Source organism: Somniosus microcephalus, chromosome 28 (assembly GCF_052327205.1).
Source record: "Somniosus microcephalus isolate GS21.2 chromosome 28, FLI_Smic_1.0, whole genome shotgun sequence".
Taxonomy (NCBI): domain Eukaryota; kingdom Metazoa; phylum Chordata; class Chondrichthyes; order Squaliformes; family Somniosidae; genus Somniosus; species Somniosus microcephalus.
In genome coordinates, this window is record NC_141014.1 from 5,416,236 (window position 1) to 5,704,593 (window position 288,358).

Below are 288,358 nucleotides of genomic sequence, written 5' to 3' on the forward strand. Positions count from 1 at the left end.
CTGACTCCTGAAACTGTCCAGGAGTCTCAGTGATCACAGAATCAGGTCATTTCAAGCCTGCTCCCCTTTATAAAACCGACACGGATTCAGTTCTTGCGAATTATTCTCAACGGCTGAGCCCGCCTCCTCTCAGAGGCCCTCGAAGCTCTTACTGACACTGCAACGAGCGTTTCCTGGCCGTCTGTTGTTGCAGAGTGAGTGCCCAGAACTGGTGTGAGAAGCGGGCACGCCCATCTCACCGAAATTTGGGAAATTCGGCTCCCTTGCGCCTGTCATTACCACCTCCAGGAGGCGCTAATGGGGCGCAAAACGGTTATCGCCCGGGGGCGGGGGGGGGTGGAAAAAAGCACCTCCTGCGAAATGTGGCAGGGCGTTGCTGAGGCGCTACCCGATACTGCTCTGCCCCCGCCGGTAGCGCCTCAGGCCACTGCACCTCCGGCGATGATGTCATCGCCATGCGCCGCGACCCCTTACAAATTCGGCTGCGCCCTGTGAGGCCGCCACGGGCGGTGTCAATGCCAACCTCGCGGGGCATGAACCGGGCCGACCTCCATTCGTGGGGCGCTTTTTAAAGGGGAGGTGCGGACCCGACCCGTGCCGCCATTTTCTTTTTTTTGGCTGTCCTCCAGGTTGGCCCTCCGTGGTGGGCCATGGCGTAGACCTGGCCACCATCGTGCAGCCCAGCACCGCGTCTCGGTTACCGCCCCACCAACAAGTGGAGCGCCTGACATTGCGCTTCACTTCCTGGGCGGGGCGGTAAGGCGAATTTTGCGGCCGGGGCACGACTTCCTCACCGGACGCAGGATGTCCCCCCTCGCCAGTGTTACCTCCCGAAAATGGGGCGCTACCAAATCTTGCGCCCCTGGTTTCTTAAAAGCGTTATTAAAACAACCTTTACATGAAGCGCTTTCATATTCTGAGTATGATATTGTATAATTCAGATGGGGGGTCCGTGATTACTAATCGATTTGTAAAGGGCTCCTTCAACCAAAAACGTTTGAGACCCACTGCTGTAAAAGATGCAAAAATATTACTTTTGTCAGTTGGTTTCTCTCCCCCAAGGTGTTCAGAAGGTGTAAGAATAAAGTACGGAGCAATTACAAGCTCAGCACAGGGTGACCCTGATTGAAAACCATTTAACCGTTTAAAGGCGGGGGTAAACCTCAGTCATTTAGTGAGAAGCGATGGTGGATCTTTCCTTGGTCTGTATGGGGTTCACATGTGAGTTGTGGGTCCCCATTGCTTGGACCTACTCTGGGGAGCTGAGCTGTTGGTTCAGCTTGTGTTCAACTTTTATTTTATTTTCTCTCCATTCCTCGACTTTGGGCAGGTTTACAATGTCCAAGTGAAAAGCAGCTAATTGTCGATGCTGGAAATTTGAAACCTAGAACCCTGCAGCACAGAAGAGGCCATGCGGCCTGTCACGCCTGTGAATGAGCTGTCCAATTAATCCCACTCCCCAGCGTTTTCCCTATAACTCTGCAGATTTTTCCTCTTCAAGTACATGTCCAATTGCCCTTTGAAAGTTACAATGGAATCTGATTCCACCACACTTTCAGCAAGTGCGTTCCAGATCATAACAACCCTCTGTGTGAAGAATTGTCTCCCCATTTCCCCTCTAGTTCTTATCTCTGACCTCTGGTTATTGACCCACTTGCCAGAGGAAACAGTTTCTCCCTACTTGCTCTATCAAAACCCCCGATAATTTTGAAAACCTCTATTAGGTCTCCCTGAACCTTCTCTGCTCTAAGGAGAACAAGCCCAGCTTCTCCAATCTCTCCACATAACTGAAGTCCCTCATCCCTGGTATCATCCTGGTAAATCTCTCTGCACCCTCTCCAGGGCCTTGACATCCTTCCTAAAGTGTGGTGCCCAGAACTGGACACAATACTCCAGCTGAGGCCTAACCAGTAAAGGTTTAGCATAACTATCTTGTTTTTGTATTCAATGGGCTAGAAATTCAGTATAGCCACTTTTGGGGCGGTAAAGTCGGGCGGCCGCTAAAGTTTGCGCCCGGCGCAAAGTCGAGGCCACTTCGCCGATATTCAGTAGCATCGCCCTAAGAGGTTGCTGCAGCGCTAAAACTGGCGATGTACGACTATCTTTAGGCGCTAAGCCGGCGGTGCTGAGCGATACCGCCGAGGCCGGGCGCAGCGCAGGTGTGGTGATTTCTTGATTGACGGCAGACACGCTGGCGCCGGCCATCTCTTAAAGGGGGAAGGGTCGATTTGTTTGGCTGCCACGCCCTGGACACTGCAGCCCTCCACCTAGGCCTGAGCACTGCTGCTGCAACTATTTACCGACCAGGACGATGCAGAAGGCCCGGGAGAGAGCGCAGCGCTTTACTGAAGGTGACCTGAGGCTGCTGGTTCGCGCTGTGGAGCGAAGACGCCATGTTTTGTTTCCAGACAGTGGCAAGAAGCCGGTGTCCAGCGTCTACCGCAAAGCCTGGAGGGAGGTCTCCAACAGGGTGACATCCAACAGTGTGGTTGCCAGGAATCCTGTACAATGCAGGAAGAAGTTCAACGACCTCACTAGGATTGTCAGGGTGAGTACCCTTTCCAGTGTCCTCCTCATCCTTGCATGTGCACCTCACATTATGGACAAAGGGACCTGAAAGCCCTAATGGCCAGCCCTCACCCAGCAGCTATGGGACTGGCATGAACATCAATTGCACATTCTGCACTTTACACACTGTCCAAGCTATTCGACCATGGGAGGCAGTGCAGACAAGATCAGGGCTACACACCGTACTTAGAGGCCGTCCTTTCTCTTGCAGGCCAAGCTGGCTAACAACAAGCGTAGCCAGCTTGCGACCGGGGGAGGCGGACCTCAGCTCCAGGAGCTCACCGACCTAGACCAGCGCGTGGAGCGCATCATGGGAGTCCGTGTGATTGGCCCCGTTGCCACTGGAGATGCCGACCCTGTTCTAGGCACCAATGGTAAGGACATCACCTTTTGGGCCTCTCTCGTTCCACTTGCGCATCAGATCAACATCCTTTGCCACTGTCCGACCAATGCGGTGAATGGCACCACTCATGCCTCCCTCGCTGACGCCCTGTCCTCACTCTAAAGCTACTCTTGTGCCTTCCTGCTTTCAGATGGTGATTCACCAGGTGAGGAGGCGGTCCCTGAAGCTGCCAGTGTCAGCCCATCGGAAGAGGAGGAGGAGGAGGAGGAAGAGGAAGGCGGCCCATCAGTGGCACCCTCAGCCGCGCCAACCCATGGCGATGTAGGGGACATGTCTTCCCTGGAGGGGAGCCTGGGGGAAGGGTCGGAGGGGAGTCCAGTTCCTGGGCCCAGCGGCCTGCAGCAACGCGGGAGGGGTGGGGAAGCTCGGCGGCCTTCTCCCCAGAGGGTGAGTGCGGCCTCCAGTCCGGCGACGGTCAGCGCAGAGGAGGTGCGCCTCCTAGAGGAAATGGCCGTCGACTCGGAGCGCAGGCACACGGAGCTCATGGGGGTAGTGGCACGGATGCCTGACTCCATAGAGTCACTGGCTAAGAGTGTCCAGGAATTCGGGGCATCACAGGCCAGAAGTCTGGAGGAATTCGGTGCAGCTCAGGCCAGGAGTCTGGAGGAATTCGGTGCAGCTCAGGCAGCTAGTACCCAAATGCTCAGTCGTGCCGTCCAGTCACTGGCTGGTCTCATGCGGTCACAGACCAGGGCAACACGGGCACTAACTGCTGCCACACTCCCTACGTCAGCCAGGCATCGCCAGGGCACCCGCCGCGCTGCAGCAGCACAGCGGTCTGTCCTTCAGCAGATTGCTGCGCATGCTGCAGTGCTGGCCCGGGCGAGTGCCACTGTCTCAGGCGACCAGCGAGCGCCTGCCATCAGCCAGCTTGCCCCCATTCCTGCAGCCGCCACTGCCACTCCCCCAGTGGAGCTGCCACGAGCTGCTGGACAGACTGATGCCGCCCAGCCACAGCTGCAGCAGTCACCAGCCGGCCCCTCGAGGGCCAGAGCTCGTGTAGGCCGACCCCCAAGGGCATCTGCCGTCACGCCATGTGCCCCTCAGGAGCCTTCCCCCAGCCTTGCTGCAGCCACTGGACTCACTTTGAGGAGGAGCAGCAGGGCGGGCAGGGGCCACACAAAGATGCCCAAGGCATCGCCCTCGCGGGGCAAAAAGTAGAATGTGTGGGCAGTTGTGTTTGTTTTTTGAAGGCCGAGGATGAGATGTTTGTTTTTTACGAAGTCCGAGGATGACGGCCATTTTTGTTTCACTGTTTTGTTAATCCTCTCCAGGTTGTGGGAGCGAGTAATGTGTCTGACTGTTTTTTGGGGTTTTTTTCTGTTTTTGTTTTTCATGTGGGAAGGGCACAGAGTTTGTGGAATAAACAATTTTCTTTATTCAGATTGTCCATGTTTGAACTTTGAAGTTTTTGTTGCCTTAACCGGCTGAGGGCTTGCGGAGCGGCTGCATTCATGTTCTTTCATTGGCACAAGCCATTCCCTGAGAGGGGGCCTAGAACCTACGTTCAATAAGCCGCCGACGGGCGGCCCTTGCACCTTGGGCCTCCCTCCTGTGCTGGTCCTCCTCCTCCTCCTCCTCATGCTCCTCCTGCTCCTCCTCCTGAGGTGGTGCTCCAATCTGAGGTGGCAGTGCCTGAGTCCTGCGGATAGCCAGGTTGTGCAGCATGCAGCAAACGACCACGAAATGGGAGACTCGCTCCGGCGAATACTGCAGGGCTCCGCCGGAACGATCCAGGCAGCGGAACCATTGCTTCAGGATGCCAATTGTTTGTTCGATGATGTTCCTGGTCGCTTGATGGCTCTCGTTGTATGCCTCTTCAGCAGGGGTCCTGGGCGCGCGGAGCGGGGTCATGAGCCAGGTACACAAAGGATAGCCTTTGTCCCCGATAAGCCATCCCCTTGGGTGAGGCTGTGCCTGGAACATGTCAGCCACAGTAGTCTGTCGCAGGATAAAGGCATCGTGGCTGCTGCCTGGAAAGCAGGCATTGACAGCTAGGATGAGCTGCCTGTGGTCACACACCAGCTGTACGTTGAGGGAATGGTAGCCCTTCCGGTTGCGGTAATCCTCGGCATTCTCCAGAGGTGCCCGCAAAGCCACATGCGTGCAGTCAATGGCGCCCTGCACCATGGGGAAGGCCGCTATTCTTCCAAATCCCATTGCACGCTGTTGCTGCTTCTCCAGGGTCATGGGGAAGGAGATGAACTGACATCTCCTTCTGAAAAGGGCATTGGTCACCTGGTGGATGCAGCAATGCACAGCGAACTGGGAGATGTTAGCAATGCCCCCAGCAGTGGATTGGAAGGAGCCGGTGGCATAGAAGTTCAGAGCCACCGTCACCTTCACTACCACCGACAGAGACGTCCTGCACCTCAGCTGTGGCTGCAGATCTCTCTGAAGCAGCTGGCAGATCTCTGTGACCACCTCACTTCTGAATCGCAGCCTCCTAACACACTGCTCATCAGGCATGTTGACATAGGAGAACTGCTGGCGGTATACCCTGGGTGGGTAAGGCCTCCCTTGCCGACGCCTGTTGCCCCCTCTCCGTCTAGCCAGGGCTGCCACTCTCTCACGGCGTCTGTGAGCCCTTTGGACGTAATGCAGAAAGCCAGCGTTGACACCCATTGCAGCCCCCATAATATGCTGGCAAACAATGAGATATCAATGAAGGCAAAGAGAATTGCAAAGCTGTGGCCTGAAGCCAGAAGTACCTGTCCTAGTGTTGGGCCAAAGCAGTAAGCTCTCTACCTTGGTCTCTCTCCAAAGATCCGTTTCACAAGAGTGAGTGCTGCAAAATGGCTGCCTTTTATAGTGCAGGGGAAGTGCCCTTTAATTTGCGCTCCCCGCGGCCCGCATCGGCTGTACACCGTTCCACTCAACAGTCGCTAGGGCCGCCAGGTGCACAATGGGGCGGCGCGACTCAAGTTCCGGTTTGGGGCACACAAAGGGCGTTGCACGAGGAAATGACGTCATGATCTGCGCGCGCAGCTGAGCGCGCGCAAAGACTTTGCGCCGGCGCTAAATGTCTACTGAAGTTGGGGCGAGGCGCAGATTACGCTGCGCCCGGGCGCTAAGTGCCTAGCGCTCGAGATCTACTCCTCCTAAGGCGCTAACGGCTGGCGCAGCCAACTGAATTTCTAGGCCAATGCCTCTATTTACAAAGCAAAGTATCCCATACGCTTTCTTAACTGCCTTATCAACTTGCCCTGCCACCTTCAAGGATTTGGGAATATGCACCCCCAGGTCCCTCTGCTCTTGCACCCCCTCAAAGTAGTCCCATTTAGATTATACTGCTTCTCCATGCTGTTTCTCCCAAAGTGCATCGCTTCACACTTATCCGCATTTCATCTGCCATGTGTCTGCGATTTCACCAGTCTGTCTGTGTCCTCCTGAAATCTGCTGCTATCTTGTTCACTATTTACTACGTTGCCTAGTTTTGGATCACCCGCAAACTTCAAAATTGCACTCCCTACACCCAAGTCCAGGTCATTTATATATAACAAGAACTGCTGCAAGCCTCACACCCACATCTCACAGCTTGCACACACTGCCAGCTGTTCAACCATGACAGGATCATCAGCCAAACCCATTGCACAACACTCAGCTGTGGCTCAGTGGGCGGCACTCTCTAGGTGGGAGGGGCTAGGAGTGAGCCAGGTGTTACTGGTTGTCTGATTGCAGCTGGGAGTTGGAGGGAGTTTTGTAAAAAGTTGGTGGTGGGTTTTGGGGTTTGGTTTTCAGGTTTTAGGGCCTTTTGGGCCCACAAAAAACAGCCAGATGGCTGCTGAGGGGTCCGGAGTGCCGGGCCCCTCGGAGGACAATGTTCCCGAGAGGAATTTAATTAGGGAAGAAACTGTGGTGGGAAAGGAAAAAAAAAGGCCCAAAGATTTGGGCCGGGACCTCAGGAGGTTTGGTAAAGAAAACACGGTGGTGGTGCAGTGTGAAGATAAGAAGATTCGAGCTTGGGATATTATCCAGGCGGTTCATGAGGATTGTGGCGAGGGAAGCTGCTTTGCCTGCCGACCAAAGCCAAATGTGGGATTCGAGGTAACGGTCAGTGGTCGTGAGGAGGTGGAAAGACTGTTACTCAGTCTGAAAGTTGGTGAGAAATTCTTGGAGGTGACTCTGCTATATTCAGAGGAGGTGGTGGTTTCATTTTTGAACTTGCCAGTTTACATCGAGGATGAAGTGCTGAGCAAGAAGTTGGAGTCGTGGGACATTAAAATCTGTTCTGCAATAAAGAGGAGGTACTATCCGGGAACACGGGAGCAGACGGAACCCGGTATGTAAAGGTGCGGTTCCCAGAGGGGGTGAGGTCATTGCCGTACAGTATGAAGTTCGAGACAGTGGAAGGAGTGCAGTACTTTCGTGTGCTGCATGATAACCAAGTAAAGGTGTGCTATTATTGTCTTGGACATTACCATCTCGTAAGAAACTGTCCAGACCTGTATTGTTACAATTGCGGTGAGTCGGAACACATTGCTCGGAGCTGCAAAGTAGAGCGCTGTGGGGTGTGTCGCAAAGGCCCCACCCGCTGTGAGTGTGTGGCAGAAGGGAGCGATATGAGTGATGAGGAGATGGGAGAAAGAGCAGGAGATGAGTGTGGAACGGCCGGAGGAGCGGTGCAGTCAGAGGACACAGCCGGTAAAATGAAGGAGAAAGGAGCACAGGGAGAGGCAGAGGATGGCGGTGCGGAGAACGGGATGGAGATGGAGGAAAACACGCCGAGTGCTGTGGAGGGGAACAAAGACAGCAGTGGGCAGCGAGGGTCGAGTGCAGACTCGAGCCTTAGTGCGGTTCGGCTCCCCCCGGGGAGTCTGGTGTCTGCAGGGGGAGAGGAGGCGGGAGCTGGGTGTGTGGTGGAAGTGGGTGCTCCGGGGAGAGGCGGGGAGTCGGATATCTTGGTGAGCGGGAGGGGGCAGGACGGGGAGAGGGTGCAAGAGGCAGGAGCCTTAAAGGGACAGCAGGATGGGATCGGCGCGATAGAGACGTCAGAAGGGAACAATTTAGGTGCGCCATTGTCCCATGGAGAGAGGGAACAGGGTGCAAGGGTCAGAGGTGGAGATGTGGTCGAAGGGAGCGGCACAGTGGGAGAAACTGCGATAGCAGGAAGACTCTCTGTGGGAGATGAAGTATCTGACGGGGAGCAGGATTATGTATCGGACGGGGAGCAGGCACAGGGGGTTGCAGAAGAGCTTGAGTGTGAGGAATTAGAGGGGGACAGAAACATGGAAGTCGGGGGTGGGGTGGCATCATGTGGAAAGGGAAAGGTTAGTGAGGGGCAGAAGGAGGGAGAAAGGGCAGCTCCTGGGCCCAAACTTAAGGCAAGGAAGAGGCTGAAACAGCAGGGAGGGGTCAAACAGGAGGTGAAAAAGAGTCGGAGGCTGCAGGAAAAAGCAACAGCTGCCTGAAAAGTTGAGAAGGAGCATGAGAGGAGGGAAGAGCCAGAGATTAAATGATGGGGAGATTATTGGGCATACTTCCCTTCTTTGGAGCCATGATTACATTGGTCTCGATTAATGTGAACGGACTGAGGGGTGAGAAGAAATTGCAGCAGTTGTTGCAGGGTTTTAAAGGCAAGGACTTGTTGTGTCTGCAAGAAACCTTTTGGGATGAGGATATTCTAGAAGGAGTTCAGAAGGTTTGGAAGGGAGAGGTGTTTGCGAGTTGTGCAAACAATAACCGTAGAGGGGTGGCTGTTTTGGTGAGTCCGTCCATAGAAGAGAACGTTGCCTTGGTGGACAAGGACACTGAGGGGAAATTTTTACGGCTAAGGGTAAAAATGGAGGGATTTAATTGCGATCTCTTTAATATCTATGCACCGAACGACCATTGCAAGCGTCGCGAGTTTTTTCGGTGGTTATTCGCTGAAGCGGCAGAGATGGAAAATCCTTGTATAGTGGGGGATTTTAATGTATTTTTATCTTGGTTGGACATTCCAGCCCAGATGACCTTTAAGGAGGATAACTCCAGAGGGATGATTGTGCTGCAGCCTCCACACATAGGAGAAAGGATCTCGCTCGAAACAAGAACTCAGCACGTGCACAAAGTATAGACCCCGCACCCACAGCCGTACGCGTGCACCGTGTGCAGGCGAAATGTTTCGGGTCACAAAGCCCCGGCGCACGCCCCCCTCCCCCCCAGTAAAACAGGAAACACTTTTTTATCAGGCACCGAAGGGACCGGCTTGGTGCCGGTTGATCAAAAAGTCCGGAATACAGAGAGGTATACTTACCAAGGTACGAGAGCCCTGTACACCGCGACAGATCCAGGAACCCCGGTTACACGGCCACAGATCCAGGAACCCCGGTTACACGGCCACAGATCCAGGAACCCCGGTTACACGGCCACAGATTCAGGAGCCCCAGTTACATGGAAATAGATCCAGGAACCCCGGTTACACAGCCACAGATCCAGGAACCCCAGTTACACGGCCACAGATCCAGGAACCCCGGTTACACGGCCACAGATCCAGGAACCCCGGTTACACGGCCACAGATCCAGGAACCCCGGTTACACGACCACAGATCCAGGAACCCCGGTTACACGGCCACAGATCCAGGAACCCCGGTTACACGGCCACAGATCCAGGAACCCCGGTTACACGGCCACAGATCCAGGAACCCCGGTTACAGAGCCGCTAATATATAGTAAAACTTACCTGAACCTACTCCTGAATTTTGCCGGTTAAGAGAGATTTCCGGATATTTTTAGGTGCCGGTTAAAAGAGAGTTTCCTGTAATACCCCCGGCCCACGCCACCCCTCCCCCCACTCTGAGCCATCACAACTCAGCGGTCCCCGGCCTCAAACTGAATCAATTGAGCCGGAGGCGAAATGAGCCCAGGGCCCAGCCGCTGGCAGGAGGTGACCCGGCACGGTGTGAGTAACTCAGGGGGGTCCGCTTTCCTTGCCCATGTTTGACCTGATACCATGAGACTTCATGGGGTCCGGAGTCAATGTTGAGGACTCCCAGGGCCACTCCTTCCCGACTGTATACCACCGTGCTGCCAAAACTCGTGGGTCTGTCCTGCCGGTGGGACAGGACACACCCAGGGATGGTAATAAAGGAATCTGGGACGTTGGCTGAAAGGAATGATTCTGTGAGTATGACTATTGCTCGAGTAGCCTGTGGGACAGCTCTCCCAATTTTAGCACAAGTTCTCAGTTGTCAGTGAGGAGGACTTTGCAGGGTCGACTGGGCTGGGTGTGCCTTTGTCATGTCTGAATTCGATGCCTAGGTTGATGCTGTGTGGTCTGCCAGTTTTATTCTTATTATGCTTTTTTTGTAGTGGTTTAATAGGCCATTTAAGAGTCAACCACATTGCTGTGGAGTTACATAAAGGCCAGACCAGGTAAGGACGGCAAGTTTGCTTCCCTAAAGGACATTAGTGAACCAGTTGGGTTTTTACAACAATCCGATATCTTCATGGTCACCATTACTGATACCGGCTTTTTATTCCATCTTAATCGTTAAGATTTGCATTTTAATCAGTCAGTGGTTTAAATCAATCTGAACTTTTCCAATTCAGCAAGAGGTGAAAACCTGCTCCAAATGCTGAACAATCAGACATTTCCTGATTAAAAGCCTCTCATCTTTACTCCGCAATAGTTTATTGTACATTGACTGTTTCCTGTTTATACCCTGAAGATATGGAATATCTTTTTAATAACAATTTTGTCAATAAGGAAAATGTGTTTTGCAAAGAAATTGCAGCGAGCTTTGCAGTAGTGCGGATGTGTTGCAGTTCCAGGCTCTTCCAACAGATGTCCTCGCCCTCCTTTGCCAACAAACTCCCAGTTCCACATTAAACAGAGTTACAGTGTACGAGTAATTTGCGACGTGACGTGTGGTGACTGTAAAATGCTCAGGAGGAACAGGTAACTTTGGACCTATGGTTCCCAAAGCTCTCCACCACTGAATGGCGGTGCAGGCTCGAGGGGCCGTATGGCCTACTCCTGCTCCTAATTATTATGTTCGTTTGTTTCCCAGAGTTTTGAGCCTAAACAAACAAAGAGTTGCTTCATGTTGCATATTTACTTAATACAATCAACCCAACAGGTCAGAGTTCAATGGGCCTTCGAGCACTATCTCCTGACAAGTTGGACAGTGTGTCAAAGGTCAGAACAACAACCTCTCGATCCATGTTTAGGAAGGACGATTTGGAGATAATTTTTGAAAGCCCTGTTGCTGTTCCCCAACAGCCCAAAGCTCATGGATCGTGGAAAAGCATTCTGAAACCTGTGAGATGAAAAGGAAAGGAAGAGAGACTTGCATTTCTATAGCGCCTTTCACAACCAGCGGACACCTCAAAGCACTTTACAGCCAATGAAGTACTTTTTGGAGTGTAGTCACTGTTGTACCGTGGCAGCCAATTGCACACAGCAAACTCCCAGAAACACCAATGTGATAATGACCAGATAATCTGTTTTAGTGATGTAGATTGAAGGATAAATATTGGCCAGGACACTGGGGAGAACGCCCCTGCTCTTCTTTGGAATAGTGCCATGGGATCTTTTACATCTACCTAAGAGAGTAGACGGGGCTTCGGTTTAATGTCTCATCTGAAAGACGGCACCTCCGACAGTGCAGCACTCCCTCAGTACTGCACTGGAGTGTCAGCCTAGCTTTTGGTGCTCAAGTCTCTGGAGTGGGATTTAAACCCACAACCTTCGGACTCAGAGGCAAGGGTGCTACCCACAGAGCCATTGACAGACACACATTTTGTGCTCAGTTGGAATGAAAAACAGAAAACCTTTCACGTCCACCGGACGTCCCAAAGTGCTTTACAGCCAATGAAGTACTTTTTGAAGTGCGGTCACTGTTGTAATGTAGGAAAGCAGACTGGTGATTGTCCAGTGAGGGAAACCCATCGATTCTCAGATAAACTCATGTTGTGATGATGTCGGAGTGGATCTCCCACTCTTGCAGCGGCTGAGAGACCAGTCTGGGCATTGTTCACCAGGACTACAGGTTGCATAGATTGTGGATTAAGTGGCAGTGTGTGCTATGACTAAAGGACCATGATTGGATCGCACACTGTTTACATTGTATCATAGAATAGAATCAAAGAAAAATTACGACACAGCAGGAGGCCATTCGGCCCATCGTGTCCGTGCCGGTCGGAAAAGAGCTATCCAGCCTAAACCCACCTTCCAGCACTCGGTCCGTAGCCCTGTAGGTTATAACTCTTCAATTGCACATCCAAGTACTTTTTAAATGTGATGAGGGTCTCTGCCTCTACCACCCTTTCGGGCAGTGAGTTCCAGACCCCCACCACCCTCTGGGTGACATTTTTTTCCCTCATCTCCCCTCTAATCCTTCTACCAATTACTTTAAATCTATGCCCCCTGGTTCTTGACCCCTCTGCTAAGGGAACTAGGTCCTTCCTATCCACTCTATCTCGGCATCTCATAATTTTATACACCTCAATCAAGTCTCCCCTCAGACACCTCTGTTCCAAGGAAAACAACCCCAGCCTATCCAATCATAGCTAAAGTTTTCCAGTCCTGGCAACATCCTCCTAAATCTCCTTTGCACCCTCTCTAGTGCAAGCACATCCTTCCTGTAATGTGGTGACCAGAACTGCACGCAGTACTCTAGCTGTGGCCTAACTAGTGCTGTATACAGTTCAAGCATAACTTCCCAGCTCTTAAATCCTATGCCTCGGCTATTAAAAGAAAGCATTCTGTATGCCTTTTTAACTACTTTATCGACTTGTCCTGCTACCTTCAAGGACCCGTGGACGTACACTCCAAGGTCTCTCTGTTCCTCCACACCTCTCAAGGGAATTGTGTATTCCCTTGCCTTGTTGCCCCTCCCCAAATGCATTACCTCACACTTTTCCAGATTGAATTCCATTTGCCACTTTTCTGCCCAACTGACCAGTTCATCGATATCTTCCTGCAGTCTGAAGCTTTCCTCCTCACTGTCAACCACACAGCCAATTTATGTATCATCTGCAAATTTCCTCATCATGCCCCCTACATTGAAGTCTAAATCATTAATATATACCACATAAAGTAAGGGACCGAGTACTGAGCCCTGTGGAACCCCACTGGAAACAGCCTTCCAGTCGCAAAAACTCCCCTCAACCGTCACCCTCTGCTTCCTGCCACTGAGCCAATTTTGGATCCACTTTGCCACTTTCCCTTGGATCCCATGGGCTTTTACTTTTTTGATCAGCCTGCCATGTGGGACCTTGTCAAAAGCCTTGCTAAAATCCATGTAGACTACATCAAACGCACTGCCCTCATCGACCCTCCTTGTTACCTCCTCAAAGAATTCAATCATGTTAGTCAGACACAACCTTCCCTTAACAAAACCATGCTGACTGTCCCTGATTAATCTGTGTCTTTCTAAATGAAGGTTTATACTGTCCCTCAGAATTGATTCCAGTAATTTGTCCACCACCGAGGTGCCTCCCATTTTAAACAATCTTCTTCTTAGGCAGTCCCTCGGAACCGAGGATGACTTGCTTCCACATTAAAAATGAGTTCTCAGGTGACTGATGAGTCCAATGCAGGACATACAGTCTCTGTCACAGGTGGGGCAGACGGTGGTTGAAGGGGCAGGTGGGTGGGGTGCTTGGGTTGACGTGCTCTCCTTGCGCTGCCTGCGCTTGGCTTCTGCTTGCTCCCGGCGAAGAGACTCGAGGTGTTCGGCGCCTTCCTGGATGCTTCTCCTCCACTTTGTGCGGTCTTGGGCCAGGGATTCCCAGGTGTCAGTGGGGATGTTACACTTTTTCAAGGAGGCTTTGAGGGTGTCCTTGAAGCGTTTCCTCTGCCCACCTGGGGCTCTCTTGCCGTGCCGGAGCTCCGAGTAGACCTTGTTTTGGGAGTCTCGTATCGGGCATGCGGACAATGTGACCCATCCATCGGAGCTGATCGAGTGTGGTCAAAGCTTCGATGCTGGGGATGTTGGCCTGAGCAAGAACACTGATATTGGTGCACCTATCCTGCCAATGGAATTGCAGGATCTTGCAGAGGCAGTGTTGGTGTTACCTCTCCCGTGCTTTGAGGTGCCTGCTGTACATGGTCCATGTCTCTGAGGCATACAGCAGGGCGGGGTATCACTCTGCTCTGTAGACCATGAGCTTCGTGCCGGGTTTGAGGTCCTGGTCTTCAAACACTCTCTTCCTCAGGCGACCGAAGGCTGCACTGGCACACTGAAGGCAGTGTTGGACTTCGTCGTCGACGTCTGCCCTTGTTGACAGTAGGCACCCGAGGTGGTCCACGTTGTCCAAGGCCTTGTCGTGCATTTTGATAATCGGAAGGCAGTACTGTGTGGCGGGGGCAGGTTGGTAGAGGGCCTTTCTCTTATGGATGTTTAGTATAAGGCCCATGCTCTCGTACACTTTGGTGAAGGTGTTGACGATGGTTTGGTGTTCGACCTCCATCGTCTGCATACTGTAATTCGATGACAGAGGATGGAACAACCTTGGATCTGGACTGGAGGCGATGGAGGTTGAACAGTTTCCCATTTGTTCTGTAAATTAGCTCCACTCCAGTGGGGAGCTTACTGAGAGTGAAATGGAGCATTGCAGCAAGGAAGATAAAGAGCGTTGGTGCGGTGACACAGCCTTGCTTGACCCCGGTTCGTACGTGAATTGGGTCTGTGGTGGAACCATTGGTCTGGATCACGGCTTGCAGGTTGTCGTGAAGCAGGCGGAGGTTGGTGACAAACCTTTGAGGGCAGCCGAATTTGAGGACACTCCATAATCCTCAACGGTTGACAGTGTCGAAGGCCTTTGTGAGATCAAAGAAGGCCATGTACAGCGGTTGGTGCTGTTCCCTGCATTTCTCTTGTAACTGACGCGCGGTGAAGATCATGTCCATTGTGCCCTAGAGGTCGTAATCCGCATTGCGACTCTGGGAGGAGCTCTTCAGCCACTGGGAGAAGGCAATTGAGGAGGATTCTTGCGATGACTTTCCCTGTGGCAGACAGCAGGGAAACTCCTCTGTAATTACTGCAATCGGACTTGTCACCTTTGTTGAAGATGTTCACAATTACGGCGTCTCTGACCTCCTCCTTCCAGATAAGAGAAAGGAGTTCATGAATTGACACCAGTAGTGCTTCTCCGCCATGCTTTAGTGCCTCGGCAGGGATTCCATCTGCTCCTGAGGCCTTGTTGTTCTTCAGTTGTCCGATGGCCTTTTCAGCCTCATGGGGTTGTGATGGTACAAAGTTAGCAGTTCTCCAATCCTCCTGGCACCACAGGTGAGGATTGGAACTAATTGATTGGCACCCCATCTACCACCTAAAAGATTAACGATTTTGTCCTTTTGATGACCTCGAAGAGTGGTGTTGTCCAGTCTACTAACCTCTAACCAAAACCTGACATTGGCAATAACCATTATGACATCAGCGATGCCATATAGCAACGGTGAGCAAGTAGAAAATTCCCACACTGATGGGCAGTGGCACTTGTCCCACAAGTAATTCTGACTTTTTGTTTATGTTCCCCCAGAGGGGTAGGGAGACGGAGCAGAGGAAACCAACAATTGGTCTCCCTCTATCTCAGAGAGCAGAGGGAGCCTCCACCATCTCCCCAGGCCAAAAATTAGTTCAAGATGTGACTCGGCACACCTCGGTTCAGAATTTAAAACAAATAGCTGGCTCTCGCTCATGTCTCTCAGGCCTTGCCTCTTTTACATCACAATGGCTGCTCATGAGCCTTCACCTATTCATATGGAATTTTATTTGTTACTAAGGCTTTCCCTGTATTTTTATAGGCGCCCAAAATAAATAAAGAAGTATCTCTCCTTTCTATTTTTGGCAATGCATTTAAATTGTTTCCTTATTTGCATATCTACAGACATTCGCCAATCGGGCAGCGGATTCTTCATCGTCCCCACGTGGCAGAACCAGGACTGCTTTATAGTCGCTGATGATTGGCTCAGCACAATGCCAATCAGATTAGTACCCCACCTTTTCCGTTTTGTTTATTGGTTGTTCACAATGCCATTCAACCCAATCCGAGCCATGTGATTGGTGATGCGGTGTGTGGGGGCGGGCCTGTTGGTTATGTGCCGCCTCCCACAGTTGCCAAGCCCTGTGGGGAAGTGTTGACAGCAGCAACTCCCAGAGTGGGACTGACTGAACTTTTACTTCCTCCTTCCCCCTGCTCGGTTCCCCCTCGCTCAGACTTGTCAACTTTCCCTCCTCTGGAGCCAGACTCACTCGTTTAGCTTCAAAATGTGATCTGCTCTTTATTCATTCTCGGGATGTTGGCGTCACAGGCAATGTCACTTCTAAATTTTTTGGGTGCACGGCCCCCTTTAACGGGCTGTGCGACCCTTTCAAATTTCTGCGCAAGCTCGGTTTGTCCATTCAAAAGCTGGTGAGCGGCCTGCGCGGGACCTGTAGACCGCAGCATGACTGCGCAACTTCACAGGAACATTGGTCGCTGGCGAGCCCACCGTCTATTGCCCTCCCTTTCTTGCCCTTGAGAAGGTGGTGATGGGTCTTCTTGAACCGCTGCAGCCCGAGTGGTGAAGATGTTTCCACGGTGCTATTGGGTAGGGAGTTCCAGGTTTTTGACTCAGTGACGATAAACGAACAGCGTTATATGTCCAAGTGCTGAAGACCAGGGGAGTGCGGTCTGGAGAAAATCCACGGCACCGTGGAGCAAATGAATGCACAGGAGTCACTGCAAAGTGTAGAAATGCAGTGGTCTCCTCCACCCTCACCTCCAACAACAAGTGCGAGGAGATCATGGACTCTCTAAGATTGAGACCATCCGATCAGCTGCCTCTGCAACTTCCCTCTCTTCCCCGAACTTACCGGATCAAACTTCCTCTAAGGTTCCCCCCATGCCCCAGCCCTGAACTCGCATCTTTCTCTAGTTTCTCTCCTATTTCCCCACACGCCCTCTCCAAGCTCATCTTGTCCATGGACCCACTTCCTGCCCCCTCGACCCAATTCCCACTAAACTGCTGACCACCCAACTTCCCTTCCTGGCCCCCATGTTAGCTGACATTGTTAACGGTTCTCTCTCCTCAGGTACTGTCCCCCTCTCCCTCAAATCTGCCGTCATCACCCCTTTCCTCAAAAAACAACCCTTGACCCCTCCATCCTTCCAAACTACCGCCCCATTTCCAACCTCCCTTTCCTCTCCAAAATCCTTGTACATGTTGTCGCCTCTCAAATCCGTGCCCATTTTTCCCGGAACTCCATGTTTGAATCCCTCCAATCAGGTTTCCGCCCTTGCCACAGTACCAAAACGGCTCTCATCAAAGTCACAAATGACATCCTATGTGACTGTGACAAAGGTAAACTATCCCTCTTCGTCCTTCTTGACTTGTCTGCAGCCTTTGACACGGTTGACCACTCCATCCTTCTCCAACGCCTCTCCACCATCGTCCAGCTGGGTGTGACTGCTCTCGCCTGGTTCCATTCTTATCTATCTAATCGTAGCCAGAGAATCACCTGCAATGGCTTCTCTTCCCGCTCCCGCACCGTTACCTCTGCTGTCCCCCAAGGATCTATACTTGGCCCCCTCATCTCATTTCTCATCTACATGCTGCCCCTTGGCGATATCAACAACAACAGCAACAACTTGTATTTATATAGCTCCTTTAATGTAGTAAAACGTCTCAAGGTGCTTCACAGGAGTATTATAAGACAAAACATTTGACACCGAGCCACATAAGGAGAAATTAGGGCAGGTGACCAAAAGCTTGGACAAAGAGGTAGGTTTTAAGGAGCTTCTTAAAGGAGGAAAGAGAGGTAGCGAGGTGGAGAGGTGTAGGGAGGGAATTCCAGAGCTTAGGACCCAGGCAACAGAAGGCACGGCCACCAATGGTTGAGTGATTATAAACAGGGATGCTCAGGAGGGCAGAATTAGAGGAGCGCAGATATCTCGGGGGCGGGGTGTTGTAGGGATGAAGGGGATTACAGAGATAGGGAGGGGCGAGGCCATGGAGGGACTGAAAACAAGGATGAGAATTTTGAAATTGAGGTGCTGCTTAACCAGGAGCCAATGTAGGTCAGCGAGCACAGGGGTGATGGGTGAACGGGACTTGGTGCGAGTTAGGACACGGGCAGCCGAGTTTTGGAAGACTTCAAGTTTACGTAGGGTGGAATGTGGGAGGCCGGCCAGGAGTGTGTTGGAATAGTCAAGTCTGAAGGTAACAAAGGCATGGATGAGGGTTTCAGCAGCGGATGAGCTGATGCAAAGGGCGGAGAAAGTAGGCGGTCTTTGTTATGCTGCGGATATGTGGTCGGAAGCTCATTTCAGGGTCAAATATGACACCAAGGGGGGGAAATTCGGTATCGCCCCGTTTGGGGCGCTAGTACTGGCGTTGCGCAAACTTTAGCACCAGGCGCAATTTATCGCCACCTCGCGTGATATTGGGCTGCAGCGCCCCTGAAGGTGATTGCGGCACTAAATCAGGCGCTACACGCTACTCTTAAGGCGCTAACCCCAGCGGCGCAACTCAATTTCTCGCCGGCCAGGCACAGCGCAGGCGCTGTCAATAATCGATTTCCACGAGACACACTGGCGCTGGCCCGCTCTTAAAGGGGCAGGTCAAGTCGCATCAGCAGCCACACTCTGCGCCTTGTCAGCCTCAAAATCGGTGCTGAGCAAGCTGTGGCGTCCCAGACTTCGCAGACATGGAGAGGGCCAGGCAGAGAGTGGAGCGATTCAGCGATGAGGCCTTGGATGCTCTGGTTGGTGCAGTGGAGCGCCAGCAGGCTGTGCTGTACCCCGAAAATGGCAGGCGGCCTCATCAGAGAGATTACCAGCGAGCTTGGAGGGAAGTTTCCCAGAGAGTGACCTCCACCAGCGTGGTGCCCAGGACTCCGGTTCAATGCAGGAAGAAGTTCAACGACCTCACTCGGGTCGTTAGGGTAAGTGCCTTTTTCACAATCATCTCCATCCCTCCATCTGCAACTCACTTTATGGCCAGAGGGTCTGCGAAACCCCAATGGCCAGCTGTCACCCATAACCCATGGCCCTTTCTGGAAACACACACGCACATTCAGCTCAGTGCATAATGTAAGGGCTATTCGACCATGGGGGGCACGTGATGTCAGCTCAGGGCAGCGTAATGTAAGGGCTATTCGACCATGGGGACATGTGATGTCAGCTCAGGGCAGCATAATGTAAGGGCTATTCGACCATGGGGGGCATGTGATGTCAGCTCAGGGCAGCATAATGTAAGGGCTATTCAACCATGGGGGGCATGTGATGTCAGCTCAGGGCAGCATAATGTAAGGGCTATTCGACCATGGGGGGCACGTGATGTCAGCTCAGGGCAGCGTAATGTAAGGGCTAGTCGACCATGGGGGGCATGTGATGTCAGCTCAGTGCATAATGTAAGGGCTATTCGACCATGGGGGGCATGTGATGTCAGCTCAGGGCAGCATAATGTAAGGGCTATTCGACCATGGGGGGCATGTGATGTCAGCTCAGTGCATAATGTAAGGGCTATTCGACCATGGGGGGGCATGTGATGTCAGCTCAGGGCAGCGTAATGTAAGGGCTATTCGACCATGGGGGCATGTGATGTCAGCTCAGGGCAGCGTAATGTAAGAGCTATTCGACCATGGGGGGCACGTGATGTCAGCTCAGGGCAGCATAATGTAAGGGCTATTCGACCATGGGGGGCATGTGATGTCAGCTCAGTGCATAATGTAAGGGCTATTCGACCATGGGGGGCATGTGATGTCAGCTCAGGGCAGCGTAATGTAAGGGCTATTCAACTATGGGGGGCATGTGATGTCAGCTCAGGGCAGCGTAATGTAAGGGCTATTCGACCATGGGGGGCATGTGATGTCAGCTCAGGGCAGGTTAATGTAAGGGCTATTCGACCATGGGGGGCATGTGATGTCAGCTCAGGGCAGGTTAATGTAAGGGCTATTCGACCATGGGGGGCATGTGATGTCAGCTCAGGGCAGCGTAATGTAAGGGCTATTCGACCATGGGGGGCATGTGATGTCAGCTCAGGGCAGCATAATGTAACGGCTATTCGACTATGGGGGGCACGTGATGTCAGCTTAGTGCATAATGTAAGGGCTATTCGACCATGGGGGGCATGTGATGTCAGATCAGGGCAGCATAATGTAAGGGCTATTCGACCATGGGGGGCACGTGATGTCAGCTCAGGGCAGCATAATGTAAGGGCTGTTCGACCATGGGGGGCATGTGATGTCAGATCAGGGCAGCATAATGTAAGGGCTATTCGACCATGGGGGGGCATGTGATGTCAGATCAGGGCAGCATGTTTCATCACTTCCCGTTCTTTCTCTTGCAGGCCAAGCTGGCCAGTAACCGTCGGGAGCAGATTCGCACCGGAGGAGGTCGGCCTCATCTGCAGACCCAGACAGACCTCGAAGAGCGTGTACACCGGATTGCTGGAGGCTGGATGAGTGGTCCTGTCACCTCTGGAGCCGCCGACCCCATTGTGCAGAGCGATGGTAAGGTCATCACCTTTCTGAACTCTCTCCTTCCACTTGTTCCCCTCACCAGCATGCTTTTTCAATTTGGGCACAAGTCAGCGCATTGCAGCACTCATGCATCCCTTGCTGCCACCCTGTCCTTTCGCTAAAGCCACTCTTCAACCTCCCTGCTTTCAGATGCTGCATCACCAGCTCTGGAGCCAGGCCCTCAAGCTGCCAGTGCCACTGACTCTGGAGGCGACGACCAGGAGGAAGCCGGACCATCCGAACCACCCTCAGGCGAGCCAGCCCATCTGCCGACTGGGGAGACTACTTCCCTGGAGGGGAGCGGGGGGGAATGCTCTGGGGAGGAGCCAGCTCCAGGAACCAGCGGCCTGCAGCAACGCAAGGGGGGTAGGGAAGCTCGGGGGCCGTCTCCCTGGAGGGCGAGTCATGCCGCGAGTGCTGCTGCACAGAGCGCAGAGGAGGTGCGTGCCCTCTCTGAAATGAGCGCCCAGGCTGGGCTGAGGCACACTGAGCTCATGGCTGCAGTGGCAAGGATGCCTGAATCCATCGAGACACTGGCAAGGAGTGTCCAAGACTTTGGCGCAGCACAGGCCCGGAGTGCGCAGGACTTCGGGACAGCACTGGAAAGGACTGTCCAAGGCTTCGGGGCAGCAATGGAAAGGACTGTCCAGGGCTTTGCGACAGCAATGGAAAGGACTGTCCAGGGCTTCACCGAAGCACTGGCACCTGCCACGCAAGTGCTAAGTGCTGCCACGCAGTCACTCACTGGCCTCATGCAGGCGCAGATTGAGGCCACGCGACAACTGACTGCTGCCACCCTCGCTGGATCAGCCAGGATTCCCCGGGGCCCTTGCAGCACCACAGCAGGCCAGCAATCTGTGGACCAGCCGATTGCTGCGCATGCTGCGTTGCTGGCCCGTCAGAGTGCCAGTGTGTTCGCCGAGCAGGGAGCTGCTGTCCGCTCTCAGGATGACAGCATTCCTGCTCCAACCGCTGGCACTTCTCCACTGCAGCTGCCACCACCTGCAGGACAGACTGCTTCCACCCATGCCATGTTGGAGCAGTCAGCAGCCGGGCCCTCCAGGGCCAGAGCTGGTCCAGGCCGTTCCTCACGGGCAGCTGCGATTTCGGACAGTCAGCAGGCCTCCCCCAGCCTTGCTGCAGCCACTGGGGTCCCACTACGAAGGAGCTGCGGGGAGGGACGGGGCAGAACTCGCAGGAGAAGCAGATCACCATTAAGGGGGAAAGATTAGAGGGTGCTGTTGAAACCCCGTTTTTGTTGAAATCAAGGCCGAGGATGCAGGTCTGGATGGTCGTACTGTTTTGGACAGTCTCCCGGGTGTGCGAGTCACTTATGTGTCAGTGTGATATTTTTGCTTTTTGTTGCCATTGTTTTTTTCTGCTGGAAGGAAGCACATTTTGTACAATAAACAACTTCCTTTATTTACAATGGCCATGTCTGCTGTTTACATGAATTTTGCCCTTCACATTCTGTTAGAGGGGCCGAGAAGCGGCTTCTGATCAGCCTCTGACGGACGGACCTTTCAGTTTGTGCCTCCCTCCCATCTTGGACCTCATCCTCCTCCTCGTCCTCGTCCTCCTCCTCCTCCTCCTCCTCCTCTGCTGGTGCTTCAATGTCTGGTGGCATTGGCTGGGTACGTAGGATTGCCAGGTTATGCAGCATGCAGCACAGTACCACAAAGTGTGAGACTCGCTCAGGCGGGTACTGCAGGGCTCCTCCGGAATGGTCCAGACAGCGGAACCGCTGTTTTAGCATGCCGATTGTGTGCTCCACAATGTTCCGCGTGGCCTGATGGCTTGCATTGTAGCGTTCTTCAGCAGGGGTGCTGGGCGAACGGAGTGGGGTCATCAGCCAGGTGCACAGAGGATAGCCCTTGTCCCCGAGAAGCCAGCATCCTGGGTGAGCTGGGGCCTCGAAAAGGTCTGCAACAGAAGTCTGGCGCAGGATGAAGGTGTCGTGGCTGCTTCCTGGGAACTGAGCATTCACTGCGAGGATCAGCTGTCGGTGGTCACAGAGCAGCTGGACATTCAAGGGATGGAACCCCTTGCGGTTGCGGAACTCCTCCGCATTCTCTACAGGTGCCCGCAAAGCCACGTGCATGCAGTCAATGGCACCCTGCACCATGGGGAAGTCCGCTATTGCTGTGAAGCCCTCTGCGCGCTCCCACTGCTTGTCCGGGGTCATTGGGAAGGAGATGTACTGCCGCCTCCTTTTATACAGGGCATCAGTCACTTGACGGATGCAGCAATGCACGGCAAACTGCGAGATGTTGGCTATGTCCCCAGTTGCGCCCTGAAAGGAGCCGCTTGCGTAGAAGTTAAGGGCAAAAGTGATCTTCGCAGCCACCGACAGAGATGTCCTGCACCTTAGCTGAGGCTGCAGATCTGGCTGAAGCAGGTGGCACAGCTCAGTCACCACCTCCTTTCTAAAGCGCAGCCTTCTGATACACTGCTCCTCTGACATGTTCATGTGTGAGAACTGCTGTCGGAAAACCCTGGCAGTGTACCGTCTCCTGTGGCGACGTCTGTTGTCCCTCCTCTGTCTGGCCATGCCTGCCCCTCTCTCCCTGCGTCTCTGTGCCCTTTCCAGATGATTCAGCAGCAGGACGTTCGCCTCCAATGCAGCCCCCATAATAAGTGCACACAGAAAGTTTCCCCATTTGAAAAGCTCACCAACAGCAAGGAGATGGTCAGAAGGCTGAAGTTCTGCTGCCAGCGCTGGCTCAGTGGTGAAAGGGCTCTCAGTGTGCAGCTGAGCAACTCTCTGTAACTCTGGAAGAAGTTGTGCTCCAGAAATGGCTGCCGCTTTTAAACCACAGCAGTCCCCTTTAAAGAGTGCCCCCCCAGCCCGAGAGCGGCTGGGGAGCACTCCAGGTAAGCTGTCTTTATTAGCGCCAGGCGGAACGGAGGGGGGCGCCACTGAATTTCCAGTCTGGGGCGCCCAAAAGGCGTTGCACACTGAAATGACATCAGGATCTGCCTGCGCCCGTTTTGCGCCGGCGATAAATGTACGCTCAATATGGGAGGAGGCGCAAGGATCGCTGCGCCCGGGCGCTAGTTGGTTAGCGCCCCACTTCTCGGCATCTTTAGGCGCTAATAGATGGCGCAACCAACTGAATTTCTCCCCCCAAGGTTGCAAACAGTGTGGTTCAGCCTCAGACAGATGTTAGAGAGAGGGATGGAGTCGGTGGCTAGGGAACGGAGTTTGTGGCGGGGACCAAAAACAATGGCTTCGGTCTTCCCAATATTTAATTGGAAAACATTTCTGAACATCATCTGAAAACACAGCGTCAGTTTCCACGTGTACGCTGACCACACCCAGCTCTACCTCACTACCACCTCTCTCGACCCCTGCACTGTCTCTAAATTGTCAGATTGCTTGTCCAACATACAGTACTGGATGTGCAAAAATTTCCTCCAACTAAATATTGGGAAGACCAAAGCCATTGTCTTCAGCCCCTGCCACAAACTCCGTTCCCTAGCCCTCTGCCTGGTAACTGTCTGAGGCTGATCCAGACTGTTTGCGACATTAGTGTCATATTTGACCCCGAGATGAGCTTCCGACCACATATCCGCGCCATCATTAAGACCGCCTACTTCCACCTCCGTAACACCGCCCATCTCCGCCCCTGCCTCAGCTCATCCGCTGCTGAAACCCTCATCCATGCCTTTGTTACCTCTAGACTTGACTATTCCAACTATTCCTGGCTGGCCTCCCACATTCTATCCTACGAGGTGATCCAAAACTCGACTGTCCGTGTCCTAACTCACACCAAGTCCCGTTCACCCATCACCCCTGTGTTCGCTGACCTACATTGGCTCCTGGTTAAACAACACCTTGATTTTAAAATTCTCATCCTTGTTTTCAAATCCCTCCATGGCCTCGCCCCTCCCTATCTCTGTAATCTCCTCCAGCCCCACAATCCCCCGGGATATCTGCGCTCCTCTAATTCTGGCCTCTTAAGCATCCCTGATTTTAATCGCTCCACCATTGGTGGCCGTGCCTTCAGCTACCTCGGCCCTAAGCTCTGGAATTCCCTCCCTAAACCTCTCCGCCTCACTACCTCTCTTTCCTCCATTAAGATGCTCCTTACAACCAACCTCTTTGACTATGCTTTTGGTCACCTGTCCGAATGTCTCCTTATGTGACTCGGTGTAAAATCTTGTTTTATAGCCTTCCTGTAAAGCACCTTGGGATGTTTTACTACTTTAAAGGTGCTAGACATGTTGTTGTTGTCAGGGTGATAGACAGGCGTTTCTGCAACTGATGACGTGAGTTACACATGGTGTGTTGCCTCCCTGGTGTCAGGGTGAAGGACATCACTGAACGGGTGCAGAACATTCTGCGGGGGAAGGGGAACAGCCAGAAGTCGTGGTCCATGTGGGAACCAATGACATAGGAAGGAAAAGGGTGGAGGTTCTGCAGTCAGATTTTCAGGAGCTTGGGAGGAAGTTATACAGCAGGATCTCAAAGATAGCAAATTCGGGATTACTTCCAGTGCCACGCGCCAGTGAGTATAGGAATAGTCGGATAAGACAGGTTAATGCATGGCTGGAGAAATGGTGCAGGAGGGAGGGCTTCAGATTCCTGGGGCATTGGGACCAGTTCTGGGGCAGGAGGGACCTGTTCAAGGTGGACGGGTTGCACCTCAACAGAGCTGGGACCAATGTCCTCGCGGGGAGGTTAACTAGTGCTGTGGGGGAGGGTTTAAACTAATTTGGTGGGTAGAGGGGAACCTGGATGAAGCATTAGAGAGGAGAAACCAGGCGTACAGAGAACTGGGAGAGGCAAATAGCCCGAGAGTAAAGAATAGTTCAGAAGTAGGAGGGATCAGACAGGGGGCAAATGCAGGCGGACTAAGATGGGTTTGGAATGCATGTGCGTAAATGCTGCTTTTATTTCAGATTTCCAGCATCCGCAGTACTTTGCTGCTGTACGAGAGGACTCTGGGTAGCGGACACCTTTACTCATTTAAGAAGCAATCAGATGCAGTAATGGGGAGTATAGGGATGTTGTGGAGGGATGAATTAATAAGGGCAAATGGCCTTTCCCATCACCACGTGTCTGGTGATCTGAAGTCCAGGCAGACTCCACACCGCTGTTGGATTCATGTGGAACTGGGAGTTTGTTGGCAATGGAGGGCGAGGACATCTGTTGGAAGAGCACGGAACTGCAACACATCCGCACTACTGCAAAGCTCGCTGCAATTTCTTGGCAAAAAAAATCAATGGGCCAGTAATTCCGGTCCCAACGCATGAGTACGGACGGGGTACTCACGCGTGGGCCCGTTGGAAGTGCCGGACTTCAGCATGCACAGCGCATGCGCGGGAAACCGGCATTTCCTGTCCTCTGAACCAAGGGGTTGAGAGGAAGAACCCGTGCGCGCAGGAGTCTGCGTGTGCGCGCTGAAATTCCTTGTTTTCCACAGGTTTGCACGTGTGTAAGGGCCTCTCCTTTTTACGAAAATAAAAAGGAGACGTAAAGACTTCATTCTTTAAGGTAAGTGGTCTATTGCTTAAAATGATAACATTTTTTCCTCAGCTTTATTGTTTTTAAGGACTTTACAGTAAGGGAAGTGTAGTTTTAGACCTGATTTTTTTTAAATTATTTTTTTCAAAAATTTGATTAATTGTTTAAAATAGTTTTTTAAAGTTATTTATAGTTTATTTAATTATTGGGTTGTTTTTTAAAACTTTATTTAAAGTTAAACTAGTCTTTTGGGCGCTCGTACTTTTCATGAGTTTGACAGTTCTTACTATCAAACTCATGAATGAAGTTTCCCCTCCCCTGATTGGCTGCACAGTGCTCACCTGATCCCAGCCGGCACATCGCACTAACTACGCTGCTGTATCAGGCAAGCACATCGCGCTGACATCTGAACCGGGCCAGTGACAGGAATTCCAAGCAGGCCCAGGCTTCAGATGTCGGCGCGCCGGGTGAGTGCACATCGGAGGCTTGCACGCGCGGCAAGCCCCCGAACATAATTTCTGGGCCATTACTTTCCTTACTTTATTTACAAAATTGTTATTAAAAATATAATCCATATCTTCAGGGTATAAACAGGAAACAGTCAATGTACAATAAACTATTGTGGAGTAAAGATGAGGGGCTTTTAATCAGGAAATATCCGATTGTTCAGCATTTGGAGCAGTTTTCACCTCTTGCTGAACTGAAATTGATTTAAACCACTGATTAATCTTAACAATTAAGATGGAATAAAAAGCTAGTATCAGTAATGGTGACCATGAAGCTATCGGACTGTTGTAAAAACCCCAAAATAAAATGCAAATACACAACTCGTGCGTCACTAGAATCATTAGTCCAGGTCTCCAGATTACCAGTAACATCAACCACTACACTACCAGACCTACTGTCCGCTAAGGAAAACAACCCCAGTTTCTCTAGTCGCTCCACTAAAGTCCCTCATCCCTGGTACCATTCCAGTAAATCTCTCTGCACCTTCTCCGAGGCCTTGACATCCTTCCTGGATTCCTTTATATTCGCTGGAGTTTTTCTAATGAGAGGGGACCTCATTGAAACTTATAAAATTCTAACAGGACTAGACAGACTAGATGCAGGAAGGATGTTCCCGATGGCGGGGGAGTCCAGAACCAGGGGTCACAGTCTAAGGATAAGGGGTAAGCCATTTAGGACTGAGATGAGGAGGAATTTCTTCACCCAGAGAGTGGTGAACCTGTGGAATTCTCTACCACACAAGGCAGTTGAGGTCAATTCATTAAATATATTCAAGAAGGAGTTAGATATATTTCTTAAGGCTAAAGGGATCAAGGGATATGGGGAGAAAGCAGGGACAGGGTACTGAATTTGGATGATCAGCCATGATCCAGGGAGTAGCCCTGGGAGTCCTCAGCATTGACTCCGGACCCCATGAGGTCTCATGGCATCAAGTCAAACATGGGCAAGGAAACCTCCTGCTAATTACCACCTACCGCCGTCCTTACCTGGTCTGGCCTACATGTGACTCCAGACCCACAGCAATGTGGTTGACTCTTAATGCCCTCTGAAATGGCCGAGCAAGCCACTCAGTTGTAAACAACCGCTACGAAAAACAATAAGAATAGAACCGGACGGACCACCCGGCATCGACCTCGGCACCGGAAACGACAACGACAGCGGCAAACCCAGCCCTGTCGACCCTGCAAAGTCCTCCTTACCAACATCTGGGGGCTTGTGCCAAAATTGGGAGAGCTGTCCCACAGACTAGTCAAGCAACAGCCTGACATAGTCATAATTACCGAATCATACTGTAGTGTATGTAACCGTTCCACCTTTAAGAGAACTATTTTAAGGGTTGCACTACTTTATCTTGGCTGCTGTATACTGTAATACCGGTGGTGACCACACCGGTATATAAGTGCGGTGTAATGATTTATTGGGCAGTTCAGCCCGGACCTTCGACTAGTAAAGACCTGTTAAATTTTACTCTTGTGGTCTGTGTAGTAATTCTCACTATAACACACAGACTTAACAGTGGCAACGAGTATGATCTTACCCTGCGGCAGAGATACATCCAAGGCAGTTTAACGGGCGTCGAGAAGAGGCATCAGCCCTCATCATTCTGCTGAGGAAAGACTCGGGTCTGCAGAGCAAAGGAAGAATTCTGACACGAAGCCTTCCATCAGCAACAGGCAGTGATCATCCCTTCTATCACGGTGGTGGGTAAGCCGATCAGCGACGAGCAGCAAGTCGGCCACGTTAGCTGTGAAGTAGGGGAGGGAAAAACGGAGGATATAAGGGCGGAGAACTCGACCACGGCCGGGGAAAAGAGCCGGACAGAAGTCGGGGCCAGAGGCGCTGAGACTGGGGCAGCGTAAGGCACGGAAGCCGCGGTGAATGCAAACGCAGCCGGTGTGAGAGACCGGGCTGCAAGCGGGCTGGGAGACGCAACAGCGTCGAGAGAGAGCTCGACCGCGACCGGTGAAAAAGGCCGGGCAGCTACCGAGGCCGCGAGGCGCAGCGACAAGGACAGCGTAAGGCGCGGGAGAAAATAAAAAAACCGCGGAGAACTCAGCCGCAGCCGGGGGGGAAAGGACCGGACTGCAAGAGGGGCTGGGAGGCACGATTCGAGAACCGCTGGGGAGGGCGAACGCAGCAATACGGCAATCGCCATTACAGCCAGCGGGGGAAGAAGGCAAACGCGGGAAGCCGCCATTTTCGTAGGCAGGGAAGAAGACAAGTGCGGGAAACCACCATTTTGAAAAAAAAAGTTAAAGAAAAATTTCTTTTTGTTTCTCAAGAAGATTGCGAGGATGCCTAAGCGTGGTAACATCAACGATTTCGATTCCGATGTTGAAGATTGGGCCACGTATGTAGAACGCATAGAGATTTATCGTAAGGCAAATAAAATATCAAATAATGATAAAGCACTAACCTTACTAAACTCAATGGGTGCGAAGACATACGGGCAATTGAAGCATCTTCTATCACCAGCTAAACCGCCGGATCAGACCTTCGCTAATATTGTTGCTGTCCTGAGAAATCATTTGAACCCCACACCGCTGATGTTAGCGGAACGATTTAAATTTTATGCGAGAACGCAACGGAAAGAGGAAAGCAACGCGGAGTATTTAATTGAACTGCGTAAGCTGGCGAAATACTGTCAGTTTGGGGAAAGACTGACAGAGACACTGAGAGACAAATTCGTGTGTGGATTGTCGAAAGAAGGAACACAAAAGCGGCTACTGGAAGAGAATGATCTTACACTTGAGAAGGCTGTCACTATTGCAGCATTGCACGAAACCGCAGCGAGAGGCACGGCGGAAATGCAGCTGAAGGCAGCGGTACTCAGCGTAGATCAAATGGCTTTGGGTACAACGAAATGTTATCGTTGTGGAAAGACAGCACACGATCAGAACCAATGCTGGTTTAAAAACCAGGAATGTAGAAAATGTGGCAAGCTTGGTCACATAGCTAAAGCATGCCGGTCAGGAAAGAAGACCAGCAACAAAAAGTCATCGCAGGAAAAGTGCAGAAAGGTACATAAGGTGGCTGAGAAGAGTTCGGATGAACAGAATTCAGATTCAGACTCCAACAGCAAGGAACTGGGTAGTCTGAGAATTCACAATGTGAGTAAGGAAGCTGACCGACAAACTATCTGGGTCACACTGCAGATAGCAGGAGTCCACGTGAAGATGGAATTGGACACCGGATCGGCGTTGACGGTCATGAATAAGCAAGATTACAAAAAGTTATTCACACATATTCCCCTACGGGATACAGAGATAGTATTGCAGACATACACGGGGCAAAGAGTATACCCCATCGGAAAGATAAAAGTCAAGGTGGTACACAAGGGCAAAGCACACCAAGGAATGGACATATATGTACTACCTGAGGGAGGTCCACCACTTCTGGGACGGGAGTGGATCAGGAAAATAAATATGGACTGGCACTCCCTAAAAGCAATAACGGTAGATTCCGGGATAAAGAAAGATGTCAAACCTGAACGATTGTCCAGAATATTGGATGAGGGCATATGCAGCAGTGACAGTGACAAAGCAGAGAGTGAGAACTCGGTGAAGACAATCAGCTCAGACTCTGGAACTGATGATGGTAAGACCAGCCCATGTGCAAAAGACAAGTCTAAAATGGACTTGCAGACTAATGATGGAAAAACGAAGGAGTGCATAAATGCTTCAGAAGAGAACAAAGTATCAGAACAGAATTCCACTGAACAACAACAACATAGTTTGACAGAGAATTCTGAGTCTGTCCAGTCTACAGACATGCACATTTCTGAGGAACACCGGGCTCGAACTCAACTCAATTTCAAACTACAACAGCAATTAGAACAAATGATTTGCCGTTTTGAGCAAGAGATGAATGCAAAGAAAAAGTTCTTTGACACAGAGTGGGAGAATCTGGAAAGACAGCAGAAGCAGCTGATTGAGAAAATGGAGCAGGAACACACAAACCGTCTGCGCGATGAGGCCAAACGAATCAAAGCTGAGCAAGAAAGGGAATATGTCAAATTCATCGATCAGTTGAAAGCTAAGAAGAAAGAGCACCCTCTTGTGAGCAGTGTCAGCAGTAATAAGCCACTCAGGGAATTGGTGGCGGAGGCAAAAGCTGAAGTGATGGAGGAAATAGAAGACAATAGAGAGGAAGCAGAAGATGATGACTCATCTGAACCATTATCACCCCTACCAGGTCACGCACGTGGTCCCTCCGAACTGAGCCAAATCAGTCTGGAAGTCGAAAAACTTCCCAAGGTACTCGAGCCTTTAGAAGTCAGCAATGCTGGTTCTGAAGTTACGAAAGTTCAAGCTGTTAAGTCCAGTGAAGGACTATTAGATGAGTCACCCCAGCAACGAGAACCTACTACACCACCGAAAACTACTACACCACCGAGGCGTTATCCGGACCGAGTCAGGAGGCCTCCTTGGAGACGGAATCTGTGAACTGTTTTAACATGAAGTCGTGTATATATATTATGATGTTATGTTTAATGGGGAATATATACTGTTAAGCTAAAAAGGGAGGATTGTAGTGTATGTAACCGTTCCACCTTTAAGAGAACTATTTTAAGGGTTGCACTACTTCATCTTGGCTGCTGTATACTGTAATACCGGTGGTGACCATACCGGTATATAAGTGCTGTGTAATGATTTATTGGGCAGTTCAGCCCGGACCTTCGACTAGTAAAGACCTGTTAAAATTTACTCTTGTGGTCTGTGTAGTAATTCTCACTATAACACACAGACTTAACACATACCTTACAACCAATGTCCCAGACACCATCATCACCATCCCTGGGTATGTCCTGTCCCACCGACAGGACAGACCCACCAGAGGTGGTGGCACCGTGGTATACAGTTGGGAGGGAGTAGCCCTGGGAGTCCTCAGCATTGACTCAGGACCCCATGAGGTCTCATGGCATCAAGTCAAACATGGGCAAGGAAACCTCCTGCTAATTACCACCTACCGCCCTCCCTCAGCTGATGAATCAGTACTCCTTCATGTTGAACACCAATTGGAAGAAGCACTGAGAGTAGCAAGGGCACAAAATGTCCTCTGGGTGGGAGACTTCAATGTCCATCACCAAGAGTGGCTCGGTAGCACCACAACTGACTGAGCTGGCCGAGTCCTAAAGGACATAGCTGCCAGACTGGGTCTGCGACAGGTGGTGAGGGAACCAACAAGAGGGAAAAACCTACTTGATCTCGTCCTCACCAATCTACCTGTTGCAGATGCATCTGTCCATGACAGCATTGGTGGAAGAGACCACCGCACAGTCCTTGTGGAGACGAAGTCCCGTCTTCATGTTGAGGATACCCTCCACCGTGTTGTGTGGCACTACCACCGTGCTGAATGGGACAGATTTCGAACAGATCTGGCAACTCAAAACTCGGCATCCATGAGGCGTTGTGGGCCATCAGCAGCAGCAGAATTGTATTCAACCACAATCTGAAACCTCATGGCCCGGCATATCCCTCACTCTACCATTACCATCAAGCCGGGAGATCAACCCTGGTTTAACGAAGAGTGCAGGAGAGCATGCCGGGAACAGCACCAGGCATACCGAAAAATGAGGTGTCAACCTGGTGAGGCTACAACACAGGACTACTTGCATGTCAAACAACGGAAGCAACATAGACAGACAGAGCTAAGCGATCTCACAACCATCAGATCAAATCAAAGCTCTGCAGTCCTGCTACATCCAGTCGTGAGTGGTGGTGGACAATTAAACAGTTAACAGGAGGAGGATGCTTCAAAAATATCCCCATCCTCAATGATGGTGGAGCCCAGCACATGAGTGCAAAAGACAAGGCTGAAGCATTTGCAACTATCTTCAGCCAGAAGTGCCGAGTGGATGATCCATCTCGGCCTCCTCCTGCGGTCCCCAGCATCACAGATGCCAGTCTTCAGCCCATTCAATTCACTCCACGTGATGTCAAGAAACGGCTGAAGACACTGGATGCTGCAAAGGCTATGGGCCCTGACAACATTCTGGCAATAGTACTGAAGACTTGTGCTCCAGAACTAGCTGCGCCCCTAGCCAAGCTGTTCCAGTACAGCTACAACACTGGCATCTACCCGGCAATGTGGAAAATTGCCCAAGTATGTCCGGTCTACAAAAAGCAGGACAAATCCGACCCGGCCAATTACCACCCCATCAGTCTATTCTCAATCATCAGCAAAGTGATGGAAGGTGTCGTCGACAGTGCCATCAAGCGGCACTTACTCAGCAATAACCTGCTAACTGACGCACAGTTTGAGTTCTGCCAGGGCCACTCAGCTCCTGACCTCATTACAGCCTTGGTCCAAACATGGACAAAAGAGCTGAACTCAAGAGATGAGGTAAAAGTGACTGCCCTTGACATCAAGGCAGCATTTGATCGAGTGTGGCATCAAGGAGCCCTAGCAAAACTGAAGTCAATGGGAATCAAGGGGAAAACTCTCCATTGGTTGGAATCATACCTAGCACAAAGGAAGTTGGCTGTGGTTGTTGGAGGTCATTCATCTCAATCACATGGCATCACTGCAGGAGTTCCTCAGGGCAGTGTCCTAGGCCCAACCATCTTCAGTTGTTTCATTAATGACCTTCCCTCCATCATAAGGTCAGAAGTGGGGATGTTCGCTGATGATTGCACACTGTTCAGCACCATTTGAGACTCGTCAGATACTGACGCAGTCCGTGTCCATATGCAGCAAGACCTGGACAACATTCAGACTTGGGCTGACAAGTGGCAAGTAACATTCGCACCACACAAGTGCCAGGCAATGACCATCTCCAACAAGCGAGACTCTAACCATCTCCCCATGACATTCAATGGCATTACCATCGCTGAATCCCCCACTATCAACATCCTGGGGGTTATCATTGATCAGAAACTGAACTGGACCAGCCATATGTACTTACACCATATGGACTGCAGCGGTTCAAGAAGGTGGCTCACCACCACCTTCTCAAGGGCAATTAGGGATGGGCACTAAATGCAGGCCTAGCCAGCCAGCGACGCCCACATCCCATCAATGAATTTTTAAAAAATGGCGGAGCAGACTCAAGGGGCCGAATGGCCTACTCCTGCTCCTATCTTCTATATTTCTATGTTTCCTAAAGTGTGGTGCCCAGAACTGAACACAATATTCCAGCTGAGGCCTAACCACTGTTTTATAAAGGTTTAGCAGAATTTCCTTGCTTTTGTACTCTATTCCTCTATTAATAAAGCCAAGGATCACATATGCTTTTTAACAGCCTTCTCAACTTGTCCTGCCACCTTCAAATTGTTGTGTTCATACACCCCCAGGTTTCCCTGTTCCTGCACCCCTCTTTCAAATTGTGCCATTTGGTTCATTTTGCATCTCCTCATTCTTCCTACCAAAATACATCACTTCACACTTCCCTGCGTTAAATTTCATCTGCCATGTGTCTGCCCATTTCACCAGTCTGCCTATGTCCTCCTGAAGTCTGTTACTATCATCCTCATTGTTTACTACATTTCCGAGTTTTGTGTCACCTGCACACTTTGAAATTATGCCCTGTGTACCCAAGCCCAGGTCATTAATATATATCAAAAAGAGCAGTGGTCCTAAAACCGATCCCTGGAGGACACCACTGTACACTTCCCTCCAGTCTGAAAAACAACCATTCACCACGACTCTCTGCTTTCTGTCCCTTAGCCAATTTCGTACCCACGCTGCCACTGTCCCTTTAATCCCATGGGCTTTAATTTTGCCAACAAGTCTATTATGTGGCACTTTGTCAAACACCCTTTGAAAGTCCATATACACAACATCAACTGCACTACCCTCATCAATCCTCTCTGTTACTTCATCAAAGAACTCAATTAAGTTAGTCAAACATGATTTGCCTTTAACTAATCCATGCTGGCTTCCATTTATTAGCCCATATACTTTTCTAAATGCCAATTAATTTTGTCCCGGATTATTGTCTCTAAAAGATTCCCCACCACTGATGTTAGGCTGACTGGCCTGTAGTTGCTGGGTTTATGCCTCCCCACTTTTTTAAACAGGGGTGTAACATTTGCAATCCTCCAGTCCTCTGGCACCACCCCCATATCTAAGGAAGATTGGAAGATTGTGGCCAGAGCCTCTGCAATTTCCACCCTTACTTCCCTTGGTAACCTACAGACATCCCATCCGGACCGGGTGATTTTTCTACTTTGAGGTTTCATGTAAACCTCAACCTTTTATGTACATCCTCTTTATCTATTTTTATCCTATCCAAGATCGCTACTGTCTCTGCCCTTACTGCTACATTGGCAGCATCCTCTTCTTTAGTGAAGACAGATGCAAAGTATTCACTTAGTACCTCAGCCAAGCCCCCTGCCTCTATTAGAAGATTTCCTTTTCCCTAATTTCCTTTGACTAGCCTTGTACTATTTATGTCTTTATAAAAATACTTTTGGGTTCCCTTTTATGTTAGCTGCTAATCTATTCTCATACTCTCGCTTTGCCCCACTTATTCCCCTTTATAGATCTCCTCTGTACTTGCTATATTCAGTTTGGTTCGCTATTGTATTATGAACCTTACATTTGTCATAAGCCTCCTTTTTCTGTCCCATTTTAACCTCTATATCTTTAGTCATCCAGGGAGCTCGAGCTTTGGATGTCTTTCCTTTCCCCCTCATGGGAATGTGTCTACTCTGTACCCAAACCATCTCCTCTCTGAAGACCTCCCATTGTTCAATGACTGTTTTGTCTACCAGTTGTTGATTCCAATCCACCAGGACCAGATTCCGTTTCAACTCCCTGAAATTAGCCCTCCTCCAGTTGAATATTTTCACGTTTAATTATTCATTGTCCTTTTCCATTACTATTCTAAACTTAATGATATTGTGATCACTGTTTCCCAAATGCTCCCACACTGAGTCATGCTCCACTTGCCCCACTTCATTCCCCAGAACCAGATCCAGCGCTGATACCTTCTTCGTTGGGCTGGAAACACACTGATCAAGAAAGTTCTCTTGTACATATTTCAGGAATTCCTCCCCCTCTTTTCTCTTTACACTGTTACTATCCCAGTCTATATTAGGAGAAGTCAAGCCCCCGTTATCACTACTCTATAGAGCTTGCATCTTTCTGTAATTTGCCTGCAAATGTGCTCCTCTATCTCTTTCCCACTATTCGGTGGCCTATAGTATACACCCAATAGTGTAATAACTCCTCTATTGTTCCTTAATTCTAAACAAATAGATTTTGTCTTTGACCCTTCAACTACATCATCCCACTCTAGTGCTATAAAAGTTTCTTTGATCAATACTGCCAGCCTTCTCCTTTTTTCCCTCCCCTATCTTTCCTGAATACCTGTAGCCAGGAATATTAAGTTCCCAATCCTTCCCTTCTTCGAGCCAGGTCTCTGTTATTGTCACTATATCATAGTCCCATGTGGTGCCTTGTGCCTGCAGCTCGCCAGCCTTATTGACCACGCTCCAGGCATTTACACTCATGCACTCCAAACCCATCTTAGTCTGCCTCGCATTTGCCCCCTGTCTGATCCCTCCTACTTCTGAACTATTCTTTACTCTAGGGCTATTTTCTTTCCATGTTTTCTGTGCACCTGGTTTCTCCTCTCTAATGTTTCATCCTGGTGACCACCCCACTGCCAAATTAGTTTAAACCCTCCCCCACAGAACTTCGTGATTTATCTACTTTAAGTACAGCCAGCCTTTCTAATAGCTCTTCTTTATCAATTTTTATCCTATCAAGTGTCTCCACTACCTCCTCCTTCACTATGTCTATGGCAGCATCCTCTTCCTTGGTGAAGACAGATGCAAAGTACTCATTTAGTACCTCAGCCATACCCTCTGCCTCCATGTGTAGGTCTCCTTTTTGGTCCCTAATCGGCCCACCCCTCCTCTTTCCACCCTTTTGCTATTTATATGCCTGTAGAAGACTTTTAAATTACCTTTTATGTTGTCTGCCATTCTATTCTCATACCCTCTCTTTGCCCCTCTTACTTTCTTTTTCACTTCTCCTCTATATATAGCCTGATTCTCAGATGTATTTGCAACCTGACATCTGTCATTCGTGCTCTTTTTCTGAGTTAGGAGTTGGGATAATATTAGAGGCTAGGAGTTGGGGTTAGAGGTTAAGATTAGAGGCTAGGAGTTGGGGTTAGAGGTTAAGATTAGAGGCTAGGAGTTGGGGTTAGAGGTTAACATTAGAGGCTAGGAGTTGGGGTTAGAGGTTAAGATTAAAAGTTAGCTGACTGGACAACACTGCTCAACTACAATTTAAAAAGTGTGAAGATCTGATCATGGTCCTTTCGTCAATACACACATTGCCGCTTAATCCACAGTCCATTTAACCTCGAGGCCCGGTGAACAATGCCAGGACTGGTCTCAGCCGCTCCATGAGTGGGAGATCCACTCTGACACCATCACAACATGAGTTTATCTGAAAATAGATGGTTTCTTCTCACTGGACAATCACCAGCTCCTTCCCGTCTGCTTTCTAACTGGGCAAATAATGTCCTTTTCATCTCACAGGTTTCAGAATGCTTATCCACGATCCATGAGCTTTGGGCTTTTTGGGGAACATCAACAGGGCTTTCAAAAATAATCTCCAAATGGTCCTTCCTAAACATGGATCAAGGGGTTGTTGTTCTGACCTTTGTCCAACCAGTCAGGAGTCAGGGCTCGAAGGCCCATTGATCTCTGACCTGTTGGGTTGATTGTATTAAGTAAACATGAAACATGAACCAACTCTTTGTTTGTTTGGGCTCAAAACGCTGGGAAAGTTGGTCTCTAAGTTATACCTTGCTCAGATTGTTAAGAACAAAAGAACATAATAATTAGGAGCAGGAGTCGGCCATTCGGCCCCTCGAGCCTGCTCCGCCATTCAATAAGATCATGGCTGATCTTCGACCTCAACTCCACTTTCCCGCCCGATCTCCATATCCCTTGATTCCCTTAGAATCCAAAAATCTATCAATCTCAGCCTTGAATATACTCAACGACTGAGCATCCACAGCCCTTTGAGGCAGAGAATTCCAAAATTTCACAACTCTCTGAGTGAAGAAATTCTTCCTCATCTCAGTCTAAAATGGCTGACCCCTTATCCTGAGACTATGCCCCTAGTTCTAGACTCTCCAGCCAGGGGAAACACCCTCTCAGCATCTACCCTGTCAATCCCCCTCAGAATCATATATGTTTCAACGAGATCACGTCTTATTCTTCTAAACTCCAGAGAGTATAGGCCCGATCGACTCATCCCAGGGATCAATCTAGTGAACCTTTGTTGCACCACCTCTAAAGCAAATATGTCCTTCCTCAGATAAGGAGACCAAAACTGTGCACAGTACTCCAGGTGTGGTCTCACCAAAGCCCTGTACAATTGTAGTAAGACTTCCTTACTCCTGTACTCCTAACCCCTTGTAATAAAGGTCAACATGCCATTTGCCTTCCTAATTCCTTGCTGTCCCTGCATGCTAACTCTCTGTTTCCTGTACGAGGACACCTAAATCTCTCTATATCGTCGGCAAACTTCGATTCATTACACTTGTTGACTCCATCAATCACTGTTCTTACATTCTGGGGTTTTTGTACAAGATTTTGGGGTTTTTGAGGGTTTTTGCACTTTCTATGAGTTTCGCAGCACCGACCACCCCTGTAAGCAAACACTCGCGCCCTACAACCTGGAGTGGGCACTTACCTGCCCAATGTTCAATGTTCAGGTAAATGTAGCTGCCACGTGGATTCCTCAACTTTGAAGGCAGTTTATTAGACTGTGGCTCAGGCCATAAACAACTAGCCCGATTTATTCAACAGTAAGCAGATAAATTAATAGCATTTAAACAAACAGTAGATTTACAGTATTTAAAGACTTTACGATTCATAAAATCATAGAATGATACAGCACAGAAGGAGGCCATTCGTCCATCGTGCCTGTGCCAGCTCTTTGGTGGAGCTCTCCAATTAGTCCCACTCACTGCTCTTTCCCCATAGCCCTGCAAATTTCTCTCCTTCAAGTATTTCTCCAATTCTCTTTTGAAAGTTACTATTGAATCTTCTTCCACCGCCCTTTCAGGCAGCGCATTCCAGATCACAACAACTCGCTGCGTAAAACAATTCTCCATAACTCACCTCTGGTTCTTTACCAATGATCATAAATCGGTGTCCTCTGGTTACCGATTCTCCTTATTCATTCTATCAAAACTCTTCATGATTTTCAACATCTCTAATAATCTCTGCTCTTAAAACCTTCTCTGCTCTAAGGAGAACCATCCCAGTTTCTCCAGCCTCTCCGCATAACTGAAGTCCCTCAGCCCTGGTACCATTCTTGTCAGAACACCAGAAACAACAAAAGTGTTTCACTTACACAAACATGTGATATAAAACAGTGGGTTGAAACATAGTCCCTAACAAGGCTGTTTTCCAGGGAGTCTCGGACTTGGCCTGAGCTCCAATGGCTTCAGACTGATTACTGACTGGGAGAAGGCCAGTTCACAATCCTTTGAAGCTATAACAGAAGAAAAGGCATCAAAAACATATCTCTCACAACGACATTACGTGATCAGCCATTCACAGGATTCAAAATGCTGTTTTACCACACAAACATAATCAACCATGTCCGTCAAAGCGTCCCCAGGATCTTTGAACCGCTGCTGTTCTGTCGCGACCTTTCTTCACTTTCTCTATTTTATTGAAACGACTTGGGCAGTGGTCCTCTGAATGTTCCTCTCTTCTTCTGTACAGGAACAAGAAAGACTGAGGTCCATCCAGTTCACCTTCTACCATCCCGGTAGATAATGGAGTTGTTGACTAATCACAGCCATCAATCTCTGGTCTACAACAGACCCAGACACGAGGTGAGGAAAACCCCCAGTGGTGGAGAGCTTTGGGAACCACAGGTTCAAAGTCACCTGTTCCTCCCGAGCACTCACCACACGTCACGTCGCAAATTACTCATACGCTGTAACTCTGTTTAATGTGGAACTGGGAGTTTGTTGGCAAAAGAGGGCGAGGACATCTGTTGGCAGAGCACGGAACTGCAACACATCCACACTTGTGCAAAGCTCGCTGCAATTTCTTTTTCTTTATTTTCTTTATTTTTATTTACAAAATTGTTACTAAAAATATAATCCATATCTTCAGGGTATAAACAGGAAACAGTCAATGTACAATAAACTATTGTGGAGTAAAGATCTTTTAATCAGGAAATGTCTGATTGTTCAGCATTTGGAGCAGGTTTTCACCTCTTGCTGAATTGGAAAAGTTCAGATTGATTTAAACCACTGACTGATTAAAATGCAAATCTTAACGATTAAGAATGAATAAAAATCCAGTATCAGTAACGGTGACCATGAAGCTATTGGATTGTTGTAAAAACCCAACTGGTTCACTAATGTCCTTCAGGGAAGGAAATCTGCCGTCCTTACCCGGTCTGGCCTATATGTGACTCCAGACCCACAGCAATGTGGTTGAATCATAGAATGGTTACAGTATGTCATAGCGTCATAGAGTTATACAGCACAGAAAGAGGCCCTTCGGCCCATCGTGTCTGCGCCGTCCATCAAGCCCTGTCCAATCTAATCCCATTTTCCAGCATTTGGTCCATAGCCTTGTATGCAATGGCATTTCAATTGCTCATCCAAATGCTTCTTGAATGTTGTGAGGGTTCCTGCCTCTACCACCCTTTCAGGCAGTGAGTTCCAGACTCCAACCACCCTCTGGGTGAAAAAGTTCCTCCTCAAATCCCCTCTAAACCTCCTGCCCCTTACCTTGAATCTATGCCCCCTTGTTATTGACCCCCCTACTAAGGGGAAAAGTTCCTCTTTATCTACCCTATCTATGCCGCTCATCATTTTGTACACCTCAATCAGGTCCCCCCTCAGCCTTCTTTGCTCCAAGGAAAACAACCCCAGCCTGTTTAGTCTTTCTTCATAGCTGAGGCGCTCCATCCCAGGTAACATCCTGGTGAATCTTCTCTGCACCCTCTCCAAAGCAATCACATCCTTCCTATAGTGAGGCGACCAGAACTGCGCACAGTACTCCAGCTGTGGCCTTACCAGCATTTTGTACAGCTCCATCATAACCTCCTTGCTCTTATATTCTATGCCTCAGCTAATGAAGGCAAGTATCCCATATGCCTTTTTAACCACCTTATCTACCTGTTCCGCTGCCTTCAGAGATCTATGTACATGTACACCAAGGTCCCTCTGACCCTCTGTACTTCCTAGGGTCCTACCACTCATTGTGTATTCCCTTGCCTTATTTGTCCGTCCAAAATGCATCACCTCACACTTTTCAGGGTTAAATTCCATTTGCCACTTTTCCGCCCATCTGACCAACCCGTTTATATCGTCCTGTAGCCTGAGGCTTTCCTCCTCGCAATTTACCACCCCACCAATTTTTGTGTCATCTGCAAACTTACTGATCATACCTTTTACATTCTCATCCAAATCATTTATGTAGATCACAAACAGCAAGGGACCCAGCACCGATCCCTGAGGTACCCCACTGGACACAGGCTTCCAGTCACAAAAGCAACCTTCGACCATCACCCTCTGCCTCCTGCCACTCAGCCAGTTTAGGATCCAACGTGCCAAGGCACCCTGGATCCCATGGGCTCTTACCTTCTTGACCAATCTCCTGTGCGGGACTTTGTCAAAAGCCTTACTGAAGTCCATGTATACCACATCCACAGCATTTCCCTCATCCACACACCTAGTCACCCCCTCGAAAAATTCAATCAGATTGGTCAGACATGATTTACCCTTGACAAAGCCATGCTGACTATCCCCAGTTAATCCTTGCCTCTCCAAGTGGAGACTAATTTTGTCCCTCAGAATTTTTTCCAATAATTTCCCTACCACAGATGTTAGGCTCACTGGCCTGTAATGCCCTGGTTTATCCCTGCTACCCTTCTTGAATAATGGTACTACGTTAGCTGTTCTCCAGTCCTCTGGTACATCCCCTGTGGCCAGAGAGGTTCTGAAAATTTGTGTCAGAGCCCCTGCAATCTCCTCCTTTGCCTCACACAGCAGCCTGGGATACATCTCGTCCGGGCCTGGGGATTTATCCACTTTTTGGCCTGCTAAAACCGCGAGTACCTCCTCCCTCTCGATGCTAATATGTTCAAGTATATCACAGTCCCCTTGCCCGATTTCTATGTCTACATCGTCCTTCTCCATAGTGAACACAGATGCAAAAAATTCATTTAAAACCCCGCCTACATCATCTGGCTCTACACACAGATTGCCACTTTGGTCCCTAATGGGCCCTACCCTTTCCCTGGTTATCCTCGTGCCCTTAATATACTTATAAAACATCTTAGGATTTTCCTTTATTTTGCTCGCCAGTGTTATTTCATGGCCCCTCCTCGCTCTCCTAATTTCTTTTTTAATTATGCCCCTGCACTTTTTATACTCCTCTAGGGCTTCCTCCGTCTTTAGTCTTTTGTAACTGCCAAAAGCCCCCCTTCTTTTCCTAATGCATTTTTGTATATCCCTTGTCATCCAAGGTTCCCTTTGCTTATTGGTCCCACCCTTGACCTTTACGGGAACATGTTGGCGTTGTACTCTCTCTATTTCCCTTCTGAAAGTCTCCCACTGCTTTGATGTGGATTTTCCTATAAGTAGCTGCTCCCAGTCCACTTTGGCCAGATCCTGCCTTATCATATTAAAATCGGCCTTCCCCCAATTTAGAACCCTTATTTCCGGGCCGTCTTTGTCTTTTTCCATGACCACCTTAAATCTCACCGAATTATGGTCACTGTCGCCAAAATGCTCTCCTACTGACACTTCCACCACTTGCCCGGCTACATTCCCTAGAATTAGGTCCAGTACCGCCCCCTCTCTTGTAGGGCTTTCTACATGTTGGCTCAAAAAGCTCTCCTGGATGCACTTTAAGAATTCTGCACCCTCTAAGCCTTTCACACTCTGACTATCCCAATTAATATTGGGGAAGTTGAAATCCCTCACTATTATTACCCTATTATTTTCGCACTTCTCTGAGATTTGCCGACATATCTGTTCCTCTATCTCCCCCTGACTGTTTGGGGGCCTATAGTACACTCCCAGCAAAGTGCTTGCCCCCTTTTTGTTTTTAAGTTCTACCCATATGGCCTCATTAGAGGAACCTGCTAATATATCATCCCTCCTTACAGCAGTAATTGACTCCTTAATTAATATTGCAACACCCCCTCCCCTTTTACACCCCCCTCTGTCTCGCCTGAAGATTCTATGCCCCGGAATATTGAGCTGCCAGTCCTGACCCTCCCTCAACCATGTCTCCGTGATAGCAACAATATTGTACTCCCATGTGTTCAACAACAACTTCAGTTCATCCACCTTATTTGCAAGACTCCTTGCATTAAAATAAATGCCTTCCAGCCTTGCCATATTCCCTTTTGCTTTCAGATATTTGCTCTGCCTTCCCAGCTGACTTGTTTTTTCCTCCGTATTTGGCTGTAAATCACCCCCTACTATAGCTCCACTCTGTATCCCATCCCCCTGCCAAGTTAGTTTAAACCCCCCCCAACAGTGCTAGCAAACCTCCCCGCAAGGATATTGGTTCCCCCCTGGTTCAGGTGTAAACCGTCCGACTTGTACAAGTCCCACCTTTCCCAGAAGCAGACCCAGTGATCCAGGAAACTAAAGCCCTCCCTCCTGCACCATCCCTTTAGCCATGCATTCATCTGCTCTATCTTCCTATTCCTATACTCACTAGCATGTGGCACCGGGAGTAATCCAGAGATTACAACCTTTGAGGTCCTGCTCTTTAATCTTCTACCTAGCTCCCTAAATTCTTGCTGCAGGGCCTCATCCCTCTTTTTACCTATGTCGTTGGTACCAATGTGGACCACGGCCTCTGGCTGTTCGCCCTCCCCCTCCAGAATGCCCTGCAGCCGCTCAGTGACATCCTTGACCCTGGCACCAGGGAGGCAACAAACCATCCTGGATTCACGTCTACGGCCACAGAAACGCCTATCTGTTCCCCTTACTATAGAATCCCCTACCACTATTGCTCTCCCACTCTTTTTCCTCCCTTCCTGGGCAGCAGGAGCACCCCCAGTGCCAGGAAGTTGGCTGCTGCTGCCTTCCCCTGGTACGTCATCCCCCCCAACAGTATCCAAAGCGGTATACCTGGTTGAAAGGGGGATGGCCACAGGGGTCCCCTGCACTACCTGCCTGCTTCTATTGTTCCGCCTGATGGTCACCCATTTCCCTTCTGCCTGTGCAGCCCTACCCTGCGGTGTGACCAACTCACTGTACGAGTAATTCGCGACCCTCTCAGCATCGTGAATGCTCCACAACCCATCCACCCGCAGCTCCAGCGCCCCAAGACGGCCCGTTAGTAGCTGCAGCTGGATGCATTTCTGGCACACGTGTTGGTCAGGGACACTGGCAGCATCCCTGAATTCCCACATAGAGCAAGAGGAGCATATCACGGGGCTGGGCTCTCCTGGCATGACCTACCCCTTTAATCAATTTAAATTAAATTAATTCAATACCACCAGTAAAGTAAGCCTTACCTGGTCTCTGGAGCCCTTTGTAGGCCCGCTCTACCGCTGAAGCACCCGCCGAAGCTCTGAGGCCTTGCCTCACCTGACTCCCTGACTCACCCAACTCTCAGCACTCTGTTGAAAACCGCACTCAGTGCAAAATCGCACTTCAAAGCCTGTTTTGATAGGTCATTCGGCCCCCTGTAAGGAGGGCCCCCTGTAAGGAGGTCATTCGGCCCATCGAGCCCATTCCGTCTCCCTGCAAGAGCACTTCAGCTACCCCACTGCCCCGCCCTTTCCCCGTAGCCCTGCAAATGTTTCTCCTTCAGGTACTTATCCAACTCCCTTTTGAAAGCCATGATTGAATCTGCCTCCACCACCCTATCAGGCAGTGTATTCCAGATCATAACCACTCGCTGCGTAAAATAGTTTTTCTCATGTTGCCTTTGGTTCTTCTGCCAATCACCTTAAATCTGTGTCCTCTGGTTCTCGACCCTTCTGCCAATGGGAACAGTTTCTCTCTATCTACTCTGTCTAGACCCCTCATGATTTTGAACACCTCTATCAAATCTCCTCTCAACCTTCTCTGCTCTAAGGAGAACAACCCCAGCTTCTCCAGTCTATGCACGTAACTCAAGTCTCTCGTCCCTGGAACCATTCTCCTAAATCTTTCCTGCACCCTCTCTAAGGCCTTCACATCCTTCTTAAAGTGCGGTGCCCAGAACTGGACACAATACTCCAGTTGAGGCTGAAGCAATGTTTTATATAAAGGTTCATCATCATTTCCACACTTTTGTACCACCACACAGTCCTTGTGGAGATGTTGTCCTGACACCCTCCATTGTGTTGTGTGGCACTACCACTGTGCTAATTGGGATAGATTCAGAACTGATTTAGTAGCTCAAAGCTGGGCATCCATGAGGTGCTGTAGGCCATCAGCAGCAGCAGAATTATATTCCACCACAATCTGTAACCTCATGGCCCGGCATATCCCTCACTCTACCATTACCATCAAGCCAGGGACCAACCCTAGTTCAATGAGGAGGGTAGAAGAGCATGCCAGGAGCAGCACCAGGCGTACCTAAAAGTGAGGTGCCAACCTGGGGAAGCTGCAACACAGGACTACAAGCATGCTAAACAGTGGAAGCAGCATGCTATAGACAGGGCTAAGTGATCCCACAATCAACGGATCAGATCAAAGCTCTGCAGTCCTGCCACATCCAGTCACGAATGGTGGTGGACAATTAAACAACTAACGGGAGGAGGAGGCTCCATGAATATCCCCATCCTCAAAGATGGCGGAGCCCAGCACATGAGTGCAAAAGACAGGGCTGAAGCGTTTGCAACCATGATTCACCTCGGCCTCCTCCTGAGGTCCCCACCATCACAGAAGCCAGTCTTCAGCCAATTCGATTCACTCCACGTGATATCAAGAAACCGCTCAGCGCACTGGATACAGCAAAGGCTATGGGCCCAGACAACATCCCGACTATCGTGCTGAAGACTTGTGCTCCAGAACTAGCAGTGCCTCTGGCCAAGCTGTTCCAGTACAGCTGCAAAACTGGCTTCTACCTGACAATGTGGAAAACTGCCCAGGTATGTCCTGTCCACAAAAAAAGCAGGACAAATCCAATCCGGCCAATCCAGCACTAAGTGGCTAATAGTGACCATCTGTTGGTGTGGAGTACCCAGAATTGATGTGAGAAGCAGGCACACCCATCTCACTGATATCTGTAAGTAAATACCTGGGGGGAGAAATTCAGTATCGCCCCATTTGGGGCGCAATTATCGGCCAGGCGCAAAGATTAACGCCTGGCGCTAGTTATCACCTCCGACTGCAAACTTGGCTTTTATTGCCCCTGGATGTGATTGGAGCGCTAAATCAGGCGCTACACACCTCTCTTAAGACGCAAAGTCCGAGGAGCGAGGCGCTACCTCAGAGCTAGATCGGCAGGGAAGTTCGCGGGCGTCGCTGAATTCGTCGCGCCCGGTCGCCAACCCCTCAGCGCCCCCGTTACCGCCTTCCCCAGGCGCTAAGAGGAGGCGCAAAGCAGCCGAATTTCTCCCCCAAGGTGTTCAGAAGGTGTAAGAATAAAGTACGGAGCAATTACAAGCTCAGCACAGGGTGACCCTGATTGAAAACCATTTAACCGTTTAAAGGCGGGGGTAAACCTCAGTCATTTAGTGAGAAGCGATGGTGGATCTTTCCTTGGTCTGTATGGGGTTCACATATGAGTTGTGGGTCCCCATTGCTTGGACCTACTCTGGGGAGCTGAGCTGTTGGTTCAGCTTGTGTTCAACTTTTATTTTATTTTCTCTCCATTCCTTGACTTTGGGCAGGTTTACAATGTCCAAGTGAAAAGCAGCTAATTGTCGATGCTGGAAATTTGAAACCTAGAACCCTGCAGCACAGAAGAGGCCATGCGGCCTGTCACGCCTGTGAATGAGCTGTCCAATTAATCCCACTCCCCAGCGTTTTCCCTATAACCCTGCAGATTTTTCCTCTTCAAGTACATGTCCAATTGCCCTTTGAAAGTTACAATGGAATCTGATTCCACCACACTTTCAGCAAGTGCGTTCCAGATCATAACAACCCTCTGTGTGAAGAATTGTCTCCCCATTTCCCCTCTAGTTCTTATCTCTGACCTCTGGTTATTGACCCACTTGCCAGAGGAAACAGTTTCTCCCTACTTGCTCTATCAAAACCCCCGATAATTTTGAATACCTCTATTAGGTCTCCCTGAACCTTCTCTGCTCTAAGGAGAACAAGCCCAGCTTCTCCAATCTCTCCACATAACTGAAGTCCCTCATCCCTGGTATCATCCTGGTAAATCTCTCTGCACCCTCTCCAGGGCCTTGACACCTTTCCTAAAGTGTGGTGCCCAGAACTGGACACAATATTCCAGCTGAGGCCTAACCAGTAAAGGTTTAGCATAACTATCTTGTTTTTGTATTCAATGCCTCTATTTACAAAGCAAAGTATCCCATACGCTTTCTTAACTGCTTTATCAACTTGCCCTGCCACCTTCAAGGATTTGGGAATATGCACCCCCAGGTCCCTCTGCTCTTGCACCCCCTCAAAATAGTCCCATTTAGATTATACTGCCTCTCCATGCTGTTTCTCCCAAAGTGCATCACTTCACACTTATCCACATTTCATCTGCCATGTGTCTGCGATTTCACCAGTCTGTCTGTGTCCTCCTGAAATCTGCTGCTATCTTGTTCACTATTTACTACGTTGCCAAGTTTTGGATCACCCGCAAACTTCAAAATTGCACTTCCTACACCCAAGTCCAGGTCATTTATATATAACAAGAACTGCTGCAAGCCTCACACCCACATCTCACAGCTTGCACACACTGGTATGATCAGTAAGTTCGCAGATGACACGAAAATTGGTGGGGTGGTAAATAGCGAGGAGGGTAGCCTCAGTCTGCAGGACGATATAGATGGGTTGGTCAGATGGGCGGAACAGTGGCAAATGGAATTTAACCCTGAAAAGTGTGAGGTGATGCATTTTGGAGGGACTAACAAGGCAAGGGAATACACAATGAATGGTAAGACCCTAGGAAAGACAGAGGATCAGAGGGACCTTGGTGTGCATGTACATAGATCCCTGAAGGCAGCAGAACAGGTGGATAAGGTGGTTAAAAAGGCACATGGGATACTTGCCTTCATTAGCCGAGGCATAGAATATAAGAGCAGGGAGGTTATGATGGAGCTGTACAAAATGCTGGTTAGGCCGCAGCTGGAATGCTGTGTGCAGTTCTGGTCGCCGCACTATAGGAAGGATGTGATTGCTTTGGAGAGGGTGCGGAGGAGATTCACCAGGATGTTACCTGGGCTGGAGCGCTTCAGCTATGAGGAGAGACTGGACAGGCTGGGGTTGTTTTCCTTGGAGCAGAGAAGGCTGAAGGGGGACCTGATTGAGGTGTACAAAATTATGAGGGGCATAGATAGGGTGGATAGAAAGGAACTTTTCCCCTTAGTAGAGGGGTCAATAACAAGGGGGCATAGATTCAAGGTAAGGGGCAGGAGGTTTAGAGGGGATTTGAGGAAGAACTTTTTCACCCAGAGGGTGGTTGGAATCTGGAACTCACTGCCTGAAAGGGTGGTAGAGACAGGAACCCTCACAACATTCAAGAAGCATTTGGATGAGCACTTGAAATGCCATAGCATACAAGGCTACGGATGAAATTCTGGAAAATGGGATTAGATTAGACAGGGCCTGATGGCTGGCATGGACACGATGGGCCGAAAGGCCTCTTTCTGTGCTGGATAACTCTATGACTCTATGACTATCTATGACAGGATCATCAGCCAAACCCATTGCACAACACTCAGCTGTGGCTCAGTGGGCGGCACTCTCTAGGTGGGAGGGGCTAGGAGTGAGCCAGGTGTTACTGGTTGCCTGATTGCAGCTGGGAGTTGGAAGGAGTTTTGTAAAAAGTTGGTGGTGGGTTTTGGGGTTTTGTTTTCAGGTTTTAGGGCCTTTTTGGCCCACAAAAAACAGCCAGATGGCTGCTGAGGGGCCTGGAGTGCCAGGCCGCTCAGGGGACAATATTCCCGAGAGGAATTTAATTAGGGAAGGAACTGTGGTGGGAAGGGGAAAAAAAAGGCCCAAAGATTTGGGCCGGGACCTCAGGAGGTTTGGTAAAGAAAATACAGTGGTGGTGCAGTGTGAAGATAAGAAGATTCGAGCCTGGGATATAATCCAGGCGGTTCATGAGGACTGTGGCGAGGGAAGCTGCTTTGCCTGCCGACCAAAGCCGAATGTGGGATTTGAGGTGACGGTCAGTGGCCGTGAGGAGGTGGAAAAACTGCTACTCTGTCTGGAAGTTGCTGAGAAATTCTTGGAGGTGACTGCTATATTCAGAGGAGGTGCTGGTTTCATTTTTGAACTTGCCAGTGTACATTGAGGACGAAATGCTGAGCAAAAAGTTGGAGTCGTGGGACATTAAAATCTATTCTGAAATAAAGAGGAGGTACTATCCGGGAACATTGGTAGCAGTCGGAACCCGGTATGTAAAGGTGCGATTCCCAGAGGGGGTGAGGTCATTGCCGTACATTATGAAGTTCGAGACACTGGAAGGAGTGCAGTACTTTCGTGTGCTGCACGATAACCAAATAAAGGTGTGCTACTATTGTCTGGGACATGACCATCTCGTAAGAAACTGTCCAGACCTGTATTGTTACAATTGCGGTGAGTTGGGAGATATCGATCGGAGCTGCAAGGTGGAGAGCTGTGGGGTGTGTCACAAAGGCCCCACCCGCTGTGAGTGTGTGGCAGAAGGGAGCGATATGAGTGATGAGGAGATGGGAGCAGGAGAAGGAGATGAGAGTGGAATGGCCGGAGGAGCGGTGCAGTCGGAGGACACAGCCGGTAAAATTAAGGAGAAAGGAGCACAGGAAGAGGCAGAGGATGGCGGAGCGGAGGACGGGATGGAGATGGAGGAAAACACGCCGAGTGCTGTGGAGGAGAACAATGACAGCAGCGGGCAGCGAGGGTCGAGTGCAGACTCGAGCCTTTGTGCGGTTCGGCTGCCCCTGGGGAGTCTGGTGTCTGCGGGGGGAGAGGAGGTGGGAGTGGGGTGTGTGGTGGATGTGGATGCTCCGGGGAGAGGCGGGGAGTCGGATATCTTGGTGAGCGGGAGGGGGCAGGACGGGGAGAGGGAGCAAGTGGCGGGAGCCTTAAAGGGACAGCAGGATGGGATCGGCGAGATAGAGACGTCAGAAGGGAACAATTTAGGTGCGCCATTGTCCCATGGAGAGAGGGAACAGGGTGCAAGGGTCAGAGGTGGAGATGTGGTCGAAGGGAGCGGCACAGTGGGAGAAACTGCGATAGCAGGAAGACTCTCTATGGGAGATGAAGTATCTGGCAGGGAGCAGGATTATGTATCGGACGGGGAGCAGGCACAGGGGGTTGCAGAAGAGCTTGAGTGTGAGGAATTAGAGGGGGACAGAGACATGGAAGTGATCACTCGGCTTTGGTTCTTAGAATTAGGAACAGCAGAGTTAAGATCGGTTCAGGGGTGTGGATTTTAAACAATCAATACCTGAAAGAAATTGCTTATAAAGAAGGGATTATAAATATAATAAAGAATGCTCGGAAGGAACCTTTGTTCTTGAAAGAAAGAAGAGTTTGGTGGGATAACTTCAAATATGAGGGAAAAGTTTTTTCGGTACGTTATGGGAAAAAGAGGGCGGCAGCTAACCAGCGTCGAGAAGGGAATATAAAGAAAAGGTTTACGGATGTCTGTAAAGCAGTTGACGGAGGGGATAAGGGAGCTGAGACTAAGTTCCGGGTGCTAAAGGAAGAGTGGGAATTATTGCAGGCTGTAAAATGCAAGGGGGCCATTCTCCGTGCAAAGGCTAGAGATGCATTGGAGGGCGAAAGATGCACTAGATATTTTCTAGAGCAAGAAAAGCTGCGACAGAGATTATCGTTAATTGAAGAGTTGAAGTTAGGGGAGAAGATCATTCATGAAAGTGGGGAGATTTTAGAGGCGGCTAGCAGCTTTTATCAAGAGTTATATACTAAAGAAACATTTCCAATTTGGCGATGGGGAAGGTTACTGTTTTTATTGAAGAGGGCTTAAAGGAGGATGAGAGAAGCATGTGTGACAAAGAAGTAGGATTAGCGGAAATAAAAGTAGCAATAAGTGGAATGAAGGGGGGGAAAAGCCCAGGGTCCGATGGACTAAGTGCAGAATTTTATAAAGAATTTTGCGAGACTTTAAGTCCATTGCTCTTAGAAGTTTTTAAGGAAATTAAAATTGAGGGAAGCCTGCCCCATCTATGAGGAGAGGGATCATAAGCTTAGCTTATAAACATAAAGGGAATAGACGGGATCTGAAGAATTGGAGGCCCATCACATTATTAAATGTGGATTATAAGATCTTGGCGAGGGTTATGGCAAATCGTTTGAAGGAGGTGTTACCGCAGATAGTTTGGCCCTCTCAGTCCTATGGAGTCATAGGCCGGGACATTGCAGACTCTGTGGTCTCAATCCGAGATGTGATAGAGCTCATGGAAGAGAGTGGGAGGGAGGCTTATTTATTAAAGAGAGATCAAGAGAAAGCCTTTGATAGGGTCTCTCATGAGTTTTTATTGAAGGTTTTGGAAGCATTTGGTTTCAAGGAAAATTTCATTCAGTGGATAAGGATTTTTTATTCAAACATATTTAGCTGTGTTAAATGTAATGGTTTATTATCCAAGTATTTTCCAATACAGAGATCAGTGAGACAGGGTTGTCCCCTGTCCCCATTGTTAGCAGAACCATTAGGTTGAATACAATTCAGCTGCTGCTGATGGCCCACAGTGCCTCATGGATGCCGAGTTTTGAGTTGCCAGATCTGTTCGAAATCTGTCCCATTTAGCACGGTGGTAGTGCCACACAACACGGTGCAGGGTATCCTCAACATGAAGACGGGACTTCGTCTCCACAAGGACTGTGCGGTGGTTACTTCCACCAATGCTGTCATGGACAGATGCATCTGCAACAGGTAGATTGGTGAGGACGAGATCAAGTAGGTTTTTCCCTCTTGTTGGTTCCCTCACCACCTGTCGCAGACCCAGTCTGGCAGCTATGTCCTTTAGGACTCGGCCAGCTCGGTCAGTTGTGGTGCTACCGAGCCACTCTTGGTGATGGACATTGAAGTCCCCCACCCAGAGGACATTTTGTGCCCTTGCTACTCTCAGTGCTTCTTCCAATTGGTGTTCAACATGAAGGAGTACTGATTCATCAGCTGAGGGAGGGCGGTAGGTGGTAATTAGCAGGAGGTTTCCTTGCCCATGTTTGACTTGATGCCATGAGACCTCATGGGGTCCTGAGTCAATGTTGAGGACTCCCAGGGCTACTCCCTCCCGACTGTATACCACGGTGCCACCACCTCTGGTGGGCCTGTCCTGCTGGTGGGACAGGACATACCCAGGGATGGTGATGATGGTGTCTGGGACATTGGTTGTAAGGTATGATTCGGTAATTATGACTATTTCAGGCTGTTGCTTGACTAGTCTGTGGGACAGCTCTCCCAATTTTGGCACAAGCCCCCAGATGTTGGTAAGGAGGACTTTGCAGGGTCGACAGGGCTGGGTTTGCCGTTGTCATTGTCGCGTGGTCCGTCCGGTTTTATTCTTCTTGTTTTTCGTAGCGGTTGTTTACAACTGAGTGGCTTGCTAGGCCATTTCAGAGGGCATTAAGAGTCAACCACATTGCTGTGTGTCTGAAGTCACATGTAGGCCAGACCAGGTAAGGACGGCAGATTTCCTTCCCTAAAGGACATGAGTGAGCCAGATGGGTTTTTGCAACAATCAACAATGGTATCATGGTCACCATTACTAAGACTAACATTTAATTCCAGAATTAACTTGAATTGAATTTAAATTCCACCAGCTGCCGTGGTGGGATTATGAACCCATATTCTCAGAGCATTTGACTAAGCCTCTGGCTTATTAGTCTAGTGACATAACCACTACGCCACGGCCTCCCCCAACATTCCGGCAATAGTACTGAAGACTTGTGCTCCAGAACTAGCTGCGCCCCTAGCCAAGCTGTTCCAGTACAGCTACAACACTGGCATCTACCCGGCAATGTAAAAAATTGCCCTAATATGTCCTGCCTACAAAAAGCAGGACAAATCCGACCCGGCCAATTACCGTCCCATCAGTCTACTCTCAATCATCAGCAAAGTGATGGAAGGTGTCGTCGACAGTGCTATCAAGCGGCACTTACTCAGCAATAACCTGCTAACTGATGCCCAGTTTGGGTTCTGCCAGGGCCACTCAGCTCCTGACCTCATTACAGCCTTGGTCCAAACATGGACAAAAGAGCTGAACTCAAGAGGTGAGGTGAGAGTGACTGCCCTTGACATCAAGGCAGCATTTGATCGAGTGTGGCATCAAGGAGCCCTAGCAAAACTGAAGTCAATGGGATTCAAGGGGAAAACTCTCCATTGGTTGGAATCATACCTAGCACAAAGGAAGTTGGCTGTGGTTGTTGGAGGTCATTCATCTCAATCACATGGCATCACTGCAGGAGTTCCTCAGGGCAGTGTCCTAGGCCCAACCATCTTCAGCTGTTTCATCAATGACCTTCCCTCCATCATAAGGTGAGAAGTGGGGATGTTCGCTGATGATTGCACACTGTTCAGCACCATTCGAGACTCGTCAGATACTGACGCAGTCCGTGTCCATATGCAGCAAGACCTGGACAACATTCAGACTTGGGCTGACAAGTGGCAAGTAACATTCGCACCACACAAGTGACAGGCAATGACCATCTCCAACAAGCGAGACTCTAACCATCTCCCCTTGACATTCAATGGCATTACCATCGCTGAATCCCCCACTATCAACATCCTGGGGGTTACCGTTGATCAGAAACTGAACTGGACCAGCCATATAAATACTGTGGCTACAAGAGCAGGCCAGAGGCTGGGAATTCTGCGGCGAGTGTCTCACCTCCTGACTCCCCAAAGCCTTTCCACCATCTACAAGGCACAAGTCAGGAGTGTGATGGAAGACTCTCCACTTGCCTGGATGAGTGCAGCTCCAACAACATTCAAGAAGCTTGACACCATTCAGGATAAAGCAGCCCGCTTGATTGGCACTCCATCCACCACCTTCAATATTCACTCCCTCCACCACCGGCGCACTGTGGCTGCAGTGTGTACCATCTACAAGATGCACTGCAGCAACTCGCCAAAGCTCCTTCAACAGCACCTTCCAAACCCGCGACCTCTACCACTTAGAAGGACAAGGGCAGCAGACGCATGGGAACATCACCACCTACAAGTACCCCTCCAAGCCACACACCATCCTGACTTGGACCTGTATCGCCGTTCCTTCACTGTCGCTGGGCCAAAATCCTGGAATTCCCTTCCTAACAGCATTGTGGGTGTACCTGCACCATATGGACTGCAGCGGTTCAAGAAAGTGGCTCACCACCATCTTCTCAAGGGCAATTAGGGATGGGCACTAAATGCAGGCCTAGCCAGCGCCGCCCATCAATGAATAAAAATTTAAAAATTAAAATTAGGTTACATGATGCGAAAGAAACAAGGGGTAGTTGGGATTGTGGTCCCCAGTTCTGGGCTGGTGTCGGTGATACACCAATATGCAGATGACACAACCTTAACATTGAGAAATGGGGAGTCAGTGAGGAAAGCTATGGATGTAGTGGAGGAATATTGTAGAGCTTCAGGAGGCAGAGTGAATTATAGTAAGTCCCAATGCCTGGTTGCAGGGAGGGGTAGGGGGGAATGGTTGGGGGAATGTCCCTTTAAGGTGGTGGAGGTTTTGGAAGTTCTGGGGGTGCATATGGGGTGCAAGAAAGACAGGGATGAAGTGGATCGATTAAATTGGGAACCGAATGTTATGAAAATTAAAAAGAGTTTGGGAAGATGGGAAAGAAGGTGGTTGAAAGTGCAAGGAAGAGCGACAGTGGTGTCTGCCCTCCTGCTATCTAAGCTATGGTACTTATTGACGGTGGAGGATATTCCTGAGTGGGCGGAACAGTCCATCCGAGAGGCTTGTGTGAGGTTTTTATGGGAAGGGAAACCAGCCTTGGTGGCCTACAATACCATCATTGGACGGAGAAATCAGGGAGGACTCATTTTCCCAGATATTGATTTGAAGAAAAAATCCTTTAGAATCAAATGGGTGAAGAGATTTCTTCAGAAGTCAAATACAAGTTTTTGGAAGAGTTGTTTTGAACATTTTTTAAAACAAAGTGGGATAGGAGGGCAGAGGATATTATTTTATCTATATATATAAATGAGTCTGTCTGTGTGTATGCGTGCGGTAAACTCAAAAGTTATAGAGCGTACCTAGACATATGTTATATCAAAAGAAAGCTTATGACTAGGGGAGTGTCATAGGCATGGTTATTTTTTGGTCAGACAAAAATTGTTCGGACAGTTTACAAAAAATGGACAAAATCGTGGATGGACCGATCGACGGGCCGCATTAGCGTTGAGTGACGTGATGATTGACCAATCCTACGGGGGAACCGTGGTATGATGCGTCACGGGGGGGGGTTCATGGCGTGTGTGGGCGGGGCCTAAGCCTGCGGCCTGCCGTGAGTGCGGGACCGGGAAAAGAGATACAGAGACAGACAGAGAGAACCGCGCAGCCCGAGAGCCCGAGAGACAGCGAGCGGGGGAGCGGCGGCGGTGGGCCGGAGCGGGAGCTGAGCTGCGGTGAGTCCGGCCGGGCCTGAGGCGCTAGGCCGCACACGGGGGCTCCGGGTCACCGCAGCCGGGCTCTGAATCCAACCCCTTCCTCGGGGTGTCTTCCTCTCTTCTCTATCTCCTTAATGAGAGAATTAATGAGAGAGAGGGGGAAGGAGAGAGAGAGAGAGGGGGAAGGAGAGAGAGAGGGAAGGAGAGAGAGAGAGAGAAGGAGAGAGAGAGGGAAGGAGAGAGAGAGCGAGAAGGAGAGAGGGAAGGAGAGAGAGAGAGAGAAGGAGAGAGGGAAAGAGAGAGAGGGAGGGGGAAGGAGAGAGAGAGAGAGGGGGAGCGGTGGCGGCGGGCCGGAGCGGGAGCTGAGCTGAGGTGAGTCGGGCCGGGCCTGAGGCGCTAGGCCGCGCACAGGGGCTCCGGGTCACCGCGGCCGGGCTAAGAGTCCAACCCCTTCCCCGGGGTGTCTTCCTCTCTTCTCTATCTCCTTCCCTCACTCTCTCCTTCCCTCTCTCTCTCTCTCCTTCCCCCTCTCTCCTTCCCTCTCTCTCTCTCCTTCCCCCTCTCTCTCTCTCCTTCCCCTCTCTCTCTCCTTCCCCCTCTCTCTCTCCTTCTCCCTCTCTCTCTCTCCTTCCCCCTCCCTCTCTCTCTCTCCTTCCCCCTCTCTCTCTCTCCTTCCCTCTCTCTCTCCTTCCCTCTCTCTCTCTCTCCTTCCCCCTCTCCCTCTCTCCCTCCTTCCCTCTCTCTCTCCTTCCCTCTCTCTCCCCTTCGCTCTCTCTCTCTCCCTCCCTCTCTCTCTCTCTCCTTCCCCCCTCTCTCTCCTTCCCTCTCTCTCTCTCCCTCCCTCACTCTCTCTCTCCTTCCCCCTCTCTCTCTCTTTCCCTCTCTCTCCCCTTCCCTCTCTCTCCTTCCCCCTCTCTCTCTCGTTCCCTCTCTCTCCCCTTCCCTCTCTCTCTCTCGCTCTCCTTCCCTCTCTCTCTCCTTCCCCCTCTCCCTCTCTCTCTCTCCTTCCCTCTCTCTCTCCTTCCCCCTCGCCCTCTCTCTCTCTCCTTCCCTCTCTCTCTCCTTCCCTCTCTCTTTCTCTCCTTCCCCCTCTCCCTCTCTCTCTCTCTCTCTCCTTCTCTCTCTCTCTCCTTCCCCCCTCTCTCTCTCCTTCCCCCCTCTCTCTCTCTCCTTCCCTCTCTCTCCCCTTCCCTCTCTCTCACTCTCTCCTTCCCTCTCTCTCTCCTTCCCACTCTCTCTCTCTCTCCTTCCCTCTCTCTCTCCTTCCCTCTCTCTCTCTCTCCTTCCCCCTCTCCCTCTCTCTCTCTCTCCTTCCCCCTCTCTCTCTCTCCTTCCCTCTCTCGCTCCTTCCCTCTCTCTCTCCTTCCCTCTCTGTCTCTCTCTCCTCCCTCTCTCTCCCCTTCCCCCTCTCTCTCTCTCTCCTTTCCTCTCTCTCTTCTTCCCTCTCTCTCCTTCTCTCTCTCCTTCCCTCTCTCTCTCCTTCTCTCTCTCCTTCCCTCTCTCTCTCCTTCCCCCTCTCTCCTTCCCTCTCTCCTTCCCCCTCTCTCTCTCTCATTAATGTCAATGATAACATTGCAAAATTATAATTCTGCTTGCTACCTCCAAATTCACATAGAAGGAAAACTGTAAAACCTGGAGTATATGGCTACTGGCGATCCTCATTAACAAAAAACAAAGTTAAAGAACCACCTCCTGGGTGCTTAGGAAGAGTTCTTCAATCGCAACAGTTTTATAAACAGTTTTATAAACATGGCAGAGGGTTCTTCAGTTCCCTCAGCAACGCCGGGTACTCCAGTTAGTATGGAATACAATAATATGTTTCTGAAATCGATTAAACTTCTCCCTAGGTTTTATAAGGGGGTTGTAGAGACTTGGGCCCAATTTTTAAAAAGTGTGCAGTTTATGCCCAAGGGGGCTGATGAATTTTTAGAACAGCCTTTATTTTTGAACAGGTGGGTCAACATCGAAGGAGAGGTTTTATTTAATCAAGCTTTTATAAAAGCTGGGATTATATCTGTGAAAGATGTATTATACGAGGTGATTCCAGGTTGGTTGCCGGAAGCGATTGTGAGGGACATGGTGTGGGAGGAGGATCAGGAGGTGGAGGAAAAAGCAATAGGAATTATGTATGAGAAGATTGTGAGGGCAATGCCACAGGATTGGATGGAAGAAATAAATGCGGAAATCTCCAAAGGAAGTAAAATGCGTCCTGCTTTTCCAAGCTTTGTACTGGAGAAAGGGGGAGAGTTGGTCCAATTTGACAACTGTAATACTCGAGATTTCTATGAGGTATTTAGAGAATGGAGATTCAAGACACCTGCTGGTCAGGAGTTTTGGTAGAGTATATACCCACAGCTGGAATTCAACAGGATTTGGAAGGGAGTGTGGGCGAATTTTAAATGTCCAGAGTGGATTGAACTGGATTTCAAATTGGCTCATAACCGGATTTTTACCATGACAGTCTTGTGCAAGATTGGGCGAGTGGAGGCAGCAACTTGCCCAGTGTGTGGGACACGGGATGAGACTCTGTCCCATTTACTGGTGTTATGTCCGCAGTTAAATGACTTTAAGGACTATGTTCGACAGTTTTGTGAAGCTTTTTGCTGGGTGGGGACCGAAGAGCGAGAATGGGAATCCCGTGGGACTCAATTTTGAGATGGGGATTGCAGGAGAGTCTGCCCGAGTCTAGCGGAGCGGCAATTAATTTAATGTTCAGTTTGGCTCGATTCGTGATTGTGCAAAGAAGGAATGCTCTGTTTTTTAAGGGGAGGAGAATCAATCTAAAAGAGTATTTTAAATATAAGCTAACAGATCATTATAAGGCTCTGTGGATGTTTTATTCAGAAAGGAATTTAAGGACAGTATTTTACAACCAATTTTTAAAGTACAATCGATTAATATATGTTACCGGAGACAAATTAAACTTCAGGTTTTGAAGTTAAAGTGTGGTGGCGGAATGGCTTTGCAGAGCGGCGGAATTGATTTGTATCATACAGTGAAATGATCAAGATGTTGTAAATGTTCTTAATGTTCAATAAAGTATATTTATAAAAAAAAAGTGGGTGGCACTCTCGCCTCTGAGTCAGAAAGTTGTGGGTTCAAGTCCCACTCCAGAGACTAGAGCACAAAAATCTAGGCTGACGCTCCGAGATGCTAACTTTTGGAGGAGATGTTCAATCGAGGCCCCATCTGCCCTCTCAGGTGGCCATAGTCCTATGGCACTATTTTGAAAAAGTGTAGGTGAGTTATCCCCAGTGTCCTCGTCAATATTTATCCTTCAATCAACATCAATAAAACAGATTACCTGGTTATTATCACATTGCTGTTTGTGTGAGCTTGCTGTGCACAATTTGGCTGCTGTGTTTCCTACATTAAACAGTGAGTACAGTTCAAAAGTGCTTAATTGGCTGTAAAGTGCTTTGGGACGTATATAAATGCAAGTCTTTCCTTCTTTCACTCACTGACACACTTCCTTCTCTCTCGCGGGATAAGGTGATGGACAACCAGAGGCAGCAGGAGTTAACCGGAGGGAGACAGGCGCGCCTCCATATTCTAACCCCCGTGGAGTAGACGCTACTGTAATATATGTGGGTAAAACAAATGAAGGATAGCACAGGTACCAGCTCGCTGGAGGGAGAGGTCACACACGGCAATGCTCCCTTTAAGCTGTGCGGCATTTGAATGGGCCGCTCAGCCCATTAAAGGGACTGTGCAGTCCAAAAAAATGATGGGGAACATTGGCACACGGGTTCCACTGCAGAGGACGCAGATGAGCACTTCGATGGGTCAGCCTACGGAAAGTCGGTGAAGGGTATACACAACAAAACGTTTGGTGCATTGGCAGGCTGGCCAGAAAGACTGCCATCAATGTCAAGGAGTATGGAGGAGCCCGGCACCAACTTTTCACATGGCTTTGCACAGAGCTTGGAGCCCATCCTCTCCAGCATGGACGTGGTGGCTAACTCCATTCGCACACTTGTGGACCCAACATGATGCAACGTTTGACTGCGGACATAACAGCAGTAAATGGGACAGAGTCTCATCCCGTGTCCCACACACTGGGCAAGTTGCCGACTCCACTCGTCCAATCTTGCACAAGACCATCATGGTAAAAATCCGATTATGAGCCAATTTGAAATCCAGTTCAATCCATTCTAGGCATTTAAAATTCGCCCACACTCCCTTCCAAATCCTGTTGAAGTCCAGCTGTGGGTATATACTCTGCCAAAACTCCTGACCAGCAGGTGTCTTGAATCTCCATTCTCTGAATACCTCATAGAAATCTCGAGTATTACAGTTGTCAAATTGGACCAACTCTCCCCCTTTCTCCAGTACAAAGCTTGGAAAAGCAGAACGCATTTTACTTCCTTTGGAGATTTCCGCATTTATTTCTTCCATCCAATCCTGTGGCATTGCCCTCACAATCTTCTCATACATAATTCCTATTGCTTTTGCTTTTACCTCCTGATCCTCCTCCCACACCATGTCCCTCACTATCGCTTCCAGCAACCAACCTGGAATTACCTCGTATAATACATCTTTCACAGATATAATCCCAGCTTTTATAAAAGCTTGATTAAATAAAACCTCTCCTTCGATGTTGACCCACCTGTTCAAAAATAAGGGCTGTTCTAAAAATTCCTCAGCCCCCTTGGGCATAAACTGCACACTCTTTAAAAATTGGGCCCAAGTCTCTACAACCCCCTTATAAAACCTAGGGAGAAGTTTAATCGATTTCAAAAACATATTATTGTATTCCATATACAATATCTCCTGCCCTCCTATCCCACTTCGTTTTAAAAAATGCTCAAAACAACTCTTCCAAAAACTTGTATTTGACTTCTGAAGAAATCTCTTCACCCATTTGATTCTAAAGGATTTCTTCTTCAATTCAATATCTGGAAAATTGAGTCCTCTCTGATTTCTCCGTCCAATGATGGTATTGTATGCCACCAAGGCTGGATTCCCTTCCCATAAAAACCTCACACAAGCCTCTCGGATGGACTGTTCTACCCACTCAGGAATGTCCTCCACCGTCAATAAGTACCATAGCTTAGATAGCAGGAGGGCAGACACCACTGTCACTCTTCCTTGCACTTTCAACCACCTTCTTTCCCATCTTCCCAAAATCATTTTAATTTTCATAACCTTCGGTTCCCAATTTAATCGATCCACTTCATCCCTGTCTTTCTTGCACCCCATATGCACCCCCAGAACTTCCAAAACCTCCACCACCTTAAAGGGACATTCCCCCAACCATTCCCCCCTTACCCCTCCCTGCAACCAGGCATTGGGACTTACTATAATTCACTCTGGCTCCTGAAGCTCTACAATATTCCTCCACTACCTCCATAGCTTTCCTCACTGACTCCCCATTTCTCAATGTTAAGGTTGTGTCATCTGCATATTGGTGTATCACCGACACCAGCCCAGAACTGAGGACCACAATCCCAACTACACCTTGTTTCTTTCGCATCATGTAACCTAATGGTTCTGCTACCAATGTGTACAACAATGGTGACAGGGGACAACCCTGTCTCACTGATCTCTGTATCAGAAAATACTTGGATAAAAAACCATTACATTTAACGCAGCTAAATATGTTTGAATAAAAAATCCTTATCCACTGAATGAAATTTTTCTTGAAACCAAATGCTTCCAAAACCTTCAATAAAAACTCATGAGAGACCCTTTCAAAGGCTTTCTCTTGATCTATCTTTAATACATAAGCCTCCCTCCAACTCTCTTCCATGAGCTCTATCGCATCTCGGATTGAGACCACAGAGTCTGCGATGTCCCGGCCTATGACTCCATAGGACTGAGAGGGCCAAACTATCTGCGGTAACACCTCCTTCAAACGATTTGCCATAACCCTCGCCAAGATCTTATAATCCACATTTAATAATGTGATGGGCCTCCAATTCTTCAGATCCCGTCTATCCCCTTTATTTTTATAAGCTAAGCTTATGATACCTCTCCTCATAGATGGGGCCAGGCTTCCCTCAATTTTAGTTTCCTTAAAAACTTCTAAGAGCAATGGACTTAAAATCTCAAAAAATTATTTATAAAATTCTGCACTTAGTCCATCGGACCCTGGGCTTTCCCCCCCCTTCATTCCACTTATTGCTACTTTTATTTCCGCTAATCCTACTTCTTTGTCACACATGCTTCTCTCATCCTCCTTTAAATCCTCTTCAATAAAAACAGTAACTTCTCCATCGCCAAATTGGAAATGTCTTCTTTAGTATATAACTCTTGATAAAAGCTGCTAGCCACCTCTAAAATCTCCCCACTTTCATGAATGATCTTCTCCCCAACCTTCAACTCTTCAATTAACGATAATCTCTGTCGCAGCTTCTCTTGCTCTAGAAAATATCTAGTGCATCTTTCGCCCTCCAATGCATCTCTAGCCTTTGCACGGAGAATGGCCCCCTTCCATTTTTCAGCTTGCAATAATTCCCACTCTTTCTTTAGCACCCGGAACTTAGTCTCCGCTCCCTTATCCCCTCCGTCAACTGCTTTACAGACATCCATAAACCTTTTGTTTATATTCTCTTCTCGATGCCGGTTAGCTGCCGCCCTCTTTTTCCCATAACGTACCAAAAAAACTTTTACCACCTATTTGAAATTGTCCCACCAAACTCTTCTTTCTTTCAAGAACAAAGGTTCCTTCCGGGCATTCTTTATTATATTTATAATCCCTTCTTTATAAGCAATTTCTTTCAGGTATTGATTGTTTAAAATCCACACCCCTGAACCGATCTTAACTCTGCTGTTCCTAATTTTAAGAACCAAAGCCGAGTGATCACTAAAAAATACTTTTTTAGAATAAATCTCCATCACCTCTGAACTTAACCCTTCCCGCATTAACACAAAATCTATTCGGCTCTGTTTTAAAACATCACCCACCCAACCTGCTCTGGAGAACTCCCTTTTTATGGGGTTCCGGTCCCTCCATAAGTCTCTCAAATTTAAATTTGCCATCATTTTTATAATCATCCCTCTGGAGTTATCATCCTTAAAGGTCATCTGGGCTGGAATGTCCAACCAAGATAAAAATACATTAAAATCCCCCACTATACAAGGATTTTCCATCTCTGCCGCTTCAGCAAATAACCCCCGAAAAAACTCGCGACGCTTGCAATGGTCGTTCGGTGCATAGATATTAAAGAGATCGCAATTAAATCCCTCCATTTTTACCCTTAGCCGTAAAAATCTCCCCTCAAGCGTCCTTGTCCACCAAGGCAACGTTCTCTTCTATGGACGGACTCACCAAAACAGCCACCCCTCTACGGTTATTGTTTGCACAACTTGCAAACACCTCTCCCTTCCAAACCTTCTGAACTCTTTCTAGAATATCCTCATCCCAAAAGGTTTCTTGCAGACACAAGCCGAACCTTTAAAACCCTGCAACAACTGCTGCAATTTCTTCTCACCCCTCAGTCCGTTCACATTAATCGAGACCAATGTAATCATGGCTCCAAAGAAGGGAAGTATGCCCAATAATCTCCCCATCATTTAATCTCTGGCTCTTCCCTCCTCTCATGCTCCTTCTCAACTTTTCAGGCAGCTGTTGCTTTTTCCTGCAGCCTCCGACTCTTTTTCACCTCCTGTTTGACCCCTCCCTGCTGTTTCAGCCTCTTCCTTGCATTAAGTTTGGGCCCAGGAGCTGCCCCTTCCTCCCTCCTTCTGCCCCTCACTAACCTTTCCCTTTCCACATGATGCCACCCCACCCCCGACTTCCATGTCTCTGTCCCCCTCTAATTCCTCACACTCAAGCTCTTCTGCAACCCCCTGTGCCTGCTCCCCGTCCGATACATAATCCTGCTCCCCGTCAGATACTTCATCTCCCACAGAGAGTCTTCCTGCTATCGCAGTTTCTCCCACTGTGCCGCTCCCTTCGACCACATCTCCACCTCTGACCCTTGCACCCTGTTCCCTCTCTCCATGGGACAATGGCGCACCTAAATTGTTCCCTTCTGAAGTCTCTATCTCGCCGATCCCATCCTGCTGTCCCTTTAAGGCTACTGTCTCTTGCACCCTCTCCCCGTCATGCCCCCTCCTGCTCACCAAGATGTCTGACTCCCCACCTCTCCCCAGAGCACCCACATCCACCACACACCCCGCTCCTGCCACCTCTCCCCCCGTAGACACCACTCTCCCCAGGGGGAACCGAACCACACTAAGGCTCGAGTCTGCACTCGACCCTCGCTGCCCGCTGCTGTCTTTGTTCCCCTCCACAGCACTCGGCGTGTTTTCCACCATCTCCATCCCGTTCTCTGCTCCGCCATCCTCTGCCTCTTCCTGTGCTCCTTTCTCCTTAATTTTACCGGCTGTGTCCTCCGACTGCACCGCTCCTCCAGCCATTCCACTCTCATCTCCTGCTCCTTCTCCCATCTCCTCATCACTCATATCGCTCCCTTCTGCCACACACTCAGAGCGGGTGGGGCCTTTGCGACACACTCCACAGCTCTCCGCCTTGCAGCTCTGAGCAATGTGTCCCGACTCACCGCAATTGTAACAATACAGGTCTGGACAGTTTCTTACGAGATGGTCATGTCCAAGACAATAATAGCACCCCTTTGCTTGGTTATCATGCAGCACACGAAAGTACTGCACTCCTTCCAGTGTCTCGAACTTCATACTGTACGGCAATGACCTCACCCCCTCTGGGAACCGCACCTTTACATACCAGGTTCCGTCTGCTACTCGTGTTCCCGGATAGTACCCCCGTTTTATTGCAGAACAGATTTTCATGTCCCACGACTCCAACTTCTTGCTTAGCACTTCGTCCTCAATGTAAACTGGCAAGTTTAAAAATGAAACCACCACCTCCTCTGAATATAGCAGAGTCACCTCCAAGAATTTCTCACCAACTTTCAGACTGAGTAACAGTTTTTCCACCTCCTCACGACCACTGACCGTCACCTCGAATCCCACATTTGGTTGGCAAGCAACGCAGCTTCCCTCGCCACAGTCCTCATGAACCGCCTGGATAATATCCCAAGCTCGAATCTTCTTATCCTCACACTGCACCACCACCGTGTTTTCTTCACCAAACCTCCTGGAGTCCTGGCCCAAATCTTTGGGCCTTTTTTTTGCCTTTCCCACCACAGTTTCTTCCCTAATTAAATTCCTCTCGGGAACATTGTCCTCTGAGGGGCCCGGCTCTCCGGACCCCTCAGCAGCCATCTGGCTGTTTCTGTGGGCCAAAAAGGCCCTAAAACCTGAAAACAAAACCCCAAAACCCGCCACCAACTTTTTACAAAACTCCCTCCAACTCCCAGCTGCAATCAGGCAACCAGTAACACCTGGCTCACTCCTAGCCCCTCCCACCTAGAGAGTGCCGCCCACTGAGCCACAGCTGAGTGTTGTGCAATGTGTTTGGCTGATGATCCTGTCATGGTTGAACAGCTGGCAGTGTGTGCAAGCTGTGAGATGTGGGTGTGAGGCTTGCAGCAGTTCTTGTTATATATAAATGACCTGGACTTGGGCGTAGGGAGTGCAATTTTGAAGTTTGCGGGTGATCCAAAACTTGGCAACGTAGTAAATAGTGAACAAGATAGCAGCAGATTTCAGGAGGACACAGACAGACTGGTGAAATCGCAGACACATGGCAGATGAAATGTGGATAAGTGTGAAGTGATGCACTTTGGGAGAAACAGCATGGAGAGGCAGTATAATCTAAATGGGACTATTTTGAGGGGGTGCAAGAGCAGAGGGACCTGGGGGTGCATATTCCCAAATCCTTGAAGGTGGCAGGGCAAGTTGATAAGGCAGTTAAGAAAGCGTATGGGATACTTTGCTTTGTAAATAGAGGCATTGAATACAAAAACAAGATAGTTATGCTAAACCTTTACTGGTTAGGCCTCAGCTGGAGTATTGTGTCCAGTTCTGGGCACCACACTTTAGGAAAGGTGTCAAGGCCCTGGAGAGGGTGCAGAGGAGATTTACCAGGATGATACCAGGGATGAGGGACTTCAGTTATGTGGAGAGATTGGAGAAGCTGGGCTTGTTCTCCTTAGAGCAGAGAAGGTTCAGGGAGACCTAATAGAGGTATTCAAAATTATCGGGGGTTTTGATAGAGCAAGTAGGAAGAAACTGTTTCCTCTGGCAAGTGGGTCAATAACCAGAGGTCAGAGATAAGCACTAGAGGGGAAATGGGGAGACAATTCTTCACACAGAGGGTTGTTATGATCTGGAACGCACTTGCTGAAAGTGTGGTGGAATCAGATTCCATTGTAACTTTCAAAGGGCAATTGGACATGTACTTGAAGAGGAAAAATCTGCAGGGTTATAGGGAAAACGCTGGGGAGTGGGATTAATTGGACAGCTCATTCACAGGCGTGACAGGCCGCATGGCCTCTTCTGTGCTGCAGGGTTCTAGGTTTCAAATTTCCAGCATCGACAATTAGCTGCTTTTCACTTGGACATTTTAAACCTGCCCAAAGTCGAGGAATGGAGAGAAAATAAAATTAAACTTGAACACAAGCTGAACCAACAGCTCAGCTCCCCAGAGTAGGTCCAAGCAATGGGGACCCACAACTCACATGTGAACCCCATACAGACCAAGGAAAGATCCACCATCGCTTCTCACTAAATGACTGAGGTTTACCCCCGCCTTTAAACGGTTAAATGGTTTTCAATCAGGGTCACCCTGTGCTGAGCTTGTAATTGCTCCGTACTTTATTCTTACACCTTCTGAACACCTTGGGGAAGAGAAACCAACTGACAAAAGTAATATTTTTGCATCTTTTACAGCAGTGGGTCTCAAACGTTTTTGGTTGAAGGAGCCCTTTACAAATCGATTAATAATCACAGACCCCCCATCTGAATTATACAATATCATACTCAGAATATGAAAGTGCTTCATGTAAAGAGTGTTTTAATAACGCTTTTAAGAAACCAGGGGCGCGAGATTTGGTAGCGCCCCATTTTGGGGAGGTAACACTGGCGAGGGGGGACATCCTGCGTCCGGCGAGGAAGTCGTGCCCCGGCCGCAAAATTCACCTTACCGCCCCGCCCAGGAAGTGAAGCGCAATGTCAGGCGCTCCACTTCCTGGTGGGGCGGTAACCGAGACGCGGTGCCGGGCTGCACGATGGCGGCCAGGTCTACGCCACGGCCCACCACGGAGAGCCGACCTGGAGGGCGGCCAATGAAAAGAAAATGGCAGCACGAGTTGGGTCCGCACCTCCCCTTTAAATAGCGCCCCGCGAATGGAGGTCGGCCCGGTTCACGCCCCGCGAGGCTGGCGCTGACACCCCCGTGGCGGCCTCGCGGGGCCGCAGCCAAATTTGCAAGGGGTCGCGGCGCATGCCAATGACATCATCGCCGGAGGTGCGGTGGCCTGGGGCGCTACCGGCGGGGGCGGAGCGCTATCGGGTAGCGCCTCAGCAACATCCCGCCAAATTTCACGGGAGGCGCTTTTTCCGTCCCCCCCCGGGTGATAACTGTTTTGCGCCCCATTAGCGCCCCCTGGAGGCGGTAATGACAGGGGTAAGGGAACCGAATTTCACAAATTTCGGTCAGATGGGCGTGCCCGCTTCTCACACCAGTTCTGGGCACTCACTCCGCAGCAACAGATGGCAACTATTAGCCAGTGAGCGCTGGACAATTTTTAAAGCCGTCAGCAGGCTGGCCAAGGTGAGCGAGGGTACGGGCACGTACGTACATGCTGGGATGCTGCTGGAAGCACGACTCGCCGCCACCCTGTCCCACCCGGCGCGTTGTGTAACAGCTGCACTGCGGGATTGTACGCGTTTGCGTGAACACGTTTCAGGCACGTGTTCGAAGGGCCTCGCAGGCGCTCCGACCACCAGGGAGAGGAATCGTCTCGACCGGCAGGGAACGCTCGTTGTCGTGTCAGTAAGAGCTTCGAGGGCCTCTGAGAGGAGGCGGGCTCAGCCGTTGAGAATAATTCGCAAGAACTGAATCCATGTGGGTTTTATAAAGGGGAGCAGGCTTGAAATAACCTGATTCTGTGATCACTGAGACTCCTGGACAGTTTCAGGAGTCAGGCTGACTTTTGGTGCCATTGACATAGTGGATAAGACATACCGACCGTCACCGCCACAGGTTTACTTCTTCCCCCAGCACTAGTCCTGGTTGAGAAGGCAGGCACGCGACCTGCTCACAAACCACTGCCACTGGAGCCGGGCGGAAACAGATTATGTGGTTCATTCGCCAGCTGCTGCAGCCTCCACACACAGGAGAAAGGATCTCGCTCGAAACAAGAACTCAGCACGTGCACAAAGTACAGACCCCGGACCCACAGCCGTAAGCATGCACCGTGTGCGGGCGAAACGTTTCAGGTCACAAAGCCCTGGCGCGCGCCCCCCTCCCCCCCAGTAATACAGGAAACTCTTTTTTATCCGGCACCGACGGGACCGGCGTGGTGCCGGTTGATCAAAAAGTCCGGAATACAGAGAGGAATACTTACCAAGGCACGAGAGCCCCGTACATGGCCACGGGTGCAGGAACCCCGGTTACACGGCCACAGATCCAGGAACCCCGGTTACACGGCCACAGATCCAGGAACCCCGGTTACACGGCCACAGATCCAGGAACCCCGGTTACACGGCCACAGATCCAGGAACCCCGGTTACACGCCACAGATCCAGGAACCCCGGTTACACGGCCACAGATCCAGGAACCCCGGTTACACGGCCACAGGTCCAGGAACCCCGGTTACACGGCCACAGGCGCAGGAACCCTGGTTACACGGCCACAGATCCAGGAACCCCGGTTACACGGCCACAGGCGCAGGAACCCCGGTTACACGGCCACAGATCCAGGAACCCCGGTTACACGGCCACAGATCCAGGAACCCCGGTTACACGGCCACAGATCCAGGAACCCCGGTTACACGGCCACTGATCCAGGAACCCCGGTTACACGGCCACAGATCCAGGAACCCCGGTTACACGGCCACAGATCCAGGAACCCCGGTTACACGGCCACAGATCCAGGAACCCCGGTTACACGGCCACTAATATATAGTAAAACTTACCTGAACCTACTCCTGAATTTTGCCGGTTAAGAGAGATTTCTGGATATTTTTTAGGTGTCGGTTAAAAGAGAGTTTCCTGTAATACCCTCGGCCCGCGCCACCCCTCCCCCCACTCTGAGCCGTCACAACTCAGCGGTCCCCGGCCTCAAACCGAATAAATTCAGCCGGAGGCGAAACGAGCCTGGGGCCCAGCCGCTGGCAGGAGGCGACCCGGCACGGTATGAGTAACTCAGGGGGGTCCGCTTTCCTTGCCCATGTTTGACCTGATACCATGAGACTTCATGGGGTCCGGAGTCAATGTTGACGACTCCCAGGGCCACTCCTTCCCAACTGTATATCACCGTGCTGCCAAAACTAGTGGGTCTGTCCTGCCGGTGGGACAGGACACACCCAGGGATGGTAATAAAGGAATCAGGGACGTTGGCTGAAAGGAATGATTCTGTGAGTATGACTATTGCTCGAGTAGCCTGTGGGACAGCTCTCCCAATATTAGCACAAGTTCTCAGTTGTCAGTGAAGAGGACTTTGCAGGGTTGACTGGGCTGGGTGTGCCTTTGTTGTGTCTGAATTCGATTCCAAGGTTGATGCTGTGTGGTCTGCCAGTTTTATTCTTATTATGCTTTTTTTGTAGTGGTTTCAAAGGCCATTTAAGAGTCAACCACATTGCTGTGGAGTTACATAAAGGCCAGACCAGGTAAGGACGGCAAGTTTGCTTCCCTAAAGGACATCACAGAATCACAGAATCACAGAAACCCCACAGTGCAGATAGAGGCCATTTCGGCCCATCGAGCCTGCACCGACACATATCCCACCCGATCCCCGTAACCCCACGAATTTAATCCCCCTAACACTAAGGGTCAATTTATCATGGCCAATCAACCTAACCCGCACATCTTTGGACTGTGGGAGGAAACCGGAGCACCCGGAGGAAACCCACGCAAACACGTAGTGAACCAGTTGGGTTTTTACAACAATCCGATATCTTCATGGTCACCGTTACTGATACCGGCTTTTTATTCCATCTTAATCGTTAAGATTTGCATTTTAATCAGTCTGTGGTTTAAATCAATCTGAACTTTTCCAATTCAGCAAGAGGTGAAAACCTGCTCCAAATGCTGAACAATCAGACATTTCCTGATTAAAAGCCTCTCATCTTTACTCCGCAATAGTTTATTTGTACATTGACTGTTTCCTGTTTATACCCTGAAGATATGGAATATCTTTTTAAAAACAATTTTGTCAATAAGGAAAATATGTTTTCCAAAGAAATTGCAGCGAGCTTTGCAGTAGTGCGGATGTGTTGCAGTTCCAGGCTCTTCCAACAGATGTCCTCGCCCTCCTTTGCCAACAAACTCCCAGTTCCACATTAAACAAAGTTACAGTGTACGAGTAATTTGCGAAGTGACGTGTGGTGAGTGTAAAATGCTCAGGAGGAACAGGTAACTTTGGACCTATGGTTCCCAAAGCTCTCCACCACTGAATGGCGGAGCAGGCTCGAGGGGCCGTATGGCCTACTCCTGCTCTTAATTATTATATTATTTTGTTCTTAACAAGCTGAGCAAGGCATAACTTCGAGACCAAATTTCCCAGAGTTTTGAGCCCAAACAAACAAAGAGTTGCTTCATGTTGCATATTTACTTAATACAATCAACCCAACAGGTCAGAGTTCAATGGGCCTTCGAGCACTAACTCCTGACAAGTTGGACAGTGTGTCAAAGGTCAGAACAACAACCTCTTGATCCATGTTTAGGAAGGACGATTTGGAGGTAATTTTTGAAAGCCCTGTTGCTGTTCCCCAACAGCCCAAAGCTCATGGATCGTGGAAAAGCATTCTGAAACCTGTGAGATGAAAAGGAAAGAAAGAGAGACTTGCATTTCTATAGCGCCTTTCACAACCAGCGGACACCTCAAAGCGCTTTACAGCCAATGAAGTACTTTTTGGAGTGTAGTCACTGTTGTACCGTGGCAGCCAATTACACACAGCAAACTCCCACAAACACCAATGTGATAATGACCAGATAATCTGTTTTAGTGATGTAGATTGAAGGATAAATATTGGCCAGGACACTGGGGAGAACGCCCCTGCTCTTCTTTAGAATAGTGCCATGGGATCTTTTACATCTACCTAAGAGAGTAGACGGGGCTTCGGATTAATGTCTCATCTGAAAGACGGCACCTCCGACAGTGCAGCACTCCCTCAGTCCAATGAAGTACTGCCAATGAAGTACTTTTTGAAGTGCAGTCACTGTTGTAATGTAGGAAAGCAGACTGGTGATTGTCCAGTGAGGGAAAACCATCGATTCTCAGATAAACTCATGTTGTGATGATGTCGGAGTGGATCTCCCACTCTTGCAGCGGCTGAGAGACCAGTCTGGGCATTGTTCACCAGGACGACAGGTTGCATAGATTGTGGATTAAGCGGCAGTGTGTGTTATGACTAAAGGACCATGATTGGATCGCACACTGTTTACATTGTATCATAGAATAGAATCAAAGAAAAATTACGACACAGCAGGAGGCCATTCGGCCCATCGTGTCCGTGCCGGTCGGAAAAGAGCTATCCAGCCTAAACCCACCTTCCAGCACTCGGTCCGTAGCCCTGTAGGTTATAACTCTTCAATTGCACATCCAAGTACTTTTTAAATGTGATGAGGGTCTCTGCCTCTACCACCCTTTCGGGCAGTGAGTTCCAGACCCCCACCACCCTCTGGGTGAAATATTTTTTCCTCATCTCCCCTCTAATCCTTCTACCAATTACTTTAAATCTATGCCCCCTGGTTCTTGACCCCTCTGCTAAGGGAACTAGGTCCTTCCTATCCACTCTATCTCGGCATCTAATAATTTTATACACCTCAATCAAGTCTCCCCTCAGCCACCTCTGTTCCAAGGAAAACAACCCCAGCCTATCCAATCACAGCTAAAGTTTTCCAGTCCTGGCAACATCCTCCTAAATCTCCTTTGCACCCTCTCCAGTGCAAGCACATCCTTCCTGTAATGTGGTGACCAGAACTGCATGCAGTACTCTAGCTGTGGCCTAACTAGTGCTGTATACAGTTCAAGCATAACTTCCCAGCTCTTAAATCCTATGCCTCGGCTATTAAAAGAAAGCATTCTGTATGCCTTTTTAACTACTTTATCGACTTGTCCTGCTACCTTTAAGGACCTGTGGACGTACACTCCAAGGTCTCTCTGTTCCTCCACACCTCTCAATGTCCTCCCATGAATTGTGTATTCCCTTGCCTTGTTGCCCCTCCCCAAATGCATTACCTCACACTTTTCCAGACTGAATTCCATTTGCCACTTTTCTGCCCAACTGACCAGTTCATCGATATCTTCCTGCAGCCTGAAGCTTTCCTCCTCACTGTCAACCACACAGCCAATTTTTGAATCATCTGCAAATTTCCTTATCATGCCCCCTACATTGAAGTCTAAACCATTAATATATACCACATAAAGTAAGGGACCGAGTACTGAGCCCTGTGGAACCCCACTGGAAACAGCCTTCCAGTCGCAAAAACTCCCCTCAACCGTCACCCTCTGCTTCCTGCCACTGAGCCAATTTTGGATCCACTTTGCCACTTTCCCTTGGATCCCATGGGCTTTTACTTTTTTGATCAGCCTGCCATGTGGCACCTTGTCAAAAGCCTTGCTAAAATCCACGCAGACTACATCAAACGCACTGCCCTCATCGACCCTCCTTGTTACCTCCTCAAAGAATTCAATCAAGTTAGTCAGACACAACCTTCCCTTAACAAAACCATGCTGACTGTCCCTGATTAATCTGTGTCTTTCTAAATGAAGGTTTATACTGTCCCTCAGAATTGATTCCAGTAATTTGTCCACCACCGAGGTTAAACTAACAGGCCTGCCATTGCTCGGTTTATCCTTCCTCCCTTTTTAAACAATCTTCTTCTTAGGCAGTCCCTCGGAACCGAGGATGACTTGCTTCCACATTAAAAATGAGTTCTCAGGTGACTGATGAGTCCAATGCGGGACATACAGTCTCTGTCACAGGTGGGGCAGACGGTGGTTGAAGGGGCGGGTGGGTGGGGTGCTTGGGTTGACGTGCACTCCTTGCGCTGCCTGCGCTTGGCTTCTGCTTGCGCCCGGCGAAGAGACTCGAGGTGTTCGGCACCTTCCCGGATGCATCTCATCCACTTTGTGCAGTCTTGGGCCAGGGATTCCCAGGTGTCGGTGGGGATGTTACACTTTTTCAAGGAGGCTTTGAGGGTGTCCTTGAAGCGTTTCCTCTGCCCACCTGGGAATCTCTTGCCGTGCCGGAGCTCCGAGTTGAGCTTGCTTTGGGAGTCTCATATCGGGCATGCGGACAATGTGACCCATCCATCGGAGCTGACTGAGTGTGGTCAAAGCTTCGATGCTGGGGATGTTGGCCTGAGCAAGAACACTGATATTGGTGCACCTATCCTGCCAATGGATTTGCAGGATCTTGCAGAGGCAGTGTTGGTGTTACCTCTCCCGTGCTTTGAGGTGCCTGCTGTACATGGTCCATGTCTCTGAGGCATACAGCAGGGCGGGGTATCACTGCTGCTCTGTAGACCATGAGCTTAGTGCCGGGTTTGAGGTCCTGGTCTTCAAACACTCTCTTCCTCAGGCGACCGAAGGCTGCACTGGCACACTGAAGGCAGTGTTGGACTTCGTCGTCGACGTCTGCCCTTGTTGACAGTAGGCACCCGAGGTGGTCCACGTTGTCCAAGGCCTTGTCGTGGATTTTGATAATCGGGGGGCAGTACTGTGTGGCGGGGGCAGGTTGGTAGAGGGCCTTTGTCTTATGGATGTTTAGTATAAGGCCCATGCTCTCGTACGCTTCGGTGAAGGTGTTGACGATGGTTTGGAGTTTGACCTCCATCGTCTGCATACTGTAATTCGATGACAGAGCATGGAACAACCTTGGATCTGGACTGGAGGCGACGGAGGTTGAACAGTTTCCCATTTGTTCTGTAAATTAGCTCCACTCCAGTGGGGAGCTTACTGAGAGTGAAATGGAGCATTGCAGCAAGGAAGATAAAGAGCGTTGGTGCGGTGACACAGCCTTGCTTGACCCCGGTTCGTACGTGAATTGGGTCTGTGGTGGAACCATTGGCCTGGATCACGGCTTGCAGGTTGTCGTGAAGCAGGCGGAGGTTGGTGACAAACCTTTGAGGGCAGCCGAATTTGAGGAGGACACTCCATAATCCTCAACGGTTGACAGTGTCGAAGGCCTTTGTGAGATCAAAGAAGGCCATGTACAGCGGTTGGTGCTGTTCCCTGCATTTCTCTTGTAATTGATGCGCGGTGAAGATCATGTCCATTGTGCCCTAGTGGACGTAATCCGCATTGCGACTCTGGGAGGAGCTCTTCGGCCACTGGGAGAAGGCAATTGAGGAGGATTCTTGCGATGACTTTCCCTGTGGCAGACAGCAGGGAAACTCCTCTGTAATTACCGCAATCGGACTTGTCACCTTTGTTGAAGATGGTCACAGTTACGGCGTCTCTGACCTCCTCCTTCCGGATAAGAGAAATGAGTTCATGAATTGACACCAGTAGTGCTTCTCCGCCATGCTTTAGTGCCTCGGCAGGGATTCCATCTGCTCCTGAGGCCTTGTTGTTCTTCAGTTGTCCGATGGCCTTTTCAGCCTCATGGGGTTGTGATGGTACAAAGTTAGCAGTTCTCCAATCCTCCTGGCACCACAGGTGAGGATTGGAATTGGAACTAATTGATTGGCACCCCATCTTCCACCTAAAAGATTAACGATTTTGTTCTTTTGATGACCTCGAAGAGTGGTATTGTCCAGTCTACTAACCTCTAACCTAAACCTGATGTTGGCAATACCCATTATGACATCAGCAATGCCATATAGCAATGGTGAGTCACGCTGATGCGCGGTGGCACTTGTCACATATACAATTCTGATTTTTGTTCATGTTCCCCCAGAGGGGAAGGGAGACGGAGCAGAGGAAACCCTCTATCTCATAGAGCAGAGGAAGCCCCCACCATCTCCCCAGGCCAAAAATTATTTGAATTGTGAATTGAATTGACGCACAATAAAGCGATTCAAAATATAAAACAAAATCCTGCTTCCCGCTCGTGTCTCTCAGGCCTCACCTCTTTTACATCACAATGACTGCTCATGAGCCATCACCTATTCATATGGAACTTTGTTTACTCCTAAGGCTTTCCCTGTATTTTTAATCGGAGCCCAAAATAAATAAAGAAGTATCTCTCCTTTCTCTTTTTGGCAACACATTTAAATTGTTTCCTTATTTGCATATCTACAGACATTCGCCAATCGGGCAGCGGATTATTCATCGTCCCCACGTGGCAGACCCAGGACTGCTTTATAGTCGCTGATGTTTGGCTCAGCACAATGCCAATCAGGTTAGTACCCCACCTTTTCCATTTTGTTTATTGGTTGCTCGCAATGCCATTCAACCCTATCCGAGCCATGTGATTGGTGATGCTGTGTGTGGGGGCGGGCCTGTTGGTTATGTGCCACCTCCCACAGTTGGCAAGCCCTGTGGGGAAGTGTTGACAGCAGCAACTCCCAGAGTGGGACTGACTGAACTTTTCTTTCCTCCTTCCCCCCTGCTCGGTTTCCCCTCGCTCAGACCTGTCAACTTTCCCTCCTCTGGAGCCAGACTCACTCGTTTAGCTTCAAAATGTGATCTGTTCTTTATTCATTCTCGGGATGTTGGCATCACAGGCAATGTTCCCTCTAAATTTTTTGGGTGCACGGCCCCTTTAACGGGCTGCGCAACCCTTTCAAATTTCTGCGCAAGCTCGGTTATTCCATTCAAAAGCTGGTGAGCAGCCTGCGCGATACCTGTAGACCGCAGCATGACTGCTCAACTTCACGGGAACATTGGTTGCTGGCGAGCCCACCGTCTGTTGCCCTCCCTTTCTTGCCCTTGAGAAGGTGGTGATGGGTCTTCTTGAACCGCTGCAGCCCGAGTTGTGAAGATGTTTCCACGGTGCTATTGGGTAGGGAGTTCCAGGTTTTTGACTCAGTGACGACAAACGAACAGCGTTATATGTCCAAGTGCTGAAGACCAGGGGAGTGCGGTCTGGAGAAAATCCACGGCACCGTGGAGCAAATGAATGCACAGGAGTCACTGCAAAGTGTAGAAATGCAGTGGTCTCCTTCACCCTCACCTCCAACAACAAGTGCGAGGAGCTCATGGACTCTCTAAGATTGAGACCATCCGATCAGCTGCCTCTGCCACTTCCCTCTCTTCCCCGAGCTTCCCGGGTCAAACTTCCTCTAAGGTTCCCCCCATGCACCAGCCCTGAACTCGCATCTTTCTCTAGTTTCTCTCCTATTTCCCCTCACGCCCTCTCCAAGCTCATCTTGTCCATGGACCCACTTCCTGCCCCCTCGACCCAATTCCCACTAAACTCCTGACCACCCAACTTCCCTTCCTGGCCCCCATGTTAGCTGACATTGTTAACGGTTCTCTCTCCTCAGGTACTGTCCCCCTCTCCCTCAAATCTGCCATCATCACCCCTTTCCTCAAATAACAACCCTTGGCCCCTCCATCCTTCCAAACTACCGCCCCATTTCCAACCTCCCTTTCCTCTCCAAAACCCTTGAACATGTTGTCGCCTCTCAAATCCGTGCCCATCTTTCCCGGAACTCCATGTTTGAATCCCTCCAATCAGGTTTCCGCCCTTGCCACAGTACCAAAACAGCTCTCATCAAAGTCACAAATGACATCCTATGTGACTGTGACAAAGGTAAACTATCCCTCTTCGTCCTTCTTGACTTGTCTGCAGCCTTTGACACGGTTGACCACTCCATCCTTCTCCAACGCCTCTCCACCATCGTCCAGCTGGGTGTGACTGCTCTCGCCTGGTTCCATTCTTATCTATCTAATCGTAGCCAGAGAATCACCTGCAATGGCTTCTCTTCCCGCTCCCGCACCGCTACCTCTGCTGTCCCCCAAGGATCTATACTTGGCCCCCTCATCTCATTTCTCATCTACATGCTGCCCCTTGGCGATATCAACAACAACAGCAACAACTTGTATTTATATAGCTCCTTTAATGTAGTAAAACATCTCAAGGCGCTTCACAGGAGTATTATAAGACAAAACATTTGACACCGAGCCACATAAGGAGAAATTAGGGCAGGTGACCAAAAGCTTGGACAAAGAGGTAGGTTTTAAGGAGCTTCTTAAAGGAGGAAAGAGAGGTAGCGAGGCGGAGAGGTGTAGGGAGGGAATTCCAGAGCTTAGGGCCCAGGCAACAGAAGGCACGGCCACCAATGGTTGAGTGATTATAAACAGGGATGCTCAGGAGGGCAGAATTAGAGGAGCGCAGATATCTCGGGGGGGGGGGTGGTTGTAGGGATGAAGGAGATTACAGAGATAGGGAGAGGCGAGGCCATGGAGGGATTTGAAAACAAGGATGAGAATTTTGAAATTGAGGTGCTGTTTAACCAGGAGCCAATGTAGGTCAGCGAGCACAGGGGTGATGGGTGAACGGGACTTTGTGCGAGTTAGGACACGGGCAGCCGAGTTTTGGAAGACTTCAAGTTTACGTAGGGTGGAATGTGGGAGGCCGGCCAGGAGTGTGTTGGAATAGTCAAGTCTGGAGGTAACAAAGGCATGGATGAGGGTTTCAGCAGCGGATGAGCTGACGCAAGGGGCGGAGACGGGCGGTGGAAGTAGGTGGTCTTTGTTATGCTGCGGATATGTGGTCGGAAGCTCATTTTAGGGTCAAATATGACACCAAGGGGGAGAAATTCGGTATCGCCCCGTTTGGGGCGCCAGTACTGGCGTTGCGCAAACTTTAGCACCAGGCGCAATTTATCGCCACCTCGCGTGATATTGGGCTGCAGCGCCCCTGAAGGTGATTGCGGCACTAAATCAGGCGCTGCACGCTACTCTTAAGGCGCTAACCCCGGCGGCGCAACTCAATTTCTCGGCGGCCAGGCACAGCACAGGTGCTGTCAATAATCGATTTCCACGAGACACACTGGCGCCGGCCCGCTTTTAAAGGGGCAGGTCAAGTCGCATCAGCAGCCACACTCTGCGCCTTGTCGGCCTCAAAATCGGTGCTGAGCAAGCTGTGGCGTCCCAGACTTCGCAGACATGGAGAGGGCCAGGCAGAGAGTGGAGCGATTCAGCGATGAGGCCTTGGATGCTCTGGTTGGTGCAGTGGAGCGCCGGCAGGCTGTGCTGTACCCCGAAAATGGCAGGCGGCCTCATCAGAGAGATTACCGGCGAGCTTGGAGGGAAGTTTCCCAGAGAGTGACCTCCACCAGCATGGTGCCCAGGACTCCTGTTCAATGCAGGAAGAAGTTCAACGACCTCACTCGGGTCGTTAGGGTAAGTGCCTTTTTCACAATCATCTCCATCCCTCCATCTGCAACTCACTTTATGGCCAGAGGGTCTGCGAAACCCCAATGGCCAGCTGTCACCCATAACCCATGGCCCTTTCTGGAAACACACACGCACATTCAGCTCAGTGCATAATGTAAGGGCTATTCGACCATGGGGGGCATGTGATGTCAGCTCAGGGCAGCGTAATGTAAGGGCTATTCGACCATGGGGGGCATGTGATGTCAGCTCAGGGCAGCATAATGTAAGGGCTATTCGACCATGGGGGGCACGTGATGTCAGCTCAGGGCAGCGTGATGTAAGGGCTATTCGACCATGGGGGGCACGTGATGTCAGCTCAGGGCAGCATAATGTAAGGGCTATTCGACCATGGGGGGCACGTGATGTCAGCTCAGGGCAGCGTAATGTAAGGGCTATTCGACCATGGGGGGCACGTGATGTCAGCTCAGGGCAGCGTAATGTAAGGGCTATTCGACCATGTGGGGGATGTGATGTCAGCTCAGTGCATAATGTAAGGGCTATTCGACCATGGGGGGCATGTGATGTCAGCTCAGGGCAGCATAATGTAAGGGCTATTCGACCATGGGGGGCATGTGATGTCAGCTCAGGGCAGCGTAATGTAAGGGCTATTCGACCATGGGGGGCATGTGATGTCAGCTCAGTGCATAATGTAAGGGCTATTCGACATTGGGGGGCATGTGATGTCAGCTCAGTGCAGCATAATGTAAGGGCTATTCGACCATGGGGGGCATGTGATGTCAGATCAGGGCAGCATGTTTCATCACTTCCCGTTCTTTCTCTTGCAGGCCAAGCTGGCCAGGAACCGTCGGGAGCAGATTCGCACCGGAGGAGGTCGGCCTCATCTGCAGACCCAGACAGACCTCGAAGAGCGTGTACACCAGATTGCTGGAGGCTGGATGAGTGGTCCTGTCACCTCTGGAGCCACCGACCCCATTGTGCAGAGCGATGGTAAGGTCATCACCTTTCTGAACTCTCTCCTTCCACTTGTTCCCCCCACCAGCATGCTTTTTCACTTTGGGCCCAAGTCAACGCATTGCAGCACTCATGCATCCCTTGCTGCCACCCTGTCCTTTCGCTAAAGACACTCTTCAACCTCCCTGCTTTCAGATGCTGCCTCACCAGCTCGGGAGCTGAGCCCTCAAGCTGCCAGTGCCACTGACTCTGGAGGCGATAACCAGGAGGAAGCCGGACCATCCGAACCACCCTCAGGCGAGCCAGCCCATCTGCCGACTGGGGAGACTACTTCCCTGGAGGGGAGCTGGGGGGAATGCTCTGGGGAGGAGCCAGCTCCAGGAACCAGCGGCCTGCAGCAACGCAAGGGGGGTAGGGAAGCTCGGGGGCCGTCTCCCCAGAGGGTGAGTCAGGCCGCGAGTGCTGCTGCACAGAGCGCAGAGGAGGTGCGTGCCCTCTCTGAAATGAGCGCCCAGGCTGGGCTGAGGCATACTGAGCTCATGGCTGCAGTGGCAAGGATGCCTGAATCCATCGAGACACTGGCAAGGAGTGTCCAAGACTTTGGCACAGCACAGGCCCGGAGTGCGCAGGACTTCGGGACAGCACTGGAAAGGACGGTCCAGGGCTTTGGGGCAGCACTGGAAAGGATGGTCCAGGGCTTCGGGGTAGCAATGGAAAGGACTGTCCAGGGCTTCGCGACAGCAATGGAAAGGACTGTCCAGGGCTTCACTGAAGCTCTGGCACCTGCCACGCAAGTGCTGAGTGCTGCCACGCAGTCACTCACTGGCCTCATGCAGGCGCAGATTGAGGCCATGCGACAACTGACTGCTGCCACCCTCGCTGGATCAGGCAGGATTCCCCGGGGCCCTTGCAGCACCACAGCAGGCCAGCAATCTGTGGACCAGCCGATTGCTGCGCCTGCTGCGTTGCTGGCCCGTCAGAGTGCCAGTGTGTTGGCCGACCAGGGAGCTGCTGTCCGCTCTCAGGATGACAGCATTCCTGCTCCAACCGCTGGCACTTCTCCACTGCAGCTGCCACCACCTGCAGGACAGACTGCTTCCACCCATGCCATGTTGGAGCAGTCAGCAGCCGGGCCCTCCAGGGCCAGAGCTGGTCCAGGCCGTTCCTCACGGGCAGCTGCGATTTCGAACAGTCAGCAGGCCTCCCCCAGCCTTGCTGCAGCCACTGGGGTCCCACTACGAAGGAGCTGCAGGGGGGGACGGGGCAGAACTCGCAGGAGAAGCAGATCACCATTAAGGGGGAAAGATTAGAGGGTGCTGTTGAAACCCCGTTTTTGTTGAAATCAAGGCCGAGGATGCAGGTCTGGATGGTCGTACTGTTTTGGACAGTCTCCCGGGTGTGCGAGTCACTTATGTGTCAGTGTGATATTTTTGCTTTTTGTTGCCATTGTTTTTTTTTTGCTGGAAGGAAGCACATTTTGTCCAATAAACAACTTCCTTTATTTACAATGGCCATGTCTGCTGTTTACATGAAGGAGCGGTTAAGGAGGGAGTTCTAGGATTTTGACCTAGTGACGATGAAGGAACGGTGATATATTTCCAAGTGCTGAGGGTGACAACACCTCGGGGGAGTGCAGTCTAGAGCACATCCACTGCACTGTAGGGCAAATGACTGCACAGGGGGACACAGCAAAGTGTAGAAATGCAGTGGTCATAGCCGTAGGGGATTTGACAGTCGAGGGGCAATGTTTCCTCTAATTTTTTTGGCACATGCGCGGTTTTTGTATTGAAAGGCCAGCAAGCCGGCTGTGCGGGATCCCTGGAGCTTACTGGGAACATTGGTCGGGGATAGACAGGCATTTATGCAACTGCTGATATGAGTCCCACATGGAGTGCTGCCTCCCTGAAAGGGTGAAGAATATTTTGAAGGGGGAAGGGGAACAGCCAGTTCTTGTGATCGTAGTAAATATAGAAATAGTAAGATAAGACAGGTTAATGCATGGCTGGAGAAATGGTGCAAAGCTTCAGATTCCTGGGGCATTGGGACCAGTACTGGGGCAGGAGGGACCTGTTCAAGGTGGACGGGTTGCACCTCAACAGAGCTGGGACCAATGTCCTCGCGGGGAGGTTAACTAGTGCTGTGGGGGAGGGTTTAAACTAATTTGGCAGGGGGGTGGGCACCAGGATGAATCATTAGAGAGGAGAAACCAGGTGCACAGAGAACATGGAGAGCAAATAGCCCGAGAGTAAAGAATAGTTCAGAAGTAGGAGGGATCAGACAGGGGGCAAATGCGAGGCAGACTAAGATGGGTTTGGAGTGCATGAGTGTAAATGCCTGGAGCGTGGTCAATAAGGCTGGTGAGCTGCAGGCACAAGGCACCACATGGGACTATGATATAGTGACAATAACAGAGACCTGGCTCGAAGAAGGGAAGGATTGGGAACTTAATATTCCTGGCTACAGGTATTCAGGAAAGATAGGGGAGGGAAAAAAGGAGAAGGCTGGCAGTATTGATCAAAGAAACTTTTATACCACTGGAGTGGGATGATGTAGTTGAAGGGTCAAAGACAAACTCTATTTGTTTAGAATTAAGGAACAATAGAGGAGTTATTACACTACTGGGGGTATACTATAGGCCACCGAATAGTGGGAAAGAGATAGAGGAGCACATTTGCAGGCAAATTACAGAAAGATGCAAGCTCTATAGAGTAGTGATAACGGGGGCTTGAATTCTCCTAATATAGACTGGGATAGTAACAGTGTAAAGAGAAAAGAGGGGGAGGAATTCCTGAAATATGTACAAGAGAACTTTCTTGATCAGTGTGTTTCCAGCCCAACGAAGAAGGTATCAGCGCTGGATCTAGTTCTGGGGAATGAAGTGGGGCAAGTGGAGCATGACTCAGTGTGGGAGCATTTGGGAAACAGTGATCACAATATCATTAGGTTTAGAATAGTAATGGAAAAGGACAATGAATAATTAAACGTGAAAATATTCAACTGGAGGAGGGCTAATTTCAGGGAGTTGAAACGGAATCTGGTCCTGGTGGATTGGAATCAACAACTGGTAGACAAAACAGTCATTGAACAATGGGAGGTCTTCAGAGAGGAGATGGTTTGGGTACAGAGTAGACACATTCCCATGAGGGGGAAAGTAAAGACATCCAAAGCTCGAGCTCCCTGGATGACTAAAGATATAGAGGTTAAAATGGGACAGAAAAAGGAGGCTTCTGACAAATGTAAGGTTCATAATACAATAGCGAACCAAACTGAATATAGCAAGTACAGAGGAGATCTATAAAGGGGAATAAGTGGGGCAAAGCGAGAGTACGAGAATAGATTAGCGACTAACATAAAAGGGAACCCAAAAGTATTTTTATAAAGACATAAATAGTACAAGGCTAGTCAAAGGAAATTAGGGAAAAGGAAATCTTCTAATAGAGGCAGGGGGCTTGGCTGAGGTACTAAGTGAATACTTTGCATCTGTCTTCACTAAAGAAGAGGATGCTGCCAATGTAGCAGTGAGGGAAGAGACAGTAGCGATCTTGGATAGGATAAAAATAGATAAAGAGGATGTACATAAAATGTTGAGGTTTACATGAAACCTCAAAGTAGAAAAATCACCCGGTCCGGATGGGATGTCTGTAGGTTACCAAGGGAAGTAAGGGTGGAAATTGCAGAGGCTCTGGCCACAATCTTCCAATCCTCCTTAGATATGGGGGTGGTGCCAGAGGTGTTGCGTCCGTCTATAATAAGACACAGACTGCGGAGAACGGTACAACAGGTGTTTACTCAACGTGGCTCACACTGCAACTGAACTGTACAGATTACTACTCAGTGCTATATACAGGTGTGGTCACTGCCGGTACTGCAGTATACATGAGCTGTAAAACATAGTTCCCCCCTTAAAGGTATATACATTACAATTCCTCCCCTTTTAGATTAACAGTACCATAACACTCATTTAACAATTAAATATCAAACTAATTACAATTAATACTTTTAACATGCAACATTAGCTGAAAATAGTCTATTTATATATTCAGTCTTTGGAGAGGCTTCCTGATCCTTTCTGGATAGTGCCTTTCCCAAGTGTCTTGCTCTTGGTGCGGAGGCGATTCTGGCCCCCTGTCGTCGGTTGGTTCATCACTAGGTACGTATGGGCAAGGCATGGGGTTGACTTGTTCCTGTGACTCTAGGAACTGGTCAGCATCTCACGATGCTCTCCCCAACGTCCACTGTGTACATTAGTGCGCCCTGCCGTGTGCATATCGTTCCTGGCTGCCATTTTTCTGTTCAGTAGTCGCGGGCCAAGACTGGTTGCCCTACATTGAAGCTCCTTGTTGGCTTCTCATTGATGTGCTGGAATTGCTTACTCTCAACATCTCTTCGTACGTTTGGTCTGAGCAAATCCAGGCAAGATCTTAACCTTCGGTTAAAGAACATCATGGCTGGGGCCTGGTTGGTGACTGCATGTGTCGCATTCCGGTAGGCGAACAGGAACTTGTCCACCTTGTGCTGCAGCGGAATGTTGTCATTGTACATAGCCTTTATTGCCTTCTTAAAGGTTTGTACGAACCTCTCAGCCAATCCATTTGTGGCTGGATGATACGGGGCGGATGTGTAATGCCTTACCCCATTCTTTATCAAGAACCTCCGGAACTCTTCGGACACAAACTGTGGTCCGTTGCCGAAGCAAATCTGTTCTGGCAAGCCATTCCTGGCAAAAATGGTCCGTAGGACTGCAATAGTTTTCTCCGTGGTGGTGGAGGACATTTTGATGACCTCAGGCCATTTCGAGTGCACATCCACGGCTATTAAAAACATCGAGTCCATGAATGGACCAGCAAAATCAATATGCACCCGTTGCCATGGAGATGAGGGCCACTCCCTTGGGTGTAGAGGGGCCTGTGGTGGTGCATTTTGGACTTTCTGGCATCCTGAGCAGCTCTTGGTCAGGTCCTCGATTTGTTTATCGATTCCCGGCCACCACACATAAGCCCTGGCTAGGCTTTTCATTTTTACCCCTCCCAGATGACCCTCATGAAGCTCATTGAGCACTCTATCCCTTAACTTGGGTGGAATTACCACTCGGGATCCACACATCAAGGTCCCCCGGCACACTGACAGCTGTTCTCTCCTTGTCGAGAATGCTGGCAACAGTGAGTCGCCATGTGCTGGCCATCCCTTCACCGTCAAATCATATACCCGAGACAGTGTCAGGTCATTTCGGGTTTCCTTTTCGATACAAGCATTAGTTACCGGTAGGTATTCAACTATAGTCGAATGGAATATTTCGACAGGATCCACTGCTGGTGCTTCCTCCGCAGTAGGCAGTGGCAGGCGTGATAGCCCATCAGCATTTGCATGCTGTTTTGTGCCCTTATATTCAATCTCATAGTGGTGCGCCCCTAGAAAAAGTGACCATCTTTGTAGTCGTTGCGCAGTCATCACCGGAACGCCCTTCTTCGGATTAAAAATGGAGACAAGAGGCTGGTGATCAGTCAGCAAGGTGAATTTCTGCCCGTGCAGATAGTGATTGAACTTTTTCACTCCCCACACTAGGCTGAGGGCCTCCCTGTCAATCTGGGCGTAGTTACACTCGGCTGAGGTTAGTGATTGTGACGCAAAGGCTATTGGCCTCTCTGAGCCGTCCGAGAATTTGTGCGACAGCACCGTTCCAATGCCGTAGGGTGACGCATCACATGCCAACCGAATTGGTAATGCTGGGTTGTAATGGGCCAATACCTCTTTCGATGTGATTAGTGTTTTGCTCTTCTGGAAAGCTCATCTACATTCGTCACTCCACTTCCATGGCACCCCAGTTTGCAGTAGGGTGTTCAGTGGGTGTAGTATTGTAGACAAATTTGGCAAGAACTTATGGTAGTAGTTTACCAGCCCGAGGAATGACCTCAGTTGTGACACATTTTCCGGTGCTGGAGCCTTGACTACTGCCTCAATCTTCTCTGGGGACTTATGTAACCCCTCTTTATCGATAACGTGGCCACAATACGAGATCTGTTTTCTAAAAAACTCGCATTTGGGGCGGTTAGCTCGGAGCCCATATTCCTGCAATCTAGTGAGCACCTGCTCCAGGTTGGCAAGGTGATCACTGTCATTTTCGCCTGTGACCAGGATGTCGTCCAAATAACACTGGGTCCCTGGGATCCCTTGCAGGACTTGTTCCATTGCCCTCTGCCAAATAGCCGGAGCTGATGTTACCCCGAATACCAGCCGGTTGTATTGGTAGAGACCTTTATGGGTGTTGATTGTGAGGTGTTTTTTTTAATGCTTCTTCTACCTCCATTTGCAGATACGCCTGGGCCAGATCAATCTTAGTGAAGCGCTTCCCTCCAGATAGCGAGGCGAAAATATCTTCAATCCGCGGAAGTGGATATTGTACGGTGTGAAGGACCGGGTTCAGTGTTACCTTAAAGTCCCCACAGATGCGAACCTTGCTTGGTTCCCCAGGCGTGCTGCTCAACGACTTTTTCATCACAGGGACGATGGGTGTGGCCCACTCGCTCCAGTCTACCTTGGACAGTACACCTGAACGTTCCAGACTCTCCAGCTCTGCTTTGACGGCTGGGCGGATCGCATAAGGTACCGGTCTGGCCTTAAAAAATTTTGGGCTTGCGTTTTCTTCAATTTTAATCGTCGCTGTCATGCCTTTTAGTGTTCCGAGTCCTTGCTGGAACACTTCTTTCGCGTCAGTTAGGATCTTTGACAGTCGCCCAGGTGTGACGTCGTCATCCTTTTTGTCAGCCACAGTCAGTGCCTGTATGGAATGCCAATCCAGTTGTATTTTCCGGATCCATTCACGTCCCAGTAATGGTGGTCCTCCATCTTGCAATGCATACAGCTCTAGTTTTGGTGTTTCCTTACCGTTATATATAACGGTCACCCTTATTTTTCCTTTGGGGTAGACTTTTTGCCCCGTGTATGTCTTTAGAATAATTTTTGTGTCTCTCAAGGGTATGTGTGAGAATAGCTGCTCGTAGTCCCGTCGGTTTATGACTGTTAGGGCTGATCCTGTGTCCAATTCCATCTTTACCTGGACTCCTGCTATCTTGAGAGTGACCCAAATGGTTCGGTGATCCTCCGTTGTGATCACATTATGTAGTTTCAGACAACTCAGTTCCCTGCTTTCGGAGTCATTATCACTCTTTTGTTCGTCTGAGCTATTCTCCGTCATCTTGGTAGGTTTCTTATTGCTGGTTTTCTTTCCCGACCTGTAGACTCGTGCTATGTGTCCTACTTTTCCACACTGTCTGCACACTTTGTCTTTGAACCAGCAATCATTCTGGTCGTGTGTTGTTCTGCCGCAGCGATAGCACTTCTCTGTTCCATATGACATTTCGTTTGTGCCATATTCTTGCGGTCTCTGTTGTATCTCTGCAGCGCCCCGTGCTGCTGCTTCATATGATACCGCAATGCTGAAAGCCTTTTCCAGCGTAAGGTCCTTTTCAGATGAAAGCCGTTTCTGGGTTCCTTCACTTTGAAGCCCACACACAAACTTGTCCCTTAAGGTATCTGCCAGTCCCGCTCCAAACTGGCAGTGTTTCGATAGTTTGCGCAGTTCTGTTAAATAATCAGCATTGCTTTCATCCTTATGCTGGTTCCGTTTGTGAAACTTGAATCTTTCTGCTATCAGCAGCGGTGTGGGGTTTAAATGTTCCTTTAGTATCGTTACTGTGTCTTCAAAACTCTTTTCCATTGGCTTCATTGGGGTTACTAGATTTCGTAATAAACCATACGTCTTTGCACCCATTAAATTTAACAATACCGACGCTTTCTTGTCATCTGACACCCCATTTGCCTTGCAGTACACCTCTATTCGTTCGACATATGTAGTCCAATCTTCGACTTCATTGTCAAATGCGGTGATACTGCCACTCTTCGGCATTTTGGGTCTGGTTTAAAATGGCGTCTCCCAATGGCTTAAAATGGCGTCTCCCGCGCTTTCCTTCCTCCCCCGCTGCTGCCAACGCCGCTCCCGGCGGTTCTCGTGGCAATGGCGGCGCCCTGTAGGTTTTGCGCGCTTCTCCTGCGCTGCTGCCAACGCCACTCTCGGCGGTCCTCATGGCAATGGCGGTGCCTCGCGGGTTTCTGCGTGTCTCTCTCTCCCTCTCTCCAACGTTTCTCGGCCCCTGAACACCGGCTGCGCCCTGTGCGCTCTGCCCTCTCTCACTCTCCCCCGTTGACGCTGCTCGGCCCTCTGCTGTGCCGCTCGGTCGGGCTCTAGCCTGCCGCTGTCCGGGAAGGGTCTGCGCACTACCTGTTGCCAGCCCGTTTCGCTGGACCACCTCGACTGGAAAGCCAAGCCTGGCTCTCGACAGCCTCCCCCGCAATTCTCGAGTCTCTGCTGGATGACTGGGCGGTTGCCCGTGGTCAACGCCCGAGTCTCTGGCCTTGACCTCCAATCCACTGATCTCCAGGAACGAATCCCCGGGAGGTGATGCAGAGTTACAGGTAGGTTCGAACCTGCCTCGTCGCCAATGTTGCGTCCGTGTATAATAAGACACAGACTGCGCAGAACGGTACAACAGGTGTTTACTCAATGTGGCTCACACTGCAACTGAACTGTACAGATTACTACTCAGTGCTATATACAGGTGTGGTCACTGCCGGTACTGCAGTATACATGAGCTGTAAAACATAGTTCCCCCCTTAAAGATATATACATTACAAGAGGACTGGAGGATTGCAAATGTTACACCCCTGTTTAAAATAGTGGAGAGGCATAAACCCAGCAACTACAGGCCAGTCAGCCGAACATCAGTGGTGGGGAATCTTTTAGAGACAATAATCCGGGACAAAATTAATTGGCATTTAGAAAAGTATGGGCTAATAAATGAAAGCCAGCACGGATTAGTTAAAGGCAAATCATGTTTGACTAACTTAATTGAGTTCTTTGATGAAGTAACAGAGAGGATTGATGAGGGTAGTGCAGCTGATGTTGTGTATATGGACTTTCAAAGGGTGTTTGACAAAGTGCCACATAATAGACTTGTTGGCAAAATTAAAGCCCATGGGATTAAAGGGACAGTGGCAGCGTGGGTACGAAATTGGCTAAGGGACAGAAAGCAGAGAGTCGTGGTGAATGGTTGTTTTTCAGACTGGAGGGAAGTGTACAGTGGTGTCCTCCAGGGATCGGTTTTAGGACCACTGCTCTTTTTGATATATATTAATGACCTGGGCTTGGGTATACAGGGCATAATTTCAAAGTGTGCAGGTGACACAAAACTCGGAAATGTAGTAAACAATGAGGATGATAGTAACAGACTTCAGGAGGACAGAGGCAGACTGGTGAAATGGGCAGACACATGGCAGATGAAATTTAACGCAGAGAAGTGTGAAGTGATGCATTTTGGTAGGAAGAATGAGGAGATGCAAAATGAACCAAATGGCACAATTTGAAAGAGGGGTGCAGGAACAGGGAAACCTGGGGGTGTATGAACACAACAATTTGAAGGTGGCAGGACAAGTTGAGAAGGCTGTTAAAAAGCATATGTGATCCTTGGCTTTATTAATAGAGGAATAGAGTACAAAAGCAAGGAAATTCTGCTAAACCTTTATAAAACTGTGGTTAGGCCTCAGCTGGAATATTGTGTTCAGTTCTGGGCACCACACTTTAGGAAACATAGAAACATAGAAATATAGAAGATAGGAGCAGGAGTAGGCCATTCGGCCCCTCGAGTCTGCTCCGCCATTTTTTTTAAAATTCATTGATGGGATGTGGGCGTCGCTGGCTAGGCCTGCATTTAGTGCCCATCCCTAATTGCCCTTGAGAAGATGGTGGTGAGCCGCCTTCTTGAACCGCTGCAGTCCATATGGTGCAGGTACACCCACAATGCTGTTAGGAAGGGAGTTCCAGGATTTTGGCCCAGCGACAGTGAAGGAACGGCGATACAGGTCCAAGTCAGGATGGTGTGTGGCTTGGAGGGGTACTTGTAGATGGTGATGTTCCCATGCGTCTGCTGCCCACTTCTAAGTGGTAGGGGTCGCAGGTTTGGAAGGTGCTGTTGAAGGAGCTTTGGCGAGTTGCTGCAGTGCATCTTGTAGATGGTACACACTGCAGCCACAGTGCGCCGGTGGTGGAGGGAGTGAATGTTGAAGGTGGTGGATGGGGTGCCAATCAAGCGGGCTGCTTTATCCTGAATGGTGTCGAGCTTCTTGAGTGTTGTTGGAGCTGCACTCATCCAGGCAAGTGGAGAGTATTCCATCACACTCCTGACTTGTGCCTTGTAGATGGTGGAAAGGCTTTGGGGAGTCAGGAGGTGAGACACTCGCCGCAGAATTCCCAGCCTCTGGCCTGCTCTTGTAGCCACAGTATTTATATGGCTGGTCCAGTTCAGTTTCTGATCAATGGTAACCCCCAGGATGTTGATAGTGGGGGATTCAGCGATGGTAATGCCATTGAATGTCAAAGGGAGATGGTTAGATTATCGCTTGTTGGAGATGGTCATTGCCTGGCACTTGTGTGGTGCGAATGTTACTTGCCACTTGTCAGCCCAAGTCTGAATGTTGTCCAGGTCTTGCTGCATATGGACACGGACTGCGTCAGTATCTGATGAGTCTCGAATGGTGCTGAACAGTGTGCAATCATCAGCGAACATCCCCACTTCTGACCTTATGATTAAGGGAAGGTCATTGATGAAACAGCTGAAGAAGGTTGGGCCTAGGACACTGCCCTGAGGAACTCCTGCAGTGATGTCATGTGATTGAGATGAATGACCTCCAACAACCACAGCCAACTTCCTTTGTGCTAGGTATGATTCCAACCAATGGAGAGTTTTCCCCTTGATTCCCATTGACTTCAGTTTTGCTAGGGCTCCTTGATGCCACACTCGATCAAATGCTGCCTTGATGTCAAGGGCAGTCACTCTCACCTCACCTCTTGAGTTCAGCTCTTTTGTCCATGTTTGGACCAAGGCTGTAATGAGGTCAGGAGCTGAGTGGCCCTGGCGGAACCCAAACTGGGCGTCAGTTAGTAGGTTATTGCTGAGTAAGTGCCGCTTGAGAGCACTGTCGACGGCACCTTCCATCACTTTGCTGATGATTGAGAGTAGACTGATGGGACGGTAATTGGCCGGGTCGGATTTGTCCTGCTTTTTGTAGACAGGACATACTTGGGCAATTTTCCACATTGCCGGGTAGATGCCAGTGTTGTAGCTGTACTGGAACAGCTTGGCTAGGGGCGCAGCTAGTTCTGGAGCACAAGTCTTCAGTACTATTGCCGGAATGTTGTCAGGGCCCATAGCCTTTGCAGTATCCAGTGTCTTCAGCCGTTTCTTGACATCACGTGGAGTGAATTGAATGGGCTGAAGACTGGCATCTGTGATGCTGGGGACCTCAGGAGGAGGCCGAGATGGATCATCCACTCGGCACTTCTGGCTGAAGATAGTTGCAAATGCTTCAGCCTTGTCTTTTGCACTCATGTGCTGGGCTCCACCATCATTGAGGATGGGGATATTTTTGGAGCCTCCTCCTCCTGTTAACTGTTTAATTGTCCACCACCACTCACGACTGGATGTGGCAGGACTGCAGAGCTTTGATTTGATCTGATGGTTGTGTAGGTGTGTCCCTCTTGTTGGCTCCCTCACCACCTGTCGCAGACCCAGTCTGGCAGCTATGTCCTTAAGGACTCGGCCAGCTCGGTCAGTTGTGGTGCTACCGAGTCACTCTTGGTGAAGGACATTGAAGTCCCCCACCCAGAGGACATTTTGTGCCCTTGCTACTCTCAGTGCTTCTTCCAATTGGTGTTCAACATGAAGGAGTAATGATTCATCAGCTGAGGGGGGGCGGTAGGTGGTAATTAGCAGGAGGTTTCCTTGCCCATGTTTGACTTGATGCCATGAGACCTCATGGGGTCCTGAGTCAATGCTGAGGACTCCCAGGGCTACTCCCTGACTGTACACCACGGTGCCACCACCTCTGGTGGGTCTGTCCTGTCGGTGGGACAGGACATACCCAGGGATGGTGATGGTGGTGTCTGGGACATTGGTTGTAAGGTATGATTCGGTAATTATGACTATGTCAGGCTGTTGCTTGACTAGTCTGTGGGACAGCTCTCCCAATTTTGGCACAAGCCCCCAGATGTTGGTAAGGAGGACTTTGCAGGGTCGACAGGGCTGGGTTTGCCGCTGTCGTTGTCGTTTCCGGTGCCGAGGTCGATGCCGGGTGGTCCGTCCGGTTTTATTCTTCTTGTTTTTCGTAGCGGTTGTTTACAACTGAGTGGCTTGCTAGGCCATTTCAGAGGGCATTAAGAGTCAACCACATTGCTGTGGGTCTGGAGTCACATGTAGGCCAGACCAGGTAAGGACGGCGGTAGGTGGTAATTAGCAGGAGGTTTCCTTGCCCATGTTTGACTTGATGCCATGAGACCTCATGGGGTCCGGAGTCAATGCTGAGGACTCCCAGGGCTACTCCCTGGATCACGGCCGATCATTCAAATTCAGTACCCTGTCCCTGCTTTCTCCCCATATCCCTTGATCCCTTTAGCCTTAAGAAATATATCTAACTCCTTCTTGAATATATTTAATGAATTGGCCTCAACTTCCTTGTGTGGTAGAGAATTCCACAGGTTCACCACTCTCTGGGTGAAGAAATTCCTCCTCATCTCAGTCCTAAATGGCTTACCCCTTATCCTTAGACTGTGACCCCTGGTTCTGGACTCCCCCGCCATCGGGAACATCCTTCCTGCATCTAGTCTGTCTAGTCCTGTTAGAATTTTATAAGTTTCAATGAGGTCCCCTCTCATTCTTCTAAACTCCAGCGAATATAAAGGAATCCAGGAAGGATGTCAAGGCCTCGGAGAAGGTGCAGAGAGATTTACTGGAATGGTACCAGGGATGAGGGGCTTTAGTGGAGCGACTAGAGAAACTGGGGTTGTTTTCCTTAGCGGAGAGTAGGTCTGGTAGTGTAGTGGTTGATGTTACTGGTAATCTGGAGACCTGGACTAATGATTCTAGTGACGCACGAGTTGTGTATTTGCATTTTATTTTGGGGTTTTTACAACAGTCCGATAGCTTCATGGTCACCATTACTGATACTAGCTTTTTATTCCATCTTAATTGTTAAGATTAATCAGTGGTTTAAATCAATTTCAGTTCAGCAAGAGGTGAAAACTGCTCCAAATGCTGAACAATCGGATATTTCCTGATTAAAAGCCTCTCATCTTTACTCCACAATAGTTTATTGTACATTGACTGTTTCCTGTTTATACCCTGAAGATATGTATTATATTTTTAATAACAATTTTGTAAATAAAGTAAGGAAAGTAATGGCCCAGAAATTAGGTTCGGGGGCTTGCCGCGCGTGCAAGCCTCCGATGTGCACTCACCCGGCGCGCCGACATCTGAAGCCTGGGCCTGCTTGGAATTCCTGTCACTGGCCCGGTTCAGATGTCAGCGCGATGTGCTTGCCTGATACAGCAGCGTAGTTAGTGCGATGTGCCGGCTGGGATCAGGTGAGCACTGTGCAGCCAATCAGGGGAGGGGAAACTTCATTCATGAGTTTGATAGTAAGAACTGTCAAACTCATGAAAAGTACGAGCGCCCAAAAGACTAGTTTAACTTTAAATAAAGTTTTAAAAAACATCCCAAGAATTAAATAAACTATAAATAACTTTAAAAAACTATTTTAAACAATTAATCAAATTTTTGAAAAAAATAATTTAAAAAAAAATCAGGTCTAAAACTACACTTACCTTACTGTAAAGTCCTTAAAAACAATAAAGCTGTGGAAAAAATGTTATCATTTTAAGCAATAGACCACTTACCTTAAAGAATGAAGTCTTTACGTCTCCTTTTTATTTTCGTAAAAAGGAGAGGCCCTTACACACGTGCAAACCTGTGGAAAACAAGGAATTTCAGCGCGCACACGCAGACTCCTGCGCGCACGGGTTCTTCCTCTCAACCCCTTGGTTCAGAGGACAGGAAATGCCGGTTTCCCGCGCATGCGCTGTGCATGCTGAAGTCCGGCACTTCCAACGGGCCCACGCGTGAGTACCCCGTCCGTACTCACGCGTTGGGACCGGAATTACTGGTCCATTGATTTTTTTTGCCAAGAAATTGCAGCGAGCTTTGCAGTAGTGCGGATGTGTTGCAGTTCCGTGCTCTTCCAACAGATGTCCTCGCACTCCATTGCCAACAAACTCCCAGTTCCACATGAATCCAACAGCGGTGTGGAGTCTGCCTGGACTTCAGATCACCAGACACGTGGTGATGGGAAAGGCCATTTGCCCTTATTAATTCATCCCTCCACAACATCCCTATACTCCCCATTACTGCATCTGAATGATTCTTAAATGAGTGAAGGTGTCCGCTACCCAGAGTCCTCTCATACAGCAGCAAAGTACTGCGGATGCTGGAAATCTGAAATAAAAGCAGCATTTACACACATGTATTCCAAACCCATCTTAGTCCGCCTGCATTTGCCCCCTGTCTGATCCCTCCTACTTCTGAACTATTCTTTACTCTCGGGCTATTTGCCTCTCCCAGTTCTCTGTACACCTGGTTTCTCCTCTCTAATGCTTCATCCAGGTGCCCATCCCCCTGCCAACTTAGTTTAAACCCTCCCCCACAGCACTAGTTAACCTCCCCGCGAGGACATTGGTCCCAGCTCTGTTGAGGTGCAACCCGTCCACCTTGAACAGGTCCCTCCTGCCCCAGAACTGGTCCCAATGCCCCAGGAATCTGAAGCCCTCCCTCCTGCACCATTTCTCCAGCCATGCATTAACCTGTCTTATCCGACTATTCCTATACTCACTGGCGCGTGGCACTGGAAGTAATCCCGAATTTGCTATCTTTGAGATCCTGCTCTATAACCTCCTCCCAAGCTCCTGAAAATCTGACTGCAGAACCTCAACCCTTTTCCTTCCTATGTCATTGGTTCCCACATGGACCACGACTTCTGGCTGTTCCCCTTCCCCCGCAGAATGTTCTGCACCCGTTCAGTGATGTCCTTCACCCTGACACCAGGGAGGCAACACACCATGTGTAACTCACGTCATCAGTTGCAGAAACGCCTGTCTATCACCCTGACAACAACAACATGTCTAGCACCTTTAAAGTAATAAAACATCCCAAGGTGCTTCACAGGATGGCTATAAAACAAGATTTGACACCGAGTCACATAAGGAGACATTAGGACAGGTGACCAAAAGCATAGTCAAAGAGGTTGGTTGTAAGGAGCATCTTAATGGAGGAAAGAGAGGTAGTGAGGCGGAGAGGTTTAGGGAGGGAATTCCAGAGCTTAGGGCCGAGGTAGCTGAAGGCACGGCCACCAATGGTGGAGCGATTAAAATCAGGGATGCTTAAGAGGCCAGAATTAGAGGAGCGCAGATATCCCGGGGGGTTGTGGGGCTGGAGGAGATTACAGAGATAGGGAGGGGCGAGGCCATGGAGGGATTTGAAAACAAGGATGAGAATTTTAAAATCAAGGTGTTGTTTAACCAGGAGCCAATGTAGGTCAGCGAACACAGGGATGATGGGTGAACGGGACTTGGTGTGAGTTAGGACACGGGCAGTCGAGTTTTGGATCACCTCGTAGGATAGAATGTGGGAGGCCAGCCAGGAATAGTTGGAATAGTCAAGTCTAGAGGTAACAAAGGCATGGATGAGGGTTTCAGCAGCGGATGAGCTGAGGCAGGGGCGGAGATGGGCGATGTTACGGAGGTGGAAGGAGGCGGTCTTAATGATGGCGCGGATAGGTGGTCAGAAGCTCATCTCGGGGTCAAATATGACACTAATGTCGCAAACAGTCTGGATCAGCCTCAGACAGTTACCAGGCAGAGGGCTAGGGAACGGAGTTTGTGGCAGGGACTGAAGACAATGGCTTTGGTCTTCCCAATATTTAGTTGGAGGAAATTTTTGCACATCCAGTACTGTATGTTGGACAAGCAATCTGACAATTTAGAGACAGTGCAGGGGTCGAGAGAGGTGGTCGTGAGGTAGAGCTGGGTGTGGTCAGCGTACACGTGGAAACTGACGCTGTGTTTTCAGATGATGTTCAGAAATGTTTTCCAATTAAATATTGGGAAGACCGAAGCCATTGTTTTTGGTCCCCGCCACAAACTCCGTTCCCTAGCCACCGACTCCATCCCTCTCTCTAACATCTGTCTGAGGCTGAACCACACTGTTTGCAACCTTGGGGGGAGAAATTCGGTTGGTTGCGCCATCTATTAGTGCGTAAAGATGCCGAGAAGTGGGGCGCTAACCAACTAGCGCCCGGGCGCAGCGATCCTTGCGCCTCCTCCCATATCGAGCGTACATTTATCGCCGGCGCAAAACGGGCGCAGGCAGATCATGACGTCATTTCAGTGTGCAACGCCTTTTGGGCACCCCGGACCAGAAATTCAGTGGCGCCCCCCCTCCGTTCCGCCTGGCGCTAATAAGGACAGCTTACCTGGAGTGCTCCCCAGCCGCTCTCGGGCTGGGGGGGCGCTCTTCAAAGGGGACTGCTGTGGTTTAAAAGCGGCAGCCATTTCTGGAGCACAACTTCTTCCAGAGTTACAGAGAGTTGCTCAGCTGCACACTGAGAGCCCTTTCACCACTGAGCCAGCGCTGGCAGCAGAACTTCAGCCTTCTGACCATCTCCTTGCTGTTGGTGAGCTTTTCAAACGGGGAAACTTTCTGTGTGCACTTATTATGGGGGCTGCATTGGAGGCGAATGTCCTGCTGCTGAATCATCTGGAAAGGGCACAGAGACGCAGGGAGAGAGGGGCAGGCATGGCCAGATGGAGGAGGGACAACAGACGTCGCCACAGGAGACGGTACACTGCCAGGGTTTTCCGACAGCAGTTCTCATACATGAACATGTCGGAGGAGCAGTGTATCAGAAGGCTGCGCTTTAGAAAGGAGGTGGTGACTGAGCTGTGCCACCTGCTTCAGCCAGATCTGCAGCCGCAGATAAGGTGCAGGACCTCTCTGTCAGTGGCTGCGAAGATCACTGTTGCCCTTAACTTCTTCGCAAGCGGCTCCTTTCAGGGCGCAACTGGAGACATAGCCAACATCTCGCAGTTTGCCGTGCATTGCTGAGGTTGAAGAGTGGCTTTAGCGAAAGGACAGGGTGGCAGCAAGGGATGCATGAGTGCTGCAATGCACTGACTTGGGCCCAAAGTGAAAAAGCATGCTGGTGGGGGGAACAAGTGGAAGGAGAGAGTTCAGAAAGGTGATGACCTTACCATCGCTCTGCACAATGGGGTCGGCGGCTCCAGAGGTGACAGGACCACTCATCCGGCCTCCAGCAATCTGGTGTACACGCTCTTCGAGGTCTGTCTGGGTCTGCAGATGAGGCCGGCCTCCTCCGGTGCGAATCTGCTCCCGACGGTTCCTGGCCAGCTTGGCCTGCAAGAGAAAGAACGGGAAGTGATGAAACATGCTGCCCTGAGCTGACATCACATGCCCCCATGGCCGAATAGCCCTTACATTATGCTGCCCTGAGCTGACATCACATGCCCCCATGGTCGAATAGCCCTTACATTATGCTGCCCTGAGCTGACATCACATGCCCACCATGGTCGAATAGCCCTTACATTATGCTGCCCTGATCTGACATCACATGCCCCCCATGGTTGAATAGCCCTTACATTATGCTGCACTGAGCTGACATCACATGCCCCCCATGGTTGAATAGCCCTTACATTACGCTGCCCTGAGCTGACATCACATGCCCCCCATGGTCGGATAGCCCTTAAATTATGCTGCCCTGAGCTGACATCACATGCCCCCCATGGGCGAATAGCCCTTACATTACGCTGCCCTGATCTGACATCACATGCCCCCCATGGTCGAATAGCCCTTACATTACGCTGCCCTGAGCTGACATCACATGCCCCCCATGGTCGAATAGCCCTTACATTATGCTGCCCTGAGCTGACATCACATGCCCCCCATGGTTGAATAGCCCTTACATTATGCTGCCCTGAGCCGACATCACATGCCCCCCATGGTCGAATAGCCCTTACATTATGCACTGAGCTGACATCACATGCCCCCCATGGTCGAATAGCCCTTACATTATGCTGCCCTGAGCTGACATCACGTGCCCCCCATGGTCGAATAGCCCTTACATTATGCTGCCCTGAGCTGACATCACGTGCCCCCCATGGTCGAATAGCCCTTACATTATGCTGCCCTGAGCTGACATCACATGCCCCCCATGGTCGAATAGCCCTTACATTATGCACTGAGCTGAATGTGCGTGTGTGTTTCCAGAAAGGGCCATGGGTTATGGGTGACAGCTGGCCATTGGGGTTTCGCAGACCCTCTGGCCATAAAGTGAGTTGCAGATGGAGGGATGGAGATGATTGTGAAAAAGGCACTTACCCTAACGACCCGAGTGAGGTCGTTGAACTTCTTCCTGCATTGAACAGGAGTCCTGGGCACCACGCTGGTGGAGGTCACTCTCTGGGAAACTTCCCTCCAAGCTCGCCGGTAATCTCTCTGATGAGGCCGCCTGCCATTTTCGGGGTACAGCACAGCCTGCCGGCGCTCCACTGCACCAACCAGAGCATCCAAGGCCTCATCGCTGAATCGCTCCACTCTCTGCCTGGCCCTCTCCATGTCTGCGAAGTCTGGGACGCCACAGTTTGCTCAGCACCGATTTTGAGGCCGACAAGGCGCAGAGTGTGGCTGCTGATGCGACTTGACCTGCCCCTTTAAGAGCGGGCCGGCGCCAGTGTGTCTCGTGGAAATCGATTATTGACAGCACCTGCGCTGTGCCTGGCTGCCGAGAAATTGAGTTGCGCCGCCGGGGTTAGCGCCTTAAGAGTAGCGTGCAGCGCCTGATTTAGTGCTGCAATCACCTTCAGGGGCGCTGCAGCCCAATATCACGCGAGGTGGCGATAAATTGCGCCTGGTGCTAAAGTTCGCGCAACGCCAGTACTAGCGCCCCAAACGGGGCGATACCGAATTTCTCCCCCTTGGTGTCATATTTGACCCTGAAATGAGCTTCCGACCACATATCCACAGCATAACAAAGACCGCCTACTTCCACCGCCCGTCTCCGCCCCTTGCGTCAGCTCATCCGCTGCTGAAACCCTCATCCATGCCTTTGTTACCTCCAGACTTGACTATTCCAACACACTCCTGGCTGGCCTCCCACATTCCACCCTACGTAAACTTGAAGTCTTCCAAAACTCGACTGCCCGTGTCCTAACTCGCACCAAGTCCCGTTCACCCATCACCCCTGTGCTCGCTGACCTACATTGGCTCCTGGTTAAGCAGCACCTCAATTTCAAAATTCTCATCCTTGTTTTCAGTCCCTCCATGACCTCCCCCCTCCCTATCTCTGTAATCTCCTTCATCCCTACAACCCCCCCCCACCCCGAGATATCTGCGCTCCTCTAATTCTGCCCTCCTGAACATCCCTGTTTATAATCACTCAACCATTGGTGGCCGTGCCTTCTGTTGCCTGGGCCCTAAGCTCTGGAATTCCCTCCCTACACCTCTCCGCCTCGCTACCTCTCTTTCCTCCTTTAAGAAGCTCCTTAAAACCTACCTCTTTGTCCAAGCTTTTGGTCACCTGCCCTAATTTCTCCTTATGTGGCTCGGTGTCAAATGTTTTGTCTTATAATACTCCTGTGAAGCACCTTGAGGCGTTTTACTACATTAAAGGCGCTATATAAATACAAGTTGTTGCTGTTGTTGTTGATATCGCCAAGGGGCAGCATGTAGATGAGAAATGAGATGAGGGGGCCAAGTATAGATCCTTGGGGGACAGCAGAGGTAACGGTGCGGGAGCGGGAAGAGAAGCCATTGCAGGTGATTCTCTGGCTACGATTAGATAGATAGGAATGGAACCAGGCGAGTGCAGTCACACCCAGCTGGACGATGGTGGAGAGGCGTTGGAGAAGGATGGAGTGGTCAACCGTGTCAAAGGCTGCAGACAAGTCAAGAAGGACAAAGAGGGATAGTTTACCTTTGTCACAGTCACATAGGATGTCATTTGTGACTTTGATGAGAGCCGTTTTGGTACTGTGGCAAGGGCGGAAACCTGATTGGAGGGATTCAAACATGGAGTTCCGGGAAAGATGGGCACGGATTTGAGAGGCGACAACGTGTTCAAGGATTTTGGAGAGGAAAGGGAGGTTGGAAATGGGGCGGTAGTTTGGAAGGATGGAGGGGCCAAGGGTTGTTTTTTGAGGAAAGGGGTGATGACGGCAGATTTGAGGGAGAGGGGGACAGTACCTGAGGAGAGAGAACCGTTAACAATGTCAGCTAACATGGGGGCCAGGAAGGGAAGTTGGGTGGTCAGCAGTTTAGTGGGAATAGGGTCGAGGGAGCAGGAAGTGGGTCCATGGACAAGATGAGCTTGGAGAGGGCGTGAGGGGAAATAGGAGAGAAACAAGAGAAAGATGCGAGTTCAGGGCTGGGGCATGGGGGGAACCTTAGAGGAAGTTTGACCCGGTAAGTTCGGGGAAGAGAGAGAAGTGGCAGAGGCAGCTGATCGGATGGTCTCAATCTTAGAGAGTCCATGAGCTCCTCGCACTTGTTGTTGGAGGTGAGGGTGGAGGAGACCACTGCATTTCTACACTTTGCAGTGACTCCTGTGCATTCATTTGCTCCACGGTGCCGTGGATTTTCTCCAGACCGCACTCCCCTGGTCTTCAGCACTTGGATATATAACACTGTTCGTTTATCGTCACTGAGTCAAAAACCTGGAACTCCCTACCCAATAGCACCGTGGAAACATCTTCACCACTCGGGCTGCAGCGGTTCAAGAAGACCCATCACCACCTTCTCAAGGGCAAGAAAGGGAGGGCAATAGACGGTGGGCTCGCCAGCGACCAATGTTCCCGTGAAGTTGCGCAGTCATGCTGCGGTCTACAGGTCCCGCGCAGGCTGCTCACCAGCTTTTGAATAGAAAAACCGAGCTCGCGCAGAAATTTGAAAGGGTCGCACAGCCCGTTAAAGGGGGCCGTGCACCCAAAAAATTTAGAAGTGACATTGCCTGTGACGCCAACATCCCGAGAATGAATAAAGAACAGGTCACATTTTGAAGCTAAATGAGTGAGTCTGGCTCCAGAGGAGGGAAAGTTGACAGGTCTGAGCGAGGGGGAACCGAGCAGGGGGAAGGAGGAAAGAAAAGTTCAGTCAGTCCCACTCTGGGAGTTGCTGCTGTCAACACTTCCCCACAGGGCTTGCCAACTGTGGGAGGCGGCACATAACCAACAGGCCCGCCCCCACACACAGCATCACCAATCACATGGCTCGGATAGGGTTGAATGGCATTGTGAACAACCAATAAACAAAACGGAAAAGGTGGGGTACTAATCTGATTGGCATTGTGCTGAGCCAATCATCAGCGACTATAAAGCAGTCCTGGTTCTGCCACGTGGGGACGATGAAGAATCCGCTGCCCGATTGGCGAATGTCTGTAGATATGCAAATAAGGAAACAATTTAAATGCATTGCCAAAAAGAGAAAGGAGAGATACTTCTTTATTTATTTTGGGCTCCGATTAAAAATCCAGGGAAAGCCTTAGTAACAAATAAAATTCCATATGAATAGGTGAAGACTCATGAGCAGCCATTGTGATGTAAAAGATGCAAGTCCTGAGAGACATGAGCGAGAGCCAAATTCTTATTTTAAATTCTGAACCGAGGTGTGCCGAGTCGCATCTTGAACTAATTTTTGGCCTGGGGAGATGGTGGAGGCTCCCTCTGCTCTTTGAGATAGAGGGAGACCAATTGTTGGTTTCCTCTGCTCCGTCTCCCTACCCCTCTGGGGGAACATGAACAAAAATCAGAATTACCTGTGGGACAAGTGCTACTGCCCATCAGTGTGGGAATTTTCTACTTGCTGGCCGTTGCTATACGGCATCGCTGATGTCATAATGGTTGTTGCCAACGTCAGGTTGTGGTTAGTAGACTGGACAATACCACTCTTCGAGGTCATCAAAAGAACAAAATCGTTAATCTTTTAGGTGGAAGATGGGGTGCCAATCAATTAGTTCCAATTCCAATCCTCACCTGTGGTGCCAGGAGGATTGGAGAACTGCTAACTTTGTACCATCAGAACCCCATGAGGCTGAAAAGGCCATCGGACAACTGAAGAACAACAAGGCCTCAGGAGCAGATGGAATCCCTGTCGAGGCACTAAAGCATGGCGGAGAAGCACTACTGGTGTCAATTCATGAACTCATTTCTCTTATCCGGAAGGAGGAGGTCAGAGACGCTGTAATTGTGACCATCTTCAACAAAGGTGACAAGTCCGATTGCGGTAATTGCAGAGGAGTTTCCCTGCTGTCTGCCACAGGGAAAGTCATCGCAAGAATCCTCCTCAATTGCCTTCTCCCAGTGGCCGAAGAGCTCCTCCCAGAGTCGCAATGCGGATTACGTCCACTAGGGCACAATGGACATGATCTTCACCGCGCGTCAATTACAAGAGAAATGCAGGGAACAGCACCAACTGCTGTACATGGCCTTCTTTGATCTCACAAAGGCCTTCGACACTGTCAACCGTTGAGGATTATGGAGTGTCCTCCTCAAATTCGGCTGCCCTCAAAGGTTTGTCACCATCCTCCGCCTGCTTCACGACAACCTGCAAGCCGTGATCCAGACCAATGGTTCCACCACAGACCCAATTCACGTACGAACCGGGGTCAAGCAAGGCTGTGTCACCGCACCAACGCTCTTCTCAATCTTCCTTGCTGCAATGCTCCATTTCACTCTCAGTAAGCTCCCCACTGGAGTGGAGCTAATTTACAGAACAAATGGGAAACTGTTCAACCTCCGTCGCCTCCAGTCCAGATCCAAGGTTGTTCCATCCTCTGTCATCGAATTACACTATGCAGACGACGGAGGTCGAACTCCAAACCATCGTCAACACCTTCACCGAAGCGTACAAGAGCATGGGCCTTATACTAAACATCCATAAGACAAAGGCCCTCTACCAACCTGCCCCCGCCACACAGTACTGCCCCCCGATGATCAAAATCCACGACAAGGCCTTGGACAACGTGGACCACCTCGGGTGCCTACTGTCAACAAGGGCAGACGTCGACGACGAAGTCCAACACCGCCTTCAGTGTGCCAGTGCAGCCTTCGGTCGCCTGAGGAAGAGAGTGTTTGAAGACCAGGACCTCAAACCCGGCACTAAGCTCATGGTCTACAGAGCAGCAGTGATACCCCGCCCTGCTGTATGTCTCAGAGACATGGACCATGTACAGCAGGCACCTCAAAGTACGGGAGAGGTAACACCAATGCTGCCTCTGCAAGATCCTGCAATTCCATTGGCAGGATAGGTGCACCAATATCAGTGTTCTTGCTCAGGCCAACATCCCCAGCATCGAAGCTTTGACCACACTCAATCAGCTCCGATGGATGGGTCACATTGTCCGCATGCCCGATATGAGACTCCCAAAGCAAGCTCAACTTGGAGCTCCGGCACGGCAAGAGATTCCCAGGTGGGCAGAGGAAACGCTTCAAGGACACCCTCAAAGCCTCCTTGAAAAAGTGTAACATCCCCACCAACACCTAGGAATCCCTGGCCCAAGACCGCACAAAGTGGAGGAGAAGCATCCGGGAAGGCGCCGAACACCTCGAGTCTCTTCGCCGGGAGCAAGCAGAAGCCAAGCGCAGGCAGCGCAAGGAGTGCACATCAACCCAAGCACCCCACCCACCCGCCCCTTCAACCACCGTCTGCCCCACCTGTGACAGAGACTGTAGGTCCCGCATTGGACTCATCAGTCACCTGAGAACTCATTTTTAATGTGGAAGCAAGTCATCCTCGGTTCTGAGGGACTGCCTAAGAAGAAGATTGTTTAAAAAGGGAGGAAGGATAAACCGAGCAATGGCAGGCCTGTTAGTTTAACCTCGGTGGTGGACAAATTACTGGAATCAATTCTGAGGGACAGTATAAACCTTCATTTAGAAAGACACAGATTAATCAGGGGCAGTCAGCATGGTTTTGTTAAGGGAAGGTCGTGTCTGACTAACATGATTGAATTCTTTGAGGAGGTAACAAGGAGGGTCGATGAGGGCAGTGCGTTTGATGTAGTCTGCGTGGATTTTAGCAAGGCTTTTGACAAGGTCCCACATGGCAGGCTGATCAAAAAAGTAAAAGCCCATGGGATCCAAGGGAAAGTGGCAAAGTGGATCCAAAATTGGCTCAGTGGCAGGAAGCAGAGGGTGACGGTTGAGGGGAGTTTTTGCGACTGGAAGGCTGTTTCCAGTGGGGTTCCACAGGGCTCAGTACTCGGTCCCTTACTTTATGTGGTATATATTAATGGTTTAGACTTCAATGTAGGGGGCATGATAAAGAAATTTACAGATGATACAAAAATTGGCTGTGTGGTTGACAGTGAGGAGGAAAGCTTCAGACTGCAGGAAGATATCGATGAACTGGTCAGTTGGGCAGAAAAGTGGCAAATGGAATTCAATCTGGAAAAGTGTGAGGTAATGCATTTGGGGAGGGGCAACAAGGCAAGGGAATACACAATACATGGGAGGATATTGAGAGGTGTGGAGGAACAGAGAGACCTTGGAGTGTACGTCCACAGGTCCTTAAAGGTAGCAGGACAAGTCGATAAAGTAGTTAAAAAGGCATACAGAATGCTTTCTTTTAATAGCCGAGGCATAGGATTTAAGAGCAGGGAGGTGATGCTTGAACTGTATACAGCACTAGTTAGGCCACAGCTAGAGTACTGCGTGCAGTTCTGGTCACCACATTACAGGAAGGATGTGCTTGCACTAGAGAGAGTGCAAAGGAGATTTAGGAGGATGTTGCCAGGACTGGAAAACTTTAGCTGTGATTGGATAGGCTGGGGTTGTTTTCCTTGGAACAGAGGTGGCTGAGGGGAGACTTGATTGAGGTGTATAAAATTATTAGATGCCGAGATAGAGTGGATAGGAAGGACCTAGTTCCCTTAGCAGAGGGGTCAAGAACCAGGGGGCATAGATTTAAAGTAATTGGGAGAAGGATTAGAGGGGAGATGAGGGAAAAAAATGTCACCCAGAGGGTGGTGGGGGTCTGGAACTCACTGCCCGAAAGGGTGGTTGAGGCAGAGACCCTCATCACATTTAAAAAGTACTTGGATGTGCAATTGAAGAGTTATAACCTACAGGGCTACGGACCGAGTGCTGGAAGGTGGGTTTAGGCTGAATAGCTCTTTTCCGACCGGCACGGACACGATGGGCCGAATGGCCTCCTGCTGTGTCGTAATTTTTCTTTGATTCTATTCTATGATACAATGTAAACAGTGTGCGATCCAATCATGGTCCTTTAGTCATAACACACACTGCCGCTTAATCCACAATCTATGCAACCTGTAGTCCTGGTGAACAATGCCCAGACTGGTCTCTCAGCCGCTGCAAGAGTGGGAGATCCACTCCGACATCATCACAACATGAGTTTATCTGAGAATCGATGGTTTTCCCTCACTGGACAATCACCAGTCTGCTTTCCTACATTACAACAGTGACTGCACTTCAAAAAGTACTTCATTGGCTGTAAAGCACTTTGGGACGTCCGGTGGACGTGAAAGGCTTTCTGTTTTTCATTCCAACTGAGCACAAAATGTGTGTCAGCCAGTGGCTCTGTGGGTAGCACCCTTGCCTCTGAGTCCGAAGGTTGTGGGTTTAAATCCCACTCCAGAGACTTGAGCACCAAAAGCTAGGCTGACACTCCAGTGCAGTACTGAGGGAGTGCTGCACTGTCGGAGGTGCCGTCTTTCAGATGAGACATTAAACCGAAGCCCCGTCTACTCTCTTAGGTAGATGTAAAAGATCCCATGGCACTATTTCAAAGAAGAGCAGGGGCGTTCTCCCCGGTGTCCTGGCCAATATTTATCCTTCAATCTACATCACTAAAACAGATTATCTGGTCATTATCACATTGGTGTTTGTGGGAGTTTGCTGTGTGCAATTGGCTGCCACGGTACAACAGTGACTACACTCCAAAAAGTACTTCATTGGCTGTAAAGTGCTTTGAGGTGTCCGCTGGTTGTGAAAGGCGCTATAGAAATGCAAGTCTCTCTTTCTTTCCTTTTCATCTCACAGGTTTCAGAATGCTTTTCCACGATCCATGAGCTTTGGGCTGTTGGGGAACAGCAACAGGGCTTTCAAAAATTATCTCCAAATCGTCCTTCCTAAACATGGATCAAGAGGTTGTTGTTCTGACCTTTGACACACTGTCCAACTTGTCAGGAGTTAGTGCTCGAAGGCCCATTGAACTCTGACCTGTTGGGTTGATTGTATTAAGTAAATATGCAACATGAAGCAACTCTTTGTTTGTTTGGGCTCAAAACTCTGGGAAATTTGGTCTCTAAGTTATGCCTTGCTCAGCTTGTTATGAACAAACGAACATAATAATTAGGAGCAGGAGTAGGCCATACGGCCCCTCGAGCCTGCTCCGCCATTCAGTGGTGGAGAGCTTTGGGAACCATAGGTCCAAAGTTACCTGTTCCTCCTGAGCATTTTACACTCACCACACGTCACGTCGCAAATTACTCGTACACTGTAACTCTGTTTAATGTGGAACTGGGAGTTTGTTGGCAAAGGAGGGCGAGGACATCTGTTGGAAGAGCCTGGAACTGCAACACATCCGCACTACTGCAAAGCTCGCTGCAATTTCTTTGGAAAACATATTTTCCTTATTGACAAAATTGTTATTAAAAAGATATTCCATATCTTCAGGGTATAAACAGGAAACAGTCAATGTACAATAAACTATTGCGGAGTAAAGATGAGAGGCTTTTAATCAGGAAATGTCCGATTGTTCAGCATTTGGAGCAGGTTTTCACCTCTTGCTGAATTGGAAAAGTTCAGATTGATTTAAACCACTGACTGATTAAAATGCAAATCTTAACGATTAAGATGGAATAAAAAGCCGGTATCAGTAACGGTGACCATGAAGATATGGGATTGTTGTAAAAACCCAACTGGTTCACTAATGTTCTTCAGGGAAGCAAACTTGCCATCCTTACCCGGTCTGGCCTTAATGTAACTCCACAGCAATGTGGTTGACTCTTAAATGGCCTATTAAACCACTGCAAAAAAAGCATAATAAGAACCAAACTGGCAGACCACACAGCATCAACTTAGGCATCGAATTCAGACACGACAAAAGCACACCCAGCCCAGTCGACCCTGCAAAGTCCTCCTCACTGACAACTGAGAACTTGTGCTAAAATTGGGAGAACTGTCCCACAGGCTACTCGAGCAATAGTCATACTCACAGAATCATTCCTTTCAGCCAACGTCCCAGATTCCTTTATTACCATCCCTGGGTGTGTCCTGTCCCACCGGCAGGACAGACCCACTAGTTTTGGCAGCACGGTGGTATACAGTCGGGAAGGAGTGGCCCTGGGAGTCCTCAACATTGACTCCGGACCCCATGAAGTCTCATGGTATCAGGTCAAACATGGGCAAGGAAAGCGGACCCCCATGAGTTACTCATACCGTTCCAGGTCGCCTCCTGCCAGCGGCTGGGCCCCGGGCTCGTTTCGCCTCCGGCTCAATTGATTCGGTTTGAGGCCGGGGACTGCTGAGTTGTGACGGCACAGAGTGGGGGGAGGGGTGGCGCGGGCCGGGGGTATTACAGGAAACTCTCTTTTAACCGGCACCCAAAAATATCCGGAAATCTCTCTTAACCGGCCAAATTCAGGAGTAGGTTCAGGTAAGTTTTACTATATATTAGTGGCCGTGTAACCGGGTTTCCTGGATCTATGGCCGTGTAACCGGGGTTCCTGGATCTGTGGCCGTGTAACCGGGGTTCCTGGATCTGTGGCCGTGTAACCGGGGTTCCTGGATCTGTGGCCGTGTAACCGGGGTTCCTGGATCTGTGGCCGTGTAACCGGGGTTCCTGGATCTGTGGCCGTGTAACCGGGGTTCCTGGATCTGTGGCCGTGTAACCGGGGTTCCTGGATCTGTGGCCGTGTAACCGGGGTTCCTGGATCTGTGGCCGTGTAACCGGGGTTCCTGGATCTGTGGCCGTGTAACCGGGGTTCCTGGATCTGTGGCCGTGTAGCCGGGGTTCCTGGATCTGTGGCCGTGTAACCGGGGTTCCTGGATCTGTGGCCGTGTAACCGGGGTTCCTGGATCTGTGGCCGTGTAACCGGGGTTCCTGGATCTGTGGCCGTGTACGGGGCTCTCGTACCTTGGTAAGTATACCTCTCTGTATTCCTGACTTTTTGATCAACCGGCACCACGCCGGTCCCGTCGGTGCCGGATAAAAAAGAGTTTCCTGTATTACTGGGGGGGAGGGGGGTGCGCGCCGGGGCTTTGTGACCAGAAACGTTTCGCCCGCACACGGTGCACGCATACGGCTGTGGGTCCGGGGTCTGTACTTTGTGCACGTGCTGAGTTCTTGTTTCGAGCGAGATCCTTTCTCCTGTGTGTGGAGGCTGCAGCACAATCATCCCTCTGGAGTTATCATCCTTAAAGGTCATCTGGGCTGGAATGTCCAACCAAGATAAAAATACATTAAAATCCCCCACTATACAAGGATTTTCCATCTCTGCTGCTTCAGCGAATAACCCCCGAAAAAACTCGCGACGCTTGCAATGGTCGTTCGGTGCATAGATATTAAAGAGATCGCAGTTAAATCCCTCCATCTTTACCCTTAGCCGTAAAAATCTCCCCTCAGCGTCCTTGTCCACCAAGGCAACGTTCTCTTCTATGGACGGACTCACCAAAACAGCCACCCCTCTACGGTTATTGTTTGCACAACTTGCAAACACCTCTCCCTTCCAAACCTTCTGAACTCTTTCTAGAATATCCTCATCCCAAAAGGTTTCTTGCAGACACAACAAGTCCGTGCCTTTAAAACCCTGCAACAACTGCTGCAATTTCTTCTCACCCCTCAGTCCATTCACATTAATCGAGACCAATGTAATCATGGCTCCAAAGAAGGGAAGTATGCCCAATAATCTCCCCATCATTTAATCTCTGGCTCTTCCCTCCTCACATGCTCCTTCCCAACTTTTCGGGCAGCTGTTGCTTTTTCCTGCAGCCTCCGACTCTTTTTCACCTCCTGTTTGACCCCTCCCTGCTGTTTCAGCCTCTTCCTTGCCTTAAGTTTGGGCCCAGGAGCTGCCCTTTCTCCCTCCTTCTGCCCCTCACTAACCTTTCCCTTTCCACATGATGCCACCCCACCCCCGACTTCCATGTCTCTGACCCCTCTAATTCCTCACACTCAAGCTCTTCTGCAACCCCCTGTGCCTGCTCCCCGTCCGATACATAATCCTGCTCCCCGTCAGATACTTCATCTCCCACAGAGAGTCTTCCTGCTATCGCAGTTTCTCCCACTGTGCCGCTCCCTTCGACCACATCTCCACCTCTGACCCTTGCACCCTGTTCCCTTACTCCATGGGACAATGGCTCACCTAGATTGTTCCCTTCTGACGTCTCTATCGCGCCGATCCCATCCTGCTGTCCCTTTAAGGCTCCTGCCTCTTGCACCCTCTCCCCGTCCTGCCCCCTCCCGCTCACCAAGATATCCGACTCCCCGCCTCTCCCCGGAGCACCCACATCCACCACACACCCCGCTCCCACCACCTCTCCCCCCGCAGACACCAGACTCCCCGGGGGGAGCCGAACCGCACTAAGGCTCGAGTCTGCACTCGACCCTCGCTGCCCGCTGCTGTCTTTGTTCCCCTCCACAGCACTCTGCATGTTTTCCGCCATCTCCATCCCGTTCTCCACTCCGCCATCCTCTGCATCTTCCTGTGCTCCTTTCTCCTTCATTTTACCGGCTGTGTCCTCCGACTGCACCGCTCCTCCGGCCGTTCCACACTCAGCTCCTGCTCCTTCTCCCATCTCCTCATCACTCATATCGCTCCCTTCTGCCACACACTCACAGCGGGTGGGGCCTTTGCGACACACCCCACAGCGCTCTACTTTGCAGCTCCGAGCAATGTGTCCCGACTCACCGCAATTGTAACAATACAGGTCTGGACAGTTTCTTACGAGATGGTCATGTCCAAGACAATAATAGCACACCTTTACTTGGTTATCATGCAGCACACGAAAGTACTGCACTCCTTCCAGTGTCTCGAACTTCATACTGTACGGCAATGACCTCACCCCCTCTGGGAACCGTACCTTTACATACCGGGTTCCGTCTGCTACCCGTGTTCCCGGATAGTACCTCCTCTTTATTGCAGAACAGATTTTAATGTCCCACGACTCCAACTTCTTGCTCAGCACTTCATCCTCGATGTAAACTGGCAAGTTCAAAAATGAAACCACCACCTCCTCTGAATATAGCAGAGTCACCTCCAAGAATTTCTCACCAACTTTCAGACTGAGTAACAGTCTTTCCACCTCCTCACGACCACTGACCGTCACCTCGAATCCCACATTTGGCTTTGGTCAGCAGGCAAAGCAGCTTCCCTCGCCACAGTCCTCATGAACCGCCTGGATAATATCCCAAGCTCGAATCTTCTTATCCTCACACTGCACCACCACCGTGTTTTCTTTACCAAACCTCCTGAGGTCCCGGCCCAAATCTTTGGGCATTTTTTTTTCCTTTCCCACCACAGTTTCTTCCCTAATTAAATTCCTCTCGGGAACATTGTCCTCTGAGCGGCCCGGCTCTCCGGACCCCTCAGCAACCATCTGGCTGTTTTTGTGGGCCCAAAAAGGCCCCAAAACCTGAAAACAAAACCCCAAAACCCACCACCAACTTTTTACAAAACTCCCTCCAACTCCCAGCTGCAATCAGACAACCAGTAACACCTGGCTCACTCCTAGCCCCTCCCACCTAGAGAGTGCCGCCCACTGAGCCACAGCTGAGTGTTGTGCAATGGGTTTGGCTGATGATCCTGTCATGGTTGAACAGCTGGCAGTGTGTGCAAGCTGTGAGATGTGGGTGTGAGGCTTGCAGCAGTTCTTGTTATATATAAATGACCTGGACTTGGGTGTAGGGAGTGCAATTTTGAAGTTTGCGGGTGATCCAAAACTTGGCAACGTAGTAAATAGTGAACAAGATAGCAGCAGATTTCAGGAGGACACAGACAGACTGGTGAAATCGCAGACACATGGCAGATGAAATGTGGATAAGTGTGAAGTGGTGCACTTTGGGAGAAACAGCATGGAGAGGCAGTATAATCTAAATGGGACTATTTTGAGGGGGTGCAAGAGCAGAGGGACCTGGGGGTGCATATTCCCAAATCCTTGAAGGTGGCAGGGCAAGTTGATAAGGCAGTTAAGAAAGCGTATGGGATACTTTGCTTTGTAAATAGAGGCATTGAATACAAAAACAAGATAGTTATGCTAAACCTGGTTAGGCCTCAGCTGGAATATTGTGTCCAGTTCTGGGCACCACACTTTAGGAAAGGTGTCAAGGCCCTGGAGAGGGTGCAGAGAGATTTACCAGGATGATACCAGGGATGAGGGACTTCAGTTATGTGGAGAGATTGGAGAAGCTGGGCTTGTTCTCCTTAGAGCAGAGAAGGTTCAGGGAGACCTAATAGAGGTATTCAAAATTATCGGGGTTTTGATAGAGCAAGTAGGAAGAAACTGTTTCCTCTGGCAAGTGGGTCAATAACCAGAGGTCAGAGATAAGAACTAGAGGGGAAATGGGGAGACAATTCTTCACACAGAGGGTTGTTATGATCTGGAACGCACTTGCTGAAAGTGTGGTGGAATCAGATTCCATTGTAACTTTCAAAGGGCAATTGGACATGTACTTGAAGAGGAAAAATCTGCAGAGTTATAGGGAAAACGCTGGGGAGTGGGATTAATTGGACAGCTCGTTCACAGGCGTGACAGGCCGCATGGCCTCTTCTGTGCTGCAGGGTTCTAGGTTTCAAATTTCCAGCATCGACAATTAGCTGCTTTTCACTTGGACATTGTAAACCTGCCCAAAGTCGAGGAATGGAGAGAAAATAAAATAAAAGTTGAACACAAGCTGAACCAACAGCTCAGCTCCCCAGAGTAGGTCCAAGCAATGGGGACCCACAACTCACATGTGAACCCCATACAGACCAAGGAAAGATCCACCATCGCTTCTCACTAAATGACTGAGGTTTACCCCCGCCTTTAAACGTTAAATGGTTTTCAATCAGGGTCACCCTGTGCTGAGCTTGTAATTGCACCGTACTTTATTCTTACACCTTCTGAACACCTTGGGGGAGAAATGCGGCTGCTTTGCGCCTCCTGTTAGCGCCTGGGGAAGGCGGTAACGGGGGCGCTGAAGGGTTGGCGACCGGGCGCGACGAATTCATCTTTTACAGCAGTGGGTCTCAAACGTTCTTGGTTGAAGGAGCCCTTTACAAATCGATTAGTAATCACGGACCCCGCATCTGAATTATACAATATCATACTCAGAATATGAAAGTGCTTCATGTAAAGAGTGTTTTAATAACGCTTTTAAGAGATTTGGTAGCGCCCCATTTTGGGGAGGTAACACTGGCGAGGGGGGACATCCTGCGTCCGGCGAGGAAGTCGTGCCCCGGCTGCAAAATTCGCCTTACCGCCCCGCCCAGGAAGTGAAGCGCAATGTCAGGCGCTCCACTTCCTGGTGGGGCGGTAACTGAGACGCTGTGCCAGGCTGCACGATGGTGGCCAAGTCTACGCCACGGCCCACCACGGAGAGCCGACCTGGAGGACGGCCAAAAAAAAGAAAATGGCGGCACGGTTCGGGTACGCAACTTCCCTTTAAATAGCGCCCCGCGAAAGGAGGTCGGCCCGGTTCACGCCCCGAGAGGCTGGCATTGACACCGCCCCTGGCGGCCTCGCAGGGCGCAGCCGAATTTGTAAGGGGTCGCGGCGCATGGCGATGACATCATCACTGGAGGTGCGGTGGCCTGGGGCACTACTGGCGGGGGCAGAGCACTATTGGGTAGCGCCTCAGCAACGCCCCGCCAAATTTCATGGGAGGCGCTTTTTTCCACCCCTCCCTGGGCGATAACCGTTTTGCGCCCCATTAGCGCCCCCCTGGAGGTGGTAATGACAGGCGCAAGGGAGCCGAATTTCACAAATTTCAGTGAGATGGGCGTGCCCGCTTCTCACACCAGTTCTGGGCACTCACTCCGCAGCAACAGACGGCCAGGAAACGCACGTTGTAGTGTCAGTAAGAGCTTCGAAGGCCTCTGAGAGGAGGCGGGCTCAGCCGTTGAGAATAATTCACAAGAACTGAATCCATGTCGGTTTTATAAAGGGGAGCAGGCTTGAAATGACCTGATTCTGTGATCACTGAGACTCCTGGACAGTTTCAGGAGTCAGGCTGACTTTTGGTGCCATTGACATAGTGGATAAGACATACCGACCGTCACCGCCACAGGTTTACTTCTTCCCCCAGCACTAGTCCTGGTTGAGAAGGCAGGCACGCGACCTGCTCACAAACTCCTGCCACTGGAGCCGGGTGGAAACAGATTATGTGGTTCATTCGCCAGCTGCTGCAGCCTCCACACACAGGAGAAAGGATCTCGCTCGAAACAAGAACTCAGCACGTGCACAAAGTACAGACCCCGGACCCACAGCCGTACGCGTGCGCCGTGTGCGGGTGAAACGTTTCGGGTCACAAAGCCCCGGCGCGCGCACCCCTCCCCCCCAGTAATACCGGAAACTCTTTTTTATCCGGCACCGACGGGACCGGCGTGGTGCCGGTTGAACAAAATGTCCAGAATACAGAGAGGTATACTTACCAAGGTACGAGAGCCCCATACACGACCACAGGTGCAGGAGCCCCGGTTACACGGCCACAGATCCAGGAACCCCGGTTACACGGCCACAGATCCAGGAACCCCGGTTACACGGCCACAGATCCAGGAACCCCGGTTACACGGCCACAGATCCAGGAACCCCGGTTACACGGCCACAGATCCAGGAACCCCGGTTACACGGCCACAGATCCGGGAACCACGGTTACACGGCCACAGATCAGGGAACCCCGGTTACACGGCCACAGATCAGGGAACCCCGGTTACACGGCCACAGATCCGGGAACCACGGTTACACGGCCACCAATATATAGTAAAACTTACCTGAACCTACTCCTGAATTTTGCCGGTTAAGAGAGATTTCCGGATATTTTTAGGTGCCGGTTAAAAGAGAGTTTCCTGTAATACCCCCGTCCCGCGCCACCCCTCCCCCCACTCTGAGCCGTCACAACTCAGCGGTCCCTGGCCTCAAACCGAATAAATTCAGCCGGAGGCGAAACGAGCCCGGGGCCCAGCCGCTGGCAGGAGGCGACCCGGCACGGTATGAGTAACTCAGGGGGGTCCGCTTTCCTTGCCCATGTTTGACCTGATACCATGAGACTTCATGGGGTCCGGAGTCAATGTTGAGGACTCCCAGGGCCACTCCTTCCCGACTGTATACCACCGTGCTGTCAAAACTAGTGGGTCTGTCCTGCCGGTGGGACAGGACACACCCAGGGATGGTAATAAAGGAATCTGGGACGTTGGCTGAAAGGAATGATTCTGTGAGTATGACTATTGCTCGAGTAGCCTGTGGGACAGCTCTCCCAATTTTAGCACAAGTTCTCAGTTGTCAGTGAGGAGGACTTTGCAGGGTCGACTGGGCTGGGTGTGCCTTTGTCGTGTCTGAATTCGATGCCTAGGTTGATGCTGTGTGGTCTGCCAGTTTTATTCTTATTATGCTTTTTTTGTAGAGGTTTAATCGGCCATTTAAGAGTCAACCACATTGCTGTGGAGTTACATAAAGGCCAGACCAGGTAAGGACGGCAAGTTTGCTTCCCTGAAGGACATTAGTGAACCAGTTGGGTTTTTACAACAATCCGATATCTTCATGGTCACCGTTACTGATACCAGCTATTTATTCCATCTTAATCGTTAAGATTTGCATTTTAATCAGTCAGTGGTTTAAATCAATCTGAACTTTTCCAATTCAGCAAGAGGTGAAAACCTGCTCCAAATGCTGAACAATCAGACATTTCCTGATTAAAAGCCTCTCATCTTTACTCTGCAATAGTTTATTGTACATTGACTGTTTCCTGTTTATACCCTGAAGATATGGAATATCTTTTTAATAACAATTTTGTCAAGAAGGAAAATATGTTTTCCAAAGAAATTGCAGCGAGCTTTGCAGTAGTGCGGATGTGTTGCAGTTCCAGGCTCTTCCAACAGATGTCCTCGCCCTCCTTTGCCAACAAACTCCCAGTTCCACATTAAACAGAGTTACAGTGTACGAGTAATTTGCGACGTGATGTGTGGTGAGTGCAAAATGCTCAGGAGGAACAGGTAAATTTGGACCTATGGTTCCCAAAGCTCTCCACCACTGAATGGCGGAGCAGGCTCGAGGGGCCGTATGGCCTACTCCTGCTCCTAATTATTATGTTCGTTTGTTCTTAACAAGCTGAGCAAGGCATAACTTAGAGACCAAATTTCCCAGAGTTTTGAGCCCAAACAAACAAAGAGTTGCTTCATGTTACTTAATACAATCAACCCAACAGGTCAGAGTTCAATGGGCCTTCGAGCACTAAATCCTGACAAGTTAGACAGTGTGTCAAAGGTCAGAACAACAACCTCTTGACCCATGTTTAGGAAGGACGATTTGGAGATAATTTTTGAAAGCCCTGTTGCTGTTCCCCAACAGCCCAAAGCTCATGGTTCGTGGAAAAGCATTCTGAAACCTGTGAGATGAAAAGGAAAGAAAGAGAGACTTGCATTTCTGTAGCGCCTTTCACAACCAGCGGACACCTCAAAGCGCTTTACAGCCAATGAAGTACTTTTTGGAGTGTAGTCACTGTTGTACCGTGGCAGCCAATTACACACAGCAAACTCCCACAAACACCAATGTGATAATGACCAGATAATCTGTTTTAGTGATGTAGATTGAAGGATAAATATTGGCCAGGACACTGGGGAGAACGCCCCTGCTCTTCTTTGGAATAGTGCCATGGGATCTTTTACATCTACCTAAGAGAGTAGACGGGGCTTCGGTTTAATGTCTCATCTGAAAGACGGCACCTCCGACAGTGCAGCACTCTCTCAGTACTGCACTGGAGTGTCAGCCTAGCTTTTGGTGCTCAAGTCTCTGGAGTGGGATTTAAACCCACAACCTTCGGACTCAGAGGCAAGGGTGCTACCCACAGAGCCACTGGCGGACACACATTTTGTGCTCAGTTGGAAAGAAAAACAGAAAGCCTTTCACGTCCACCGGACGTCCCAAAGTGCTTTACAGCCAATGAAGTACTTTTTGAAGTGCAGTCACTGTTGTAATGTAGGAAAGCAGACTGGTGATTGTCCAGTGAGGGAAAACCATCGATTCTCAGATAAACTCATGTTGTGATGATGTCGGAGTGGATCTCCCACTCTTGCAGCAGCTGAGAGACCAGTCTGGGCATTGTTCACCAGGACTACAGGTTGCATAGATTGTGGATTAAGCGGCAGTGTGTGTTATGACTAAAGGACCATGATTGGATCGCACACTGTTTACATTGTATCATAGAATAGAATCAAAGAAAAATTACGACACAGCAGGAGGCCATTCGGCCCATCGTGTCCGTGCCGGTCGGAAAAGAGCTATCCAGCCTAAACCCACCTTCCAGCACTCGGTCCATAGCCCTGTAGGTTATAACTCTTCAATTGCACATCCAAGTACTTTTTAAATGTGATGAGGGTCTCTGCCTCTACCACCCTTTCGGGCAGTGAGTTCCAGACCCCCACCACCCTCTGGGTGACATTTTTTTCCTCATCTCCCCTCTAATCCTTCTACCAATTACTTTAAATCTATGCCCCCTGGTTCTTGACCCCTCTGCTAAGGGAACTAGGTCCTTCCTATCCACTCTATCTCGGCATCTAATAATTTTATACACCTCAATCAAGTCTCCCCTCAGCCACCTCTGTTCCAAGGAAAACAACCCCAGCCTATCCAATCACAGCTAAAGTTTTCCAGTCCTGGCAACATCCTCCTAAATCTCCTTTGCACCCTCTCTAGTGCAAGCACATCCTTCCTGTAATGTGGTGACCAGAACTGCATGCAGTACTCTAGCTGTGGCCTAACTAGTGTTGTATACAGTTCAAGCATAACTTCCCAGCTCTTAAATTCTATGCCTCGGCTATTAAAAGAAAGCATTCTGTATGCCTTTTTAACTACTTTATCGACTTGTCCTGCTACCTTTAAGGACCTGTGGACGTACACTCCAAGGTCTCTCTGTTCCTCCACACCTCTCAATATCCTCCCATGAATTGTGTATTCCCTTGCCTTGTTGCCCCTCCCCAAATGCATTACCTCACACTTTTCCAGATTGAATTCCATTTGCCACTTTTCTGCCCAACTGACCAGTTCATCGATATCTTCCTGCAGTCTGAAGCTTTCCTCCTCACTGTCAACCACACAGCCAATTTTTGTATCATCTGCAAATTTCTTTATCATGCCCCCTACATTGAAGTCTAAACCATTAATATATACCACATAAAGTAAGGGACCGAGTACTGAGCCCTGTGGAACCCCACTGGAAACAGCCTTCCAGTCGCAAAAACTCCCCTCAACCGTCACCCTCTGCTTCCTGCCACTGAGCCAATTTTGGATCCACTTTGCCACTTTCCCTTGGATCCCATGGGCTTTTACTTTTTTGATCAGCCTGCCATGTGGGACCTTGTCAAAAGCCTTGCTAAAATCCATGTAGACTACATCAAACGCACTGCCCTCATCGACCCTCCTTGTTACCTCCTCAAAGAATTCAATCAAGTTAGTCAGACACAACCTTCCCTTAACAAAACCATGCTGACTGTCCCTGATTAATCTGTGTCTTTCTAAATGAAGGTTTATACTGTCCCTCAGAATTGATTCCAGTAATTTGTCCACCACCGAGGTTAAACTAACAGGCCTGCCATTGCTCGGTTTAACCTTCCTCCCTTTTTAAACAATCTTCTTCTTAGGCAGTCCCTCGGAACCGAGGATGACTTGCTTCCAAATTAAAAATGAGTTCTCAGGTGACTGATGAGTCCAATGCGGGACTTACAGTCTCTGTCACAGGTGGGGCAGACGGTGGTTGAAGGGGCGGGTGGGTGGGGTGCTTGGGTTGACGTGCGCTCCTTGCGGTGCCTGCGCTTGGCTTCTGCTTGCTCCCGGCGAAGAGACTGGAGGTGTTCGGCACCTTCCCGGATGCTTCTCCTCCACTTTGTGCAGTCTTGGGCCAGGGATTCCCAGGTGTCGGTGGGGATGTTACACTTTTTCAAGGAGGCTTTGAGGGTGTCCTTGAAGCGTTTCCTCTGCCCAGCTGGGGCTCTCTTGCTGTGCCGGAGCTCCGAGTTGAGCTTGTTTTGGGGGTCTCATATCGGGCATGTGGACAATGTGATCCATCCATTGGAGCTGATTGAGTGTGGTCAAAGCTTCGATGCTGGGGATGTTGGCCTGAGCAAGAACACTGATATTGGTGCGCCTATCCGGCCAATGGAATTGCAGGATCTTGCAGAGGCAGCGTTGGTGGTACCTCATGCTTTGAGGTGCCTGCTGTACATGGTCCATGTCTCTGAGGCATACAGCAGGGCGGGGTATCACTGCTGCTCTGTAGATGATGAGCTTAGTGCAGGGTTTGAGGTCCTGGTCTTCAAACACTCTCCTCCTCAGGCGACCGAAGGCTGCACTGGTACATTGAAGGCGGTGTTGGACTTCGTCATCGATGTCTGCCCTTGTTGACAGTAGGCTCCCGAGGTATGGAAAGTGGTACACGTTGTCCAAGGCCTTGTCGTGGATTTTGATAATCGGGGGCAGTACTGTGTGGCGGGGGCAGGTTGGTAGAGGACCTTTGTCTTATGGATGTTTAGTATAAGGCCCATGCTCTCGTACGCTTCGGTGAAGGTGTTGACGATGGTTTGGAGTTCGACCTCCGAGTGAGCGCAGACGCAAGCGTCGTCTGCATACTGTAATTCGATGACAGAGGATGGGACGACCTTGGATCTGGACTGGAGGCGACGGAGGTTGAACAGTTTCCCATTTGTTCTGTAAATTAGCTCCACTCCAGTGAGATGGAGCATTGCAGCAAGGAAGATTGAGAAGAGCGTTGGTGCGATGACACAGGCTTGCTTGACCCCGGTTCGTACGTGAATTTGGTCTGTGGTGGAACCGTTGGTCAGGATCACTGCTTGCATGTCGTCGTGAAGCAGGCGGAGGATGGTGACAAACCTTTGAGGGCAGCCGAATTTGAGGAGGACACTCCATAATCCCTCACGGTTGACAGTGTCGAAGGCCTTTGTGAGATCAAAGAAGGCCATGTACAGCGGTTCGTGCTGCTCCCTGCATTTCTCTTGTAATTGACGCGCGGTGAATATCATGTCCATTGTGCCCTAATGGGCGTAATCCACATTGCGCCTCTGGGAGGAGCTCTTCGGCCACTGGGAGAAGGCGATTGAGGAGGATTCTTGCGATGACTTTCCCTGTGGCAGACAGCAGGGAAACTCCCCTGTAATTACCGCAATCGGACTTGTCACCTTTCTTGAAGATGGTCACAATTACGGCGTCTCTGAGATCCCCTGGCATGCTCTCCTCCTTCCGGATAAGAGAAATTAGTTCATTTAGTGCCTCAGCGGGGATTCCATCTGCTCCTGAGGCCTTGTTGTTCTTCAGTTGTCCGATGGCCTTTTCAACCTCATGGGGTTGTGCTGAGATGGTGGCGGGTAGCATGCTGCGGGATGGAGTTGAGAAAACTTTTTAAACAATGGTACAACGTTAGCAGTTCTCCAATCCTCCTGGCACCACTGGTGCAGCCAGAGAGGATTGAAACCACTTGATTGGCACCCCAGCTACCACCTAAATGATTAACGATTTCCTCCTTTTGATGACCTAGAAGACTGGTGTTGTCCAGTCGACTAACCTCTGACCTTCACCCCAAACCTGACGTTGGCAACAAACATTATGACGTCAGCAATACCATATAGCAACCGTGATTATTTAATAAATAAAAAAATTTCCACGCCAATCATGACACTTACCCCATATGCAATTCTGCTTTTTTGTTTATGTTCCCCCAGTGGGGAAGGGAGATGGAGTTAGGGAAACCACCGATTGGTCTCCCTCTATCTCACAGAGCAGAGGGAGCCCCCACCATCTACCCAGCCAAAAATTACTAGACGCAGTCAAAGCTGCGATTGGAAAAAGAAAAGTTTTCAATAACAAAAATCTGCCTCCCGCTCGTGTCTCTCAGGCCTCGCCTCTTTTACATCACAGCGACTGCATACTGCTCATGAGCCATCACCTATTCATATGGACTTTTCTTTGTTACTAAGGCTTTGCCTGCATTTTTAATTGGAGCCCAAAATAAATAAAGAACTATCTCTCCTTTCTCTTTTTGGCGACGCGTTTAATTTGTTTCCTTATTTGCATATCTACAGACATTCTCCAATCGGGCAGCGGATTCCTCATCGTCCCCACGTGGCAGACCCAGGACTGCTTTATACTCGCTGATGATTGGCTCAGCACAATGCCAATCAGATTAGTACCCCACCTTTTCCATTTTGTTTATTGGTTGTTCGCAATGCCATTCAACCCTATCCGAGCCATGTGATTGGTGATGCTGTGTGTGGGGGCGGGCCTGTTGGTTATGTGCCGCCTCCCACAGTTGGCAAGCCCTGTGGGGAAGTGTTGACAGCAGCAACTCCCAGAGTGGGACTGACTGAACTTTTCTTTCCTCCTTCCCCCTGCTCGGTTCCCCCTCGCTCAGACCTGTCAACTTTCCCTCCTCTGGAGCCAGACTCACTCATTTAGCTTCAAAATGTGATCTGTTCTTTATTCATTCTCGGGATGTTGGCATCACAGGCAATGTCACTTCTAAATTTTTTGGGTGCACGGCCCCCTTTAACGGGCTGTGCGACCCTTTCAAATTTCTGCGCAAGCTCGGTTATTCCATTCAAAAGCTGGTGAGCAGCCTGCGCAGGACCTGTAGACCGCAGCATGACTGCGCAACTTCACGGGAACATTGGTCGCTGGCGAGCCCACCGTCTGTTGCCCTCCATTTCTTGCCCTTGTGAAGGTGGTGATGGGTCTTCTTGAACCGCTGCAGCCCGAGTGGTGAAGATGTTTCCACGGTGCTATTGGGTAGGGAGTTCCAGGTTTTTGACTCAGTGACGATAAACGAACAGTGTTATATGTCCAAGTGCTGAAGACCAGGGGAGTGCGGTCTGGAGAAAATCCACGGCACCGTGGAGCAAATGAATGCACAGGAGTCACTGCAAAGTGTAGAAATGCAGTGGTCTCCTTCACCCTCACCTCCAACAACAAGTGCGAGGAGCTCATGGACTCTCTAAGATTGAGACCATCCGATCAGCTGCCTCTGCCACTTCCCTCTCTTCCCCGAACTTACCGGGTCAAACTTCCTCTAAGGTTCCCCCCATGCCCCAGCCCTGAACTCGCATCTTTCTCTAGTTTCTCTCCTATTTCCCCTCACGCCCTCTCCAAGCTCATCTTGTCCATGGACCCACTTCCTGCTCCCTCGACTCAATTTCCACTAAACTGCTGACCACCCAACTTCGCTTCCTGGCCCCCATGTTAGCTGACATTGTTAACGGTTCTCTCTCCTCAGGTACTGTCCCCCTCTCCCTCAAATCTGCCGTCATCACCCCTTTCCTCAAAAAAACAACCCTTGACCCCTCCATCCTTCCAAACTGCCGCCCCATTTCCAACCTCCCGTTCCTCTCCAAAATCCTTGAACATGTTGTCGCCTCTCAAATCCGTGCCCATCTTTCCCGGAACTCCATGTTTGAATCCCTCCAATCAGGTTTCCGCCCTTGCCACAGTACCAAAACAGCGCTCATCAAAGTCACAAATGACATCCTATGTGACTGTGACAAACTATCCATCTTCGTCCTTCTTGACTTGTCTGCAGCCTTTGACACGGTTGACCACTCCATCCTTCTCCAACGCCTCTCCACCATCGTCCAGCTGGGTGTGACTGCACTCGCCTGGTTCCATTCTTATCTATCTAATCATAGCCAGAGAATCACCTGCAATGGCTTCTCTTCCCGCTCCCGCACCGTTACCTCTGCTGTCCCCCAAGGATCTATACTTGGCCCCCTCATCTCATTTCTCATCTACATGCTGCCCCTTGGCGATATCAACAACAACAGCAACAACTTGTATTTATATAGCTCCTTTAATGTAGTAAAACGCCTCAAGGCGCTGCACAGGAGTATTATAAGACAAAACATTTGACACCGAGCCACATAAGGAGAAATTAGGGCAGGTGACCAAAAGCTTGGACAAAGAGGTAGGTTTTAAGGAGCTTCTTAAAGGAGGAAAGAGAGGTAGCGAGGCGGAGAGGTGTAGGGAGGGAATTCCAGAGCTTAGGGCCCAGGCAACAGAAGGCACGGCCACCAATGGTTGAGTGATTATAAACAGGGATGCTCAGGAGGGCAGAATTAGAGGAGCGCAGATATCTCGGTGAGGGGGGGGCAGCGTGTAGGGCTGAAGGAGATTACAGAGATAGGGAGGGGCGAGGCCATGGAGGGATTTGAAAACAAGGATGACAATTTTGAAATTGAGGTGCTGCTTAACCAGGAGCCAATGTAGGTCAGCGAGCACAGGGGTGATGGGTGAACGGGACTTGGTGCGAGTTAGGACACGGGCAGCCGAGTTTTGGATGACTTCAAGTTTACGTAGGGTGGAATGTGGGAGGCCGGCCAGGAGTGTGTTGGAATAGTCAAGTCTGGAGGTAACAAAGGCATGGATGAGGGTTTCAGCAGCGGATGAGCTGACGCAAGGGGCGGAGACGGGCGGTGGAAGTAGGCGGTCTTTGTTATGCTGCGGATATGTGGTCGGAAGCTCATTTCAGGGTCAAATATGACACCAAGGTTGCAAACAGTGTGGTTCAGCCTCAGACAGATGTTAGAGAGAGGGATGGAGTCGGTGGCTAGGGAACGGAGTTTGTGGCGGGGACCAAAAACAATGGCTTCGGTCTTCCCAATATTTAATTGGAAAACATTTCTGAACATCATCTGAAAACACAGCGTCAGTTTCCACGTGTACGCTGACCACACCCAGCTCTACCTCACGACCACCTCTCTCGACCCCTGCACTGTCTCTAAATTGTCAGATTGCTTGTCCAACATACAGTACTGGATGTGCAAAAATTTCCTCCAACTAAATATTGGGAAGACCAAAGCCATTGTCTTCAGTCCCTGCCACAAACTCCGTTCCCTAGCCCTCTGCCTGGTAACTGTCTGAGGCTGATCCAGACTGTTTGAAACATTAGTGTCATATTTGTCCCCGAGATGAGCTTCCGACCACATATCCGCGCCATCATTAAGATCGCCTACTTCCACCTCCGTAACATCGCCCATCTCCGCCCCTGCCTCAGCTCATCCGCTGCTGAAACCCTCATCCATGCCTTTGTTACCTCTAGACTTGACTATTCCAACTATTCCTGGCTGGCCTCCCACATTCTATCCTACGAGGTGATCCAAAACTCGACTGCCCGTGTCCTAACTCACACCAAGTCCCGTTCACCCATCACCCCTGTGTTCGCTGACCTACATTGGCTCCTGGTTAAACAGCACCTTGATTTTAAAATTCTCATCCTTGTTTTCAAATCCCTCCATGGCCTCGCCCCTCCCTATCTCTGTAATCTCCTCCAGCCCCACAACCCCCCGGGATATCTGCGCTCCTCTAATTCTGGCCTCTTAAGCATCCCTGATTATAATCGCTCCACCATTGGTGGCCGTGCCTTCAGCTACCTCGGCCCTGAGCTCTGGAATTCCCTCCCTAAACCTCTCCGCCTCACTACCTCTCTTTCCCCCATTAAGATGCTCCTTACAACCAACCTCTTTGACTATGCTTTTGGTCACCTGTCCGAATGTCTCCTTATGTGACTCGGTGTCAAATCTTGTTTTATAGCCTTCCTGTGAAGCACCTTGGGATGTTTTGCTACTTTAAAGGTGCTAGACATGTTGTTGTTGTCAGGGTGATAGACAGGCGTTTCTGCAACTGATGACGTGAGTTACACATGGTGTGTTGCCTCCCTGGTGTCAGGTTGAAGGACATCACTGAACGGGTGCAGAACATTCTGCGGGGGAAGGGGAACAGCCAGAAGTCATGGTCCATGTGGGAACCAATGACATAGGAAGGAAAAGGGTTGAGGCTCTGCAGTCAGATTTTCAGGAGCTTGGGAGGAGGTTATAGAGCAGGATCTCAAAGATAGCAAACTCGGGATGACTTCTAGTGCCACGCGCCAGTGAGTATAGGAACAGTCGGATAAGACAGGTTAATGCATGGCTGGAGAAATGGTGCAGGAGGGAGGGCTTCAGATTCCTGGGGCATTGGGACCAGTTCTGGGGCAGGAGGGACCTGTTCAAGGTGGACGGGTTGCACCTCAACAGAGCTGGGACCAATGTCCTCGCGGGGAGGTTAACTAGTGCTGTGGGGGAGGGTTTAAACTAAGTTGGCGGGTAGAGGGGAACCAGAATGAAGCATTAGAGAGGAGAAACCAGGCGTACAGAGTACTGGGAGAGGCAAATAGCCCTAGAGTAAAGAATAGTTCAGAAGTAGGAGGGATCAGACAGGGGGTAAATGCAGGCGGACTAAGATGGGTTTGGAATGCATGTGCGTAAATGCTGCTTTTATTTCAGATTTCCAGCATCCGCAGTACTTTGCTGCTGTATGAGAGGACTCTGGGTAGCGGACACCTTTACTCATTTAAGAAGCAATCAGATGCAGTAATGGGGAGTATAGGGATGTTGTGGAGGGATGAATTAATAAGGGTAAATGCCCTTTCCCATCACCACGTGTCTGGTGATCTGAAGTCCAGGCAGACTCCACACCTCTGTTGGATTAATCTGGAACTGGGAGTTTGTTGGCAAAGGAGGGCGAGGACATCTGTTGGAAGAGCGCGGAACTGCAACACATCCACACTACTGCAAAGCTCGCTGCAATTTCTTGGCAAAAAAAATCAATATTTTCCTTACTTTATTTACAAAATTGTTCTTAAAAATATGATCCATATCTTCAGGGTATAAACAGGAAACAGTCAATGTACAATAAACTATTGTGGAGCAAAAATGAGAGGCTTTTAATCAGGAAATGTCCGATTGTTCAGCATTTGGAGCAGTTTTCACCTCTTGCTGAACTGAAATTGATTTAAACCACTGATTAATCTTAACAATTAAGATGAAATAAAAAGCTAGTATCAGTAATGGTGACCATGAAGCTATCGGACTGTTGTAAAAACCCCAAAACAAAATGCAAATACACAACTCGTGCGTCACTAGAATCATTGGTCCAGGTCTTCAGATTACCAGTAACATCAACCACTACACTACCAGACCTACTCTCCGCTAAGGAAAACAACCCCAGTTTCTCTATTCGCTCCACTAAAGTCCCTCATCCCTGGTACCATTCCAGTAAATCTCTCTGCACCTTCTCCGAGGCCTTGACACCCTTCCTGGATTCCTTTATATTCGCTGGAGTTTAGAAGAATGAGAGGGGACCTCATTGAAACTTATAAAATTCTAACAGGACTAGACAGACTCGATGCAGGAAGGATGTTCCCGATGGTGGGGGAGTCCAGAACCAGGGGTCACAGTCTAAAGATAAGGGGTAAGCCATTTAGGACAGAGATGAGGAGGAATTTCTTCACCCAGAGAGTGGTGAACCTGTGCAACTCTCTACCACAGAAGGCAGTTGAGGCCAATTCATTAAATATATTCAAGAAGGAGTTAGATATATTTCTTAAGGCTAAAGGGATCAAGGGATATGGGGAGAAAGCAGGGACAGGGTACTGAATTTGGATGATCAGCCATGATCTCATTAAATGGCGGAGCAGGCTCGAGGGGCCGAATGGCCTACTCCTGCTCCTATCTTCTATATTTCTATGTTTCTATGTTTCTAAAGTGTGGTGCCCAGAACTGAACACAATATTCCAGCTGAGGCCTAACCACTGTTTTATAAAGGTTTAGCAGAATTTCCTTGCTTTTGTACTCGATTCCTCTATTAATAAAGCCAAGGATCACATATGCTTTTTAACAGCCTTCTCAACTTGTCCTGCCACCTTCAAATTGTTGTGTTCATACACCCCCAGGTTTCCCTGTTCCTGCACCCCTCTTTAAAATTGTGCCATTTAGTTCATTTTGCATCTCCTCATTCTTCCTACCAAAATGCATCACTTCACACTTCTCTGCGTTAAATTTCATCTGCCATGTGTCTGCCCATTTCACCAGTCTGCCTCTGTCCTCCTGAAGTCTGTTACTATCATCCTCATTGTTTACTACATTTCCGAGTTTTGTGTCACCTGCACACTTTGAAATTATGCCCTGTATACCCAAGCCCAGGTCATTAATATATATCAAAAAGAGCAGTGGTCCTAAAACCGATCCCTGGAGGACACCACTGTACACTTCCCTCCAGTCTGAAAAACAACCATTCACCACGACTCTCTGCTTTCTGTCCCTTAGCCAATTTCGTACCCACGCTGCCACTGTCCCTTTAATCCCATGGGCTTTAACTTTGCCAACAAGTTTATTACGTGGCACTTTGTCAAACACCCTTTGAAACTCCATATACACAACATCAACTGCACTACCCTCATCAATCCTCTCTGTTACTTCATCAAAGAACTCAATTAAGTTAGTCAAACATGATTTGCCTTTAACTAATCCATGATGGCTTTCATTTATTAGCCCATACTTTTCTAAATGCCAATTAATCTTGTCCCGGATTATTGTCTCTAAAAGATTCCCCACCACTGATGTTAGGCTGACTGGCCTGTAGTTGCTGGGTTTATGCCTCCCCACTTTTTTAAACAGGGGTGTAACATTTGCAATCCTCCAGTCCTCTGGCACCACCCCCATATCTAAGGAGGATTGGAAGATTGTGGCCAGAGCCTCTGCAATTTCCACCCTTACTTCCCTTGGTAACCTAGAGACATCCCATCCGGACCGGGTGATTTTTCTACTTTGAGGTTTCATGTAAACCTCAACCTTTTATGTACATCCTCTTTATCTATTTTTATCCTATCCAAGATTGCTACTGTCTCTTCCCTTACTGCTACATTGGCAGCATCCTCTTCTTTAGTGAAGACAGATGCAAAGTATTCACTTAGTACCTCAGCCAAGCCCCCTGCCTCTATTAGAAGATTTCCTTTTCCCTAATTTCCTTTGACTAGCCTTGTACTATTTATGTCTTTATAAAAGTACTTTTGGGTTCCCTTTTATGTTAGCCGCTAATCTATTCTCATACTCTCGCTTTGCCCCTCTTATTCCCCTTTATAGATCTCCTCTGTACTTGCTATATTCAGTTTGGTTCGCTATTGTATTATGAACCTTACATTTGTCATATGCCTCCTTTTTCTGTCCCATTTTAACCTCTATATCTTTAGTCATCCAGGGAGTTCGAGCTTTGGATGTCTTTCCTTTCCCCCTCATGGGAATGTGTCTACTCTGTACCCAAACCATAGAAACATAGAAACATAGAAGATAGGAGCAGGAGTAGGCCATTCGGCCCTTCGAGCCTGCTCCGCCATTCAATGTGATCCTGGCTGATCATTCAAATTCAGTACCCTGTCCCTGCCTTTTCCCCATATCCCTTGATCCCTTTAGCCTCAAGAAATATATCCAACTCTTTCTTGAATATATTTAATGAACTGGCCTCCACCGCCCTCTGTGGCAGAGAATTCCACAGGTTCACCACTCTCTGGGTGAAGAAATTCCTCCTCATTTCAGTCCTAAATGGCTTACCCCTTATCCTTAGACTATGACCCCTGGTTCTGGACTCCCCGGCCATCAGAAACATCCTTCCTGCATCTAGTCTGTCCAGACCTGACAGAATATTATAGGTTTCGATGAGATCCCCTCTCAATCTTCTAAACTCCAGTGAGTATAAGCCCAATCGACACAATCTCTCCTCATACGTCATTCCTGCCATCCCAGGTATCAGCCTGGTGAATCTTCGCTGCACTCCCTCCATGGCAAGAACGTCCTTCCTCAGGTAAGGTGACCAAAACTGCACACAATACTCAAGGTGCGGTCTCACCAAGGCCCTGTACAACTGTAGCAAGACATCCTTGTTCCTGTACTCGAACCCTCTTGCTACGAAGGCCAACATACCATTTGCCTTCTTAACCACCTGCTGCACCTGCATGCTCACCTTCAGCGACTGGTGCACAAGGACACCCAGGTCTCTTTGCACTTCCCCTTCTCCCAATCTATTGCCATTCAAATAATAATCTGCCTTCCTGTTTTTGCCACCAAAGTGGATAACCTCACATTTATCCACATTATAGTGCATTTGCCATGTTTCTGCCCAATCACCCAACCTGTCCAAATCGTACTGGAGTTTCCCGACATCCTCCTCGCAGCTTACCCTCCCACCCAGCTTTGTGTCGTCTGCAAATTTGGAGATATTACATCCAATTCCCTCGTCCAAATCATTAATATATATTGTGAACAGCTGGGGTCCTATGACCGATCCTTGCGGTACCCCACTAGTCACTGCCTGCCACTCGGAAAACGACCCGTTTATTCCAACTCTTTATAGAGTCATAGAGTCATAGAGTTATACAGCACGGATAGAGGCCCTTCGGCCCATCGTGTCCGCGCCGGCCATCACGCCCTGTCTAATCTAATCCCATATTCCAGCATTTGGTCCGTAGCCTTGTATGCTATGGCATTTCAAGTGCTCATCCAAATGCTTCTTGAATGTTGTGAGGGTTCCAGCCTCCACAACCCTTTCGGGCAGTGAGTTCCAGACTCCAACCACCCTCTGGGTGAAAAAGTTCTTTCTCAAATCCCCTCTAAACCTCCCGCCCTTTACCTTGAATCTATGCCCCCTAGTTATTGACCCTTCTACTAAGGGAAAAAGCTCCTTAGTATCCATCCTATCTATGCCCCTCATAATTTTGTACACCTCAATCATGTCCCCCCTCAGCCTCCTCTGCTCCAAGGAAAACAAACCCAATCTGCCCAGTCTCTCTTCATAGCTGAAGCGTTCCAGCCCTGGTAACATCCTGGTGAACCTCCTCTGCACCCTCTCTAACGCGATCACATCCTTCCTGTAGTGTGGCGACCAGAACTGCACACAGTATTCCAGCTGTGGCCTAACCAGTGTTTTATACAGCTCCATCATAACCTCCTTGCTCTTATATTCTATGCCTCGGCTAATGAAGGCAAGTATCCCATATGCCTTTTTTACCACCTTATCCACCTGTTCCGCCGCCTTCAGGGATCTGTGTACTTGCACACCCAGATCCCTCTGACCCTCCGTCTTGCCTAGGGTCTTACCATTCATTGTGTATTCCCTTGCCTTGTTAGTCCCCCCAAAGTGCATCACCTCGCACTTTTCCGGGTTAAATTCCATTTGCCACTGTTCCGCCCATCTGAACCCATCGATATCGTCCTGCAGACTGAGACTACCCTCCTCGCTATTTACCACCCTACCAATTTTTGTATCATCCGCGAACTTACTGATCATACCTTTTACATTCATATCCAAGTCATTAATATAGACCACAAACAGCAAGGGACCCAGCACCGATCCCTGTGGTACCCCACTGGCCACAGGCTTCCAGTCACAAAAACAACCTTCGACCATCACCCTCTGCCTTCTGCCACTAAGCCAGTTTTTTATCCAACGTGCCAAGGCACCCTGGATCCCATGGGCTCTTACCTTCTTGACCAGTCTCCTGTGCGGGACTTTATCGAAGGCCTTACTGAAATCCATGTATACCACATCCACTGCGTTGCCCTCATCCACACACCTAGTCACCCCCTCAAAAAATTCAATCAAATTAGTCAGACATGATCTTCCCTTGACAAAGCCATGTTGACTATCCCTGATTAATCCTTGCCTCTCCAAGTGGAGACTGATTTTGTCCCTCAGAATTTTTTCCAATAATTTTCCCACCACTGATGCTAGGCTCACTGGCCTGTAGTTCCCCGGTGTTTGCCTACTCCCCTTCTTGAATAATGGAACTACATTAGCGGTTCTCCAGTCCTCTGGCACATCCCCTGTGGCCAGAGAGGTTCTGAATATGTGTGTTAGAGCCCCCGCAATCTCTTCCTTTGCCTCACACAGCAGCCTGGGATACATTTCGTCCGGGCCTGGGGATTTATCCATTTTTAGGCCTGCTAAAACCGCCAATACCTCCTCCCTCTCGATGTTAATGTGTTCGAGCATATCACAGTCCCCCCGCCCTATTTCTATGTCTACATCGTCCCTCTCCATAGTGAAAACAGATGCAAAAAATTCATTTAGAACCCCTCCTACATCTTCCGGCTCCACACACAGATTGCCACTTTTGTCCCTAATGGGCCCTATTTTTTCCCTAGTTATCCTCTTACCCTTAATATACTTATAAAACATCTTAGGATTTTCCTTTATTTTGCTCGCCAGTGTTATTTCATGGCCCCTCCTTGATCTCCTAATTTCTTTTTTAAGTATCCCCCTGCACTTTTTGTACTCCTCTAGGGCTTCCTCCGTCTTTAGCCTTTTGTATCTGCCAAAAGCCCTCCTTTTTTTTCTAATCCATTCTCGTATATCCCCTGACATCCAAGGTTCCCTGTGGTTTTTGGAACCACCCTTGACCTTTACGGGAACATGTTGCCATTGTATGATCTCAATCTCCCTTCTGAAAGCCTCCCATTGCTCCAATGCGGATTTTCCTACAAGTAGCTGATCCCAGTCCATTTTGGCCAGATCCTGCCTTATCCTATTAAAATCAGCCTTCCCCCAATTTAGAACCTTTATTTCCGGCCCATCCCTGTCCTTTTCCATGACCACCTTAAATCTCACCATATTATTGTCACTGACACCAAAGTGCTCACCTACTAGCACTTCTTCCACTTGGCTGGTCACATTCCCTAGAATTTGGTCCAGTACCGCCCCCTCTCTTGTAGGACCTTCTACATGCTGGCTCAAAAAGCTCTCCTGGATGCACTTTACGAATTCTACACCCTCTGTGCCTTTCACACTCTGACTATCCCAGTTAATATTGGGGAAGTTGAAATCCCCCATTATTATTACCCTATTATTTGCACATTTCTCTGAGATTTGTCTACATATCTGTTCCTCTATCTCCCCCTGACTGTTTGGGGGCCTATAGTACACTCCCAGCAAAGTGCTTGCCCCCTTCTTGTTTTTAAGCTCCACCCATATGGCCTCATTAGAGGAACCTGCTAATATGTCATCCCTCCTTACTGCAGTAATTGACTCCTTAATTAATATTGCTACACCCCCTCCTCTTATACCCCCCCCCTCTGTCTCGCCTGAAGATTCTGTACCCCGGAATATTGAGCTGCCAGTCTTGCCCCTCCCTCAACCATGTCTCCGTGATAGCAACAATATCATACTCCCATGTGTTTATCAACACCTTCAGTTCATCCACCTTATTTGCAAGACTCCTTGCATTAAAATAGATGCCATCCAGCCTTGCCCTTGTATATTTGCCCTGTCTACCAAGCTGACTTGTTTTTTTCTCTATAATTGGCAGCACATCACCCCCTATTTCAGCTCCCCTCTGTATCCCATCCCCCTGCCAAGTTAGTTTAAACCCCCCCCCAACAGTGCTAGCAAACCTCCCCGCAAGGATATTTGTCCCGCTCTGGTTCAGGTGCAACCCGTCCGACTTGTACAAGTCCCACCTTCCCCAGAAGCAGGCCCAGTGATCCAGGAAAGTAAAACCCTCCCCCCTACACCAACTCTTTAGCCACGCATTCATCTGCTCTATCCTCCTATTCCTATACTCACTAGCACATGGCACTGGGAGTAATCCAGAGATTACAACCTTTGAGGTCCTGCTCTTTAACCTGTTACCTAGCTCCCTAAATTCTTGATGCAGGACCTCATCCCCCTTCCTACCTATGTCATTGGTCCCAATGTGGACCATGACCTCTGCCTGCTCACCCTCCCCCTTAAGAATGCCCTGTAGCCGCACAGTGACATCCATGACCCTGGCCCCAGGGAGGCAACAAACCATCCTGGAGTCACGTTTGCGGCCACAGAAACGCCTATCTGTTCCCCTTACGATAGAATCCCCTACCACTATTGCTCTCCCACTCTTTTTCCTCCCTTTCTCAGCAGCAGAAGCGTCCCTGGAGCCAGGAAGCTGGCTGCTGCTGCCTTCCCCTGGTGAGTCATCCCCCTCAACAGTATCCAACTTGGTATACCTGTTTGAAAGGGGGATGTCCGCAGGGGGCCTCTGCACTTCCTGCCTGCCTCTGTTGCTCCGCCTGATGGTCACCCCCTGTGCAACCTTACCCTGAGGCGTGAACAACTCGCTAAATGTGCTATCCACGACCCTCTCAGCATCGCGCATGCTCCAAAACTCATCCACCCTCAGCTCGAGCGCCACAATGCGGTCTACAAGTAGCTGCAGCTGGATGCATTTCCCACACACATGGTCGCCAGGGACACTGGCAGCGCCCCTGACTTCCCACATAGAGCAAGAGGAGCAGAACACGGGTCTGAGCTCTCCTGCCATGACTTACTCCTTTAATTAATCTAAAAATTTATTCAATACCCCAGTTACAGGTATACTCTAGGGCGCTTTATTTACCAACTGTCCTCACTACAACACAGAGCCCCTGGAAATTCAACACCACAGAATTCAAGCTTGTAATGAAAAGAGAGAAATACTCACCAACCAATCACTTACCTGCTCCCTGGTGACGCCACACCCCGATTACTTTTTACCTCTCTGTAACTTCTGAGCTCGCAGACTGGAGTTTGGTATGCCTCTCCTGGCCTCGCCGCCGAGTCTCCCACAGGTCCCGCCTCTCGCTGCCTGCCGCCGCTGCTCTGAGGCCTCTCCTGGCCCCGCTGCTGCCTTGCTTTCTGTCCGCTGGCCAGTTCTCTATTCAAGTCAATACCTCGCCCCCAATCCCATGTGCCTTAATTTTGCACGCTAACCTCTTATGTGGGACTTTATCGAAAGCCTTCTGAAAGTCCAAATACACCACATCCACTGGTTCTCCCTTATCTATTTTACCAGTTACATCCTCAAAAAATTCCAGTAGATTAGTCAAGCATGATTTACCTTTTGTAAATCCATGTTGACTTTGTCCGATCCTGTCACTGCTTTCCAAGTGCTCTGCTATTACATCTTTTATAATAGACTCTAGCACTTTCCCCACTACCGATGTCAGGCTTACCGGTCTACAATTCCCCACATTTTCTCTACCACCTTTTTTGAATAGTGGGGTAACATTAGCTACCCTCCAATCCATGGGTACCGTTCCAGAGTCAATCGAGTTCTGGAAGATGACCAGTAATGCATCAACTATCTCTAGGGCCACTTCCTTAAGTACCCTGGGATGTAGACCATCAGGCCCTGGGGATTTATCGGCCTTCAGTCCCATCAATTTTCCTAACACCATTTTCCTACAAATACTGATTTCTTTCAGTTCCTCTCTTTCATCAGACCCTATGTTCCCCGGCATCTCTGGGAGGCTATTTGTGTCCTCCTCTGTGAAGACCTCCCATTGTTCAATGACTGTTTTGTCTACCAGTTGTTGATTCCAATCCACCAGGACCAGATTCCGTTTCAACTCCCTGAAATTAGCCCTCCTCCAGTTGAATATTTTCACGTTTAATTATTCATTGTCCTTTTTCATAACTATTCTAAACCTAATGATATTGTGATCACTGTTTCCCAAATGCTCCCACACTGAGTCATGCTCCACTTGCCCCACTTCATTCCCCAGAACTAGATCCAGCGCTGATACCTTCTTCGTTGGGCTGGAAGCACACTGATCAAGAAAGTTCTCTTGTACATATTTCAGGAATTCCTCCCCCTCTTTTCTCTTTACACTGTTACTATCCCAGTCTATATTAGGAGAATTCAAGCCCCCGTTATCACTACTCTATAGATCTTGCATCTTTCTGTAATTTGCCTGCAAATGTGCTCCTCTATCTCTTTCCCACTATTCGGTGGCCTATAGTATACCCCCAGTAGTGTAATAACTCCTCTATTGTTCCTTAATTCTAAACAAATAGATTTTGTCTTTGACCCTTCAACTATATCATCCCACTCTAGTGCTATAAAAGTTTCTTTGATCAATACTGCCAGCCTTCTCCTTTTTTCCCTCCCCTATCTTTCCTGAATACCTGTAGCCAGGAATATTAAGTTCCCAATCCTTCCCTTCTTCGAGCCAGGTCTCTGTTATTGTCACTATATCATAGTCCCATGTGGTGCCTTGTGCCTGCAGCTCGCCAGCCTTATTGACCACGCTCCAGGCATTTACACTCATGCACTCCAAACCCATCTTAGTCTGCCTCGCATTTGCCCCCTGTCTGATCCCTCCTACTTCTGAACTATTCTTTACTCTAGGGCTATTTGCTCTCCATGTTCTCTGTGCACCTGGTTTCTCCTCTCTAATGTTTCATCCTGGTGCCCACCCCCCTGCCAAATTAGTTTAAACCCTCCCCCACAGCACTAGTTAACCTCCCCGCGAGGACATTGGTCCCAGCTCTGTTGAGGTGCAGCCCGTCCACCTTGAACAGGTCCCTCCTGCCCCAGAACTGGTCCCAATGCCCCAGGAATCTGAAGCCCTGCACCATTTCTCCAGCCATGCATTAACCTGTCTTATCTTACTATTTCTATATTTACTAGGATCACAAGAACTGGCTGTTCCCCTTCCCCCTTCAAAATATTCTTCACCCTTTCAGGGAGGCAGCACTCCATGTGGGACTCATATCAGCAGTTGCATAAATGCCTGTCTATCCCCGACCAATGTTCCCAGTAAGCTCCAGGGATCCCGCACAGCCAGCTTGCTGGCCTTTCAATACAAAAACCGCGCATGTGCAAAAAAAAATTCGAGGAAGCATTGCCCCTCGACTGTCAAATCCCCTACAGCTATGACCACTGCATTTCTACACTTTGCTGTGTCCCCCTGTGCAGTCATTTGCCCTACAGTGCAGTGGATGTGCTCTAGACTGCAATCCCCCGAGGTGTTGTCACTCTCAGCACTTGGAAATATATCACCGTTCCTTCATCGTCGCTCGGTGAAAATCCTAGAACTCCCTCCTTAACAGCACTGTGGAAACAGCAGTTCAAGAAGACCCATCACCAGCTTCTCAAGGGCAAGTAGGGACGGGCAATAAATGCTGGCCTTGCCTGTGACGCCAACATCCCGAGAATGAATAAAGAACAGATCACATTTTGAAGCTAAATGAGTGAGTCTGGCTCCAGAGGAGTGAAAGTTGACAGGTCTGAGCGAGGGGGAACCGAGCAGGGGGAAGGAGGAAGGAAAAGTTCAGTCAGTCCCACTCTGGGAGTTGCTGCTGTCAACACTTCCCCACAGGGCTTGCCAACTGTGGGAGGCTCCTCCGCCTTTCGAAAGGTGGAGGAGCCCTGTGGAGAAGACTAACTCCACTCACTCCAGCAGGAAAGCAGGGCGCCATTGCATCCCACTAGAAACATCAAAGGCTCCGGTGGACAAAGAATTGAGACACCAGGTGAAGCGGCAGCTTTTGACAAACTTGATGGCGGCATCAAGATCGTCAACTACATCTGACCCATTCGCCTTGGATAAACTAAACGCAGCCCTGTCGACAACCATACCTGGAAAAGCTGCTGGTCCAGATGTGCTTTCCCAGAATTCCTAAAAGCACTGGAACCCAAAACAAAGCGATGGTTGACCTCCTTCTTCTCCGAGGTACTGGCAACCAGAAAAATTCCACCTATCTGGAGGGAGACTAAAATAATTGCCCTCCTGAAACAGGGGAAGAATGCTTGTGAAGCCATGGGCTGCTTTTCAAGCTCATCACCATTTTACCCTGCAGAACAACGATCCATCTTCTCAACTCCGTGCTTAGCGACCGACGCTCCAGTGTGTACACTGGCACCCAGAAGAGCAGATATAGGACATTGAACAACGGACTCCCACAGGGTTCTGTCCTGGCACCCATGTTATTCATCGTTTACACAGTGACCTGCCGGAAACAGAGTCCCACAAGTTCGTATACGCTGATGACATTGCCTTGGCCACGCAAAACATGAATCTGTCCGTCACCGAGGAGACCCTGACCAATGGTTTACCGAGGATGGAGGCCTACTTCCACCGATGGCAACTTCGGCCAAACCCGCAAAAGACCGTCACCTCGACATTCCACCTCGACACCCTCAAGCAAACCAAGCTTTGGAAGTCTCCTTTTGTGACGCAGAGATGAACCATTCCAAAAACCCCTCCTGTTTAGGAGTCACGCTCGATCGCACCCTGTCATTTAGACAGCATCTCCAGAACCTTGGGAAGAAACTAAAGAGTAGGGTCAGCTTGAGCCAGAAACTGGCCGGATCCACATGGGGAGCAGACACTCAAACCCCCCATACGGCAGCACTCGCCCTGGTGTACTCTATGAAGTATGTGTCTATACTTAATGCAATAATGACAAGACAGCTTGGAAGATTCAACGTAGGTCTTTACTTAATACCAACAGGCGGGAAAACTGAGGGGAGATCAGTACCCACAGTACTATTTATACCCCTATGGCCAGGAGTGGTACTACGGTATCACTACGCCCTACAAAGTAGTGCTGCCCTGGCCATAGGTTTAAAGTAACATACCTATTACATACACAACATTCCTCCCCTTTTAATTAAAACGTACCCGTGCAATTAAGTCAATAGATGCCCCATAACTAGGGCTAATAACATTTGGTAACACAATATACATAACATATTTACATCAAGAGTTGTCTACTTATATATATATATAAAAAGAAACATGTTATAGATTCAGTCTCTGAGGAGGCCTCCTGTCTCGACTAGGATAACGTCTTTCTCTAGTCGGTCTCGGTGTAGGCGGCGGTACTTCCGTCACCCCTTCATCGCTGGACTCGTCGGTGTCTGATGGCACATCCTGTGCCGTGGAGATCACTGGAGTGCTGAACTCCTCGCAATCCTGAGACCTCTATAACGACGAGCTGGGCCGTGATTCCGCTGTAACAATGTGCTGAGACGTTTGAGGTAGTGAATCAGTTGGGTTTCTGGACTCCACAAGTTGATCAGCATGTCGTCTGATTATGCCTTCCCCTGTCTCAACTGTGTACATCAAGGCCTAGAATTTCAGTATAGCCAGTTTTGGGGCGCTAACGTTAGCACCCGCCCGAAGTTAGCGCCCGCCCCAAAGTGGCGCCCCCTTGCCGGAAATTCAGTCGCTTCGCCCTAAGAGGTTGCTGGAGCGCTAAAAGAGGCGTTCCACTACTATCTTTAGGCGCTAAGCCGGCAGTGCAGAGGGATAGCGCCGAGGCGGGGCGCAGCGCGGGTGCGGTCATTTTTTGATTGACAGCAGACCCCGTGGCGCCGACCAGCTCTTAAAGGGGGAAGGGACGATTTGGTCTGCTGCCACGCCCTGCACACTGCAGCTCTGCAAATAGGCCTCAACACTGCTGCTCAGCCCCAGGGAGTCATGGCAACGCCAGAGAAGGCCCGTGAGCGTGCCCTGCGCTTCTCAGAGCGTGATCTGGACATAATGGTGACAGCTCTGGAGAAGAGGCGCAGGATCTTGTTCCCAGAGACTGGGAGGAATCCGACCCACCAAGAATACACCAGAGCCTGGAAGCAGATCGCCAACAGGGTGACGGTCACCGGCGATGCCCCCAGGACCCACACCCAATGTCGGAAAAAATACAACGACCTGACCAGGATTGTCAGGGTGAGTACCCTTTCCAGTCTCCTCCTCATTCTTGCATGTACACCTGACATGATGGGCAAAGGGAGCTGAAAGGCCTAATGGCCAGCCCTCAGCCAGCAGCTTTGGGACAGTCATGAGCATCAATTGCCCATTCTGCACTCTACACTCTGGCCAAGCTATTCCACCATGGGAGGCAGTGCACAGTACATCAGGGCTACACTCTGGCCAAGCTATTCCACCATGGGAGGCAGTGCACACTACATCAGGGCTACACTCCGTACTTACAGCCCGTCCTTTCTCTTGCAGGCTAAACTTGCCAATAATCGCCAGGCCCGTGCCAGGACCAGGGGAGGCCGCGCCAAGCTGCAGAAGCTCACTCCCCTGGAGGAGCGCGTGAGTGGGCTCATGGGAACCCGGCTGATCGTGCCCACAGCGTGCGGAGTAGCCGACCCTCCACTGCCCGGCAATGGTAAGGACCTCGCCTTTTGGCCCTCTCGCGTCGCACTTGCGCATCTGAGCTACCTCCTTTGCCACTGTCCCACCAATGCGCTGAATGCCACCAGTCCTGACTCCCTCGCTGACGCTGTCTCCTCACTCTGAAGCTACTCTTGTGCATTCCTGCTTTCAGCTGGTGACGACCAGGTCCCTGAAGCTGCCAGTGACAGCCCCTCCGAGCAGGAGGAGGAGGAGGAGGAGGAGGAGGAGGAGGAGGAGGAGGAGGAGGAGGAGGAGGAGGAGGAGGAGCAAGAGCAAGCCGGACCATCAGGGGAACACTCAGGTCCCGCAGGAGAGGACGAAATGATTGACACGTCCTCACTGGGCGAGTGCCTGGACCAACTGTCGCAGGGGATTGCAGCTGCTGGGACCAGTGGCGTCCAGCCACCCAGGAGCCCTGCGCGTGGGCCGCGGCCTTCCCCCCAAAGGGGGGAAGGATCAGAGGGGAGTGCAGTTGATCGGGACACTCGCCGCCACCAACGTGGCAAGGTTCCCCTAGTTCGGTCCCCTGCTCCCCAGCGGGAGAGTCCCGACTCCAGTCCGGACACCTTCACCTCGGAGGAGGCGCGGAAGCTGGACAAGATGGCCGAGGGTTCGGACCGGCGCCACATGGAGCTCATGCGCGTGGTGGGGCGCATGCCTGAGGCCATCGAGTCGCTGGCGACCAGTGTGCGCGAGTTCGGGGCATCAACTGCCGCGAGTGGCCGCATGCTCACTGATGCCATCAAGTCCCTGGCGGGTGTGATGCGGGCGCACACCAGGACAACAGGGGCACTCACTGCTGCCACACGCGCTGTCTCAGGCAGGCATCGCCAGGGCACCCGCCGCACTGCAGCATCCCAGCGAGCCGCCCCTCGGCTGATTGGTGCGGATCCTGCAGTGCGGGCCCGGCCGAGTGCCAGCACGCCACAGCACCAGCCAGCGCATCCCAGACGCCAGCTTGCCCACATTGCGCCATCCGTCGCCGCCACTCCCCCACTGGGGCGTCAAGGGCAAGCGGCTGGAGCTGATGGTGGCCAGGCTCAGGTGCGCCACTCAGCAGCCGGCCCCTCGAGGCCCAAAGGCCGTGTAGGCCGCCCCCCAAGGGCATCTGGCGGAAGGACATCTGAGCCTCAGGCGCCTTCCCCCAGCCTCGCAGCAGCCACTGGGCAGAGCTTGCGAAGGAGCAGCAGGCCGGGCAGGGGAGGCAAAAGGCTGGACAAGGTCTCGCCCTCGCGGGCCACTCAGTAGAGGGTGTGGCCAGCTTTCGTTTTATATGGCGGTGGCCATCTTTCTTTTGCCCATGGTTGTTTGGTTCGTGGGCTTATTTTTTGCGTTAAGGCCGAGGTTGAGGCCAGGCTTGTACAAATGTGGAGTTACTCCTCCCCAGTTTGTGGGAGTGAGTCGTTTGTTGGGCTTTTTGTGGGGCCCGTTGATTGTTTTTGGGGATTCATGTGGGAAGGGGTTTTCATTTTTGTGTAATAAATAATTATCTTTATTCATAGAGTCTCCATGGTTGTTCTTGTTAGTGTTTCTTGGCTTCGCCGGCTGAGGGCTTGCGGAGCGGCTGCATTCATCTTCCCTCATGGCCACAAGGCATTCCCTGACAGGGGGCTTAGAAGTAACGTGTAATAAGGTGGCGTCGCGCGGCCCTTGGCCCTGGTCGCTCCCTCCTGGGAACGTACTCCTGTTCCTCCTCCTCCTCCTCCTGCTCCTCCTGCTCCTCCTCCTGAGGTGGTGGTCCAACGTCAGGTGGCAGTGCCTGAGTCCTGCGGATAGCCAGGTTGTGTAGCATGCAGCAAACTACCACAAATTGGGAGACCCGGTCCGGCGAATACTGCAGAGATCCTCCGGAGCGATCAAGGCAGTGGAACCGCTGCTTGAGGACCCCAATAGTTTGCTCGATGATGTTGCGGGTGGTTTGATGGCTCTCGTTGTATGCCTCTTCAGCAGTGGTCCTGGGCGCGCGGAGCGGGGTCATGAGCCAGGTACACAAAGGATAGCCTTTGTCCCCGAGTAGCCATCCTCTTGGGGGAGGCTGTGCCTCGAACATGTCATGCACAGTACTCTGCCGCAGGATAAACGCATCGTGGCTGCTGCCTGGAAAGCTGGCATTAACAGCCATGATGCGCTGCTTGTGGTCACACACCAGCTGCACATTCAGAGAATGGTAGCCCTTCCTGTTGCGATACTGCTCGCCATGCTCCAGAGGGGCCCGCAAAGCCACATGCGTACAGTCAATGGCGCCCTGCACCAAGGGGAAGGCCGCGAGTCTTGCAAATCCCAATGCGCGCTGATGCTGGCTCTCCAGGGCCATGGGGAAGGTGAATTGGCGTCTCCTTCTGAACAGTGCTTCGGTCACCTGGCGGATGCAGTGATGCGCGCCGTACTGGGAGATGTTAGCTATGTCCCCAGCAGCGGATTGGAAGGAGCCGATGGCATAGAAGTTCAATGCCACCGTCACCTTCACTTCCACCGACAGAGACGTCCTGCACCTGAGCTTTGGACGCAGATCTCTGCGAAGCAGGTGGCAGATCTCTGCAACCACCTCCTTTCGGAATCGGAGCCTTCTAACACATCGCGCGCCAGTCATGTTGAGGTAGGAGCGCTGCTGGCGGTATAGCCTGACTGGGTAAGGCCTACGTGGCCGACGCCTGTTGCCCCCTCTGCCTCTAGCCAGGGCTGCCCCTCTCACAATGCGTCTGCGAGCCCTACGGACATGGCGCTGCAGCTCCGCGTTGGCACCTCATGCAACTCCCATCAAATCCTGGCAAACAGTCAAATTTCCAAAAGGCCACTTGCAGCGCTCTGGCCTGAGTCCAAAAATACCTGAGCTGTTGCTGCTTGAAACCAGTTCGCTATCCTCCTTGTTGTGTGTCCAGAAATGCGTTGCACAAGAGTGTTTGCTGCAAAATGGCTGGCCTTTATACTGGAGGGTACGTCCCCTTTAATTTGCGCCCCCCGGGGCCCGCGCTGGCTATGTTGCGTTCCCTTTTTCAAACGCTCCGGCCGCCAGCCGCACAATGGGGCGGTCCGGCTGAAGTTTGGAATCGGGGCGGCCAAAGGGCGTTGCACGAGGATGTGACGTCATTTTCTGTGCGCGCATCCGGGCGGGCACTAAACTTTGCGCCGGCGCTAACGGCCAACTTAATTTGGGGCGAGGCGCAAACTGCGCTGCGCCTGGGCGCAACACGCATAGCGCCCGACATTCACTTTTCTTTAGGCGCTAACTGCTGGCGCAACCAACTGAATTTCTACGCCCAAGGGTCCCTGGCGGGCCTTTATCGTACCAGACCGCCACTTTTCATTCCTATAATCACGGGCCAACACTTGCTGCCCCACCTCGAAGCTCCGTGTCTGTCTGTCAGGAGCCCTACGAAATACTCGGTTTTCCACATCTCTCTGAATGTTTGGTCTGAGCAATTCAAGGCGAGACCTTAACCTTCTATTAAAGAACATGACGGCGGGGGCCTGGTTGGTCACCGTATGTGCAGCATTACGGTATGCGAATAGGAAGTTGTCCACCTTGTGTTGTAGTGGCAACCTTTCCTCCCCCATCGCCTTGATGGCCTTTTTAAAAGTCTGTACAAAGCGCTCTGCCAGCCCATTTGTAGCCGGATGATATGGTGCGGACGTATAATGTCGCACTCCATTCCTTTTTAGGAATGCTTGAAATTCTTCTGCCACAAATTGTGGCCCATTGTCCGAACAGACTTGCTCGGGCACCCCGTTCCGGGCAAAAATGGTCCTTAAGACTGCGACCGTCTTTTCGGCTGTCGTAGATGACATCTTTATGACCTCTGGCCATTTTGGATGGGCGTCCACTACAATAAGGAACATCGCATCCAGGAAGGGGCCAGCGAAGTCCACGTGGATCCTTTGCCACGGCGTTGAGGGCCACTCCCACGGATGTAGTGGGGCTTGTGGTGGTACGTTCTGTACCATCTGGCACCCTTGGCACGCTTTTGCTACTTCCTCAATGTCCCTGTCAATGCCGGGCCACCAGACGTAGGCTCTGGCGAGGCTTTTCATTTTGACGCCCCCCAGATGACCTTCGTGTAAGTCCTGCAACACTTTATGTTGTAATTTTTGAGGGACCACCACCCTGGCTCCGCACATCAATGTGCCCCGGCAGACGGACAACTGGTCCTTCCTTGCCGAAAACGCCAGCAATGATGCGTCACCCTGCGCCGGCCAGCCTTTCACGGTTAATTCGTAAACCCTTGCCAATGTTGGGTCGTTCCGTGTTTCCCGCTCGATACATTGGCTGGTGATGGGCAAGTGTTCCATAACAGCCGTATGATATATTTCCACGGGGTCCTGTACTATCTCTTCGATCTCGGCAGGCAAGGGTAGCCGCGACAGGCCATCCGCATTGCCATGCTGTTTGGTACCCTTATATTCGATAAGGTACTGGTGTGCTCCTAAGAACAGTGACCATCTCTGTAGCATTTGGGCCGTCATCAGGGGCACCCCTTTTGTTGGATTAAATATCGACACCAACGGTTGATGATCCGTCAGTAGTGTGAAACGTTGCCCATGCAGGTAGTGGTGGAATTTTTTTACACCCCACACCAGACTGAGGGCCTCCCTGTCGATTTGCGCATAGTTTCTTTCGGCTGTAGTTAACGACCTTGAGGCAAATGCTATTGGCCTCTCCGTCCCATTGGGAAATTTGTGTGACAACACTGCCCCTATACCATACGGGGAGGCGTCACATGCCAACCTCATTGGCATTTTTGGGTCAAAGTGTGCGAGCACTTCCTTTGATGTAATGAGTTGTTTACCCTTTTTAAAAGCAGCCTCACACGCTTCATCCCAATTCCAGGAGACTCCCTTTTGTAGCAATGAATTTAGTGGATGTAAAATGGACGATAAGTTCGGGAGGAACTTATGGTAATAGTTTATAAGGGCTAAGAATGATCGTAACTGAGATACATTCTCAGGGGGCGGGCCTTCACTACTGCCTCGATCTTTTCCGGGGACTTATGCAGGCCTTCCTTATCTATAATGTGACCACAGTATGAGATACGTTCCTGGAAAAACTCACATTTCTGCTTGTTCGCCCTGAGTCCGTATTGTTGTAACCGCAGAAGTACTCGCTCCAGGTTAGCGAGGTGGTCGTTATCCATTTGTCCTGTCACCAGGATGTCACCCAGGTAGCATTGCGTTCCTGGAATGCCCTGTAGGACCTGTTCCATGGTCCTCTGCCATATTGCCGGGGCGGACGCTACACCAAATACCAGGCGATTGTACTGGTACAATCCCTTGTGTGTGTTAATCGTTAGGAGCTTTTTCGAGTCCTGCTCCACCTCCATCTGTAAATAAGCTTGACAAAGGTCAATCTTCATAAAGTGTCTACCCCCAGCTAACGACGCGAATATGTCCTCTATCCGCGGCAGCGGATACTGTACCGTGTGCAGGACTGGGTTAATAGTTATCTTAAAATCCCCGCAAATGCGAACCTTCTTTGGTTCCCCCGGTGTGTTATTTGCAGATTTCTTTATAACTGGGACGATGGGCGTGGCCCACTCGCTCCACTCAATCTTTGTAAGGACACCTGCACTCTCTAAGGCATCCAGTTCTGCTTCCACCGCTGGCCGAATGGCATAAGGCACCGGTCTGGCCTTACAAAACTTGGGGTTTGCATCTTGAGCAATAGCTATTTTTGCTCTAATGTCCTTTAAGGTCCCCAGCCCTTGTTGGAACACCTCTGGCGTTTTTGCCAATAGTTTCGACAGCCTGCTTGTAATGATTGTATCATCCGTGGTGGTCTCTACTTTTAACTCGTGTATCGACTTCCAGTCGAAATGAATTTTTCTTATCCATTCCCTACCCAAAAGTGGTGGTCCACCATTTGGTAGGACGTATAAATAAAGTCCTGGCACTTTTCTGCCGTTGTATTTAACTGTTGCTTGCATTTTTCCCTTCGGGTAAACTTTTTGTCCCGTATATGTTTTTAATTTAATTTCCGTATCCTTTAAGGGAATGCGTTTGAACAGCCTGTTATAATCTTGTTCATTAATTACTGATAGGGCTGAACCCGTTTCCAGCTCCATATTAACTTCGACGTCTGCTACCTTCATTTTAACCCACATTGTGCTGTGGTCCTCCGTTTTGTCTACACCATATAACTTGAGACATCCCAGACCTTTAGGCTCTGCTTTTGTGCCTTCCTGTGACTCGTCTGAGCTACTGTCAGGCATCTTATGTATTTTTGTCCTTGCCTTGGTACTGCTCGGATTGCCCCCACAATTGGGTTTCGTACCAGACCGACAAACTTTCGCTATATGCCCCTTTTTCCCACACTGCCGGCATATTTTATCATGAAACCAACAATTACTTTGGTCGTGGGTGGTTTTGCCACAACGGTAGCATTTACCTTTGTGAAATGTCACCTCATGGGTGTCATAGCTGGTTGTGTTTTGTTGTATTTGAGCAGCACCCTGTGCTGCTGCTTCGTGGAACGATGCTATTTCAATCGCCTGATCTCGGCTGAGCTGTTTCTTGGCTAGCAACCATTTACGTGTATTCTCATTTAACATGCCACAGACAAATCTGTCTCTGATCGCGTCCGCCAATATGGCTCCAAACTAGCAATGTTTGTACAACCTTCTGAGCTCAGCTAAATAGGCTGCCTGCGACTCATCATTCCTTTGGTCGCGTCTGTAGAAGCGGTACCTTTCCGCTATAAATGGTGGCTTAGGGTTTAAATGTTCCCTTAACGTATCGACAATTTGGGCGTACGTTTTGTCTGCTGGCTTTTCTGGAGTAAGAAGATTCCTCAGCAGACCGTATGTTTTTGCCCCCATAAAATTTAATAAGGTTGCTACCTTTTGGTCATCTTCCACCTTGTTTACTATGCAATAAAGTTCATGCCTTTTGATATAGGCATCCCACTCTTCTGTGTCCTCAACAAATGCTGACAAACAACCTTCTTTAGCCATTTTAAACTTTTGAAGAGAAAAAAAAACTTTTCCCGCTTTCTCCACTAGATGGCGTTTTTCCCGCCTTTTCTCCCTCTGCTGTCAACGACCTCTCTCCAGCGTCGTTATTTTTGGCTCTTGCAGCTCCCGTTATTGCCACCGCCGCTATTAACAACGACCTTCCCCTCTCGTGGCCCGCTAGTCCTTGTGGCTCCATTTGTTCCCCAGATCGCCTGCCCGTTCTGGCCCTTGCAGCTCCCATTCCCCGGGAAGGATTTCAGTTTACCTGGCCTTGAGTGGACTTTTGCCCCGTGGCTGGAGCGCCCGTTCAGCCTCTTCTCTCAGCTGCCGCAGCCTCCAATGGAAACCTCTCTCTCTTGCTCCGTTGCTGCCGCTCCTCCCGAACCCGGAGTGCTGGGCGGCCTCCTTCGGCCGACGCTGGACTCTGCAGGCTGGCTGGTAAGAAGCCTCTCTCCTTCTCTCTCCGTACTGCTACCATTCCTTTGTTGCACCGTGTACTGGTGAGTTCGAACCTTACTCGTCGCCAGTATAAAGTATGTGTCTATACTTAATGCAATAAAGACGAGACAGCTTGGAAGATCCAACGTAGGTCTTTACTTAATACCAACAGGCGGGAAAACTGAGGAGAGATCAGTACCCACTGTACTATTTTTACCCCTATGGCCAGGAGTGGTACTACGGTATCACTACGCCCTACAAAGCAGTGCTGCCCTGGCCATAGGTTTAAAGTAACATGCCTATTACATACACAACATACTCTACAGCGGAGTACTGCTCTCCGGCATGGCTATCAAGTCCGTGTGTCAAATCCATTGATGTCCAGCTCCACCACACCTACGCCGCAAATGTGCAGTATCCAGAGGAAGTATTAAGGAGTTTAGCATCCTTGAAAGTAGATAAGTCAACAGGGCCAGATGAAATATATCCAAGGTTATTAAAAGAAGCAAGGGAGGAAACTGCGGAGGCTCTGACCATCATTTTCCAATCCAAATGGCAGTTGAGGCCAATTCATTAAATATATCCAAGAAGGAGTTAGATATATTTCTTAAGGCTAAAGGGATCAAGGGATATGGGGAGAAAGCAGGGACAGGGTACTGAATTTGGATGATCAGCCATGATTTCATTAAATGGCGGAGCAGGCTTGAGGGGCTGAATGGCCTACTCCTGCTCCTATCTTCTATGTTTCTATGAAGAAGAAAGCTGTAGACTGCAGGAAGATATCACTGGACTGGTCAGGTGGACAGAACAGTGGCAAATGGAATTCAATCTGGAGAGGTACGAGGTAATGCATTTGGGGAGGGCTAACAAGGCAAGGGAATACACAATAAATGGTAGGATACTGAGAAGTGTAGAGGAACAATGGGACCTTGGAGTGCATGTCCACAGACCCCTGAAGGTAGCAGGACAGGTAGATAAGGTGGTTAAGAAGGCATACGGGATACTTGCCTTTATTTGCCAAGGCATAGAATATAAGAGCACGGAGATTATGCTTGAACTGTATAAAACACTAGTTAGGAAGCAGCTAGAATACTGCGTACAGTTCTGGTCACCACATCACAGGAAGGATGTGATTGCACAGGAGGGGTGCAGAGGAGATTTACAAGGTTGTTGCCTGGGCTGGGGAATTTTAGCTATGAGGAATGATTGGATAGGCTAGGGTTGTTTCCTTTGGAACAGGGGAGGCTGAGGGGAGACCCAATTGAGGTGTATGTAATTATGAGGGGCCTAGATCGAGTGGATAGGAAAGACCTATTTCCCTTAGCAGAGGGGTCGATAACCAGGGGACATAGATTTAAAGTAACTGGTAGGATGTTTAGAGAGGATTTGAGGAGAATTTTTTTCACCCAGGGGGTGGTGAGGCTCTGGAAAGCACTGCCTGAAAGGGTGGTAGAGGCAGAAACCTCATCACATTTAAAAAGTACTTGGATATGCACTTGAAGTGCGGAAACCTGCAGGGTTACGGACCAAGAGCTGGGAAGTGGGATTAGACTGGATAGCTCTTTGTTGGCCAGCACGGACAAGATGGGCCGAATGGCCTCCTTCTGTGCTGTAAAATTTCTATGATTCTATTTTATGAACCCTAACTCCCAGCATCTAATCTTAACCCCTAACCCCAACTCCTAGCCTGCCTCGAATATTAACCTCTAACATTGACACCTGAACCTGAAATTGCATGCTGTCAATAGCCATTGTGATGTCATACATGCCACAGACCAATCATAATTGGATAGATTGGAAATTATTCACTCACCGAATCGTTTACACTGGGAGGTGAAATTTACTTGGCAGATGCATGGCAGATGCAGTATAATGTGGATAAATGCGAGGTTATCCACTTTGGTGGCAAAAACAGGAAGGCAGATTATTATTTGAATGGCAATAGATTGGGAGAAGGGGAAGTGCAACGAGACCTGGGTGTCCTTGTGCACCAGTCACTGAAGGTAAGCATGCAGGTGCAGCAGGCGGTTAAGAAGGCAAATGGTATGTTGGCCTTCGCAGCGAGAGGATTCGAGTACAGGAACAAGGATGTCTTGCTGCAGGGCCTTGGTGAGACCACACCTTGAGTATTGTGTGCAGTTTTGGTCGCCTTATCTGAGGAAGGATGTTCTTGCCATGGAAGGAGTTCAGCAAAGATTCACCAGGCTGATACCTGGGATGGCAGGAATGACGTATGAGGAGAGCTTGGGTCGATTGGGCTTATACTCGCTGGAGTTTAGAAGAATGAGAGGGGATCTCATTGAAACTTATAAAATTCTAACAGGACTTGACAGACTAGATGCAGGAAGGATGTTCCCGATGGCGGGGGAGTCCAGAACCAAGGGTCACAGTCTAAGGATAAGGGGTAAGCCATTTAGGACAGAGATGAGGAATTTCTTCACCCAGAGAGTGGTGAACCTGTGGAATTCTTTACCACAAAAGGCAGTTGAGGCCAATTCATTAAATATATTCAAGAAAGAGTTAGATATATTTCTTAAGGCTAAAGGGATCAAGGGATATGGGGAGAAGGCAGGGACAGGGTACTGAATTCGGATGATCAGCCCTGATCTTATTGAATGGCGGAGCAGGCTCAAAGGGGCCGAACGGCCAACTCCTGCTCCTATCTTCTATGTTTACCTGTCACCAGCATATCACCAAACTATCGATAGCTGTGATCTCACTTTATACTCTACCGCAGGCGAAGGGAGACGGAACAGGAGTAACCAACACTGGTCTCCCCCACCACATGGAGTAAAGGGAGCCCCCACCATCTCCCAGTCCAAAAACTGTTTTACAACAACAACAGTCGCTCATACCAACAAAAAAATGCAGCTTCCGCTTGGGTCCCTCAGGCCTCGCCTCTTTTACATCAAAGCGACTACGTACTGATACACGGGCCTCAACGTATTGATATGAAATGTTGCCTGTTACCAAGGCTTTGCCTGGATTTTTATTGGAGCACAAACTCAATCAGGACATATCTCTCCTTTCTTTTTTTTGTTGTTTTTTGAAATTTTTAAATGGAACATTTTACAGTAAATCACATTTACAGAGCTCATTCAGCTCTTTGTACAAAGTCACAAGCCCTCGTGCCTACAAGGCAGGGGTCACAGTCTCTACAAGCTTCTTGGTCGTCTTCACTTGTTGATCCAGATAGCGGGTCTCCAGGAATTCCCACAGATGAGGGTCGGCGCTCCCAGTGGAGGGTTGTGCAGATCCGGCAGACTCTGGTTGACAATCTTCTCCGTCTGCGGGGCTCTCTGCACCGCCGAGCGGAGCCTCCCGCTCTCCCGACCGAACATGTGGACTGTAAAATAAAGCTTAGAAAACACTAGATTAATATTTAAAACTGATCAATTTGTGGTTGCACGTTGAATTTGTTTCCTTATTTGCATATATTCAGCCATTGGCCCCCACATCGCAGACCCAGGGGTTTACACCAAGCTGCTGATTGGCTCACCACAATGGCAATCACATTAGAACCCCGCCTTTGCATTTTGTTTATTGGTTGTTGTTAATGCCGCTCAACCCTATCCAAGCATTGTGATTGGGGAAGCCGTGTGGTGGGCGGGTCTCCTGGTTGTGTGTCGCCTCCCACAGTCTCCTTCTTTCCTATGGTAGTAGGAAAGCAAATCAAATGTCAATATCTAAGTCAGATATCCAGGCCAAAGCTTCCGGTGTAACAGCGTGGATATCTTGTAGGCTGCCTGTGAATTTCCTCTGAGGGCAGTGCTCAATGATGTGCTCCAGGGTCTGATCAGGAGCTCCACAGTCGCATGATGGGGATGCTTTAATCTTCCATCGATGGAGAAGGTGGCAGCATCTACCATGACCGGTTCTGAGGCGGTTGATGGTTGTCCACTGTTTGCGAGGAAGGTTTGATCCTTCAGGTTATATTGTGGTGTCCTCTATAAGGAATCCATTCCGTATGTCATAGAAACATAGAAGATAGGAGCAGGAGTAGGCCATTCGGCCCCTCGAGCCTGCTCCGCCATTCAATGAGATCATGGCTGATCATCCAAATTCAGTACCCTGTCCCTGCTTTCTCCCCATATCCCTTGATCCCTTTAGCCTTAAGAAATATATCCAACTCCTTCTTGAATATATTTAATGAATTGGCCTCTACTGCCTTCTGTGGTAGAGAATTCCACAGGTTCACCACTCTCTGGGTGAAGAAATTCCTCCTCATCTCTGTCCTAAATGGCTTACCCCTTATCTTTAGACTGTGACCCCTGGTTCAGGACTCCCCAACCATCGGGAACATCCTTCCTGCATCTAGTCTGTTCAGTCCTGTCAGAAGTTTATAAGTTTCAATGAGATCCCCTCTCATTCTTCAAAACTCCAACGAGTATAAGCCCAAATCGACCCAATCTCTCCTCATACGTCATTCCTGCCATCCCAGGTATCAGTCTGGTGAATCTTCGCTGCACTCCCTCTATGGCAAGAACATCCTTCCTCAGATAAGGTGACCAAAACTGCACACAATACTCAAGATGTGGTCTCACCAAGGCCCTGCACAATTGGAGCAAGACATCCTTGTTCCTGTACTCAAACCCAACTCGCTACGAAGGCTACCATACCATTTGCCTTCTTAACCGCCTGCGGCACCTGCATGCTTACCTTCAGCGACTGGTGCACAAGGACAGCCAGGTCTCGTTGCACTTCCCCTTCTCCCAATCTATTGACATTCAGATAATAATCTGCCTTCCTGTTTTTGACACCAATGTGGATAACCTCGCATTTATCCATGTTATATTGCATCTGCCATGCTTCTGCCCAATCACCCAACCTGTCCAAATCACACTGGAGTTTCTCGGCATCCTCCTCACAGCACACACGCCCACCCAGCTTTGTGTCATCTGCAAACTTGGAGATATTACATCTAGTTCCCTCATCTAGATCATTAATATATATTGTGAATAGCTGGGGTCCAAGGACTGATCCCTGCGGTACCCCACTAGTCACTGCCTGCCACTTGGAAAAAGAGCCATTTATTCCAACTCTTTGCTTCCTGTCTGCCAACCAATTCTCTATCCAAGTCAATACCTTGCCCCCAGTCCCATGTGCCTTAACTTTACACGCTAATCTCTTATGCAGGACCTTATCGAAAGCCTTTTGAAAGTCCAAATACACCACATCCACTGGTTCTCCCTTATCTATTTTACCAGTTACATCCTCAAAAAATTCCAGTAGATTAGTCAAGCATGATTTACCTTTTGTAAATCCATGTCGCAGTTCTTCCAAGCATTTCGCCATCGGTCGTCAAGGCCGAGGGGAGATCGCTGAAGGGCTTCGACGATGGTCCAAAATGGCCTTCTAGATTTGAGACGGGTTGGTGGTAGGTTAATCAAGTCGGCCTGGATCGGCATGTCTTTGCTGGTGTAGTGGTTGTATTCATAGAATCATAGAAAAATTACCACACAGGTGGCCATTCGGCCCATCGTTTCCGTGCCAGTTGGAAAAGAGCTATCCAGCCTAATCCCATCTTCCAGCACTCGGCCCGTAGCCCTGTAAGTTACGGCTCTTCAACTGCACATCCAAGTACTTTTTAAATGTGTTGATGTGTTTCTGCCTCTACCACCCTTTCAGGCAGTGAGTTCCAGACCCCCACCACCCTCTGGGTGAAAAAGCTTCTCCTCATCTTCCCTCTAATCCTTCTACCAACTACTTTAAATCTAGGCCCCCTGGTTCTTGGCCTCTCTGCTAAGGGAAATAGGTCCTTCCTATCCACTCTATCTCGGCATCTAATAATTTTATACACCTCAATCAAGTCTCCCCTCAGCCACCTCTGTTCCAAGGAAAACAACCCCAGCCTATCCAATCATTCCTCATAGCTAAAGTTTTCCAGTCCTGGCAACACCCTCCTAAATCTCCTCTGCACCCTCTCCAGTGCAATCACATCCTTCCTGTGATGTGGTGACCAGAACTGCACGCAGTACTCTAGCTGTGGCCTAACTAGTGTTGTATACAGTTCAAACATAACCTCCCTGCTCTTATATTCTATGCCTCGGCTATTAAAAGAAAGCATTCTGTATGCCTTTTTAACTACTTTATCGACTTGTCCTGCTACCTTTAAGGACCTGTGGACGTACACTCCAAGGTCTCTCTGTTCCTCCACACCTCTCAATATCCTCCCATGAATTGTGTATTCCCTTGCCTTGTTGCCCCTCCCCAAATGCATTACCTCACACTTTTCCAGATTGAATTCCATTTGCCACTTTTCTGCCCAACTGACCAGTTCATCGATATCTTCCTGCAGTCTGAAGCTTTCCTCCTCACTGTCAACCACACAGCCAATTTTTGTATCATCTGCAAATTTCCTTATCATGCCCCCTACATTGAAGTCTAAATCATTAATATATACCACATAAAGTAAGGGACCGAGTACTGAGCCCTGTGGAACCCCACTGGAAACAGCCTTCCAGTCGCAAAAACTCCCCTCAACCGTCACCCTCTGCTTCCTGCCACTGAGCCAATTTTGGATCCACTTTGCCACTTTCCCTTGGATCCCATGGGCTTTTACTTTTTTGATCAGCCTGCCATGTGGGACCTTGTCAAAAGCCTTGCTAAAATCCATATAGACTACATCAAACGCACCGCCCTCATCGACCCTCCTTGTTACCTCCTCAAAGAATTCAATCAAGTTAGTCAGACACGACCTTCCCTTAACAAAACCATGCTGACTGTCCCTGATTAATCTGTGTCTTTCCAAATGAAGGTTTATACTGTCCCTCAGAATTGATTCCAGTAATTTGCCCAGCACCGAGGTTAAACTAACTGGCCTGTAATTGCTCAGTTTATCTCTTCCTCCCTTTTTAAACAATGGTGCAATGTTAGCAGTTCTCCAATCCTCTGGCACCACTCCTGTAGCCAGGGAGGATTGGAAAATGATGGTCAGAGCCTCCGCAATTTCCTCCCTTGCTTCTTTTAATAGCCTCGGATATATTTCATCCGGCCCTGGCGATTTATCTACTTTCAAGGATGCTAAACCCCTTAATACTTCCTCTGGAGACTGCACATTCGCGGTGTAGGTGTGGTGGAGCGGTGTTTACAAGCACGGACAGCCAAGGTGTTGGTGTCGATAAAAGCGTACCGGTGATAATTCTCATAGTAGAATTCAGCTGGACATCAATGGATTTGACACACGGACTTGATAGCCATGCCGGAGAGCAGTACTCTGCTGTAGAGTACACCAGGGCGAGTGCTGCCGTATGGGGGGTTTGAGTGTCTGCTCCCCATGTGGATCCGGCCAGTTTCTGGCTCAAGTTGACCTACTCTTTAGTTTCTTCCCAAGGTTCTGCAGATGCTGTCTAAATGACAGGGTGCAATCGAGCGTTACACGGCCACAGATCCAGGAACCCCGGTTACACGGCCACAGATCCAGGAAACCCGGTTACACGGCCACAGATCCAGGAACCCCGGTTACACGGCCACAGATCCAGGAACCCCGGTTACACGGCCACTAATATATAGTAAAACTTACCTGAACCTACTCCTGAATTTTTCCGGTTAAGAGAGATTTCCGGATATTTTTTAGGTGCCGGTTAAAAGAGAGTTTCCTGTAATACCCCCGGCCCACGCCACCCCTCCCCCCACTCTGAGCCGTCACAACTCAGTGGTCCCCGGCCTCAAACCGAATAAATTCAGCCGGAGGCGAAACGAGCCCGGGGCCCAGCCACTGGCAGGAGGCGACCCGGCACGGTATGAGTAACTCAGGAGGGTCCGCTTTCCTTGCCCATGTTTGACCTGATACCATGAGACTTCATGGGGTCTGGAGTCAATGTTGAGGACTCCCAGGGCCACTCCTTCCCAACTGTATACCACCGTGCTGCCAAAACTAGTGGGTCTGTCCTGCCGGTGGGACAGGACACACCCAGGGATGGTAATAAAGGAATCTGGGACGTTGGCTGAAAGGAGTGATTCTGTGAGTATGACTATTGCTCGAGTAGCCTGTGGGACAGCTCTCCCAATTTTAGCACAAGTTCTCAGTTGTCAGTGAGGAGGACTTTGCAGGGTCGACTGGGCTGGGTGTGCCTTTGTCGTGTCTGAATTCGATGCCTAGGTTGATGCTGTGTGGTCTGCTAGTTTTATTCTTATTATGCTTTTTTTGTAGTGTTTTATTAGGCCATTTAAGAGTCAACCACATTGCTGTGGAGTTACATAAAGGCCAGACCGGGTAAGGACGGCAAGTTTCCTTCCCTAAAAGACATTAGTGAACCAGTTGGGTTTTTACAACAATCCGATATCTTCATGGTCACCATTACTGATACTGGCTTTTTATTCCATCTTAATCGTTAAGATTTGCATTTTAATCAGTCAGTGGTTTAAATCAATCTGAACTTTTCCAATTCAGCAAGAAGTGAAAACCTGCTCCAAATGCTGAACAATCAGACATTTCCTGATTAAAAGCCTCTCATCTTTACTCCGCAATAGTTTATTGTACATTGACTGTTTCCTGTTTATACCCTGAAGATATGGAATATCTTTTCAATAACAATTTTGTCAATAAGGAAAATATGTTTTCCAAAGAAATTGCAGCGAGCTTTGCAGTAGTGCGGATGTGTTGCAGTTCCAGGCTCTTCCAACAGATGTCCTCGCCCTCCTTTGCCAACAAACTCCCAGTTCCACATTGAACAGAGTTACAATGTACGAGTAATTTGCAACGTGACGTGTGGTGAGTGTAAAATGCTCAGGAGGAACAGGTAACTTTGGACCTATGGTTCCCAAAGCTCTCCACCACTGAATGGCGGAGCAGGCTCGAGGGGCCGTATGGCCTACTCCTGCTCCTAATTATTATGTTATTTTGTTCTTAACAAGCTGAGCAAGGCATAACTTAGAGACCAAATTTCCCAGAGTTTTGAGCCCAAACAGACAAAGAGTTGCTTCATGTTGCATATTTACTTAATACAATTAACCCAACAGGTCAGAGTTCAATGGGCCTTCGAGCACTAACTCCTGACAAGTTGGACAATGTGTCAAAGGTCAGAACAACAACCTCTTGATCCATGTTTAGGAAGGATGATTTGGAGATAATTTTTGAAAGCCCTGTTGCTGTTCCCCAACAGCCCAAAGCTCATGGATCGTGGTAAAGCATTCTGAAACCTGTGAGATGAAAAGGAAAGAAAGAGAGACTTGCATTTCTATAGCGCCTTTCACAACCAGCGGACACCTCAAAGCTCTTTACAGCCAATGAAGTACTTTTTGAAGTGCAGTCTGGTGATTGTCCAGTGAGGGAAAACCATCAATTCTCAGATAAACTCATATTAATGATGATGTCGGAGTGGATCTCCCACTCTTGCAGCGGCTGAGAGACCAGTCATGGGCATGTTCACCAGGACTACAGGTTGCATAGATTTTAAGCGGCAGTGTGTGTTATGACTAAAGAACCATGATTGGATCGCAACCACCTAAAAGATTAACGATTTCCTCCTTTGATGACCTAGAATACTGGTGTTGTCCAGTCTACTAACCTCTAACCTTTACCCCAAACTTGAAATCTGGCGTTGGCAATAACCATCACGACGTCGGCAATGCCGTATATAGCAACCCTGATATTAAGAATACACTCAGCTCCATTTCTACACTAATGGTCGTGCCTCTAGTTGCACAGCTGATTCTGCTTTTTGTTCATGTCCCCGGAGAGGGGAAGGGAGACGGAGCAGAGAAAACCAACACTTGGTCTCCCCCCATCACATGGCGAAGAAGCAGCCGCAGCCATCTCCCCAGCCAAAAATTGCTTCATGCAGACAAAACCACAAACCATTGAAAATAACTGACCCTTCTTCAACGAATAAATCTGCCTCTCACTCGTGTCTCTCAGGCCTCACCTCTTTTACATCACACCGACTGCTCATGAGCCTTCACCTATTCATATGGACTTTTGTTTGTTACTAAGCATTTGCCTGCATTTTTAATCAGAGCCTAAAATAAATAAAGAACTATCTCTCCTTTCTCTTTTTGGTGCCGCATATAATTTGTTTCCTTATTTGCATATCTACAGACATTCGCCAATCGGGCAGCGGATTCCTCATCGTCCCCACGTGGCAGACCCAGGACTGCTTTATAGTCGCTGATAATTGGCTCAGCACAATGCCAATCAGATTAGCACCCCACCTTTTCCGTTTTGTTTATTGGTTGTTGGCAATGCCATTCAACCCTATCCGAGCCATGTGATTGGTGATGCGGAGTGTGGGGGCGGGCCTGTTGGTTATGTGCCGCCTCCCACAGTTGGCAAGCCCTGTGGGGAAGTGTTGACAGCAGCAACTCCCAGAGTGGGACTGACTGAACTTTTCCTTCCTCCTTCCCCCTGCTCGGTTCCCCCTCGCTCAGACCTGTCAACTTTCACTCCTCTGGAGCCAGACTCACTCATTTAGCTTCACAATGTGATCTGTTCTTTATTCATTCTCGGGATGTTGGCGTCGCAGGCAAGGCCAGCATTTATTGCCCGTCCCTACTTGCCCTTGAGAAGCTGGTGATGGGTCTTCTTGAACTGCTGGTTCCACAGTGATGTTAAGGAGGGAGTTCTAGGATTTTGACCTAGCGACGATGAAGGAACGGTGATATATTTCCAAGTGCAAAGGGATCTGGGGGTCCTGGTGCACGAAACTCAAAAAGTTAGTATGCAGGTGCAGCAAGTGATCAAGAAGGCCAATGGAATGTTGGCTTTTATTGCTAGGGGGATGGAATATAAAAACAGGGAGGTATTGGTGCAGTTGTACAAGGTATTGGTGAGACCGCACCTGGAATACTGCATACAGTTTTGGTGTCCATACTTAAGAAAAGACATACTTGCTCTCGAGTCAGTACAAAGAAGGTTCACTCGGTTAATCCCGGGGATGAGGGGGTGGTCATATGAGGAGAGGTTGAGTAGATTGGGACTCTACTCATTGGAGTTCAGAAGAATGAGAGGCGATCTTATTGAAACATATAAGATTGTGAAGGGGCTTGATCGGGTGGATGCGGTGAGGATGTTCCCAATGATGGGTGAAACTAGAACTAGGGGGCATAATCTTAAAATAAGGGGCTGCTCTTTCAAAACTGAGATGAGGAGAAACTTCTTCACTCAGAGGGTGGTAGGTTTGTGGAATTTGCTGCCCCAGAAAGCTGTGGAAGCTACATCATTAAATAAATTTAAAACAGAAATAGATAGTTTCCTAGAGGTAAAGGGAATTAAGGGTTACGGGGAGCGGGCAGGAAATTGGACATGAGTCTAGGTTCGGAATGGTCATGGCCCTGTGGGTAGTGGAGTGGGCCCAGGGGCCGTGTAGCCTGGTTCTGCTCCTACTGTTTTCTAATTCTGTGTTAGATTCCAGGAGATGGTATTATTCCTGTGCCTGGCTGGGGTGGAGATCGCCTTTACAGAAGGTAAGTACTGTAGAAAATATAGGGACAGAGTGATCTCCTGGAAGAATTTCGATCGCCTAGATGGGTCGGAGAGGAATTTCCCAGATTTTTTTCTCCCAAATTGGCCATGGGGTCTTTTATCTGGTTTTTCGCCTCTCCTGGGAGATCACATGGGTTCGGGTGGATGGAGAGTGATAGAAGATTTGAGGTTAGGATCAGATCAGCCATGATCTTATTGAATGGTGGAGCAGGCTCGAGGGGCCGATTGGCCTACTCCTGCTCCTATTTCTTATGTTCTTATGTTCTTATGCAAGTGCTGAGGGTGACAACACCTCGGGGGGAGTGCAGTCTAGAGCACATCCACTGCACTGTAGGGCAAATGACTGCACAGGGGGACACAGCAAAGTGTAGAAATGCAGTGGTCATAGCCGTCGGGGATTTGACAGTCGAGGGGCAATGTTTCCTCTAATTTTTTTCGGCACATGTCCGGTTTTTGTATTGAAAGGCCAGCAAGCCAGCTGTGCGGGATCCCTGGAGCTTACTGGGAACATTGGTCGGGGATAGACAGGCATTTATGCAACTGCTGATATGAGTCCCACATGGAGTGCTGCCTCCCTGAAAGGGTGCAGAATATTTTGAAGGGGGAAGGGGAACAGCCAGTTCTTGTGATCCTAGTAAACATAGAAATAGTAAGATAAGACAGGTTAATGCATGGCTGGAGAAATGGTGCAGGGCTTCAGATTCCTGGGGCATTGGGACCAGTTCTGGGGCAGGAGGGACCTGTTCAAGGTGGACGGGTTGCACCTCAACAGAGCTGGGACCAATGTCCTTGCGGGGAGGTTAACTAGTGTTGTGGGGGAGGGTTTAAACTAAGTTGGCAGGGGGGTGGGCACCAGGATGAATCATTAGAGAGGAGAAACCAGGTGCATGTTGAGTCTGTGTGTCCCAGTTATGCGTATGATCAATCACTGGACACAGACAACAAGAATAACTTTTAACAGGTCTTTACTATTCGGAGGTCAGGGCTGAACTGCCCAGCAAATCCCTACACAACACTTATATACCGGTGTGGTCACCGGTATTACAGTATACAGCAACCAAGAGAAAGTAGTACCTCTCTTAAGGTAGTTCTCTTAAGGTGGAACAGGTTACATATACCACAATCCTCCCTTTTTAGCTTAACAGTTATATCCCCATTTAACATAACATAATAACATATATATATACAGGTAGACTACCCTTTATCCGGACTTCCGAAAACCGAAACCCTCTAAAAACCGAAGGTTTTTTCGTTCAGCGTAAGTCGTGCGTACGAACGAAAAAACCTTCGGTTTTTAGAGGGTTCCAGTTTTGGAAGTTCGGATAAAGGGTAAGTCGTGCGCACGACCCCCCGCCGACCCCCCCGCCGGCCCCGACAACCGCCGACCCCGCCAGCCCCGACAACCGCCGACCCCCCCGCGGACCCCGCCGGCCCCGACAACCGCCGACCCCGCCAGCCCCGACAACCGCCGACCCCCCCGCGGACCCCGCCGGCCCCGACAACCGCCGACCCCGCCAGCCCCGACAACCGCCGACCCCCCCGCGGACCCCGCCGGCCCCGACAACCGCCGACCCCGCCAGCCCCGACAACCGCCGACCCCCCCGCGGACCCCGCCGGCCCCGACCCCCGCCGACCCCGACTGACTTACGCTGAGCGTCAGCGTAAGTCGTGCGCACGACCCCCCGCCGACCCCCCCGCGGACCCCCGCCGACCCCCCCGCGGACCCCCGCCGACCCACCTTCCGAAATCCGAAATTCTCCTTTATCCGAAACTCGGCTGGTCCCGAGGTTTTCGGATAAAGGATAGTCTACCTGTATATACAACTTCATGCAAAACAGTTCAAAGATTCAGTCTCTGAGGAGGCCTCCTGATTCGAGTTGGATAACGCCTTTCAGGGGTCTCTGATTCTCGTTGCTGGGGTGACTCATCTAGTTGGTCTCTTATGGATTGGACATCATCATCAGGTACATTCACTTCTGAGGTAGATGCTTCAGGTTCACTAACTTCTTCCACGGTTGTCTCTGCCGTAACCATGGGTTCGACCCTTGTTCTCGATTCTACCAGTTGGTTGGCATGACGCCGTATTACATTTTCACCAATATCTACCGTGTACATCAGGGGTCCTTGTCTGGCCCTAATTGTTCCAGATTGCCATTTCTCGTTTTTATAGTCCCGGGCTAACACTGGTTGTCCTATTTCGAAACTCCGAGTGGTCTTGTTATTTATATGCTGGAACTGTTTGTTTTCAACTTCCCTCCGCACATTTGGTTTTAACAAGTCCAACCTGGACCGCAACCTCCTGTTATAGAACATCATGGCAGGACTTTGGTTTGTCACTGCATGAGTGGCGTTTCGATATGCCAGTAGGAATTTGTCCACCTTGTGTTGTAGTGGAGTCTGATCTTCGCTCATGGTCTTTACTGCTTTTTTGAACGTTTGTACAAATCTCTCGGCCAACCCGTTTGTAGCCGGATGATATGGGGCAGAGGTATAATGTTTCACACCATTCTTCTTCATGAATTTCTGGAATTCTTCTGACACGAACTGTGGTCCGTTGTCTGAACATATTTGTTCTGGCAATCCATTTCTTGCAAATATCGTTCTTAGCACCGCGATCGTCTTTTCCGAGGTAGTGGTAGTCATCTTAATCACTTCTGGCCATTTAGAATGTGCGTCCACCGCAATTAAAAACATGGAGTCCATGAATGGACCAGCAAAGTCAATATGTACACGTTGCCATGGGGTTGAAGGCCATTCCCATGGATGCAGCGGTGCAATCGGAGGTGCATTTTGCACTTTTTGGCACCCTGAACAGCTTTTCGTCAGATCCTCTATCTGTTGGTCGATACCCGGCCACCACACATAAGCCCTAGCAAGGCTTTTCATCTTGACTCCCCCCAGATGACCTTCATGCAGTTCCTTTAGAACTCTCTCTCTTAACTTAGGAGGAATAATCACCCTTGTTCCATACATCAATGTTCCTTGACAGACGGACAGCTGTTCTCGTCTTGCTGAGAATGCCGGTAACAGTGGATCACCATGTGCTGGCCATCCCTTCACTGTCACTTCGTAGACCCGGGACAGTGTCGGGTCGTTCCTGGTTTCTCTTTCAATATTTGCATTGGTGACTGGTAAACATTCGATGATGGTCGAGTGAAATAACTCAACAGGGTCAACCGTCGGTGCCTCCTCCTCTGTAGGTAGTGGCAGGCGCGACAGCCCATCAGCATTACCATGCTGCTTTGTACCTTTGAATTCAATCTGATATTGATGTGCCCCTAGGAAAAGGGACCATCTCTGGAGTCTCTGTGCTGTCATCACCGAAACACCCTTCTTAGGGTTAAAAATGGATACCAACGGCTGGTGGTCTGTCAGTAGCGTAAACTTTTGGCCCTGCAGGTAATAATTAAACTTCTTTACTCCCCACACAAGGCTGAGAGCCTCCCTATCTATCTGAGCATAGTTGCGCTCAGCGGAGGTCAATGATCTGGATGCGAACGCAACTGGCCTCTCCAGGCCATTTGGCAACTTGTGTGAGAGTACTGCCCCAATACCATGTGGAGAAGCATCACAAGCTAAACGAATAGGCAGCGTTGGGTTGAAGTGAGCCAACACTTCCTCTGAGGTGATCAATGCCTTGCTTTTGCGAAAGGCCCTCTTACAGTCCTCGCTCCACTTCCATGGTACTCCCTTCTGCAAAAGAGCGTTCAGCGGGTGCAGCACCGTGGATAAATTTGGCAGAAACTTATGGTAATAGTTAATCAACCCTAGGAACGACCTCAACTGGGATACATTATCCGGAGCGGGAGCCTTCACAACAGCTTCAATCTTGTCAGGAGACTTATGAAGCCCCTCCTGGTCAATGACATGACCACAGTACGAGATCCTCTTCTGAAAGAACTCACATTTCTGGCGATTAACTCGAAGTCCATATTCTTTCAATCTGGTGAGCACCAGTTCCAAATTTGCAAGGTGTTCCTCGTCATCATCTCCTGTAATCAGAATATCGTCCAGGTAACATTGTGTGCCTGGAATTCCCTGTAATACCTGCTCCATGGCCCTCTGCCAAATTGCTGGAGCCGATGCCACTCCAAAAACCAGTCTATTATACCGGTACAAGCCTCTATGCGTGTTGATCGTGAGATACTGGCGTGACTCTTCCTCAACTTCCATCTGTAAGTACGCCTGCACCAGGTCTATCTTGGTGAAGTGTTTCCCGCCAGACAACGAAGCGAAGATATCCTCAATCCGCGGAAGCGGATACTGCACCATGTGAAGCACCGGATTAACAGTGATCTTGAAATCTCCACAGATGCGAACCTTCCCCGGTTCCCCCGGCTTGTTGCTCGATGAACGCTTCATGACGGGAACAATGGGCGTGGCCCACTCACTCCAGTCTACCTTAGACAGTACTCCTGAACATTCTAGCCCTTCCAGCTCAGCTTCCACAGCAGGTTGTATCGCATAAGGTACCGGTCTGGCTTTGAAAAATTTCGGGTTTGCATGTTCTTCAACCTTGATGTTTGCTGTAATTCCTCTCAGTGTTCCCAGTCCCTGTTGAAACACCTCTTTAGCATCGTCCAATATTCTGGACAATCGTTTAGGTTTGACATCTTTTTTACCGGAATCTACCGTGAGTGCTTTTAAGGAATGCCAGTCCATATTTATTTTCCTAATCCACTCCCGTCCCAGTAGTGGTGGACCTCCCTCAGGTAGCACATATAAGTCCATTCCTCGGCTTTCTTTGCCCTTGTGGACCACCTTTACCTCTATCTTCCCGATGGGATATACTCTTTGCCCCGTGTATGTTTTCAATACAATCTCCGTATCCCGTAGGGGAATATGTGTGAATAACCTTTTGTAATCTTGCTTATTCATGACCGTCAATGCCGATCCAGTGTCCAATTCCATCTTCACTTGGACTCCTGCTATCTGAAGTGTGACCCAAATTGTTTGGAGGTCTGCTTCTTTACCAACATTGTGTACTCTTAGACTACCCAGTTCATTACTGCTGGAGTCTGAATCTGACTTCTGTTCATTCGAACTGTTCTCTGTCACCTTGTGTACCTTTCTGTACTTTTCCTGCGGTGACTTTTTGTTGCTGGTCTTCTTTCCTGACCGGCATACTTTAGCTATGTGACCAAGCCTGCCACATTTTCTGCATTCCTGATTTTTGAACCAGCACTGGTTCTGATCGTGCGTTGTCTTTCCACAACGATAACATTTTACTGTACCCAAGACCATTTGATTGGTGCTGAGTTCCGGTGACCGTAGCTGCATTTCCGCCGTGCCTCTCGCTGCGGCTTCTTGCGATGCTGCAATAGTGACAGCTTTATCAAGCGTAAGATCATTCTCCTCAAGCAGTCGCTTTTGTGTTCCTTCTTTTAACAATCCACACACAAATTTATCTCTCAGCGCATCTGCTAGTCCTGTTCCAAACTGACAGTACTTCGATAGCTTACGCAGTTCAATTAAAAATTCAGCGTTGCTTTCGTCTTTCAGCTGCGTTCTTCTGTAAAATTTAAATCGTTCTGCTATCATCAGCGGCGTGGGGTTTAAATGATTTTTCAGGACAGTAACAATATTCGCGAAAGTCTGACCCGCCGGTTTATTTGGTGATAGAAGGTGCTTCAATAGCCTGTATGTCTTCGCACCCATTGAGCTTAATAAGGTTCGTGCTTTCTCATCATCTGGTACCTTATTTGCTTTACAATAAACTTCCATGCGTTCTACATACGTGGTCCAATCTTCGATATCGCTATCAAAGGTATTAATGTTCCCATGTTTAGGCATCCTTGCAAGTTTTTTAAATTTTTCTTTTTTTTTCAAAATGGCGGCTTCCCGCGCTTGTCTTCTTCCCCCGCCTACTAAAATGGCGGCTTCCCGTGCTTGGCGGTCTTTCCCGCGCTCGTCTTCTTCCCCCGCCGACTACAATGGCGGATTCCCGCGTTTGCCTTCTTCCCCCGCTGGCTGCAATGGCGATTGTCTTGCTGCTGCCGTTCTCGCCTCCCCAGCGGTTCTCAATTCCCCGACGCTGCTTTGCCTCGCAGCCCCGCTTGCAGCCCGGTCCTTTACACCGGCTGCGTTTGAGTTCTCCGCGGCTCTCGTGCCTTAAGCTGCCCCAGTCGCTGCGCCTCTCGGCCTCGATTGCAGCCCGGCCCTTTTTACCGGCCGTGGTCGAGTTCTCCGCCCTTATTCCTCCGTTTTCCCTCCCCTACTCCACAGGCAACGCGGCCGACTTTCTGCTCGTGTCGCTGATCGGCTTACCCACCACCGTGGTAGAAGGGATGATCACTGCCTGTCGCTGATGGAGGGCTTCGTGGTCAGAATTTTTTTTCTTTTTAAACCCGGGTTCTCGATGCCTCCCGTGCGATGGTGCTCAGCAGGATGATGAGGGCGGATGCCTCTTCTCGACGCCCGTTCTGAGGACGAAGCTGCATTGGATGTAAAACTGCCACAGGGTACGATCGGACTCGTCGCCACTGTTGAGTCTGTGTGTCCCAGTTATGCGTATGATCAATCACTGGACACAGACAACAAGAATAACTTTTAACAGGTCTTTACTATTCGGAGGTCAGGGCTGAACTGCCCAGCAAATCCCTACACAACACTTATATACCGGTGTGGTCACCACCGGTATTACAGTATACAGCAACCAAGAGAAAGTAGTACCTCTCTTAAGGTAGTTCTCTTAAGGTGGAACAGGTTACATACACCACAGTGCACAGAGAACTGGGAGAGCAAATAGCCCTAGAGTAAAGAATAGTTCAGAAGTAGGAGGATTCAGACAGGGGGCAAATGCGAGGCAGACTAAGATGGGTTTGGAGTGCATGAGTGTAAATGCCTGGAGCGTGGTCAATAAGGCTGGCGAGCTGCAGGCACAAGGCACCACATGGGACTATGATATAGTGACAATAACAGAGACCTGGCTCGAAGAAGGGAAGGATTGGGAACTTAATGGGCCAGAAATTGGTGAACAGGGCTTGCAGCCCCGTTTCTGCACTTACCCCGCGCTACTGCCGATCAGCTCCAGGGACGCCTGGAATTGGTGTTTCCAGAAGAAGAATCCCGGGCAGCGTATGACGTCATGCCGCCCAGGAGTGCAGCCAGCGCGAAGCCAGGAGCGTGCAGTGCAAGTGAGACACGCCCCTTGAGGTCTCAGTTTCACTGGACATGCCCCCAATGTTTCTGTCAAGCTGCTTTGCATTTTTACATGCAAAGCAGCAGTTTAAATAGGTTTTTGGAAGTTTTTTGAAGATTTTGGTAACTTTTATAAACTTTTTTAAATGTTTACATTATTTTGAGTAATCTGAAGTAGTTTTAAACAGAATTAAAGCAATTTAAAGACTTTTAAAAGCCTTAAAAGAATTTTTTTAATTCCATTTATTTATTTAGCAATGTCGTCGTCATACGTGTCTTCACACTGTTCCCTTTGGGGAACTGTATGAAGTGGTGGAAGGATTTATGGCCGTGATTAACGCTCATTCCGTGACCGTAACCATCTTTGAACCAGGCATTAGGGCGGTTAGTCCTATGGCGGGAGGGTTTTACAGGCTCCCACAACCCATCTGAGGGGGGGGGGGCCACCAACACCCACGGACGCAAGTATCCCGCTGGATGTCCACCCAGAATTTAAAGTTGGAACTCCGACTCCACTTGCCGGGACTGTCTGAAGTGGGGTTCAAAACCCTACTCCTTCTGGCCCAGCGGCGGGGATGCTTACTGCTACGCAAAAGGCCCACTCCGCACAAAAGGTGACACCCATATGTTTCCTGTGCCTTTTCCCTCCCCGTGACTGGAGCCCTATGCTGCCATTTCACGTTGCTAATCGGATTGGGCCTTTGTCATAGCGGTAGGATCCCCGCCGCTGGGCCAGATCAGGGTAGGGTTTCGAACCCCGCTCCAGACAGTCCCGGCAAGTGGAGTCGGAGCTCCGGCTCTAAATTCTGGGTTGACATCCAGTGGGATATTTGCGTCCGTGGGTGTGGGTGGCCCCCCCTCCTTGTATAGCTTGTGGGAGCCCGTAAAACCCTCCCGCCATAGGACTAACCGCCCTAATGGCTGGTTCAAAGATGGTTACGGTCACGGAATGAGCGTTAATCACGGCCATAAATCCTTCCACCACTTCATACAGTTCCCCAAAGGGAACAGTGTGAGGATACGTACGATGATGACCTCTTGCGCAATGCACCTCCTTGGACCCTCAGTCGCAGATGCGAGGGGGCAAGTCGTGCAATTGTTAAATTTTTCATTTTATTGACATGTAAAATGTTGGCCCAGTAATTCCCTTCCAACTGCGCGAGTACGGTCGGGGTACTTACGCATCTGGCCGGATGAAATGCCGGTTTTCAGCATGCACAGTGCTTTTGGGGAAAACCGACATTTCCTGTCCTCTGAACGAAGGAGTTCAGAGGCAGAACGCGTGCGACTGCACAGGCAGCGCGTGCGCAGTATAATTCGCCGCTTTCATTACTGCTTTCAGTGAGGTCAAGTCCTTACAACTTACACATGAAAAAAGCATGGGTACAGTTGCTCCAGAGGCTGCGGAGGAAGATATTTCTTATCATGGAGCTTCTGAAAGTATGTATGTCTGTATATATTCCTTTGCGTGTTATGTATATATTCCTTTACTTATGTGTATGAATGTATTATTTAATTATGACTTTCAGAGGAAGTAACTTATTGGAAAATCATAATTAAAAACATACATTCATACACATTAGTAAAGGAATATAAAACATACATACATATACGTAAAGGAATATATGTGGACATACATACATAACTCATTCTCACATTCCATTCACACAGCCACAATTGCTCCTTCTACCTACCGTTCTGAAAACCCTTTAAAAAAAAAAAATTTTAACTTTAAAACTTACTTAAAATTTCTTAAAATAACTTCCCTCCCTTTCCCAAACAAAAATATTGCATTTCAGAAGCTCCACGATAAAATGTTTCTTCCTCCGCAGCCAATGAACCACTTTACACTTGCTTTTTTCAAGTGTAACTTCTGAGGACTTACCCTCACGGATTTCATGAATGAAATCTACGAAGTTCACTGCGCAAGCGCTGCCTGTGCAGTCGCACGCGCTCGAGGTCTGGAAATGCCGGCGTTCCCCGCATGCGCTGTTCATGCTGAACGCCGGCATTTCCAACGGCCAGATGCGTGAGTACCCCGAGCGCACTCACGCCTTTGGCCACGAATTTCTGGCCCAATATTCCTGGCTACAGGTATTCAGGAAAGATAGGGGAGGGAAAAAAGGAGAAGGCTGGCAGTATTGATCAAAGAAACTTTTATACCACTGGAGTGGGATGATGTAGTTGAAGGGTCAAAGACAAAATCTATTTGTTTAGAATTAAGGAACAACAGAGGAGTTATTACACTACTGGGTGTATACTATAGGCTACCGAATAGTGGGAAAGAGATAGAGGAGCACATTTGCAGGCAAATTACAGAAAGATGCAAGATCTATAGAGTAGTGATAACGGGGGCTTGAATTCTCCTAATATAGACTGGGATAGTAACAGTGTAAAGAGAAAAGAGGGGGAGGAATTCCTGAAATATGTACAAGAGAACTTTCTTGATCAGTGTGTTTCCAGCCCAACGAAGAAGGTATCAGCGCTGGATCTAGTTCTGGGGAATGAAGTGGGGCAAGTGGAGCATGACTCAGTGTGGGAGCATTTGGGAAACAGTGATCACAATATCATTAGGTTTCGAATAGTTATGGAAAAGGACAATGAATAATTAAACATGAAAATATTCAACTGGAGGAAGGCTAATTTCAGGGAGTTGCAACGGAATGTGGTCCTGGTGGATTGGAATCAACAACTGGTAGACAAAACAGTCATTGAACAATGGGAGGTCTTCAGAAAGGAGATGGTTTGGGTACAGAGTAGACACATTCCCATGAGGGGGAAAGGAAAGACATCCAAAGCTCGAGCTCCCTGGATGACTAAAGATATAGAGGTTAAAATGGGACAGAAAAAGGAGGCTTATGACAAATGTAAGGTTCATAATACAATAGCGAACCAAACTGAATATAGCAAGTACAGAGGAGATCTATAAAGGGGAATAAGTGGGGCAAAGCGAGAGTATGAGAATACATTAGTGGCTAACATAAAAGGGAACCCAAAAGTATTTTTATAAAGACATAAATAGTACAAGGCTAGTCAAAGGAAATTAGGGAAAAGGAAATTTTCTAATAGAGGCAGGGGGCTTGGCTGAGGTACTAAGTGAGTACTTTGCATCTGTCTTCACTAAAGAAGAGGATGCTGCCAATGTAGCAGTGAGGGAAGAGACAGTAGCAATCTTGGATAGGATAAAAATAGATAAAGAGGATGTACATAAAAGGTTGAGGTTTACATGAAACCTCAAAGTAGAAAAATCACCCGGTCCGGATGGGATGTCTGTAGGTTACCAAGGGAAGTAAGGGTGGAAATTGCAGAGGCTCTGGCCACAATCTTCCAATCCTCCTTAGATATGGGGGTGGTGCCAGAGGACTGGAGGGTTGCAAATGTTACACCCCTGTTTAAAAAAGTGGGGAGGCATAAACCCAGCAACTACAGGCCAGTCAGCCTAACATCAGTGGTGGGGAATCTTTTAGAGACAATAATCCAGGACAAAATTAATTGGCATTTAGAAAAGTATGGGCTAATAAATGAAAGCCAGCACGGATTAGTTAAAGGCAAATCATGTTGGACTAACTTAGTTGAGTTCTTTGATGAAGTAACAGAGAGGATTGATGAGGGTAGTGCAGTTGATGTTGTGTATATGGACTTTCAAAGGGTGTTTGACAAAGTGCCACCTAATAGACTTGTTGGCAAAATTAAAGCCCATGGGATTAAAGGGACAGTGGCAGCGTGGGTACGAAATTGGCTAAGGGACAGAAAGCAGAAAGTCGTGGTGAATGGTTGTTTTTCAGACTGGAGGGAAGTGTACAGTGGTGTCCTCCAGGGATCGGTTTTAGGACCACTGCTCTTTTTGATATATATTAATGACCTGGGCTTGGGTATACAGGGCATAATTTCAAAGTGTGCAGGTGACACAAAACTCGGAAATGTAGTAAACAATGAGGATGATAGTAACAGACTTCAGGAGGACAGAGGCAGACTGGTGAAATGGGCAGACACATGGCAGATGAAATTTAACGCAGAGAAGTGTGAAGTGATGCATTTTGGTAGGAAGAATGAGGAGATGCAAAATGAACCAAATGGCACAATTTGAAAGAGGGGTGCAGGAACAGGGAAACCTGGGGGTGTATGAACACAACAATTTGAAGGTGGCAGGACAAGTTGAGAAGGCTGTTAAAAAGCATATGTGATCCTTGGCTTTATTAATAGAGGAATAGAGTACAAAAGCAAGGAAATTCTGCTAAACCTTTATAAAACAGTGGTTAGGCCTCAGCTGGAATATTGTGTTCAGTTCTGGGCACCACACTTTAGGAAACATAGAAACATAGAAATATAGAAGATAGGAGCAGGAGTAGGCCATTCGGCCCCTCGAGCCTGCTCCGCCATTTAATGAGATCATGGCTGATCATCCAAATTCAGTACCCTGTCCCTGCTTTCTCCGCATATCCCTTGATCCCTTTAGCCTTAAGAAATATATTTAACTCCTTCTTGAATATATTTAATGAATTGGCCTCTACTGCCTTGTGTGGTAGAGAATTCCACAGCTTCACCACTCTCTGGGTGAAGAAATTCCTCCTCATCTCTGTCCTAAATGGCTTACCCCTTATCTTTAGACCGTGACCCCTGGTTCTGGACGCCCCCGCCATCGGGAACATCCTTCCTGCATCTAGTCTGTCTAGTCCTGTTAGAATTTTATAAGTTTCAATGAGGTCCCCTCTCATTCTTCTAAACTCCAGCGAATATAAAGGAATCCAGGAAGGATGTCAAGGCCTCGGAGAAGGTGCAGAGAGATTTACTGGAATGGTACCAGGGATGAGGGACTTTAGTGGAGCGACTAGAGAAACTGGGGTTGTTTTCCTTGGCGGAGAGTAGGTCTGGTAGTGTAGTGGTTGATGTTACTGGCAATCTGGAGACCTGGACTAATGATTCTAGTGACGCACGAGTTGTGTATTTGCATTTTGTTTTGGGGTTTTTACAACAGTCTGATAGCTTCATGGTCACCATTACTGATACTAGCTTTTTATTCCATCTTAATGTTAAGATTAATCAGTGGTTTAAATCAATTTCAGTTCAGCAAGAGGTGAAAACTGCTCCAAATGCTGAACAATCAGACATTTCCTGATTAAAAGCCTCTCATCTTTACTCCACAATATTTGATTGTACATTGACTGTTTCCTGTTTATACCCTGAAGATATGGATTATACTTTTAATAACAATTTTGTAAATAAAGTAAGGAAAATATTGATTTTTTTTGCCAAGAAATTGCAGCGAGCTTTGCAGTAGTGCGGATGTGTTGCAGTTCCGTGCTCTTCCAACAGATGTCCTCGCCCTCCTTTGCCAACAAACTCCCAGTTCCACATTAATCCAACAGAGGTGTGGAGTCTGCCTGGACTTCAGATCACCAGACACGTGGTGATGGGAAAGGCCATTTGCCCTTATTAATTCATCCCTCCACAACATCCCTATACTCCCCATTACTGCATCTGATTGCTTCTTAAATGAGTAAAGGTGTCCGCTACCCAGAGTCCTCTCATACAGCAGCAAAGTACTGCGGATGCTGGAAATCTGAAATAAAAGCAGCATTTACGCACATGCATTCCAAACCCATCTTAGTCCGCCTGCATTTGCCCCCTGTCTGATCCCTCCTACTTCTGAACTATTCTTTACTCTAGGGCTATTTGCCTCTCCCAGTTCTCTGTGCACCTGGTTTCTCCTCTCTAATGTTTCATTCTGGTTCCCCTCTACCCACCAAATTAGTTTAAACCCTCCCCCTCAGCACTAGTTAACCTCCCCGCGAGGACATTGGTCCCAGCTCTGTTGAGGTGCAACCCATCCACCTTGAACAGGTCCCTCCTGCCCCAGAACTGGTCCCAATGCCCCAGGAATCTGAAGCCCTCCCTCCTGCACCATTTCTCCAGCCATGCATTAACCTATCTTATCCAACTATTCCTATACTCACTGGCGCGTGGCACTGGAAGTAATCCCGAGTTTGCTATCTTTGAGATCCTGATCTATAACTGTTGGATCCGTGGTTCAGTGGATATGCTGTTATTAAATAATCACATGGATGCTGTACATTAACAATAAACAGGTCTTTACTGGAGGAGGGTAGTCACAAGACTGGGGGTACAGAGGCATGCGCAAAGCTTATATCCAGGTGTGGTCACTGCCGGTACTACAGTATACAGGAGCTGTAAAAGTAGTTCTGACTTAAAGGCACATACACTACAATTCCTCCCCTTTTAGATTAGTAGTACCCCTAATATTCAAATAACAATTGACATTTCAACATGTACATTAAACAACAAAAGTCCATTTATAGATTCAGTCTTTGGGGCGGCTTCCTGACCCTTTCGGAATAGCGCCTTTCCGGAAGTTCTTGTTCTTGGTGCAGAGGCGATTCTGACCCATTTTCATCGGGTAGTTCATCGGGTTCCACTGCTACTGGGTCTGAGGTAGATGCTACCGGTATGTCGGGTTCATCCCCAGGTACTCGAGACATGGGGTTGACGCATTCCTGTGACGCTAAGATCTGATCAACGTGGCGTCTCACAATGTTCTCCCCGACATCCACTGTGTACATTAATGGCCCCTGCCTTGTACATATCGTTCCGGGTTGCCATTTCTCTGTTTGATAGTCACGGGCCAAGACTGGTTGTCCTACATTGAAGCTCCTTGTCGGCTTCTCATTGATGTGCTGCAATTGTTTGTCCTCAACATTTCTTCGCACATTTGGTCCAGACGAGATCTCAACCTTCGGTTAAAGAACATCATGGCCGGGGTCTGGTTGGTAACTGCATGTGTCGCGTTTCGGTAGGCTAATAAGAAATTGTCCATCTTATGCTGTAGTGGAATTTCATCGTCGCACATGGCCTTTATCGCCTTCTTAAAGGTTTGTATGAACCTCTCAGCCAATCCATTTGTGGCTGGATGATACGGGGCGGATGTGTAATGCCTTACCCCATTCCTTCTCATAAATTTTTGGAACTCGTCGGACACAAACTGTGGTCCATTATCAGAGCAAATCTGCTCTAGCAAACCGTTTCTGGCAAATATGGTCTGTAGGACTGCAATGATTTTCTCTGTAGTGGTTGAAGACATTTTTATCACCTCAGGTCACTTTGAATGAGCATCCACTGCTATTAAGAACATTGAGTCCATGAATGGACCAGCGAATTCAACATGCACCCGTTGCCATGGAGAGGAGGGCCATTCCCATGGGTGTAGAGGGGCATGTGGTGGTGCATTTTGGACCTTCTGGCATCCTAAGCAGCTCTTAGTTAGGTCTTCGATTTGTTGATCGATTCCCAGCCACCACACATAAGCCCTAGCAAGGCTTTTCATTTTCACTCCCCCCAGATGACCTTCATGTAGCTCATTTAGCACTCTCTCCCTTAACTTGGGTGGAATCACCACTCTGGACCCACACATCACTGTCCCCTGGCATACTGACAGCTGTTCTCTTCTGGATGAGAATGCTGGCAACAGTGAGTCGCCATGAGTTGGCCATCCCCTCACCGTCAATTCATATACCCGAGACAGCGTCAGATCATTGCGGGTCTCCTTCTCTATATCCGCGTTCGTTACTGGCAATCGTTCAATTATTGACGAATAAAATATCTCGATAGGGTCCACTGCTGGTTCTTCCTCCACAGTAGGCAATGGCAGGCGCGATAGCCCATCAGCGTTCCCATGCTGTTTTGTGCCTTTATATTCTATTTCATATTGATTCGCCCCTAGAAACAGGGACAATCTTTGTAACCGCTGTGCAGTCATCACTGGAACACCCTTCTTAGGATTAAAGATGGAGACAAGTGGTTGGTGGTCAGTCAGCAAGGTGAACTTCTGCCCATGCAGATAGTGGTTGAATTTTTTTACTCCCCATACTAGGCTGAGGGCCTCCCTGTCAATCTGGGCGTAGTTGCGCTCGGCTGAGTTTAGTGACCGAGACGCAAAGGCTACTGGCCTCTCCAACCCATCAGGGAATTTGTGCGACAGCGCCGCTCCAATACCATAGGGTGATGCATCACATGCCAAACGAATTGATAGTGCTGGGTTGAAATGGGCCAACACCTCTTTTGATGTGATCAATTCTTTATACTTCTGGAAAGCTCGTCTACGTTCGTCATCCCACTTCCATGGTACCCCTGTTTGCAGTAGGGTGTTCAGTGGGTGTAATACAAATTTGGTAAGAACTTGTGGTAGTAGTTTACCAGCCCGAGGAACGACCTCAGTTGTGGCACATTTTCCGGTGCTGGAGCCTTGACTACTGCCTCAATCTTGTCAGGGGACTTATGTAACCCCTCTTCATCGATGACGTGGCCACAATACGAGATCTGTTTCTGGAAAAACTCGCACTTGTGGCAATTAGCTCGTAGCCCATGCTCCTTTAATCTGGTGAGCACCTTCTCCAAGTTGGCGAGGTGATCACCGTCATTTTCGCCCGTGACCAAGATGTCGTCCAAATAACACTGGGTCCCTGGAATCCCTTGCAGGACCTGATCCATCGCCCTTTGCCAGATAGCCGGAGCCGAGGCTACTCCAAACACCAGCCGGTTGTATTGATAGAGACCTTTATGAGTGTTGATCGTAAGGTATTGTTTCGAAGCTTCTTCTACCTCCATTTGCAAGTACGCCTGGGCTAGAGCAATTTTGGTGAAGCGTTTACCTCCAGATAGCGAGGCGAAAATATCCTCAATTCGTGGAAGCGGATATTGTACCGTGTGATGGACTGGGTTCACTGTCACCTTAAAACCCCCACAGATGCGGACCTTCTTTGGTTCCCCAGGTGTATTACTCAACGACCTCTTCATTACAGGAACGATGGGTGTAGCCCACTCGCTCCAGTCCACTTTGGACAGTACTCCTGAACGTTCCAACCCTTCCAGCTCTGCTTCAACAACTGGTCTGATCACATAAGGCACTGGTCTGGCCTTCAGAAACTTTGAGCTTGCATTTTCCTCTATTTTAATCGTTGCTGTTATTCCTTTTAGTGTCCCTAGTCCCTCCTGGAACACTTCTTTTGCATCAGTTAGCATTTTTGACAGTCGTCCAGGTGTGACGTCGTCATCCTTTTTGGCCTCAACCTTCAGTGCCTGTATGGAATGCCAATCTAATTGTATCTTCCGGATCCATTCACGTCCTAGCAGTGGTGGTCCTCCATCTGGCAATACATATATATCCATTTTAGGTATTTCCTGGCCTTTATATGTCACTTTCACCCTTATTTTTCCTTTGGGGTAGACTTTTTGCCCCGTATACGTCTTCAAGACAATCTCTGTAGCTTTCAAGGGTATGTGTGAAAATAGCCGCTTGTAGTCTCTTTGATTTATGACTGTTAGAGCTGACCCTGTGTCCAATTCCATTTTCACTTGGACTCCGTCTACCTTGAGTGTAACCCAGATAGTCTGGTGATCCTCCATTTCTGTTACCTTATGTAGTTTCAGACAACCCAGCTCCTTGCTTCCAGAGTCTGTGTCACTTTTCTGTTCGTCTGAACCACTGTCCATCACATAAGAACATAAGAACATAAGAAATAGGAGCAGGAGTAGGCCAATCGGCCCCTCGAGCCTGCTCCACCATTCAATAAGATCATGGCTGATCTGATCCTAACCTCAAATCTTCTATCACTCTGCATCCACCCGAACCCATGTGATCTCCTGGGAGAGGCGAAAAACCAGATAAAGACCCAATGGCCAATTTGGGAGAAAAAAATCTGGGAAATTCCTCTCCGACCCATCTAGGCGATCGAAATTCTTCCAGGAGATCACTCTGTCCCTATATTTTCTACAGTACTTACCTTCTGTAAAGGCGATCTCCACCCCAGCCAGGAACAGGAATAAAACCATCTCCTGAAATCTAACAGAATTAGAACACAGTAGGAGCAGAACAAGGCTACACGGCCCCTGGGCCCGCTCCACTACCCACAGGGCCATGACCATTCTGAACCCAGACTCATGTCCAATTTCCTGCCCGCTCCCCGTAACCCTTAATTCCCTTTACTTCTAGGAAACTATCTATTTCTGTTTTAAATTTATTTAATGATGTAGCTTCCACAGCTTTCTGGGGCAGCAAATTCCACAAACCTACCACCCTCTGAGTGAAGAAGTTTCTCCTCATCTCAGTTTTGAATGAGCAGCCCCTTATTTTAAGATTATGCCCCCTAGTTCTAGTTTCACCCATCATTGGGAACATCCTCACCGCATCCACCCGATCAAGCCCCTTCACAATCTTATATGTTTCAATAAGATCGCCTCTCATTCTTCTGAACTCCAATGAGTAGAGTCCCAATCTACTCAACCTCTCCTCATATGACCACCCCCTCATCCCCGGGATTAACCGAGTGAACCTTCTTTGTACTGACTCGAGAGCAAGTATGTCTTTTCTTAAGTATGGACACCAAAACTGTATGCAGTATTCCAGGTGCGGCCTCACCAATACCTTGTACAACTGCAGCATTACCTCCCTGTTTTTATATTCCAACCCCCTAGCAATAAAAGCCAACATTCCATTGGCCTTCTTAATCACTTGCTGCACCTGCATACTAACTTTTTGAGTTTCGTGCACCAGGACCCCCAGATCCCTTTGTACTACAGTACTTTCCAGTTTCTTGCCATTAAGATAATAACTTGCTCGATGATTTTTCCTGCCAAAGTGCATAACCTCACACTTTCCAGTATTGTATTCCATCTGCCAAATCTCTGCCCACTTACTTAGCCTGTCTATGCCCCTTTGCAGGTTTTTTATGTCCTCCTCACTCACTACTTTCCGTCCCATCTTTGTATCATCTGCAAACTTTGATATGTTACACTCGGTCCCCTCCTCCAAATCGTTAATATAGATTGTAAAGGGTTGGGGACCCAGCACTGACCCCTGCGGAACACCACTAGTTACTGGTTGCCAATCTGAGAACGAACCATTTATCCCAACTCTCTGCTTTCTGTTAGAGAGCCAATCCTCCACCCACGCCAGAATATTACCCCCAATCCCGTGATTTTTTATCTTGAGCAATAATCTTTTGTGTGGCACCTTGTCAAATGCCTTTTGGAAGTCTAAATACACTACGTCCACTGGTTCCCCTTTATCCACCCTGTATGTTACTTCCTCAAAAAACTCAAGCAAATTTGTTAAACATGACTTCCCCTTCATGAAACCATGCTGAGTTTGCCCTATTAAATTATGTTTATCCAAATGTCCCGTTACTGTCTCCTTAATAATGGACTCTAACATTTTACCAACCACAGATGTTAGGCTAACAGGTCTATAGTTTCCAGCCTTCTGCCTACTACCCTTTTTAAATAAGGGTGTTACATTAGCAGTTTTCCAATCTGCCGGGACCTTTGCTGAGTCCAGTGAGTTTTGGAAAATTATTACCAATGCATCCACAATCCCTACCGCTACTTCCCTCAAGACCCTGGGATGCAAGCCATCAGGTCCAGGGGATTTATCCGCCTTGAGTCCCATTATTTTACCAAGTACCACTTCCTTAGTGATTTTAATTGTATTTAGTTCCTCCCCCCCTAGAGCTCCCTGTTTGTCCAGTGTTGGGATATTCTTAGTGTCCTCTACTGTAAAGACTGATACAAAATAATTGTTCAGTGTTTTTGCCATCTCCATATTTCCCACCATTAATTTCCCGGTCTCATCCTCTAAGGGACCAACATTTACTTTAGCCACCCTTTTTCTTTTTATATAACTATAGAAACTTTTACTGTCTGTTTTTATATTTTTTGCTAATTTACTTTCATAATCTATCTTCCCTTTCTTAATCAATCTTTTTGTTATTTTTTGCTGTCTTTTAAAGACTTCCCAATCTTCCATCCTCCCACTAGATTTGGCTACCTTATATGCCCTTGTTTTTAGTTGGATACTATCCTTAATTACTTTACTTAGCCACGGATGGCTATCTTTTCTTTTACACCCTTTTTTCCTCAGTGGAATATATTTTTTTTGGAAGTTGTAAAATAACTCCTTAAATGTACACCACTGGTCATGTACCGTCTTACCCTTTAATCTATTTTCCCAGTCCACTCTAATTAATTCCGCTCTCATACCTTCATAGTCTCCTTTATTCAAGCTCAGCACGCTTGTTTGAGATCCAACCTTCTCACCCTCTAATTGAATATGGAACTCAACCATGTTATGGTCACTCATTCCAAGGGGATCCTTTACTAGGACATTTTTAATTAATCCTGTCTCATTACACAGGACCAAATCTAAGGTTGCTTGCCCCCTGGTCGGTTCAGTTACATACTGCTCAAGAAACCCATCCCTAATACACTCAATGAACTCTTCCTCAAGGCTGCTCTGCCCAATTTGATTTGTCCAGTTAATATGATAATTAAAATCCCCCATAGTTATAGCTGTTCCCTTATTACAAGCCTCAACTATTTCCTGATTAATACTCCGTCCAACAGAGTTGCAACTGTTCGGAGGCCTATAGACTACACCCACTAGTGTTTTTTTCCCCTTATTATTCCTTACCTCCACCCAAACTGTTTCACTATCCTGCTCCTTTGACCCAATATCATTTCTCTGTATTATAGTGATTCCTTCCTTTATTAACATAGCCACCCCACCTCCTCTCCCTTCCTGCCTGTCCTTCCTGATTGTTAAATAACCTGATATGTTTAATTCCCAGTCATGGTCACCCTGCAGCCATGTTTCTGTAATGGCCACAAGATCATACCCATATGTCATTATTTGTGCCGTTAACTCATTCATTTTGTTACGAATGCTACGTGCATTCAGATAAAGAACTTTCAAATGTGTTTTGTAACACTTAGTTCCTGTTTTTTCCCTTTTTAGTACTTTACTTTTTACTCCATACCTTCTGTCCCTTCCTGACACATTCTGTTTTTTAATTCCCCCACTACTACCTAAGTCTATGACCTTCTCTGTTGTCATTTCTATTATTTGCTCTCTAGAAACCTCCCCCCCACTAATTAGTTTAAAGCCCTCTCTACAGCCCTAGTTATATGATTCGCCAGGACTCTAGTCCCAGCACTGGCCAAGTGGAGTCCGTCCCAACAGAACAGCTCCCTCCTGTCCCAGTACTGGTGCCAGTGTCCCAAGAAGCAAAACCCATTTCTCCCACACCAGTCTTTGAGCCACGCATTTAACTCTTTAATTTTATTTATCCTAGCCAAATTCGCTCGTGGCTCAGGTAATAACCCAGAGATTATTACCCTTGAGGTTCTGTTTTTTAATTTGACCCCTAGCTGCTCATACTCCTTTAACAGAACCGTCTTCCTTGTCCTATCTACGTCGTTTGTACCAACATGGACCACGACAACTGGATCCTCCCCCTCCCACTGCAAGTTTCTTTCCAGCCCAGAAGAGATGTCCTTAACCCTGGCACCAGGCAGGCAACACAGCCTTCAGGACTCCCGCTCTTGACTGCAGAGAACCCTATCTATCCCCCTAATGATACTATCCCCTACCACTACAACATTTCTTTTTACTCCCTCCACTTGAATGGCCCCCTGTACCACGGTGCTGTGGCCAGGTTGCTCATCCTCCCTGCAGTCCCCGCTCCCGCCCTCACAGGGAGTAAGAACCTCGATCCTGCTGGACAAGAACAAGGGCTGCGTCTCCTTCAACACTACATCCTGGATCCCTGTACCTTCCTCACTCGTAGTCACACCGTCCTGTCCCTGACCACGGACTACATCTGCAGTAATTAATTTCATAGGTGTGACCATCTCCTGAAACATAGAGTCCAGGAACTTCTCCCCCTCCCTGATGTGTCGCAGTGTCCGAAGCTCGGTCTCAAGCTCCATAACATGGAACTTGAGTTCCTCTAGCAGCAAACACTTGTCGCAGATGTAATCACCGTTAGCCTCAATGGGGTTCAACGGCTCCCACATCTCGCAACAGTAACACATCACCTGCTCCATTCTATATAATTAATTTAATTTCTTATTATTAGTTATGAAGACCCTGCCCGGATATATATGATAATATCACACCACTATTCAATAGGACTTACCAACTTAAAGGTATGAAAGAGAAGAGAAGGAAGAAAACCAACCAACCAGCTGATCACCAACCTCCTCCTTGAATACTGTCTGTGGAGCCTGTTTGGTTGACTCGTCTCGCTGCTCCGCCTCCGCAGTGCTGTCTAAGCCTGGGAGTGGGGAATAAAACAGAGCAAAAAACACACCCTCACCTCCCACTTATCCGAACTCTCCCACTTAGCAAAACTCCAACAGCACTCAATGCACAAAGCACTCCGTGCACTGCACTAGCCCCTCCCCTTTTATACCCGGATTCTACTTCCTGTTTAAACTGCCCAAGAGTTTAAAAAACCCTTAAAAAATTAAACTTACTTCAAATAATTGACTTCTTAACACACTAAAATTCACAAAATACACTTAAATGATTTTTCTCCCACTTAGCAAAACTCCAACAGCACTCAATGCACAAAGCACCTGGTGTACCTTTTTGTACTTCTCCTGTGGAGATTTCTTACTGTTGGTTTTCTTCCCAGACCTGCAGACTCTTGCTATGTGTCCTGCTTTCCCACACTGTCTGCACACTTGGTCCTTGAACCAACAATCTTTCTGGTCATGTGTTGTTCTGCCGCAGCGATGGCACTTCCCTGTTCCATAGGACATTTCATTGGTGCCATATTTTTGCGGTCTCCGTTGTATCTCTGCAGCGCCCCTTGTGGCTGCTTCGTGTGATACTGCCAGACTGAAAGCTTTGTCCAGCGTAAGGTCCTTTTCTGATAGAAACCGTTTCTGGGTTCCTTCACTTTGTAGCCCACACACAAACTTGTCCCTTAACGTATCTGCTAGTCCCGCTCCAAACTGGCAGTGTTTCAATAGCTTGCGCAGTTCCATTAGGTACTCAGCATTGCTTTCGTCTTTGTGTTGGTTCCTTTTATGGAACTTAAATCATTCTGCTATCAGCAGCGGTGTGGGGTTTAAGTGGTCCTGTAGGATTTCTACTATGCTTTCAAAATTCTTGTTTACCGGCTTCTCTGGGGTTATTAGATTTCGCAGTAACCCATAAGTTTTTGCACCCATGGAATTTAACAGAACCAGTGCTTTATTAGCATCTGGCACTTCATTCGCCCTGCAGTACACCTCAATACGTTCCACATATGTCGCCCAATCTTCGACTTCATTGTCGAACGTAGAGATACTGCCACTCTTCGGCATCCTTGGGTGTGAGTTAACTGTCAAAAATGGCACCTCCCGTGCTTCCCCTTCTTCTCTGCTGGCACAAAATGGCGTCTCCCGCGCTTTCCTTCCTTCCCGCGCTCGCCCTTCTTCTCCGCTGCGGCTTCTAAAAATGGCGTCTCCAGCGCTCTTTCTTCTTCTCCGCGGCTCAATGGCGTCTCCCGCGCTCCCCTTTCTTCGCCCCGTGGACCCTGTTCAGCCCGTGAGCCCTGGCTGTGCTCTGCGCGTTCTTCTTTTTATATTTTTCGACGCCGCTCAGTCTAGAACCCGGCTGTTTCTCTACCCTCTTTCTCTCCGGTTTGTTTTCTTTTTCTCGACGCCGCTCGGTGTTCAACCCCCGGCTGCGGCCGGCGCTCTTCACCCTCTGTCTTACCCCGTCGACGCTGCTCGGCTTTCTCTCCGCTGTCGGTCGGCTCCAGCCGCCGCTGCTCGGGAAGGGTCTGCGCTGGACCTGTCGTCGGTCTCTTGCTGCTCGTCGTGGCTGGGGAACCAAGCCCGGCTCTCCACAGCCTCCCCTGCGAAGTTCAATCTCTGCCTGACTGCTGGGCGGTTGCTTGTGGTCGACGCCCGTGTTCCTGGCCTCGACTATTTTTTTTTTATTTTGCAGGTAGATTCGAATCGACACTCGACGCCACTGTTGGATCCGTGGTTCAGTGGATTTGCTGTTATTAAATAATCACATGGATGCTGTACATTAACAATAAACAGGTCTTTACTGGAGGAGGGTAGTCTCAAGACTGGGGGTACAGAGGCATGCGCAAAGCTTATATACAGGTGTGGTCACTGCCGGTACTACAGTATACAGGAGCTGTAAAAATAGTTCTGACTTAAAGGCACATACACTACAATAACCTCCTCCCAAGCTCCTGAAAATCTGACTGCAGAACCTCCACCCTTTTCCTTCCTATGTCATTGGTTCCCACATGGACCACGACTTCTGGCTGTTCCCCTTCCCCCGCAGAATGTTCTGCACCCGTTCAGTGATGTCCTTCACCTTGACACCAGGGAGGCAACACACCATGTGTAACTCACGTCATCAGTTGCAGAAACGCCTGTCTATCACCCTGACAACAACAACATGTCTAGCACCTTTAAAGTAGTAAAACATCCCAAGGTGCTTCACAGGAAGGCTATAAAACAAGATTTGACACCGAGTCACATAAGGAGACATTAGGACAGGTGACCAAAAGCATAGTCAAAGAGGTTGGTTGTAAGGAGCATCTTAATGGGGGAAAGAGAGGTAGTGAGGCGGAGAGGTTTAGGGAGGGAATTCCCGAGCTTAGGGCCGAGGTAGCTGAAGGCACGGCCACCAATGGTGGAGCGATTAAAATCAGGGATGCTTAAGAGGCCAGAATTAGAGGAGCGCAGATATCTTGGGGGGGTTGTGGGGCTGAAGGAGATTACAGAGATAGGGAGGGGCGAGGCCATGGAGGGATTTGAAAACAAGGATGAGAATTTTAAAATCAAGGTGTTGTTTAACCAGGAGCCAATGTAGGTCAGCGAACACAGGGGTGATGGGTGAACGGGACTTGGTGTGAGTTAGGACACGGGCAGTCGAGTTTTGGATCACCTCGTAGGATAGAATGTGGGAGGCCAGCCAGGAATAGTTGGAATAGTCAAGTCTAGAGGTAACAAAGGCATGGATGAGGGTTTCAGCAGCGGATGAGCTGAGGCAGGGGCGGAGATGGGCGATGTTACGGAGGTGGAAGGAGGCGGTCTTAATGATGGCGCGGATATGTGGTCGGAAGCTCATCTCGGGGTCAAATATGACACTAATGTCGCAAACAGTCTGGATCAGCCTCAGACAGTTACCAGGCAGAGGGCTAGGGAATGGAGTTTGTGGCAGGGACTGAAGACAATGGCTTTGGTCTTCCCAATATTTAGTTGGAGGAAATTTTTGCACATCCAGTACTGTATGTTGGACAAGCAATCTGACAATTTAGAGACAGTGCAGGGGTCGAGAGAGGTGGTAGTGAGGTAGAGCTGGGTGTGGTCAGCGTACACGTGGAAACTGACGCTGTGTTTTCAGATGATGTTCAGAAATGTTTTCCAATTAAATATTGGGAAGACCGAAGCCATTGTTTTTGGTCCCCGCCACAAACTCCGTTCCCTAGCCACCGACTCCATCCCTCTCTCTAACATCTGTCTGAGGCTGAACCACACTGTTTGCAACCTTGGTGTCATATTTGACCCTGAAATGAGCTTCCGACCACATATCCGCAGCATAACAAAGACCGCCTACTTCCACCGCCCGTCTCCGCCCCTTGCGTCAGCTCATCCGCTGCTGAAACCCTCATCCATGCCTTTGTTACCTCCAGACTTGGCTATTCCAACACACTCCTGGCCGGCCTCCCACATTCCACCCTACGTAAACTTGAAGTCACCCAAAACTCGGCTGCCCGTGTCCTAACTCGCACCAAGTCCCGTTCACCCTTCACCCCTGTGCTCGCTGACCTACATTGGCTCCTGGTTAAGCAGCACCTCAATTTCAAAATTCTCATCCTTGTTTTCAAATCCCTCCATGGCCTCGCCCCTCCCTATCTCTGTAATCTCCTTCATCCTTACACGCACCCCCCCCCTCACCGAGATATCTGCGCTCCTCTAATTCTGCCCTCCTGAGCATCCCTGTTTATAATCACTCAACCATTGGTGGCCGTGCCTTCTGTTGCCTGGGCCCTAAGCTCTGCAATTCCCTCCCTACACCTCTCCGCCTCGCTACCTCTCTTTCCTCCTTTAAGAAGCTCCTTAAAACCTACCTCTTTGTCCAAGCTTTTGGTCACCTGCCCTAATTTCTCCTTATGTGGCTCGGTGTCAAATGTTTTGTCTTATAATACTCCTGTGAAGCGCCTTGAGAAGTTTTACGACATTAAAGGAGCTATATAAATACAAGTTGTTGCTGTTGTTGTTGACATCGCCAAGGGGCAGCATGTAGATGAGAAATGAGATGAGGGGGCCAAGTATAGATCCTTGGGGGACAGCAGAGGTAACGGTGCGAGAGCGGGAAGAGAAGCCATTGCAGGTGATTCTCTGGCTACGATTAGATAGATAAGAATGGAACCAGGCGAGTGCAGTCACACCCAGCTGGACGATGGTGGAGAGGCGTTGGAGAAGGATGGAGTGGTCAACCGTGTCAAAGGCTGCAGACAAGTCAGGAAGGACGAAGAGGGATAGTTTACCTTTGTAACAGTCACATAGGATGTCATTTGTGACTTTGATGAGAGCTGTTTTGGTACTGTGGCAAGGGCGGAAACCTGGTTGGAGGGATTCAAACATGGAGTTCCGGGAAAGATGGGCTCAGATTTGAGAGGCGACATGTTCATGGATTTTGCAGAGGAAAGGGAGGTTGGAAATGGGGCGGTAGTTTGGGAGGATGGAGGGGCCAAGGGTTGTTTTTTGAGGAAAGGGGTGATGACGGCAGATTTGAGGGAGAGGGGGACAGTAGCTGAGGAGAGAGAACCATTAACAATGTCAGCTAACATGGGGGCCAGGAAGGGAAGTTGGGTGGTCAGCAGTTTAGTGGGAATAGGGTCGAGGGAGCAGGAAGTGGGTCCATGGACAAGATGAGCTTGGAGAGGGCGTGAGGGGAAATAGGAGAGAAACGAGAGAAAGATGCGAGTTCAGGGCTGGGGCATGGGGGGAACCTTAGAGGAAGTTTGACCCAGGAAGCTCGGGGAAGAGAGGGAAGTGGCAGAGGCAGCTGATCGGATGGTCTCAATCTTAGAGAGTCCATGAGCTCCTCGCACTTGTTGTTGGAGGTGAGGGTGGAGAAGACCACTGCATTTCTACACTTTGCAGTGACTCCTGTGCATTCATTTGCTCCACAGTGCCATGGATTTTCTCCAGACCGCACTCCCCTGGTCTTCAGCACTTGGACATCTAACGCTGTTCGTTTATCGTCACTGAGTCAAAAACCTGGAACTCCCTACCCAATAGCACCGTGGAAACATCGTCACCACTCGGGCTGCAGCGGTTCAAGAAGACCCATCACCACCTTCTCAAGGGCAAGAAAGGGAGGGCAACAGATGGTGGGCTCGCCAGCGACCAATGTTCCCGTGAAGTTGCGCTGTCATGCTGCGGTCTACAGGTCCCGCGCAGGCTGCTCACCAGCTTTTGAATGGACAAACCGAGCTTGCGCAGAAATTTGAAAGGGTCGCGCGACCTGTTAAAGGGGCCGTGCACCCAAAAAATTTAGAGGGAACATTGCCTGTGATGCCAACATCCCGAGAATGAATAAAGAACAGGTCACATTTTGAAGCTAAATGAGTGAGTCTGGCTCCAGAGGAGTGAAAGTTGACAGGTCTGAGCGAGGGGGAACTGAGCAGGGGGAAGGAGGAAGGAAAAGTTCAGTCAGTCCCACTCTGGGAGTTGCTGCTGTCAACACTTCCCCACAGGGCTTGCCAACTGTGGGAGGCGGCACATAACCAACAGGCCCGCTCCCACACACAGCATCACCAATCCCATGGCTCGGATAGGGTTGACTGGCATTGCGAACAACCAATAAACAAAATGGAAAAGTTGGGGTACTAATCTGATTGGCATTGTGCTGAGCCAATCATCAGCGACTATAAAGCAGTCCTGGGTCTGCCACGTGGGGACGATGAGGAATCCGCTGCCCAATTGGCGAATGTCAGTAGATATGCAAATAAGGAAACAAATTAAACACATCACCAGAAAGAGAAAGGAGAGATAGTTCTTTATTTATTTTGGGCTCTGATTAAAAATGCAGGCAAAGCCTTAGTTAGAAAGAAAAGTCCATATGAATAGATGATGGCTCATGAGCAGTATGCAGTCGGTGTGATGTAAAAGAGGCAAGACCTGAGAGACATGAGCGGGAGGTGGATTAATTTTTTTGAAGATTTTTGGTGGCCAACTTTGTGGTTTTGCTGCATTTAGTAATTTTTGGTATGGGGAGATGGTGGGGGGCTCTCTCTGCTCCATGTGATAGAGGGAGACCAAGTGTTGGTTTCCTCTGCTGTGTCTCCCTTCTCCTCTGGGGGAGCATGAACAAAAAGCAGAATCACCTGTGCGACAAGCGCCGCTGCCCATTAGCGTGGAGTTTTTGTAGCTATTTAATCACCGTTGCTATATGGCATCGCTGCCGTCATAATGGTTATTGCCAATGCCAGATTTCAGGTTTGGGGTGAAGGTCAGAGGTTGGTAGACTGGACAACACCAGTCTTCTAGGTCATCAAAAGGAGGAAATCGTTAATCTTTTAGGTGGTTGATGGGGTGCCAATCAAGTGGTTCCAATCCTCTCTGGCTGCACCAGTGGTGCCAGGAGGATTGGAGAACTGCTAACGTTGTACCATTGTTTAAAAAGTTTCCTCAACTCCATCCCGCAGCATGCTACCCGCCACCATCTCAGCACAACCCCATGAGGTTGAAAAGGCCATCGGACAACTGAAGAACAACAAGGCCTCAGGAGCAGATGGAATCCCTGCCGAGGCACTAAAGCATGGCGGAGAAGCACTGCTGGTGCGAATTCATGAACTCATTTCTCTTATCCGGAAGGAGGAGAGCATGCCAGGGGATCTCAGAGACGCCGTAATTGTGACCATCTTCAAGAAAGGTGACAAGTCCGATTGCGGTAATTAGAGGAGTTTCCCTGCTGTCTGCCACAGGGAAAGTTATCGCAAGAATCCTCCTCAATCACCTTCTCCCAGTAGCCAAAGAGCTCCTCCCAGAGTCGCAATGCGGATTACGTCCACTAGGGCACAATGGACATGATCTTCACCGCGCGTCAATTACAAGAGAAATGCAGGGAACAGCACCAACCGCTGTACATGGCCTTCTTTGATCTCACAAAGGCCTTCGACACTGTCAACCGTGAGGGATTATAGAGTGTCCTCCTCAAATTCAGCTGCCCTCAAATGTTTGTCACCATCCTCTGCCTGCTTCACGACGACATGCAAGCCGTGATCCTGACGAACGGTTCCACCACAGACCCAATTCACATATGAACCGGGGTCAAGCAAGGCTGTGTCATCGCACCAACGCTCTTCTCAATCTTCCTTTCTGCAATGCTCCATCTCACTCTCAGTAAGCTCCCCACTGGAGTGGAGCTTGTTGTGTATGTACCTTTAAGAGAGAACTGATTTTATACTGTAGTACCAGCAGTGACCACACCTGTATATAAAGCCATAGCAGGCTTCTGTACTTTCAGTTTAAGCATACCCTCTGTTCAGTAAATACCTGTTATTATTGTTCTCCTGCAGTCCGTGTGTTATTGATATGCGGACACTACACTGGCGACGAGCAGGTTCGAACTCACCTGCAGTACTGCATCACCTCACGGGGATCTTTCCCTGAAAAGAAGCTTCTTGGAGGTCGAAGTCAGAGCAACGGGCGTCAACCGAGGGCAACCGTCCAGTGATCCATCGGAGTTCGGAGAATTGCAGGGGAGGCTGTGGAGAGCTGGGCTTGGCTCCCCAGTCAAGGTGTTCCCGCAAATCGTGCTGGTAGCAGGTAGTGTGCTGACCCTTCCGGACTGCGGCGGGCTCGAGCTCGATCGAGTGGCTCTGCAAAGGGGCCGTGCAGCGTCGTCGGGAGGAAAAGAGAGAGAGAGAGGGTGGAGCGCACAGGGCGCGGTCGGTGCTCAAGAACCGGGCAGCGTAGAGAAAATAAAACGAGGGGAAGGAAAAGTGAGACGCGCCGAAGCCGCGGGTCGCCACCATTGCCCTGTAGAACGCTGGGAGCAGCGTTGGCAACAAGGGGAAGAAGGAAAAGCGCGGGAGGCGCCATTTTATTCCATTGGGGAAGAAGGAAAAGTGCGGGAAGCGCCATTTTAATCCATTGTGGAAGAAGAAATAGCGCGGGAGGTGCCATTTTAAAGCACCCAAGATGCCGAAGAGTGGCAGTATCACTGCTTTCGACAACGAGGTAGAAGACTGGACCACGTATGTGGAAAGAATTGAAGTGTACTGCAAGGCAAATGAGGTGGCCGATGGAAAGAAAGCATCGGTATTATTAAATTTGATGGGCGCGAGAACGTACGGCCTATTGCGGAATTTAATTACCCCAGCTAAACCAATGGAGAAAAGTTTTGAAGAGATTGTTAATATCTTACAGGAACACCTAAACCCTACACCGCTGCTGATAGCAGAAAGATTCAAGTTCCATAAAAGAAACCAGCACAAAGATGAGAGCAGTGCTAACTATCTTACGGAACTACGCAAGTTATCGAAGCACTGCCAGTTCGGAGCAGGACTGGCAGACACCTTAAGGGATAAGTTTGTCTGCGGGCTTCAGAGTGAAGGAACCCAGAAATGACTACTTTCGGAAAAGGACCTGATGCTAGAACAGGCTTTCAGCGTGGCAGTATCCTATGAAGCAACAGCATGGGGAGCTGCGGAAATACAACAGAAACCACAAGAATACAGCACTAACGAAATGGTGTATGGAGCAGAAAAGTGCTATCGCTGCGGCAGAACAACCCATGATCAGAAGGACTGCTGGTTTAAGGACAAAGTATGCAGGCAATGCGGGAAAATGGGACATATAGCAAGAGAAGAGTCTGCAAGTCGGGAAAGAAAACCAACACTACAAGAACTACTAAGGAAAAGTACAAGAAAGTAAAAGAAATGACAGACAGTCGTTCAGAAGATCAGGAGAGTGATAATGACTCCGGGAGCAGGAGACTAAGTTGTCTAAAGTTACACAACGTGATCGCAAAGGAGGATCACCGAACCATTTGGGTCACCCTCATGATAGCAGGGTCCCAAGTAAAGATGGAATTGGACACAGGATCAGCCCTAACTGTCATGAATCAACGTGACTATGAGCGGCTATTCTCACACATACCCTTGAAGGACACGTCCATTGTATTGAAGACATACACGGGGCAAAAAGTCTACCCCAGAGGAAAAATAAGGGTGCCAGTTAAATACAACGGCAAGGAAACACAGAAACTGTATCTATATATACTACAAGATGGAGGACCACCATTATTGGGACGTGAATGGATACAAAAAATACAATTGGATTGGCATTCCATTCAGGTGCTAACTGTGACTGACAAAAAGGATGACGACGTCACACCTGGACGACTGTCAAAAATTCTAACTGACACGAAGGAGGTGTTCCAACAAGGACTTGGGACTCTAAAAGGAGTAACGGCAATGATAAAAATCGAAGATAACGCAAACCCAAAATTTTTTAAGGCCAGACTGGTACCGTACGCGATCCGCCCAGCCGTTGAAGCAGAGCTGGAGAGTCTGGAGCATTCGGGTGTGCTGTCCAAGGTGGACTGGAGCGAGTGGGCCACACCCATCATTCCTGTAATGAAGAAATCATTGAGCAGCACGCCTGGGGAGCCGAAGAAGGTTCGCATCTGTGGGGACTTCAAGGTAACTGTGAACCCAGTCCTGCACACAGTACAATATCCACTTCCACGGATAGAAGATATTTTTGCCTCACTATCTGGAGGGAAATGCTTTACGAAGATTGATCTGGCCCAAGCGTATCTACAAATGGAGGTGGAAGAAGCATCGAGGAAATAACTCACGAAAAACACTCACAAAGGTCTTTACCAGTATAACCGACTGGTATTTGGGGTAGCATCAGCCCCGGCTATTTGGCAGAGGGCGATGGAACAAGTCCTGCAAGGGATCCCGGGGACCCAGTGTTATTTGGACGACATCCTGGTTACGGGCGAAAATGACAGTGAACACCTTGCCAACCTGGAGCAGGTGCTCACTAGATTACAAGAATATGGGCTACGAGCCAACCGCCCCAAATGCGAGTTCATCAGGAGACAAATCTCATATTGTGGCCACATGATTGATGAGGAAGGGTTGCATAAGTCCCCAGACAAGATTGAGGCAGTAGTCAAGGCTCCAGCACCGGAAAATGTTTCGCAACTGAGGTCGTTCCTCGGGTTGGTGAACTACTACCATAAGTTCTTGCCGAATTTATCTACAATTCTGCACCCACTGAATGCCCTGCTGCAAACTGGAGTAACATGGAAGTGGAGTGATGAGCGTAAGCGTGCCTTTCAGAAATGTAAATGCCTAATCACTTCAAAAGAAGTATTGGCCCACTACAATCCAACACTACCGATTCGGTTGGCATGTGATGCGTCTCCCTACGGCATTGGAGCGGTGCTGTTACACAAATTCCTTGACGGTTCAGAGAGGCCAATAGCCTTTGCGTCGCGCTCGTTAACCTCAGCTGAGCGTAACTACGCCCAGATTGACAGGGAGGCCCCCAGCCTGGTGTGGAGGGTGAAGAAGTTCAATCACTATCTGCACGGGCAGAAATTCACCCGACTGACTTATCATCAGCCTCTGGTCTCCATTTTTAACCCAAAGAAGGGCGTTCCGGTGATGACGGCGCAACGGCTGCAAAGATGGTCACTTTTTCTAGGGGCACATCAGTACGACATAGAGTACAAGCGTACGAAACAGCATGGAAACGCTGATGGGCTGTCGCGCCTACCGTTGCCTACGGTGGAGGAAGCACCTGCAGTGGACCCTGTTGAGATATTCCATTCAACCATAGTCGAATGTCTACCTGTTACAAACTCAAGTATAGAGAAGGAAACCCGAAATGACCCGACACTCTCTCGGGCCTATGATTTGACGGTGAAGGGATGGCCAGCATATGGCGACTCACTGTTGCCAGCATTCTCACCAAGGAGAGAACAGCTGTCAGTGTGCCGGGGGACCTTGATGTGTGGATCCCGAGTGGTAATTCCACCCAAGTTGAGAGATAGAGTGCTCAATGAGCTTCATGAGGGTCATCTGGGAGGGGTAAAAATGAAGAGTCTAGCCAGGGCGTTTGTGTGGTAGCCGGGAATCGATAAAGAAATCGAGGATATGACCAAGAGATGCACAGGATGCCAGAAGGTCCAAAACGCTCCACCACAGGCCCCGCTACACCCATGGGAGTGGCCCTCATCTCCATGGCAACGGGTACACATTGATTTTGCTGGTCCATTTATGGACTCAATGTTTTTAATCGCCGTGGATGCCCATTCGAAATGGCCAGAGGTAATCAAAATGTCCTCCACCACCACGGAGAAAACTATTGCAGTCCTATGGACCATCTTCGCCAGGAATGGCATGCCAGAACAGATTTGCTCCGACAATGGACCACAGTTTGTGTCCGAGGATTTCCGGAGGTTTCTGAGCAATAATGGGGTGAAACATTACACATCTGCCCCATATCATCCAGCCACAAATGGATTGGCTGAGAGGTTTGTTCAGACCTTTAAAAAGGCAATAAAGGCAATGCATAATGACGACATACCACTACAACACAAGGTGGATAATTTCTTGTTTGCTTACCGGAATGCGACACATGCAGTCACCAACCAAGCTCCAGCCATAATGTTCTTCAACCGAAGGCTAAGATGTCGCCTGGATTTGCTCAAACCAAACATAAGATGAGATGTTGAGGATAAGCAATTCCAGCACATCAATGAGAAGCCAACCAGGAGCTTCAAGATAGGGCAACCAGTCTTGGCCCGCGACTACCGAACAGAAAAATGGCAGCCAGGAACGATATGCACACAGCAGGGACCACTAATGTACACAGTGGACGTTGGAGAGAGCATCGTGAGATGCCATGCTGACCAGATTCCAGAGTCACAGGAACAAGCCAAACCCATACCACGAGCATGTGCACCTGGTAATGAACCCGAAGTACAGATTGCGTCTACCTCAGAATCAGTGGTATTGGAAGCTGATGAACCAACCAATGACAATGAGCCAGAATCAACTCCGCCGCAAGAACAGGATACTCGAGAAAGGCGCTATCCAGTCAGGATCAGGAAGCCTCCTCAAAGACTGAACTTATAAATGATTATTTCAGTTGATGTATATAGTACAGAGAAAATTGTAATTGTAATTAGTTATTATTTAATTGTTAAATGAATGTTATGTACTGTTTATCTAAAAGGGGAGGAATTGTTGTGTATGTACCTTTAAGAGAGAACTGATTTTATACTGTAGTACCGGCAGTGACCACACCTGTATATAAAGCCATAGCAGGCTTCTGTACTTTCAGTTTAAGCATACCCTCTGTTCAGTAAATACCTGTTATTATTGTCCTCCTGCAGTCCGTGTGTTATTGGTACGCGGACACTACAGAGCTAATTTACAGAACAAATGGGAAACTGTTCAAAGGTCCTCTACCAACCTGCCCCTGCCACCCAGTGCTGCCCCCCGATTATCAAAATCCACGACAAGGCCTTGGACCACGTGGACCACTTTCCATACCTCGGGAGCCTACTGTCAACAAGGGCAGACGTTGACGACGAAGTCCAACATCGCCTTCAGTGTGCCAGTGCAGCCTTCGGTCGCCTGAGGAAGAGAGTGTTTGATGACCAGGACCTCAAACCCTGCACTAAGCTCATGGTCTACAGAGCAGCAGTGATACCCCGCCCTGCTGTATGCCTCAGAGACATGGACCATGTACAGCAGGCACCTCAAAGCACGGGAGAGGTACCACCAATGCTGCCTCTGCAAGATCCTGCAAATCCATTGGCAGGCTAGGCGCACCAATATTAGTGTTCTTGCTCAGGCCAACATCCCCAGCATCGAAGCTTTGACCATGCTCAATCAGCTCCGATGGATGGGTCACATTGTCCGCATGCCCGATATGAGACTCCCAAAACAAGCGCTCTACTCGGAGCTCTGGCACGGCAAATGAGCCCCGGGTGGGCAGAGGAAACACTTCAAGGACACCCTCAAAGCCTCCTTGAAAAAGTGTAACATCCCCACCGACACCTGGGAATCCCTGGCCCAAGACCGCACAAAGTGGAGGAGAAGCATCCGGAAAGGCGCCGAACACCTCGAGTCTCTTCGCCAGAAGCAAGCAGAAGCCAAGCGCAGGCAGCGCAAGGAGCGCACGTCAACCCAAGCACCCCACCCACCCGCCCCTTCAACCACCGTCTGCCCCACCTGTGACAGAGACTGTATGTCCCACATTGGACACATCAGTCACCTGAGAACTCATTTTTAATGTGGAAGCAAGTCATCCTCGGTTCCGAGGGACTGCCTAAGAAGAAGATTGTTTAAAAAGGGAGGAAGGTTAAACCGAGCAATGGCAGGCCAGTTAGTTTAACCTCAGTGGTGGACAAATGACTGGAATCAATTCTGAGGGACAGTGTAAACCTTCGTTTAGAAAGACACAGATTAATCAGGGACAGTCAGCATGGTTTTGTTAAGGGAAGGTTGTGTCTGACTAACATGATTGAATTCTTTGAGGAGGTAACAAGGAGGGTCGATGAGGGCGGTGCGTTTGATGTAGTCTATATGGATTTTAGCGAGGCTTTTGACAAGGCCCCACATGGCAGGCTGATCAAAAAAGTAAAAGCCCATGGGATCCAAGGGAAAGTGGCAAAGTGGATCCAAAATTGGCTCAGTGGCAGGAAGCAGAGGGTGACGGTTGAGGGGAGTTTTTGCGACTGGAAGGCTGTTTCCAGTGGGGTTCCACAGGGCTCAGTACTCGGTCCCTTACTTTATGTGGTATATATTAATGGTTTAGACTTCAATGTAGGGGGCATGATAAAGAAATTTGCAGATGATACAAAAATTGGCTGTGTGGTTGACAGTGAGGAGGAAAGCTTCAGACTGCAGGAAGATATCGATGAACTGGTCAGTTGGGCAGAAAAGTGGCAAATGGAATTCAATCTGGAAAAGTGTGAGGTAATGCATTTGGGGAGGGGCAACAAGGCAAGGGAATACACAATTCATGGGAGGATATTTTATTACGTCATGATCTGCCAGTTGCTAGGGGGGGAGGCGGTAAGTGTTAGCGCCAGCGCTAGATCGCCAGGGAAGTTCGCGGGCGTCGCTGAATTCGTCGCGCCCGGTCGCCAACCCCTCAGCGCCCCCGTTACCGCCTTCCCCAGGCGCCTCAGGAGGCGCAAAGCAGCCGAATTTCTCCCCCAAGGTGTTCAGAAGGTGTAAGAATAAAGTACGGAGCAATTACAAGCTCAGCACAGGGTGACCCTGATTGAAAACCATTTAACCGTTTAAAGGCGGGGGTAAACCTCAATCATTTAGTGAGAAGCGATGGTGGATCTTTCCTTGGTCTGTATGGGGTTCACATGTGAGTTGTGGGTCCCCATTGCTTGGACCTACTCTGGGGAGCTGAGCTGTTGGTTCAGCTTGTGTTCAACTTTTATTTTATTTTCTCTCCATTCCTCGACTTTGGGCAGGATTACAGCATTTGATGCTTCAAATGTCCAAGTGAAAAGCAGCTAATTGTCGATGCTGGAAATTTGAAACCTCGAACCCTGCAGCACAGAAGAGGCCATGCGGCCTGTCACGCCTGTGAACGAGCTGTCCAATTAATCCCACTCCCCAGCATTTTCCCTATAACCCTGCAGATTTTTTCTCTTCAAGTACATGTCCAATTGCCCTTTGAAAGTTACAATGGAATCTGATTCCACCACACTTTCAGCAAGTGCGTTCCAGATCATAACAACACTCTGTGTGAAGAATTGTCTCCCCATTTCCCCTCTAGTTCTTATCTCTGACCTCTGGTTATTGACCCACTTGCCAGAGGAAACAGTTTCTTCCTACTTGCTCTATCAAAACCCCCAATAATTTTGAATACCTCTATTAGGTCTCCCTGAACCTTCGCTGCTCTAAGGAGAACAAGCCCAGCTTCTCTAATCTCTCCACATAACTGAACTCCCTCATCCCTGGTATCATCCTGGTAAATCTCTCTGCACCCTCTCTAGGGCCTTGACATCCTTCCTAAAGTGTGGTGCCCAGAACTGGACACAATACTCCAGCTGAGGCCTAACCAGTAAAGGTTTAGCATAACTATCTTGTTTTTGTATTCAATGCCTCTATTTACAAAGCAAAGTATCCCATACGCTTTCTTAACTGCCTTATCAACTTGCCCTGCCACCTTCAAGGATTTGGGAATATGCACCCCCAGGTCCCTCTGCTCTTGCACCCCCTCAAAATAGTCCCATTTAGATTATACTGCCTCTCCATGCTGTTTCTCCCAAAGTGCATCACTTCACACTTATCCACATTTCATCTGCCATGTGTCTGCGATTTCACCAGTCTGTCTGTGTCCTCCTGAAATCTGCTGCTATCTTGTTCACTATTTACTACGTTGCCAAGTTTTGGATCACCCGCAAACTTCAAAATTGCACTCCCTACGCCCAAGTCCAGGTCATTTATATATGACAAGAACTGCTGCAAGCCTCACACCCACATCTCACAGCTTGCACACACTGCCAGCTGTTCAACCATGACAGGATCATCAGCCAAACACATTGCACAACACTCAGCTGTGGCTCAGTGGGCGGCACTCTCTAGGTGGGAGGGGCTTGGAGTGAGCCAGGTGTGACTGGTTGCCTAATTGCAGCTGGGAGTTGGAGGGAGTTTTGGGAAAAGTTGGTGGTGGGTTTTGGGGTGTGGTTTGCAGGTTTTGGGGCCTTTTTGGCCCACAAAGAACAGCCAGATGGCTGCTGAGGGGTCCGGAGTGCCGGGCCCCTCGGAGGACAATGTTCCCGAGAGGAATTTGATGCGGGGAGAAACTGGTGGGTAGGGGAACAAAAAGGCCCAAAGATTTGGGCTGGGACCTCAGAAGGTTCGGTAAAGAAAATACCGTCGTAGTACAATGTGAAGACAGGAAGATTCGAGCCTGGGATGTAATCCAGGCGGTTCAGGAGGACTGTGGTGAAGGAAGCTGTTCTGCATACCGTCCGAAACCAAGTGTGGGATTTGAGGTGACGGTGAGTGGCCGTGAGGAGGTCGAGAGACTGCTGCTCAGTCTGAAAGTTGGGGAGAAATTTTTGGAGGTGACCCTGCTGTATTCTGAGGAGGTGGTGGTTTCATTTTTGAACTTGCCTGTGTACATCGAGGATGAAGTGCTGAGCAAGAAATTGGAGTCGTGGGATATTAAAACCTGTTCCGAAATCAAAAGGAGGCACTATCCGGGAACAAGGGTGGCAGACGGAACCCGGTATGTCAAGGTGCGATTCCCGGAGGGGGTAAGGTCTTTGCCTTATAGTATGAAGTTCGAGACTCTGGAGGGAGTACAATACTTTCGGGTGCTGCACGACAATCAAGTAAAAGTATGTTACTATTGTTTGGGACATGATCATCTCGTGAGACATTGCCCTGATTTGTATTGCTACAATTGTGGTGAGTTGGGACATATCACGCGGAGCTGCAGTCGTAAAGGCCCCGCCTGCTGTGAGTGTGTGGTGGAAGGGAGCGAAATGAGCGATGAGATGGGAGAAGGAGCAGGGGAGGAGCGTGGAACGGCCAGAGGTGCGGTGCAGTCGGAGGACACAGCTGGTAAAATGGAGGAAAAAGGAGCACAGGAGGAGGCAGAGGTTGGCGGAGCGGAGATGGAGTTGGAATTGGCGGAAAACACGGCGAGTGCTGTGGAGGGGAACAAAGACAACAGCGGGCAGCGAGGGTCGAGTGCAGACTTGAGCCTTTGTGCAGTACGGCTCCCCCTGGGGAGTCTGGTGTCGGCGGGGGGAGAGGAGGCGGGAGTGGGGTGTGTGGTGGATGTGAGTACTCCGGGGAAAGGAGCGGAGTTGGATATTTTGGTGGGCAGGAGGGGGCAGGGCGGGGAGAGGGTGCAGGAGGCAGAGGCCTTAAAGGGACAGCAGAATGGGATCGGCGAGATGGAGACGTTAGAAGAGAGCAATCTAGGTGAGCCATTGTCCCATGGAGTGAGGGAACAAGGTGCAAGGGTCAGAGGTGGAGATGTGGTCTAAGGGGGCGGCACAGTGGGAGAAACTGCGATAGCAGGAAGACTCTCTGTGGGAGATGAAGTATCTGACGGGGAGCAGGATTATGTATCGGACGGGGAGCAGGCACAGGGGGTTGCAGAAGAGCTTGAGTGTGAGGAATTAGAGGGGGACAGAGACATGGAAGTCGGGGGTGGGGTGGCATCTTGTGGAAAGGGAAAGGTTAGTGAGGGGCAGAAGGAGGGAGAAAGGGCAGCCCCTGGGCCCAAAGGTAAGGCAAAAAAGAGGCTGAAACAGCAGGGAGGGGTTAAACAGGAGGGGAAAAAGAGCCAGAGGCTGCAGGAAAAAGCAACAGCTGGGCGAAAAGTTGAGAAGGAGCATGTGAGGAGGGGAGAGCCAGAGATTAAATGATGGGGAGATTATTGTGCATACTTACCTTCTTTGGAGCCATGATTACATTGGTCTCGATCAATGTGAACGGTCTGAGGGGTGAGAAGAAATTGCAGCAGTTGTTGCAGGGTTTTACAGGTACGGACTTGTTGTGTCTGCAAGAAACCTTTTGGGATGAGGATATTCTGGAAAGAGTTCAGAAGGTTTGGAAGGGAGAGGTGTTTGCAAGTTGTGCGAACAACAACCGTAGAGGGGTGGCTGTTTTGGTGAGTCCGTCCATAGAAGAGAATGTTGCCTTGGTAGACAAGGACACTGAGGGAAGATTTTTACAGCTAAGGGTAAAATTGGAAGGTTTTAACTGTGATCTTTTTAATATCTATGCACCGAACGACCATGGGAAGCGTCGTGAGTTTTTTCGGGGGTTATTCACTAAAGTGGCAGAGGTGGAAAATCCTTGTATTGTGGGGGATTTTAATGTATTTTTATCTTGGATGGACATTTCAGCCCAGATTACTTTTAAAGAGGATAACTCCAGAGGGATGATTACAAAAATGATGGCAAATTTAAATTTGAGAGACTTATGGAGGGACCGGAACCCCATAAAAAGGGAGTTCTCCAGAGCAGGTTGGGTGGGTGAGGTTTTAAAACAGAGCTGAATAGATTTTGTGCTAATGCGGGAAGGGTTAAGTTCGGAGGTGATGGAGATTTATTATAAAAAAGTATTTTTTAGTGATCACTCGGCTTTGGTTCTTAGAATTAGGAACCGCAGAGTTAAGATCGGTTCAGGGGTGTGGATTTTAAACAATCAATACCTGAAGGAAAGTGCTTATAAAGAAGGGATTTTAAATATAATAAGGAATGCTCAGAGGGAACTTTTGTTCTTGAAAGAAAGAAGAGTTTGGTGGGACAATTTTAAATACGAGGTTAAAAAAATTTCGGTGCGTTATGGGAAAAAGAGGGCGGCAGCTAACCGGTATCGAGAAGAGAATTTAAACAAAAGGTTTATGGATGTCTGTAAAGCAGTGGATGGAGGGGATAAGGGAGCTGAGACTAAGTTACGGGTGCTAAAGGAAGAATGGGAATCACTGCAAGCGGAAAAATGCAAGGGGGCCATTCTCCGTGCAAAGGCTGGAGATGCATTGGAGGGCGAAAGATGCACTGGATATTTTCTAGAGCAAGAGAAGCGGCGACAGAGATTATCGTTAATTGAGGAATTGAAGGTGGGGGAGAGGATTATTCATGAAAGTGGGGAGATTTTGGAGGCAGCTAGCAGCTTTTATCGAGAGCTATATACAAAAGAAGACATTTCCAATTTGGAGATGGAGAGGGTTACTGCTTTTATTGAAAAGGGTTTGAAGGAGGATGAGAGAGGCATGTGTGATAAAGAAGTAGGATTAGCGGAAATAAAAATAGCAATAAGTGGAATGAAGGGGGGGGAAAGCCCAGGGTCCGATGGACTAAGTGCAGAATTTTATAAGACATTTTTCGAGATTTTAAGTCCATTGCTCTTAGGAGTTTTTAAGGAAATTGAAATTGAGGGAGGCCTGGCCCCATCTATGAGGAGAGGTATCATAAGCTTAGCTTATAAAAATAAAGGGGATAGACAGGATCTGAAGAATTGGAGGCCCATCACACTATTAAATGTGGATTATAAGATCTTGGCGAGGGTTATGGCAAACCGTTTGAAGGAAGTGTTACCGGAGATAGTTTGGCCCTCTCAGTCCTATGGAGTCATAGGCCGGGGCATTGCGGATTCTGGGGTCTCAATCCGAGATGCGATCGAACTCATGGAAGAGAGTGGGAGGGAGGCTTATGTATTAAAGATAGATCAAGAGAAAGCCTTTGATAGGGTCTCTCATGAGTTTTTATTGAAGGTTTTGGAAGCATTTGGTTTCAAGGAAAATTTCATTCAATGGATAAGGATTTTTTATTCAAACATATTTAGCTGTGTTAAATGTAATGGTTTTTTATCCAAGTATTTTCCGATACAGAGATCAGTGAGGCAGGGTTGTCCCCTGTCACCATTGTTGTACACATTGGTAGCAGAACCATTAGGTTACATGATGCGAAAGAAACAAGAAGTAGGTGGGATTGTGGCACCCAGTTTCTGTGATACACCAATATGCAGATGACACAACCCTAACATTGAGAAATGGGGAGTCAGTGAGAAAAGCTATGGAGGTAGTGGAGGAATATTGTAGAGCTTCAGGTGCCAGAGTGAATTATAGTAAGTCCCAATGCCTGGTTGCAGGGAGGGGAAGGGGGGAATGGTTGGGGGAATGTCCCTTTAAGGTGGTGGAGGTTGTGGAAGTGCTGGGGGTACATATGGGGTGCAAGAAAGACAGGGAAGAAGTGGATCGATTAAATTGGGAACCGAAGGTTATGAAAATTAAAAAGATTTTGGGAAGATGGGAAAGAAGGTGGTTGAAAGCGCAAGGAAGAGCGACAGTGGTGTCTGCTCTCCTGCTATCTAAGCTATGGTACTTATTGACGGTGGAGGATATTCCTGAGTGGGCAGAAAAGTCCATCCGAGAGGCTTGTGTGAGATTTTTATGGGAAGGGAAACCAGCCTTGGTGGCCTACAATACCATCATTGGACGGAGAAATCAGGGAGGACTCAACTTCCCAGATATTGATTTGAAGAAAAAATCCTTTAGAATCAAATGGGTGAAGAGATTTCTTCAGAAGTCAAATTCAAGTTTTTGGAAGAGTTGTTTTGAGCATTTTTTAAAACAAAGTGGGATAAGAGGGCAGGGGATATTGTATATGGAATACAATAATATGTTTTTGAAATCGATTAAGCTCCTCCCTAGATTTTATAAGGGGGTTGTAGAGACTTGGGCTCAATTTTTTAAAAGTGTGGCTGAGGAATTTTTAGAGCAGCCCTTATTTTTGAACAGGTGGGTCAACATCGAAGGAGAGGTTTTATTTAATCAAGCTTTTATAAAAGCTGGGATTATATCTGTGAAAGATGTATTATACGAGGTAATTCCAGGTTGGTTGCTGGAAGCGATAGTGAGGGACATGGTGTGGGAGGAGGATCAGGAGGTAGAAGCAAAAGCAATAGGAATCATGTATGAGAAGATTGTGAGGGCAATGCCACAGGATTGGATGGAAGAAATAAATGTGGAAATCTCCAAAGGAAGTAAAATGCGTCCTGCTTTTCCAAGCTTCGTACTGGAGAAAGGGGGAGAGTTGGTCCAATTTGACAACTGTAATACTCGAGATTTCTATGAGGTATTTAGAGAATGGAGATTCAAGACACCTGCTGGTCAGGAGTTTTGGCAGAGTATATACCCACTGCTGGACTTTAACAGGATTTGGAAAGGAGTGTGGGCGAATTTTAAATGCCCAGAATGGATTGAGCTGGATTTCAAATTGGCTCACAACCGGATTTTTACCATGACGGTCTTGTGCAAGATTGGACGTGTGGAGGCGGCAACTTGCCCAATGTGTGGGACACAGGATGAGACTCTGTCCCATTTACTGGTGTTCTGTCCGCAGTTAAATGACTTTAAGTACTATGTTCGACAGTTGTGTGAAGCTTTTTTGCTGGGTGGGGACCGAACGGCAAGAAGGGGAACCCCGTGGGACTCAATTTTGAGATGGGGATTGCTGGAGAGTCTGCCCGAGTCTAGCGGAGCGGCAATTAATTTAATGTTCAGTTTGGCTAGATTCGTGATTGTGCAAGAAGGAATGCTCTGTTTTTTAAGGGGCGGAGAATCAATCTGAAATTAAATATAAGCTAAAAGACCATTATAAGGCTCTGTGGATGTTTTATTCAGAAAGGAATTTAAGGACAGTATTTTACAACCAATTTTTAAAGCACAATAGATTAATATATGTTGCAGGTGACAAATTAAACTTCAGGTTTTGATGTTAAAATGTGGTGGCGGAATGGCTGTGTAGGGTGGTGGAATTGATTTGTATCATACGATGTAATGATCACGATGTTGTAAATGTTCTTAATGTTCAGTAAAGTATATTAATATAAAAAAATTAAAAAAAAGTGGGTGGCACTCTCGCCTCTGAGTCAGGTTGTGACCCACTCCAGAGACTTGAGCAAAAAAATCTAGGCTGACGCTCCGAGATGCTAACTTTTGGAGGAGATGTTAAATCGAGGCCCTGTCATCCCTCTCAGGTAGTCCCATGGCATTATTTTGAAAAAGAGTAGGGGAGTTCTGCCCGGTGTGCTGGCCAATATTTATCTCTCAATCAACAACACTAAAACAGATTATCTGGTCATTATCACATTGCTGTTTGTGGGAGCTTGCTATGCACCAATTGGCTGCTGTGTTTCCCACATTACAACAGTGACTACACTTCAAAAGTTCTTCATTGGCTGTAAAGCACTTTGGGACGTATATAAACGCAAGTCTTTCTTTCTTTCACTCACTGACACACTGCCTTCTCTCTCGCGGGATAAGGTGATGGACAACCAGAGGCAGAAGGCGCTAACCGGAGGGAGACAGGCGCGCCTCCATATTCTAACCCCCGTGGAGGAGACACTACTGGCCATTATTGGGATGCCCATTGCTGAGGCCGTGGCCAGCGGTGGGTCTGAAACTGTAAGTTGCAGGGTTCTCAAAATTCCTGCACTCCCCAAATTATGGATCAAGGGACCCTGTTTAGGACAAGTTATTAAAAGCAGGGTATCCAATATGGCTTCTGTAAACCTCGTGACCAAAATTGACAGGATTTTTAAAAGCAAGGCTCTTGCAGACAAGCAGGCCCAGAGATGAAACTTAAAATGCAGGAATCTGTGAAACAGGACTCTCTGGAACAGCCAGACAAAGTAAACACAGAATATGCATTCATTTGACTTGAATCCAATCAAGCTAGAATGGGCCTATAATCATGGCCATTAGGTTTCTGCATGTTTAATCGATAACAGCTCACAGTAGCCATCGAGTCAGGATGGGGACAATTAGGTCTTATCCATGACAAACAACCAGGGCATCAGGGCCATTAGACCCGGAGACAACCATTCCAAAAGTCGTTAAAATAAATGGTTGTAATCATTTAAACAAGCCCGCCAAAAGTTAGACAATGGACTAACCTGATTTGGCGCGCAGATAAGGAGTTGAAGAACAGGTATAATTGTAGGCACATCAGTAGCAATCGCTCTCTTGACTCTGACCTCTGGCCTGTGGCCTTGGCCTGCTGCCGCTCGTACTCGCGTCCTGGCCTCGTGGCGGGTTCTCTTCTCGCTCCCCGCACCGCTCAACAACCAAGGACGCCCATTACACCGGGGCCAAGTGTGGGAGGAGAACGAGACCCGAGTTCAAAGCCACACAGGCCACAAAGGGGCAGACGAGACGAGACGAGACGAAGATGAAGGTAAACCGATAAAAGCAGAGAAGGACAGCGAAAGACGCATTGGTAAAAACCAAATGCCTAGTTATAAGCTGGCGTTTGGTGAAGAAATTGGCAGTGCATGTATGGACAGTGAGAATAAGTTGGCGTTTGTCACATGAACATTGCGAATAAGCTGACGTTAAAGGTGGGTGGCAGCGCCCACGACGAATAAACTGGCGTTCGAAGCTTGGGTAGTGAAATCGTCTGAGCGGTAAAACCCGCCAACCGACCCCTGACCGTAACATTACCGCCAACGACCACCCGAGGGAGAAAAGAAGAAAACCCATCGCGACGAGACGACAATGGCAGCTGAGGAAAAGGGAGGGTGCTTCGCATCAACAAATTCAGCGCCGCGTCCTAAGACCACGTGGCGACGGGTTCCCCAAAGGACAGGGAGAACAGACCTCAAAACTCACAACCTTTAAAGCAACAGGTTTTGGATTGGTGAGCATGAATTCCTGGCCCCTCATAGCTTAATCTAGTTAGGTATAGGGGGTGGGATAAAGATAAGGGGATTGTTAATGTCGTTGTTTTTCCCTCGATGTGCCGTGTGTTCCCCATTCCTATATAAGTGTAATTGTTTATGCCTGTATTTTCATACCAGTAATTTTTTTTGCATCTGTGTTCACTGTGGAGAAGGACGATGTGGACATAGAAATCAGGCAGGGGGACTGTGATATACTTGAACATATTAGCATCGAGAGGGAGGAGGTACTAGCAGTTTTAGCAGGATTAAAAGTGGATAAATCCCCAGGCCCGGACGAGATGTATCCCAGGCTACTATGTGAGGCAAAGGAGGAGATTGCAGGGGCTCTGACACAAATTTTCAGAACCTCTCTGGCCACAGGGGATGTACCAGAGGACTGGAGAACAGCTAACGTCGTACCATTATTCAAGAAGGGTAGCAGGGATAAACCAGGGAATTACAGGCCAGTGAGCCTAACATCAGTGGTAGGGAAATTATTGGAAAAAATTCTGAGGGACAGAATTAGACTCCCCTTGGAGAGGCAAGGATTAATTAGGGATAGCCAGCATGGCTTTGTCAAGGGAAGATCATGTCTGACCAATTTAATTGAATTTTTCGAGGGGGTGACTAGGTGTGTGGATGAGGGTAGTGCAGTGGATGTGGTTTACATGGATTTCAGTAAGGCTTTTGATAAAGACCCGCATAGGAGACTGGTCAGGAAGGTAAGAGCCCATGGGATCCAGGGTGCCTTGGCACATTGGATCCAAAACTGGCTTAGTGGCAGAAGGCAGAGGGTGATGGTGGAAGGTTGTTTTTGTGACTGGAAGCCTGTGTCCAGTGGGGTACCGCAGGGATCGGTGCTGGGTCCCTTGCTGTTTGTGGTCTACATTAATGATTTGGATGTGAATGTAAAAGGTATGATCAGTAAGATTGCAGATGACACGAAAATTGGTGGGGTGGTAAATAGCGAGGCGGGAAGCCTCAGGCTACAGGACGGTATAGATGGGTTGGTCAGATGGGCGGAACAGTGGCAAATGGAATTTAACCCTGAAAAGTGTGAGGTGATGCATTTTGGAGGGACTAACAAGGCAAGGGAATACAAAATGAATGGTAAGACCCTAGGAAAGACAGAGGATCAGAGAGACCTTGGTGTGCATGTACATAGATCCCTAAAGGCAGCAGAACAGGTGGATAAGGTGGTTAAAATGGCATATGGCATTAAAATGGCATTAGCCGAGGCATAGAATATAAGAGCAGGGAGGTTATGATGGAGCTGTACAAAACACTGGTAAGGCCACAGCTGGAATACTGTGTGCAGTCTGGTCGCCACACTGTAGGGGGTTTCTCTTGCTCGTTCTGGTCTCCTACCAGGCTTCGTGCAATAATTACCCTTGAGTGGTTCGACCCACTCTTCCCTACGGTTCTAGACCTTGGACTTAGGTGCAGGGAACTGTAGTGCAGAGAAAACTCAATAGACCAGGTTGAATAGCACGAAATGGATGCTTTTATTATTAAACAGTTTGCAGCATTATAAAATACATGTCATAAGCACAGATTAAAGCAACTACAAGCATGCACACATCTATAAACTTAACTCTATGGAAATGGGGAACACACGGCACATCGTAAAAGGGGAAACACATTACGATTACCCTTAACCCCCTCCCCTAGACCTAAACTAAGTTTCGACTTGAGGAACTCGGGATCATGCTCACCACTTTCAGATTCGCAAAAAGGGGGTTCGCAGCCTTTTGGCACAGCTTTCCGTCGTCACGTGGATTTGGAAACTTCTGGCGCAGTTTGTTTTTCTTACACGATGAAGCAGCAGATACAGCCTTGATGAGCGCTCGTCATGGATGAATCCGTTAAACCTGTGTTACCTTTACTGAAAGGCTGCCGAAGAACTGGATGCACCTTGGAGACTCTGCTACCGATGTGATGTTGTAGAAATGGATGCACATGGAAGGTCCGTTACCGAATGGGATGTTGAGGCACTGGAGTGCTAGGCCCGGAGTGTCCTTTTCTCCGGCCTGGATTGTCGTTTTTCCCGAGGGTGTCTTCTCCTTCGGCCTGGGTCGTCGATGATCTCCCAACAAAGGTACCCGGGCCACCCTCCTTCGTCTTCCCGTTGTGGCCGAGCCTTGTTTGGCCGAAGAGTCCGTCCCGAAGCGTTCTCAAAAGAAGAGACGTCCTGAATCGAATCGTAACTACTGAATCGTGTACCCGAAGCGTGAATCTGAAGTGAAGCGCCTGATGGACCTTTCAATCCATAGTTATACCTTTTTTTGGGACAGTCTTATCCTGCCAAATCATAGTCCAGTCTTTGTAATATTTTTGGCAGGCAGAAATCTCTGCAGGGGCGCTTTGTCTTTGTAACGGGAGCTGGTGATAGCTTAACTGGCCTTCCTGGGCTGATAATATCTTTTTCTTTGTCACCGTAACTCGGTTCGTATATTGATCGGTCTGGAGATTGCCCTTGATGGCTGTTAAACGGTTTTCCTTTGTACAGCAAATGGGTTTAAGTGTTCATTCAGTTGTCCGCCCATTTCTTGATGGGCCTCATCCTGTTACCCAAAACTGTCCTGTACTTAGAATCTAATTAGTATGTATGCTCAGTTCCATGAGTTTCGGTTTCCCGATACTGGCTTTCGCGGGCTTACTGTCCTCAATCCACAAGCCTGTCTGGCTTGCAGTAACACAAATCAAATGGTCCCAGAAACTGATCACGAGGTCCGGCGGCCATTTTGTATGCCCTTTTATCAAAGGTTTTTCTGTACAAGCTTCTTTTGGTCAATAAACTGTCTTATTAACCCTATTTTCTTGCGTGATTAATTACTGAAAATTTCGAATCTTACAGTCCTCCCTGTGATACTGAGAGCTTGCTTAAAGTATCAATAATCCTTGGTGAGCAAATTTTCCCTGATTCCTCACATCCAAACATTCCTGGTAATTAACTATCTATGACCCTCACGACACATGCAGTTCCCATTTCAGAAAAATTACCTTGTGTACAATTGGACAATCATAGGCAGTACTACCTTAAACTATAACACATTCATCTTTCAGATGTGAAGGGACCGATACCCCTTATACCACCTGCATACACCTTTTATTAATCAAAAAAACAGAAAATCTTATCAACAGCTATAACACAACAGTATTCACACACTTAAATCATGCAGTGGCTAAAATCAAGAGTGGAGGGACGCTTTAACTTTTAATACTTAGCAGCTTAAACTGGGGTGTCCTCTTCCCCCACTCGTACATAGCGTTCTCTCCATTCTCCTGTGTTCTCGTGCCTCTGGAGGCGTTTGCCTCTCTTGCAATGCACGAACAGTAGGAATATTACAATTAAAACCTGACACACTACTAGGATATGGGATGCTATTCTAATCCAGGCCGGGATCTCTATATTAGTGAACAGGTCCCACCATGGTGGGGTGACTATGTCCAATATGTCTTTCCCTATCTCTAATGTCTTCTGCTCCAGTGTGTAGAAATGCTTCTGTGAAACTATAACGGCTTTTAAAATCTTGGTGAGGCGTTCGGGAAGAGGGGGAATGACATAACCAAAATGCGCACGAATCGCTGCAAGTCCATGAAATTCTCTTTTACAGTGAGGTGAACGGTGGAAGGTACAGGAATGGGGACAATCTGGTGTTGTGCCACTTGAACTTCAGCCCTGGGTTTAAAACAGAAGCTGCTGTCACTGACCGGACACCACCCGTGCTGTCCGTGGCGGTAGTGAGGCGCTGCAGTGGTGACACAGTATGTCCCACCTCCGATATATGCCACCTGCAGGGGCACATGGTCCTTTGCCATTGCCTCCATGGTGCAATTTATCGGCTTCGCGCTAGCGGCTCTGAACCCGCACTGTGGTTTCAAAAAGGCATTCAAGTGCTGGGGACACAGGATGATGTGTGCTCCCCGGCTTCGACACCCCGAGAGGTCGGTGCCTGTCATCGTACGCTCCCATCTGATGACATAAGGCGGGACCACTGCGTACCGAATGTGCGCACCCCCCTGAATGACTCCAATGTTCTCCACCCTGTATACCGGGGCGGGCTTTGCTGCGGGACCCAACACCGGCATCCTTACCACTATTCCCATGATAGTGTGATTCGAGCATCCGCAGTCCACTGGGACTGGGTACGCCTCTGCAGCTAGTCTGAACTGGCACGGACTTAATGCGTTCTCAAAAGGGTGGAGCGCTTGCAAGTGCTTGTTGCTGATCCAGGACGGGACCAAACCTTGTTTTAAATCCTCCAGATTACTGCGGCCCTCGCCCAGTAACCACGCCCCGTATAGCACACAGGCCTCGTTCTGCGCAGCCTGATCGGACGCATTCCAATCCTCCCTAATGAGTGCATTTACCGTTCTAGCGTGTTTCTCCAGCTCAGCAATTATTTCTTTTAAGTGTAGTGTCATGGCCTGGTCCTCATGTAGCTCGGAACCCACTACCTTATTTTCGTTAGTCAGTATGTTCCTTAACTGGGCTTTTAAACCATTGATCTGTGTCTGCAGCTCCACGTTGTCTAGAGCATTGACAACAGACGTCCCGGTGTTAAAAGCAGTGAAAATGTCATTTACAGTACCCCTTCTTTGCCTCCCTACCCGATCCAAAACTTCCTGTGGTGTGGTGTATAATTTGGCCTTGTCGATGTCGGCAAAGTCAAATTCATAAAATTGTCTGAACATTCGGGTTAACAGGACCTGGTACAACTGTTCCGTCTCCTTGGGACACCACTCCGGCAATCGTACCTCAGTGAGGTTTAAAATCACTGAGGCCACCGCGTAGTGTACCCCTTGGTGCAGCACCTGACTGGTGGGTACCAATACTAAACCGTTCCCGGGTCCCTTTGTGGTGGTGGGGCACCCTTCCTTCTGGGCTAGCGCTACCGGAATCGTGGGCAGGGGCTTGCGTGGGTGGGTGATGAGTTCAGTGGCGTTTACCGGAATCGGGGAGAATGGGGCTCCGCACGCCCGAGTGCTGACATCCCATCTCATCCCTTTCCCTTCATCCTGCCACTGCCTCTGGAAAAAGATGGATACGCCCTTGGGGCAAACGCGTTTTGAACCCCACATACAGACATATATCCCTTCATCTGGTTCCCACCATTTGTCCCAACACACACGTAATTGTCCGTCAGTCCCCGTAATTGTCCGATGGGTATTGTTACCCAGTCGCTCCCACTCGATAGTAGAGTTCTTCATGCCCTTTCCCAGCTTTCGTAGCCACCACCATCTACTTAGCGGTACATTCCCATTACACACCAAACAGATCCTCTTTCCCACGGTAACGCTGACTCTGGGTGCAAGGATCCTCACCCGAGGGCACGATAACGAAGTCTCTTGGTAGGCAAAACCGAAATTGCTGGAGTATTCCGTAGAATTCGTCCCCAGCCATCCTGGCCATCTCCCTTGGTGGAAGTAGGTGGCGGTTTCCTCAACCTCTCGCTTCCCCGTCCCATCCGTCACAATGGGGGCTGTGTCCCCGGAACATCCGAACACGATGACGTCCTTGGTGCGGCCTCGGTAGGCCAGCCCGCACCCGATCGCCGCGAGCGCTATGAGAATCCTTTCCATTGTATCCCTGGTTTCTGTAACCGATAAGAGGATGTAGCCAGGCTCCCAATAGGTGCTGGCCTAATTAAACGGACGCGCGGGTCCCTTGACCCCGCTTCCAAACAAACACACATACTGGGCAGACTTCGAAAACTACCTTTTAAAACGTCCCCATCATCTTAAACTTTACATACCTTAAACTATCATTATAATTACCTAGCTTAACTTATCATTTCCTAAACCTATTTACAGCGCCGCCCTCCTTCGGGCGGCCTACTTAATTCCTGTGAGGGCTGCAGCGTGCCGCTCCCTGTGGCGGGGCTGCACTGACCTTCGGCTTTGATCCCCCGCAGCCTGTCGCTGCTGAACGGGAACCGTGCCTTTCCTGGGCTGCTCTGGACCGAGGTTGGGGGAAATAAGGAGAATTTGGCCAATGCTTTCTGGGCTGAGGCGTTCGAGTCGACCTACGAGGGGATGCCTTGGGCGAGGCTCCCAGGGCTGACGGACCGGGGGTCGGGACCTTCACCGTCACAGCCTGTGCTGCCGGCTCCGGCTCCCTTCCCTCTGGCTCCGCCCCCCCGGGGCCGGGATTTGTGGCATCCGACCCCACCTCACCTGTCCCTACAGGTGGTGAGTCTCCGCCCCCAATCCCTACCTCCCCTAAGCTTGAGTTGAGGGCGGGATCTTCATCCTCTGACTCTTCCTCCTCCGTGATCGGGTCAAGGGCGGGGTCGAGCTGTTCGGGCTCTTCCTCGTCCGAATCCCAAATTAGAGGGGAGACCTCCCACTCCATTGGGATGACTCCTCCCTTCACGCAGGCTACAGTTCCAGCCTGTGTGGTCTGTGACTCTGTCGCAGGCTGAGGATTTTTGTCCTCAGACTTGGCCCCTGTTGTTGGTCCTTGTGCACCCGGTTTAAACAGTTTGCACTGGTTAATGTGAAACCATTTAGTACGTCGGGGCACCTTCACTGCATAAACCATGGGGCTGGCCTTGTCCACAATGCTGTAAGGCCCCATGTACAGTGGTTCAAAACTCCCCACCCGGGCATAGTTCCTAACCATGACCTGGTCTCCGACTTCCCACTCTTGTTGCTTACGAGGTTCCAGCAACAGTCGATTTCCCTGATGCTGTCTCACCATGTTCCCAGCCGCTTGCCCATAAATCTGTTTCAGGCGCTCCAAAAGGGTTTGGACGAACTTGTCTCGCTTCACCTCTTGGAGCTGGCCCTCAGTGAGCACCGGGGCTAGTACATGGGTGGGTGTTCGCATGATCCTTCCAGTCATTAACTCGTGCGGGGAGTACCCCGTACTTTTGGACTGGCTGGCCCGGATCCCCATGAGGACTAAAGGCAGGATCTCCACCCATTTCTGGGGCGAGCCCATTGTCTCTTTCCTCAGCTTTTCCTTGAGGGTTCGGTTCATGCGTTCAACAATCCCGGATGACTGGGGATTGTACGCTACGTGCCACTTCCCTTCAATGCCCAAGAGCATGAGGGTGTTCTGCATCACTTGACCGGTGAACTGACTCCCTTGGTCGGACTCAACAAAACAGGGGAGCCCCCACCGTGAGAACACTTCCCGGATCAAGATCTTGGCAGTACCCAGCGCCGTAGCTGTTCTACACGGGAAGGCTTCTACCCACTTGGTGAACACATCCACCAGGACAAGGCAGTACTTATAGCCTCCCTGGGCGGCGGGCAGGGGCCCTATGTAGTCGACCTGAATCGATTGCCATGGTCCCTCTACCCTCCTTATGTGCCCCATGGGCACCTTCCTTTTGTGGGGGTCTGGGTTGTTAGCAGCGCATACAAGACAGCTTGCACAGAACTCGCAGACATCGTCTCGAAGTCCTGGCCACCATCCCGCCTGCTCTACCCGTTGCCAGGTAACCTCAGGCCCGGGGTGTCCTGCCCCTGGACCCTCATGGGCCAGTTGCAGGAATTCCCTCCGGTGCTGCTGCGGCACAACCCACTGTTCCTCTCGGACCAGCATGCCTTCCTTGACTGAGAGGGTTGCCGTACTGTACGGACCCTCTACCTGCTTGCCCTCAGTAATGGCTTTGAGGACTGTTTTTAGGGCTGGATCCAGGGTTTGGACGGTCTTTAGGTCTAGGGGCAGTGTCACCCCTGTGTTCCCTGGAGTTCCCTCCCTGTCTCGGATCGCTGCCACGGGCCCGGGTCCATAGGGGTCCCAGAAAATGCCGTTGCGGGCACCCTCCCTGGCTAGCGCATCCGCCTGCTGGTTGCCCTGACTGCGGGGTTCTGTGGTGGAATGAGCCTTCACCTTGTGGATGAACACCTCCCCTTCCTCCCCCACAGCTGCCAGGATCTTTTCCAGCAAGGGCTTAACTGTTAAAGGCCGTCCGTCCGCGGAGGTATATCCGCGGCGGGACCAGATGGCGAGGTATTCCGTACACGAATTGTATGTGAACATGCTGTCCGAGCAAATCGTGTATGGGGTTGGGAAGATCTCGGGGTGGGTAACCACGTACGCCACCGCGGACAGTTCAGCCTGCTGTGCGCTCATAGTGCTGGGGAGCTTAATTGCCAGGGCAATGTCTGCCGTAGGGTCATAAACTCCACACCCTGTGAGTCGTTCGCCAGCAGATACCGTGCTGGAACCGTCTACGTAGATCTCGCGGCCTGTGGGGTGTATTCCGGCCCGTAAACCTATGTCGACCTCCCATACCCCTTCTACGGAACACCGATGGGCTGTTCCGGGATATACCATGTTGGCTGCGAGCTTTGGCTCGCAGAGACCTTTAACTTTGAGATCCATCTGGGAAAGGAGGAGGGTCCAGCGCGCAATCCGAGCGCTGCTCACGGTCCCATCCTTAATCCTTCCATCCAGAAGCATCTTTGTGGGGGTGTGATGGGTGAGGAGAGTGATGGGAGAGGTTCCTGTGAAGATCACTGACCTGTTCACAGCCCAATGCGTGGCCAGGAGATGCCGTTCGCAATTGGAAAAACTCCTCTCCACATCCGTAAGCACCCTGGAGGAGTAGACCACTGGTCTCAGCTTGCCGTGTCGCTCCTGGAGCAGCACGGCGCTCAGGCTGTCTCCACTAGCGGCTACTTCCAAGAAAAACTCCTCCCCCCCATCTATGGCCCCTAGGGCTGGCGCGGTCTGCAGATCCCTTTTCAACTTCTCGAATGCTGCCTGACAACCCTCGTCCCAAGACCACTCGACCCCCTTGTGTAAGAGTCGGAGTAGCGGGGCTGCTGTGGCTGCATAGTCCTCGATGAAGTCTCTGCAGTACCCGGTCAGTCCCAAAAAGGACCTTACACCCGTTAGTGTGTTAGGGATCGGCAGATCTTGCACCGATTCCCGTCTAGCCTTATCTATGGCTCTTTCCCCAGCGCGGATGTCCAGCCCCAGGAATTTCACCTCCTGCTGGCCGATCTGTGCTTTCTTTGGGTTTACTTTAAAACCCTTCCTTTCCAGCAGCTCCAATAATTCGGCTAATAGTGGGCCGTGCTCCTCCCTTGAGTCCGTGAACAGGAGTAAGTTGTCCACATACTGCACTAACTGATTGGGCTGGCTAAATTCCTTTAAACTTCCTGCCATGCATTGATGGAAAATGCTGGGGCTGTTGTGAAAACCCTGTGGCAAGCAGTTCCAAGTGTACTGTTGCCCTTTAAAAGTAAAGGCAAACTTGTACTGATCCTCCCGCCGCAGCGGAATGGACCAAAAACCGTTCGAGATATCCAGCACCGTGAACGTGGTTGCAGATGCTGGAATACTCCCTATTAGGTCGGCAACTGCTGCTACCGTGGGCGCGCAGGCTGGGTTGTTACTATTGAGGACTCTGTAGTCCACCGTGGCCCTCCACGAATTGTCCGGCTTCTTTACCGGCCATAATGGGGAGCTCACGTGAGTGGCTATTGGCCTCAACACGCCCTGCTGCACCAATGAAGATATTGCTGTCTCCATGTCGGGTTCTGCCTCTTTGGGGAAGTTATCCTGCTTTTGGGGTCGGATCATGGGGTCCCCGTCTACGCTGACCTCAAACCCGGTGACTCTCCCACAGTCGTGCTTGTGGGTGGCAAACGCGGTCAGATTGTCCGACACACACGCCTGCAAGTCCGTTGGGACGTCCGCGACCATAAGCTCGAGATCGTAACCTCCTGGTGGCTTCATGGTGCACAGGGTCCCCTTTTCTCCCCTCCCTGGGATCACAACTACCTTGCCTAACCCATTCTCGGCTCCCCAGAGACAGTGATTTCTAAGGTCCATGAGGATCCCGTGTTCCACCAAGAAATCAGCCCCGAGGATGCCTTTACCACCCCCCCCTCATTCCACTTCAATAGGATACACGTCCATGTGGTGTGGAGTGCTCCCAAATGAATGGAGAGCGGGATGGAGTACGCGCCAGCCTGCTCTTTGCCTGTGAAACCCGCTACTGAGTATGGAGCCTGGGTAGACAGAGGTGAGGCAAAAGGTCTAGCTGTGTGGATCACGGTACATGATTGTTAAGTCTGTGTGTTCTAGTTGTAATTACTAACACAGACTACAAGATTAAAGTTCAACAGGTCTTTACTGGTTGGAGGTCAGGACTATACTAAATACAATATTACTACACAGTGCTTATATACCGGTGGTCACCACCGGTATTACGTATACAGCAGCCAGAGAAAGTAGTACATCTCTTAAGGTGGAACAGGCTTAAGTTCTCTTAAGGTGGAACAGGTTACATTCACCACAATCCTCCCTTTTTAGCTTAACAGTCATATCCCCATTTAACACAACATAATAACATATATAACTTCAGGTATAAACAGTTCAAAGGTTCAGTCTCTCAGGAGACCTTCTGATTCGGTTTGGATAACGCCTTTCAGTGGTCTCTGATTCCTGTTGCTGAGGTGACTCCTCTAGTTGGTCTCCCATGCATTGGGTGTTATCATCATCAGGTACATTCCCTGCCGAGGTAGATGCTTCAGGTTCATTAACGTCTTCCACAGTTGTCTCTGTCGCAACCATGGGTTCGACCCTTGCTCTCGATTCTACCAGTTGATCCGCATGACGCCTTATCACATTGTTACCAATATCTACTGTGTACATCAGAGGTCCTTGTCTGGCCCGAATTGTTCCGGACTGCCATTTTTCGTTTCCATAGCCCCTTGCCAACACTGGTTGTCCTACGTCGAAACTTCGAGTGGTCTTGTTATTAATATGCTGGAACTGTTTGTTTTCCACTTCCCTCCGCACATTTGGTTTTAACAAGTCCAACCTGGACCGCAACCTCCTGTTATAAAACATCATGGCAGGACTTTGGTTAGTCACTGCATGAGCGGCGTTTCGATATGCCATTAGGAAATTGTCCACCTTGTGCTGTAGCGGAATCTGATCATCGTTCATGGCCTTTATTGCCTTTTTGAATGTTTGGACAAATCTTTCGGCCAACCCGTTTGTCGCCAGATGATATGGGGCAGAGGTATAATGTTTCACCCCATTCTTCTTTAAGAATTTTTGGAATTCTTCCGACACGAACTGTGGTCCGTTGTCCGAACAGATCTGTTCTGGCAATCCGTTCCTTGCGAATATTGTTCTTAACACCGCAATTGTCTTTTCTGAAGTAGTGGTATTCATCTTGATCACTTCTGGCCATTTGGAATGTGCGTCCACCGCAATTAGGAACATGGAGTCCATGAATGGACCAGCAAAGTCAATATGTACGCGTTGCCATGGGGCTGAAGGCCATTCCCATGGGTGTAGTGGTGCGATCGAAGGTGCATTTTGCACTTTTTGGCACCCAGCGCAGCTTTTCGTCAACTCCTCTATCTGTTGGTCAATACCCGGCCACCATACATAAGCCCTAGCAAGACTTTTCATCTTAACTCCCCCCAGATGACCTTCATGCAGTTCTTTTAGAACTCGTTCCCTTAACTTGGGAGGAATAATCACTCTTGTCCCGTGCATCAAAGTACCATGGCAGACGGACAGCTGGCCTCGCCTTGCCGAGAATGCCGGTAACAGAGGATCACCACGTGTTGGCCATCCTTTCACTGTCACCTCGTAGACTCTGGACAGTGTCGGGTCGTTCCTGGTTTCTCTTTCAATACTTGCATTGGTGACTGGTAAACACTCGATGATGGTCGAATGAAATAATTCAACAGGATCAACTTTCGTCGTTTCTTCTTCTTCAGGTAGTGGCAGGCGCGACAGCCCATCAGCATTGCCATGCTGCTTCGTACCTTTGAATTCTATTTGATATTGATGTGCCCCTAGGAAAAGGGACCATCTCTGGAGACGCTGTGCTGTCATCACTGAAACACCCTTCTTAGGGTTAAAAATGGATACCAACGGCTGATGGTCTGTCAGAAGTGTGAATTTTTGGCCCTGCAGGTAATGATTAAACTTCTTCACTCCCCATACAAGGCTGAGAGCCTCCCTATCGATCTGCGCATAGTTGCGCTCAGCGGAGGTCAATGATCTGGATGCAAACGCGACTGGCCTTTCCGTGCCATTTGGCAACTTGTGTGAGAGTACTGCCCCAATACCATATGGAGAAGCATCACAAGCCAACCGAATAGGCAGTGTCGGGTTGAAGTGAGCCAACACTTCCTCTGAGGTGATCAATTCTTTGCTTTTGCGAAATGCCTTCTTACAGTTTTCGCTCCATTCCCATGATACCCCCTTCTGTAAAAGAGCGTTTAGCGGGTGCAGTACCGTGGATAGATTTGGTAGAAATTTATGGTAATAGTTAATCAATCCTAGAAACTACCTCAACTGAGAGACATTATCCGGAGCGGGAGCCTTTACAACTGCCTCTATCTTGTCAGGAGACTTATGAAGCCCCTCCCGGTCAATGACATGACCACAGTACGAGATCCGCTTCTGGAAGAACTCACATTTCTGCCGATTAACTCGAAGTCCATACTCTTTCAGTCTGTTGAGCACCAGTTCCAAGTTTGCGAGGTGTTCTTCATCACCATCACCTGTAATCAGAATATCGTCCAGGTAACATTGTGTGCCTGGAGTTCCCTGTAATACCTGCTCCATGGCCCTCTGCCAAATTGCTGGAGCCGATGCCACTCCAAAAACCAGCCTATTGTGCCGGTACAAACCTCGATGCGTGTTGATCGTGAGGTATTGGCGTGACTCTTCTTCAACCTCCATCTGCAAGTACGCCTGCGCCAGGTCTATCTTGGTGAAGTGTTTCCCGCCAGACAACGAAGCAAAAATATCCTCAATCCGCGGAAGCGGATACTGCACCGTGTGAAGCACCAGATTAACGGTGATTTTGAAATCTCCACAGATGCGAACCTTCCCTGGTTCTCCTGGCTTGTTGCTCGAAGGACGTTTCATAACGGGAACAATGGGCATAGCCCACTCACTCCAATCTACCTTAGACAGTACACCTGAACATTCTAGCGCTTCCAGTTCCGCTTCTACAGTAGGTCGTATTGCATAGGGCTTTAAAAAATTTTGGGTGTGCATGTTCATCAATCTTGATGTTTGCCGTAATTCCTCTCAGTGTTCCCAGTCCCTGCTGGAACACCTCTTTAGCATCATCCAATATTTTGGACAATCGTTTAGGTTTGACATCTGTTTCCCCGGAATCTACCGTTAGTGCCTTCAAGGAGTGCCAGTCCATATTCATTTTCCTAATCCACTCCCATCCCAGTAGTGGCGGACCTCCTTCAGGTAGCACATATAAGTCCATTACTTGGCTTTCTTCGCCCTTGTGGACCACTTTTACCTCCATCTTTCCGATGGGGTACACTCTTTGCCTCGTGTATGTTTTCAATATAATCTCCGTATCCCGTAGGGGAATATGTTGGAATAACCTTTTGTAATCTTTCTTATTCATGACCGTCAATGCCGATCCAGTGTCCAATTCCATCTTTACTTGGACTCCTGCTATCTGAAGGGTGACCCAAATTGTCTGGAGATCTGCATCCTTACCAACGTTGTGTACTCTTAAGCTGCCCAGTTCATTTCTGCTAGCATCTGAATCTGACTTCTGTTCGGTTGAGCTGTTCTTTGTCACCTTGTGTACCTTTATGTATTTTCCTTGCGGTGACTTTTTGTTGCTGGTCTTCTTTCCTGACCGGCATACTTTAGCTATGTGGCCAAGCCTGCCACACGTTCTGCATTCTTGGTTTTTAAACCAACACTGGTTCTGATCGTGCGTTGTCTTTCCACAACGATAACATTTTACAGTACTCAAACCCAATTTATTTGTACTGAGTTCCGGTGACCGTAGCTGCATTACTGCCGTGCCTCTCGCTGCAGCTTCATGTGCTGCTGCCATAGTGACCGCTTTCTCAAGCGTCAGCTCATTCTCCTCGAGCAGTCGCTTTTGTGTATCTTCTTTTAATAAACCACACACAAATTTATCTCGTAGCGCCTCTGTCAGTCTCGTTCCAAACTGACAGTACTTTGCTAGCTTACGCAATTCCATTAAATATTCAGCATTGCTTTCATCCTTCAGCTGCCTTCTGCTGTAAAATTTAAATCGTTCCGGTAGCATCAGCGGCGTGGGGTTTAGATGATTTTTCAGGACAGTAACAATCTCCTCGAACGTTTTATCCGTCGGTTCATCTGGTGATAAAAGGTGTTTCAATTGTCCGTATGTCTTCACACCCATTAAGTTTAATAATGTTAGTGCTTTCTCTTCATCTGGGATTTTATTTGCTTTACAATAATTTTGTATGCGTTCTACATACATGGCCCAATCTTCGATGTCGCTATCAAAGGTATTAATGTTCCCATGTTTAGGCATCGTTGCAATTTAATTTATTTTAATTTTTATCCAAGATGGCGGCTTCCCGCTCTTGTCTTCGTCCTCCGCCTACAAAATGGCGGTTTTCCCGCACTTGGCGGTCTTCACCCGTCCCCTGACGCTGTCTCCGCTTCACCGCGGCTCTCGCGCCTTCAGTTGCCCCAGACGCTGCGCCTTTTTAGCCCGAATACGGCCCGGCCCTTATCACCAGCCGCGATCGATGTCCCCGCGCTGCACCTTTCGGCTCGAATGCGGCCCGGCCCTTATCTCCGGTCGCGATCGATCTCACCGCCCTTATTCCTCCGTCTTCCCTCCCCGCCTGTACAGCCAACGCGGCCGACTTTCTGGTCGCGTCGCTGCCCGGCTTACCCACCACCGAGGTAGAAAGAAGATAGCTGACAGCCGCTGATGGAGGCTTCGAGTTCAGGATGTCTTCTGCACTCTGGTTTCTCGATGTCTGCCGCGCGACGTGTCTTCCAGCAGGGTGATGAGGGTGGAAGCCTCTCTTCGGCGTCCGTTCTGTGGACGAAGCCGCCGTGGATATAAACTGCCGCAGGGTAAGAATCGGACTCGTCGCCACTGTTAAGTCTGTGTGTTCTAGTTGTAATTACTAACACAGACTACAAGATTAAAGTTCAACAGGTCTTTACTGGTTGGAGGTCAGGACTATACTAAATACAATATTACTACACAGTGCTTATATACCGGTGGTCACCACCGGTATTACGTATACAGCAGCCAGAGAAAGTAGTACATCTCTTAAGGTGGAACAGGCTTAAGTTCTCTTAAGGTGGAACAGGTTATATACACCACAATGATGCTCCCGTATCCAACAGGTAACTACCTTTTTCCTTTTCCACCTCCATCTCCACAACGGGTCTTCTCCACGCGTCATAGCGGAGCGGACACAAGTAGACGGGCTGCGCGGGCGTCAGTCATTTGGGCGTTGCGGTTTGGGTTGGGGGAGCAACAGGGCTGTTGGCGACTGCCACCTTCCCCTGCGAGGTCATTAGAGACCGCATTGCCTCTAAAACCGACTCGATCGTATCGGGATGGATCGACACATCAGCTCCTTTCTCCCGGACGGGCGTTTGGGCTGGGGCTGAGGGATTTTTACAGCCAATGACCCTCCTTCCCACACCCGTAACAACTGCTCTTGGCTTGGGGAGGGCGATTCCCCTCCTGATGCCATTCCTTTTTAGCAGGAGCTGCAGGCCTCGCCTCATGCACCTTTCTCTTTGAGGAAGGCACATCCCTACTCTTGTTGTTCCTGTAACTTATCGTGAGTTGATCAAGTACTACTTCCTCCGTGGAGCGGGGGTTAGTGGGGTCAAACCATGTTTTGGCCTGCTCCCTCACCTGTGGCAAGCAATTGGCGATCAGGCACCGGAGCCAATGAGCCCTTTGGTCATCATTCAGCCCGGCCCGGGCCGGCCCGCCCGGACAGCTGCGCCGATACACTGGCCACAACCTTCCGGCGAAAACCCGTGGGGGTTCTCCCTCTAGCTGTATCGTCCTTTCCAATCGGAGGAACGGACTTCCGTCATCCTCCCCTATAATCTCCAGGATCTCGTCCCGTAACTCCTCATACGCCTTGTGCCCTCTCTTGCTCTCGTCAGGGAGACACTGGAGGAGCGAGCTGTCCAGGGAGAACAGCAGCATTTTGGACTGTTCAACCCCGTCGCAGTCATTAACTGCTGCGGTCTGCTCCACGTCCCTAAAATGGACGGAGGGATCTCCTGACTCAGAGAGTTTTGGGATGTGACTGATCATTTCCCTTAGCTGTCGTGCGCTATGGGGCATTATGATCTGATTCACGAGGGGTCCGTCCTCGCCATCCTGGTCCGGACCGAGCCTCCGGTGTCGCGTGGGACACATCGGTGCCGGTCCCGACTCTACTACCTGGTGTTGCTCTACCTCAAGAACCTCTGTGTCTGACTTCTCCGTTTCCTTCCCCGGAGTCCAAGACTCAGTATAGGCGGGAGGTGCCGAGGGCTCGGGGGTTGGGACCCCAACTGCCTCTTGCGGAATTGGTCTTTTGGATTCTTTGGCTAACCGTAGCTGGCTCGCTGGTGGGTTTATGAGACACACCAAGCCGTTTGCCTTTGCTAGGGCCGTTCTCAGGTCCTCTAGCTCCCTGTGACAAGCGCTATGATGGGTGTTCTCAGACCTATCCTCCATGGCCATCTTGTACGCTGCCCTAGCCCCCAAAATACTTTCCTCCTGTGTCGCTATCTGCTTAGCTAGGCGGAAACACCTATCTCTCATTCTACCTTCACTGGCCTTGGCCTCAACGACCTGACACTCCAAGTAATCTATCCTGGTCTCATGGCGGTGAGTTACGGATTGGCGTTCCTGATTCAGCGCGTTAAGCGATTGAATCAGTTTCTGACCTCCCGCAACCTTTTCCTCTACTTCTGGTAGTAGCCCTTTGATCTGGGCCGTCTGTGCTACAACGACCTGGTCCAGAAGCTGGACTTGCTTCTTGTAGCACATCAGCCAGACCACCTTTTCTACCGATTTCTTATGCTCTTTGCTTTCTGTCCACTTGATGGCTGCGTCTAGCGGGCGCCTATCTCTTAATAGGTCAGATATCCACTGTTTTGTAAGGTTTACCTTCCCAAAAACATAATCCGCTATTCTCTCATCCATCACATTTCATTTATTCAGACCTTGATCTAACACACTACATTCCTGCTGCCAAGGTCCTGCCGCGGTCGCCATCTCTGTAGGGGGTTTCTCTTGCTCGTTCTGGTCTCCTACCAGGCTCCGTGCAATAATTACCCTTGAGTGGTTTGACCCACTCTTCCCTACGGTTCTAGACCTTGGACTTAGGTGCAGGGAACTGTAGTGCAGAGAAAAACTCAATAGACCAGGTTGAATAGCACGAAATGGATGCTTTTATTATTAAACAGTTTGCAGCATTATAGAATACATGTCATAAGCACAGATTAAAGTAACTACAAGCATGCACATATCTATAAACTTAACTCTATGGAAATGGGAAACACACGGCACATCGTAAAAGGGGAAACACATTACGATTACCCTTAACCCCCTCCCCTAGACCTAAACTAAGTTTCGACTTGAGGAACTCGGGATCATGCTCACCACTTTCAGATTCGCAAAAAGGGGGTTCGCAGCCTTTTGGCACAACTTTCCGTCGTCACGTGGATTTGGAAGCTTCTGGCGCAGTTTGTTTTTCTTACGCGATGAAGCAGCAGATGCAGCCTTGATGAGCGCTCGTCATGGATGAATCCGTTAAACCTGTGTTACCTTTACTGAAAGGCTGCCGAAGAACTGGATGCACCTTGGAGACTCTGCTACCGATGTGATGTTGTAGAAATGGATGCACATGGAAGGTCCATTACCGAATGGGATGTTGAGGCACTGGAGTGCTAGGCCCGGAGTGTCCTTTTCTCCGGCCTGGATTGTCGTTTTTCCCGAGGGTGTCTTCTCCTTCGGCCTGGGTCGTCGATGATCTCCCGACAAAGGTACCCGGGCCACCCTCCTTCGTCTTCCCATCGTGGCCGAGCCTTGTTTGGCCGAAGAGTCCGTCCCGAAGCGTTCTCAAAAGAAGAGACGTCCTGAATCGAATCATAACTACTGAATCGTGTACCCGAAGCGTGAATCTGAAGCGAAGCGCCTGATGGACCTTTCAATCCATAGTTATACCTTTTTTTGGGACAGTCTTATCTCCCGCCAAATCATAGTCCAGTCTTTGTAATATTTTTGGCGGGCAGAAATCTCTGCAGGGGCGCTTTGTCTTTGTAACGGGAGCCGGTGATAGCTTAACTGGCCTTCCTGGGCTGATAATGTCTTTTTCTTTGTCACCGTAACTCGGTTCGTATATTGATCGGTCTGGAGATTGCCCTTGATGGCTGTTAAACGGTTTTCCTTTGTACAGGAAATGGGTTAAAGTGTTCATTCAATTGTCCGCCCATTTCTTGATGGGCCTCATCCTGTTACCCAAAACTGTCCTGTACTTAGAATCTAATTAGTATGTATGCTCAGTTCCATGAGTTTCGGTTTCCCGATACTGGCTTTCGCGGGCTTACTGTCCTCAATCCACAAGCCTGTCTGGCTTGCAGTAACAGAAATCAAATGGTCCCAGAAACTGATCACGAGGTCCGGCGGCCATTTTGTATGCCCTTTTATCAAAGGTTTTTCTGTACAAGCTTCTTTTGGTCAATAAACTGTCTTATTAACCCTATTTTCTTGCGTGATTAATTACTGAAAATTTCGAATCTTACAACACTATAGGAAGGATGTGATTGCTTTGGAGAGGGTGCAGAGGAGATTTACCAGGATGTTACCTGGGCTGGAGCGCTTCAGCTATGAAGAAAGACTGGACAGGCTGGGGCTGTTTTCCTTGGAGCAGAGAAGGCTGAGGGGGGACCTGATTGAGGTGTACAAAATTATGAGGGGCATAGATAGGGTAGATAGAAAGGAACTTTTCCCCGTAGTAGAGGGGTCAATAACAAGGGGGCATAGATTCAAGGTAAAGGGCGGGAGGTTTAGAGGGGATTTGAGGAAAAACTTTTTCACCCAGAGGGTGGTTGGAATCTGGAACTCACTGCCTGAAAGGGTGGTAGAGGCAGGAACCCTCACAACATTCAAGAAGCATTTGGATGAGCACTTGAAATGCCATAGCATACAAGGCTACGGACCAAATGCTGGAAAATTAGATTAGACTAGACAGGTCTTGATGGCCGATGCGGACACGATGGGCCGAAGGGCCTCTTTCTGTGCTGTAAAACTCTATGACTCTAAGATTGTGTTTTATTCTGCTTTAATAAAATTTTGGTTTTCTTACACCAAACCACTTGTCTGCTCGATTTTCTGTATCGTCGCCTGTACCTAAGTCCGGTATCTAGAACCCAGGGGTGTGGGAGTGATTCGAACCACTCAAGGGACAGTCAGAGCGAAGCTGACTGGGCGCACACGCCAACCACTCTACAGAAAAGGCGACCGCGGCAGGACTCCGGCAACAGGGGTGCGATACAGTCGACAATGGTTCGGATGAGCAAACCATGATGGAGGAAAAGATTTCTGATTATGTGTTTAGTAAGGTGAATATCACAAAGAAGTGGATCACCACTCTGTTAAGGGCTGGGCGTCCGGTAGATGCAGCAGCTAAGTGGACGGAGGGGAAGGAACACAAGGAGTCCTTAGGGAAGGCAGTCTGGCTGATGTGTTTCAAAAAGCAAGTCCAGCTTTTGGACAGGCTCGTTGCAGCACAGGTAGCCAAGTTAAAGGAGTCAGCCCTGGAAATCCAGGATAAGGCTCTAGCAGGGGAGAAGTTACTGGTAGCATTGCAGGCCCTGAATCAGGAGAGGTTGTATTTAATGGGAGAACACAAGGCCAAGTTGGAATACCTACAGTGCCAAGTCACCGAAGCCAAGGGTAATGAGTTAAGGTTGCGGGAAAAGAACGCCCGCCTGGCAAGGCAAGTTAGTGAACAGGAGGAGAAAGTAAAAGAGGTAAAGGCAGCTTACAAGCTAGCGAGCGAACAGGGGTTTGAAGATACAGATCATGGCCCCTGCAAAGAGCAGATATTACCCTATAGCACCCAGCAGCTTAGGGCTATGATGAGCCATTTCCCAAAGCTCTCCGATAAAGGGGACCCCTCGATCCACTTCAGGGAAGTGGAACAGGCAGCCAGTGTCAACGACTGCGATGGCGCTGAGCAGGCCAAAATGCTGCTATTTCCCCTGGAGAGTAGGTTCCTCCAATCCCTCTCTGACGAGTGTAAGAAGGGGGCAGGGCGGGTATGAGGAGCTCAGGGATGAAGATCTGAGGCCATGGGGATGAATGAGGGAAATTCTTTCTCCTGTGTGGAGAAGACGGTGCAGCTCGCAGGGGAAACCCCGCAGGCTTTCGCGGACCGGTTATGGCCGGTGTACCGGAGTGCCTGTCCGGGGACACCTAACTGGGCGTTCCTGAACCGGGATCCACTGGCCCATTGGCTCCGCTGCCTGGTGGCAAACAGCTTGCCGCAGGTCCGGGCCAAGGCGGAAGTCTGGTTCGACCCCAAGAATCCCCTGACCCCCGAACTTACGGTGATCAGACAGTTGACCCCAGCCTATAAGAACAGTAGGGGAACCGATGCACACACACCCAAGGGGAAGGTGCATGAAGTAAAACCCGGACTGGGTAGGAAAGAGTGGCATCAGGAAGGGAATAACCCCCCCAACATGAAGACAAATTGTTACGGGTGTGGGAAGGATGGTCATTGGCGGGAGGAGTGCAAAAACCCTTGGAAAGATAACAAGGGAAAGAATTCCACCGCCCCAGCCCAAAAGGCGGAGGCGGGAATCCCTCCTGCCGCGGTCGAGTCATTCTTGGACACCATGAGCTTCTTATTGACTGGCCACGGGAGAGTAGCAGCCGCTACCGGTACTCTGACCCCATCAGCCCCATCCAACCCACAGCCCTGACTAGAGCCAGCGCAGCCTGTTTACCTGTGTTCTCTCCGGTACAATGAATGGAAAAGACCCCTCGTGGAGATGGAGGTAGAAAAGGTGATGGGGACCTATCTGTTGGACACGGGGGCATCATGCACCGTGGTCCATTCAGCTAGCCCCACCACCTCGCCTCTATCTAACGGGGTCCCATACAGTCTGTCGGGGTTCACAGGCAAAGAACAGGCCGGCTCGTTTTCCATCCCGCTCTCCATTCGTTTAGGACCTCTCCGCTCTAAGTGGACCTGTGTCCTGATGAAGTGGGAAGTGGAGGGTGGAAGAGGGGTCCTGGGAGCCGACTTTATTGTAGGCCACGGGATCATGGTCGATTTAAGAAATCATTGCCTATGGGGGGCAAGTAAAGGAAAGGACGGCGAGATAGTAGTAATCCCAGGAAAAGAAGGGACCATGAAGCCCAAAGAGGGTTATAACCTCGAGCTCATGGTCAGTAACACCTCACAGGGGTTCCAGGCATTTCTGCAGGCCCACCTAGCCACATTTGCCACACACAAACACAACTGCGGGAGGGTCAACGGGTTTGAGGTCAGCGTAGACGGGGACCCCATGGCGCGACCACAGAAACAGTATAACTTCCCCAGGGAAGTGGAGCCAGACATGGAAGCAGCCATGTCCTCTTTAGTACAGCAGGGAGTTCTGAGACCGATAGCCACCCACGTAAACTCTCCATTGTGGCCGGTTAGAAAGCCGGACAATTCCTGGAGGGCCACGGTGGACTATCGAGTGCTCAATAGTAACATCCCAGCCTGCGCACCCACGGTAGCAGCAGTTGCCGACCTGATAGGAAGTATCCCAGCATCCGCGAGCACTTTCACGGTGCTGGATATTTCGAATGGGTTTTGGTCCATCCCTTTAAGGAGGGAGGATCAGTACAAGTTTGCCTTTACGTTTAAAGGGCAACAGTACACGTGGAACAGCCCCAGCATTTTCCATCAGTGCATGGCAAACAGTTTAAAGGATTTCAGCCAGCCCAGACAGTTGGTACAGTATGTGGATGACCTGCTCCTGTTCACTGATTCGAGAGAGGAGCATGGCCCACTACTGGCCAAACTGCTGGAGCTGCTCAGGCAAAAGGGTTTTAAAGTAAACCCCAAGAAAGCGCAGATCGGCCAGCAGGAGGTGAAATTCCTGGGCCCGATCGTACGCGCTGGAGAAAGGGCCATAGATAAGGCTAGGAGAGAAGCGGTACAGGAGTTACCCGTCCCCAACACAGTCACGGGTGTGAGGTCATTTCTAGGGCTAACCGGGTACTGCAGAGACTTCATTGAAGACTATGCAGCCACAGCAGCCCCTCTGCTCCGACTCCTACTCAAGGGAGTGGAGTGGGTTTGGGGTGAGGGTTGCCAGGCAGCATTTGTCAGGCTCAAGAAGGACTTGCAGACCGCACCAGCTCTGGGGGCCATAGAGGGGGGGAAAGAGTTTTTCCTGGAGGTAGCAGCCAGCGGGGACAGCCTGAGTGCTGTGCTGCACCAAGAGCGGCACGGCAGGCTGAGGCCGGTGGTCTACTCCTCCAGGATACTCACGGATGTGGAGAAGAGCTACCCCAATTGTGAGAGGCACCTCTTGGCCACACATTGGGCTGTGAAAAGATCGCTGATCTTCACAGGTACCTCTCCCATCACCCTCCTCACCCATCACACACCCACCCAGATGCTCCTGGATGGGAGGATCAAGGATGGGACGGTGAGCAGTGCCCACATTGCTCGCTGGACCCTGCTCCTCTCACAGATGGACCTAAAGGTGAAGCCAAAGCTCGCAGCCAACCTGGTATATCCTGGAACAGCCCACCGGTGTTCCATAGAAGGGGTTTGGGAAGTGGACATAGGTTTACGGGTCAGGATACACCCCACAGGCCACGAGATCTATGTGGACGGCTCCAGCATGGTATCTGCTGGCGAGCGACTCACGGGGTGTGGAGTTTATGACCCAGTGGCAAACATTGCCCTGGCAATTAAGCTCCCCAGCACCATGAGCGCCCAGCAGGCTGAACTGTCCGCGGTAGTGTACGTCATTACACACCCCGAAATCTTCCCCACCCCATACACGATTTGCTCGGACAGCATGTTCACGTGCAATTCGTGTACGGAGTACCTGGCCATCTGGTCCCGCCGTGGATTCACCTCCGCCGACGGGAGGCCCCTCACAGTGAAACCCCTGCTGGAGAAGATCTTAGCAGCAGTGGGGGAGGAAGGGGAGGTTTTCATCCATAAGGTGAGAGCCCATTCCTGTGAAAGACTTTGTTAAACCAGACAGCTAGGTAAACACAGAATATGCATTCTTCACGGTCAATTAAGAATAAGTTGGCGTTTGAAGCTTGGGTAGAAAAATCTGTCTAACGGTAAAAACTGCCAACCGAGCCCCAACCGCAACAAAACCGTTGGCGACCGAACCGCCCGAAGAAGAAGAAGACCCATCGCGACAAAGTACTCAATGAAGACGTTAGCGGAGGAAAAGGAGGGTGCTTCGCACAAACAACTCCATCACCGCGCCCTGCGACCACGTGACGACGACAAACCCCAAAGGACAACAAGAGTGAACCTCAAAACCCACAACCAGTTATACCAACAGGTTTCAAATTGGTGAGCATGAATTCCTGGCCCCTCGTAGCTTAATCTAGTTAGGTATTGGGGGTGGGATAAGGATAAGGGGATTTTTAATGTGTTTGTTCCCTCGATGTGCCGTGTGTTCCCCATTCCCAAATAAGTGTAATTTTATATACCTGTAATTATATCGGTAATTCTCAGTAAGATTGTGTTTTATTGTGTCTTTAATAAAAAATTGCGGTTTTCTTGCACCAAACCACTTGTCTGCTCGATTTTCTGTATCGCCGCCTGTACCTATGTCTGGTGTCTAGAACCCAGGGGTGTGGGAGCGATTCGAACCACTCAGAGACAGTCAGGGGCAGAGCTGACTGGGCACACGCCACCCCCTACAGTGTCTCCAAGCTCTGTGCTCAAGCTCGGTCTGTTGGAGGACAGATTGGTGGACTGCTGTGACACCCTGCAAGCTCCTTTGGACACTGTAATTCACAGCCATGATGGCAGCAGTCTGAGCTTCCACTGCAGCACTCCGGCATTGGGCGGCTGCTGCTCGTGCTGCAATGGAAGCCGTGAGATCGGCCATCAAACGTTGCATCATGTTGGATCCACAAGTGTGCGAATGGAGTTAGCCACCACGTCCATGCTGGAGAGGATGGGCTCCAAGCTCTGTGCAAAGCCATGTGAAAAGTTGCTGCCGGGCTCCTCCATACTCCTTGACATTGATGGCAGTCTTTCTGGCCAGCCTGCCAATGCACCAAACATTTTGTTGTGTATACCCATCAGCGACTTTCCGTAGGCTGACCCATCGAAGTGTTCATCTGTGTCCTCTGCAGTGGAACCCGTGCACCAATGTTCCCCATCATTTATTTGGACTGCACAGTCCCTTTAATGGGCTGAGCGGCCCATTCAAATGCCACGCAGCTTAAAGGGAGCATTGCCGTGTGAGACCTCTCCCTCCAGCGAGCTGGTACCTGTGCTATCCTTCATTTGTTCTCCCCACATATATTACAGTAGTGTCTCCTCACGGGGGTTAGAATATGGAGGCGCGCCTGTCTCCCTCCGGTTAACTCCTGCTGCCTCTGGTTGTCCATCACCTTATCCCGCGAGAGAGAAGGAAGTGTGTCAGTGAGTGAAAGAAGGAAAGACTTGCATTTATATACGTCCCAAAGCAGTTTACAGCCAATGAAGAACTTTTGAACTGTACTCACTGTTTAATGTAGGAAACACAGCAGCCAAATTGTGCACAGCAAGCTCACACAAACAGCAATGTGATAATAACCAGGTAATCTGTTTTATTGATGTTGATTGAGGGATAAATATTGATTAGGACACTGGGGATAACTCACCTACACTTTTTCAAAATAGTGCCATAGGACTATGGCCACCTGAGAGGGCAGACGGGGCCTCGATTTAACATCTCCTCCGAAAGTTAGCATCTCGGAGCATCAGGCTAGATTTTTGTGCTCTAGTCTCTGGAGTGGGACTTGAACCCACAACTTTCTGACTCAGAGGCGAGAGTGCTGCCCACTGAGCCACAGCTGAGTGTTGCACAATGTGTTTGGCTGATGATCCTGTCATGGTTGAACAGCTGGCAGTGTGTGCAAGCTGTGAGATGTGGGTGTGAGGCTTGCAGCAGTTCTTGTTATATATAAATGACCTGGACTTGGGTGCAGGGAGTGCAATTTTGAAGTTTGCGGGTGATCCAAAACTTGGCAACGTAGCAAATAGTGAACAAGATAGCAGCAGATTTCAGGAGGACACAGACAGACTGGTGAAATCGCAGACACATGGCAGATGAAATGTGGATAAGTGTGAAGTGATGCACTTTGGGAGAAACAGCATGGAGAGGCAGTATAATCTAAATGGGACTATTTTGAGGGGGTGCAAGAGCAGAGGGACCTGGGGGTGCATATTCCCAAATCCTTGAAGGTGGAAGGGCAAGTTGATAAGGCAGTTAAGAAAGCGTATGGGATCCTTTGCTTTGTAAATAGAGGCATTGAATACAAAAACAAGATAGTTATGCTAAACCTTTACTGGTTAGGCCTCAGCTGGAGTATTGTGTCCAGTCCTGGGCACCACACTTTAGGAAAGATGTCAAGGCCCTGGAGAGGGTGCAGAGAGATTTACCAGGATGATACCAGGGATGAGGGACTTCAGTTATGTGGAGAGATTGGAGAAGCTGGGCTTGTTCTCCTTAGAGCAGCGAAGGTTCAGGGAGACCTAATAGAGGTATTCAAAATTATCGGGGGTTTTGATAGAGCAAGTAGGGAGAAACTGTTTCCTCTGGCAAGTGGGTCAATAACCAGAGGTCAGAGATAAGAACTAGAGGGGAAATGGGGAGACAATTCTTCACACAGAGGGTTGTTATGATCTGGAACGCACTTGCTGAAAGTGTGGTGGAATCAGATTCCATTGTAACTTTCAAAGGGCAATTGGACATGTACTTGAAGAGGAAAAATCTGCAGGGTTATAGGGAAAACGCTGGGGAGTGGGATTAATTGGACAGCTCATTCACAGGCGTGACAGGCCGCATGGCCTCTTCTGTGCTGCAGGGTTCTAGGTTTCAAATTTTCAGCATCGACAATTAGCTGCTTTTCACTTGGACATTTGAAGCATCAAATGCTGTAATCCTGCCCAAAGTCGAGGAATGGAGAGAAAATAAAATAAAAGTTGAACACAAGCTGAACCAACAGCTCAGCTCCCCAGAGTAGGTCCAAGCAATGGGGACCCACAACTCACATGTTAACCCCATACAGACCAAGGAAAGATCCACCATCGCTTCTCACTAAATGACTGAGGTTTACCCCCGCCTTTAAACGGTTAAATGGTTTTCAATCAGGGTCACCCTGTGCTGAGCTTGTAATTGCTCCGTACTTTATTCTTACACCTTCTGAACACCTTGGGGGAGAAATTCGGCTGCTTTGCGCCCCCTGTTAGCGCCTGGGGAAGGCGGTAACGGGGGCGCTGAGGGGTTGGCGACCGGGCGCGACGAATTCAGCGACGCCCGCGAACTTCCCTGCCGATCTAGCGCTGGCGCTAACACTTACCGCCTCGCCCTCTAGCACCTGGCAGATCATGACGTAATAAAGTGCGCAGCGCCCCATTACCGCCCCGGATGTGAAATTGCCTCCCGCGCCCCCAACCCCCGCTGTATCGCCGGACGTGAACAACAGCAGGAAGAGGAGGCGTCCTCACCTCGGCTAAAAGAAACACTCGCATTTCTATAGCGCCTTTCGCAACCACTGGACGTCTCAAAGTGCTTTACAGCCAATGAAGTGTAGTCACTGTTGTAATGTGGGAAACACGGCAGTCACAATTTGTGCACAGCAAGCTTCCACAAACAGCAATGTGATAATGAGCAGATAATCTGTTTTTTAGTGATGTTGATTGAGGGATAAATATTGGCCAGGACACCGGGGAGAACTCCTCTTCTTCGAAATAGTGCCGCGGGATCTTTTAAGTCCACCTGAGAGGGCAGACAGGGCCTCTGTTTAACGTCTCATCCGAAGGACGGCACCTCTGACAGTGCAGCGCTCCCTCAGCACCGCACTGGAGCGTCAGCCTAGCTTTATGTGCTCAAGTCCCTGGAGTGGGATTTGAACCCACAACCTTCTGACTCAGAGGCGAGAGTGCTGCCCACTGAGCCGCGGCTGACATGACTGGCCGCTTGGGGAGCGCTATTTCCGGTGGGCCAAACTTTATTCTTTGCACCAGTCCGGCGCCTGCTGAAAGTTTCCGATGCTTTATTGCTGCGAGAGGTCCAAGCCCTCCACTCTCTGAGAGTGTTTGAGGCTGCAATGGCAGTCGCGCAGGTCGCCTGGCAACACAGAACTGAGCAGAAGTATGTTGTGAATCATCAATGGCCCTTCCCTTTAAGCGAGGGAAGCAGCCTGCGATGCCGGTATCTTTTCACTCCACATTGTTCAGCGCTCTGTCGCTCCCGCCCTGCTCTCGGACATTAGTGTTGTGTATGTGCCTTTAAGAGACGAACTGATTCTATACTGCAGTACCGGCAGTGACCACCCCTGTATATAAAGCCATAGCAGGCTTCTGTATTTCAGTCTTGAATTACTCTCTGTTCAGTAAATACCTGTTTTATTGTTCTCCTGCAGTCTGAGTATTATTGATCCTCGGACACTACACTGGCGACGGGCAGGTTTGAACTCACCTGCAGTACTGCATCACCTCACGGGGATCTTTTCCCTGAAGAGAAGCTTCTTGGAGGTCGAAGTCAGAACGGCGGGCGTCGACCGCGGGCAACTGCCCAGGGATCCATCGGAGAGTTGCAGGGGAGGCTGTGGAGAGCTGGGCCTGGCTCCCCAGTCGAGGTGTTCCAGCAAGTCGTGCTGGTAGCAGGTAGTGCACTGACCCTTCTGGACTGCGTCGGGCTCGGGCTCGATCGAGCGGCTCTGCAAAGGGGCCGTGCAGAGTTGTCGGGAGGAAGAGAGAGAGAGAGGGTGGAGCTCAAGAACAGGGCAGCGTGGAGAGGATAGAACACGGGGAAGGAAAAGTGAGACGCGCCGAAGCCGCGGGTCGCCGCCATTACCCTGTAGAACGCTAGGAGCAGCGTGGCAGCAAGGGGAAGAAGGAAAAGCACGGGAGGCGCCATTTTATTCCATTGGGGAAGAAGGAAAAGCACGGGAGGTGCCATTTTATTCCATTGGGGAAGAAGGAAAAGCGCGGGAGGTGCCATTTTATTACATTGGGGAAGAAGAAAAAGCGCGGGAGGCGCCATTTAAAATCACTCAAGATGCCGAAGAGTGCTTTTGACAACGAGGTAGAAGACTGGACCATGTATGTGGAAAGAATTGAAGTGTACTGCAAGGCAAATGAGGTGGCCGATGGAAAGAAAGCGTCGGTATTATTAAATTTGATGGGCGCGAGAACGTACGGCCTATTGCGGAATTTAATTACCCCAGCTAAACCAATATAGAAAAGTTTTGAAGAGATTGTTAATATCTTACAGGAACACCTAAACCCTACACCGCTGCTGATAGCAGAAAGATTCAAGTTCCATAAAAGAAACCAGCACAAAGATGAGAGCAATGCTGACTATCTTACGGAACTACGCAAGTTATCGAAGCACTGCCAGTTCAGAGCAGGACTGGCAGACACCTTGCGGGATAAGTTTGTCTGCGGGCTCCAGAGTGAAGGAACCCAGAAACGACTACTTTCGGAAAAGGACCTGACGCTAGAACAGGCTTTCAGCGTGGCAGTATCCTACGAAGCAGCAGCACGGGGAGCTGCGGAAATACAACAGAAACCACAGGAATACAGCGCTAACGAAATGGCGTATGGAGCAGAAAAGTGCTATCGCTGCGGCAGAACAACCCATGATCAGAAGGACTGCTGGGTTAAGGACAAAGTATGCAGGCAATGTGGGAAAATGGGACACATAGCAAGAGTCTGCAGGTCGGGAAAGAAAACCAACACTACAAGAACTACTAAGGAAAAGTACAAGAAAGTAAAGAAATTGACAGACAGTAGTTCGGAAGATCAGGAGAGTGATAAGGACTCCGGGAGCAGGAGACTAAGTTGTCTAAAGTTACACAACGTGATCGCAAAGGAGGATCACCGAACCATTTGGGTCACCCTCATGATAGCAGGGTCCCCAGTAAAGATGGAATTGGACACAGGATCAGTCCTAACTGTCATGAATCGATGAGACTATGAGCGGCTATTCTCACACATACCCTTGAAGGACACGTCCATTGTATTGAAGACATACACGGGGCAAAAAGTCTACCCCAGAGGAAAAATAAGGGTGCCAGTTGAATACAACGGCAAGGAAACACAGAAACTGTATCTATATATACTACCAGATGGAGGACCACCATTATTGGGACGTGAATGGATCCGAAAAATACAATTGGATTGGCATTCCATTCAGGCGCTAACTTTGACTGATAAAAAGGATGATGACGTCACACCTGGATGACTGTCAAAAATTCTAACTGACGCAAAAGAGGTGTTCCAACAAGGACTTGGGACTCTAAAAGGAGTAACGGCAATGATAAAAAATCGAAGATAACGCAAACCCAAAATTTTTTAAGGCCAGACCGGTACCTTACGCGATCCGCCCAGCCGTTGAAGCAGAGCTGGAGAGTCTGGAGCGTTCGGGTGTGCTGTCCAAGGTGGACTGGAGCGAGTGGGCCACACCCATCGTTCCTGTAATGAAGACATCATTGAGCAGCACGCCTGGGGAACCGAAGAAGGTTCGCATCTGTGGGGACTTCAAGGTAACTGTGAACCCAGTCCTGCACACAGTACAATATCCACTTCCACAGATAGAAGATATTTTCGCCTCACTATCTGGAGGGAAACGCTTTACAAAGATTGATCTGGCCCAAGCGTATCTACAAATGGAGGTGGAAGAAGCGTCGAGGAAATACCTCACGATAAACACTCACAAAGGCCTTTACCAGTACAATTGACTGGTATTCGGGGTAGCATCAGCCCCGGCTATTTGGCAGAGGGCGATAGAACAAGTCCTGCAAGGGATCCCGGGGACACAGTGTTATTTGGACGACATCCTGGTTACGGGCGAAAATGACAGTGAACACCTTGCCAACCTGGAGCAGGTGCTCACGAGATTGCAGGAATATGGGCTACGAGCCAACCGCCCCAAATGCGAGTTCTTCAGGAGACAAATCTCGTATTGTGGCCACATGATTGATGAGGAAGGGTTGCATAAGTCGCCGGACAAGATTGAGGCTGCAGTCAAGGCTGCAGCACTGGAAAATGTGTCACAACTGAGGTTGTTCCTCGGGCTGGTGAACTACTACCATAAGTTCTTGCCGAATTTATCCACAATTCTGCACCCACTGAACACCCTACTGCAAACTGGAGTAACATGGAAATGGAGTGATGAGTGTAAGCGTGCCTTTCAGAAATGTAAATGCCTAATCACTTCAAAAGAAGTATTGGCCCACTACAATCCAACACTACCGATTCGGTTAGCATGTGATGCGTCTCCCTACAGCATCGGAGCGGTGCTGTCACACAAATTCCGTAACGGTTCAGAGAGGCCTGTAGCCTTTGCGTCACGCTCGTTAACCTCAGCCGAGCGTAACTACGCCCAGATTGACAGGGAGGCCCTCAGCCTGGTGTGGGGGGTGAAGAAGTTCAATCACTATCTGCACGGGCAGAAATTCACCCTACTGACTGATCATCAGCCCCTGGTCTCCATTTTTAACCCAAAGAAGGGCGTTCCGGTGATGAAGGCGCAACGGCTGCAAAGATGGTCACTTTTTCTAGGGGCACATCAGTACGACATAGAGTACAAGGGTACGAAACAGCATGGAATCGCTGATGGGCTGTCGCGCCTACCGTTGCCTACAGTGGAGGAAGCACCTGCAGTGGACCCTGTTGAGATATTCCATGCGACCATAGTCGAATGTCTACCTGTTACAAACTCAAGTATAGAGAAGGAAACCCGAAATGACCCGACACTCTCTCGGGTCTATGATTTGACGGTGAAGGGATGGCCAGCACATGGCGACTCACTGTCAGCATTCTCGCCAAGGAGAGAACAGCTGTCAGTGTGCCGGTGGACCTTGATGTGTGGATCCCGAGTGGTAATTCCACCCAAGTTGAGAGATAGAGTGCTCAATGAGCTTCATGAGGGTCATCTGGGAGGGGTAAAAATGAAGAGCCTAGCCAGGGCGTTTGTGTGGTGGCGGGGAATCAATAAAGAAATCGAGGATATGACCAAGAGATGCACAGGATGCCAGAAGGTCCAAAACGCTCCACCACAGGCCCCGCTACATCCATGGGAGTGGCCCTCATCTCCATGGCAATGGGTACACATTGATTTTGCTGGTCCATTTATAGACTCAATGTTCCTAATTGCTGTGGACGCCCATTCGAAATGGCCAGAGGTCATCAAAATGTCCTCCACCGCCACGGAGAAAACTATTGCTGTCCTACGGACCATCTTCGCCAGGAATGGCTTGCCAGAACAGATTTGCTCCGACAATGGGCCACAGTTTGTGTCAGAGGATTTCCAGAGGTTTCTGAGGAATAATGGGGTGAAGCATTACACATCTGCCCCATATAGTGGTTAGCACTGTTGCCTCACAGCGCTAGGGACCCGGGTTCGAATCCGGCCTCGGGTGACTGTCTGTGTGGAGTTTGCACATTCTCCCCGTGTTTGCGTGGGTTTCCTCCGGGTGCGGGTTAGGTTGATTGGCTATGATAAAAAATTGACCCTTGGGGTTACGGGGATAGGGTGGGATATGTGTTGGTGTAGGGGTTACAGGGATCGGGTGGGATATGTGTCGGTGCAGACTCGATGGGCCGAAATGGCCTCTGTTAAGTCTGTGGGTTGTATTATAAATAATCACAGACTCCACTGTTAACAAAATAAAACACATCTTTACTATTCAGAGGCTCGGGCGATTCTGCCCTAGTTAACGTATCACAACCCTTATATACTGGTGTGGTCACTATCGGTATTACAGTATACATGAGCCAATAGATAGTGCCACCCTAAAGTAGTGCTCTTAAAGGCGAACGGTTACATTCTATAGTTCCCTTAAAGGTAAACGGTTACATACACAACACTCCTCCCTTCCTAGCTTATTACTTACAGAATCCCGTTAAACATACAATCTTCAACTTTATATAAACAGTTTGCAGATATACTCTCGATGGAGTCAACGTCATATAACAATTTACAGATATACTCTCAATGGAGTCAACGTCATATAACAGTTTACAAACATACTCTCAGTGGAATCAGTTTACAGGTTCAGTCTCTGTGGGAACAGTTCATAAATTCAGTCTCTGGTATTAATTCGTTCCAGACAGCATCCTCCATAGCTTTTTTTTTTTAACAGCTTGTACTTTCGTCCTGTTGAACCAGCAGTGCGGACTTATACAACCCACTGGCTGTCTTGATAATGTCCCTGGATTTTTTTTACAAATTTAGCACCTTTCGTAGTGTTCGGACTGAGGTAGTAGAAGTAATAATATTTTAAACAGTTATTATTTTCTGCTTCTTCTTTTTCTTTTCTGCCTTTTTGAAACTCTCCGAGCTCTTTTCCCGGCTGCCATCTGTAGCGCCACCAACTCTCTATGTTCCTTAGACCTTAAGTGCTTCCTCAGGATTTCAGCACTTTGGGAGTTCCCATCACAATTTGGGCAGACCACATCCTCATAACATTCGGTGTCACTCAACAGGTCAAAACCCTTCTTCAAGCAATCATATTCATCCTGCTCTTCCTCGGATGTCTGCCCTTCCTTCCCTCCTGGCCTCTTTTGTGCGTTCAATCCTTTCCCTTCCTTCAGGGATTTCGTTATCAGGCTATTTAATCCTTCTACTGAAGTAGCTGTTTCCCCATTCTCCTGTTCCCCTGGACGTAATTCAGCGTACTCCTCCATTTCATCCATCATTTTCTCCAATGCTTTCATCTTCTCTTCCTCTTGTACTTTGGCTTCCAGTGCTTGGAGAAGTTGCGCCTCGATGCTCTCTAGCTCATGTTCAGGGCCCATTCCCAGTTGAAACTGTTCTTCAAGTCGGTCAACCTCGGTAATTGCCGCCTCATATTTGTCTTGGGCTTCCTTCCATATTTTTATGAGTTCTGCCATGTCTTTCACCTCTACATCCTCATCTATGTATGGAACTTCTACCGATGAGTCTGTCTTGGCCCTGAGCTCCTCAAGAATTTCCTGCAGCCTTTGGACTTCTTGCTCATGTTCAACCTTTAGTTGCTCATATACTTCCAACGAAACTAGCTTTTCGGAGGTTGCTGAGTTAACCCCCTCCAGAATTGTAGTCTGGGCCTGTTCATACTGTTTTTTCAACTTCTCGCACTCTGCTTGTAAGGAGTCGTAGAGAAGAACTGGAATAAAATCCTGGCTTCCTGAAGATTCCTCTTCATTTGTTTCTTTCGCAATTTCCTGTTGGAGTTCAGCCAAGGCTGCTATGCTATCTGCCTCTCGAAGTCTCACTGCCATCAACTCTTCTTTATTCTTGCAGTCCATCTCAGCCATTTCCCGTTTACTTTCATTTAACTGAGTGAGTAGTCCCTTATTTTGGGCTGAGAGATATTGCACCTTCTCATGTAGACCCTTGCACTCCTTCTCTGCTTGACATAGCTGATTACCGCTGATTTGGTTCTGCGTTTCAAGTTCCAACATCCTTTGCTTAGCTTCTTTCAGTTTCGCCCCTATAAGCTCCTCTTGCAACATGGCCACATTATTCTCATCAGGTAAAGAAGCGTTTCTCTTTTCCATGTCCAAGATTTGTTTCTGCATCTCCTTAAGAGCACCCTGTGATTCAACTTCTCTTAACTTTGCCTGCACTAGCTCCGTCTCTAATTGCAGAACAAAATCCTCAGTGCAGCGTGATTTGCCCTTCTGCTGTATCTCTAGATCATGCAAATATTCTAACCCCTGAACATCATCAGGGAGATGTGATCGGTAATTGGTCACGATGGCTCTATGGTCGCTCTCTGCTTGAGCCAGTAGGTTCTGTTGTCTTTCCAGACTCTCCCATTCGGTGTCATAGAACTTTTTCATTGTTTTCATCTCTTGTACGAGGCGGTAACTTAATTGTTCTAATTGTTGTTGTACTTTGAAATAGCGTTGAGTTCGAGCCCGGTGTTCCTCCGTAATGCATATGTCTGTAGCTTGAACAGACTCAGAATTCTCTGTCTTTATGCACGCCATCGATTTTCCAACCTTAGTCTGTGAGTTAATGTTAACCTTGTTTTTCATACATAAGCTGGACTTATCGTCTTCCGGCTCAGAGTCTGAGCTGCTTGTCTGCATCGAGTCCTCACTCGTCATTGCTTGTCGGTAGTGCCATTCCATGTCTATTTTCTTGATCCACTCCCATCCTAGAAGTGGTGGTCCTCCCTCAGGTAGTACGTACAAATTCATTCTTGGGTGTACTTTACCCCTATCTCTCACCTTGACTCTTATTTTCCCCATGGGGTATACGCGATGCCCCGTGTATGTCTGTAATACGAACTTGGTATTTCTTAAGGGTATGTGAGAGAATAGTCGGTGGTAGTCCTTTTGGTTGATGACTGATACAGCTGATCCCGTGTCCAGCTCCATTCGTACTTGGACTCCAGCTATTTTTAGTGTGACCCAGATCGTCTGTAGATCAGTTACTTTACCCACATTGTGGATTCTCAGACTATCCAACTCCTGGCTGTTTGGGTCTGAGTCTGAATTTTGTTCGTCTGAACTCTTTTCAGCCACCTGATGCACCTTGTTGTACTTTTCTTGTGGTGGTGGCTTCCTTTGTTTGTTGGTCTTCTTTCTGGACCTGCATACCTTCGCGATGTGACCCAGTTTGCCACATTTCCTGCACTCTTGATTCTTAAACCAGCACTGATTCTGGTCGTGCGTTGTCTTTCCACAACGGTAGCATTTGGAAATGCTTGCAGTCATTTGGTCCACCCCGAGTGCCGCTGCCTTTAGCTGCATTTCCGCCGTTCCTTTCACTGCGGCTTCGTGCGATGAAGCTATGAGGACAGCCCTGTCCAGTGTGAGGTCGTTTTCCTCCAGGAGTCGCTTCTGCGTTCCTTCTTTGGCCAAGCCGCATACGAACTTGTCCCGCAGCGCCTCTGTCAAATTCCCTCCAAACTGGCAGTATTTCGCTAGCTTACACAGTTCGACTAAGTATTCCGCATTGCTTTCATCTTGCCTCTGGGTTCTGGCGTAAAATTTAAATCGTTCAGCCAGCATCAACGGTGTGGGGTTCAAGTGATCCTTCAGCACTGCTACGATCTCTTCGAAGGTCTGGTCCACTGGTTTAACTGGTGCTATTAGATGTTTCAAAAGCCCGTATGTTTTTGCTCCCATCGAATTTAACAAAGTTATTGCCTTGTCGTCATCCTCAATGTCGTTGGCTACGCAATATATTTCTATGCGTTCCACATACGTGGCCCAGTCTTCTATTTCAGCATTAAAGTCATTAATATTTCCTCGCTTAGGCATCTTCTTCTCTTTTCGAGTACAGTACAAGTATTACTTTACTTATTATTAATTTTCTTCTCTCTTCTTGAGAACACCAAGTATTGCTGTACTTATACTTATTTTCCCTCTCTTCTTGAGAACACACCAGCCTTTCTGAAAAATCTTATTACTTTCCTGAAATTCTTAATAATTTCCAAGATGGCGGTTTCCCGCTTCTTCCTTCTTCTTCAGCGGTTTCCCCGCGAAAAATGGCGGCTTTCCCGCGCTTCTCGCTCTCCCCGCCCACTTCGATGGCGGTTTTCCCGCGCTTCTCGGCGCTCTCCGCCCACTTCAATGGCGGTTATCACCCGTTCCCCGACGCTGACTTTCAGCCCGAGTGCGGCTCTTATCAGCGGATGCGATCGATGGCCCGGCTGCGCCTCGCACTTGAAAGCGGGCCCCGGCCTCTGGCTCACCCGCTCGCGCGGATCTTGCTCGCTCCCTCCCGGGCTCTGGCTTACCCGCTCGCGCGTTTCACCGCGGCTCTTATCAGGGATTGCGATCGCCCTTATCTCCCGATCGGTGGCACTGTCTTTGCAGCCAACGCTGCGGCTTACCCACGAGGTTATGGAGGCTTCAGGGTCCTAATGCCTGTCGCTTCCAGCCTGTCGGTTCCAGACTGGTGAGGATTGAAACCTCTCTTCAACGTCCTGTCTTCGGACGAAGCCGCCGTGGAACAACTGCCGCAGGGTTCGAATCCTGACTCGTCGCCAATGTTAAGTCTGTGGGTTGTATTATAAATAATCACAGACTCCACTGTTAACAAAATAAAACACGTCTTTACTATTCAGAGGCTCGGGCGATTCTGCCCTAGTTAACGTATCACAACCCTTATATACTGGTGTGGTCACTATCGGTATTACAGTATACATGAGCCAATAGATAGTGCCACCCTAAAGTAGTGCTCTTAAAGGCGAACGGTTACATTCTATAGTTCCCTTAAAGGTAAACGGTTACATACACAACAGCCTCTATCTGCACTGTGAGGTTTCTGTGATTTCTGTGATATAATCCAGCCACAAATGGATTGGCTGAGAGGTTTGTTCAGACCTTTAAAAAGGCCATAAAGGCAATGCATAATGACGACATACCACTACAACACAAGGTGGATAATTTCTTGTTTGCTTACCGGAATGCGACACATGCAGTCACCAACCAAGCTCCAGCCATAATGTTCTTCAACCGAAGGCTAAGATGTCGCCTGGATTTGCTCAAACCAAACATAAGACGAGATGTTGAGGATAAGCAATTCCAGCACATAAATGAGAAGCCAACCAGGAGCTTCAAGATAGGGCAACCAGTCTTGGCCCGCGACTACCGAACAGAAAAATGGCAGCCAGGAACAGCAGGGACCACTAATGTACACAGTGGACATTGGAGAGAGCATCGTGAGACGCCATGCTGACCAGATTCTAGAGTCACAGGAACAAGCCAAACCCATACCACGAGCAGGTGCACCTGGTAATCAACCCGAAGTACAGATTGCGTCTACCTCAGAAGCAGTGGTATTGGAAGCTGACGAACCAACCAATGACAATGAGCCAGAATCAACTCCGCCGCAAGAACAGGATACTCGAGAAAGGCGCTATCCAGTCAGGATCAGGAAGCCTCCTCAAAGACTGAACTTATAAATGATTATTTCAGTTGATGTATATAGTACAGAGAAAATTGTAATTAGTTATTATTTAGTTGTTAAATGAATGTTATGTACTGTTTATCTAAAAGGGGAGGAATTGTTGTGTATGTGCCTTTAAGAGAAGAACTGATTCTATACTGCAGTACCGGCAGTGACCACCCCTGTATATAAAGCCATAGCAGGCTTCTGTATTTCAGTCTTGAATTACTCTCTGTTCAGTAAATACCTGTTTTATTGTTCTCCTGCAGTCTGAGTCTTATTGATCCTCGGACACTACAATTAGCGCCCTAGGAGAAGGGGTTTACGCTTGATTTAGCGCTCCACTTCCCTCTTGGAGCGCTAAGGCTGAATTACGTGGCAGGAGAGAATCATTAGCGCCTGGCGCCACTTCTACTACTTTTCAAAAGTTAGCACCCCAACTGTGGCGATAATGAATTTCTAGCCCCTTGTCTCTAATCGGAACAGAGAATCAATCTGACAAAAATATTTTTTTGCATCTTTTACGGCCATGGGTCTCAAACGTTTTTGGTTGACGGACCCCTTTACAAATCGATTAATAATCTCAGACCGCCAAAGGACCCCTTTACAAATCGATTAGTAATCTCAGACCCCCGAAGGACACCTTTACAAATCGATTAGTAATCTCAGACCGCCAAAGGACCCCTTTACAAATCGATTAGTAATCTCAGACCCCCGAAGGACCCTTTACAAATCGATTAGTAATCACGGACCCCTGAAGGACCCCTTTACAAATCGATTAATAATCTCAGACCCCCGAAGGACCGCTTTACAAATTGATTAGTAATCTCGGACCCCCGAAGGACCCCTTTACAAATCGATTAGTAATCTCGGACCCCCCGAAGGACCCCTTTACAAATCGATTAGTAATCTCAGACCCCTGAAGGACCCCTTTACAAATCGATTAGTAATCACGGACCCCCCGAAGGACCCCTTTACAAATTGATTAGTAATCTCGGACCCCCGAAGGACCCCTTTACAAATCGATTAGTAATCTCGGACCCCCCGAAGGACCCCTTTACAAATCGATTAGTAATCTCAGACCCCCGAAGGACCCCTTTACAAATCGAACAGTAGTCACGGACCCCCTATCTGAATTGTACGAGATAATACTCAGAATATGAAAGTGCTGATGGAAGGAGTATTTTCATAATGCTTTTAACAAACCAGGGGGGAAGAATTCAGCTGGTTTGCGCCTCCCGTTAGCGCCTTAAGAGGGCGCTACTGGGGCGCAAAGCAACTAGTGCCCGTGCGCGGCGATGTTTGCGCTGCTCAGGATATTAACTAGATATTTTGCGGCGGCGCTAAACACTACCGCCATGATCTCCTGCGCCGGCAGATCGTGACGTCAGTCGAGTGTGCAACGCCCCGGTAGCGCCCCGGACCAGATATTCAGTGTCGCCCCCTGCCTTACTGCCTGCCGCTAGCAACGACAGGTTGAGGGGAGTGTTTTGCAGTCAGGAAGGGGCTGGGGGAGCGCTATTTAAAGGCGACCGCTTCCTACCTTTTTTTGTTGGTGACATTTTTGCACCACGCATTCTGAGAGAGCGAGAGACTTCTGGAGAGATTCAACGCTGTGTGAAGGAGTTTTGGGTACTGAGCAGCACTTTGCAGGTTCATTTTGATTTGCCCTTCCTTGTATCGATTTAGAAGAGACTGTGGGGGCTGCACTCTGAGCTCTTTCCCTGGGCCTCTCCATTGTTCTTTCCAGCAGATTTGATGTACAGGCCTCTCCAGGCGGAGATTCAAGGCTGCAATGAGCAGGATGTGGATGGAGAGCAAGATCAACCCTCGCCTTTAAGAACTGGCCGGCGCCATTGTGTCTGTGTTCCATTGCTGACTGACATCACATGAGCTTTGCCAGCGCTCTGAGGTAGCGCCTCGCTCCTCGGCCTTTGCGCCTTAAGAGAGGTGTGTAGTGCCTGATTTAGCGCTCCAATCACCTCCAGGGGCAATAAAAGCTAAGTTTGCAGTCGGAGGTGATAACTAGCGCCAGGCGCTAATCTTTGCGCCTGGCCGATAATTGCGCCCCAAATGGGGCGATACTGAATTTCTCCCCCCAGGTATTTACTTACAGATATCAGTGAGATGGGTGTGCCTGCTTCTCACATCAATTCTGGGTACTCCACACCAACAGATGTTCACTATTAGCCACTTAGTGCTGGATTGGCCGGATTGGACTTGTCCTGCTTTTTGTGGACAGGACATACCTGGGCAGTTTTCCACATTGTCAGGTAGATGCCAGTGTTGTAGCTGTACTGGAACAGCTTGGCTAGAGGCACTGCTAGTTCTGGAGCACAAGTCTTCAGCACGATAGCCGGGATGTTGTCTGGGCCCATAGCCTTTGCTGTATCCAGTGCTCTGAGCGGTTTCTTGCTATCACGTGGAGTGAATCGAATTGGCTGAAGACTGGCTTCTGTGATGGTGGGGACCTCAGGAGGAGGCCGAGGTGAATCATGGTTGCAAACGCTTCAGCCTTGTCTTTTGCACTCATGTGCTGGGCTGCGCCATCTTTGAGGATGGGGATATTCATGGAGCCTCCTCCTCCCGTTAGTTGTTTAATTGTCCACCACCATTCGTGACTGGATGTGGCAGGACTGCAGAGCTTTGATCTGATCCGTTGATTGTGGGATCACTTAGCCCTGTCTATAGCATGCTGCTTCCACTGTTTAGCATGCTTGTAGTCCTGTGTTGCAGCTTCCCCAGGTTGGCACCTCACTTTTAGGTACGCCTGGTGCTGCTCCTGGCATGCTCTTCTACCCTCCTCCTTGAACTAGGGTTGGTCCCTGGCTTGATGGTAATGGTAGAGTGAGGGATATGCCGGGCCATGAGGCTACAGATTGTGGTGGAATATAATTCTGCTGCTGCTGATGGCCTACAGCACCTCATGGATGCCCAGCTTTGAGCTGCTAAATCAGTTCTGAATCTATCCCAATTAGCACAGTGGTAGTGCCACACAACACAATGGAGAGTGTCAGGACAACATCTCCACAAGGACTGTGTGGTGGTACAAAAGTGTGGAAATGATGATGAACCTTTATAAAACACTGCTTCAGCCTCAACTGGAGTATTGTGTCCAGTTCTGGGCACCGCACTTTAAGAAGGATGTGAAGGCCTTAGAGAGGGTGCAGGAAAGATTTACGAGAATGGTTCCAGGGATGAGAGACTTCAGTTACGTGCATAGGCTGGAGAAGCTGGGGTTGTTCTCCTTAGAGCAGAGAAGGTTGAGAGGAGATTTGATAGAGGTGTTCAAAATCATGAGGGGTCTAGACAGAGTAGATAGAGAGAAACTGTTCCCATTGGCAGAAGGGTCGAGAACCAGAGGACACAGATTTAAGGTGATTGGCAGAAGAACCAAAGGCAACATGAGAAAAACTATTTTACGCAGCGAGTGGTTATGATCTGGAATACACTGCCTGATAGGGTGGTGGAGGCAGATTCAATCATGGCTTTCAAAAGGGAGTTGGATAAGTACCTGAAGGAGAAACATTTGCAGGGCTACGGGGAAAGGGCGGGGGAGTGGGGTAGCTGAAGTGCTCTTGCAGGGAGCCGGCATGGGCTCGACGGGCCGAATGACCTCCTTACATACTGTAACCATTCTATGATTCAACCACATTGCTGTGGGTCTGGAGTCACATATAGGCCAGACCGGGTAAGGACGGCAGATTTCCTTCCCTGAAGGACATTAGTGAACCAGTTGGGTTTTTACAACAATCCAATACCTTCATGGTCACCGTTACTGATACCGGCTTTTTATTCCATCTTAATCGTTAAGATTTGCATTTTAATCAGTCAGTGGTTTAAATCAATCTGAAGTTTTCCAATTCAGCAAGAGGTGAAAACCTGCTCCAAATGCTGAACAATCAGACATTTCCTGATTAAAAGATCTTTACTCCGCAATAGTTTATTGTACATTGACTGTTTCCTGTTTATACCCTGAAGATATGGATTATATTTTTAGTAACAATTTTGTAAATAAAAATAAAGAAAATAAAGAAAAAGAAATTGCAGCGAGCTTTGCAGAAGTGTGGATGTGTTGCAGTTCCGTGCTCTTCCAACAGATGTCCTCGCCCTCTTTTGCCAACAAACTCCCAGTTCCACATTAAACAGAGTTACAGCGTATGAGTAATTTGCGACGTGACGTCTGGTGAGTGCTCGGGAGGAACAGGTGACTTTGGACCTGTGGTTCCCAAAGCTCTCCACCACTGGGGGTTTTCCTCTCCTCGTGTCTGGGTCTGTTGTAGATCAGAGATTGATGGCTGTGATTAGTCAACAACTCCATTATCTACCGGGATGGTAGAAGGTGAACTGGATGGACCTCAGTCTTTCTTGTTCCTGTACAGAAGAAGAGAGGAACATTCAGAGGACCACTGGCCAAGTCGTTTCAATAAAATAGGGAAAGTGAAGAAAGGTCGCGACAGAACGGCAGTGGTTCAAAGATCCTGGGGACGCTTTGACGGACATGGTTGATTATGTTTGTGTGGTAAAACAGCATTTTGAATCCTGTGAATGGCTGATCACGTAATGTCATTGTGAGAGATATGTTTTTGATGCCGTTTCTTCTGTTATACCTTCAAAGGATTGTGAACTGGCCTTCTCCCAGTCAGTAATCAGTCTGAAGCCATTGGAGCTCAGGCCAAGTCCGAGACTCCCTGGAAAACAGCCTTGTTAGGGACTATGTTTCAACCCACTGTTTTATATCGCGTGTTTGTGTAAGTGAAACACTTTTGTTGTTTCTGGTGTTCTGACAAGAATGGTACCAGGGCTGAGGGACTTCAGTTATGCGGAGAGGCTGGAGAAACTGGGATGGTTCTCCTTAGAGCAGAGAAGGTTTTAAGAGCAGAGATTATTAGAGATGTTCAAAATCATGAAGAGTTTTGATAGAATAAATAAGGAGAATTGGTAACCAGAGGACACCGATTTATGATCATTGGTAAAGAACCAGAGGTGAGTTATGGAGAATTGTTTTACGCAGCGAGTTGTTGTGATCTGGAATGCGCTGCCTGAAAGGGCGGTGGAAGAAGATTCAATAGTAACTTTCAAAAGAGAATTGGAGAAATACTTGAAGGAGGGAAATTTGCAGGGCTATGGGGAAAGAGCAGTGAGTGGGACTAATTGGAGAGCTCCACCAAAGAGCTGGCACAGGCACGATGGACGAATGGCCTCCTTCTGTGCTGTATCATTCTATGATTTTATGAATCGTAAAGTCTTTAAATACTGTAAATCTACTGTTTGTTTAAATGCTATTAATTTATCTGCTTACTGTTGAATAAATCGGGCTAGTTGTTTATGGCCTGAGCCACAGTCTAATAAACTGCCTTCAAAGTTGAGCAATCCACGTGGCAGCTACATTTACCTGAACATTGAACATTGGGCAGGTAAGTGCCCACTCCAGGTTGTAGGGCGCGAGTGTTTGCTTACAGGGGTGGTCGGTGCTGCGAACCTCATAGAAAGTGCAAAAACCCCAAAAACCCCAAAATCTTGTGCAAAAACCCCAGAATGTAAGAACAGTGATTGATGGCATCAACAAGTGCAATGAATCGAAGTTTGCCGATGATATAGAGAGATTTAGGTGTCCTCGTACAGGAAACAGAGAGTTAGCATGCAGGGACAGCAAGGAATTAGGAAGGCAAATGGCATGTTGACCTTTATTACAAGGGGTTAGGAGTACAAGAGTAAGGAAGTCTTACTACAATTGTACAGGGCTTTGGTGAGACCACACCTGGAGCACTGTGCACAGTTTTGGTCTCCTTATCTGAGGAAGGACATATTTGCTTCAGAGGTGGTGCAACAAAGGTTCACTAGATTGATCCCTGGGATGAGTAGATCGGGCCTATACTCTCTGGAGTTTAGAAGAATAAGACGTGATCTCGTTGAAACATATATGATTCTGAGGGGGATTGACAGGGTAGATGCTGAGAGGGTGTTTCCCCTGGCTGGAGACTCTAGAACTAGGGGCATAGTCTCAGGATAAGGGGTCAGCCGTTTTAGACTGAGATGAGGAAGAATTTCTTCACTCAGAGAGTTGTGAAATTTTGGAATTCTCTGCCTCAAAGGGCTGTGGATGCTCAGTCGTTGAGTAGATTCAAGGCTGAGATCGATAGATTTTTGGATTCTAAGGGAATCAAGGGATATGGAGACCGGGCGGGAAAGTGGAGTTGAGGTCGAAGGTCAGCCATGATCTTATTGAATGGCGGAGCAGGCTCGAGGGGCCGAATGGCCGACTCCTGCTCCTAATTATTATGTTCTTTTGTTCTTAACAAGCTGAGCAAGGTATAACTTAGAGACCAACTTTCCCAGCGTTTTGTGCCCAAACAAACAAAGAGTTGGTTCATGTTTCATGTTTACTTAATACAATCAACCCAACAGGTCAGAGATCAATGGGCCTTCGAGTCCTGACTGGTTGGACAAAGGTCAGAACAACAACCCCTTGATCCATGTTTAGGAAGGACGATTTGGAGATTATTTTTGAAAGCCCTGTTGATGTTCCCCAACAGCCCAAAGCTCATGGAAAAGCATTCTGAAACCTGTGAGATGAAAAGGACATTATTTGCCCAGTTAGAAAGCAGACTGGAAGGAGCTGGTGATTGTCCAGTGAGAAGAAACCATCTATTTTCAGATAAACTCATGTTGTGATGGTGTCAGAGTGGATCTCCCACTCATGGAGCGGCTGAGACCAGTCCTGGCATTGTTCACCAGGCCTCGAGGTTAAATGGACTGTGGATTAAGCGGCAATGTGTGTATTGACGAAAGGACCACGATCAGATCTTCACACTTTTTAAATTGTAGATGAGCAGTGTTGTCCAGTCAGCTAACTTTTAATCTTAACCTCTAACCCCAACTCCTAGCCTCTAATCTTAACCTCTAACCCCAACTCCTAGCCTCTAATATTAACCTCTAACCCCAACTCCTAGCCTCTAATCTTAACCTCTAACCCCAACTCCTAGCCTCTAATCTTAACCTCTAACCCCAACTCCTAGCCTCTAATCTTAACCTCTAACCCCAACTCCTAGCCTCTAACCTTAACCTCTAACCCAACTCCGAGCCTCTAATATTAACCCAACTCCTAACTCAGAAAAAGAGCACGTATGACAGATGTCAGGTTGCAAATACATCTGAGAATCAGGCTATATATAGAGAAGTGAAAAAGAAAGTAAGAGGGGCAAAGAGAGGGTATGAGAATAGAATGGCAGACAACATAAAAGGTAATTTAAAAGTCTTCTACAGGCATATAAATAGCAAAAGGGTAGTAAGAGGAGGGGTGGGCCGATTAGGGACCAAAAAGGAGACCTACACATGGAGGCAGAGGGTATGGCTGAGGTACTAAATGAGTACTTTGCATCTGTCTTCACCAAGGAAGTGGATGCTGCCATAGACACAGTGAAGGAGGAGGTAGTGGAGACACTTGATAGGATAAAAATTGATAAAGAAGAGCTATTAGAAGGGCTGGCTGTACTTAAAGTAGATAAATCACCAGGAGCGGATGGGATGCATCCTAGGATGCTGAGGGAACTGAGGGAGGAAATCGCGGAGGTACTGGCCATAATATTCCAATCCTCCATAGATACGGATGGGCAGACACGTGGCAGATAAAATTTAATGCAGAAAAGTCTGAAGTGATACATTTTGGTAGAAAGAATGAAGAGAGGACATATAAACTAAATGGTACAATCCTAAAGGGGGTGCATGAACAGAGAGACCTCGGGGTGTATGTGTACACAAATCGGTGAAGGTGGCAGGGCAGATTGAGAAAGCAGTTAAAAAAGTTTACGGGATCCTGGGCTTCATAAATAGAGGCACAGGGCTGGATTTTATGAATGGAGACGTGTTGGAGGCGGGACTGCTGCTTGCCTGGTTTCAGTCCCGCCTCCATCAGCCTCTGGCCAACCAGCAGGATCTTCCCCTGATTGACCTTGTTAAGCCTGCCCGGCGGGCTCAGCAGGCCAATTAGTAGGAAGTCAGTGACAGAGCACGTCAACGTATGATGTGTCATCTATCAAGAACTTTTGAAAGAAGAAATATCATCGTTTGACAGCTCTGTGAAGCTGTCAAATCACTGACATTCTGAGTAGTTTGATGAGGCCTTGTGTTCAGGACTCATCAAACCTTTCTACTTTGTAGAAATCAGATGACTGTTGGATCGGAGGATTAAACACTGGTTCAGTCCCAACTGGAGTATTGTGTCCAATTCTGGGCACCGCACTTTAGGAAGGATGTGAAGGCCCTAGAGAGGGTGCAGACAAGATTTGCAAGAACGGTTCCAGGGATGAGGGACTTCAGTTATGTGGATAGACTGGAGAAGCTGGGGTTGTTCTCCTTGGGGCAGAGAAGATTGAGAGGAGATTTGAGGTGTTCAAAATCATGAGGGGTCTGGACAGAGTAGATAGAGAGAAACTGTTCCCATTGGTGGTGTGATGAAATATGCCATTCATCAGGCACTGTATTCCCTGTGTTTAGTTTAGTTTCAGTTTCATTTCCTTACCTGTATTGTATTGTGTGTAGGGCTCCGCCCATACCTGGCCCCTACTTAAGCAAGCCCCAGCGTGTCTCACAGCAGTACAGCAGATCTCTGGATGAGAGACACTTCTCCAATGTGTATTACTTTCTGAGTTAATAAAAGCCTTGCTTTGCTCCGTTAACGTCTAGTCTCGGATTCATTGAGGCACATCAATTTTATTAACTCAATTTTCAACGCAATGGACCAACTCTTGAAACCCGAATGTACAGAGGAGATCTATAAAGGGGAATAAGAGGGGCAAAGCGAGAGTATGAGAATAGATTAACGGCTAACATAAAAGGGAACCCAAAAGTATTTTTATAAAGACATAAATAGTACAAGGCTAGTCAAAGGAAATTAGGGAAAAGGAAATCTTCTAATAGAGGCAGGGGGCTTGGCTGAGGTACTAAGTGAGTACTTTGCATCTGTCTTCACTAAAGAGGATGCTGCCAATGTAGCAGTGAGGGAAGAGACAGTAGCGATCTTGGATAGGATAAAAATAGATAAAGAGGATGTACATAAAAGGTTGAGGTTTACATGAAACCTCAAAGTAGAAAAATCACCCGGTCCGGATGGGATGTCTGTAGGTTACCAAGGGAAGTAAGGGTGGAAATTGCAGAGGCTCTGGCCACAATCTTCCAATCCTCCTTAGATATGGGGGTGGTGCCAGAGGACTGGAGGATTGCAAATGTTACACCCCTGTTTAAAAAAGTGGGGAGGCATAAACCCAGCAACTACAGGCCAGTCAGCCTAACATCAGTGGTGGGGAATCTTTTAGAGACAATAATCCGGGACAAAATTAATTGGCATTTAGAAAAGTATGGGCTAATAAATGAAAGCCAGCACGGATTAGTTAAAGGCAAATCATGTTTGACTAACTTAATTGAGTTCTTTGATGAAGTAACAGAGAGGATTGATGAGGGTAGTGCAGCTGATGTTATGTATATGGACTTTCAAAGGGTGTTTGACAAAGTGCCACATAATAGACTTGTTGGCAAAATTAAAGCCCATGGGATTAAAGGGACAGTGGCAGCGTGGGTACGAAATTGGCTAAGGGACAGAAAGCAGAGAGTCGTGGTGAATGGTTGTTTTTCAGACTGGAGGGAAGTGTACAGTGGTGTCCTCCAGGGATCGGTTTTAGGACCACTGCTCTTTTTGATATATATTAATGACCTGGGCTTGGGTATACAGGGCATAATTTCAAAGTGTGCAGGTGACACAAAACTCGGAAATGTAGTAAACAATGAGGATGATAGTAACAGACTTCAGGAGGACAGAGGCAGACTGGTGAAATGGGCAGACACATGGCAGATGAAATTTAACGCAGAGAAGTGTGAAGTGATGTATTTTGGTAGGAAGAATGAGGAGATGCAAAATGAACCAAATGGCACAATTTTAAAGAGGGGTGCAGGAACAGGGAAACCTGGGGGTGTATGAACACAACAATTTGAAGGTGGCAGGACAAGTTGAGAAGGCTGTTAAAAAGCATATGTGATCCTTGGCTTTATTAATAGAGGAATCGAGTACAAAAGCAAGGAAATTCTGCTAAACCTTTATAAAACAGTGGTTAGGCCTCAGCTGGAATATTGTGTTCAGTTCTGGGCACCACACTTTAGGAAACATAGAAACATAGAAATATAGAAGATAGGAGCAGGAGTAGGCCATTCAGCCCCTCGAGTCTGCTCCGCCATTTAATGAGATCATGGCTGATCATCCAAATTCAGTACCCTGTCCCTGCTTTCTCCCCATATCCCTTGATCCCTTTAGCCTTAAGAAATATATCTAACTCCTTCTTGAATATATTTACTGAATTGGCCTCAACTGCCTTGTGTGGTAGAGAATTGCACAGGTTCACCACTCTCTGGGTGAAGAAATTCCTCCTCATCTCTGTCCTAAATGGCTTACCCCTTATCTTTAGACCGTGACCCCTGGTTCTGGACTCCCCCGCCATTGGGAACATCCTTCCTGCATCTAGTCTGTCCAGTCCTGTTAGAATTTTATAAGTTTCAATGAGGTCCCCTCTCATTCTTCTAAACTCCAGCGAATATAAAGTGGCGTAGTGGTTAGCACTGTTGCCTCACAGCGCCAGGGACCCGGGTTCGAATCCGGCCTCGGGTGACTGTGTGGAGTTTGCAAATTCTCCCCGTGTTTGCGTGGGTTTTCTCCGGGTGCTCCGGTTTCCTCCCACAGTCCAAAGATGTGCGGGTTAGGTTGATTGGCCATGATAAAAATTGACCCTTAGTGTTAGGGGGGATTAAATCACAGAATCACAGAAACCCCACAGTGCAGATAGAGGCCATTTTGGCCCATCGAGCCTGCACCGACACATATCCCACCCGATCCCTGTAACCCCTACACCAACACATATCCCACCCTATCCCCGTAACCCCACGTATTTAATCCCCCTAACACTAAGGGTCAATTTATCATAGCCAATCAACCTAACTCGCACATCTTTGGACTGTGGGAGGAAACCGGAACACCCGGAGGAAACCCACGCAAACACGGGGAGAATGTGCAAACTCCACACAGACAGTCGCCCGAGGTCGGATTCGAACCCGGGTCCCTGGCGCTGTGAGGCAACAGTGCTAACCACTACGGGGTTACGGGGATAGGGCTTGGGTGGGATGGCTGTCGGTGTAGGGACCGGGTGCTAGGGTTTGGATGATCAGCCATGATCTCGTTGAATGGCGGAGCAGGCTCGAAGGGCCGAATGGCCTACTCCTGCTCCAATCTTCTATGAATCCAGGAAGGATGTCAAGGCCTCGGAGAAGGTGCAGAGAGATTTACTGGAATCGTACCAGGGATGAGGGACTTTAGTGGAGCGACTAGAGAAACTGGGGTTGTTTTCCTTGGCGGAGAGTAGGTCTGGTAGTGTAGTGGTTGATGTTACTGGTAATCTGGAGAGCTGGACTAATGATTCTAGTGACGCACGAGTTGTGTATTTGCATTTTGTTTCGGGGTTTTTACAACAGTCCGATAGCTTCATGGTCACCATTACTGATACTAGCTTTTTATTCCATCTTAATTGTTAAGGTTAATCAGTGGTTTAAATCAATTTCAGTTCAGAAAGAGGTGAAAACTGGTCCAAATACTGAACAATCAGACATTTCCTGATTAAAAGCCTCTCATTTTTGCTCCACAATAGTTTATTGTACATTGACTGTTTCCTGTTTATACCCTGAAGATATGGATTATATTTTTAATAATTTTGTAAATAAAGTAAGGAAAATATTGATTTTTTTTTGCCAAGAAATTGCAGCGAGCTTTGCAGTAGTGCGGATGTGTTGCAGTTCCGTGCTCTTCCAACAGATGTCCTCGCCCTCCTTTGCCAACAAACTCCCAGTTCCACATTAATCCAACAGAGGTGTGGAGTCTGCCTGGACTTCAGATCACCAGACACGTGGTGATGGGAAAGGCCATTTGTCCTTATTAATTCATCCCTCCACAACATCCCTATACTCCCCATTACCGCATCTGATTGCTTCTTAAATGAGTAAAGGTGTCCGCTACCCAGAGTCCTCTCATACAGCAGCAAAGTACTGTGGATGCTGGAAATCTGAAATAAAAGCAGCATTTACGCACATGCATTCCAAACCCAGCTTAGTCCGCCTGCATTTGCCCCCTGTCTGATCCCTCCTACTTCTGAACTATTCTTTACTCTAGGGCTATTTGCCTCTCCCAGCTCTCTGTACGCCTGGTTTCTCCTCTCTAATGTTTCATTCTGGTTCCCCTCTACCCGCCAAATTAGTTTAAACCCTCCCCCACAGCACGAGTTAACCTCCCCGTGAGGACATTGGTCCCAGCTCTGTTGAGGTGCAACCCGTCCACCTTGAACAGGTCCCTCCTGCCCCAGAACTGGTCCCAATGCCCCAGGAATCTGAAGCCCTCCCTCCTGCACCATTTCTCCAGCCATGCATTAACCTGTCTTATCCAACTATTCCTATACTCACTGGCGCATGGCACTGGAAGTAATCCCGAGTTTGCTATCTTTGAGATCCTGCTCTATAACCTCCTCCCAAGCTCCTGAAAATCTGACTGCAGAACCGCAACCCTTTTCCTTCCTATGTCATTGGTTCCCACATGGACCACGACTTCTGGCTGTTCCCCTTCCCCCGCAGAATGTTCTGCACCCGTTCAGTGATGTCCTTCACCCTGACACCAGGGAGGCAACACACCATGTGTAACTCATGCCATCAGTTGCAAAAACGCCTGTCTATCACCCTGACAACAACAACATGTCTAGCACCTTTAAAGTAGTAAAACATCCCAAGGTGCTTCACAGGAAGGCTATAAAACAAGATTTGACACCGAGTCACATAAGGAGACATTAGGACAGGTGACCAAAAGCATAGTCAAAGAGGTTGGTTGTAAGGAGCATCTTAATGGAGGAAAGAGAGGTAGTGAGGCGGAGAGGTTTAGGGAGGGAATTCCAGAGCTTAGGGCCGAGGTAGCTGAAGGCACGGCCACCAATGGTGGAGCGATTAAAATCAGGGATGCTTAAGAGGCCAGAATTAGAGGAGCGCAGATATCCCGGGGGGTTGTGGGGCTGAAGGAGATTACAGAGATAGGGAGGGGCGAGGCCATGAAGGGATTTGAAAACAAGGATGAGAATTTTAAAATCAAGGTGTTGTTTAACCAGGAGCCAATGTAGGTCAGCGAACACAGGGGTGATGGGTGAACGGGACTTGGTGTGAGTTAGGACACGGGCAGTCGAGTTTTGGATCACCTCGTAGGATAGAATGTGGGAGGCCAGCCAGGAATAGTTGGAATAGTCAAGTCTAGAGGTAACAAAGGCATGGATGAGGGTTTCAGCAGCGGATGAGCTGAGGCAGGGGCGGAGATGGGCGATGTTACGGAGGTGGAAGTAGGCGGTCTTAATGATGGCGCGGATATGTGGTCGGAAGCTCATCTCGGGGTCAAATATGACACTAATGTTTCAAACAGTCTGGATCAGCCTCAGACAGTTACCAGGCAGAGGGCCAGGGAACGGAGTTTGCGGCAGGGACTGAAGACAATGGCTTTGGTCTTCCCAATATTTAGATGGAGGAAATTTTTGCACATCCAGTACTGTATGTTGGACAAGCAATCTGACAATTTAGAGACAGTGCAGGGATCAAGAGAGGTGGTCGTGAGGTAGAGCTGGGTGTGGTCAGCGTACACGTGGAAACTGACGCTGTGTTTTCAGATGATGTTCAGAAATGTTTTCCAATTAAATATTGGGAAGACCGAAGCCATTGTTTTTGGTCCCCGCCACAAACTCCGTTCCCGAGCCACCGACTCCATCCCTCTCTCTAACATCTGTCTGAGGCTGAACCACACTGTTTGCAACCTTGGTGTCATATTTGACCCTGAAATGAGCTTCCGACCACATATCCGCAGCATAACAAAGACCGTCTACTTCCACCGCCCGTCTCCGCCCCTTGCGTCAGCTCATCCGCTGCTGAAACCCTCATCCATGCCTTTGTTACCTCCAGACTTGACTATTCCAACACACTCCTGGCCGGCCTCCCACATTCCACCCTACGTAAACTTGAAGTCTTCCAAAACTCGGCTGCCCGTGTCCTAACTCGCACCAAGTCCCGTTCACCCTTCACCCCTGTGCTCGCTGACCTACATTGGCTACTGGTTAAGCAGCACCTCAATTTCAAAATTCTCATCCCTGTTTTCAAATCCCTCCATGGCCTCGCCCCTCCCTATCTCTGTAATCGCCTTCATCCCTACAACCCAGAATTAGTCTCCACTTGGAGAGGCAAGGATTAATCAGGGATAGTCAGCATGGCTTTGTCAAGGGAAGATCATGTCTGAACAATTTGATTGAATTTTTCGAGGGGGTGACTAAGTGTGTGGATGAAGGTAGTGCAGTGGATGTGGTATACATGGATTTCAGTAAGGCTTTCGATAAAGTCCCGCATAGGAAACTGGTCAAGAAGGTAAGAGCCCATGGGATCTAGGGTGCCTTGGCACATTGGATCCAAAACTGGCTTAGTGGCAGAAGGCAGAGGGTGATGGTGGAAGGTTGTTTTTGTGACTGGAAGCCTGTGTCCAGTGGGGTACCGCAGGGATCGGTGCTGGGTCCCTTGCTGTTTGTGGTCTACATTAATGATTTGGATGTGAATGTGAAAGGTAAGATCAGTAAGTTCGCAGATGACACAAAAATTGGTGGGGTGGTAAATGGCGAAGAGGGTAGCCTCAGTCTGCAGGACGATATAGATGGGTTGGTCAGATGGGCGGAACAGTGGCAAATGGAATTTAACCCTGAGAAGTGTGAGGTGATGCATTTTGGAGGGACTAACAAGGCAAGGGAATACACAATGAATGGTAAGACCCTAGGAAAGACAGAGGATCAGACGGACCTTGGTGTGCGTGTACATAGATCCCTGAAGGCAGCAGAACAGGTGGATAAGGTGGTTAAAAAGGCATATGGGATACTTGCCTTCATTAGTCGAGGCATAGAATATATAAGAGCAGGGAGGTTATGATGGAGCTGTACAAAACGCTGGTTAGGCCACAGCTGGAGTACTGTGTGCAGTTCTGGTCGCCACACTATAGGAAGGATGTGATTGCTTTGGAGAGGGTGCAGAGGAGATTCACCAGGATGTTACCTGGGCTGGAGCGCTTCAGCTATGAAGAAAGACTGGACAGGCTGGGGTTGTTTTCCTTGGAGCAGGGAAGGCTGAGGGGGGACCTGATTGAGATGTATAAAATAATGAGGGGCATAGATAGGGTAGATAGAAAGGAACTTTTTCCCTTAGTAGAGGGGTCAATAACAAGGGGGCATAGATTCAAGGTAAGGGGCAGGAGGTTTAGAGGGGATTTGAGGAAGAACTTTTTCACCCAGAGGGTGGTTGGAATCTGGAACTCACTGCCTGAAAGGGTGGTAGAGGCAGGAACCCTCACAACATTCAAGAAGCATTTGGATGAGCAATTGAAATGCCATAGCATACAAGGCTACGGACCAAATGCTGCAAAATGGGATTAGATTAGACAGGGCTTGATGGCCAGCACGGACGCGATGGGCCGAAGGGCCTCTTTCTGTGCTGTATAACTCTATGACTCTATGACCCCCCCCCCCCCGAGATATCTGCGCTCCTCTAATTCTGCCCTCCTGAGCATCCCTGTTTATAATCACTCAACCATTGGTGGCCGTGCCTTCTGTTGCCTGGGCCCTAAGCTCTGGAATTCCCTCCCTACACCTCTCCGCCTCGCTACCTCGCTTTCCTCCTTTAAGAAGCTCCTTAAAACCTACCTCTTTGTCCAAGCTTTTGGTCACCTGCCCTAATTTCTCCTTATGTGGCTCGGTGTCAAATGTTTTGTCTTATAATACTCCTGTGAAGCGCCTTGAGACGTTTTACTACATTAAAGGCGCAATATAAATACAAGTTGTTGCTGTTGTTGTTGATATCGCCAAGGGGCAGCATGTAGATGAGAAATGAGATGAGGGGGCCAAGTATAGATCCTTGGGGGACAGCAGAGGTAACGGTGCGGGAGCGGGAAGAGAAGCCATTGCAGGTGATTCTCTGGCTACGATTAGATAGATAAGAATGGAACCAGGCGAGTGCAGTCACATCCAGCTGGACAATGGTGGAGAGGCGTTGGAGAAGGATGGAGTGGTCAACCGTGTCAAAGGCTGCAGACAAGTCAAGAAGGACGAAGAGGGATAGTTTACCTTTGTCACAGTCACATAGGATGTCATTTGTGACTTTGATGAGAGCCGTTTTGGTACTGTGGCAAGGGCGGAAACCTGATTGGAGGGATTCAAACATGGAGTTCCGGGAAAGATGGGCACGGATTTGAGAGGCGACAACATGTTCAAGGATTTTGGAGAGGAAAGGGAGGTTGGAAATGGGGCGGTAGTTTGGAAGGATGGAGGGGCCAAGGGTTGTTATTTGAGGAAAGGGGTGATGACGGCAGATTTGAGGGAGAGGGGGGCAGTACCTGAGGAGAGAGAACCGTTAACAATGTCAGCTAACATGGGGGCCAGGAAGGGAACTTGGGTGGTCAGCAGTTTAGTGGGAATAGGGTCGAGGGAGCAGGAAGTGGGTCCATGGACAAGATGAGCTTGGAGAGGGCGTGAGGGGAAATAGGAGAGAAACTAGAGAAAGATGCGAGTTCAGGGCTGGGGCATGGGGGGAACCTTAGAGGAAGTTTGACCCGGTAAGCTCGGGGAAGAGAGGGAAGTGGCAGAGGCAGCTGATCGGATGGTCTCAATCTTAGAGAGTCCATGAGCTCCTCGCACTTGTTGTTGGAGGTGAGGGTGGAGGAGGCCACTGCATTTCTACACTTTGCAGTGACTCCTGTGCATTCAATTGCTCCACGGTGCCGTGGATTTTCTCTAGACCGCACTCCCCTGGTCTTCAGCACTTGGACATATAACGCTGTTCGTTTATCGTCACTGAGTCAAAAACCTGGAACTCCCTACCCAATAGCACCGTGGAAACATCTTCACCACTCGGGCTGCAGCGGTTCAAGAAGACCCATCACCACCTTCTCAAGGGCAAGAAAGGGAGGGCAATAGACAGTGGGCTCGCCAGCGACCAATGTTCCCATGAAGTTGCGCAGTCATGCTGCGGTCTACAGGTATCGCGCAGGCCGCTCACCAGCTTTTGAATGGAAAAACCGAGCTTGCGCAGAAATATGAAAGGGTTGCGCAGCCCGTTAAACGGGCTGTGCACCCAAAAAATTTAGAAGTGACATTGCCTGTGATGCCAACATCCCGAGAATGAATAAAGAACAGATCCCATTTTGAAGCTAAATGAGTGCGTCTGGCTCCAGAGGAGGGAAAGTTGACAGGTCTGAGCGAGGGGGAACCGAGCAGGGGGGAAGGAGGAAAGAAAAGTTCAGTCAGTCCCACTCTGGGAGTTGCTGCTGTCAACACTTCCCCACAGGGCTTGCCAACTGTGGGAGGTGGCACATAACCAACAGGCCCGCCCCCACACACAGCATCACCAATCACATGGCTCGGATAGGGTTGAATGGCATTGCGAGCAACCAATAAACAAAATGGAAAAGGTGGGGTACTAATCTGATTGGCATTGTGCTGAGCAAATCAGCGACTATAAAGCAGTCCTGGGTCTGCCACGTGGGGACGATGAGGAATCCGCTGCCCGATTGGCGAATGTCATTATATATGCAAATAAGGAAACAAATTAAATGCGTCGCCAAAAAGAGAAAGGAGAGATAGTTCTTTATTTATTTTGGGCTCTGATTAAAAATGCGGGCAAATACTTAGTAACAAATAAAATTCCATATGAATAGGTGAAGGCTCATGAGCAGTCGCTGTGATGTAAAAGAGGCAAGGCCTGAGAGACACGAGCGGGAGGCAGATATCTTGGTTGAAGACCGTTCGCTGCTTTCGTCTGTTATGGGCGGCTTGTCCGCATTAAGCAATTTTTGGACTGGGGAGATGGTGGGGGCTCCCTTTGCTCCATGTGATGGAGGGAGACCAATCATTGGTTTCCCCTGCTCCGTCTCCCTTCCTATGTGTGGCAATCTTCTAATTGCTGTTGCTATACGGCGTTGCTGACGTCATTATGGTTATTGCCAATAAAATATATTCAACTAGAGTAAGGCTAATTTCAGGGAGTTGAAACGGAATCTGGTCCTGGTGGATTGGAATCAACAACTGGTCGACAAAACAGTCATTGAACAATGGGAGGTCTTCAGAGAGGAGATGGTTTGGGTACAGAGTAGACACATTCCCATGAGGGGGAAAGGAAGACATCCAAAGCTCGAGCTCCCTGGATGACTAAAGATGTAGAGGTTAAAATGGGACAGAAAAAGGAGGCTTATGACAAATGTAAGGTTCATAATACAATAGCGAACCAAACTGAATATAGCAAGTACAGAGGAGATCTATAAAGGGGAATAAGTGGGGCAAAGCGAGAGTATGAGAATAGATTAGCGGCTAACATAAAAGGGAACCCAAAAGTATTTTTATAAAGACATAAATAGTACAAGGCTAGTCAAAGGAAATTAGGGAAAAGGAAATCTTCTAATAGAGGCAGGGGGCTTGGCTGAGGTACTAAGACAAGAGTATATATAAACAAGGCGAATGTATATTTATAAACTCAGGGATATACCTGTTTTTACACTGTATGAATGGAACCGCGTTTATGTGTTCAACCATAAATGTATTTTGATGCTTTGGCAACATAAGATGTACCTTATCATGCCAATAAAGCGATTTGTATTGTATTGTATTATTGTATTGAGTACTTTGCATCTGTCTTCACTAAAGAAGAGGATGCTGCCAATATAGCAGTAAGGGAAGAGACAGTAGCGATCTTGGATAGGATAAAAATAGATAAAGAGGATGTACATAAAAGGTTGAGGTTTACATGAAACCTCAAAGTAGAAAAATCACCCGGTCCGGATGGGATGTCTGTAGGTTACCAAGGGAAGTAAGGGTGGAAATTGCAGAGGCTCTGGCCACAATCTTCCAATCCTCCTTAGATATGGGGGTGGTGCCAGAGGACTGGAGGATTGCAAATGTTACACCCCTGTTTAAAAAAGTGGGGAGGCATAAACCCAGCAACTACAGGCCAGTCAGCCTAACATCAGTGGTGGGGAATCTTTTAGAGACAATAATCCGGGACAAAATTAATTGGCATTTAGAAAAGTATGGGCTAATAAATGAAAGCCAGCACGGATTAGTTAAAGGCAAATCATGTTTGACTAACTTAATTGAGTTCTTTGATGAAGTAACAGAGAGGATTGATGAGGATAGTGCAGTTGATGTTGTGTATATGGACTTTCAAAGGGTGTTTGACAAAGTGCCACATAATAGACTTGTTGGCAAAGTTAAAGCCCATGGGATTAAAGGGACAGTGGCAGCGTGGGTACGAAATTGGCTAAGGGACAGAAAGCAGAGAGTCGGGGTGAATGGTTGATTTTCAGACTGGAGGGAAGTGTACAGTGGTGTCCTCCAGGGATCGGTTTTAGGACCACTGCTCTTTTTGATATATATTAATGACCTGGGCTTGGGTATACAGGGCATAATTTCAAAGTGAGCAGGTGACACAAAACTCGGAAATGTAGTAAACAATGAGGATGATAGTAACAGACTTCAGGAGGACAGAGGCAGACTGGTGAAATGGGCAGACACATGGCAGATGAAATTTAACGCAGAGAAGTGTGAAGTGATGCATTTTGGTAGGAAGAATGAGGAGATGCAAAATGAACCAAATGGCACAATTTTAAAGAGGGGTGCAGGAACAGGGAAACCTGGGGGTGTATGAACACAACAATTTGAAGGTGGCAGGACAAGTTGAGAAGGCTGTTAAAAAGCATATGTGATCCTTGGCTTTATTAATAGAGGAATAGAGTACAAAAGCAAGGAAATTCTGCTAAACCTTTATAAAACAGTGGTTAGGCCTCAGCTGGAATATTGTGTTCAGTTCTGGGCACCACACTTTAGGAAACATAGAAACATAGAAATATAGAAGATAGGAGCAGGAGTTATCCATTCGGCCCCTCGAGCCTGCTCCGCCATTTAATGAGATCATGGCTGATCATCCAAATTCAGTACCCTGTCCCTGCTTTCTCCCCATATCCCTTGATCCCTTTAGCCTTAAGAAATATATCTAACTCCTTCTGTAATATATTCAATGAATTGGCCCCAACTGCCTTGTGTGGTAGAGAATTCCACAGGTTCACCACTCTCTGGGTGAAGAAATTCCTCCTCATCTCTGTCCTAAATGGCTTACCCCTTATCTTTAGACCGTGACCCCTGGTTCTGGACTCCCCTGCCATCGGGAACATCCTTCCTGCATCTAGTCTGTCTAGTCCTGTTAGAATTTTATAAGTTTCAATGAGGTCCCCTCTCATTCTTCTAAACTCCAGCGAATATAAAGGAATCCAGGAAGGATGTCAAGGCCTCGGAGAAGGTGCAGAGAGATTTACTGGAATCGTACCAGGGATGAGGGACTTTAGTGGAGCGAATAGAGAAACTGGGGTTGTTTTCCTTGGCGGAGAGTAGGTCTGGTAGTGTAGTGGGTGATGTTACTGGTAATCTGGAGACCTGGACTAATGATTCTAGTGACGCACGAGTTGTGTATTTGCATTTTATTTTGGGGTTTTTACAACAGTCCGATAGCTTCATGGTCACCATTACTGATACTAGCTTTTTATTCCATCTTAATTGTGAAGATTTATCAGTGGTTTAAATCAATTTCAGTTCAGCAAGAGGTGAAAACTGCTCCAAATGCTGAACAATTGGACATTTCCTGATTAAAAGCCTCTCATCTTTACTCCACAATAGTTTATTGTACATTGACTGTTTCCTGTTTATACCCTGAAGATATGGATTATATTTTTAATAACAATTTTGTAAATAAAGTAAGGAAAATATTGATTTTTTTTTGCCAAGAAATTGCAGCGAGCTTTGCAGTCGTGTGGATGTGTTGCAGTTCCGTGCTCTTCCAACAGATGTCCTCGCCCTCCTTTGCCAACAAACTCCCAGTTCCCGATTAATCCAACAGAGGTGTGGAGTCTGCCTGGACTTCAGATCACCAGGCACGTGGTGATGGGAAAGGCCATTTGCCCTTATTAATTCATCCCTCCCCAACATCCCTATACTCCCTATTACTGCATCTGATTGCTTCTTAAATGAGTAAAGGTGTCCGCTACCCAGAGTCCTCTCATACAGCAGCAAAGTACTGCGGATGCTGGAAATCTGAAATAAAAGCAGCATTTACACACATGCATTCCAAACCCATCTTAGTCCGCCTGCATTTGCCCCCTGTCTGATCCCTCCTACTTCTGAACTATTCTTTACTCTAGGGCTATTTGCCTCTCCCAGTTCTCTGTGCACCTGGTTTCTCCTCTCTAATGTTTCATCCTGGTGCCCATCCCCCTGCCAAATTAGTTTAAATCCTCGCCCACAGCACTAGTTAACCTCCCCGCGAGGACATTGGTCCCAGCTCTGTTGAGGTGCAACCCGTCCACCTTGAACAGGTCCCTCCTGCCCCAGAACTGGTCCCAATGCCCCAGAAATCTGAAGCCCTCCCTCCTGCACCATTTCTCCAGCCATGCATTAACCTGTCTAATCCGACTATTCCTATACTCACTGGCGCGTGGCACTGGAAGTAATCCCGAGTTTGCTATCTTTGAGATCCTGCTCTATAACCTCCTCCCAAGCTCCTGAAAATCTGACTGCAGAACCTCAACCCTTTTCCTTCCTATGTCATTGGTTCCCACATGGACCACGACTTCTGGCTGTTCCCCTTCCCCCGCAGAATGTTCTGCACCCGTTCAGTGATGTCCTTCACCCTGACACCAGGGAGGCAACACACCATGTGTAACTCACGTCATCAGTTGCAGAAACGCCTGTCTATCACCCTGACAACAACAACATGTCTAGCACCTTTAAAGTAGTAAAACATCCCAAGGTGCTTCACAGGAAGGCTATAAAACAAGATTTGACACCGACTCACATAAGGAGACATTAGGACAGATGACCAAAAGCATAGTCAACGAGGTTGGTTGTAAGGAGCATCTTAATGGGGGAAAGAGAGGTAGTGAGGCGGAGAGGTTTAGGGAGGGAATTCCAGAGCTTAGGGCCGAGGTAGCTGAAGGCACGGCCACCAATGGTGGAGCGATTAAAATCAGGGATGCTTAAGAGGCCAGAATTAGAGGAGCGCAGATATCCCGGGGGGTTGTGGGGCTGGAGGAGATTACAGAGATAGGGAGGGGCGAGGCCATGGAGGGATTTGAAAACAAGGATGAGAATTTTAAAATCAAGGTGTTGTTTAACCGGAGCCAATGTAGGTCAGCGAACACAGGAGTGATGGGTGAACGGGACTTGGTGTGAGTTAGGACACGGGCAGTCGAGTTTTGGATCACCTCGTAGGATAGAATGTGGGAGGCCAGCCAGGAATAGTTGGAATAGTCAAGTCTAGAGGTAACAAAGGCATGGATGAGGGTTTCAGCAGCGGATGAGCTGAGGCAGGGGCGGAGATGGGCGATGTTACGGAGGTGGAAGTAGGCGGTCTTAATGATGGCGCGGATATGTGGTCGGAAGCTCATCTCGGGGTCAAATATGCCACTAATGTTTCAAACAGTCTGGATCAGCCTCAGACAGTTACCAGGCAGAGGGCCAGGGAACGGAGTTTGTGGCAGGAACTGAAGACAATGGCTTTGGTCTTCCCAATATTTAGATGGAGGAAATTTTTGCACATCCAGTACTGTATGTTGGACAAGCAATCTGACAATTTAGAGACAGTGCAGGGGTCGAGAGAGGTGGTAGTGAGGTAGAGCTGGGTGTGGTCAGCGTACACGTGGAAACTGACACTGTGTTTTCAGATGATGTTCAGAAATGTTTTCCGATTAAATATTGGGAAGACCGAAGCCATTGTTTTTGGTCCCCGCCACAAACTCCGTTCCCTAGCCACCGACTCCATCCCTCTCTCTAACATCTGTCTGAGGCTGAACCACACTGTTTGCAACCTTGGTGTCATATTTGACCCTGAAATGAGCTTCCGACCACATATCCGCAGCATAACAAAGACCGCCTACTTCCACCGCCCGTCTCCGCCCCTTGCCTCAGCTCATCCGCTGCTGAAACCCTCATCCATGCCTTTGTTACCTCCAGACTTGACTATTCCAACACACTCCTGGCCGGCCTCCCACATTCCACCCTGTTGTGTATGTACCTTTAAGGGAATAACTGGTCTTAGACTGCAGTACCGGCAGTGACCACCCCTGTATAAAAGGCCCTAGCAGGCTTCTGTAGTTTCAGTTTCAAGCTGCCTTTTGTTCAGTAAAGTACCTGTTAAACTGTTCTCCCGAAGTCCGTGTATTACTGAGGCGCGGACTTTACAGTGGCAATGAGTAAGTTCGAACTCACCTGCAGTGTTGCATCATCTCACGGGGATCTTGCCTGAAAGGAAGGTCCTGGAAGGTCGTAGTCTGAGCAACGGGCGTCGACCGAGGGCAACCACCCAAAGAATCCATCGGTGTTCGGAGAATTGCGGGAGAGACTGTGGTTCCAGCGAATCGTGCTGGTAGCAGGTAGCGCGCTGACCCTTCCGGACTGCGGCGGGCTCAAGCTCGATTGAGCAGCTCTGCAAAACGGGCCGCGCAGCGTCGCCGGGAAAAGAAAACAAGAGAGAGAGGGTGGAGCGCACAGGGCGCGGTCGGTGCTCGAGAACAGGACAGCGGAGAGAAACTAAACGGGGGGGAAGGAAAGCGAGACGCGCCGAAGCTGCGGGTCGCCGCCATTACCCTGTAGAACGCTAGGAGCAGCGTGGCAGTAAGGGGAAGAAGCAAAAGCGCGGGAGGCGCCATTTTATCCCGTTGGGGAAGAAGCAAAAGCGCGGGAGGCGCCATTTTATTCCATTGGGGAAGAAGCAAAAGCGCGGGAGGCGCCATTTTAAATCGCCCAAGATGCCGAAAAGTGGCAGTATCACTGCTTTCGACAACGAGGTAGAAGACTGGACCACGTATGTGGAAAGAATTGAAGTGTACTGCAAGGCAAATGAGGTGGCCGATGGAAAGAGGGCGTCGGTATTATTAAATCTGATGGGTGCGAGTGCGTACGGCCTATTGCGGAATTTAATTACCCCAGCTAAACCAATGGAGAAAAGTTTTGAGGAGATTGTTCATATCTTACAGGAACACCTAAGCCCTACACCACTGCTGATAGCAGAAAGATTCAAGTTCTATATAAGAAACCAGCACAAAGATGAGAGCAATGCTGACTATCTTACGGAACTACGCAAGTTATCGAAGCACTGCCATTTCGGAGCAGGACTGGCAGACACCTTACGGGATAAGTTTGTCTGCGGGCTCCTGAGTGAAGGAACCCAGAAACGACTACTTTCAAAAAAGGACCTGACGCTTGAACAGGCCTTCAGCGTGGCAGTATCCTACGAAGCAGCAGCACGGGGAGCTGCGGAAATACAACAGAAACCACAAGAATACAGCGCTAACGAAATGGCGTATGGAGCCGAAAAGTGCTATCGCTGCGGCAGAACAACCCATGAGCAGAAGGACTGCTGGTTTAAAGACAAAATATGCAGGCAATGCGGGAAAATGAGACATATAGCAAGAGTCTGCAGGTCGGGAAAGAAGACCAACACGACAAGAACTACTAAGGAACAGTACAGGAAAGTAAAGAAACTGGCAGATAGTAGTTCAGAAGATCAGGAGAGTGATAAGGACTCCGGGAGCAGGCGACTAAGTTGTTTAAAGTTACACAACGTGATCGCAAAGGAAGATCACCGAACCATTTGGGTCACCCTCATGATAGCAGGGTCCCCAGTGAAGATGGAATTGGACACAGGATCAGCCCTAACTGTCATGAATCGACGAGACTATGAGCGGCTATTCTCACACCTACCCTTAAAGGACACGTCCATTGTATTGAAGACATACACGGGGCAAAAGGTCTACCCCAGAGGAAAAATAAGGGTGCCAGTTGAATATAACGGAAAGGAAACACAGAAACTATACATGTATATACTACAAGATGGAGGACCACCATTATTGGGACGTGAATGGATCCGAAAACTACAATTGGATTGGCATTCCATTCTGGCACTAACTGTGACTGACAAAAAAGATGATGACGTCGCACCTGGACGTCTGTCACAAATTCTATCTGACGCGGAAGAGGTGTTCCAACAAGGACTTGGGACTCTAAAAGGAGTAAAGGCAACCATAAAGATTGATGATAACGCAACCCCAAAATTTTTCAAGGCCAGGCCGGTGCCATATGCGATATGCTCAGCTGTGGAAGCTGAACTGGAGAGTCTGGAGCGTTCGGGGGTGCTGTCTAAGGTGGACTGGAGCGAGTGGGCCACACCCATCGTTCCTGTAATGAAGAAAGCATTGAGCAGCACGCCTGGGGAGCCACGGAAGGTTCGCATCTGTGGGGACTTCAAGGTGACTGTGAACCCAGTCCTGCACACAGTACAGTATCCGCTTCCACAGATAGAAAATATTTTCGCCTCACTATCTGGAGGGAAACGTTTTACAAAGATTGACCTGGCTCAAGCGTATCTACAAATGGAGGTGGAAGAAGCATCTAGGAAATACCTCACGATAAACACTCACAAAGGCCTTTACCAGTACAATCGACTGGTATTCGGGGTAGCATCGGCCCCGGCTATTTGGCAGAGGGCGATGGAACAAGTCCTGCAAGGGATCCCGGGGGCCCAGTGTTATTTGGACGACATCCTGGTTACGGGCGAAAATGACAATGAACACCTTGCCAACCTGGAACAGGTGCTCACGAGATTGCAGGAATATGGGCTACGAGCCAACCGCCCCAAATGCGAGTTCATCAGGAGACAAATCTCATATTGTGGCCACATGATTGATGAGGAAGGGTTGCATAAGTCGCCGGACAAGATTGAGGCTGTAGTCAAGGCTCCAGCACCGGAAAATGTGTCGCAACTGAGGTCATTCCTCGGGTTGGTGAACTACTACCATAAGTTCTTGCCGAATTTATCTACAATTCTGCACCCACTGAACACCCTGCTTCAAACTGGTGTAACATGGAAATGGAGTGATGAGTGTAAGCGTGCCTTTCAGGAATGTAAATGCCAAATCACTTCAAAAGAAGTATTGGCCCACTACAATCCAACACTACCGATTCGGTTGGCATGTGATGCGTCACCTTGTGGCATTGGAGCGGTGCTGTCACACAAATTCCGTGATGGTTCAGAGAGGCCAATAGCCTTTGCATCGCGCTCGCTAACCTCAGCTGAGCGTAACTATGCCCAGATTGACAGGGAGGCCCTCAGCCTGGTGTGGGGGGTGAAGAAGTTCAATCACTATCTGCACGGGCAGAAATTCACCCTACTGACTGATCATCAACCCCTGGTCTCGATTTTTAACCCAAAGAAGGGCGTTCCGGTGATGACGGCGCAACGACTGCAAAGATGGTCACTTTTTCTAGGGGCACATCAGTATGACATAGAGTAGAAAGGTACGAAACAACATGGAAACGCTGATAGGCTGTCGCGCCTACCGTTGCCTACGGCGGAAGAAGCACCTGCAGTGGACCCTGTGGAGATATTCCATGTGACCATAGTCGAATGTTTGCCTGTTACAAACGCAAGTATTGAGAAGGAAACTCGAAATGACCCAACACTCTCTCGGGTCTATGATTTGACGGTGAAGGGATGGCCAGCATATGGCGACTCACTGTTGCCAGCATTCTCGCCAAGGAGAGAACAGCTGTCCGTGTGCCGGGGAACCTTGATGTGTGGATCCCGAGTGGTAATTCCACCCAAGTTGAGAGATAGAGTACTCAATGAGCTTCACGAGGGTCATCTGGGAGGGGTAAAAATGAAGAGCCTAGCCAGGGCGTTAGTGTGGTGGCCGGGAATCGATAAAGAAATCGAGGATATGACCAAGAGATGCACAGGATGCCAGAAGGTCCAAAACGCTCCACCACAGGCCCCGCTACATCCATGGGAGTGGCCCTCATCTCCATGGCAACGGGTACACATTGATTTCGCTGGTCCATTTATGGACTCAATGTTTCTAATCGCTGTGGACGGCCATTCGAAATGGCCAGAGATCATTAAAATGTCCTCCACCACCACGGAGAAAACTATGGCAGTCCTAAGGACCATCTTCGCCAGGAATGGGTTGCCAGAACAGATTTGTTCCGACAATGGCCCACAGTTTGTGTCTGAGGATTTCCGGAGGTTCCTGAAGAATAATGGGGTGAAACATTACACATCTGCCCCATATCATCCAGCCACAAATGGATTGGCTGAGAGGTTTGTTCAGACCTTTAAAAAGGCCATAAAGGCAATGTATAATGACGACATACCACTGCAACACAAGGTGGATAACTTCTTGTTTGCTTACCGGAATGCGACACATGCAGTAACCAACCAAACTCCAGCCGTACTGTTTTTCAACCGGAGACTAAGATGTCGCTTGGATTTGCTCAAACCAAACATAAGACGAGATGTTGAGGTTAAGCAGTTCCAGCACATAAATGAGAAGCCAACCAGGAGCTTCAAGATAGGGCAACCAGTCTTGGCCCGTGACTACCGAACAGAAAAATGGGTGCCAGGAATGATATGCACACAGCAGGGACCACTAATGTACACAGTGGACGTTGGAGAGAGCATCGTGAGACGCCATGCTGACCAGATTCTAGAGTCACAGGAACAAGCCAAACCTGTACCACAAGCATGTGCACCTGGTAATGAGCCCGAAGTACAGATTGCGTCTACCACAGAAGCAGGGGTATTGGAAGCTGACGAACCAACCAATGACAATGAGCCAGAATTGACTCCACCGCCAGAACAGGATACTCGAGAAAGGCGCTATCCAGTCCGGATCAGGAAGCCTCCTCAAAGACTGAACTTATAAATGACTATTTCAGTTGATGTATATATTACTGAGAAAATTGTAATTGTAATTAGTTTTTATTTAGTTGTTAAATGAATGTTATGTAGTGTTTATCTAAAAGGGGAGGAATTGTTGTGTATGTACCTTTAAGGGAATAACTGGTCTTAGACTGCAGTACCGGCAGTGACCACCCCTGTATAAAAGGCCCTAGCAGGCTTCTGTATTTTCAGTCTGACGCTGCCTCCTGTTCAGTAAAGCACCTGTTAAACTGTTCTCCCGAAGTCCGTGTATTATTGAGGCGCGGACTTTACACACCCTACATAAACTTGAAGTCATCCAAAACTCGGCTGCCCGTGTCCTAACTCACACCAAGTCCCGTTCACCCATCACCCCTGTGCTCGCTGACCTACATTGGCTCCTGGTTAAGCAGCACCTCAATTTCAAAATTCTCATCCTTGTTTTCAAATCCCTCCATGGCCTCGCCCCTCCCTATCTCTGTAATCTCCTTCATCCCTACAACCAACCCCCCCCCCCCGAGTTATCTGCGCTCCTCTAATTCTGCCCCCCTGAGCATCCCTGTTTATAATCACTCAACCATTGGTGGCCGTGCCTTCTGTTGCCTGGGCCCTAAGCTCTGGAATTCCCTCCCTACACCTCTCCGCCTCGCTACCTCGCTTTCCTCCTTTAAGAAGCTCCTTAAAACCTACCTCTTTGTCCAAGCTTTTGGTCACCTGCCCTAATTTCTCCTTATGTGGCTCGGTGTCAAATGTTTTGTCTTATAATACTCCTGTGAAGCGCCTTGAGGCGTTTTACTACATTAAAGGCGCTATATAAATACAAGTTGTTGCTGTTGTTGTTGATATCGCCAAGGGGCAGCATGTAGATGAGAAATGAGATGAGGGGGCCAAGTATAGATCCTTGGGGGACAGCAGAGGTAACGGTGCGGGAGCGGGAAGAGAAGCCATTGCAGGTGATTCTCTGGCTACGATTAGATAGATAAGAATGGAACCAGGCGAGTGCAGTCACACCCAGCTGGACGATGGTGGAGAGGCGTTGGAGAAGGATGGAGTGGTCAACCGTGTCAAAGGCTGCAGACAAGTCAAGAAGGACGAAGAGGGATAGTTTACCTTTGTCACAGTCACATAGGATGTCATTTGTGACTTTGATGAGAGCTGTTTTGGTACTGTGGCAAGGGCGGAAACCTGATTGGAGGGATTCAAACATGGAGTTCCGGGAATGATGGGCACGGATTTGAGAGGCGACAACATGTTCAAGGATTTTGGAGAGGAAAGGGAAGTTGGAAATGGGGCGGTAGTTTGGAAGGATGGAGGGGTCAAGGGATGTTTTTTTGAGGAAAGGGGTGATGACGGCAGATTTGAGAGACAGGGGGACAGTACCTGAGGAGAGAGAACCGTTAACAATGTCAGCTAACATGGGGGCCAGGAAGGGAAGTTGGGTGGGCAGCAGTTTAGTGGGAATTGAGTCGAGGGTGCAGGAAGTGGGTCCATGGACAAGATGAGCTTGGCGAGGGCGTGAGGGGAAATAGGAGAGACACTAGAGAAAGATGCGAGTTCAGGGCTGGGGCATGGGGGGAACCTTAGAGGAAGTTTGAGTCATAGAGTCATAGAGTTTTACAGCGCAGAAAGAGGCCCTTCGGCCCATCGTGTCTGCGCCGTCCATCAATCCCTGTCCAGTCTAATCCCATTTTCCAGCATTTGGTCCATAGCCTTGTATGCAATGGCATTTCAAGTGCCCATCCAAATGCTTCTTGAATGTTGTGAGGGTTCCTGCCTCTACCACCCTTTCAGGCAGTGAGTTCCAGCTTCCAACCACCCTCTGGGTGAAAAAGTTCCTCCTCAAATCCCCTCTAAATCTCCTGCCCCTTACCCTGAATCTATGCCCCCTTGTTATTGACCCCCCTACTAAGGGGAAAAGTTCCTCTTTATCTACCCTATCTCTGCCCCTCATCATTTTGTACACCTCAATCAGGTCCCCCCTCAGCCTCCTTTGCTCCAAGGAAAACAACCCCAGCCTGTTTAGTCTTTCTTCATAGCTGAGGCGCTCCATCCCAGGTAACATCCTGGTGAATCTTCTCTGCACCCTCTCCAAAGCAATCACATCCTTCCTATAGTGTGGCGACCAGAACTGCACACAGTACTCCAGCTGTGGCCTCACCAGCGTTTTGTACAGCTCCATCATAACCTCCCTGCTCTTATACCGGTAAGTTCGGGGAAGAGAGGGCAGGGGCAGAGGCAGCTGATCAGATGGTCTCAATCTTAGAGAGTCCATGAGCTCCTCGCACTTGTTGTTGGAGGTGAGGGTGGAGGAGACCACTGCATTTCTACACTTTGCAGTGACTCCTGTGCATTCATTTGCTCCACGGTGTTTTGATTTCTTTTTGGGATCAATAAAGACTCATTTCTGAAAGAGAATGTTGTTTAATCTAAAGTCTTGTTCAAGACTTTCTACAGCTTTTTACAGAACACACTATGCTGTGATGCATCTAGAATGAAACTGAAAGTAAAACTCCTCTGGACTGCTTGTCTCTCACATGACCTCTGCTGGTCAGGCACAAGTAATCAAAAACACAGACAAATATGCTGTAAGGCATAAGTAATCAAACACAGACAAATATCATCACTATTTGCTGATATCATTACATCTCCCTTTCTTAAAACAAAAGTATTTTACTTTTAACTAACAACATTTAATGAACTTACATTATCATTATCATGATCAAGGTTTTTTACCCTTGCTTTGTGTGTTCACATGAAATATGTCAATACACTAGAACTTGAAGAAAGAATAAGATAACATTACTTCCTTCTTTAACAATAGTCCTTAAATTTGCTCAATGAGTCTCTCAGGAGGCTTCACGTGTCTTGAGGATTTTCTGATTGATTGTCCTTGAATCTGAGTTGTTGCCTCAGATGATTGGTTCTCAGCTGTGTGATCAGGTTGTTCACCAGTATCAGTCTCTTGACCTGCTGTAGCTGGTCCCATGAGAAGATCTCGACGATTTCTTCTCAGAACAGCACCCTCATCTGTCTGAATGGTGTATGATCTTGGTTGAACTTCACTCAGGACAGTTCCCTTCTGAGTCCATGTGTTTGTTTTGTCTTTCAACCTTACTTGGTCACCAGTGTGGAGTTCAGGTAGGTTTTGTGTTCCTCTGTCATAGTAGTACTTTTGCTTTTCTTTCTGTTGCTCTTTGAACTTCCTCACTTTCTCCCCCTCTTTTGTTTTCAGGAGGTTCTCCGGGATGGGTAGGTTTGACCTTAGCCGACGTCCCATCAGGAGTTGGGCTGGTGACATACCACACTCGAGCGGCGTTGTGCGGTATACAAGCATGCTTTGGTAGAAGTCAGTTCCACTGTCTTTTGCCTTGTACATCAGTCTTTTCACTGTCTGGACCGATTTTTCCACTAGTCCATTGGACTGTGGATAGTGAGGACTTGACGTTGTGTGGACAAAGTCCCACTCTTTGGCAAAGTGTCGGAAATTTGCATTGTTAAACTGGGGTCCGTTGTTTGTGAAGACCTCGCTTGCCACGCCATGTCTGGAGAATATGGCTTTCATACTTCTTATCACAGCTTCTGCAGTGGTGGTGTACAGTCTACAAACCTCTGGATACAGGGAGTAATAGTCTGTGACGACAAGATAGTCCTTCCCTTGACATACGAATAGGTCAGCGCCTACCTTCTGGTAAGGTCTGTCTGGTGCTGGGTGTGGCTTTAGTGGTTCTACCGGATTGCTTGCTCGATATTTCAGGCATATTGTGCAGTTTGACACCTCATTTGTCACATCTTGGTTGATTCGTGGCCAGTACATCACCTCTCGTGCTCTTTTCTTACACTTTTCGATTCCCAGATGTCCTCCATGGATCTTTTTTAGCATCTCTCTTCTCAGACTCTTTGGGATAACTATTTTACTTCCTTTGTAGATGATGTCTTCGACCACTGATAGTTCCGCCCTGCAGTTCCAGTACTCTGCTATATCAGGTGAGCAGTCTTGCTTCATGTTGGGCCATCCATCCAAGATGCTTTTTCTCAGTCGTCTCATTGTTTCATCTTTGTTTGTCTCAGTCTTTATGAGCTCCATTTTTGCATCTGCTATGGGCAGTGCACTTGTGATCATGTCCACGTAGGCGTTCACTTTTTCATCCATTGTGGTGTTTGCGGGCTCACTTGGGTCAACAGCTCTGGACAACGTGTCTGCTGTATACATCAGCTTACCCGGTGTGTACGCAACATTCAGTGTATAGCGTTGCAGCCTGATCATCATTCTTTGTATTCTAAGCGGACAGCTATTCAGTGGCTTTTGGAACAATGCAATCAAGGGCTTATGGTCAGTCTCTACACTGATTGCTTGTCCTGCCACAAACTGGTGAAATCTTTCACAGGCGTATGTGATGCTGAGCAGCTCCTTTTCTATTTGAGCATATCGCGTCTCCGCGTCTGTCATTGAGCGCGATGCATATGCAATAGGTTGCCAGTAGTCATATTGTTGCAGAAGAACGGCACCGAGCCCACTCTGTGATGCATCTGATGATATCTTGATGGGTCTCGCTGGGTCATAAAACCTCAGAACTGGTTCCTCTGTGAGCAGTTTCTTTAGATCGCTCCATGACTTCTCATGCTCGTGATTCCATTCCCATTCTATGTTCTTTTCAGTTAGTCTTCTCAGTGGCGCTATTTTTTCTGAGAGGTTGGATATGAATTTACCCATGTAGTTGATCATTCCATTAAACCTCTGCACGTCCTTTTTGCATTGTGGCCTTGGCATATTCTCAATGGCGGACACCTTTCTGGGATCTGGTCTGATGCCCTCACTGCTAAGGATATCTCCCACGAACGTCAGTTCTGTCACCCCGAGCTGGCATTTCTCTCTATTCAGCTTCAGGTTTGTTTTCCTTGTTGCTTCCAGCACTTTTTTCAGTCTCTCGTCATGCTCAGTTCTCGTGGTTCCCCATACTATGATGTCATCCATTGATGTATCAACTCCCTCCAGGTGCTCATAGATCATATGGATAGTCTTGTGATACACTTCAGGAGCTGAGGCAATGCCAAATGGTAACCTTAGGAATCTGTATCTGCCAAATGGAGTGTTGAACGTGCACAGTCTTGAACTTGCTTCGTCCAGCTTCATCTGCCAAAATCCTGAGGACGCATCTAACTTGCTGAAATATTTTGCATTTGCAAACTGTGCCATGATTTCCTCACGTGTAGGAAGCTTGAAGTGCTCTCTCTTTATTGCTCTGTTTAGATCTCTTGGATCCAGGCAAATTCTGAGCTTTCCATTCTTTTTGTCCACTACGACGAGGGAACTCACCCACTCAGTTGGCTCATCTATCTTCTGAATCACGTTCAGGCTTTCCATCCTGTCCAACTCTGCCTTCAGTTGCTTTTGAAGAGCAAACGGAACTTTTCTGCATGGATGTATGACCGGTGTCATACTTTTATCTACTCTGATCGTGTGTTCTCCTGGAATGCAGCCTAGACCCTTAAATAGGTCTTTGTACTCTTTCATGAGTTCATCATAGACTGTCTCTCCTTTGCTTTCCACAACGAGGACTCTCTTTACCAGGTTCAGTCTCTCACAGGCTTTTAACCCTAGTATGGCTTGCACATCCTTTGGCACCATGATTAATGCTAGCGTGTGCTCTCTGTCCTTGTGTGTTACTTTGACAATGCATTTTCCTTTCACTGGTATATCAGTACCTGAGTATCCGGTCACTTTCACTTGTATTCCATGTAACTTTGGTCTGGGTCTAATTCTCTTAAAATCGGTCTCTGATATCACGTTAACTTGTGCTCCAGTATCCAATTTAAATGGAATGTGTATGTCATTCACTTTTAGTGTCAACATCCAGTCTCTTTCTTTTTTGTTTTCAGACACAACATCTACATTGAATTCCTCTATCTCGCTTTCATCTACTGTATGGACCTTGCTTTGTTGCGCTTGGTTCTTACAACAATGGGCATAATGGTTGTTTTTGTTGCATCTATTGCATGTTTTACCATATGCTGGACACTTTCTTGGTGGATGCTGTGTACCGCATCGACTACATGACTTCCGATTGTCTCGTTCATTTTCGTTTGCTGGCCACGTCTCTTTTTTCACATTGGCGCTCTCTTTGTTAAACGGTTTGTATCCGTTCTTTCTCACTGCATCCACGTTGCAGCTACTGTCACTGAACAGCTCCTTTGCCTGCAACTTCACAGTCTCTGTAGCCCTACACAATGCTATGGCTTTTCCCAGGTCTAGTTCTTGCTCTCTTAGCAGCCTTTCCCTTAGACCATTATCTGGAATACCACACACCAGTCTGTCTTTTATCAGCGAGTCTGTGAGTCCCCCAAATTCACACGATTTGCTCCGGTTTCTCAGTTCAGTCACATACTGATCAATAGTCTCGCCGACTTTCTGTACACATGTGAAAAATTTGTGCCTCTCAAAGGTCACGTTGTGTTTAGGTATGCAGTAGGCCTCAAACTGTTCCATTATTTTATCGAGCTTCATTTTGTCTCCATCAACAGCAAATATGAAATTATTATATACCTCCAGCGCTGCATCACCCACGACATGTAAGAACACGGACAATTTTTGTTTATCACTTTTCTCGTCAGCTCCGATTGCCGCTAAATACAACTCTAAACGTTGTTTGAACCTTCTCCAATTTTCAGCCACATTACCTGTCAATTGAAGCGTCGCCGGTGGGAGTAAACCTTCCATTTTTTCACTTCGTTAGCTATTCTCTAATGGTAAGCAACGATGTTCTCTTCTGGCTTGCTAATATGTGGAGAGCTGATTTCGCTTACTTGCCACAACTGCTTTCACTGTCCCATCAAGTTGCTAACTTCAGATTTTTTCTCTTTCAGCCACTTCTGACATCATGTTTTGATTTCTTTTTGGGTTCAATAAAGACTCATTTCTGAAAGAGAATGTTGTTTAATCTAAAATCTTGTTCAAGACTTTCTACAGCTTTTTACAGAACACACTATGCTGTGATGCATCTAGAATGAAACTGAAAGTAAAACTCCTCTGGACTGCTTGTCTCTCACATGACCTCTGCTGGTCAGGCACAAGTAATCAAAAACACAGACAAATATGCTGTAAGGCATAAGTAATCAAACACAGACAAATATCATCACTATTTGCTGATATCATTACACACGGTGCCGTGGATTTTCTCCAGACTGCACTCCCCTGGTCTTCAGCACTTGGACATATAACGCTGTTCGTTTATCGTCACTGAGTCAAAAACCTGGAACTCCCTACCCAATAGCACCGTGGAAACATCTTCACCACTCGGGCTACAGCGGTTCAAGAAGACCCATCACCACCTTCTCAAGGGCCAGAAAGGGAGGGCAATAGATAGTGGGCTCGCCAGCGACCAATGTTCCCATGAAGTTGCGCAGTCATGCTGTGGTCTACAGGTCCCACGCAGGCCGCTCACCAGCTTTTGAATGGAAAAACCGAGCTTGCGCAGAAATTTGAAAGGGTCGCGCAGCCTGTTAAGGGGGCTGTGCCCCCCAAAAATTTAGAAGTGACATTGCCTGTGATGCCAACATCCTGAGAATGAATAAAGAACAGATCACATTTTGAAGCTAAATGAGTGAGTCTGGCTCCAGAGGAGGGAAAGTTGACAGGTCTGAGCGAGGGGGAACCGAGCAGGGGGAAGGAGGAAGGAAACGTTCAGTCAGTCCCACTCTGGGAGTTGCTGCTGTCAACACTTCCCCACAGGGCTTGCCAACTGTGGGAGGCGACACATAACCAACAGGCCCGCCCCCACACACCACATCACCAATCACATGGCTCGGATAGGGTTGAATGGCATTGCGAACAACCAATAAACAAAATGGAAAAGGTGGGGTACTAACCTGATTGGCATTGTGCTGAGCCAATCATCAGCGACTATAAAGCAGTCCTGGGTCTGCCACGTGGGGACGATGAGGAATCCGCTGCCCAATTGGAGAATGTCTGTAGATATGCAAATAAGGAAACAAATTAAACGCGTCACCAAAAAGAGAAAGGAGAGATAGTTCTTTATTTATTTTGGGCTCCAATTAAAAATGCAGGCAAAGCATTAGTAACAAAGAAAAGTCCATATGAATAGGTGATGGCTCATGAGCAGTCGGTGTGATGTAAAAGAGGTGAGGCCTGAGAGACACAAGCGGGAGGCAGATTTTTCTTTATTGAAAACTTTTCTTTTTAGTAATTTTTGGCTGGGTAGATGGTGGGGGGTGGAACTTCCACCCTTCGTGCTTTGGATCCACCCAGGATTACAAATATCTCCAAGATATTCATCGTTCCTCGAACTACTGCTCTCGCCGCATCCTGAGATCCACGCTCAACGCCATGCGGCGCCACATGGACACACTCGACTTCTCTCTTCAGCAACACCGGCGCACTCTATCTCAAAGCTGTCCGGGTCCTCAGTTCCACTTCATCCTTCGACTCATCCGACGCTTCAACAAAAAACTTTTCTTCTTCCTTTCCGATGTCAAGGATCGCAAGCTTCATCAACTCTTGGACACCAACGCCCCTCCGGAACCTTCTTCCCCTTCACTTTCCTCTGACCCCCCTTCTCCCAATCTCACCCCCTGCCGTGTGTTCACTATCCCCTCTGACCTTCCACTCTCTGACCCTGAACGATCAGTCCTCAGCAAAGGCCTGAGCTTCATCCCCTTACGCCCCCACCTCAATGAATTTCGAGCTCGGCACGATGCTGAGCTCTTTTTCCGCCGCCTTCGTCTCCGTGCCCACTTCTTTGGCCAGGAGTCCTCCCCCCGCACAACTGACCCTTTCTCCCGCTTGCAGAATTCCCATTCTACCTGGACCCCTCCCCCTGGCCTCTTACCCTCTCTAGATCTTTTCATCGCTAACTGCCGCCGTGACATCGGCCGTCTCCATTTCTCTGCTCCCCTCACTCACTCCAACCTACCTCCCTCTGAACTTGCAGCACTCCATTCTCTTAGATCCAACCCTGACATTGTCATTAAACCCGCTGACAAGGGTGGTGCTGTTGTTGTTTGGCGTACTGACCTCTACCTAGCGGAAGCTGAACGCCAACTCTCCGACACCTGCTCCTACCTCCACCTGGACCATGACCCCACTACCGAACATCAAACCACCGTTTCCAAGACACTCACTGACCTCATCTCCTCTGGAGATCTTCCCCCCGCTGCCACCAACCTCATAGTTCCCCAACCCCGCACAGCCCGCTTCTACCTCCTTCCCAAGATCCACAAACAGGACTGCCCTGGTAGACCCATCGTTTCAGCCTGTTCTTGCCCCACGGAACTTATCTCTTCCTATCTTGACTCTATCTTTTCTCCCCTTGTCCAGTCTCTTCCCACCTACATCCGCGACTCTTCGGACGCCCTCCGCCACTTTAACAGTTTCCAGTTTCCTGGCCCCAACCGCTTCCTTTTCACCATGGACGTACAATCCCTCTACACCTCCATCCCCCACCCGGATGGCCTGAGGGCACTCCGCTTCTTCCTTGAACAGAGGCTCGTCCAGTCCCCATCCACCACCACCCTCCTCCGCTTGGCTGAACTTGTTCTCACATTGAACAACTTCTCCTTTAACTCCACTCATTTCCTCCAAATCAAAGGTGTTGCCATGGGTACCCGCATGGGTCCTAGCTATGCTTGCCTTTTCGTGGGCTATGTGGAACAATCTTTGTTCCAGTCCTACTCGGGTCCCCTCCCTCACCTCTTTTTCCGATACATTGATGACTGTATCGGTGCCGTTTCCTGCTCTCGCCCCGAACTTGACAATTTCATTCACTTTGCCTCCAATTTCATTCACTTTGCCTCCAATTTCCACCCTTCCCTCACCTTCACATGGTCCATCTCCGACTCTTCCCTTCCCTTCCTCGACTTCTCCGTCTCCATCTCTGGGGATAGGTTATCGACCAATATTTACTACAAGCCCACTGACTCCCACAGCTACCTGGACTACACTTCCTCCCACCCCGCTTCCTGTAAGGACTCTATTCCATTCTCCCAGTTTCTCCGCCTCCGCCGTATCTGCTCCGACGATGCCACCTTCCACACCAGTGCTTCAGACATGTCTTCCTTTTTCCGCAACCGAGGATTCCCCTCTACTGTGGTTGACACCGCCCTCGACCGTGTCAGTTCTATCTCCCGCACCTCTGCCCTCACCCCTGCCCCTCCCTCCCGGAACCACGATAGGGTTCCCCTTGTCCTCACCTTTCACCCCACCAGCCTCCACATTCAACGGATCATCCTCCGGCATTTCCGCTACCTCCAAAGTGATCCCACCACCAAACGTATCTTCCCCTCCCCTCCCCTTTCAGCATTCCGCAGGGACCGCTCTCTCCGAGACACCCTAGTCCACTCCTCTATCACCCCAAACAGCCCTTCCCCTTCGCCTGGCACCTTCCCGTGCAAGCGGAGGAGATGTAACACCTGCCCCTATACCTCCCCCCTCCCCACTGTCCAGGGCCCCAAACACCCCTTCCAGGTGAAACAGCGATTTACTTGTACTTCTCGCAATCTAGTATACTGTATTCGCTGCTCACGATGCGGTCTCCTCTACATTGGGGAGACCAAACGCAGATTGGGTGACCGCTTTGCGGAACACCTCCGTTCAGTCCGTAAGGGTGACCCTGAGCTTCCGGTCGCCTGCCATTTCAATTCACCGCTCCATTCCCACTCGGACCTCACCGTCCTTGGCCTCTTGTACTGTTCCACGGAAGCTCAACGTAAACTCGAGGAACAGCACCTCATCTTCCGATTAGGCACTCTGCAGCCTTCCGGTCTCAATATCGAGTTCAACAATTTCAGATCATAACCTCGGCCCCTATTTCATTTTCACTTATATTTTTCCACTCCTTTCCTTTCCCCCCCCCCCTTTCCTTTTGTTTCTCTCTCACACCTGGCAGCTATCTTTTGCCCTGCCAGTACACTTTACACCTAATCACAGCCTATTACCATCTCGTCTAGCTTCTAATCTCTTTTACTTCTTTTGGTTCTTTTATTCTTTTGTCCGATCGCAGCCCTGCCTTCGATCTAGTTCCTTTTCTCTCCAGTTTTGAAGAAGGGTCAAACCCGAAACGTCAACTCAAATTTCTCTCCACGGATGTTGCCTGACTTGCTGAGTTTTTCCAGCATTTTCTGTTGTTACAAAATATCCACGCTGTTACACCGGAAGCTTTGGCCTGGATATCTGACTTAGATATTGACATTTGATTTGCTTTCCTACTACCATAGGAAAGAAGGAGACTGTGGGAGGCGACACACAACCAGGAGACCCGCCCACCACACGGCTTCCCCAATCACATGCCTCAGATAGGGTTGAGTGGCATTAACAACAACCAATAAACAAAATGCAAAGGCGGGGTTCTAATGTGATTGCCATTGTGGTGAGCCAATCAGCGGCTTGGTATAAACCCCTGGGTCTGCGATGTGGGGGCCAATGGCTGAATATATGCAAATAAGGAAACAAATTCAACGTGCAACCACAAATTGATCAGTTTTAAATATTAATCTAGTGTTTTCTAAGCTTTATTTTACAGTCCACATGTTCGGTCGGGAGAGCGGGAGGCTCCGCTCGGCGGTGCAGAGAGCCCCGCAGACGGAGAAGATTGTCAACCAGAGTCTGCCGGATCTGCACAACCCTCCACTGGGAGCGCCGACCCTCATCTGTGGGAATTCCTGGAGACCCGCTATCTGGATCAACAAGTGAAGACGACCAAGAAGCTTGTAGAGACTGTGACCCCTGCCTTGTAGGCATGAGGGCTTGTGACTTTGTACAAAGAGCTGAATGAGCTCTGTAAATGTGATTTACTGTAAAATGTTCCATTTTAAAATAAAAAAAACAACAACAAAAAAGAAAGGAGAGATATGTCCTGATTGAGTTTGTGCTCCGATAAAAATCCAGGCAAAGCCTTGGTAACAGGCAACATTTCATATCAATACGTTAAGGCCCGTGTATCAGTACGTAGTCGCTTTGATGTAAAAGAGGCGAGGCCTGAGGGACCTAAGCGGAAGCTGCATTTTTTTGTTGGTATGAGCGACTGTTGTTGTTGTAAAACAGTTTTTGGACTGGGAGATGGTGGGGGCTCCCTTTACTCCATGTGGTGGGCGAGACCAGTGTTGGTTACTCCTGCTCCGTCTCCCTTCGCCTGCGGTAGAGTATAAAGTGAGATCACAGCTATCGATAGTTTGGTGATATGCTGGCACTGTTTGGTGACAGGTAAACATACAAGATAGGAGCAGGAGTTGGTTGTTTGGCCCCTTGAACCTGCTCTGCCATTTATTAAGATCAGGGCTGATCATCCAAACTCAGTACCCTGTCCCTGCCTTCTCCCCATATCCCTTGATCCCTTTACCTTAAGAAATATATCTAACTCCTTCTTGAATATATTTAATGAATTGGCCTCAACTGCCTTTTGTGGTAAAGAATTCCACAGGTTCACCACTCTCTGGGTGAAGAAATTCCTCATCTCTGTCTTAAATGGCTTACCCCTTATCATAGAAACATAGAAGATAGGAGCAGGAGTAGGCCATTCGGCCCTTCGAGCCTGCTCCGCCATTCAACGAGATCATGGCTGATCATCCAAACCCTAGCACCCGGTCCCTACACCGACAGCCATCCCACACAAGCCCTATCCCCGTAACCCCGTAACCCCACGTATTTAATCCCCCCTAACACTAAGGGCCAATTTTTTTTATTTTTTAATCATGGCCAATCAACCTAACCCGCACATCTTTGGACTGTGGGAGGAAACCGGAGCACCCGGAGAAAACCCACGCAAACACAGGGAGAATGTGCAAACTCCACACAGACAGTCACCCGAGGCCGGATTTGAACCCGGGTCCCTGGCGCTGTGAGGCAACAGTGCTAACCACTATGCCACCGTGCTGCCCTTAGACTGTGACCCTTGGTTCTGGACTCCCCCGCCATCGGGAACATCCTTCCTGCATCTAGTCTGCCAAGTCCTGTTAGAATTTTATAAGTTTCAATGAGATCCCCTCTCATTCTTCTAAACTCCAGCGAGTATAAGCCCAATCGACCCAAGCTCTCCTCATACGTCATTCCTGCCATCCCAGGTATCAGCCTGGTGAATCTTCGCTGCACTCCCTCCATGGCAAGAACATCCTTCCTCAGATAAGGCGACCAAAACTGCACACAATACTCAAGGTGTGGTCTCACCAAGGCCCTGCAGCAAGACATCCTTGTTCCTGTACTCGAATCCTCTCGCTGCGAAGGCCAACATACCATTTGCCTTCTTAACCGCCTGCTGCACCTGCATGCTTACCTTCAGTGACTGGTGCACAAGGACACCCAGGTCTCGTTGCACTTCCCCTTCTCCCAATCTATTGCCGTTCAGATAATAATCTGCCTTCCTGTTTTTGCCACCAAAGTGGATAACCTCGCATTTATCCACATTATACTGCATCTGCCATGCATCTGCCAAGTAAATTTCACCTCCCAGTGTAAACGATTCGGTGAGCGAATAATTTCCAATCTATCCAATTATGATTGGTCTGTGGCATGTATGACATCACAATGGCTATTGACAGCACACAATTTCAGGTTCAGGTGTCAATGTTAGAGGTTAATATTCGAGGCAGGCTAGGAGTTGGGGTTAGGGGTTAAGATTAGATGCTGGGAGTTAGGGTTCATAAAATAGAATCATAGAAATTTTACAGCACAGAAGGGGGCCATTCGGCCCATCTTGTCCGTGCTGGCCAACAAAGAGCTATCCAGTCTAATCCCACTTCCCAGCTCTTGGTCCGTAGCCCTGCAGGTTTCCGCACTTCAAGTGCATATCCAAGTACTTTTTAAATGTGATGAGGTTTCTGCCTCTACCACCCTTTCAGGCAGTGCTTTCCAGGGCCTCACCACCCTTTGGGTGAATAAAATTCTCCTCAAATCCTCTCTAAACATCCTACCAGTTACTTTAAATCTATGTCCCCTGGTTATCGACCCCTCTGCTAAGGGAAATAGGTCTTTCCTATCCACTCGATCTAGGCCCCTCATAATTATATACACCTCAATTGGGTCTCCCCTCAGCCTCCCCTGTTCCAAAGGAAACAACCCTAGCCTATCCAATCATTCCTCATAGCTAAAATTCCCCAGCCCAGGCAACAACCTCGTAAATCTCCTCTGCACCCCTCCTGTGCAATCACATCCTTCCTGTGATGTGGTGACCAGAACTGCACGCAGTATTCTAGCTGCTTCCTAACTTGTGTTTTATACAGTTCAAGCATAATCTCCGTGCTCTTATATTCTATGCCTTGGCAAATAAAGGCAAGTATCCCGTATGCCTTCTTAACCACCTTACCTACCTGTCCTGCTACCTTCAGTGATCTGTGGACATGCACTCCAAGGTCCCATTGTTCCTCTACACTTCTCAGTATCCTACCATTTATTGTGTATTCCCTTGCCTTGTTAGCCCTCCCCAAATGCATTACCTCGTACTTCTCCAGATTGAATTCCATTTGCCACTGTTCTGCCCACCTGACCAGTCCAGTGATATCTTCCTGCAGTCTACAGCTTTCTTCTTCATAGAAACATAGAAGATAGGAGCAGGAGTAGGCCATTCGGCCCCTCAAGCCTGCTCCGCCATTTAATGAAATCATGGCTGATCATCCAAATTCAGTACCCTGTCCCTGCTTTCTCCCCATATCCCTTGATCCCTTTAGCCTTAAGAAATATATCTAACTCCTTCTTGGATATATTTAATGAATTGGCCTCAACTGCCATTTGGATTGGAAAATGATGGTCAGAGCCTCCGCAGTTTCCTCCCTTGCTTCTTTTAATAGCCTTGGATATATTTCATCTGGCCCTGTTGACTTATCTACTTTCAAGGATGCTAAACTCCTTAATACTTCCTCTGGATACTGCACATTTGCGGCGTAGGTGTGGTGGAGCTGGACATCAATGGATTTGACACACGGACTTGATAGCCATGCCGGAGAGCAGTACTCCGCTGTAGAGTATGTTGTGTATGTAATAGGCATGTTACTTTAAACCTATGGCCAGGGCAGCACTGCTTTGTAGGGCGTAGTGATACCATAGTACCACTCCTGGCCATAGGGGTAAAAATAGTACAGTGGTAACTGATCTCTCCTCAGTTTTCCCGCCTGTTGGTATTAAGTAAAGACCTACGTTGAATCTTCCAAGCTGTCTCATCTTTATTGCATTAAGTATAGACACATACTTTATACTGGCGATGAGTAAGGTTCGAACTCACCAGTACACGGTGCAACAAAGGAATGGTAGCAGTACGGAGAGAGAAGGAGAGAGGCTTCTTACCAGCCAGCCTGCAGAGTCCAGCGTCGGCCGAAGGAGGCCGCCCAGCACTCCGGGTTCGGGAGGAGCGGCAGCAACGGAGCAAGAGAGAGAGGTTTCCATTGGAGGCTGCGGCAGCTGAGAGAAGAGGCTGAACGGGTGCTCCAGCCACGGGGCAAAAGTCCACTCAAGGCCAGGTAAACTGAAATCCTTCCCGGGGAACGGGAGCTGCAAGGGCCAGAACGGGCAGGCGATCTGGGGAACAAACGGAGCCACAAGGACTAGCGGGCCACGAGAGGGGAAGGTCGTTGTTAATAGCGGCGGTGGCAATAACGGGAGCTGCAAGAGCCAAAAATAACGACGCTGGAGAGAGGTCGTTGACAGCAGAGGGAGAAAAGGCGGGAAAAACGCCATCTAGTGGAGAAAGCGGGAAAAGTTTTTTTTCTCTTCAAAAGTTTAAAATGGCTAAAGAAGGTTGTTTGTCAGCATTTGTTGAGGACACAGAAGAGTGGGATGCCTATATCAAAAGGCATGAACTTTATTGCATAGTAAACAAGGTGGAAGATGACCAAAAGGTAGTAACCTTATTAAATTTTATGGGGGCAAAAACATACGGTCTGCTGAGGAATCTTCTTACTCCAGAAAAGCCAGCAGACAAAACGTACGCCCAAATTGTCGATACGTTAAGGGAACATTTAAACCCTAAGCCACCATTTATAGCGGAAAGGTACCGCTTCTACAGACGCGACCAAAGGAATGATGAGTCGCAGGCAGCCTATTTAGCTGAGCTCAGAAGGTTGTACAAACATTGCTAGTTTGGAGCCATATTGGCGGACGCGATCAGAGACAGATTTGTCTGTGGCATGTTAAATGAGAATACACGTAAATGGTTGCTAGCCAAGAAACAGCTCAGCCGAGATCAGGCGATTGAAATAGCATCGTTCCACGAAGCAGCAGCACAGGGTGCTGCTCAAATACAACAAAACACAACCAGCTATGACACCCATGAGGTGACATTTCACAAAGGTAAATGCTACCGTTGTGGCAAAACCACCCACAACCAAAGTAATTGTTGGTTTCGTGATAAAATATGCCGGCAGTGTGGGAAAAAGGGGCATATAGCGAAAGTTTGTCGGTCTGGTACGAAACCCAATTGTGGGGGCAATCCGAGCAGTACCAAGGCAAGGACAAAAATACATAAGATGCCTGACAGTAGCTCAGACGAGTCACAGGAAGGCACAAAAGCAGAGCCTAAAGGTCTGGGATGTCTCAAGTTATATGGTGTAGACAAAACGGAGGACCACAGCACAATGTGGGTTAAAATGAAGGTAGCAGACGTCGAAGTTAATATGGAGCTGGAAACGGGTTCAGCCCTATCAGTAATTAATGAACAAGATTATAACAGGCTGTTCAAACGCATTCCCTTAAAGGATACGGAAATTAAATTAAAAACATATACGGGACAAAAAGTTTACCCGAAGGGAAAAATGCAAGCAACAGTTAAATACAACGGCAGAAAAGTGCCAGGACTTTATTTATACGTCCTACCAAATGGTGGACCACCACTTTTGGGTAGGGAATGGATAAGAAAAATTCATTTCGACTGGAAGTCGATACACGAGTTAAAAGTAGAGACCACCACGGATGATACAATCATTACAAGCAGGCTGTCGAAACTATTGGCAAAAACACCAGAGGTGTTCCAACAAGGGCTGGGGACCTTAAAGGACATTAGAGCAAAAATAGCTATTGCTCAAGATGCAAACCCCAAGTTTTGTAAGGCCAGACCGGTGCCTTATGCCATTCGGCCAGCGGTGGAAGCAGAACTGGATGCCTTAGAGAGTGCAGGTGTCCTTACAAAGATTGAGTGGAGCGAGTGGGCCACGCCCATCGTCCCAGTTATAAAGAAATCTGCAAATAACACACCGGGGGAACCAAAGAAGGTTCGCATTTGCGGGGATTTTAAGATAACTATTAACCCAGTCCTGCACACGGTACAGTATCCGCTGCCGCGGATAGAGGACGTATTCGCGTCGTTAGCTGGGGGTAGACACTTTATGAAGATTGACCTTTGTCAAGCTTATTTACAGATGGAGGTGGAGCAGGACTCGAAAAAGCTCCTAACGATTAACACACACAAGGGATTGTACCAGTACAATCGCCTGGTATTTGGTGTAGCGTCCGCCCCGGCAATATGGCAGAGGACCATGGAACAGGTCCTACAGGGCATTCCAGGAACGCAATGCTACCTGGGTGACATCCTGGTGACAGGACAAATGGATAACGACCACCTCGCTAACCTGGAGCGAGTACTTCTGCGGTTACAACAATACGGACTCAGGGCGAACAAGCAGAAATGTGAGTTTTTCCAGGAACGTATCTCATACTGTGGTCACATTATAGATAAGGAAGGCCTGCATAAGTCCCCGGAAAAGATCGAGGCAGTAGTGAAGGCCCGCCCCCTGAGAATGTATCTCAGTTACGATCATTCTTAGCCCTTATAAACTATTACCATAAGTTCCTCCCGAACTTATCGTCCATTTTACATCCACTAAATTCATTGCTACAAAAGGGAGTCTCCTGGAATTGGGATGAAGCGTGTGAGGCTGCTTTTAAAAAGGGTAAACAACTCATTACATCAAAGGAAGTGCTCGCACACTTTGACCCAAAAATGCCAATGAGGTTGGCATGTGACGCCTCCCCGTATGGTATAGGGGCAGTGTTGTCACACAAATTTCCCAATGGGACGGAGAGGCCAATAGCATTTGCCTCAAGGTCGTTAACTACAGCCGAAAGAAACTATGCGCAAATCGACAGGGAGGCCCTCAGTCTGGTGTGGGGTGTAAAAAAATTCCACCACTACCTGCATGGGCAACGTTTCACACTACTGACGGATCATCAACCGTTGGTGTCGATATTTAATCCAACAAAAGGGGTGCCCCTGATGACGGCCCAAATGCTACAGAGATGGTCACTGTTCTTAGGAGCACACCAGTACCTTATCGAATATAAGGGTACCAAACAGCATGGCAATGCGGATGGCCTGTCGCGGCTACCCTTGCCTGCCGAGATCGAAGAGATAGTACAGGACCCCGTGGAAATATATCATACGGCTGTTATGGAACACTTGCCCATCACCAGCCAATGTATCGAGCGGGAAACACGGAACGACCCAACATTGGCAAGGGTTTACGAATTAACTGTGAAAGGCTGGCCGGCGCAGGGTGACGCATCATTGCTGGCGTTTTCGGCAAGGAAGGACCAGTTGTCCGTCTGCCGGGGCACATTGATGTGCGGAGCCAGGGTGGTGGTCCCTCAAAAATTACAACATAAAGTGTTGCAGGACTTACACGAAGGTCATCTGGGGGGCGTCAAAATGAAAAGCCTCGCCAGAGCCTACGTCTGGTGGCCCGGCATTGACAGGGACATTGAGGAAGTAGCAAAAGCGTGCCAAGGGTGCCAGATGGTACAGAACGTACCACCACAAGCCCCACTACATCCGTGGGAGTGGCCCTCAACGCCGTGGCAAAGGATCCACGTGGACTTCGCTGGCCCCTTCCTGGATGCGATGTTCCTTATTGTAGTGGACGCCCATCCAAAATGGCCAGAGGTCATAAAGATGTCATCTACGACAGCCGAAAAGACGGTCGCAGTCTTAAGGACCATTTTTGCCCGGAACGGGGTGCCCGAGCAAGTCTGTTCGGACAATGGGCCACAATTTGTGGCAGAAGAATTTCAAGCATTCCTAAAAAGGAATGGAGTGCGACATTATATGTCCGCACCATATCATCCGGCTACAAATGGGCTGGCAGAGCGCTTTGTACAGACTTTTAAAAAGGCCATCAAGGCGATGGGGGAGGAAAGGTTGCCACTACAACACAAGGTGGACAACTTCCTATTCGCATACCGTAATGCTGCACATACGGTGACCAACCAGGCCCCCGCCGTCATGTTCTTTAATAGAAGGTTAAGGTCTCGCCTTGAATTGCTCAGACCAAACATTCAGAGAGATGTGGAAAACCGAGTATTTCGTAGGGCTCCTGACAGACAGACACGGAGCTTCGAGGTGGGGCAGCAAGTGTTGGCCCGTGATTATAGGAATGAAAAGTGGCGGTCTGGTACGATAAAGGCCCGCCAGGGACCCTTGGGCGTAGAAATTCAGTTGGTTGCGCCAGCAGTTAGCGCCTAAAGAAAAGTGAATGTCGGGCGCTATGCGTGTTGCGCCCAGGCGCAGCGCAGTTTGCGCCTCGCCCCAAATTAAGTTGGCCGTTAGCGCCGGCGCAAAGTTTAGTGCCCGCCCGGATGCGCGCACAGAAAATGACGTCACATCCTCGTGCAACGCCCTTTGGCCGCCCCGATTCCAAACTTCAGCCGGACCGCCCCATTGTGCGGCTGGCGGCCGGAGCGTTTGAAAAAGGGAACGCAACACAGCCAGCGCGGGCCCCGGGGGGCGCAAATTAAAGGGGACGTACCCTCCAGTATAAAGGCCAGCCATTTTGCAGCAAACACTCTTGTGCAACGCATTTCTGGACACACAACAAGGAGGATAGCGAACTGGTTTCAAGCAGCAACAGCTCAGGTATTTTTGGACTCAGGCCAGAGCGCTGCAAGTGGCCTTTTGGAAATTTGACTGTTTGCCAGGATTTGATGGGAGTTGCATGAGGTGCCAACGCGGAGCTGCAGCGCCATGTCCGTAGGGCTCGCAGACGCATTGTGAGAGGGGCAGCCCTGGCTAGAGGCAGAGGGGGCAACAGGCGTCGGCCACGTAGGCCTTACCCAGTCAGGCTATACCGCCAGCAGCGCTCCTACCTCAACATGACTGGCGCGCGATGTGTTAGAAGGCTCCGATTCCGAAAGGAGGTGGTTGCAGAGATCTGCCACCTGCTTCGCAGAGATCTGCGTCCAAAGCTCAGGTGCAGGACGTCTCTGTCGGTGGAAGTGAAGGTGACGGTGGCATTGAACTTCTATGCCATCGGCTCCTTCCAATCCGCTGCTGGGGACATAGCTAACATCTCCCAGTACGGCGCGCATCGCTGCATCCGCCAGGTGACCGAAGCACTGTTCAGAAGGAGACGCCAATTCACCTTCCCCATGGCCCTGGAGAGCCAGCATCAGCGCGCATTGGGATTTGCAAGACTCGCGGCCTTCCCCTTGGTGCAGGGCGCCATTGACTGTACGCATGTGGCTTTGCGGGCCCCTCTGGAGCATGGCGAGCAGTATCGCAACAGGAAGGGCTACCATTCTCTGAATGTGCAGCTGGTGTGTGACCACAAGCAGCGCATCATGGCTGTTAATGCCAGCTTTCCAGGCAGCAGCCACGATGCGTTTATCCTGCGGCAGAGTACTGTGCATGACATGTTCGAGGCACAGCCTCCCCCAAGAGGATGGCTACTCGGGGACAAAGGCTATCCTTTGTGTACCTGGCTCATGACCCCGCTCCGCGCGCCCAGGACCACTGCTGAAGAGGCATACAACGAGAGCCATCAAACCACCCGCAACATCATCGAGCAAACTATTGGGGTCCTCAAGCAGCGGTTCCGCTGCCTTGATCGCTCCGGAGGATCTCTGCAGTATTCGCCGGACCGGGTCTCCCAATTTGTGGTAGTTTGCTGCATGCTACACAACCTGGCTATCCGCAGGACTCAGGCACTGCCACCTGACGTTGGACCACCACCTCAGGAGGAGGAGCAGGAGGAGCAGGAGGAGGAGAAGGAGGAACAGGAGTACGTTCCCAGGAGGGAGCGACCAGGGCCAAGGGCCGCGCGACGCCACCTTATTACACGTTACTTCTAAGCCCCCTGTCAGGGAATGCCTTGTGGCCATGAGGGAAGATGAATGCAGCCGCTCCGCAAGCCCTCAGCCGGCGAAGCCAACAAACACTAACAAGAACAACCATGGAGACTCTATGAATAAAGATAATTATTTATTACACAAAAATGAAAACCCCTTCCCACATGAATCCCCAAAAACAATCAACGGGCCCCACAAAAAGCCCAACAAACGACTCACTCCCACAAACTGGGGAGGAGTAACTCCACATTTGTACAAGCCTGGCCTCAACCTCGGCCTTAACGCAAAAAATAAGCCCACGAACCAAACAACCATGGGCAAAAGAAAGATGGCCACCGCCATATAAAACGAAAGCTGGCCACACCCTCTACTGAGTGGCCCGCGAGGGCGAGACCTTGTCCAGCCTTTTGCCTCCCCTGCCCGGCCTGCTGCTCCTTCGCAAGCTCTGCCCAGTGGCTGCTGCGAGGCTGGGGGAAGGCGCCTGAGGCTCAGATGTCCTTCCGCCAGATGCCCTTGGGGGGCGGCCTACACGGCCTTTGGGCCTCGAGGGGCCGGCTGCTGAGTGGCGCACCTGAGCCTGGCCACCATCAGCTCCAGCCGCTTGCCCTTGACGCCCCAGTGGGGGAGTGGCGGCGACGGATGGCGCAATGTGGGCAAGCTGGCGTCTGGGATGCGCTGGCTGGTGCTGTGGCGTGCTGGCACTCGGCCGGGCCCGCACTGCAGGATCCGCACCAATCAGCCGAGGGGCGGCTCGCTGGGATGCTGCAGCGCGGCGGGTGCCCTGGCGATGCCTGCCTGAGACAGCGCGTGTGGCAGCAGTGAGTGCCCCTGTTGTCCTGGTGTGCGCCCGCATCACACCCGCCAGGGACTTGATGGCATCAGTGAGCATGCGGCCACTCGCGGCAGTTGATGCCCCGAACTCGCGCACACTGGTCGCCAGCGACTCGATGGCCTCAGGCATGCGCCCCACCACGCGCATGAGCTCCATGTGGCGCCGGTCCGAACCCTCGGCCATCTTGTCCAGCTTCCGCGCCTCCTCCGAGGTGAAGGTGTCCGGACTGGAGTCGGGACTCTCCCGCTGGGGAGCAGGGGACCGAACTAGGGGAACCTTGCCACGTTGGTGGCGGCGAGTGTCCCGATCAACTGCACTCCCCTCTGATCCTTCCCCCCTTTGGGGGGAAGGCCGCGGCCCACGCGCAGGGCTCCTGGGTGGCTGGACGCCACTGGTCCCAGCAGCTGCAATCCCCTGCGACAGTTGGTCCAGGCACTCGCCCAGTGAGGACGTGTCAATCATTTCGTCCTCTCCTGCGGGACCTGAGTGTTCCCCTGATGGTCCGGCTTGCTCTTGCTCCTCCTCCTCCTCCTCCTCCTCCTCCTCCTGCTCGGAGGGGCTGTCACTGGCAGCTTCAGGGACCTGGTCGTCACCAGCTGAAAGCAGGAATGCACAAGAGTAGCTTCAGAGTGAGGAGACGGCGTCAGCGAGGGAGTCAGGACTGGTGGCATTCAGCGCATTGGTGGGACAGTGGCAAAGGAGGTAGCTCAGATGCGCAAGTGCGATGCGAGAGGGCCAAAAGGCGAGGTCCTTACCATTGCCAGGCAGTGGAGGGTCGGCTACTCCGCACGCTGTGGGCACGATCAGCCGGGTTCCCATGAGCCCACTCACGCGCTCCTCCAGGGGAGTGAGCTTCTGCAGCTTGGCGCGGCCTCCCCTGGTCCTGGCACGGGCCTGGCGATTATTGGCAAGTTTAGCCTGCAAGAGAAAGGACGGGCTGTAAGTACGGAGTGTAGCCCTGATGTAGTGTGCACTGCCTCCCATGGTGGAATAGCTTGGCCAGTGTGTAGCCCTGATGTACTGTGCACTGCCTCCCATGGTGGAATAGCTTGGCCAGAGTGTAGAGTGCAGAATGGGCAATTGATGCTCATGACTGTCCCAAAGCTGCTGGCTGAGGGCTGGCCATTAGGCCTTTCAGCTCCCTTTGCCCATCATGTCAGGTGTACATGCAAGAATGAGGAGGAGACTGGAAAGGGTACTCACCCTGACAATCCTGGTCAGGTCATTGTATTTTTTCCGACATTGGGTGTGGGTCCTGGGGGCATCGCCGGTGACCGTCACCCTGTTGGCGATCTGCTTCCAGGCTCTGGTGTATTCTTGGTGGGTCGGATTCCTCCCAGTCTCTGGGAACAAGATCCTGCGCCTCTTCTCCAGAGCTGTCACCATTATTCCCAGATCACGCTCTGAGAAGCGCAGGGCACGCTCACGGGCCTTCTCTGGCGTTGCCATGACTCCCTGGGGCTGAGCAGCAGTGTTGAGGCCTATTTGCAAAGCTGCAGTGTGCAGGGCGTGGCAGCAGACCAAATCGTCCCTTCCCCCTTTAAGAGCTGGTCGGCGCCACGGGGTCTGCTGTCAATCAAAAAATGACCGCACCCGCGCTGCGCCCCGCCTCGGCGCTATCCCTCTGCACTGCCGGCTTAGCGCCTAAAGATAGTAGTGGAACGCCTCTTTTAGCGCTCCAGCAACCTCTTAGGGCGAAGCGACTGAATTTCCGGCAAGGGGGCGCAACTTTGGGGCGGGCGCTAACTTCGGGCGGGTGCTAACGTTAGCGCCCCAAAACTGGCTATACTGAAATTCTAGGCCTTGATGTACACAGTTGAGACAGGGGAAGGCATAATCAGACGACATGCTGATCAACTTGTGGAGTCCAGAAACCCAACTGATTCACTACCTCAAACGTCTCAGCACATTGTTACAGCGGAATCACGGCCCAGCTCGTCGTTACAGAGGTCTCAGGATTGCGAGGAGTTCAGCACTCCAGTGATCTCCACGGCACAGGATGTGCCATCAGACACCGACGAGTCCAGCGATGAAGGGGTGACGGAAGTACCGCCGCCTACACCGAGACCGACTAGAGAAAGACGTTATCCTAGTCGAGACAGGAGGCCTCCTCAGAGACTGAATCTATAACATGTTTCTGTTTATATAACAGAACTAGAGGACATAATTTAAGGATAAGGGCTAAACCATTTAGGACAGAGATGAGGGGGAATTTCTTCACTCAGAGAGTGGTGAACCTGTGGAACTCATTGCCACAGAGGGCAGTGTACGCCAGCTCATTAAATATATTTAAGAGGGAATTAGATATATTTCTACGGGCAAAAGGGGTTAAGGGTTACGGAGAGAAGGCGGGGACGGGATACTGAATTAAAGGATCAGCCATGATCTCATTGAATGGCGGAGCAGGCACGAAGGGCCGAATGGCCTACTCCTGCTCCTA